Below are 263,041 nucleotides of genomic sequence, written 5' to 3'. Positions count from 1 at the left end.
ACTGCTCAGTCAGGGGTTCCTGCACCAGCTCCTGGAGTGGCACAGCTTGCACCCATCTGCTCCCAACAGCACTGAGCATGCAGAGCTGCTCCCTCAGAGACCTGCACCATGAGCACTTGTAAATGCTAGAAATGCAGCTCTGATGTGAGACAACACAAAGCAGAGAGGTAGGATCCAGTGCAAAGTCCTCTGGTCGCATTGCAGCACAAGCAACGGTCCAGGAGCCCTGGAAATTCAGCTTTGGAGAAAGAGCCAGAAGCAGCAAGCCCTGACCCTGGGGCCATGCCATCCTCTGGCCCCTGCCAGGCATGGCAGGGAAAAGGGAAGCTCATCCTGCAGCTTGGCACCATTTGGTTAATTAAGGCTAAACGTGGCCAGCAGGTGAATGAATGGCGGCGGTGCCTGCAGTCTGCAGGTGCAGCAATGCTCAGATGATGGGTACACAGTGAATGCAAAGCACCGTGTGTCCTGGCCACCAAGCACGTGGCACACACCGAGCCCACCCTCCCAGCCCCATGGCATCCCTCCAGCCCCATGGCATCCCTCCAGCCCCAGTTCCCAGCTTCCTGCTGTTCTCCAGGCAGAGATCCATCCCAGCAGCATGCAGTCAATTCGGGTTAATCAGAGAATCAGAGAATAGAATGGCTTTTATTGAAGGAGACCTTAAAGACCACCCTTTTCCAACCCTGTGCCACAGGCTGGCTGCCTCCCACCAGATTAGGCTGCCCAGGGCCCATCCAGCAGGGCCTCAGGCACCTCCAGGGATGGGATTAGGCAGCAGAATGACATCTGTTCACATTACTCCCCTGTGAACCCAAAGCCATCATGGAGCTGTCACCAGGATTACTCCCCCTGATGAATGGCAAGGAAGCACATCAAGGGGAAAACATCTTTTTGATTCTGTGCAATTATCCCAAGCTCCCACCCAGGCAGTGCCCAACATTTTGATCAGAGCAGATCCTGGCACAGGGATCCATGCACTGGTGGAGGCAACCAAAGAAGTTCAGCAAAAGCTCCAAGAACTGCCTGCAAATGCAGCAATGCAAAGAGTGCTCAGAGGTGGCACGTCCAGCTTGCTTCTTGGAAGTCAGGAACAGACCCAAAACTGCCCTGCAGGGGCTGAGCACAGGGTCTGCACTGCAATTCCTAACAGGAGGAAGGACTGGGGTGGATGCACATCCCATCATGGGGTGCTCATGGCTGCAATGCCATGCATGCAGGTTGCAGGCCCCACACCTCATTAATATCACTGTGCCCTCATCCCATCCAGCAGAGCCCAAACGCACCCAGCGAGCAGGAGGGGAGTGGTGCAGCTCCAACACGTGGGTACCAATTAAAACAGCTTCCAGCACAGCAACCCCCACAGCTCACCAAGGGTACCGGCCCCTGCCGCACCCCACCCAGCTTAACTGGAATGAGCAATTAACCAGCTGTTTGTGCCCCGAGCGGTTCATCAGCTGCCACCACTAATTGGCAGCCACTGCGGTGACACTGCCTCCGGTCTGCGGCAGGAGGACGGTGCCACCACCACCACGAGCGGCGTCCCCTCCTTTCGGATCCCACAGAACCCCAATACTCGGGCACCAAACGCTGGGTGCACCCCACAGATCACCCAGCGCTCTGGTTTCCTTCACGGTGCAAAGGAGGAGGAAGAGCTGAAGGAGGCTTTGCAAAGCAGGGATGCGTGGATGCTCGTTCCCAATGGGGCTGGAGGGAGCTTTGCTAGAATCCCTCCCCGCAGCCCCGCCGCTTCCCAAGGAAAGGCTGAGCACCGATCTCCCCTACACTCAAAGAGCAGCTCGCTAAATCCCCGCCAGATGAACAATGCATCATCAAATAAAGCCCGGTATCACGACATTAACAATATTTATTTTCAGGCTAAGCTGCAGCCCGGGCTTTTGATACCAGTAATTAAAGCAAATGGTTCATCTGTTATCAGCTTTGCATCCCAGCAGGCAGCTCCCTGCCTTCCGATCCCCTTCGTTCATCCTTTCCCATCCGTTTCCCCCGGGGGGGATCGCCCCGACCCCCACGCTGTGTCACATCCCGGGTGCGATGTGGCACGGACCGAGCCCGGAGCAGAGCTCACCCCATGCCCACTCGGAGCGGTAAAATGAAGAAGCGTTCCTCGCTCGCAGACTGCCTCTTTTAACCCCGTCGGCAGCACTTCTGCCCGTCCTGGAACATGATGCTCGGGGACAGCCGGGTCCTCCGACCCCGCAGCTGCCTCAGACCCTCAACCCCGAGCAGGGCAATGCAGACCCCGGCTCTCAGCCCCTTACCTGGCCCGTCCCGGCTCGGCGCAGAGCGGCTCCCCGGCAGCACTGCGGAGCAGCGCGGAGGCGGCGCGGGGAGGGGACGCGGCCGGGGCGGCCCCGCAACGCTGCCCGCCCCGGGGCAGAGCTAGCGGCAGCCCCCTCCCAGCCTTCCCTTCTCCCACCCCCTTCCCCATCTCCTGTCCCCATCGCATCCCCATCTACCCCATTATTCCCTTCTTCCATCCCCATCTCTCACGTTATTCCTGTTTTCCATCCCCATTTTCATCTCTCACCGCACCCCTCTCCCATCCCATCCCTGGGGGGTGTGCCGGCATCTTTCCACCCCACAGGCCACACTCAGCCCCAAGCTGCCCCATCAAAACCTCCCCACCCACACACAGGGGCTTCCCCTGCACACCACTTCCATCGTCCCCAACCCAGCTGCATCCCATCAGGTCTCAGCTCCGTGCATTGAGGTTTAAGCAGCACAACCCGGGAGCATTCTCCTGGACCAACTTGAACCTCATGCATGAATTCACACCTCCTGCAAAGCCCAGACCGCGGGACCCAGCTGCAAATCTTTCAAGAAAATTCTGGGGATTTTCCACAAAAAAAAAAAAAAAAAAAAAATAATAATAATAATAAAAGGAACCCTGGGACACAGAGAACAGCAGGAGGATGGAGCACACTCCTGCCTTCATCATGGGAAGGGTTCCTCCGCTCAGGGTTGGGTTTTGAATGGCATTCTCACTGATGCTTGACGGACATCTCCTTCTGCTCCCACACACCCATGGATTTTTATTTATGGTGCTTATGCAAAGCAGCGCGAGAGACGAGCACAGTGCTGTAAAGCTGATGTGCCCTGACACCTCCTCGGGGAGTCAGAAAAGAAAAAGCGTCTGCAGAAATGTGAAAAGCAGCTCTAAAACGTGCTCTCCAGCAAGGCAGAGAGGAACACCTGCAATTATCTGTTCTGAGAGCCTGGCACTTCCATTCCCTGCGCAGCCGAGACGGCCCCTGCTCTAAAAATAAAGGAGCCGCCTTGGATTTTGTTGAATTATAAATACATTTTGGCAGTCTGGTGCCTCATGCAGCAGATCAAAGGCAGGCAGTGGTAGGGGTTTATTTCCTCTCAGGTTTGTTTTCGTAGCTGTGGGACCTCTAATTGTCTCGAGTTCATTATATCCCACAGTGAGCACGTGGCACATGCCGTGGGGCTGGCTAAGACATCACTGCATGGAGGGAGGCTGTCTCCATCCCATGGAGTCTTACGGCACCACTGTGTGTCCTATGGCATGATCAGGAGTCCTCTGGCACCACTGGGTGCCCATGGCACCCCTGGGAATCCCGTGGCACCATCGAATGATGAAGGTTGGAAAAGATCACTAAGTCCACATCCACCACCATGTCCATAAACCATAAATCAGACCCCAGTTTGGGATACCCAGGAGATGGATGTGTGTGCAAAAGCCAAAAGTCCACTCTTGCAGCAGTGAGAGGAGGAGTGGAGGCTTTGCAAGCATTTTCCACCCCAGCACCATGGCTCAGTGATACCTATGAAGATTCCAAATCCCGCAGGCAGCCCTGGTACACTCCCTGGCTGCACTGCACAGCCCCAGGCTCAGCCGGCCCCACATCATTGCAACCACTCCATTACAATCTTTTAATAAGAGATCTGCTAGCTTTACATTCATTTTTCATTCCAGATAACGTTCTGTCCTATATAACAGCACTATTATCCTTGGTGAGGTGAGGGAAAGAATACATTTCCTAAAAGACGGGCGAGATTAATTTTTTTCAGTCAGTACCATAAAAGATTTAATCTCCAGCTCCTCTTTTGTTAATGGGATTAGTATAACTTATTTACTGATTTAATTAATTGGCGTATCTTCCGCTCGGCTGGGTGCAGCAGCTCAGAAACCGACTGCTATGGGAATAACTGCGCTTCGTTCTCTTTCAGGGGCTGCAGAGCGCACACGGCTGCGAGCTTTATAACATTGACATCATTTCTGATGGGGCTCGTTGAGCAGAGGAAGAAAAGGAGCTCCATCTCCCTTCCAATCCATGAACTGGTGGCGTTTCCTACAGCGGTGCCAAGATGTTTCCGATACGATGCATTGCCGCGATACGCCGCCACGGAGATGCATCCCAGCCAACGCGGGGCTGTTGTGTGTTAGTGTGCATCTCTGCCATCTCCCATCCCCTCCATAGTGCCCAGGACCCCTCGATGCCTCCTGCACTGCTTTATATAGGTCACCCCACACTCAGCAGCAATGCTGGCAGCGGGGGAGGTTGGACTTCACACTCTTGCTCTGCGAGCTGCTTTTCTAGGTCACCAACCCACAGCGGTGCATTAAAATAGAGCCTCTCCTTTGCCTGTTCCCCGCGGCCGTGGGTTGTGATGCTCTGGCTGCTGCAGCCGCCAGCCAAGGGAGAAGGGGTGCGGGGTGATGGGCTGCCAACCAGATCCACCCCGACCCCAGCAATGCCTGTTGTGGGCTGGGCAGGGTGATGCTGCCCAAAAATGATGGGATCCATGGGCACACCAAGGGGACCTCTGTCCCAAAGCTGGTCCCATCCTAGGGGTTTCACCCTCCTGAGTTTCTCTCTTATTTCTCTTCAGGTTTGGGGGGGAAGAGGGGGAGAGACTCCTAAGCTTTTTTCTGCCTTTTTAAAGTTGTCTTCTCCTCTTTTTATGCTGTATTGCTCAGCCCTTTGCTTCCTGCGTCAAGCCAGGCAGAAGGTGCCTTACTTCCAGAGGGCTGAAGCAATCATGGTTAAAACCCACAAGGGGCCCTATGGGGGTGTTCCCCTGATGGCACCGGAGCGGTGTCTGGAAGGAATGACAAGCAGGCACTTGGATGGCTGAAGCTGACACAGGGATTAACATGTTGCTAAAAATCAGTGCTTTAAAAAAAAATAATCTAAAATCTCAGCACAAAGAGTGAGCAACTGCCAGCTCCTCATCCCCATTGGGGACCAACACACCTCCACCAAGCAGCAGTCCCACTGTGGCTGAGCATCGTGCCCGTGCAACCCTAGGACTCAGCACCAAGGGCTGGGGGAGAGCAGCTGCATGGGAATCTCTCCCTGTGCCATATTTGCTCGTGCTCCATGGCCATGGATGGACGTGGCCACCTCTGTTCTCCTCTTTTCCGTGGTCACAGGAGGAGCTCAGGCAGCAAAGTTCCAAGCCTGAGCCCAGTGCCAGCCCCTCCTCCGGGAATGAAAAAGACCTTACAACAACACTGGATGGGGGCTGGGGTTTCCCTTTGAGGATCCCCAGGTGCTGGGACAGCTCTGGGTTTTTCTTCCCCATGCTCTAAAAGCAATGCCCAAGAGCCCACTGCAGCCTGCTCTTTTCCAAGGCTGTAAATCCCGCCACTGAGCTTTTCTGCCTTTTTTTCTTTTTGGCTGCTTGGCAGCAGTTCAGGGCATATTTGTGTTTTGGCTGCCAGCAATGCAGCATTTACAAACCTGCCCTGGATTTATCTGCTGCAGAGTCGGCCACTAAATTAACAACACAGAAGTTGGGGATGTGGTGGAAACAGCAGCTGTAGAGGAGCACCGGCCCCCTCCCACCCACCATCACACTCCCCCACCTCAACGCAATCCTTGCAGCACCTCCGCTTCATTTTTTCCTCCAGATTCACACTTTGCCTTTCTCTCCTTCCAGCTGCAGCTGGCACGTGCTTGCATCACTGCTCAAAGAGCTTTAATTACCTTTGAAACCCTCAATGAACCCTTGCTTCAACAAGGTGGCAGAGCAAACATGCAGAGCTGTGTTTTTTTTTGGGGGGGGGGAGGGAGGGGCAGGCTGGGAAGAGATGCTCTGTGGATCAGAAGGGTTGGGCATCCTATTGCTAAGCCCACAGGTGCTGATGCCTCAAACCACAGTGAATCACAGAAGAACACACTGGGCCCATTTTCCCCACATCCCAACCCAATCCCAACATATTGCAAGGTGTTGGAAGGGGCTGCCCAAGGAAGCAGTGGGGTCACCATCCCTTGAGATGTTCAAGAAATGAGGAGATGAGGGACTCGGCAACATGGGGTGATGAGTTGGGGATGGAGATCCTAGAGGTCTTTTTCAACCTTAATGATTCTGTGATTCTACAGTACTATGGCCACCCAACTCGTGTGCCAAGGAATGGATAACCATGGTGAGATGTACCACCAACCTGACAACACTGAGCAGCAGATCTCGATCAACAGAAGAGATTTTTCCATGCTCCTTGGTGTTGCATCATGAAGTCAAACTTCAGCCCTGAGACAGCCAAATTGGGCACCCAGGAGATGAACTGCACATTGGGAGGACATCTGCCCAGGTGACAGCTGGGTATGGCATGCCATCAAGTAGTTAGAAAAGGGAAAGTAAAAGCATGTTGGCCCCAGGGCAGGAAGGACAAAGCAAGGAGCCCAGCAGGGATGGGTTTGCACTACCAGCCTCAGCCCAAAGCCACTCTTTACATTCCCACAATTACTCCTCAGGTGCATCACTGGTACACTGCCTCATTAGGTTTTAATGCACAGCTCCAAGAGCATATTTAAAATTCATTGAAGCTTCCCCACTCAGAAGGATTTAAAACAAGAATAAAGCTTGTTGGTGGAATTGTACAAGAGCAGGAGACAGAAGGACAGCACGTTTCCATCTGCTCCGCAGTGCAGGGGAGCAGGGCTGTGTCACTCAGGATGTGGTGACACAGCAATCCCTCCAGGGCTCTGGCTGGCACCAGGAGCCATCCCAAGGAGCGGGGGGACCCCAGGCTGCTCCACCACTGCAGGTTCCAAAATAGGGCCAGGGGCAGCAGCTGGTGCTGCCCTGGGTTAGAGGCAGGGATGCGGGAAAGGTTCTCTGAGCTTCCAAAGGGTGCTGCCAGAGCAGGACAGCTTATGCCCAGCATCATGGCAGGGAAAGGAAAGCAGTGGAAGACTATGCTTTTGGATTTAAAAGGAACTTTTGGAAATAAATCCCAGTGCAGCAAATCATGGTGCTGTTTTCTCCCTGTGTTATTGCTTCTATCATTCATTATCATTCATCCATTTGGATGCTTTATTGCAACCAAACGCTCCTGGCCCACTCTGCTCTGCATTGGCTTTATTGCCCAATGAGATCACTGGGCAATAGCAGGTGCTCCCAAAGGGCTGCCCTGGGTTTGGTTAGGGCATGCAATGGGAGGAGAGATGCTGGGAATTTTCCTCTCTTTTCTTTCCTTTCCCCCTGTGAGTCCAAAAACATGATCCAGGATAAACTGTTAAATAGTCCAAAAGCTAAAAAGGATGGGATAGTGCATCCAAAGGGAGTGAACATGGGCATTCTGGGCCTGGCACAGTGGGGATGTTGCACTGCCTTCCCCACAGCTCAGCTCCATATCCCAAGGCAGCAGCAGAAGGCGATGCTCCAACTTCCCAGCCCTGCTCTCACAGCTGAGCCATTGGGTGCACATTTCCTGCAGGAAAAGGCATTTCCTAGCCCTTATCCTCTCATCTCTCTGCCCCAGGCTGCAGAAGGGAACAAACCCAATGCAGTCGTTCGGAGCACATCACTTTGAAAGCACTCACAACTCTTGCAGCGCAGTTTAAGAAACAGAACACATCCCCTCAAAGGAGATGGGTTTTCCCCCCTCCATAAAACGATCCACTATCCGCTTCCCAAATGCACCACAGGAGCATAATCCAAAGGCATAAAAAAGCTTGCCAGAGGCAGATTCTGTAGGATGCCTTTGTCAACAAGTCCCCTGCTGTGCCTGCATGCACTCACACAGCGCTCCACATCCCGACCCCCTGCACCATGCTGGGGCTGTACGTGCCTCCCTGAAGCATCTGGACAGGAGTCCATGGCATAAATTCAGATTTCCACGCTATATTCTCTTCTTCATTCTGCCTGCACTTTCCCTAAACCCCCGGATTCAGCCCCTGCCTACAGGTCTCCTTTTTTCTTTAGCCCTTTTCCTTCTGCTTCCCTTATTTTCCTTCCTCTTCCTCTTTTCCCCTTCCTTTTTACCTTTCCTTCCCCTTCCCTTTCAATTCAGAAACAGGGATTTGGGTTTCTCCCTGCAGCCAGCTACAGACAGAGGGGACCATAAAGCAGATTTAAACACTGGGAAGAAAAAATAAAAAGAAAGGAACCAGGAGTAGCAACACCTGAGTTGAAGGGACACCCAAAAACCATCTGTTCCCACTGCCCGCAGTGCACAGGGACACCCACAGCTCCATCAGTGCTCACAGCCCCATCCCCTGACCTTGGGTGTCTGCAGGGATGGGGCACCACCACCTGTGTGACAAATGAATGATTTCCCAGTGTTGAAACAACCCCATGTCATCTTCCAACCTGTTGGTCTGACACTGAAGCCAGGCAAAGCAATAGCATAGCTGAAACAGGCCCCACTTAATGTAGAGGTGAAATTTAATTAGTGCCAATCATCACGGGTTTATGAAAAGCAGATTTCATTAAACCAACCTGATCCTTTTATGAGACTCCAAAATTAGTTTACCAACACAACCGGGTGTTGCATGCAGCTGCAGATGACATTTTGATGAAGAAGCTGGAACAATATAAAAATCAGCACCGACCCTGATAGGTTTCTAAACAGCTGCTTAACAGTTGCCCAAATGTCAGAGAGGGAAGCAGAGCCCACCAACGGGATGCTGTGCAGCCATTAATTAGCAGGGGGTTGGTGTGGAGTGCAGGAACACCCCTAAAGCCTCAGCAGGCACCCTGTGAGCACTGGGGTGCATTCACCTGCCCTGGGAATGGTTCATAGAATCATAGAACAGCTGAGGTTGGAGGGGACCTTAAAGATCCCCCAATTCTATCCCCCTGCTGTGGGCTGACTGCCCCCCAGCTCAGGCTGCCCAGGGCCCATCCATGGCCTTGGGCACCCACAGCTCTGGACAGCAATGCCAGGGCCTCAGCAGCGTCTGAGTAAAGAATTTCTTCCTAATAGTTAAATAAGAAGCCAATTCCTCAAAGCCATGTTCGATACTTTTTTCCTCTTGCTGATCTGCTCCAGTTGGGGCCGTGATTTATTGCAGGGTGATATGAGGACTCAGATAAAAAGATCCCTTCTGGCCTCAAAATCCATCAATATGGAGGGCTGGGGAAAGAAGAGATGTCTAGTGGAAGTAATTTAGGGGTTCTCTCTCTCATTGTACCTGGAGGCATGCACACACTGCTGTGTTCCAGTGGGGTTCCAGCCTCTGCAATGCATGTGCTCAGTGACAGTTATTTTCCATGCTGTATTTCTGCCTGAGTTTTTATTCCCCTCCAGGGAAATCAGTAGCAAACTCTGCAACAGGCAACCAGAAATTAGCACACTCAGAAGAGGAAAGCACTGGAAATGCGGCTGCTCACTGAAAGCCAGATGAACACAACAGAGGCTCTGCAGGCACATCACCACCTCTGGAGACGCAACAACTGGAGGCCTACGGGGCCAGTGCAGCCTACAGCAGTTGGAGTTGATCTTAGTGGTCTTTTCCAACCTTTATGATTCTAAGAAAACCAGCAGGAACAAAGCACAAGCAGGGCATATATATGCTGCTCACCCACCAGCAGCCCCAAGCTCAGGCTCTGATGGCTGTCCTCAGGGCTGCGGCCATCCTGTCCTCCCACGCTTCTCCTGTCATCCTCCTGTAGGGAGAGGCAGCAGGAAAGAACACGAAGGACACGTTCACTGTGTTAGCCACTGGCCAGATGCTCACAGACATCCCAGCTCCCAGCATGAAGGCAAAGCCCTACAGCAGTGGCTCTGAGCCTTGGGGGCATATGAGAGGTTCATCAACCCAACCACAAACTGTCACCGACAGTGCAAACCTCCCACTTTTCCTCCACACACAAAGCTTTCTCCACTCACTGCATTAAGCTGTGCCATTAACTACACGTATGCCAATTCAATTTGAATCATAGTCGTTAAGACTGGAAAAGACCTCTAAGATCACCAAGGCCAACCCCAACCCATCACCACCATGCCAGGTCCCCTGAAACACTGCTTTATCTCAGTTGGAGGGAGGGAGGTAAATATCCTGTAAAATAAAATAAAGATAGAAAAGGAAGCAGAGAGGTAACGATGGGGACGATGGAAGGCAGCTTGGTGTGCCAGCCCTGACACAGACATCTGCAGTCAGCTCAGCGCGCACCTCTCTGCTCTGACTAGAAAATAATAATAATCACAGGATCATTGCAAAGTCAATAACTCTGAGACAGTCAAGAATTACTTCCACTCACTTCATAATCACTTATCCTGCCGAAAGCAAGCTGAGGGTGTTCTCCAAGTTGAGAGAAAGCATTCTGTCCTCAGCTTGCCTTGGAACACACAGGGCCAGCAGCCCTTCTGCGCTTCACGTCTCCACTTCTCCTGCAATTTAAAATAGAAAATGAATAAAACGCCAATTAAAAAATAAAGCAAGCTGTGGTGTGGCTTGGGCTAAGCTGGGATTTTCAAAGGATGGTTCCTCAGGCTGGTGGAAATCAAGAACAAAGCCTCTAAAGCTCTGCAGCAGTCTCTGCTCAGCGCCTTTGAAATCCCAGCCTTTTGTCTGGGGTTTTGCTGCAAGCACAAGGACCACAGACAGAGGCTTTTACACTACAGCTCCAGGCTTGTCAATCACCTCCACCCACCCCCCAGGGTACAGCTCACAGCTTATGCTCTGCAGGAAACATACCTTAAATATCAAACACTTATTGGTAGCAAAAAGATTGCTGCAGGTAGACCTGTGGGCTAAAGATCTCACAGCTGGAAGGAGGGCAGCTTTAAAGGGTGGGAAAGAGTGTATTCCTAAAAAACTTGGGGAATATCGAATTGGATATTTGGATATTGGATATTGGATAATTTATCAATTGGAATATTAAGGAAATCTTGGAATATCTGTTGGTTGAGCACAGCCTGGGCCCTGTTTTTTTTGTCCCTCTTGCCTTTTTGGAATGGTATGAAGATACCCAGCACAGGAGCTGCCCCACTGCACTTCACCTGCCAACCCCAGATGCTGCTTGTGCAATCGATGAAAAAGCAGCCAGGATCCCAGCAGAACATAAAAAGCAAGCCTGCTGAAAGCTTGGGTTTTAACAGATCCCCTTATGGCTGGAGCCATAGGGCAGAAGGAAAGCAGAGCAAAAATAACACGCTGACCTTTACAGATCTGCTTCCATCCCATCTCCCAACCTTCAGACCCGGCCAGTAGCCAGAGCGAAGCATCCATCATCGTTTACCACCAGGCTGCAGGAGGGGATGGGGAAATGGAAGGGAGCTGTAATTACACTGCCAGGCTTGGCACTCCGTGTCCCATCTCCTCCTCCCATTTGTCACTGCAGAAATAACACGGAAGCAAAGCTGTAACGATCCAACTTCTGCCTAAAAACACGCAGCATGGCAGCAGCTTTAATGTTGCAAGCATAAAGGCAAGTCAGCATGGCCTCTGCTTTGCTGTGCTTCCTAAGGACAATCCAAATAAACACACGGAGGGGACAGATTTCACCGAGTCCCCTTGCTCTCTGCAGGACTAAGGCCATGCCCAGCCATCCAGAGGTGAGCTGGAACCTCCAGGGGGATGCATCTGCCTCTCAGTTCCATGTAGTTGGGATGCCATCCATAGGAACCCTCTCTCTGCAGCCCCCTGGGTGAGGAGATGCTCACAGCACACAGACCCTCTGTGAGACATCAGGACGAGTTACCCTGCAGGATTATCCAACTCAAGTCATTCTATGATTCTAGGATTAAAAACCACATCCCATAGCATAGCCCTCCCCCAGAAAAGCCCCCCCAGCATCCTCACTGCAGGCGGCTGGAGAGCTCAGTGCTGAAAGCCTGCTCTGCCGAATGGGGGAGGTTAATTACTGCGATCAGAAATACCCAGAGGGAAAAAATGCTACGCCAGATATTACCAATTAACCCAGAAATCTAAACATCACAATCTCTGCAATTAATAGGATGCTACACTCGCACTAATTAGCAGGCTGCGTGAGAGGCGGATGTGCCAGGAGGGAGGGAGCTGTGGGGGGGGCCCTGGGGACACAGCCGATCCCAGCTCCTCATCCCATCCCTGCACCTTTGGGGCTGAACCATGGCCGTGGGAAGGGTCTCACACAAACAAGGAGGGCCCTGGGGTGCACTCTGCACAGAGGCCAATGCTGCTGTCCCACTTCTTGGGAGAACACCCACTGTCACCTTGTGCTAGGATTGCTGAGAGCACAGCAATATGAAGGCTGGGCAAAACAGAAACCTACCCCTTATCCTTCCAATAGAGCTCCTGGGATGCCCCACTCCAGAGGTGTTCAAAGCCACGTTGGATTGGGCCCTGGGCAGCCTGACCTTGTGCCTAATGCAGTGGTTGGCAGCACTACCCACAGCAGGAGGGTTGGAAATGGATCATCTTTGAGGTCCTTTCCAACCCAAGCCATTCTATGATGATCTGTTGCCTCCAAAAGTGATGTTGTAACGAAGGTCAGTGCAGCCCTTCCCACCACCCATCCCCAGGCAATGCAGCCTGTGGGGCACTGGCAGAACTGGGGATCCTACCTTCCCACCAGCACTTCTGGAATGGGTTTTTTTTGTGACGACTTTCCTCAAAAGAGGAGAAAGGGCTTGCTCAGCACAGAGCCAACCCTCTCACTAACAGCAGCTTTGTTCCTTAAGTAACCTGTTGGTCCTTACTGCGAGCCCGCAAATTTAACTATCGAGAGCAAGACGATGCAGTATAATGGATGTGATGTCAAGAAAAATTAAATCAAGTGTCAGGATAAAATTCCAGGGGGGAACATACTTTTATGATTCATAATGCCAACCAATTATCTCCCTGACAGGCCGAATGGCTGTATTTTATCATGCCCAGCAGCCTGGAAAGGGAGCTGTGCAAATTGGCGAATAAAAAGATCCTTTAACAAACTCGGACGCTGTAATGATTGCCCACATGCACTTCATTTTTCAGCACTAAATGACAAAAAAAAAAGGAAACCCCAGCACGTGCCAGCATTGAGACGTTCCCAAAAAAGCATCTCTGCCAGGGTGGGTGCATTATCCCATGCCCCAGAGCCCAGGCAGCACGCAGGCTCTCATCCTGAAGTGCTGTGCATCTTTTCCTTCCCAAGCTGCCATGCTTCAGCGCCGCTCACTTTGGGCATTGGGACGTGAAAGGGTTGCATTTCCAGCAGAGCACCGAAATAATTTAATATCTCAACTAGGTACAAAACATTGCCCTTGGTGGTGACTGCCCCCCAAATTACAGCAGGTGCTGTGGTTCAGTGGCAGAGCCACAGCAGCAGAGGAAGCAGAGCTAATGTAGCTGAATGTTTCTGTTTATGCATGAAGTTTAGTGCTGTTGTCTCACCAGGCATCAGCAAAAAGCACCCAGGTCAAGCTGCAACGTAAGACATCTCCAAGTACTTCGGTTTGCCATGCATAATACAGCACGCAGGGCTAACAGGACTCAAAGGCAATGAGAAATTCCAGCTATTAAACCAAACCAGCCACTAGCACTCAGCAATCTCACCAGTTCTGTGCACAAAATATCAATTATTTTCACTAAAAATGAGCAAAGTGCCCTTAGTACCTCCTGCACAAGGAACCAGTGTTGCACAAAACTTCTCCAATTAGACAGGTCTGACGTCTGCATCCTGAAGAGTAAAGAAGGAAAAAACAAGCTGCCACCAGCCACACCATTGAATCATTGGTGTTGGAAAGGAGCTCTAAGATCATCCACTCCAACTCCAACACATCACCACGTTCACTCACAGAACCGTAGAGTCATTAAGGTTACCCAAAAAAGAGGTTCCCAGTGCTTTCCATCCCCACTAATAATATAATGAAAGATAATTCCTGACTGGCACAGGACCATTTCAGAGAGGTGTTCAATGAGCTCTTATCCCATTAGGACAGGGGGTGCAGCAGCAAAGTGCTGAGAAGGGGGCTGCAAAGCAGTGCCCACCCACTGCAGGGCAGCTGTCACCCATCAGGGTGCTTTAAGGAGGCAGCATTGGGCAGGTGGGCTCACGGTGTCCCATCTCTCACAGCATCTGAATGGCCCAGAATAACTTCTTTTCTGATGCACCACAGGGCTGCCAGCTGAAAGCACCCGTGGATGCACGTGTGTGTATACATACACAATTCCCACCACTCTAGAGGCAGTGGCACACTCATTATGTTTTAAATAAAGCACTTTTAAATCGCTCAGAATTTAGCAACAATCTCCATGGATACCAATCACCGAAATCCCTGTGTTACCATGGCAACACCTTCCCCATCTCGCCTATTTATCCCGGAGCTGACACACCATTTATCTGAGTGATAGGAAAAGAAGCTGAAAGCAACCCTTCCCCTAAGCACGCAGCCATAAAAACCCCTCAGTGAGGAAATAATTACTAATAGTGATGAAGCAGCCCCAGTCCGGAGCTCTGCGAGCCACTCAGTGCCCACTCACCACAGCAATTGCAGAGGAGGAGGCAAATAAACCACACGGTTTCCAGCAGTGAAGCCGAGTGATGGAAAGCACAGATACATGCAGCTCTGCAGCCGTGGGGCTTTCAGGAGCAATGCTGGCCATGCAGCCAGGTGAACCGTACATAAATGTCCCATGCCAGGCCCTTATGGTGCCCGCTGGGGTAATATTTGAGAAGCTGGAGATCTCTGCGGTGTTTAATTTCACAATCTACCTGACAAAGCAGTGCTGTCTGTTATTCTCTGTGTCTCCAAGAGTTGAGCACAGTGGGGCTGCAGCCTGCTGGGGAACACATTTAACTCAGCCCCAAGCGCTGCGGAGCTGAGTGTGTTAAGCACAGGGGAAGTGCTGCTGAGCTCCTAGGCAGGAGCTCACACATCAGCACTCAGCCCCTGCAGCACAGAGGGGAGCAAATCCTTTGCCTGGTGTTTCTGAGGCAATGCCAGGGCACTGAGCATGCTGTGTGTCCAAAACACTGAGCAAAGGGGCAAGGAAATGGCAGCAAGCCTTGCAGATGGAAGCCCACCAGCAGCGTGACCATTCAACCAAAAAAAAAAAAGCTCTAAACAACAGTCTTCCTTTCCTCAACATTCAGTTTTCAGACGTTTCATCCAAAAGACCTTCAAGCTTCAAGGGCAGGAGGCAGCCGCAGGGAATGGGATCCCTTGGGAAAAGGGCACACTGTCACACCTAAGCACAGAGGACACTTGTTTGTAGGCTGATGACAATACACTGGGTTCTCCCTTCTGGTTCTCATCCACAGCCGGCACTATTTGGGAAAGAAGCTTTGAATTTTTCTTACAGCCCTCATGAAAGCATTGCAGCCTGAGTCCACCCAGTGACCCATGGCTGAGAAGGGCAATTTGTGCATCAGAATGTACTGCTTTTCCCCTCAGCAACTGCACACTGCAGAAACGCATCACTGCGATGAAAGTCACCCCTCAAAGCCTTCTGATCAATTCAATTGGATTGGGGAGCAGATTGCTGGAATTACTGACGTTACTATGCAGACCTAGGCCTGGGAAATGGAATAAAGTTAATAGAAACTCAGTACCAGCACTGATGCTCTGTATAGTTACAAACTGCTGTGAATCGAAAGGTTAACACAGTAAGGCAGGTCCCTGTGGGATAGCCCTTAGAGATTGATCTCCAATTTCATACAATACCCAGACAAATCTCTTTATTGCAGACCAACTGTGTCTCAGCATCACACACATGAGATGGCTGAAGGCCGCATGGGGAGCAGAAGGTCAGTGCAGGACATCTGGAACAACAGCACACAGCAATTCAGCAGAGGTGCTCTGGAGCTACTGCATTTTCCCAAGCTCATGAGCCATGAGAAACACAGATTGACTGCAGTGTGCAGGAAGGCTGTTAATTACAATACCACCGGTCACTGCAAGGATTTGTGGTTAACAAGAGGACTCCAGGAGACTGAAGGCAGCAGATCACAGTCGTAGCCAACACACCAACTGCCCCAATGGAGATGGGTGAAGGTGGAAACTCAGGGCTTGCCATTGTTGGGGAAAAGGGGTGCAAAGTGCAGACAAAAAGTCCCAGTTTGCTGTTTGCACAAAAGTCTACAGGAAGAACGTTCCAACTAAAGCAGTTTTCTGCTATGTGGAATTGGGACAATTGCTGCCAAAGGGGTCCAGAAGCATATGAAAGCAATGGGAAGATGTGGCCATGTGCAGGGCTGGATCCACAGCAGACTCCCAAGAGACTTCCCATGGAGAAGGCCAGAATGGACATGTGCATCTTAACCAGCCATGCAGGAGAGCCTGACGCTTCTCTCATAGTAGAACAAATCTTCCCTCATTTGCTGCCATTGAACCAAACAGGCTTTTCAACAGCAGCAGAGGCATGGAAGGGCCCTGCCTATGGTGGGATTTCACCCTCAAGATCTATGTGCAAGCCCTAGACCTGCTCTGCATGCCAAACCGCCTGGAAGGACAGAGCCGTTCCCTTTTTGAAAGGGCACTCACCCACTCTACAGCTATGAAATCTTAATCACAGAAGATGAAATGAGATCAAGCAGTTTGAAAAAGCCACTACTTACATGCTATTTCTCTCTGCTGTTTGCTATATGGCACTTCATATCCCTAAAGCTATCATTCATGATCGTAAACACGCATGGAACTTTCACAGATCTATAAAATTGAAGATTACAGCCAGAATAAACAACCATAAACTAAGCTCAGACACAGCACTATTAAATAAAAAGGCCAGGAGGAATTGCAGCAATCTTCCAGCCTGATTTCCTGCAGAAGAGAGACTGGAGTGTTCCTCCCCCTCCTCTTTCACACACAATGACACAAATAAGGAAACTGAGAAAAGCACCAGCATAAGAATCCAAGGCTGCTTCCTCCATTAGTAGCAAACATGCACATAGTCAAGAAGGACAGCAAGCTGTCAAGATGATGCACACTAAAAATACAGCAGCCCTTCCAGTACTTTGAGGCACCCATTGGGAGATCTGGGCTCTTTTCGAATCGAGTGTTTTGATCTGTGAATTGTTATTCCAAGTCTTTCTCCAAGGGGAAAACAGGAAACAAAGCAAGAATCCTTTGAAGGTATCTTTCCTAAGCATTACAAAAGAAAAAGGAAGAAAAAAAAGGAAAGATACACATTTGATCCTCTGGCAACAATTCAGGGCAAAGGCAGATTTCAGACTTGAAGCACAAATGCTGCGCAATGGGCACAGAGGTGATTTCAAGTGAAGGGACTAAAACAAAAAGCTACACAGGGACACGGAAAGAGAACTGCCACCCTGAAAACAGAGCTCTGACTTGCATCGACTGTGTCAGAGATGCACTGGAAAAAAACATTTGCTTTGGAAACAGCCCATAGGTTGATTGAAGGACACCTTCATTTTTCCTCTGTGGCAGAATTTCACGACCCGCTCCGCTCTTCTTGCTACAGAATGAGAAGGGCAGCATGATGAATCGTCCTTTACAACAGAAGGCATGTTTCAGATTCACATAACCAACCACTAGCTGCACTGGAATTCATCCTGAAAAAGTCAGCCAACGTTTCAAGGTTTTACAGTGATAAACTTGTCCTTGAACAATAGCCAGCCATCAAGGCTTGAATGAATATCAAGTGCTGAGAGCCACCTGTAAACAACAGCAATGTCAGGACAAGCTTCCAGCTCCATGATAACCTTACAAAAACATGTCAGTCTTTGCTCTACTTAATGCACCAGTGGCCAGCACATCTGGGCAACACACGCTTCCAGTGGGCAACCAGAAAGCACAGCTTGCAGGTACACAAAAACCTGCAAACAGGCTAACATCCAGCTCAGGAGGGATGTGAACCTTCAGTACTCCATAACCATCTCCACTGATACTTACCTGCAAGGGGCAAGTGAAAATGCATTGCAGCAGCCTGGAAGGAAGCAGGAGGTGCTACGTTTCACCACATCACTACCACTTTTGGTATCTGTCAAAGTCCCCCCCCCTGAAAGAGATTATCAAACCATTGCTATATTCAGAGATGGATGCAAACTGTTAGATACATTCATAAAAAAGTCTCACTCTGAAGATAATCGCCTTAAAGCCAAGCTGCTCTACATAGCTACTGGCCTCATTTGAGTTCTGTTTGTATTTGATGCTGCAGAGGCCTTGACCACAGGGCTTTTCCTCCTTCTTGGCATTTCAGTAGATTATCTCTTTGCTTTGCCATCGCCTTGAGATTAAGCTTGTTTCACTACAAATTCAGCTGATATTTGCTCTGTGTTCAACCAGCACTGCTCAAGCTGCCCCTCTTACGACACAGCATTTATTTCCTAAAAAGTTGTGGGATGGCTTATCTGCCTTCTCACCACTCAGCCTTGTAAGTAGGATCAAGGGGAGCACTAATGCTCAGTGGAAATTTCACTGAATCAAAACCCCTCGTATCTGAGCAGAGCTGACTGACTGCTCAGGCTGTCTGGTTTCTGGAAATCAGCGACAGCGGTGACATGCCTAGTGGGAACGTTTCCAGTAGCTTTAAGGAAGAAAAAGCAGTATTACTGGACCTAAAATTAGACATAAAACACAATACTTAGGGGCACATGTACATTCCTCTGCTCCTGACCAGAGAACAGGTAGAACATCACATTTTTGGAAGCGTCTAAGTGTTACAGGATCAGAAACATTGACAGCTTGTGAAGTATGGGAGCAGCAGCTGGCAGCGAGGAGCCTGAGGCACAGCACAGCTCCTTTGCAAAGCACCAGTCCCTCTTTTAAGTCACTGCCTGGTGCTGGCATACAAGGATCTCAGAAAACAGCACAGCCCCAAAGACAAATGTGCTCAAGATGAAAGATTGGGACAGAAAGAGCAGGAGAGCAACAGCTTCCTTCCCCCTCATCCCTGGCAGAATAGCTTGTAGCCAAGAGAGAGCAGGATCGTCATTCCTTTCCTGCAAATCAATCTGATTGATTAGCACTAATATTCCCAGGTGTGCTAATTCCCACCTCAGCTTTATGGGTGTTCCATATCAAGTTCAAAAATCAGCCACGAAATAACAAGGGGCAGCTTTCTAGAAGGAAAAGCAGGTTGGAGCAGAACAGACAAGCCGTGCCCATGCACAGAGCCACAGGTAGCAGCACAGGCAGCACGTGGACCTCTGGCCAATGCTAGGAACACGAGGACACATACTCACATGCATCATGCTTACTAGAAGCTGTGCTCCACTGGCTCTCAGGAAGGACAGCTGCTTTCTTCAACAGATCTCATGACCACAACTCAGAAACTATCATCTAAGCTTGAAGATGAGTGCCCATACACCATCAATATTGCCTGGGAGCTGGAGAACAGAGTAACTGACAAGTCATCTTAAGAAAATTATGTTTATTTCTCTTTTTTTTTTTTTCTTCCCTTTTTCTTTTAAGTTCTGTTGTTTACAGATATGCTTTTATTTCTGATAATATAGCTTTGCAGCAATAAAAATCACAATGCAACAGCAGAGCAGCCAAACTAAGACCCATAAATACCAGCACAGAAAACAATGGACAACCACCACTATTTCTATACATGAACTATTATTTTAATGTCACATTTTGACAATTGTAAATGGTCTACAGAATGTATGTGGGCAAGAGGCAAGAAGCAAGAATTTTGAAACACTGAATGTATGATAAACAGCGCATTATCAACATTTACATGATTCACATCAAATTGATGACATCCTAAATGCATTCCTTTTAAAGGATAGAGATTTTTTCAATAAAATATTACAATTTCATTTAATACTCTGGTACAATACTTCATACACTGCAGGAAAAAAAAAATGCAAGGTCTACTCCACCTAATAAGATCCTTTTTCATTAGTTTTTAGTACTGTAATAAAAAAAATCACAATAAGGTCATAAATAAAACAGGCTTGAAATTATTAATTACATGTTTCACTATTTCAAAGGGAAAAATTAAAAAATTTGAAATAATGACAAACCAAAAGCTGACAACACATCCTAGTACCAGCTGTGATTTTCTCCATCGTTACAATGAAAAAGGAAATGGGTTTTAGGGTTTCATTAGCTGTATCCTGGTTAATTGTGTTTCAGACACGTATCTTAAGAGGAAGAAGTAACAGTTTGGTCAGGATTAATAGGAGAACCAATCAGTCCTAACAACAGCTAGCTGAAATTAAAGTATGCTATGAAACATTCAGTAAAATGAAGTCTGCAGCAAATTCATGCTGGCATAAATCGTTGTGCCTTAGGATTGGGTTAAAGTTTCCCTTGTGGTATGAAGTCTTCCCTAACAGAATGCTTCAGAACTGCATTCCTTTTCTGTTCCACTGATTCAGCCACAGCTTGCAGATCAATGCACAAGATTTCTCTAAAAAACTCACTAGAAATACATGAAACCCACATATTCACTTATCTCCCCTAAACCAAAGGACGATCTCTTTCTTGCTTCATCCATAATAAAAATCCACACATTGTGTAAAACAATTTTTTTAATGCTCCAAGAACGATCCCTCTCTTGCACTTGCATGAAGGGCAGGCAGGTTTTCTCTTGCAAGGTTTCCCCTTTGGCATCCAGCATGGTCCAACACTCCAGTTAGAAGGTTAGAAGCACAGTATTTATTCCCAACCTTTTTGATTCTGTTTCTCCTCATCAACATTCTTCCACCGTTCACTCCTCAGGATTAATACACATTCTGGAGTAAGAATTCCTTGGCTCCAAGAAAAAAAAAAGAAATCCTACAGTGGCAGCTTCTAAACAGCTAAAATGAGGTTGAAAGAGGCAACCTTATGTTGGCCACATAACTGATTGCTGCTTATAGAGGTCAATCTTTTAAGACATCACATTGACAGAGTTCAAAACAGAGTTCAGTCATTCAGGATCCTTCTCTGGTTTCTCTTGACTTTCACCATGACTTCGGTTTGGTACAGAACATGCATTCCACCTTGCTCTAATATATGAAGTGTAGAATTCATCTACCTCCACACCAAGCTTTAAATAAATATTGAGACTGCCATCAATTGCTCTGTGCAAATACCAACACCTCGGGCTGATCTCTGTTCAGCAGGATGAAGCTGTATGCAGGGACAGGGAAAGAGGCAGGCAATGCAGAACAGATCTCGCTACCAGAGGAATAGATTTCTCCCTCATCACGACAGAATTTCAGATGGAGAAGGGGAGTAAATATTATGATTAGACTATAAGGCTACGACATTAAAATGCATTATGGTATGCTGGTGACAGGAGTTCAAAAAAAAAAAAGAAAAGAAAAGAAAAGAAAAGAAATGAAAAGAAAAGAAAACCCAAAGCCTCAGAAGACAAAAAGGACAACAGGCAAAGTAACAAAATTCTGCTTAACATTAAAGAAGCACCTTCATTCAGTTCAAACAAAGTGTTCAAATATTTGATTTTGCTAAGCACTCTCAGGAAAAGGTAATGTAATCTCCCACTTAACCTTTCACAAAGCTGCATTAATTACATTCCGAGCTTTAGCATAATTTCACTAGTAAGGCCAATAATGCAGTTTCATTGGCCCTGCATCATGCCTACAGCAAGTTGAATGCAGTGCTCACCATCTGTATGCACTGAACAGAAATGGCGATAAATTCTTAACCATGAAGTCACAGAACTTCCCCAGGAATGCAGGGGAAGATGTTGGTAAGACACCACCAGAACCTACTGTTAGGGACTGGTTTTGTCACTAGTGCACACAGCTTTAGGGGGAGCTTCTGGTCCAGGAAACAGGACAGAGCAAACCAAGTGAAGGAACCCAGTTACCTGGCAGCTCAACAGCAGCTCGGCGTTCTGTGGTCTCTCTCTAGAAGAGGGCTCCATTTCATTGACAACAATCAGAAGTGGTTTCAGATGAACATGATTTTTTATCTAATAGGAACAGCAATTTCAACGCAGCTCTGAAAGGCACTTCAGGTGGAATGGTAATAAACTCCTGTCTGATGAAACAAACCAGAAGGAGCCTGCTGGCCTTGCTGTCCATTCTGCTCTTTTCAACCAAGGCAATTTCAGTGGATAACCAGCTTCCATGCACTGCTTTCCCCCACAAAACTTTAATTGAGCCACTTATTCTGTCCTAAGGTCTTACTAAAAACTAGAAGGCCCAGCAGCTTCCATCTCCCCAGGGGAAGGGAGAAGAGGCTTACCTTACAGTGAGCTAAGAGCCTGCATAGTGGGTTACTTGTTTCACTCTGTTTTTCACTATGCTGTTAAGGTGTCAGCATGCAAGTTTTAAAATTCCTCAAACTCAGCACATCCAATCTCTTGCTTAATAGATGAACACAGACAAATGAACAGAGATAGTATCCTCACAAGAGGATTACATTAGGCCACCATGCCTTTGGAGAGATACAGTAAATTTCTATTTTGGGTAGAGAACACGTAAAAGAAGTTTCCTTTGATAAAGGCTATCTTACATAATTACTCAAAAATAGCTCAGTCAGCCACTCAGCTAAGTAGTAATCAAAGCTATCAGTCACCACAACAAGCACCTTCATATACTGCTCACCCTTACGGAACTCAGTCTGAGTTTGAAATGTATTAGGACTAATTTTACCACGTAGCTGATTCTACTCACACTGGTGATCCACAGTTTTCAATCAAGTATTGTTCCCATCATTATTTTACATGAGTCTAACAGATTTATATCTATATCATTGTTCTCCCACCACCTGTGACAAAAAAACCCCACAATGGCTCAAATGAAAACAAATGCACAAAACACCAAAACCGACTAATAGCCATATTATGAAACAAAAACACTATTTAAAAAAAAAACAACACATGGATGACAATCCAACAGTTTGCTGGATTCAAAACTGACTCTACAAAGTAGTTGTCTACATTGTAGATAGGATTTCCTTTTATTTGGAAAATGAGCAATTGTAAATCAGGCATTGGAGAGAAGAGATATAAACAATCTTTAGATGGTCTTAAGTTTTGCCTACTGGTGAAGGATTAAAACCGTAAATTAAAAAGGTACCAAGCCTTCAGAGTTCAGCTTTCATGTGAAGCTTCTTCCATCTCTTTCTTGACCTTTTTAAAAACCATATTCATTTCTGGAAAAGAAATAAGAGCTATTTAGTACAAAATAACACAACAGTTTGTTCTTGTTCTGACATCATACAGAAGTGTATAATGACTCAAGAAAGCCATGAACAACTGAAAATCTCAAATCTTGATGATAAGCTGCGCGGTAGTTTGGCATTAAAAGATGAGAACAGGTATTTGAAATAGTGGACTAAGTGGGATACGGCTATGCACGTACAGATAAGATTGTGGACTGAATGGATGAAGCATACATACAGCTACTAAGAGGGAAGGGGAAAATAGGATGTCTGAGGTCGTTAGAAGCACAGGGCAAAAGATGAAAGGCCTTAGGCTAGAATCCAGGGGAAGTAAATGACTACAGAAAGGACACCTTAAATTTGAAGCTGTTCTTTTGCTGCATTCACAGCCCATTAACCACGGTTAATAAACTTATCAGCCAATAACCAATATCTACTCAATTGACTGCATAAATCAAACCATAATTGCCATTTAAAATATAAAGAGAATCATAGTTTTTTCTCTCAGCAAAAGCAAGGATTTAATTTTACTATTTATGAACACAGGACACTAACTTTGAAGACTTTATTTCTGTCTGACAATAGTTTAAAACCTTTAGTAAAAGGCTAGCATATTAGATCAGTTTCACTGTTTTCCTCCTGTATCTGCTCACACCACACAGGCACAGCAGTAATCTCGCTCAATACATCTTTACTGAGGCTGAGCATTAGATTAAGTGTTCTTTTAATCTCTTTAGATGGACACAAATCCTTAGCATGGACCAGGAGCAGGGATCACTTAAAGACATGGAGTTCAGGCTGCAGCTCCCACTCATCATATAGAACACCAGTCTCCTGAATAATAAAGACCTCCAACCTATGCCACTGTGAGTCAGGGGAAGAGGACAAACTACCACCACCAAGCTAATATTCTATATTGTTTTGAGAGGGTAAATATAGATGTAACTCAATCAAAATTAGCTTCTGAAACTTAAATTCCTCAAGGGTGGATAGATTACATGTATTTCAAGCATTAGAAAATGTTGTTATAGTCTGGTTTTATCCTATTTTATTCAAGCCCTATAACTCCAGGCTGCATATGCACAGTCACATAAAATACATACCTGCCTTTGCACTGAAGTCTGTACATCATCTCATCTGAAACTTTTCTGCTGTTGCATCAGCCCCACATTTTCATATACTCTAGCACTATCTTCCCTCATTCTGAAAAGAAGCAAGTATTTGCAGTCTGAGAAAACCAAGTTTGTATACTTAATAGTAGTAGTTTAAGAGCAAAGTACCTGGCAAAAGTCTGAGCACAAGCTCTGTGGTAACTCAATTCAAGATCACTGGAGATTAGCACCATTCAAAACTTGCACACTAGCAACAGAAACCAACTTACTCTGGACACGTTGGGGTTGGGGTACAGGGTGGAAGAGGGCTCTGATCCCCACTTGTCTGGTCCGATAAAGAATATTTAATGTTTGTGTATTCGTGACCTTTCCTCTTACTTTTCTGTGAAGCAAAACACAAGGAAAAGCCAGGTTTGAGCAACAAATAGGAAAAACTCATTGAAGGAATATGGAAATTACACAACTAACCAGATTAGATTTAGAAGGGTTTAGCTATGAACACCAAAGAGCTCAATTCCATAGATAACACACAATATGGGTAGGACCTAAAGCTTGGCTTTATTTGTTCTAAGACCTGAAAAGCCTCTTTTTTCAGCACTCCCCTTCCCACCACCACCTCCAGCTGAACATACCAACCTTAAGAACCAGCACTCACACACAACCTTCGTCTCACTTGGCAGAAGAAACCACACTTCATTCTTTAGTAGACAGCAGCAGCCAGTGCGCCTCCCACTGACCTTATTTCCATCTCAGAGATGTGGCCAAATGAGTAACAATCCCTGTTTGCAAGATCTCTAATAAAATATCATCTTAGGCCATTCGATTTGATATAAAAAGAACCCAAGCTGTCATTTGTATTCTGCAGCATATGTTACAAGCTGCAGCCAATTTTGCTGGCATTCATCTAAAGATACTGAAGGCTCCAGCAAACAAAGCTACACTAGGAAAGAGAGAGATGGCTTTTCTTTGTTTCCAGGACAAACATTCACAACACATACACACACTGCAACCTACATTGAAATCAAAGCTTCACTTTAAAAACATTTACAGAACATAGGGTTTCTGTTTCATTTTGTTTTTTAAATGCTCCAACAAATACTATATAAGAGACCTGAGTCAATCTCACAGCAGAGATTGGCAGAATCCCTGAGGAAATGTGGCTGCTGAGTTTCCATTAACAAAGCTCTGCACTGCATTTTAAGTTGCAATTTTTCAAAGCAGCCTTCTGAGACTACAACTTTTTCTATTCTTCTGCAGAACTTCTTGCTCTCTCAACCTCCCACCTATTTCTCACAAACCCCTTCAACCATGAGTCCAAACCCACCACCTGGAAGGCTGAAACTAATTGAGCAAAATGCAAAAGTTCTGACTAGTGCATTTAACAGCATTATGTGTACAAACCCCCTTCCTGCCAATAATATTCTGAAGCACCAAATCAGAGGGTTTAATTACTTTTTATTTTTTTAAATTGCATGATGAATAGCAGTTTGAGGTGCAGATATTCTATACAGCAAAATTAAGAGGAATCAATCCATTCTTCTATTACTTAAGCTGACTGGAATAGAAAAACCAAGATTAAGCACCTTCCTGGCTTCTCTTCTTTCAGTTTAATTCACTGTAATTATCCTTTCTAATTCATAATAATAGAGATGCAGCAGAAACAACTTGTTTCTTAGATGTAAAAGACTGTACACCTCTCTGCAGGAAAGACATAGCAAAACAAATCCAATTTCCCTTTTTCCACACTTATATCCAACACAACATTTAAGTCTAGGAACTCTTGAAGTTCTCAGCACTGCAATGCAGAAGGAACTGTTAGCAGAGAAGCCAGGGAATTTTTTTTTCTGAGTATAAAGAACTCATCCCTATGCAAATGGATGCAGCTATGTGTACATACCCACTGCTTCAGCACAGCTGTAAGTGCTGCATGACATCACATCTTTATTTTTTCCTCCTGGATGCTACTTCCTATACTCAACACAAAGCATTGCTTTTATCTGAAAAGTATTATTCTGCTTTTTTGTGTCTGCCACTAACCTTTGTAGGTCAAGACTTCACAATGTAAAGCAATGATCTATTTCCAGTTTAGGATACTTTTATTCTCATGCCTCCTGAGCTAGTAATACCATAGAGGATGAAACAACTGATCACTGTAAGAGAAATGCACTGCTCCACTCAATATCAAAATACCATTCAAAACCACATTACAGCATTCAAGAAATTATAGATCCATTTATAAATGGTGGCACAGAAAGAGACCATATTCAAAACCCGAGGCTATGAGGCTTGTGCAAACACACAGGTGTGAGGGAGCTCTGAGGTGAAGTGAAACAACAAAGCCAGGAAAAAAAGTACACCTGAGGGATTTCATGTTCTTCACTTTGTGCCTAATCAGCATCAGAGCACACAACAGCCATCCTGGGGAAAAGAATAAAGACTCTATCCTCTGCTGAACAGTGCATCTACATTATGCTGGCAAATATAAAACAAGTTCTGTCACACTCCAAAGAAGCCAGAAGCCACACAAGAGTGCCAAAGCTGAGCTGGCACACCCTACCTCTAAAACAGGGCTTAAATCTCACACCAGGCACTGAGCTAACCATGAACACATGGCTCCCCACATCTGTCTGACAAACTGTGTGGGTTTGTCTCCTGAGCAGCAAGGCACCAGAAGATACTGAAATTCTGAAAAAAGATAAGTCCCAGATGACCAGAAGTTAGGGCAGAGAATGAAAGCAACAGCGGACAGAAAGTGAGCTCTTATCACAAAACCATGCGGCTTTTGTGAAAGACTGCAGAATTCGAGTGCAAGGGAGTACTTGAACAGAAAGAATGAGGTAGGAGATGAATGTGCCCATCTTCCAAAAGTTCTCATCACATAAATCACCCCTCTAGGTGGCTTTTGTTGGGTGATGTTCTGTAGGATCACTACATGCTTTACGATCCTTCAGATCAATATACCTCGTTCCACATAATTTAAGAATCCAAAACAGATTATCTAACACTCAAATTTGATTACCATACTTGCAATCAAGTCTCCAAGTCACAAGCAGCAAATGAGCAACTCTGCTCCCTGCTCCAGTGATGACATGATCCTACATAATTTATACTTCAGCTGAATATACCTGCTCCTCTTCAATTCTGCGCTGTAGCGTTTCAATGTAGTGCTGTACTGCCATGTAAATAAATCTGTACTGTGCTTCTGTTTGAACCATTCCTGACCGCTGTGATCTCACCATCTGGATGGTCTTTGGAACATCAATATCACAGTCCACACCTATGAAATAAAAAAAACCCATGAGATTGGGAACAATAAAGTAAACTTTGCTTTTGGAGAGATTGGTCTCCTCAACGTACGGTGAGCAGACTGATGCCACACATTCATGACAGATTTAACCAAATAATTAAAAACAAATATTAATAAAAATAAAGCAATCGGATTCTGGCTAATCCTCAGCTGAAAGTTTTCATCATCCTGATCCAGAGCAGGATTTCAGCACCTTAATTTTAAGTCAAGAGGAATGACCAAGTCCCTCTTATGCCAAACAAGTACTGTCTCTGGAACAATACTAGAATCCCCCTGTCAACATTCTATTGTTTCTACTATGATGCTCCTATGACCTGTGTCAATGTCCCAGCAGAAAACAAAAGGTTGAAGAGACCCACCTTTTTCTCTGATTATGTCAATAAGAATATCAATCACAATGAAAGTTCCTGTTCGTCCAATCCCAGCACTGTGAAAAGAAAAATAATCATTTTGCTCTGAGTAGGCATGAAAACACTAAGTTAGGAGTCCAACACTAAGCAATATTAGATTTCCAGACTACAGCTAAAGACAACCCAAACTATACAGACAACAGAAAACAGAGGCCTAAATTTTCACAGAGACAGAAGTAGAAGTTGCAACAGTGTTTTGTTTCTTAGTGTTTATTAACAACTTTGGATCAGACACAACTAAAAGATCGAATGTTTCCTTGCCTTATTCAAATCGAAAACAAGAATTCATACATTAAAAATGAGGAGTGATATCTCATTCACATGAGGTGGGATGGTAGACCAGTGATCCCAAGCAATGGTCCAAGCATGATCCCCAGCAATGCATCAGTAGATGTAAAATAGAAGAACCAATAGAATTCCACAGAAGCAGAGGCACAGTGCATCACTGTACCTGCAATGGACCACAACTGGTCCTGCGTCAGAAATGCTTTCCTGCTTATGGTGCACCTCCTCGAGAAAGTCCAGTACACCACCAGGGTCACTTGGGACTCCATGATCAGGCCAAGTTCTGAAATGATATTGCCAGACTGTTCTCTCTGTGTTCCCCTAGAAGGAAGATATCAACACGTAAAAAAATGCTTCTGAACAAAATCCAGCTAAGAGCATTACCTCAGAAAGTTGAGTCAGACCAGAAGGCAGCATACCAACCTTCTGCTCAGCACAGCACCCACAGCACCACAACGCATTTGAAGAAGGAAAGTTGTCTTCTTGGCCTGACAAGTCAATCACACTACCTGCTCCCACTGTTCCCTCTTTTTCTCATTGAGCTGTTTCCAGTATTTCCATCTTCGCTTTCAGAAGCTAGGGAAAAGCTCTGTTTCTTAACAGCAAAGTGCTGTTCCCACACTAATTCACTGCTTCCATCCCCATCTTACGTGTCTTCACTTAAGAGCTCTTTCTAGATTCTGGACTGCCATACAACCAGCTCCTTCTAGTACAACCACCTCCACGAAAGGGCAGATAAATGCTTAGCTAGGCTAAAGTATGATTACTTAAAAGCACTTTCATGCTTCTTTCCAAACTTCCTCAAAGCTCTGTAGTTGTGCATCTTCTGCCAAAAAAGAGCTCAGGTATAAGAATCTTCAATTAGCCCAAGGACAAAGAGAAAGATGCATGGAGCTAAAGCTGGAACTTCAAAGAAAGAGTCAAGGCTCAACTTATTAATCTCTTAGAGCTCTTATTGATTGTTCAGAAAGAGCCTTTCTGCATTTTTTTTTAAATTTATTTGCAACCTAGATTAAAAGCACAGAGTTATTAACATACTTACTTGCCCAACTTTAGAAAGCTTAAGTTCTCTTAGTGTGTAGTCATGCGCTGCACTCTCCTTAACATTCCTCACACGCATAACACCATACTCCTTTAGGGAATATTCATCAGGCCAGTACTTGACACACTTACTCTGCAAGATTCAAAACAACCAAGCAAGATTTTAAAGAGTAATCCACAAGAAGGCTGCTTCGTGAACACTTTTCTGAAGTTTTCATTTGTGAATACATTGAAGACAACACCAAATAACACATTAAAGTACACGTGAAGGGAAAGTTTCTTTTCCCTATATCGAATAGGGAGTTATTTCAGAAAGAGGTATCTGCAATCTCTCCTTTCAGTAGCTTTTAGGGTTTTTGTACCAGTTTTGCCTCAATAGTTTCAAAGCCCTGGAATTGAAATGCAGTTCCCAATACCTCCACCCAACTATTGTTTCAAAATACGAAGAATTTTCAGGGGAATGCTTCAGCATTGTGTGATGTTCTACAGCCAATACCTCATGGGCTGCAAAACAAATGCAAGTCAAAGATATAAGTCATCTTTAACAGGAATGCTCCTTGGACATTTGCTTTCTCATTGCTTAGAATCAGAGAAGAAAGGGCTAACATAGCTCTAATTTAATCACCAAAGCAACACAGAACTGCACCCTGTGACAGGGGCCTGATGTGTCTGTGGCTTTGATATCTAGAGCTTTCAGCATGCTGCTTCTCTCTCAAGTTTATCTTTGTCCAGGGATATATCCCACGCACTGAAGGATGGGTTAACCTATTACTACTTTCATTTGGTTCCTGCAACAGCAGCTCCTGTCTGCCTTGTGAATGCAAGTCCACACAGAATCAGATGAGAAATGTAATGGGTACATAGATGCAGCTTCCAGCAACAGCAAACAAACCAAACCCCAAATACAGTAGAAAAGCATTTCTTATTTGCAGTGCCTAGTGCAGATTTACAATACAGGAACAAGGGAAGATTCTTCTGCCAACAAAAGATTCAATATGAGATGCTCTGCTGTAGTTACTTTCGCCCTTCTTTCCCTATCATGATTAAGTTATCAGATATTAAAGCATTCTACATAGCCAGAGCACACACCAAAAAAAGTATTCAACTCTTCCAAAGGAACTCTATTAATTTCTCTCTTCCAACAAAAAAAAAAAAAGATGTAAGAGAAAGGTCACTGGAAAAGTGATTTCCATGCGGACATATTCATGTAGACTTGCAGTTTTTACTTAGGAAGCAATATCCTCTGAATTCATTCTCATTCTAATAACACCCCATAATTTGTTTCTTTGATAAAGTCCACACAAACTCGGTAAACTAAACTAAAATGGCTATACTGTTGCTCCATAAACAGGGAATTTACCCCTTCAAGTAGGCAGAACATTTGACTGCAGCACCTAGCTTTCCACTGTCTCATTCCCTGGGTATTCTCATAATGCAATGATTCACATTCAGTAGCTAAAATTTAATCAGACAATCCTTACAAAAGGGAGGCCTTGTGATACAATAGGAGTGCGTCCTCAATTCCCACAGGCATCAATTAAGAAAGAACATTCAGCACCTTACAGAATTAAGCAGTGAGTTTCCTAAGACCACGATGGCACGATGCATTTCAGCATGGGAGTCAATATAACCAAGTCAGACCATTCACGCACACAGATGTCATGACTTCTCCAGAGACCAGCTGAAGTTTATTTTTACCTTTCCTCTTTCAACTTCCTTTGTTGTCATAACAATAACTCGAGAATTCTCCTGGAACACCATCCTCCAAAAATCATTCACTGTATTCTGCAGGCAACCTTGAGTAGCAATGTAGCTTTTTTTTGGCTTTGAGTTGTTGCACTTTGTTTCAAACTCAGGCTAGAGACAAAAACAATTTAAGGAATGGTGACAAACGCTCATTTTTAGAAGACTAACTTAGATTTAAAAGAGTAAGTTAAAAAGTAAGCAAAGGTTGTGCCTACAAGACTCATTTAGGTGGGGCATACTTACCATAATAATATTAGCATTGATATAGTCTGAAACAGGCTCATTTGGATCACCATCATGCAGAACAACTCTGGTATGATCAACTGGAAGAATATATTTATATGTCAAGCAGCTGCATGGTACAGTTGTAAGCATCCAGCTATTTTTAAATATTCAACCAACATGTACTTTCTTACTGCTACTAGAAACTGCTACATTGTGAAACTCTGCCAATCACTGCTAGAACACCCAACCCTTTTTCGGTTTCTGTTTCTTAAAACAAGTTTCTAGTTCACAACAAAGATCACAAAGCAAGTGTTTATCTAAATCAACACAAATGGTCTCAAACTCTGCTGGGTTTGCACTATGCAGTTTTGTACCACAGATTAATCCTCTTAAGTATAAGCATTCCAGTTTGCCAAATAAAAGCATCATATCCCTAAACTGTTTAGTGAAAGCTGAAGATAAATATTTCAGAATCAAAATATCTGCATCTATAATGGATAAATGTTTGAACAGACTGGAAGCTGTATGGAACTAATATTGACAACATAAAGGAAGGACTTACCACTACAGAGAAGAAAAAACATACTGTTGTTTAATTAACCCTGTCCTTTACCACCTAAAATAACAAAGCACAGAAAAGTAATGGGCTTACATAAGAAATCAGTACTTACAGGGTAAAATGTTTTTGTATCTATTTTTGTTTTTGTTCTCTTGACGCTGACCTTCTTTACGGCTATAGAGAAGTTTGCATTCTTGCTGCTGTAAAGTCTGCAGAAAAACAGCACAAATAACTGGTGTCAGTAAGAGCACAAAAAAGACGTAGACTGTATCATCATGATTATCGTGATCCTTCCCTTGTTAAAATAGTGACACTTGATTATAATACCAATCAGCAGTCACAGAGAGTTCCTGGGTTTCTCCACTCAAACTACAATACAGCATTGCTTTCAAGGTATGAAAAGGCACTGACACAAACACAGGAACACAAGTGACAGGATTCTCTACCTGAGCTGTACTGGATTCCTCTAGGTCTTACTAGCTTTATTCCCTTCCTTCAGCTATTACCAATCCATAGCAGTGCTGCTGGAAAGTCCCAAAACCACATTCCTGAAATCCTGCAGGCTGCAGCCAGATCATCTCTAGGCAGCCAAAGGGAAGGAAGGAGCTTACAGAAAGCCCACCAAAGCACACCAACACAAGCTGCTGTCTCAGTTTCAAGGAAAGTGAAAAGTCCTTCAGCTGTTAGAAGCAGAATATTAAAATATTCTTTTCTATTCCCTTAAAACCACAATAGGATGAGAATATTCAAAACACACAGATGGCATTAGAAAGCTAGAAAGCCAATTAGCACTGAGTGCAACAACAGTACTTTGCAATTTGTGCTTTACTCTTCATAGAAAAGGTAGCTAACCCTCTAAGTGAATCCTTTTCACAGACACAAGTGCTACGAAGCTGGCTGACAAATAAGGATAGGCCAATACACCTGGGAGCAAAACATGACTCCCTTTCTCCTATTGAAACAAGGCCATTTCACTAATTCACATCCAAACATATTTTGCTCAAATTTCTCACATTACCATGCTGGTGGATCAGGGAGGTGTTAGGTAACTTCATGAGAACCTACATGGTTCTCCATAAATCATCCTAGTGCAGAAGCAGTAAATCTGCATAGGGATTTCTCTTGTTGGCAAGGCCCTAATTTCTCAGTGTCTGGTTCCCAATTAATAACAACAGGGACAACAGTAATTCCATACCTCATAGCAGTAGTGCTTGGTAGCAAATCCACGTACTTGCAATGAAGCCAAAGGGAGCAGAATCTCAATGGTTTTGCTCCAAGTTTTAATCTCAAAAGCAGTATCAGTCTGCCTAAAAGAAACACTCTGGCTTTGGAAGCTGCTCTCTTCACTAACACCACCTTAATATTCCTTCACAGATTATTTCTACTTTAAAGCTCAGGCATGTCAGACACATTTGCTCACTTCTATTTCAGTCTGTGTTATCATTACCACCTCACTTAGTGACCTTGGACAGTTAAGCTCATCCTAAAGACAGGGAATCCAAAGAACAAAAGCAGCACAGAACTGTGAGGTTTCATGTACATAATGCACAGCAAGTATACACCCATAAAGCATTTGTTTGCAGTAAGCTCAACTCTTGTCATAATGCAGAAGTCTTTTGACTGCCATTATCACAGAGCACCTCTGTATAATATTAACACTTCTGAGTCTCTGCAAAGTGAAAAGCCAAGCGAAGAGCCAAAAGCTAAACTTTGCTAGCAGGTTAAAAAAAAATGGAAGTAATTGTGTTGAAACTAACTTCAAACATCCTTATTTCACACAGTTAATGGTTACTGCTTTGAGCATCCCTAAGGAAAGATCCACAAGTACAAAGACTTCTAACAAGCTCGTTATAAGAGGTACACAATGCAACAATAAATTAGGTACAGAGTCCTCAATTTCTCTGTACCATTCAAGCACAAAGCTCCTCAGTCACTTTCCAGAAGCAGAAGTGTTACAAAGACTGTCAACATTTCTGTCTGACGCTTAACAGGACAAGAGGCATTCTTCAATATGCCTAAAGACAAGTAATTTACAGCTACCATCTGGACTGCCAAAGCACAACAGGGCATGAAGAGCTCCACAGACAGACTGGAGATTGCCCCCTGCCTCCTCCCACCAGGACTGGCAGCCGCAGCTTACCTGAGACGAATGAGAAAACATGGCATTAAAACTGCAGTGTTCAGGCTAAGAACAACTCTGCAGTCCTTGGTCAAGGCCAGATATTAAGGTGAGAAAGAAGAGGAAGTTTAATACTCTGTTTACAATTACCACCCCTACCAGCTGTGATCTCACTATCCTACATTCCGCCAAATTCCTACAGAAATTTGTTATATCTTTGTAAAACTCAATGATTTTTCATGGTTTTATTTTTCAACTCCCACTAAAAGTCTCAGAGCAGACTGCAGAGCTAATGAGCGTGTCTGACCATAAATGAGTTTCTTCAAGAATGCTGCTCTGCAAATCCATCAATTTTCAAGAAGTTCCTCAAAATAGCATCACACAGCCAAAATCAGCCTCTTTGTCAAAGATCTGGGATCACAAGACTTTCCAGTTTCCTGTTGCCATCTGCTGGTACAGTTCTACAATTCACTATGAAGTGAGTGATACAAGTCTCTTCATTATAATAAAGTAATGACCAAAACTTTTGGCTGTGATCATCATGCGCACAGTTTTTAAGTCAATCCAATAGTCAGAAAAATGTTAGGATGCAGCAGTCAGAGATGGAAACAAAGAAAAGAATCTGCTTACCCTTGGAAGGCCTCAAATATGCAGCCATCTCCGGCAAGATCCCCTGGCCTCCACTGCCAACCCTATCTGGGCAGGAGTGGATCCTGGCTTCACCCCTTCAGGTCACTCAGGTGCTCTGCATACACCTGAGCTCCCCTGGGTTGGCCCTGCCTTCCCACCAGGTGCTCAATCACTGGTTCAAGCCATGACTTGCATTTCTGCTACACTAGACTCAACTAATCTGAGGCCTGTCTCTTCACAATAGTTTTAAGATCCCTCAAAAGTGGCTACCAAAGGAGCCACAAACTCAAGCGCAATAGCACATATGGACTGAGAAATCCCACTGCCTCTTAATCACAACAGAGTACAACTCAGAACATCCCACTGGGTGAAGCAACAGAAAGCACGGCCTAATTCCCTTCATATGCAAAGCACACTTACATGTTCCAACTGCATCAGATACTGCTATTGTATTGTTTCCCAGTCACAACAGGTTACAAATAGTCAACATAGTCAACAGAGGCTAGGAATCAGGCCTTTGCCTCCAGAAATAAAAATCCAGCCTACAGACCTCCCCCTGCACTCATGGAGAAAAGGGACCCAGGACTGAGTCCAACTGATTGTCCTGGTGGGGCAGATGTGGTGCCAGTTGTAGGAAGGCTCCCTCATGACAGGAAGGATAACAGGAGGAAATGCATTTAGGTCAGAATGAACAACAGAATGTAATTACCTCTCAGTTAGGAAAAAGGGAAAACATCTGAATCATTTTATTAACAGACACAGGAATGGAACTGTTTTAACACATTATTACCTGACACAGGAGAAAGGAGCAAAAGCTGGGATCTGAAGTGATGGAAGTAGAGCCAAGCTATTGTCAGGAAGGCAGTAACAAACCTCTTAGAAGTACTACAGAGATTCAATACCATAACATTGGAAATACAATGAGGTACCTCAAATTCTTCCCAGAAGCCCTGCTTGACTTTATCTGTAGTCTCTGCTAGCTTGCTTAGCTCTCGCACTCTGCTTTCAATCTCTGCAGCATTAATACGGGTGGTATTCAGGGGCTAGGAAAAACAAAATAAAGGTGACAACTAAAAAGACAGTTAAAAACACAAATTCCCTACACTAAGTTTACATTACACAGGCAGTTCTAAGATCCAGGACTTCACCATTTACACATTCTAGGGGCAGTGAGGGAAGAAAGGAAGGGAGTAAGGAACAAATGCTTTTGGTTTCACAGTTGTTCTTAATAACTTGTTTCATCTGTGAACTAGTCTTGCAATCCCTATGGATCATAATGAAGTTACAAGAAATTCTACATGCATTACAAAGTCTATTCTTTACCAGCAGCACAAAATTATCCCTTATTACTTATATTACTTATTATGTAAGTTTAGACTTGCATGATTTTATCAACCAGTTTCATGAAGTCTCCTTCATTTTCACATTTCAAAACAAAAGTTATGATGTCACACAGAACACACAGAAAAGCCCACTCTTCCCCAACAATATACATTGAAATTAATAAAGTTAGTGGTGTTTTCTCCATTCACTCACCTGCTTCAGTTGCAATACTGTGCCCAAAGTTTCTACCATAGGGTTCTTCTTATAATGCTCTACTAGATCTGTCAGAGAGTCAAACTTCTCCCCTCCACCAACATCATATTTTAGATCCTTAAAAACAGATCGTCAGTCATTAAAACAAACTAACTTCATCAAGTCTGCACTGATATAACATTTAGACTACACAACATAAGAGAAATTCTTTCAAACTACACATAGACAAATCCAGTAGAACTCTTCTCCTAGTAGATGGTAGACAACAAGAAACACACATTATGGAGGACAACATCCTCTTCTCTGTCTCTGAACTGTTTCCTCCTTCTACATATTAGTTTTTATACAGCTGTAGCAATTACAATTTTACGTAACTAAAACAAAAGTCACAGATTTGAGTATTGAGCAAGCCACTGTTATGCACAAAAATATTTAAAGACCATAACTTAAGTACATAAATATTGAAATGATGGACCACTCTATATTAATATTTAAAGTGTTCTTTACATTAAATACTCAGGCTTATTTACGCTCTGTTGATCACTCTCAGGTGAGACTTTATGAAATAACAGGAGCAACAGACATACATGGACAGATCTCTATTTGTCCAATTACTCCTGTCCTGATATCATCCATACAGCAGACAGCAGCTCACTTAAGGTTCACGAACATTAAAAGCTCCATCAGCAAAAGGCTTTAAGACAGACTTCTGATGCAATCAGAAGCAAATCTATTCCATTTGATCAACCAGATGACGTATATCACACACACGTTACCACAGGAAAAAGTGGAAATACATTCATGTCTTTAGCAAAGTGCAGAAAGGCCCTCTTGTTAGAATAAGCTCTCTGCACACAGAAGCAGTACTGCTAAAGAAGCTCCTGCTTCATCATACCTGGCAGTGAATCATGACATGTGTCACTTTAGATTTCCCATCATTACTCTCTCCTTTATCATCTCCCGTCCGGACAGAAAGAACAAAGTCCCCAGGGTGGCTCTGACTCTCACGCACAAGAAAGCTTCCATGTTTTCCTTTTTCTGTTAACAGTTTTTCAGCTTCTCTTCCAGAGAGATGCCCATGAAACCACCTTTAAATGAAGACAGCACTCTAATAGTCATTCCAGCCATGGTTGAATCCGCTTGGCATAAAAAGTTATTACAAAGGGAAACCCTAAAATGGACACTGAATGAGTCCCAGACTACAGAAAGGTTCATAGTTTATAACAAACTGTTGGAAGCGTACGTGTACATAAACACGAGCAACTGCAGGAACACTTCAAAGCAGGCAATTCCACAAGCCCTGAAATTTGCATTTTATGCAAGTTTCAAACAAAGCTTTCATTTGGATCCTGTACAGCAGTACAAATGAATCCCCTGAAGTCCAATAAATACAAGTTCATACAGCAACTTTCTCCTCAGCACAGGCATTTACTCTTGGTCTGTTAGCTTCGTGAGGGTTTCCCAATAATGCTCTGGGAACTCAGTACCTTTAAGACCCTACTCTTCCATCACATTAGGAACTGAGCAGGATAAATCACATAAATGCAATAATTCTCCCCACAGCCATTATATACAAGCCACACTGAGGCATGAGGGAGCTTGTTTCATATCTTCCCTTTTTTTTTTTCCCTCCTTTCTTCCATATTCTGAGGATAAACTGACATCTACTGGCCAGAGATATTTCTGTCATGCACAGACATTCAGCATGGCAAAATTTTCAGGTGCTCCTTATTAGCCATGCTCATAAAACCATCAGTTTGAGCAGTTTAAGGATTTACTTTCTTAAATATATGTATATTAAATATATATATATATATACACATAAAATATATATACATTTGTGGGGAAAAAAAAAGTATAAAATTACACACAAATATTACTGCAAGGAATTCCAAGGCACTAAAGATTCAGAGATCACTAAGAGAAATTCTATAAATCATTCTCCCACTAAAAATCAAGGGAACTCTGCCCTCTTTTCCAGTATTCTATCATGCCAGGAAGAAAGCTTCAAGATCTATTTTGTTCAGCACAAATTATTTTACCTCTAACCACATTTATTGAGTCAACTTTGCAAGTAATCTCACTGAATTCAGGGGGATTAACTTTAGTATAATAGGACTACCCTCCCACCAAATAGAAGCAGATCCTATGGGGATGGCATGCACTTATTAAGAAGTACATGGATAGTGAGGTTTTCACCACCATTTCTGACCTTTCCGAAGTAGGATCAGCACAGTTCAGTGGATATTTCAACTCTATCACATCTCCATTCTTTTCTTTGAGCTGCCCATGATGTTCCATGTAATACTGGACTAACTCAGCCAATGTAGCAAACTTCTCTCCTCCATAAAGGTCATAGTAGTCTCCTGTGTTCTGGATCTTGATGTGGGTGACAGCTCCAGTTCGCCTAATGTTTGAAACAAAGGAAGAAACCATGTAAGTCAGCTGATTTCCAATAAACCACTCTTATACTCAGTTCTGTTTTCACAGTTGGAGAAATCCAGACTTTTGCATCACTTTCCAAATGAAATATGGCAGAACAGTTGATCTAGTGCATATTTCTGAAATATATTTCAGCCACATCTTGCTGGCTTGCAAGAAGGGGAAGGGGCTGCCCAACAGTTAGAAAGAATAAGAAAAAAATAATAATTCTGTGGCAAAGGAATTCCCTAAGCCAGAGTAAGCCCCAGGGTCCTGCAGTCTGCAACAGAAATTCTCTGGATCCCCCAGAATTGCACTCACAAGCACAAGGGGTGGAAGGGTGAGGAAAGAACTCAGCTTTTGCAGGACACCATCAGAGCCTGTTTGCTGCTTTTGCTGGACTTTCACACTAATTTCTAGTGTGAAATTCTAATCCCTCTTTTAATAAAAATCTTTTTGTTGTGAGTTCTAATCTCTCTTTTAATAAAATGTAAACCATTTAGTCCTGGAGTTTCTTGTATTAACAAAGCACAGCTCCCTGAAAGAGGCCCCGTCTGTTAAACAGGCCCATTATCACAAAGGTAGTACCACCGCAGTAGTACCACTCTTATCACCAAACCCACTTTTCCTTTTTCCTTTATCTACTTCCTCTTGCTCTCTTTTCCTTGTCCCTACCACTACATACACACTGACAGTGGGATAAGTGTTACAAAAGGTCTGGTTTGGAACAACACCACAGCTGACCTTAAAGACTTGCTGAGTTTTTCCTATAAGAAAAAAGTCAGGATAGCATTTCCTTGCAGGTGTTTGATCAGCAATTCAGATAACCTCTGCTACTTTCAAATGGTTATCAGATAGACTTTTAAAGGGCATACAGTAATACAATTATTAATTTACTTCTGCTTCCCCATAACTTCTCTATCTCTACAATACCCCCAAACTGCAGATTCCCCACGTTGGGTAAAGATACTTGAGAACTTCTTCAGGGGAAACAGAGAGAAGGGCAGAGATCCGTGCATTATTTCATCTCTTACAAATAGTTAATTTACGACTCTTGCTCCAAAGAACAGCACGCAATGAACACCTTGGGAAGAAAGACAGAACATTTAAACATACCTAACAGAGAGTGTGAAGTCTCCGGGGTTACTTTTGCTGGGCCGTGCCAGGAAGCTGCCATCAACTCCTCTTGTCAACAGTAGATTTTCTGCCTCCACCCCAGTAATATTTGGATGAAACCATCTACATGTGATTAAAAATAAAGAGAACAAGTAAACAGAAGAGTCTCATTTTCAAAGTTAATCTATGCGACAAAACTAAACAGAACTACACAGCTGCTGCAAAGACAGGGCTGAATTTTGCTCGAAATTCAGTAAGAATTTCTACTTAAAATGTATAAATTGCTCTTTTTATATTGCATTGCTGTTTTCTATATTGGTAAGAGATTCTTTGCAAGTCAAAGAGTTATACTATACACATCCAGACTGCAGTGCTATCAAAGGAAGGTACACAACAGAAACACAGATGGAATCGTGTGTTTTCCATACACTGGAAGACAAGACAAAGACACTGAAAGACAAGCAGGAAAAATACTTAAACCACCCAAAGCGATATCAGACAACATTTTAAAGGTTGAAATTTAAACTGAACCTCATCCTTGAGCACACAGGATGACCACCAGCCAAGAAGGGTCTCCACTTGAGGACGACCTGCTCAGCTACCCAGGCTCCTTCCACCCCCAAGGGCACAGGGTGCTGACTGCTGCCAGACACCAGTTTGCCACTCTGCCTTCTGCATACCATTGGCAATTTCTCACCCAAACGTACCACGCTTAAATACAAGCATCAAGGAACCCCATATTGATATTCACCACCCACAAGTGGCCTAATGAGTGACTAATATAGTGCCCTGCCAAAGGAGAGCTGTATATGGTCTACATCTCAGAAGCTCGGTGTCCCCACCTATGGCATTGGCTTATTCTTAGCCGTTCAGTTAACGCAGCTGCGATTCCTCTTATCTGTAATTGAGGGATTTTATTGCTCTCCTACACAACTGTAAGAGCTCAATAAACTGTAAGCTGCACCTCTGTTGTAGGTGAGAGGACTTCTTAATGAGGATGATAGAGTGGCTTAGGTTGGAGGAAACTTTAAAGATCATCTGCTTCCAACCCCCTGCCATGGAATGGCTGCGGAGCAAGGCGCAATTTCAGGCAACAAACTGTAGAATAACTTGAAAAATCACCACATGGGCCAGAGATGCAAACACAGCAACTCAGAACTGCTTCAGGGGTTTGGCTGGACTTTTCTTTGGTGATTCAATGATCTCCTTCACTCTGCAGCTCTGCTGTGAACCAGGCACTAGGCAGGGCACAGCAAAAAGGCACATCCACATCTGCATCCACATCTGAAAGAACACGGGCAGCTCCTCTGTACAGAGGGTTCTCAGCTGCTCCAAAGCAAAGCATTAGGGCAAGCAGCCTGCAACCAATCTCACTGCAGCTGTAAAAATGCCATGTCTAAAAAAATTACGTAGCACTTCTGATATTCAACATTTCACAGTAAATTGCTGTAACAGCAAATAGAGCATTTATCTAATTTTAGGGTTACGACTTCATTGCTTTGATTGGTTCAGCAATTCCTTCTATCATGACAAGCAGACAACATTCCTACCAAGCCCTTACCCAGCCTGTTCCATTCAGACACAGCATCTCACCCAAACATTCTGGGAGTTTTAGAGATTCCAGAATATCCAAATGGGAGTCAGGACTATCTATGCTCAACTCCATTTCAGAAGTAAATGATTCCTCTTGTTAATCTTGCTTTTTAACTAATTAAGAATACCCTGCTTGCACCAAGAAAACCTAGTGAACACTGCTGTATCTCTAAGTGAAGATAAAGAAAATCAAACCTACGCACCATGGGGCTTGAAAAGACACATTAAAAGCTTTTACAGCAAATGGATAAGAATCAATAAATCCTGCACTTATCTAATAGCCAACTGAAGGTCAAGAACAGTTCTCCTTCAGTGCGGTTATCAGAAGAAATGTTGCACAAGCATCAGTACCTGGGATTAATTGATCACTAAATAACAACTAAGGGAGATGGCAATATATTTACCACACTTCCAACCCTCAACATTATTACTTCCATTAGGGGGAAAGCAACTGCAATAGCATAGCAACATTGTGAACAGCTAATAAGCAATTTCAATACACGTGGGATTCAAAAGATACCTTTGCTTGTCTATAAATTTATGCCTATAAACATAAAAAAGGAGAAATTATTAGGACCAATCCTACAGATTTATTATACTTTGTCATTCCATGAAGTTTAATTAATTCAATACCTTCTGTATCTCACCCTAAATCTCAATGCACCTGGAAGTAACTGCATACGAGCTGTTCAAAACATGAAATACGCATAGGTACACTCCTACTCAAGATGGCAAAAAGTTACAAAGTATAGCAAAAGAAAAGCTACATCTGGGAGACTGAGGGCTTTATTGCACTTTATGTAACTTTTGTTCTAGCAGTAACTCGTTCTCCTGCTCTCTCATCCTTGTATTTTTGGCTTTGTGTAGGAAGATGCATTTGTCAGCCACCCCAAATAGAAAAATGGGGGTGTTAGTGATCTCGTTTAAACGGTTCCGGACCGGTGATTGAGATCTCTTCATTTGAAGTGCTGCCATCACATGTGTGCTTTTGAACCTTGTGGCTGCATCCCTTCTAAAACGGGGGGAGAGAGCAAAGGGGGCTGCAGGCACAGCTATCAGTAACATAACCCCCATGGAGGACTTTCTCCTATGCTTCCTTTTATAGGGATGGAATGCATTTTAGACTTATTTTCTTCTTTCCTTTTCCAATCTCTATTAAGAGCAGGTGCAGAGGCTATCCCAAGTGAAGGACATCACAGCCAAGAAGCACAACTAAGAAAACCAACACACATACATGTAAACCCACACTCTAACTAAACCAACTGTGCCACTATGCACAGAACACTCCATACAGCAATTCCACTTTGGGGGCTCAGCAGCAGACCCAAGTCACTTGTTAGCTTACAGAAAGGTAAAAACATCAGCAGAAACGCAGTAGAACAGTTGGAGTCTCATTTACAAAAGCGAGGGATGTTAGCTAAGCAAGAAACCTTTTGCTGAAAACTGTGACATGGCAGAAAACACAGCACTGCTACTTTATCATTACTTTTTAAATAAGCATACAGTTGCATTTTGCACAGTGAAGAAAAAAGTCAGCAGAATCCATGCTTCACAAGTCCAACACTGCCAGCAGACTTTTATCAAATTGAAGAGACAGAGGAAAGAAAAAATCAATACATTTTTCCATGCAGTGACTGAGCTTTTCCAATCATCTTTTCAAGTGCAGGAGAGATAAAAATCAGCTTCGGGTCTCAGCATCTGTGGAGGTGGTGACTGGGAGCTTAGTTATTCCTATTTTTAGGCCCCCGCTTATATTTTTCAGTCTCAAATTAAAATACAAACTTCCCTGACAGCAGGAAGGCCGACAAGTGTTTCTGAAAGGCACTGCACACCCATCCCAGCGCGTAGGTGGGAGCAGGCACAAAACCCAACACGCACTGCAGATCCCACACATACCTGAGATCTAAAAGCTGGGCTCAGCTACAGCCCAACTGAGAATCAACCAACCTCACTGCTCCAAGGTAAGCAGAACAAGAGAGAGAATAACCAGGTGTTGAAAAACTTCATGGAATTAGAGAATGGCTTAGGCTAGAGGGAACCTTAAAACCCATCAAGTTGCAGCTGCCATGGGCTGGGTGCCCCCCAGCTCAGGCTACCCAGGGCCCATCCATGGCCTCAGGCACATTCAGGAATGGGGCACCCACAGCTCTGGGCAGCAGAGCCTCACCAGTACCACAGCAGTGCCACAGCCTCACCACCCTATAGAGAATTTATTCCTAAATCGTTCAGCTTAAACCCATTCCCTTTCGCCCTATCACTATTACACAGGGTAAAAACCCACTTCCCCTGCTTATAACACCCCTCAAGCACTAGAAGGCCGCAATAAGATCTCCCCAGCATCTTCTCTAGACTGAGCAGCCCTCAGCCTTCCTTTGCAGGTGATGTGCTCCAGCCCGCCGAGCACCTCACAGCTCTCCTCTGGACCCACTCCAACAGCTCCACATCGCTGCTATGCTGGGGGCCCCAGGTCTGGACACAGCACTCCTGGTGAGGCCTTACAAGCTCACAGCAGCCTCGCTCCACTACAGTTCCTCTACTCGAAAAGACGCATCAATTTTATGAGCAGGCAGGTTAAACAATAAAAAGGAATACAACATCCACATTACTACACCAATTCTCTTTGAGAACCACGTTTACCTTAACCCATAGAGGACAGCAGAAAGTAGGCAAACGCTGCACACAGAGAGCAGCATGAAAAAAGCCCTTCAGTCCCACACAGCGCCCTCTTCCCCCCCCCCCCCCCGAACCCCAACGCCGGGCTCGCAGCCGCCTCACCTCCGCGATGTCATTTTGCCCAGCGGGTCGCGGCGCCCCCCACCGCCCCGCAGCCGGCCGCCGGTTCACATGTGGCTCTCAACCCCCCTCAGCGCAGCGCGGTGTTCGCGGCCTACGGGCGCCCCGAGAGGAGCGCGAACAACTACGGCCTCAGAGCCCCGGAGCGCACGGAGCGCGGCGCGGCCCGCCCTGCGTCACTACCTACGTCATCACCGCGCGCCACTCTGCCTTATAGGAAAGGATCCTGGCCCTCCCGGACTTTAATTCCCAGCGTGCCCCGCGATTGGCGCGATGACGTCAGGCGCCACGCTCTCTTTAGGCCGCGGGTGCCCGGATGTAGATCTCTTTTCCTCCCCGGAAGGTAAGAATGGCGGAGCCACGGAGCGCAGGGCTGTGGCTCGAGTGGGCGCTATCCGCCTCCATCCGCTCCTGGGGAGCTGCGTTGGACTCACGGTCTCGGCCTGGTGCTTGTAGGGCGGGCAGGGGGGCTGTTGGGGGAGGGTTGGGTGCCTCCTGCTGAGCCGTGGCAGAGCGCTGAGTCTGGGCTGGGCCGGGCCGCAGCCGGGGCCTTGCGTAGAGCTGTAGCCGGAGTGGGCTGCTGCGCGGCGCTGGTGGCGCTGAGGAAGCTGAGTATAGCGTGGCTCTCAGGGATAGGAGGGTGACTGCAGCCTTCCTATATATTTGTACCTTAGGCTGCCTGTTAGGGGGTTGAGTGCATTAGAGGGCAACTAAAACATTAACGATTTTCACACTGCAGTGCTCTGCGTGGCTTTTAGCTCTGTGCTGTCTCTTTCCAATAACTACAAAAGGTGCTAAGAGCTCTCAGAATGGTATAAAGGATAATCTTTTTGCTTTTCTGTTTGACATAGGTTTTCTTCTGCATGCTTTGTAATCATTTTTCTGCATAGTTTCTGGTCTGTTTATGTCTGCAGATGGCGGGTGAGAAGAAGGCAGGTGAGAAAAAAGCAGGTGAAAAGAAGGCAGGCGAGAAGAAGCCGGCCCAGAAGAAGGTAGTAGACAAGAAACCAGCTGACAAAAAGCCAATTGAGAAGAAGGCAAGCCAGAAGAAGGCACGTGAGAAGATAAAGAAGCCTAAAAAGTACCATGCCAGCCGCAACCCGGTCCTGGCGCGGGGCATTGGGAAATACTCCCGGTCAGCCATGTATGCCAGAAAAGCACTGTACAAACGCAAATACACTGCTCCAGAAACAAAGGTATGGATGATAAACACCAAGTTTACGTAATTGTGCTGTTTGACCACTTCTTGTGGTGACTGGTTTGAAGTTTCACTTATTTTTCCTTTCCTTTGCTTACAGATAGAAAAGAAAAAGAAAGAGAAGCCACGCGCAACTGTCATCAAACCAGTTGGTGGAGACAAGAATGGAGGCAGCCGTGTGGTTAAAGTCCGCAAAATGGTAAGAAAAGGAGTTGAAATGCTCACGGTGTAAGGCTGTAGCATGTAATTTGTTAGTAGATGCTGAGTCTCTTAGCAGGGAATGAGTTGTTTAGAAAACAGTGTTTCAGTGTTTTCCTGAAGTACTGGTTGCTGCCGAAGTTTCTTTCTAGAGAGATCATCTTTAAAGAGCGAATTATCTCTTAGAAAAGGAGGAGCCTATAGTGAAAACATCTTATCTCATGGATTACAGGGTGGTACACTTTGTTCCTTTTCTTTCTAGCCTCGCTATTATCCAACTGAGGATGTTCCTCGCAAGCTTTTGAGTCATGGCAAAAAGCCATTTTCTCAACACAAGAGGAGGTTGCGGGCTTCTATTACTCCAGGAACTGTTCTGATCCTCCTGACTGGTCGTCACAGAGGCAAGGTAACTGGGAACTTCTGGTGCTCTTGCAGATCTGCAAGTGCAGTTGCATTCTGTCTGGATGGTTTTTTCATCCTGTTTTTAAGGGAAAGTCTTCTGTACAGGGCTGGAAGTTAAAACAGGCTAATCCAGTTGATTATACAATGATAAAGGAGAATTGCTGCAACTCAGAAAACTACAGGTGCTTGTCATGTTAATTTTGCACTGCAGAATAGCAGGGCTGGTGCCTGTATTACTCTTGCAACAAGGCTAGAACTTTGGCTTGCTGTTACATAAAAAGAATTGTGCATTTTCTTGAATTCCTCAGTTTCATTCTGTGGTAGCTTTGTCAAAGCACTACTCTGACAGATGTTGGTAGCTCTGTTCCTGTGGTGTTTGCTTCTTATGTAGCACAGCTGCATCCATGTTGGCTGCTTCTTTATGTATGTACCAACAGCACAGGCTGAATGTAGACATGGTCACAGTTTGGCTGCAGTGTTTCTCAAATGTCACAGGAGGTGTAATGCTGAAACCTGAGGACTGATGTCACATCTCATCTCTTTTCAGCGTGTTGTCTTTCTGAAGCAGCTTGGTACTGGCCTGTTGCTTGTTACAGGTAAGAAACAAAAATATTTACTTTCTAGTCTGAATTTGTCTCTGGAATTAGTGGTACTGACCTGGATTAGGATGATTTAGCATGCTATGTGTTTGTGTAACTACGAGGAATTATGTTTTGAGATTTTTCAGGGAGGTGAGTGGGAGTTAATTAAACTTCAGTATCTGCACACCTGGAAGAGATCAGGAAGTATTTTTTATTTATGAAAAGGCAATGGGGAAAGGTTTTGTTGGTTGTTCTGATTTTCAGCTGTATCAAAAATGCCAGTTAAAAGTGGCAACTGTTGCCTGTCTTTCCTCTGCCTTTAGGACCTCTGGTTGTCAACCGTGTTCCTCTGCGTAGGGCCCACCAGAAATTTGTTATTGCTACATCTACAAAGGTTGATATCTCTGGAGTGAAAATTCCCAAGCATCTCACTGATGCCTACTTCAAGAAGAAGAAGCTGCGTAAGCCCAAGCACCAGGAAGGCGAGATCTTTGATACTGAAAAAGAAGTAAGGAACATGACTGCTTATTCTTTGTGAACATCCTTATTGCTTAAAGCCAGGCTGGAAAGGGGAAATCCCATGAAACAAATTGACAACGGTCCATAGCAAAGAAAGCTAATGCAATTAAAATGAACACATGCAGTAGCATTGAGATAAGCTCCTTTTAAACTTGGGGATTGTTTTCTACTTCTCCCTTAGCTGGACAACAGCAATGATTGTTCTAGTTGAATGCCTTTCTTGACCAAGAAACACCTTTACTGTTTTGATACTGCCAACAGCATGCTGCTGGCTCCAGCTATCTGCAGCATAAGCCAAACAGTGGCTTCAGTTCTCTCTGCCACCTCCGGTCTGCTGCTTCCTATCCCATATTTAGAATAAGTTGAGAAAAGATTTCCTGAAAATGCCAGAACTCAGGGTTTGCCCTGAATCTTCTCTAGAAGAGTCTGAAGTTACTCTGTAGGATTTTAACATTATTCTTTGTACTTTCTAGAAATATGAGATAACGGAGCAACGTAAGACAGACCAGAAGGCAGTGGATTCCCAGGTCCTTGCACGAATCAAGAAGGTGCCTCAGCTCCGTGGGTACCTGCGCTCCACATTCTCTCTCTCAAATGGAGTCTATCCTCACAAATTGGTGTTCTAAGTGTTCTGAAAGCACCACATTAAATTTGAGGGGAAAAAAGCAAGGATTTCTGGTGTCTTCATTGCATTCCGTAATTGGATGTGTTGCGTTAATCTTGCAGTGCAAATTATTTAAAGGACTGGAGTACTGCTTGTAGGAAATGGAGAGACCACATGCAGATGTGTAGAATTGAGCGAGTGCATACATATCTGAGGCTTTGTGATGCTTTATTTTGTGGGGTTTCTTTTGGTAAGGGTTTTGTGGGATGAAGGCTTTTAAATAAACAAACTATTGCTATTAACAGAAGGGGGAACAAGCACTTGAATTTCAAATAGTTTTAACCATAAATGAGTTGCAGGGGGGGGAAAAATGTTTTGGGGAAGAGAATATAAATGCTGGATTTACTTACCCCTTCAGGACACATTTGAGAATAAACATCCAGCTCAAGGCCTCTGCTGGTGTAGTTGTCTGTATCTTAAGTGCTGAAATCTGAGTCTGTGAAGAACCAGGTTGTAGCAGCACCCCACTGCTAGGTTACTCATTAGCATTTTAAAGTTTGGATGCAGCTTTGTTCAAATGGCATTTCTGATGAGCTGCTTTGATCCATCAATCACTGCATAAACTTTGGAAAATATAGCAACTTCTTAGAGACCTTTCTGGAGCTACGCCTTGCTTTTCTTAAGTAGGAACACTGGAATATTCTGAAGTGAGTTTGGTAGGGTTTAATTACCCTATGCTTACTTCCTGTTCTTTATCTGTAGGCTCTAACATCCTTAGTTAAGAAGTAAGAATCCTTGCCACTGCGTACCTTCTTAAATCAGGGTGCAAAAGCATTTTTCTTCTGTTATCTCAAAAATGAGTTTAAAAGCTTCAGTGAACGGCAAGTGTGTTTCTCTCCTGGGAAACTTAGGGAGTTTCAGCAAACTTCCCAATCTTAGGAACTGGCAGAAAGCAGCTAGAGAAAGTTCATCCTATCTGCTTGCTTTCTCTGTTGAGGTCAGTTATCAGATATACCTGGAAGAAAATGCTTAGATAGTAATAGATCCCTTCTTACAAAAACTGAGGCTGTACATAGTAACAAATCTGGCATGCTTGAGGTCTTTCTTAGCCAGACTTCTGCAGGAAATAAGGCTTATATAACTGCACCATCTGTTTTCCCATTAATTCCTAGAGGAAAGTAGCCAGTGGGGTCAAACTTGACAGGGAGTCAAGATTTCACCAAATTCATACAAGCTTCATGAGAAGAGGCTAGAAAAGGGAGTGAGACAGCCCTCACTGAGGTGTGAGCCTGCAGTATGTCACATAGGAGTCATATACATGCTGAGGGGAGGAACAGGGTCCAGATTTGTGGACAATACCTGGCTCTGGATTCTCATAGATCAGGGACTGTAGTTCTTTCTATAGCTAATGCTGGCTGGTGTTAGAATACAGAGGCACTGATTGTCCTTCCACCATCTTCCTCTTTAATTAAATTTAATTTCAGTGTGCTTCAGCAGAGGGAGCCAATGAGCAAGCTTAGTCCAAATGCAGCAAATACTCCTGTGCTGCTGGCTGAGTGTGAGTTTCATGATCATCTGTGCCAGGTTCTGCCCTGTGCTGCTCCTGGAAGATGGTCTTTATTTTTCAATGTCATCAGAGCAGTGTCTGTGATGAGTAGCATCTTCTGTTGTATGTGGTTCAGTGGATGATGGTCATAGAGGCTTTTAAATTGATGTGAGATTTTACAGCAGCAATGGGGCTGGCCCTGTTAGCATAAATCAACTAGAAAGACATGCAAGCATTGGATGCAGCTCAGTGCTAGTGCTAAAGTAAGTTAGCTGGTACTGCTGAAGGAAGCAAAGCAACATGCTTAGAAATCTTGCTTGAAGAAAGATTGTACACAGGGTATTTAAATGGGAAAAGGGTAAAAACAAAGCAGACCTTGATCAGTATAGTCTGTAGCTCCATGTGATGTTACAAAGTCTGCAAACTGAGATTCAGTTGCACTCTAAGGAAAAAGTTAAGAGGTGTTCCTGTTTCAGTCATCCCCCTTATGGAATGGGGAAGCTGTAGTAAGGAAATAGCTATGTGGGTTAGTCTAAGGAAACAAATCATTTAGATACAACAGCCTTTTCTATAATTATGACTTACTTTGACACATTCCTCACGTGTGTGTCAATCAACATGAAATTGCTATTAGACCATTAGTCTTGTTTATTCAGTAGGGAGGCTCTTGACTCTCAATGTGCTGTCAGGATGTGACTTGGTAATGTAATTAATTGTCTTCATAGGTACAGAGAAATGCTGTCAGGTACTCCTGCCTCCTTTGTCCCAGTACTCTTGCTTGTCTGGGGGTGAACCAGGAGCTAAACAAGCCTGTGAGAGCCTTGCAAGGTGGGGAGAGGGAGGAATGAGTATTTCCTTTGGGGATATAAACTAGCACAAAGGGGTGTGGGAGCAGGGGCACTAGCTGTTAATACCAAATCATGCTCTTACTGTGCCAAGCAACTCCTCAGGCTTCAAATCAGAAAAAGGGGGACAGCAAAACCCTCATCTTTCATAAGGAAAAATAGCCAGTGAACAGCTGTGATTTGTCTTGCTCTTAACCTCCAAAATATTTTCCCTGAGTTCTGTGAAATCAGTCATTTTTTTTGAAGTGATTTAAGGTGGGGGATGGAAAAGAGGAATAATGACAACTGTGCAGATATCCCAGTGAGCAGCAGTGTCAGTATTAGAAGGTTTTTTTTTTTCAATCTAGATATCATCTGCTACCTGAAAACTACTTCCACCAAATAAAGAGCTTTTGTGTGCATTCTTGCTGTCCCACAGCTTTTCTCATTCTGAGCATGTAAACAGTTCTGCGTTCCTGGCTAGCTGAGTCATTGCTTTTCACTGAGCATCTGCCACAGAAGAAGCTAGAGACATCCAAAGCCTCAGTCACCCAATCAAAAGTGCTGGAGATGTGCAGGTCCAAAAATAGTGGCAGACTCAACCACAGCAGCACTTCATTAGCATCAAATGTGCTCTTTGCTTCAGCTGCCTAATAAAGTGATATGTAATTATAATAAAGCATCCTTACGAGAGGAAAGAGGGAGGGATATTGGGTTTCTCAGGGAATTGATAACGCGTTGTGATGCCTTAAGATCTACGAGCACCTGTTTTTACCTGTGAGCTGCCTCTGTGAAATAGCCTGGTGGGTTCAGTCCAGTCCACAGAGTTTTCCTGCTGCTGTGTGGCTGGCAGTCTAAAAGGCTTCACTTCTGGAAGTTGGTGTAAAATGAAGCTTAATTGCAAGGTAAAGTACTTTCAAGTGGCAGGTTTGTGAAGAATGTTACCTTTTGGTATTTCAGGTTTGACATGCTTGTTTTCTACCTTAAGATAAGCTGCTATGGCTGGAGTGTGAAGGTGCTTTGACAGGACTGCTGTCTGCAGTCTTTTGGCCAGGTGTTGAGACTCCATTTCCTTGCTGACTAAACCAGAAGCAATTACATCTTCATCCATTTCATCAGTCCTATGTGATCTAGAGGTTTTTCACTTGACAGATGCATTTGGAATGTAATTGTTTTTAAAATTAAGGCTTTCAGATATCACTAAGGGCTGTACATGGTATCCTGTTGTTCAAAAGGCTCATTTTCATATGGGGAAATAAAATACAAAGATGAAATGTGCAAAAACAGTCCTATAGAGTAAGTCTATGTCTTTTATATGTAAGGAAGGATGATTATTTTTCAGAACAAACTAATATGAAGGCTCTAAAAAGAATGCATGTATTTCATGACAGATGTTTTGTTAAAACCAGTATTCAAATTACTGGTGTAAATGTCCTGCTGAACTGATGTGAAGATCTGCTTCATGGAATTTTGTAGAAGCTGGTGGGCAACCGTGACTGTTCTCCTTAAAATAAGCATGAAAAATAAACACCCCTCTGGAATCAGAGAGCTGAAACAACAGCAATTCCAATGACAGACACATGGCAAAACTTCTGTACATTGCACATTATCCACATGGTTTCCCTCTGGACTAATGCAGAAAGTGCAAAAAGGGCATTTGAAATGGGGAGCTTTGCATTTTGTGAGAGAAAAGAAGCAAACATACATACACTGGGGACACAGGATGAAAAATGAAAACTGCAGTTGAGAAAGCTTTTTTGTGAAAATACTGGCTTTGCTCTAAGTACAGTGCACAAAAATGTGTGGCTCATTTAATCCAATTTTAAATTCCAAACTTTTGGAAAGAATGTTTTTCCATACTTTGTAAGTAAACAGGACTTCATTGAGGCAATGCCTAGCATCATCATGCAACTGTCTTCTAACACAGGCAACCCACTAATCTCCAAACTGGTTAACAGCTTGAATCCAAAAATGGAAATAATGCAAACAACTTCAAAAATGATGTAGTTGGGCTTACCTGAAGTGACACCTGATTTCACAAGTGGCTGCGTAGGGTGTCTCAGCATGAGCCAGGCAGTCTCCTGGGGATTTGTAAGAACAACCATTACAATTTCTATTGTTCTTTCCATCCTGTCATCTTGAGCTGCAGCTTTTCATGCCATTCCACTGGCTAGCACGCTGTGCCTGGCTATACCAGATAATCGAGCCCAAGGAATTGCTTTTTTGTGTGTGTCATGCACAGTTCCATAGTCATTTGGAACAATAGTCTGGAAGAACGGAGCACTGAGCACAATACACATATTATATGGTCACTGTTTTGGATACAAAAGGTTGGGCTGATGTTATCTGTCTGTGAACCAATAATCTGATGAAGACAGTGATGCTCTATAGCCCTCCAAATAGTTGGTTTGGCTTTGATGACTGACAGGTCATGCTGCTCTCCATTCTTCCATTGACTGCTCACAGAGTTATTTTACTTGAAGGGCAATTAACCGTTCTTCACTGTTTATCTGCAGGCCACTTGTGATGCTCTTTTTAAAGAAATACAGCTATGTTGTTAAAGTCAAGGATTAATTCCAGAAAAGAGTGATATTGCCCATCAAAATCAGGATTTTAGTAGTGCTTGGCATTCATTCCACTGCAGCATTTATAAACTTAACTCTGCAATTATACAGAGAAACTGTCTTGCCTGTAGCAGCATGAAGAGACTTCCAACATTCCAGGCCTCATCTGGGGGCCAGTCCATTGCAAGTCTGTGGAATGATGAATTATTTGGCCTTCACTGGTTTATGCCATCTGGCTGTAAGAAACAGAGGGAAAAACAGGTGAGTCATAGTGAGCAGAGCAAAGCTTGCACCTCTCAGAAATCAGCAATGTCCCCTCACTAAAAAAAAAACAACAAAACCACACAGTAGAAATCTGTACCTTTTTTTAATCATCTCCCTCATTTATATCCCATCAAGTTGCTCACTGCTGTGACTGTTGCATAACAGTTCTTACTCTTCTTTTAAAAGTAGATTATTGGCTGGAAAATATAGGAAAGAGATACTGAAAATAACAGAAAGAGAGAAAGGGGAGGCAGACACCAAGGGAAGAGCATCTTTGGAGTTCTGGGCACTTACAGCTGCAAAACAACACCACGCAGAGAGCAAAATTGCTCTCCTCAGAGAAGGCATTCCGATTTGCACTGTGTGGATTCAGTTCTCAATTAGTAGCTTTCAATTTTAGTTTGTTTTGAATGCCTGTCACCATTGAAGAGAAAATTAGTACAGTGAACAGCATTTTCTCAGGCCAGGGATTCACTGACCTGGGTTCCTTTTCTTAGGAAAAAGGGTAGTTAGAGCTGCAGTGCCTGCAAAAACCTGCTAATTAAGACTTCACAGGATTTTGGAACTGATCTGTGAATTTCAAATAGAAGACAAATGTACAAAAATCATCTCATTTAAACTCCTCATTTAAAATCCTGTTTTGGCTCTTTCTTTTGTGCCCTGTTGTTGTAGACAGTCTAGTCACTATTTTCTAACATCCTTGCAAGTTGTACCTTATTTGCAGGTGTGCTCATGGAAGGCAACTTACTTTTAGAAGAATGAAATGTAATGAGTTGTGGATGTTATTCTCAACATTGCTATCTAGTCGTGGGCAGATGAATAGATTTTGCAACAGGATTGGCTTGTCTAGTGCACTGCTAAACCCTCTGCTAGCAGAGATCCCACATCAGGAGGTGATCCAGTCCCATGCTGAACACAGCAATGAGAAAGGCTTCCTGATGTCTCTTCAGCTGGGGTGTAAGCTCGCAACATTTTATTCTGTCCAGCAGTTTATTTCTTCTTTCTTTGCTTCAGTCTTCCACATATTCATTGCCATGTCTCCTCCCTGCCTTCTCTTACCAGGTTAAACATACCAAAACCTTTCAAGCCTTCCTCACAGGCTGTATTTTCAAGCTGCACGATTGCTCTCACCAAGGCTTTCTCCAGTCCATTCACAGACCTCTTGAAAAGCAGAGGTCGATTCCAAATTCAGCCATCCAGACAATTCTCCATGGTCAGAGAAGTGGTTCTGTTCTGCACCTGTAAAACATTTCAGTAAGATTTTGGTTTTGAATGAAGCTTACAGCTGTTACAGAAGTACAGATATAAGTAAAAGCATTACATATAAATTCTTGCTAGTAATAGAAATCCCAGCTTTCCACCCACTTACCATTCATACATTTCATTTTGCTCTATTTATTACATCTGTGTTAAATTCTCAGTGTCAAAATATTCCTGACCTCACTGTATGATGAATTTAGATTGAGATAGATGAATGAAATTAAGCTAGCCTGATATTTATGTTTTCCTAGATAGTTTGACTTTCTGGTATACCAAAAAGGAAAGAAAACTGACAATTTATTTTACTCCCAAGGTATTTCCTGTAGGAAGGAGAGATGGTTATGAACAAGAAGTGCCTTTTACTGTCTAAAGAGGGCAGAAAGGGCAGAAAGAATGGGACAGACTCTTTAGCAAGATCTGTTGGGATAGGACAAAGGGAAATGGTTTCAAACTAGAAGAGGGAAGATTTAGATTGGATATAAGGAAGAAGTCTTTTACAATAAAAGCACTAGCACAAGTGAGGGAGACTTCCCAGGGCAGCATGTGAGTGTCTGGCTACAGGGAGTGAGAGCCCCCCTTAGCACCTGCAAGTACAACCTATGGTGCTTCCACACCTCATGATGCAGCTGCTATCTCCATGCTTCACGTTTCCATCAGACTTTGGTGATGTGAACATCCTTCTCCTCCCCCAGGAAGTCTGATGGCAGGTTTGACAACATGCTTCAATCAGTGCTGAGTGAGCATTTGAGGGAATCTAATGAATCACTCACAAACCTTGGCAGATGGCTGCACCCATCTCCTGCAGGACTCAGCACCAGGGAGGTGACATCCTGTTTGTGAGCAGGGGCACAGAGCTGTGACAGCAGCACGATCCAGAGCAGAGGTTAAGGCACTCATTTTCTGCACAGTGCACTGAGGATGGCTTTACATTTCAAGTTCCCTGAAAATACGATGTGAAGTAAAACAGTTTGTGTTCATGCTGCTTAATGCAGAGAAGGAAAAGATACTGAATTTAAATATCTTAAAGCTCTCTCTTTAGCTGTTCCATTCCTATTTGTTGACTATCCAAGATTCAAAATTACAATATCAGCCTGTGACTGCAAGTGGAACTTGTATTAATTTTGCAAAAATTAAAACTGATGTCTTTGAATACACACAAAAAACCAACATTTTAGATGTCTGCCATGGGACAAAGGACAGCTCTGAGTAACAAGGAAACGCTCCTTGTAATAAAAGCTGTTGCTGCATCAGTAAATGGAATTCTCTCTTGTTGTCAGTGAATAATTCTCAAACACAGAGATTTGAAGAATTAATATTTCAACCAATTTGCATGGAAAATTAAATAATTGAAATACAAATGTAGAAACTCTATTCCTTGAGAACTGAAACACTTTTTGTTCCAAGAGTTTTATATAAAACTTGATGTAGAATAAGCAGTAAATACTAAGCTAGATAAACTTCCAGTGAACGGTGTATTTTGGCTTTGTGTCTAAGAATTAGCCGTTCCTCTCTGCAGACCACTTCGAGCATTATGACAGCATAATGGTCCTCCTCCCTTCTGCGAAAGGAAGAAAACACCACAGCTCCTGAAACCTACACTGGTCCAAAAAAATGGCATTTTTGTAATTGATTCATAAAATTGATGTTAAAATCCTCAGATCTCAGTCAAACTCTTCAGGATTTGGGCAGTTTAATATTACATGCACTGAAAAATGCTTTAGAAACTGGCCATTGTAATAATTTGTATGAATTACATAAATCCACGTTGTCACATCTGTATTTTTACAGCGTTAAACAGAATACTGTGGCAGACTTTTTTTCACTTACTTTTTTCCTCATTTTGTTGCACCAGTTTTGAGGGAGGTTGAATTGTAAAGCAGTACCGAATAGCTGTATTTAAAACCTACCTATTTTGGGGTATTAATAATGAGTCTTCTGAGACATTACAGATTCAGAAATTCAGGACAACCGCGAAGGGATCTGTTCAGCTCTCAGTCACTCTTCCTCAGTGATGGGCAGCATTTAAATGCTTCCCACCATAAGGCATCACTGATGTTAAAATCAGAAATGTTCTCCGTGCCTTCAGCTGCTGGAACAAAACAAGAAGGCTTCAATTACAGTAGCAGAAATTCAATTAAGGATCGGGAAACTCCCTAAAAGTAATTACAATTGAACGGTAGAAGACTGCAGTCGGACTCTTGACTTTGGATGGGACAACAATGTGTCACAAATCCTGTAATCACAGCGTAGGTCATAGCAGTGGATTACGTGATTTCTAAGAAAACCTTCTAGCATTGTGATTATGATTCTGTAATTTACAATTGTTTCATGTCCAGGCTGTTTGTGAGCTAGGTAAGTCATACTCATTTTTCATACATTAAAATTGTCCTCACTCGTTTTTTTTGTATTTCCCTCGTCAATCCTACTTTGCCATCAGTCAGTCTCCTTCAGTGACCACTGTTAATGTACCAAATTGAGTGCCCTGGTAGTGTTCCTCCAACCAGACCCAGCTGCAGACTGTTGACTCATCTGCTTGAAAAATAATTAAAGCAAACAACTGATTTTCTGTACAAACCTGTTTACAAGTCAAGGATTTCATTTCTTCACCTCAAGGATTTATGTCACAAAGCTATTCTTGTCTTTTTCTAAGTCATATCATCTCCTGTAATGTAGTACAAGTCTTCTTTGTAGTCATTGCAGTACGCCTCTGAATGCCACATCGAAGTTACAGTGGCTGACATTTTCTGGTGACACCCAGAACAAAAATAATATTTCTTTTCACTAGATTATACAAGATTTTCTGCACCAGATGCCAGGCAAACAGTATTAGATTCACAGAATTCATTACACAACCACGGCCTTAGTACTGAACATTTCATCTATAAAGCTCTGTCAGCACTCCTTGCTATGTAAGCTCATACATCATACAGTGGTGGGCATGTAAATCTTACATTTACCAGTGATTATTTCACTAAACCATGCTGAGGCAGGGCAGGACACAATTCTCAACGTTATCATAGAGCATGCCAGTGCCTCACTACCCTTACTGTAAAAACTTATTCCTTATATCCAATCTAAATTTCCCTTCTCTTAGTTTGAAACCATTTCCCTTTGTCCTATCACACAGGTTGCTAAAGAGCCCATCTCCTTCTTTCTTATAACCCCCCTTCAGGCACTGAAAGGCAGCTCTCAGGTCTCCCCAAGACCTGGCACTAGATAAATTCAATAACTGGTATTTCGCTTCAAATTGTCAGATCAAATACTTCAAAATTCAGGAGGAAAAAAAAAACAACAACAAAAAACAACCCTCAAACAAAGATCTGTGGAACAGTGAACAGAAGTTCACTCTGGAATGTCTTCCCATAAAAAAAAGAATATGAAAAGAGATTTCTGGAATGCAGGCATCATCCCCAGCTCACAGTGAAGCGGCCTGCTTGTCTCTCAGGAGCAGCTCAGGTTACTGACCTGACACACAACGCCGGGCTGTGCCCTAAGAGGTTTGCCAAGCCCAGACCAATGACAAAGCACAGCCTCTGGCTGGTGTATAATTCAGCCCCACACCTCTCTCTGCACTTAGCCCAGCATGAGTGCATCCAGAGTTACCCATACCTCTCTTGTAGCTCTGAGTCAGCTCTTTCTTCAAAAACAAGACCTTGGTTTGTATTTCAAAGCAATTAGTAGACTGAATCGACAGCTATATCAAACCCTGCTTCTCCATGTAGGAGCTGCTGTGACAACCCTATTCCTCTGGGGTAAAGCAGTCCATAAAGCCCTGGAAGGAGCATGTGAGAGCTGGAAACAAAGAATTTTCAGCCTGAGGTTACCCAGAACAACAGATGTACCCAAAATCTGTCTACCTCTAGAAAACATGGCAAATCCTTCCTGTTGACAAGCCTCTCTGGTGTGAGTGTTGCCATTGAACATCTTGTTTTACTCCCAGCTCTGCTGTCTGTATTGATTTTGCAGTAGATGTACCAAGTGCTACCATTATAGTATTAGAAAATTTAAAGAGAGATTTTTTTCCAGTGTGCCAGTTATATGTGTATACACTTTTTCTTTCTCTATTCTTGTCTCATATGAATGAATGAAAACAATATAAAACTCCTACTCTGGTAACAAAACAACACCACTAGTCATTATCTCGTGGTGAAATATTGTGACTAATCTGAGCTCAGCAGCTTTCCTATTCCTCTGAGGAGACCTTGCGAGCACAGCTTATCTCACCAGCCAGCACTCAGCTGCCATGTCCCACCTGCCACCAGATCTTCAGACCTCAGCATTCTGAGTGCTCAGAGGGCTCCTGGGAGAGGATGGGGCGGATTTCATGGCTGTGGGTACGTTCGTCTGCAGCCATGGTTCTGCGTGTCGTGCCTTGACTGAAAAGAACACATGCCCACCACAGTCTCTTTCTCTCTTACAAAAGCCTTTGATACCAAATCTCCCCGTTCAGAAACGAGACTCTCCAGTGCAAAGCGACGTAGGTTGCTCCAAAAGAAATGCCTCTTCATTATTATTATGGAAATGATTAAGAGCAGAATAACACGGGTAGAGCACATTCTCAGCTACAGAACATGATTTTTCAACATAGTCAGCACCATTAGCTGTGCATTTTTGGCAACGATGAACAACGTCACGCTCATACAAATCTGCACCAGCAGAGGTGATCCATAAAAGCACCACTCACCCCTCACTGTGCTCACATTTACTGTTGGGTCTCCGTAAACATCAATGAATATCAGCGGGCACCATTTTTTCCACATGGAGGAATTCAGTTCCACACCTTTGTTTCATTCACACTTCCACGCCAGACAGCATTTTGTCTTGGGCTGAAGGTCTGAGCCCAAGGGTATGAAATCAGTGATGGAAATAGGGCAGGTCACACAATGGTGCCCAAATGAGGGAAGAAAGGTCCATTTTCCTTTACGTCTCCTATTCTCCACATGTACTGCAGCGTTTCCTTGGCACCCACTGCCACGTTCACCACACAGATAAACGGGTTGGAGGGCTGCTCACGCGTCCTCCGGGGCTCGGGGGGCTCTGGGCAGCGAGGGAAACTCTGAGGGGTGGAATTCTGAGGGGCAGCGCTGCGGGAGCGGCATCAGTGAGGAGAGCGGTAATAACGCGCGGGACTGAGGGGCGGCCATCCTCCCCGCCACTGAGGGGACCGACGCACGGGCGGAGGCGCCGTCCCCGAGGGCGGGGCGCGGGAAGGGACACCGAGGGGCGCTGCCCTGAGGGCGGGGCGGGGCGCGGCGCTGAGCGGAGCTGCCGGGGCGGCAGCGGGGACGGGCTCTGCGGGGAGCCGCCCCCGAGGGCGGGGTGCAGGGCGCCGGGGCGGCACCGAGGGGCACCGAGGGCGGACCCCGTCGGGGCCGGGTGAGGGGGGTTGGGTGTATTGTTCCCCGCGCGGTGCATGCCGGGCCCGCCTCAGCCCCCAACATGGCGTCGCGCTGTCACCTGTGTGTGTGAGGAGGGAGCGGGACGCGGTGGCGGCGGGCGGGCACGGCGGCTCCCGGCGCTCCCCGGCCCGCTGGCGCCGCGGTGGCAACGCGCCGCGCCTCGCTGCTCCCTACCGCGCTCCGGCTGTCCGCCGGGGATCCCCCTGCCCCCGCCCTGCCCCCGCCATGGGGGGGTAGCGGCGGCCGCCTCCCCTCAGCCCTACGGAGCCCCAGCGCCGCCCGCGCCATGGGCTCACCGGCGGCCGCTTCGGCGGCGGCGGCGGCGGCCGGCGACTCGGCGCAGTGGCTGTCGGTGAAGGAGGAGACCATCTTCCTGCACGACGGGCTGATCCGGGTCACCGACCTGGCCGAGCTGCCCAGCGAGATCGTCGGGGTGGCGGAGCCCGGGGACACCGAGCTGGAGGTGAGGTGGGGTCCCCAGCTGAGAGGGGTGGCGGGGCGGTAGGTGCTGCGGGTGCTGCGGGGCCGGCAGCCTCCTGGCACCGAGGCCTGACGGATTTATTGCGAGTAATGGTGAAAGCGGAGCTGGGCAGGAGGACGGCGGCGCTGAAGATGGAGGGTGAAGCGTCTCCTGGATGGGGAAATCGTTTGAACCGTGCTTGCGTGTTTTTGAGGCGGCCTTCGGCTCTGTTGTTTTTATTTACGGTTTTGAGTCTTTCTGCTGTTGCGATTAACCTGTTTTACAATAGTGTGGTGCTGGGATGTCCTGGGGCTGCGTTTAGGCTGCTGCCAGCCATCGCTGTTCAAGATGCGGGAGAGCAGCTGGTATTTTCCTCCCAGCTTTCCGCCTTGGCGGTGGCAAATTATACGGCAGTTTTATCTCCTGAGGAGACAGCGGAGGGCTGAATGTCACGGATTGTAGGCTGCATCTCTTCTGCAGGCTGCATTTGCTCCCTGTGTGCCTCCCTTCTCTCCTTTCACCCCGCCCTCCTCTCCAGCGCTGTGGCTCGCAATGACACAGGGTCTTTGTCAGAGGAACCAGGAGGGGATGGTTCGACAGCAGCTCTGTCTCTGTGCTGTGCTGGGTTGCCCTGAGGCCTCCAAGCCCTTTGGCTGCTTCCCAGAAAGCCCAAAACCAGGCTGGAGGATTCGGTCCCGGCAGCGTCATTGTTGGAGCCGTGACGTGGAGTCTTTAAGGCCTTTAGGAAAACTTCCTACTGCCTTATCGAGGGGGAGAGATTTCCTGCTGAGAGAGCGTTTTGTGCTCTGTGTGATGTGGAGATGGGGGTGGGAGCAGGAGCTGCTCCCGTGAAATGGATGTTGGCAAATATCACATGAACGGTTGGATTTCTGAGGTGGATGACAGCTCTGAGCATAAATGTGAGATGGTTCTCCCTTGTCCGCTCTGGCATTCAGTGCAGCTTGAATTCAAGAATGCGTTTTGGTTCTGTTACGTATTTCTAGAAACACCATCAAGTCCAATAAATGTGTGAGGGAAAACATGCACTCACAGCATTCTCAGTGCCATGTGGTGATGAAGGAGGATACACATTAAAAACAAACAGTTTTGTAAGATCTAACGAGCTGGAAATGTATTCTTCCATGGAACTGGACAAACGCTTTGGACTGGGCAGTTTTTTGTTCAGGTGAGGAAAAGACTGTCCTGTCCTTCAGGCACTTCTGTGAGTCTTTCAGCAATCCAGTGCCAATGATTCACACCATTTTTTCTGTTCCTGATTTTTTTTTTTTGTTGCTTTGTTAACCATGTTTGCAGCGTAGAACTTTAAAATAAATAAACATCCCTTTTTGCTATAGTCTTCATTTTTATATATAGCCTTAAGCATTTAATTTCCTTTCACTGAAAGGATAGCTGACCACAAGAGACTGAATTTTCAGTTCTTGTTTGTGAGATGGTTGTAGTTTTTAGGCAGTGTGGGTGGGTGGGGTGTTTAAAAAAAGAAAAAAAAAGATTTGAAATTTCAAGTCATGTAAATTAATTTGCTCATAACTTTTTTGTGTGTGAGCCTTTTAAATAAAGGGCTACCTTGGTAAATTGGAATGGCTTTGAGGAGCCATTTTGTGGAAATAGGTGCATGCATCTTGTTGAAGAAATGTGGTCGTACGGTCAGCTGATACACTGAATGGCACTTTTGCACTGTTTCTGCTCCTGGTTGCTTTGTAATAAATATATTTGAAAACAAAGTAACTGGAAGCCTCTGGGGATATGTGATGGGACGAGGGTGGGAGATGCTGCAGCTGCTGCTTTGATTACTAAACTTCTTTAGTGCACTCTTTGTGCTTTGTCAGTGACACTGTGAACCCTGATTGACTCTTCCATATGAAGTGCTTAATTAAAAAAATATTTAACATGTAAATCGACACTTTTTTTTATTTTGGAAGTAACATTATGGTCTGTTTTTGCTTAAAAATTCCTCTAAGAGCGTATTGGTGAGTAATGTCAGTGTATTTGCACATGTTTCCTTTGTCCTTCTGTTCTAAGGTCTTGTTTGGCGTCCTACCAAAAAAGCTTTATGAACATTTAGACCTGTTGTTCTAACTTCCACATTGTCTTTTTCTTAATATCTGTGTACCTGTGCATGCATGTATGTATTTGTATGTATGTATACATATTTTCTTCTCCCATAACAGTATTTTAAGAGTGTTAACCTTCTCCTCGGCATGAAAGTAACTTGTTCTAGGGATACCATTCAGTTTTGGTCATTAATTTCTTATTTTTAATTTCTACGGAGCATAAATGGCGTATACTGTATTTTTAGATTATCAACATATTTGCAAAGATGATAAACTGCCAACACTAAAAGGGATAAGTATATTTTTAATATTGATGTGTATATATGTGTTTTAAATATCAATAGATTATAATGACGTGCATACAAAAGCTGCTGCTTGTGTGGGTTTTCCAATCAGATCTAGTCAGGAAGAGAGCTAGGTTAGTTACTAGTTGTGCAGGCCTTTGTGCCCTTTGTACTGAGGAATTACTTTCGAAGTGCGTGAGATCTGCTTCTTGGAGACATCCTTCCTTACCAACAGCTGGGAGGTTGCCAGGACACTTTGCCCCATCTCTGCCTGTCAGGAGGGACAGCTTAATGGAAGGTGAGCTGTTCCTTCATGTGCTGCAATGGAAACTACAGCACTTCAGGAGTCCTCCCAGTCAATTTCTTTCACGGCGCCAGTAACCCCAGCACGGGCTGTCTGAAGGCAGTGGTCCTTTCAGCCGCGTAGCTTAGTCTGCTGTTGTGCCAAGAGGCAATGTGCTACGTCTTATGAGAAAGCCAGCAATACAAATTGCTGTTGTGACCCTTGGCAATGTAATAAGAATGCCATTGAACACACAGACTACAACAAAATGGTGAACAGCCTTCACTTGTTTTTAGACGGTTTCACTGGGTTGGCGAACATTACCATTGTCATCCTGCCATTTAAAGAAGACTTGTTCCTGATCTTCAGACTTCTATCTGGTGTTTCCATTAGTTTTAAATACACAGCATCAATGATTTTTCAGCTTAACTGGTGATCGCTTCAGTTATTTTTTTTGCGAAGAAGTAGGTGGGAAGAAAGACAAATCTTTAATACGTAGCCGCAGTATGAAGTGGAATACCTTAATGTGCCACTCCACTTCTGTGACCTGTATACCCCATTTTACTTACCAGCTTAATGTAAATAGGAGTCGTTTTGGTATCTGGTTTCTGTTCTTTGTTCTACGTGAGGTAGGAGCAGCACTTGCAGTGTCTGTAGCTGTCTGGATCGTGTATTTCTGTCCTCATCTCAAAGTTTGGTTCCTGTCAACTCCATTAGTGTAGGACAGAATGTGAGATGCCACTGGGTGGTTGTCACTGTGCTGCTCATACGTATCATCACTTACGTATAAGTGTGAAAATAAAGATGGTGTTCCTTCTTCTGTCTGGGCTAGCTGTGTGGGGGCAAGTCCAGCAGTATTCAAGCAGGATGTGACAATGATAACTTGGACGTATCTGCTAAACTTGGAACTTTCACCCACTTTGCTCATGGGCTGGCAGAAACATTTTCACTTCTGAATGAGAGGGTAATTCTCTGTAATTATCTAGGTCAGTGCTTCCCAAATCTTTCTGGCTGTGACCCTGCTTGCATCTACAAGCTTCCCTTCTGACAACTAAAACCCTCCAGTGTCAGCACGAACAATTGCCTTTGTACAGAGGGGTGACCCTTCTTGGGGTTATGGTCTCTTCCCGGGGAGCCGCCGTGCTCCCAGCCCTGCCTCTGGCGGCCACCCCTTCAAATGCTTCAGTGATCCTCTGAGAGCATTCATAGCTTTCAGTGTGACACCAATGGCTGGGTCTTGGAGTTAGGTCTGCAAGGGCAGATAGCCCTGCACATGTGAGCCTTGGCTGCTGCTTTTGTGGAGGAGTGAATCATTTTCTTGTAGGTATCGCTGTACGTCTCTTGCTTACTGCCTGAGAGGACTCTGAAATGTTGTTCACTTTCCTTCCAAGCTTCCTTTCATCAGATTATCGTTGTATAAACCACCAATTTTGTGTGATTTAATCTCTGGCAGAGTTGCTGGTTTTGTTATCAGTTATTATGGCCTGTGTGAATTTATTCAAACTTCCTGCAATATAGACCGCTCTGCCTTTTTGTTTGTTTGTTCGAGTTGCTTTATTTTTCCTGGTAGAGAAATATTAGAAAATATTCTCTGAAAGAAAATTCTGCAAACATATTTTCTCAAATTTAGTGCTTCTTACAAATTGTAGCTAATTATTTCAGTGTGCTCTCAGCTGCTTAAATGACAAAGATTTTTCTTTATCTGACATTTTAATCTAATTAAATAAGAGGCACATAAGTGTTTTAATGAACAAATAAAGAAATGTTGCTTTACTCTACAGGTTTTGTTTATGGTTTGCCTGTGCTCTGATTCATCTCAGATACCAAGGAACAGAAAGAAGGTTTGGTACGTTGCTGTGTATGTGGTAAGAGCTGGGTTTCCTTAGTGCTTATTTCAGAGCACAGTTAGGCTTCCAGTGCTTTCACAGGGGAGAATAGTTTGTGCTTTTAGCTGAGTGAAAAAGCTGTGCTGCTATGTGCAAGATGAGGGATCAATAGAATCCTTGAACAAGGTGATGCAGCAAAAGATAAAAAATAATTGGAACAGGCTTGAAACTTCTGTTTTTCGAATGGAAGGTGCATCCTTGTGGTACAGTTTCCAACTGCATGATGTAAGTACGGGGTAGCACCTGAGAAACTACATTTCAGTATCTGAAACACCAGGCTGAAAATGTTTGTGCATGTATAAATATCTTCTGAACATTCAGCATATCAAACAAGAAGCCTATAGAGGGCTTGGGAAAATGTTTTAAAAGAAATGAAGGCAGTGTTTTCATGAAGATGGCTTCCTACTGTGTGTCTGCAGAAACTGCTGTCAGCACAAGTGCTGTTAGCAGCAGAGTGACAGAGCGGAGGCCTGGAGTTTGTATCCAGGGGTGTTTATGGGAGCAGGTTGATTTGTAATACATGTTTCAGTTTCTTTGAGTGCCTTAACTGCTGATTGTGGTATTTCTGTTACAATCCAGGAATCTTGGCATTTTCTCTCCCCTATATGATTTTATTTGTATTTCTGGAGTTAAAAGAACCGTGTAAACAAGCAGTGCTTCCTATGTTAATGCTGTGGCACGTGAGAAATGGCCTTATAGCTGTTACATGGTAGTGAAAGTAATGCAGTTAACTTTTTTTCCTGCCTTTTTTGAATATCTTATGATTTCCACGTTTCTCTGTCTTTCTTGATGTTTGTTCCTTCTGTGAGATGGGGGTGATGCTTATTTAATGCTCAGGGGATGTTATGTGTGTAATTGATACAGCAAACATACTGCTGTCTTCAAAGAGTTGCTCTCTTCGTGTGCGAAATTCAGCTAGTTTAATTATGCAGGGAAATAATTAAATGCTGTTTAGGATGTATATATTGTAAGCGGCAGCTTTTATACCATTAGGAGAAAAATACAGCTTGGTGTGTGCAGCTTCATTGCTCATCAGTTCCATGCACAGCAGAACGAAAGCAGCAGCTCAGCCTGAGACTCGCTGTAAGAAGTGCTGGCAGAGCTGCTGGAAGGAGTCCTTGTTCACGTTGGTCCTGGCTGTGTGGTGTTTTTTTTTTTCTTTTCCATTCTGTTCCTTTCTGTTTTGCCTGTTGGAAACCCCCTGGATCTGGTCTAAGCCAAAAAAGCCTCGCTTCAAAACCACCCAAAAAGTAGGGGCTGGGGGCTGCGAGAGCACAAGCACTGCTGCCAGCACTGGGGGCAGCATAAGGAGACCGGGATCTTGGCTGGAGGAAAAAGCCGCTTTTTAGCGGCGGCTCACTTCTAAATTTACTTAATGGGGTCATAAAACCTCAGGCTAAAGCTCTTCACGTAGATTAACTGCCTTAATTGTAGGATGTCTCATGTTTGCAGTTGGTGGAGAAACACTTTACCCTGGCAGTAGGGAATTCCTGTGACAAAAGTACTGCAGAATGGGCAGAAGTCTCTGGTGGAAGTTCTGTCCTGGATGGAACGGGGCAGAAATCGGATGCAGTGGGAATGGAGCTGCCTGTCACTGGGCCTCTGAAGTGGGTCCTTCTGTGCTTCTTGGTGTTGAAGAAGGTATCAGTGAACTGACTGCAGAACTTCTGGGTTGACCATTTTCTTGTTAAAATATTTATTATTTAATATTTTATATCAACTTTAATAATCGACGAGAACAAGATTAGTGCAAAATTAAAGGAGCTGCAATGAAGTTTCTAGTAACGCAGTGTTGATGGGTGACTTCAGGCCATTAAACCTCAGCCTTTGAAAATCAGACAAACTTTTCAAGGCAGTTTTGCTGACTGAAAGCCGACTTAAAGTTGTTAAATAGGTGATGATTACAGTCACAGTGCAGTAACTGTATTTTCAAAGTGACTGAAGAGCAGAATTCTTATTTGCAAAAGGTACCAACGTGATGTTTACCCTACTTACAGAATCACGTTTAGACAGGGAGCTTAAAAATTGATGTTGTTTTATTTCTTCCCCTAATTCTAGCATCTTGGTTATTGAATGTATGCAGAGTAGCTTGCAAAGCTGCAACTTTCCTTGCTGTTGTTCCTCAGGAACCATTCTTTATACTTTCCATTTCTATTATGGGGTTGATTCTTTTGTTTGTTTAATGCTATTGATTGTTGCTAAACAAAATGTGAATTGTCTTATCTAAAAGCAGAAATTGAACTATGAACTACTTTAGCTCTACCAGTGTTCTTAAGACTATTTTTCCCTCGATTCTGTGTTTGTCTTCTTACAATGGCAGTGGTATATTAACTTGCACTCAGCACCTTCACCTCCTGTGCCCTTATTTTCTTAGTCTATTGACATGTGTTGTTCTGTAGTGTAGCTATTTAAGTTTTCTTTCACTTGTTCTGATCATAAACTGGACATTCAGATTTTATTTTGTGCTCTACCCTAACACATAAGTACAAATCTTTCATTTGTTTTTGATACCAGTGTGGTGGTGTTACTGTTGAGCTTCCCTTTCTGTTGGAGACCGTCTTTTGAGGTGTAAGTGGGTACTTGGGTAACTTGCTGTATGGCAAAGCAGTGATTTGTTCCCTGATGTTCATACTCTGTCACCTGCAGGTCCAGGTGACTGCTTGTGCTGTGCCGGTTTTTGGGGTCTGTTTGCATCTGCGGTCTTCCCAAGTGCTGTATAGGCAAATGTAGGTCCAAGGTGTAACAGGCGTGTGTCTGTAGGAGAATGACTGTGCTTGTTTTAACAAAGAGTGGTCAGTTAGGCTCCTGGGTAGGAAGAAAATAAGCTAATCTGGGGCAGAAGGATTAAGTTTTGCTGGAGGGGTGAAAAAGGGAGGTTTGGCAGAGTGCACCAGCTTCTATAGCCAGAAGGCGGCCTCCAGCGGGTACAGCCTGGGGCTGAAGGTATTTGGAATGGCAACCGTGTGCCAGTGAGGTCTGAGTAAGTCAGCTGGGGAAAGGATGGGAGAGACTTTTCTGTTCTTATTCTTCCTGTGAATTATTTTAGAACAGATTTTCTGTTTCTTTTCTAAGCACGGGTAGTTGTTGTCTGCTTTGGAATTCATGAACGTTTATTTGTTTTCTTCTTGCATTTTGCTTTAATCTGCTTTGACTTCAAATAGGCTTCAGGATAACAAGCTTTGCCTGGAGATGTGAGAAAAGTAGTCAGTGGGCTGAGGAAACCTCATCAAAAGGTTGTGAGTCTGTTGTGAAGCCTTCAGACTGCAAGGGGAAGCCGTGTGTGTGGCACAGGGCAGCTGAAGCTCTGTCAGTGTCAGGTCAGGTGGTTTTGTGGTGCGTAGCAAGATCTTAAGGAGTACATCTGGACCCTGGAAGTTCTCAGGCTGTTTGTTGCTGCCAGTCAGTGTGAAAATTTGGTCTCAAAGCTCTTTTTGCAGGTAGCTTTAAGCACTCACCTCTGCCAATACGGTGGGTTAGAATGGCTTCAAATGTTGCGCCTGAGCTAAGAAATGCAACCTGGCATGGACTGTGGGGTTTTGTGTCTGTGGAAAGGAGGGGAAGACAAAGGCAAACTCTGCTAATTCCTAGCCATAGTGCTTATTGCAATCTAAAGGGACAATCTAAAGGGAAGGCCAGCATAGCAACTTGTCTTTTGTGGTGTCTCTGCTGCTAGTACAGCTGAGGGCACAGACCTTGTCAGCATTTCTTCTAGCTGAAAATGTTGATTCCTTTTTCCTCCACTGCTGTAGTTTATTATTGCTTAGTTGGGGATCCATCACCTACATAGTACAGTTCAAGGAAGTCAGAAGCAAACTGCTTTAGAGTGTAATTGCATCTATAACAGAAAGTAATTCAGCTTAATTTGGAGACAATAGAAAGCACAAATTAATGGGAGGTAGTTATTTTAAATATATGTGATTTAGGAATTAATATTCTTAATCTCTTTGAAGAAATTAATAAAAAGAGATTCTTGGGTTTTAAGAAGCTTAGTCCTAACATCTACTGAAGTGTAATTATTATGTGAATTGCTCTTTAAAGGGAACTTTCCATGTCTGTAGTGGGGAGCGTTTGGGTTGTACTGAAAAGCTTCTTCATTGACTGTAGTAGGGGTGCTGGTAGACATGGCAGATGTGATTTGTCCTGAAGTGTTCTACCAAGCTGTTCAAAATTCTACAGTTAGTCATAAATATGTTTCATATTCCATACAGCTTCTGTCTACAATAAAATAGTAATAATGTTAAACAAAAAGCCTGCACGGAATTGTTTGTTGCATCTATTAACATTTTTGTTTTGTTTTTTTAAAAAAGGGAATGGGATGGGGGTAGGATGGATTTATAGCTTGAAAACGGGCTGAGCAGCGTGGATGAGAGCAGTGTGGTGTGCAGGCAGAAGCCCTTTGGACCTTGAATCCGAAGTATCAGGAAGTGTGGAGCTCGTTGCTTTCCTTGAGGTTACCAGAGCTTAAGTGGCTTTGCTGATCTCAGCTGTTGTAAAGGGAGATGTTGTCTGTAAATTACCTTGAATTGTGAGCTCAAGTACCAGGCCAGGCACTAACCCATAAATATGTTTCTTTCTGTCATGGTTTACTTATCTTCTGTTGCAGCTTTGTCTCCTGTTTTGCTCAGAAGTGCCAGGAAGGCCTCTTTCTTCTGTCTGAAATGATGAGGAGAGGGGGCTTCCAGGTTTTAAGCTATGGCAGCAACTAGAAATATTTTGAAAAAGATTGCTTAATGCAATATGATAAAAGTGAGGAGGGGGGAAAACAAGGAGGGGAGAGCACACAACAAAACTGTTTGTTTGTTTTAGAGAACTGATGGTGTTTTGATTTGGAAAGTCCTGGAACTAAAATGTTCAGATTCTTATTACAGAACATTGTAACAGTATTGACAGCTATTTTTCATAGAGGGGCTTTAAACATCATCACTCAGTCCTGAATTTCTCAGCAGAATTGCCTCAATTAAAAAAAAAATTAAAAAATCATGACAAATGTATGGCAGTGGAGCTCTGAGATATTCCGTACGTGTTTTTGTTTAAAATCTGTACTGTTTCAGCATCACAATTGAATCCTGGCCTTCAGTGGCAGTGCTGCCTCAGCAGTAACAGGCTGCATGCCACTTCCCTGCTCTTTGGCCTCCAGTTTGGTTTATTCACACACCCCAAAAATCCCTCGGTCCGTCACAGTGTGCTGTCCAGATCAGCTGTCCTCTGTAGGCACGCGTTGTTTGTCTTTCAGAAAAAGAAAACCTGTGTAAATATCATCCTCTTCCTTTCAGATCCTTACGTTTGAGACCAAGAACCCGACAGAGCTAGCTGAGCGCTTGCGGTCTGTGTGTGGAAACCAGAGCAATGCTTACGCTCGGCTGCTGGAGTACCGCCTGAACGCCCTGCGAGGACTCTGGAACGCCCAGCGGCAGCTGGCACTGGAGGAGCAGCACGACCGGGAGAGCTCGGGGGATGAAGAAGCACTGGCCTTACTCAAACGTCAAGGCTTGTTACAGCAGCCTGAGCAGGCGCCCTTTACTTCACGAATGGGGCTTCTGCTGGTTTTTCCCCTCATCCAGTCTCAAAGTAGAACAGACCCTTCTCTCTGTAACATAACCGCTGAGGTGCTATTGAATTGCCTTCGAGACTGCCAGCCTTTGAGCTTGACTAAGGAGCCGGCTGACTGTCTCAATGGGATAGAGTCTTTGCTGTGCTCGTGGTTGGAAGAAACTTCTGCTTCAGGTCACCAGATTCCCTATAAGCAAAAGGAAAATGCTGCTGCTGCCCTAGTTGCCTTGGCTTGTGCAAGGTAAGGAAGCTGGGTTGAGATGGTATTGATAGCGTTTGTACCTAAACGTGAGAAACAAAACTGATGTGCTCGCATGGTTGACATTCATTTGCTACTTACTTTAGTCTTTTCCTAACACTTAAGTACTGGTATGGAAAGGGTGAAACTGGCAAACTCCTTGTTTATTTTTTTGTGTGTTCAACACACAAGCAGAATGATCTAGGTTAGAAATGTGCACAGTGCTGCTTCTGCTGCAACGATCTGTTCTAGGAATAGTTCCAAATGGTTTTGTCATGGAGGAAAGTTGTGTCCCTTTGCCCTTTGTACTGCCTTGCTAGTCCTGTAGCTTATGAATCTTTCTTCTTTTGGCTGTAGAAAGCATTGCTGATAAGATTCAGGACAACTCATTACAGATTTCACTGTTGCCTTGTGAAACATCTGGAGGTGTTTTTTCTTTTGGTTGCCCTTGAAGAATTCAGTGAGTATAGTTTGGACTATCCCATGTCCTGTCTGTGTTTAGCATTTAGGACAAAATGGCCATCACAGCTTTTAATACAGATTCCCTCTTTTTATTGGTTTGGACTTGGGGAGGGGGACAGGACTGCAGCATTTAGCTCTTGCACAGCAATCTCGGCCTTCATGTTTAATGTTTCTGAGATTGCAGCCCTGTCTGTCAAGTTTAACTCTGATTTAAGATGTTGAAGTTCTCAGGAGCTGTCACAGCTTGCTTTGGGGAAAAAAAAAAAGTGTTTCTTCAAATGAAAAATACTTTATTTCTAGTGTACTTGCTGTAATGAAGAAATTTACTTTGTGTGGCAAATTGTTTTGCACTGGCAACTGCCTTATCTAAAGGCTTGAAAAAATACTTAGTAACTTGGATTTGGATTTTGTATACAGAGTACATACATATGTATGTAGATATGTGTATATATATTTTTCCCCCCAGATGTCAGTTTTCAGGAATTACAGCATGTTTGTTTTTGGTTGAATTTGTAAAAGCTGAATTTCCAATAGTGCTTTGGAAATGGAAGTTGATTTGGTATTTCCTTTGCAAATCTCTCTTGTGCTGCTTGTGGAGATGCAGCATCTGACGTGCTTTGTTTACCTGCGAAAGCCCTGCATTTTTCCTTTAAATATGTATGTTGTGCGTTGGGTGCCTTATCAACAGAAAGCCTTCAAAATGAGATGATTATTGAGATTCCTGGCTGCAATCTTGTGTTTTGAGTTACTAAGAATAAAACAGCAGGGTGAATATGGATTTAAATAATTAATTGAGGTGCTTTGAAGTATTCAGCGTCAGTTTTCCTCAAGCTGAGGTTGATCTGTGAGAGCACGCAGCTGAAAATGGCAGTGGGGAAAAGGTAACCACCTTTGGAGGTGGGTGAGGAGATGGCGGCTGTTAGAGTTAAGGACCCATGGCTGGCCGTGTGTGACAGAAAGCAGAAGGCTGCTTTTGGCAGAGCGCTTGGGAGGGACCTCTGCAGTTCAGCAGTTGTGCTTCTGAAGAACTCGATTCACAAGCAGCTATTGCCATAGCTAAGGCACTGTCAGGATTCTTGGTTTTAGCTAGGCTGCTGTGCCTGCACATAAAGCTAGCACTTCTTCCAGAAGATGGCTTTTTTTTCCTGATACCCTGAGCTTTAAAACAGAAACTGTAAAGTATATATATTTTAAATACCTCTATTTCTGGGAGGGGAAAAAAAAAAAACAAAACAAAACACAACAAGGAGTTTTCCTCTTTGTTGGCACACGGATTTCATAAGTTCTCCAAAGGAAAGAATTCAACATGCAAATGAACGAGCTATAATTAGAATTACAAACTCCACCTGTTTATAAAAACTGTGGTGAAATTTTAAAGCAATGTATTTCTATGCAGGATAAGAAATGATTTTTGCTTGGGTTTAATTTTGCTGTAACAGCTATCTGGTTCTTGTATACGTTTTGATCCATCGCTTCAGAAGGGGAAGAGCTTCCATCTTTGTGTTCAGAAGTAAAGTAATTGAACTCATGATAATAAACTCATTGCTTTAAGTCTTTTCCATTTAGCACAAGGAAGCCACTTCTGGGTTATGTCTGCAGCAGCTCTTAGACATGCTGTGCCTCAGTCCCAGGAAGACCCACATGTTATATCTGAAGTGCTCAGTCAGCAACAAGAAATATTGAAAGTTGCTGCTATACTAGATGTAAACCTGAGGTGTTTTATTACGTGCCTGTATGGCTTTTACTGAAGGTGTTGTTTTCACACGGTTGCTGATCTCCCTACCTGCATGGTGCTTCGTCCTCTTCCAAAAAGACAGTGTGACTTAGGCTGGCAGTTAGCCAGCATCCTTCTGCCTTTCTGTTACCCTCTCTTCCTCTTTTCTCTTCCTCCACAAAAGAATGAAAATCGACCAGAAAAGAAATGCAAATTAGAAAAGAATCTTGATGGAATATCTTTGCTACTCTCTCTTTATGGTACTGGATATTATATTTTACGTAGATGCTGCTGTTTGTGTGCTTTCAGTCTTGTTGCAATAGACATCTTTAATTCATGTTTTTCTTATCCTTTTAGAGGGTCGCTGAAAACCTTTGTTCATACAGTGCATCTGTTACAGAAACAGACAGATCTAGGAACCTTGCCTGTGGCTGATGTGTTATACAGGTCTGTAGTGACTTTTCTAATTGTAGCACTTTTACCTCGGCTCTGATAAATGATAAATGCATTTACAGATAAATGTCTTTAAGTGTAATGGAAATGCTTTAGGGCTTTGAAAGCTGCAGCAAAGGTTGAAATTTCTTCAATTAAAGAAGGAAGACATTAGAAAGTCAAATCTAAAAGGATCCAGTAATCTGTTTGGTAAAATGCTAGTGAGTCCTCAAAGTAGCTTATGTCCTCTGACAGAAAACCAAAATGCTTTAAAATAAATAAAACCTTATCTAAACTTCTGGTGAAGGTAGCATTTGTTCTGGGTGTTCTCTATGCATCTTACCTTGTTTTATGCCTAAAGGTTGTTGCTTTTGGAGGGAGGTCCTGGCTCACCTTCTTGTTTGCTTGGAGGGAAGCATATCGTGTCTTGGGGCTTTGAAGACATGTTACCTGCACCTGATGCCAACAGTAGCTCCAGCGGTGAAAATAAAGGTGAATTATTTCTGTGTCTGTCAATATTAGCAGAGGAGAATAAAAATGCTTTTTGTGGTAATAATTAGTTTAAAAACAAAATGATGTAGGGCTGGAGAGTTGAAAAGGATTTCATCTTTTCTGTTGGAAGTCGTGTAAAAGCAGCTACAGTCCAGCTCAGGTCACTGAAAGCTGAGGGGTTTAGAAGGGAGAGAGAAGCCTGATAGATAAAGAGTGGGAGGGCAGCAGCTGCCTGGGCACTTTGTTGTCAGTCTGTACATTCACAGCTGAAGTTTTAAAAGGCATTGACCCAATTATATGGAAGTACTAAATGGTGCGTGTTGTTTAGCTTGTCATCTCAACTGTTACCAAGCTAATCTAACCAGAATATGTAAACGACTTTTTGTAACTTGGTTTGGGGATCAGATAAGAAAAAATATCTTGTTTTGAATTAAAATGAAGAGGTTGCATTGATCTTAGCGTAGCCTTTAAAATACAAGCAAATAAGTGCCTGAAGAGTTACTTTGTGCTTGCTGCAGACCAGGTGCCTTTTTAACTGGTCTCGTGATCTAGGTGGAGCAAACCATCAAAAGCTGTAGCTGTGGCGACCCTCTCTGATTTCAGTGGGAATTTTTCAGGGAGGTCAAACTGATTTTTGGACATTATCCCCTCGTTAATCTTTCAGTGAGTGTAATTTGTTTGTCACCTGCAGTACTGCAGTATCCCTGCATTCAGTAGCTATCACCGGCAGAGCAGGTTTATTTTTGGAAGTACAAGTTCAGTGCCTTTTGTTTGTTTCCCTGGATGACTGTGGAGATTATGTGAATTTAAATAGGTTGACTGGAATGGTTTATTGACATCTCTGTTACAAGGCTTTGTCCTGTGTGTCCCCTCTTGATGGTTAGTAATTACTGCTTTCTGAGTGACAGAGCTGTGGCAGAAATACGTTTTGTCTTAATTTTAGCAAAGTTCAGAGGTGGAAGGGGCAATTTGCTGCCTGGAAGAGAAGTGTGGTGTTGTACCAGCAATTAGATCAAGGCTCATAATCATACTGCCCCTTTCCCACAAGCAGTGTGTTATGGAAATGGCACTTGTCCTGAGCAGGAAAGGCTTCTACAGGCATTAATCTTGCTTGTACTTGTATGTTAACTTGTACATTAATCTTGCTTCCGGTCCTGGCTACTGAACATTACCTGTTGCAAAAGGAGAATTATATTCTGCTCCTTTGGGTCATTCTGAAAGAGTTTAATAGCAGGTGTCCAAGTTGGTTTATATTTAAGGGAATTTTTCACTTGAAATGAATTTTGTTGCTTAGTCCTGTGTTCCTAGGCATGATGTTGGGTATTGGCTCCTACTGTACTCATGGTTTTGAATAGAGTGCAAGAAAGCCAGTTTAAACCCATGGCACAAGCTTCTGTTTAGAGTAGTACTAATAATACTAAAATGATTTCAGTAATATCAGAAGACAGGGGTCTTAATGCTGACGTGAGAAATGGAAATTCACCAGAAACAGGTGATGGCCACTTGAATCGTGTTCAGAACCGTACTAATGTTAGTGAGTGTCTAAAAGAAGCAGCTGGCTGACCAGCCCCTAATTCCTGTTGGGTTTATTTGGTATCACTAGGAAATTAACCTTGTATTGTTTGTGGGAGTTGTGTGTAATCCAAAAGCCTCTTTAAGTGACAAACGAAAGGTAAAGAAGTTGCGGTAAGAAGTTCAGCTGTTACAGTATCGCTTAGAACTCTGAGCAGTAAATTCAGCATTAAAAATGTAGTTGTGACTTGTCAACTGTGGCCTGTTGTGAGCATCTGTTGGCTTTCACTTACTGTTGTAGCTTCAGCAGAGGAACAAGAACTATTGTTACATAGAAAATCTGTGCTCCTTTCTTTCTGGTTCAGATGCAGACTTAGGACGTTGTCTTGCAGCAGATGGCCTCTACCTTTATACAACAAATTCAGTGGGAAGAGGAATAAGCAAATTAGGATCTGGGTTACACGGTACCTTGCGGTAAGTGGCAGAATATATGAGTATTTGCTATTCTGCAGATCCATTTGGGGAAAGAAAGAAGTTGTTATTTTGGTAAGCCTTTCTCAGATGTTAGAAGTAACAGGACTAGAGCACATTCTGCCTTTTCATTGAGTGTTATTTTAGCATTTTGGTCTTCTCATCTCTAGCTCTTGAGAGTGTTTTCTCTGCAGTTATAGGATAACTTGGTTGTAAGGGACCTTTGGAGACAAAGCAGCTCAGCCTCCTCTGCAAAGAGGTGTAGTAGCAGAGTAGCTGATGTTTCAGACATGTTTTTGTATACACATGAAGTTGATTTTTCTTTGCTGAGAGGGATGTAGCAGAGACTGGTTTTTATGTAGAGCTGTACAATTAGTGGGTTTGTAAGTATTTGTTTTCTAATTATGCTATTCATTATGTAATGATTAGTGCGGTAACTAACAGTACTGCCTTACTTCTTTACTGCTTAGAAGTCATGAGGTTCCTTATGGTTAAAACCTTTATGGCGGAAACTGATGTCTTACAGTGAATTTAAGTTCAAAGTTCTAGAATGTGGTTGTGAGTTCTTAGAAGAACAAACAAGAAGTGCAGAGTTTGAAAGAATTATAATGTGCTGCTATTTTTTTTTTCCTCCTTTTGCCAGAGGTTTTGTCTACTGCCGAAACGAGGAGCTGGAGGCTGGGTGGGTTGCTTTTGGCAACAGCAAACTTCTTCATCGGCCTGTCTCTTTTGATAATAAGCCTCACTCCCTTTTCCAGGTTGTGGATCAGCATACCCTTCAGGTAAAAGGAACAGCTAGTGTGTGCACTGCAGAGTTAGTGCGAGGAAACACGAAGTTATAGCAGTCACTTCTGACTCTAATTAGTGTGGTGCTGAAGCTTCTGCTTCCTGCTTTGTGAAGCTGCCTTTGTGAACCCCAGTCTAAAAAATTGCACTGTAGGAAACTTGGGAAACTTGTAAGTTATTATAGATCTTACTCTTTCTTATTGTGTATGTGAACACGTGCACCCACATCTACAGACATATGAAGTATTACTTCATGGTAGTAGAATAAGGGACGGAATGTGGTACGGTCATATAACACAACCAAACAGTAGCAGAAGTGGACTTTGGCTTTAACTCAAAACATATGCTTCCTGAACAGCCCGTTATTCAGGTATTGAATATATATATGTATATTTCTAATTTAATTGTATTCTTTTGTAAAATGAGTGCTTTGTTTACTTTGTAGTTTGGTTTTTGTGTTGTTTTTTACATTATGGTCTTAAGGATGGATGCACATATTCCCATCCTGTGTGTTTCTTGAAACAATGTTTGAATTCTCCTTTTCTTCCAGAGCTTCAGTCGTATTTCAGAGAAATTGCAGAAAGTGAAACTTTTTAGCAAGTGTATTTTCCTATTGACATGGTGGGAATGCTTTCATCTTTAGGTGTGTCAACTGTTTAGGTCTGCAAGGGTTTGTATGCTGTAGTCCCCTTTGGCAAATACTGCACAACAGCTCTTCAAAACAAATGCACATCATATTACGTCCGTCAAGAAGCTTTTTATGGTCTGGCTTTGTTTGATCTTATGAAGAAGCTGCTGATCTGTGAAAACTATTAAGATGCTGTCCCTGTCTTGTAGGTGTGTCAAATAATCCCAATGCCAGTAAATCACTTCCCAGTTGGCAGTACTATGACCACCGTGCACCTTTCTTCAGATGGTACATATTTCTACTGGATTTGGTCTCCTGCAAGCCTCAATGAGAAAACACCAAAAGGCCACTCTGTCTTTATGGACGTTTTTGAACTTATAGTAAGCAAATTTAGGTGTCTTCTGTGAGTTGGTAGCATGACTGCTGTTCAATTAAGTATCAACGTTCTCAAATATGGAATATTGGGTTATAATATTGATAGATGTGATTTGAATAGGTCTCTATAATGCGTATGCAGAGTAACAAAACAGAAGGTGTATTGTTCAGTTCTGTTTTCAGAAGGCATACAACTATCATCCTCACAGTAGGAATTGTCTTATAATGTAAAACATACTTTATTATAGCTAGCAATTAAGTTTTATGCTAAGACAGTGTACTGAGATTTAAAGCACTGCTTACAATGGATCTCCTTCATTGTGTTAAACGCCGATCTGTTCCCACAGGTTGCAGATACATTGTTTTATCTACTCTGTATTTTATAACCTGAAATACTTTTACACTGTGTGGCAAGCATTGGTTTTAGTGTAAAACCAAATGCATTTCAAAATGAATCTGGAGAATCACCTTTTTCTTTCAGTGGCCTTTGTTTTCAGCTGTGTATACATCTATGCATATACATACATCATATGTGTGTATGCACGCTTTCATGCATACATTCGTGTGTGAATTTTAATTTGACAGTGAAACACCTCAGTCTAAAGACTTGAATAGGAAAGCATGGAGCAGTTGGTAGGCATCTGGTATTGACAACTGAAATGATACGGGTTTTTTCCCTAAGAAATTTGGCACCAAGGTTTAAATCTGTATCCCTACCTGATATATCTTATTATTCATTTTAGGTTATTTGCATCCTATGAACTTAATATCTGAAAGTATTTTTTCTTTCCTTCATTTTTAATAGGTAGAAAATGGTGTATGTATAGCAAATCCTCTGCAGGAACGAATTATATTAATGCGGAAGGAAGGGGAATCTGCAAAGAGTATCAATGAGATGCTTCTGAGCAGGCTGTCGAGGTACAGAGCCTCCCCGTCAGCAACACTGGCTGCTCTCACTGGCTCTACCATCTCTAATACTCTAAAAGAGGACCAAGCAGGTCAGAGGAGATTTTATTGACTGAGGAATTTGTCGTGGTTTGTTTCTGAATGCATAATGTCAGTGTGAGTAATCGCTGATTTCTTAGCAGGTGTCAAAAACTGTGTGCATTTTTTCCATGAAAAGTCTTTGAGAGAGATGTGCAGTATTTGTTTCTTGTTTGAATTACGAGTTCCTTTGCTCAGCTAGTCATCGATTGTGGAAGATGTTTAAGAAGAAAGAAACTGGAGGAATACTGGTGTACGTGGTGCCCTTTTTGGTTATGTATTCAGTTATAGGACTGGATTTATGCCATCTGTGATGAAATGGAAAAGTGTATTTCTGTGCTGCTAGTTTAACTGGGCTTCGAATTGTTATGTAAAAATGGACTGCAATTTAGAAGATGAAATTCTTGCTTCCCCAGCAAGTTGAATGTTATAAATTTTGAAGTAATTTTGCTTTTTTGAGGTAGTTTGCAAAATTTTGGGGTATTCTCTTATGGATTTGCTGAAACTACCAAGCTAGAGAATCTTAAGATTTTATCCAGTTTGTCAATTGCTTCTCTTCTTTCACGCATACATCTGAAACTAAATGAGCTTGCTTTCTAAAATGTTCAACAACCAGAGGTATTTTCATAAAAACAAATTATCCAGGACATAAATATTCTTACAGGGAAATTGGCAAAGATTGAGCTTGAAGAGCTATTTTAAATGCTGTGTTTTGCCAGCTTACAAATAGAGTGCTAAAGAAGAATAGGCAGTTATTCTTGTCCAGTTCTTTAGTCAGTGCTCAGGAAAGTGTTGATCAGCTCTGGCAGGAGTTAGATCGTTATGACTGTATACATTTCATGTGAAGCAGGAGGATTAAAATAGTAAATGCCTAGTGAATCTCAAATGGTCTTTTTATGTTTTCTTGAAGTCTCTAAAGCTGCCTTCGATATGCATAGTACCATATGACTCTTAAGTCTGTTCTATTTGTACTTGTATTTTAGCCTCATAATTTTTTGGGCTGGAACCAGAAATTGCTACCTTTATTAATTTTTAAGTCATTCTCTTTAGCTAAATAACCTGTGAAATTGCTTATATTGTTCTGGGAATTAACACTGCGTGTGTGGGATTATGGAGCTGCCCTACACGCAGCTTTTAAACGCTGCCAAATGTAGCTTATATAAATTTCTGCATCAATTTATTTGAAGTCCCAAATAGCATTCTTTCTTGTTTGTTGCTGTTGTTAAGGTTTTAATGTTATGGAGACACACACGCTGATTTGATTGCTGTTGCATATTTCAGCTGCTAACACAAGCTGCGGGCTGCCACTGAAAATGTTAAGGAAGACTCCAATATACACGTGTGGAACGTACCTGGTGATGTTGGTGCCCCCCCCAGGGGGGTCGGGCAGTTCTGCCACACGCTCGCTCTTTGGAGGAACGAGTGCTTTGTCGTCTTTAAAAAGTGAGTCAGATACATTTCCAGCAGGTCAGGTCCTTCGTGATAAGCAGTCAACCTGTCAGAAATTAATCGGTGACTTTGTGCTGTGCAGTTCTTGCTTCAAGCTTGGTGTTCAATATTTCGGATGGGCAGTTCACGAGCCGAGCGGATCTCATTGATGCTGCAGGAAGTTCACTTGGACGTGGTGCTCTAGTACCGGGACTCGGTAGGTAGATCTGTTTTTAAGAAGTAAACTATCCCATCCTTAAACTAGTTGGATTTAAACTCACAGTGATGGGTTCTGCAGTGAGGTTTTGTATGTGTAGTGATATTTTGTCAAGCTTGCATTTTTGAAAGTTCGTAACTTCCTGAGGAAATGCCACGTTAGATACTGCTACTGGAGACCTCATTATTTGAAACGTCTGCGCGGATATGTGATTTTTAACAACATTTAGAATATGCTGTCAAAGAACTGTTCATGTCTGTCACCCATTTATCCCTTCACATTTACTGTCACAGACCTGCTTGTGTTTGTAAACCCTGCAAGTAGAGATGAGTCTCTAGGTTTAGCACTTCCAACAGCTTGTATCATGCAAACTATCAGTTTTGGTTAAAACTATTACCCATTAACCACAAGGCACTATTATTAAATTGCTGTCACATGACGGATTTTGAAAAGCAAATAAATTAGATTTGTATCTACTATAAAGTATTTTAGTCTGTTTTTGGTGTGTTTTGCTTTTTTTTTTTTTTTTCCATTCTAAAATTTGGTGTGCAAAATGTTTTCCTCAGGTGCCTGTTACGATACTATGAATAACATGATATGGACATGTTCTAATGATTACATTGACCAGTGGTGTAATCCTGGGAACCAGGCATTCCACTGTGTCTGCCAGAGGCTGGGAGTGAGCCACGTCATTACAGAGCCCAAAGGTGAGCTAAACCTGCAGATGGGCACTTTATACCAAGTGAGAGTGACATGTACAAATATCTGAGGATAAATGCATAGAAACTCCCTTCTGAAACTTTCTATTAAAACACGAGTTAAGCCTTGGAAGAAGTTCCTTGTTTGAGTTGCCTGGTCTTTGGTTTAAGAAAGTGAAAACCAAATGGAAACAAACTTGAAAGCTTCCAGAACATTGCTACCTTTATCACATTAGTGCAGATAACTCTTTTGTTTATAATGTGGGTGGGAGCCCTCATGTTAGATAATGATGATAACAGAATGCATTTTAGAAGAAAATTCTAGCCCCGTAGTCTCTTTTAGGCAGTGTTTAAACTGATTTTCTTCTCCTAGGAGATGCAACAACCACCAATGAGGTTATTAACCAGTTACTGCACCATGTTGGTGCCATGTGTATCCACCAACTCAATCTGCTTGCAGCCAGCAATAATCTTCCCATAACAAATTTCTTGGGGAAGCAGCATCCAATCGAAGCACATCATCTCAGCAGCATCTGTGACATTATGGAGAAAGCGATGGTGAACGGAGATACTTGTATAATACGCTGCATCCTTGTTGTCTTCCAGGTACAAGGATATCTTTCCTCGTAGCTTGAGCATGCTAATTGAAATGTAACCTTTTCACCTTTACGGATTAAGATGAAATACTGAGAAGTTTCTTATTTACTTTGGTTTTTTTTCTGCTGTCAGGGGATAGAAATAGAAAAATGGTTTGTTGGGCTGCCAGAGTGCTAAAGTTGGGGAATTCAAATTCTATTTTTGGCTGATACTTTTTAACAACCTAGACAAACGTTTTGTGAAGCTGACTACAAAAAATGAAGTGATGTGGATGTCGTGTACATTGTGTTTTATTGTTGTCGTTGTTTAATTTTTTTTCTTAGGTGGTTTTTAAATTTTTCTTCAGCCCACAAACCGAAAGAAACAGAGACATTGTGAGGAGGTCGGGCCTATTGCTTTGGCAGTTGCTAATGGCACCAAGGGACCAGATCTGTGCAGAAATTCAGAAGGAAGTTTGCCTGGCTATAAGGTAAACATCTGCCTCATCAAATGCATCTTAGATGCTTTATAATGTTACAGTAGCTGAATAGTCAAGATGTACTCAGTAATTGTATTTTGGTACAAGAAAATTTAGAACAACTTAATGTGATAATTACTTTAATCTGTATTTGTAGAGAAAAGCAAATAAATTGTGTTTGAAATGATCATAGCGTAATAACAGGTAGTAATCCTTTTCTTGCCATACTTCATTTGTAGCATTTTACTGAATAGCTTTTGGAGTTATTTCTTTAGTGCTTATTATAATGTAGCTGCTTAATTCCAGCAAGGTTTTCTCCATTTCAGGGGTGAGTGAAATGTCTTCAGTGTTTAGTTTATATAGTTCTTTGGTGCTCTGGAGAAGGTCATGCCAATGTTGTTAGTTTTAGATCAGTATTTCAAATGACAGCATTGGAATTCTCCCACACAGAGGGAATGCCAAGGGAAGCAGAGTGAGTAATACTTGAGGAATGCAGTAAGAGATTGAAGGTCCAGGTTAAAACATGGGTGGAGTAGTAAGATTGCCCAAAGAGACAGATTTATGCTTAGAAAATGGGAATCTGTTTTGGAAGAAGTATGGCATTATGTTTTGGGGCTGGCACTTCAAACACTTAAGCAGGATGGCTGCTTTAGCTTCACATCATGTTAGCTGCTGCATCTCTGGAGCCTCATGCTGTGTAATTTCCTTTCTGTGACTTGTCAAAAATAGCAGAATGACTAAGTGTAGGAAAGGTAGTGAGAAGTGTGATTGTATGTTATGAAAACGAGAGAACATAAATCTCAAGGACAAGGAATGCTGTCTCAAATGTCTTAAGCACAAATGTAATCTGCTTTCAAGTGGGAAATGCTCCAAAGGTTGAGGAGAACAATATCTTCTGACCATCAACCTGTGTTTTTTCTCTCTCTTGGTCTGTGTGTGTGTGTGTGTGTGTGTGTGTGTGTGTGTGTGTGTTATCCTCCAATGACTTGTAAAAAAATCAGAGATGGGGGGAGTAGGTAATATCTTTTTCTTTTTTTCCTCCTGCCTCTGACTGGGATTCAGATATCAATAGAACCCTCAAACCTAGTTTGCAATGTATGGTAACTTTTCCTGGTGTTTGAATCACCTCATCAATGTGAGCCACAGGTAGAAAGGCTAGGAAGGTCACACGAAACTTTCTCTCAGTGTAACCAACATACCAGATGTAGTGGAAGTGCGAAGTCACAGAGTGAAGTAGTGATTGAGCACCTGGTGGGAAGGCAGGGCCAACCCAGGGGAGCTCAGGTGAATGCAGTGTACCTGAGTGACCAGCAGGGGTGGTGCCAGGATCCACCTGTTCCCAGCCCTTATTTGGGGGTTGGCAGTGGAGATGAGGGTATCTCTTGTTGAGATTCCTACACACCTGAGGCCCTTCAGAGGTAAGCAGCTCTTTTTTTTTTTCCATTTCTGTATCTCTAGCTGCTGCATTTGGGCTCATTTTCATTTGCTGTAGCCAGAGGCTTTGCCACCCTGCTATTACCAAACCATTACAGCATTACACTGGAGAAATAATTAGTAAGGGAATGGAGGGATGTTCTGGAAGGAAAGAATTCTGTGTTATATTTTCAACAGTTCAGACAGTCTCAAAATACTGTAGCGACTGTGATCTTCATTTCTTTCTATGTTGAAAGAAACAATTGCCTGGTAATTGTAAATGGTGCATCAGGAACTAAGCCAGAAATCTGTTCTGCTTTTTCACAAGTCCATTGAGATTTTGTTCTTACGTATGTTAAGTAATGCTTTTTTTTTTTTTTCTTTAGCTCTGGTTTAAATATCCTGTATCCTGGAGAAGCAGAAATCAATAATTTATTGAAATTGGTCTTAACTGAAGGTGAGAATCTTTAATTGACACGTGAGAGTTTGTATTTCTAATTGAAAATAAAATACGAAAACACTTCTCAACCTTTTGAGGGAGACCAGTTCAGAATACGGAGTACTGGTGTGTTTTGAACCCAGGCTGTTCTAGGAAATTACAGAATGCTTCAGTTTCTGAAGCTGCCTTCTGAATGGCTGTGTGTGCAAAAGAAAATTTGTCTCACTTGAGCAGCTGCTTGAAGTTTGAAGGGTTTAAATCTGTCGTCTGCCAGCGTTAATGATTTTTTTTCTGGTCTGGCTGATAGTTTAGAACCATTTAGAAGGTTGTTACCTGGCAGTTACACAATGACCAGAAGTAATTTTAGTCCTCATTAGAAGAGATATTAATCTTTCTACTTTGAGCATGAAATAGAAGCCTGTACCAAAAGCAGCTGATGCATGGTAATTTATTACTTCATAGCAGTGTGTTCAGGTGTTACAGTCATTGGAATTCAAAACAGTGCTGTGTGCACAGTGAGGTTTAGGTTCATAATATCAACAGCCGCTGGGGTTGCAGTGTAAATGTAACCTTTACTGAGAAGTAAGATTCCTGAGGAAATAAACCGACGTTTTATGGAGTTTATTTTTGCAAAATATTGTTGTATTCTGTTTTAGGAGAGAGAAATAGTGGTCTCTCTCAACTTCGCGACGTCATCCTGACAAATCTAGCAGAGCAGCTTCAGAACAACAGATTTGGGAGCGAAGATGATGATCATTATAGGTAAAATAAAACAATGTGCTTGCATTTCCCTGGCTCATCGTGTTGTATGTTTCTGTTATTTGCTCTAGGTAAGCTTGGATGAAATTCTGCTAGTTACTTGTTATCTCTAGTAGCAGTGGGACTTGAAATATCTCTGTGTGGTTAGGATATCTTTAGAGCCAAAGAGGGAGGCTGGTTTGGGGCTTTAGGGGAAACCAGAGAATTCTGTGCATGAACTTGAGTTTGGATACCTTGATGCTTACCATGCAAATGGTAACTGTAGGTGATAGTTCTCTATTGCAGTTCTGTGGCACTGCTCTCTGTATCTTTGTTAGGTTACTTTTCAGCAGTAAAACTACCCATTCAAAGTTGGGAGGAGTCTGTTGTTGTTAAATGTTCTGGCCTTGGTTTGCTTTGTCTCTGAATCTCAAATGGAACAGATTCTTGTTTTGGTGTGATTTTATGAGAGAGCTTTGAGAGACATTTGATGTGGGCTGTAAAAAAAAAAAAAAAAAAAAAAAGAAAAAAAAAACAAAACTCACTAATTAGATTGTTAACTTTTTTTGCATCTTTCCTGCATTTTAAAGACTAAATGATGAGCTGTTGCACTACATTCTCAAGATTGTTGTCCGAGAATCTTGTGTCTTAATCACCAAGTGCCAAACTGTATCTAAAGATGATTTTCAAAGGCTTCTTTCAACTGTGCCTGTAAGTAAAATGTATTTTGATCAAGTTGCCCTTGGCTTGTTTTCCTCCTTAAATCCATCATCTTTACTGAATATATCGAGGTGTGATTTTTGTGGCTGTGTATCTTAACAAATACAGCAAAAGAATATCTTTTATGCTATGCATTAACAATTTCTCCTGACGAAGTAAATCAAACAATGTATATTAAAAGCTAGAATAGGTTTATAAGTGGATATGTTTTCCCACTGCTTTGATAGCTGTCTCAGTCTAAAGGAAGTTTGTCTATCATTAGAACTTCATGACAACATGGAAACAAACTCCTTTTTGCTTGTCCTTCTCCTGTGCTTTTTTCTTTTATACTTGTAAGTAAAAGGATTGCCTGAATCAAGTTTGATTTAAGTGTTTAGATAATGTGAAGTGTACTTATTTATGTTAAAGGCTGCATCTTCGTGCTTGCGGTATCTGATGGCTGTGCAGAACCACCTCCTCAGTAACACTATTTTGATTAAACCTGATGAGAACGATGACAGTGACAGCTCCTTACAGGGAGAGACATTGAAGGTACAGGTAAACACCAAGTTTTATTCCAGCATGGCTCTCTACAGTCACTGTTCCTCTGACTCCTCTTGTTTCTGCAGTGCATTCTCTTGAAGCTGTTTTGAAAGTTCTTTTCCTCTCAGTATAGTTATATTGCTATGGATTTCTCTTTTCCCTGTTCTTCAGCTGAAATGTCTCAACTTCAGTCTTGTAATGTTAGTGAGAGCAAATGCTTCCCCAAATGTGTGTCATGAGGATAAAAATGTATTGTCATAGACATATTCCAGTCAGTGGCTGGGGGTTGTTTCTGAATGTATTGCCCTCCCCCTTCTTTTCTCCATATCATCTAGATGGTACCATAAAAAGTACTTTTCAGATTTACATAGAAAGGGATTTTCTCATTTACCTTACCAAGCATCTGGATTTTTGTAGTTCTAACTACAAAGCGTGTGTGTGACCATCTTTGTCTCCATGTAAGCCATCATTGGTCATGTGAAATGGCATGAATAGCATTAGAACAAGGTTTATTAAAATGTTATGTCATGTTACTGCTGGAATAGTCTTGAATGAACTCACAGTAGCTGTGTTTGTCCTGGTGTGCAGGCTGCCTTATAGCTTTTATAAAGCAATACTTCCTCTATAGTGGCATTGACTTCTGAGTTTCTGATACTGCTTGTTAAGCTGGCTTTGTCTGCTTCTCTTTGAGACTTTGTGTGCTTGTAATCCACAGCAGGTGAAAGTTATTTGTTCAGGCTCATTGAGTAAATGCTAAATACTGTAGTACATCTCCTGTCTCGCCATTCACCGTGTTCTCGTTGTTCAGTTTCTCTCTCTGCAGTGATCCTCATACCTGCTAGGACATTCTGTCACCAGTGCTGTACCTTGGCTGGCTAACAGCTCTCTCCTGTGCTGGACTTGGGGATTCCTTTCCTCTAGAAACTGGATGTGCATCCTGTAATATGCACCTAGTTTCTCCCAGCACTTTGGGGCTTAGCATTAATCAAATTTAAGTCTTGGATGAATCTGCTGCTGCGGGCCTGCCAGGTCACATTATCATTATTTTTGTTTGGAAATCCATCGTTTTTTCAGTTGCTGCTTTTTTCTGTTCTCTAAGAATTTAAGTATCTTAACTCTCTTTGTACCCAGGAGCTGAAGACCAGCATTTTGTCTCTTGCTACACAAATTCTGACGGGATGTGATGAAGTCTTAGAAATGCTGCAGCAAGTCACTACAGCACTAATAAACAGTGATATTGCTGACAGAGAACAAAGGTAAGGCAAGTAAATGTGAAAACAGTGAATAGTTGCTTCCTGCAGCTTATTGTGCAAGCACAACTAGAACTTCTTATTCTGTATGCCATAACTTCAAATTTGAATGTGTAGGAACTGTTTGTTAATATAGCATTTGCTCAGCATTTATTGTTTAAAGAATTTAGAGTCAGGCTCTCCATGACAGAACTACTAGCACTAATAATCAACATAATAATAGAAACTATTCAAACTGATCAGTTTTCAGTCAGTGGCAGTGGTATTTAAGAGTGGGATAACCGAAAACAATCTAATTTCTCAGCTGGCAGCATCCTCAGAAGCTGTGTGTGCTAGGAAGCTGGCATACATACTGACCAAACGTAGTTGTGTCGAAGGGGCTTTCATCCCATCCAAAGGGAAGCTTATCGTTTTCTGAGTAATTATTAAACTCTTGATTTACTGTCCTCTGCTTTGTTGCTTAGTAGTTGACATCAAAATTGGGATGCTAACACTTTGGAGGAATTGTAATGTCATCAAGGCTCTCATCAAGTTAGGTTTTTTAAATACAATGTAAACGTTTTCTGATTCCTTCATCACTTGCTGCCTGTTAAAAGTTAAACGGATTACTTGGAATAGTAGTGATTCTATATGTTATGAAGTAGTTGTTACTATGCAACCTTGATTATTTCAGATTAAAAGGCCTGGAACAAATTACAAAAGCTACTATGCTTGGTCATCTGCTTCCTGTCCTTCTGACATCTCTGATGCATCCAAATTTGCAAACTCTAACCATGGCTGATGCCTTGATGCCTCAGCTGGTGCAGCTGGTTCTCTATACAAGTCAGGTATGGCCTTTGTGTCAGCAGTTGTCTACGTGGTACAAAAGATGTTGCATGCATGTTCTAAAACTGTAGGTTTTTGTCAGCTTTCTGCAGGAAGTGATGCACAGATTACGATTAAAGAACTGCTCCGCTGAAAGCTGATGTACCAAGTAATCATTAATTGCCTTTAAGAATATACAATGTAATTCTTAATAAGCTTCAGTCACAAGATCTTAGTGATTGGCTACTTGCATGTTCCTAACATCCTATGTTTTGTCCTGCAGACTGCACTGCTGCTTAAAACTCAGTCTCCAGTTTTCTCAGAACTGAACAGTTCTCCCAGTGGTGTGTCAGAACAGAAAGGGAAATTGTTACATGATGAGAGGTGATTTCACATTTGAGTCTTTTTCATGGGATAACCCATAAATTGTAACGTTCACTTGACTGTCGCTGTGGGATAAATCTTAGAACGGTGGTCTGAAAGGAAATACCAGTCCATCAGTTCTGCAATGCTCCATAGGGCTGACTGGAAAATATAGAAGCCTTTACAAAACAAAAGTGGTTCATTCTAAAATTGCCTTGCATATAGAATTCAATGGTTGATCTCTTCAGGATGTTTGCACGGTGTCTGGTTTGTTGTTGTTTTTTTTCCCTCAAGCATTAGGAGTTGATTCCAAATGCTGCTCCTAGAATAGATTAGTTAAAGGATGACCATCATGAGAAGATGGCTCATGAGGTGCAGTATTGAGGCAGTATGGCTTAGGGATGAAGTGGTTTAATTTATAGTGAGAAATGTAACAGTTCTAATTTCTGCATTAAATTCTGGTCTGAACTCAAAGCTATACTGTTTTTGCTTAGGACAGAAAGATTCAGCTAAATTGAATAAAATATGCTTATGTCTATTTGCAGTACTACAGAACGTGTGGTATCAACATGAGATAATGTACAATATTCTACATGAAAACTCCAAAGTTTTCTTCCCCTTCCCGAATTCCAACCTTCAGTGAAGCACAAAGTATATTTTGTAGCAGTATAAGCAACCTTGCTGGTCCAGAGGGATTTTTATTTAGTCTTGACAATCACATACTAGAATCTCTATATAGTTTTGTTTACTTACTGTTTATGCTTTCCGATATCCAAATTAAGTGTACCAGAGGGAAAAGCTCAGATGTGATGAGTTGGAGTTATCGAAGTTATTTCTAATGTAGACAGTTCATGCTGTTTAAATTCAGCACGTTCTCTGTATCAATACAGAGAGGTGTTTTCAAATACTGTGTGGTTTGAATATATGGCACAAACCCACGTGTGAATTCTAGGACTAATTTCCCACTGTTATTTCAGAATGCTGGAGGAGAAAGAAGAGCCAGGTTTTCTTACAGGCTTGAAGATCCCTGCTCCTTGGGCTGCTGGGAAGACTGTAGAAACAGTTCATCCGGTCAGGGATAACTATAAATTTAAGGAAACTGTGCACATACCAGGAGCCCGCTGTTTGTATCTTAGATTTGACAACAGATGTTCTTCACAGTATGATTACGATAAGGTAAGCCCATGCCAACTCAGATTCTCTCTGTGTGTATTGCTGTCAGCAGCACTGTTTTCATCTTTTCTGCCCCTCAGCTTTCTGGGCGTTTTACTGCCAGTGGTCAGGATAGCAAAGGAGGTTTTTATTGGCAGAAGATGAACGTATGCTGTAATGTCACAGTCTGCTTGCTTTTATGTTCTGAAGTACAGGGATGCTGAGGGGTTATTTCTTATATTGCACAAATGTGAATAACTTTTCAAAGGAGTTCTTGAGTTTCATCTTAGCACAGAGAAGACTAGATTCAAGTGTTATATAATGTAAAAACATTAACGTGAAGAGGTACTGAGATGGAAGATAAATGATTCCTACTTCATTTCTATTATTCTTGTAGAAACAAAAAGCGTGTGCCCAATTCCTCTGGTGTTGGTTCAGAACACAGTAACCAACGGTTGTAGATTAGCAGCGAGAATTTTCTTTGAAGAGTTAGATTCTGTTTATGACAAATATTCACCGCAGATGTCAGGAATGGTAGTAATTAGATACTGAGGGTACTGAGTACTCTGTACTCCAGAGGTACAGGCCTTTTTTCCCTTTCGTAACCGTTTCATGATGGCTCAGATTCTCAGGGTGCCTTCTTATTCTTGTTGTTCAGTTTTCCTTACTAAAATTTAAACCAGCTGCCTACTTTGTAGATCAGTACAGTTTACTTAAATTGGGCAGACCTGGAATAGTTACTTTTTCTGGTGATAAATGGCTTGTTTACATGAGTTAATGTGTCTTCAACTTCAAGAAAGTTGATGGCACTGTTCATTTTTTTTTTTTCATTAAGTAATCAGAGATACTTGTGCAGCTTTCTGATTGTTGCCCTGTATTCCTCAGTACTGCAGATGAATATCCTGCAATACTGACACTCCCCACTGTTGCTCATGACTGGTTGAGTTCCTCCAGAAAACTTTGGGCCTCATCATGTTCCCAGTGAAGTGGCTGATGAAACACCAACTTTGATGGGAGCAGGATCAATCCCTTTGTTTTAAGAGGCAGTATGTTCTGGTTGGCTCAGCGTGAGGACTGGAAGTTAGGACTTTTCCTGGTTGTGCTGCTGACTCGCAGTGTGACCTTGGGGACAAGTCACTGAACTTCCTCTCTGCCTCAGTTTCCCCATCTGTAAAATGGGGATAATAATACTTGCCAACTCCCCTCACAAGGCTGTTGTGAGGATTTGTTAATGTAGATAAAGCGCTTTGAAAATAAGAAGCGCGGTGTAAGTGCTAAGTATTATTATTATTATTAGATTTTCTTGTTTTTCTCTTACAGTCTAACAGTGTATTTTATGTTTTGAAGTTGGTGATCTATGCTGGTCCTAACACAAACAGTAGGAAGGTTGCTGAGTATGGAGGCAATACACTGGGATATGGCAGCCGTAGTGTCTTAGGAACTGGTTGGCCGAAGGACTTAGTAAAGGTACAGTATTACAATCCACAATATTCCACATAGAAAAATCCTCTTTGGGAATCATGTCAACGCTGTTTTAACCCTTGTAGCAATGAAGTCCAAGCTTTTAAGTGTTACGATTTTCCATGATCAGAGCTGCTCTTAAGTGGGCTGCTATTTCCAAGGGCGTATCCGTAAACTTGTCCACCTGTTGTGTGTGATGCTTCTCTTTGAGCTTATCTGTTTTACTTACTGCGTCTTACTGGAACTCGTTAGAGGTGGCTTCCAGTCCTGCAACCTCTGGCACTGCTGTTCTCATGCGTACGTCTGCGTGGGTTGAATTCTGGCCTGCTCTGAGGCAGTGCATGTTTTCTTAGGATTGCTATTTTCTCAGTTTTTGTTTTTTAGGTTTTGGGTCACCTTTAACAAGTGGCAAACGTAACAACTTTCCAACCATTTGTGTTGGGTTTTAAAATTACATCAGATACTTTTTGCTGTAAAAGTTGATTAAAAAAAAATGCCTCATGCTTGTCAAAACTTCAGTATTTCAAGAGTTTTGTGGTACATTCCCTCATACTGTATGCCACGTGTTGGTTCTTTTCTCACACGTTTGTGCTCCTGTGTTGTCCCATATGAGAACTGAGCTTATATACCTAACCAAATAGAATTGCCAAAAGAAGAACACGAAGTGATGATCTGGAAGGCCATCCCAGACAGTTGTTTGTAACAACAGGATTTTGGTGAATTTTCAGGCCTTGATTCTTTGTGATATTCTTTTAGCAAAATCTTCTACTAATGCCTTGACATTCTGCTCCTTGAAGAGCTTGGTTGTCTTCCCACCTTGCATGATTTTTGCAGACAAATGACAAAAGCATTTTGATGAAAAATGAGGCTGCGTAACGCGAACTGACCCGATAAATTCTTCTTGTGATTCTCCAACAACTTTTCTTTGTTGCTTTACTATGCTTAGCCAACGGCACAATTAAAATCACGTTGTCCACTAAAAGATGCTCTTACAGAAAGGAAATCTATTTCTTAAATCTGAGTATGCAATTGGAGATCAAAGAAATGCTTAAATAATGTTCATTAAAAACATTAACCCGTAAAATAAGCCACTTTTATGAAAAGCTTGTTTGTTTGCCTCAATTCTTAATTAAATCTCTTGTTTGTGTTTGTTCTTTTTTTTTTCCTTCCTCCTCCCCTTCAAAATTTTAAGGTGGAAGGAGATACAGTCACCTTCTCCTTTGAAATGAGGAGTGGTCGTGAGCACAACACTCCAGACAAAGCTATGTGGGGCTTTGCTTGCACTGTTCGAGCACAGGTACTCAAACATGACAGGTTCAGCTTAAATCTATCTTCTGTTACGTACTTGAGATCAAATAGAAATGTACTTAAAACTGAGGTTAAATGCTAAAATTCAGAACAGTAATAGCTTATTTTGGACTCATGTTTAGGTGTGTAGGATCTAAGTTTCAGCATCCTTAACTCGAGGTGCCCTTTGGCATGTAGCATTCCTAATGTATTATGAAGACAGTTATCACCAAATGTGTGTCTCGTGTCATTGGTGCTGGCTGGGATGAAGTCACATTAGCATCCATTGCTGTTTATAGATGAGAATTTCTCTACAGAAATGATTATAATGATACCAGGCTGTAAAGGAGAGTGGGGGGAACTTGAATCCTGCTACTGAGGAGTGAGGACTAGGCCTGTGTGGTGAGAGAGAGTCGGGCCAAGGACTGACTGAACCAAAACCACCTTCGCTGTTTTTTATTTGTTGTTTTGAGTTATTCTTAATACATTGCTTTTGATCATGGGAGCGTTCTTCCAGTACTTCTCTCCATAAGAGATGCTGTTTTGAAATACATGAGGGAGGGACTTTGTGGGGTGGTGCAACTCATTGCTGTTCCTACTGCAGGAGTCTTCAGAGGACGTGTCAGGAGGCCTGCCCTTCTTAGTTGACCTGGCACTTGGCCTTTCTGTGTTAGCTTGTTCTATGCTTCGGATTTTATACAATGGGCCAGAAATTACCAAAGATGAAGAAACCTGCCAAGAGCTTCTGAGATCTAAGCTATTACAAAGGTAAACAGGCAAAAATTTCATCTGACGTTGCGTTTTCTGAAGGAAGATTTTGTAGTTGTGCTCAAATCCCATGTTTAAGGTGTGATGCAGAGTTTGTTCAGTGGTTCCGTGTTGCTCAAAAGGGAGGAAATATTCTGTAGAACAGAGGTTTCCTTTAGAGTAAGGAGAGGAGAACTGGGGCGTGTGGCTTTTATTGAACTTAGTGTTATGAAATAAAGCTGGGTATAAATCCTTGTAATGTTTTTTCCCCTAACGCTTCTTTCTGAATGTGGAGGGAGGTTTTGAGGGGAAAAAAACAGAACCCACATCCTTTTCTTGTTGACTTGTGTTTTCAGGTGCCAATGGCAGGTGGAAGCTAATGGTGTAATATCTCCAGCCCTTACACCAAGTCCTTCTCCACTGCCTCTTACTATAGATGAGGACAGAGAATTTACCTATCCTTCTGATGTGCTAGTGCCTCCCATTGGACACTATTTCGATCTGCCTAGGATTAGGCTGCCTCCAGGAATCATGATTAAACTCAGGGAAATTTCTGGACGTGCTCGGCCTCAATTTAGACCTAGCATAAAGTAAGTAGTCATTGCTTTATTTTTTTAACTTGGTTTTTGTTTGAGATGTTTGGTACCAAAGTATTTATTAAAAAAAAAAACAACAAAAAACTGCCTGTCAGCTTGGTGGTGTGCATCTGATGTGCTGTACATACCTGTCTGTCACTGCAGTGCCTGGCAAGCTGTCAATGTGAGTTGTCCAAGTTTGTCTGTTATTTTTGCTTAATCAGCTTGGCTTTGCTTCTAACCCTAGGGAAGTGATTCAGCCCGAAGTAATGGAGGAGATGGTAGTTTCATGTGTGATTAAACATCTGAATTTGGTGGATGCACTCCAGTCCCTGATAAACTTCCAGTATCAGGAAGAGCATGCAGAAGAATATGATTTACTTTGTAAAATTATGGGAGAGACTTTTAAGAAGCTAAATGCCATGGAGAGACAATTACAGGTACAAAACTATAAAATAAGAGGGTTTTTTAGTTTGTTTGAGAATAAAGATGTATTAGGAACATGTTAGAAATCTAAAAATGCAGGAAGTCGGTTTTCTTCTTTATAGAGCCCTTGTATTCCTTAAGAGTAGGCATCTGCAGTGTTATTTATTTCTTCAGAGCGTGGCTGAGCTGGAGCAGAAGTGGCAGAGTGAGGTCGATGACGCCATGCATGGGAAGCTGGAGAACAACGCTCCCTTCTTCTATGATTATCACTTCAATGAGGTAAAGCACTGTGGCTGCTGTGTGTGCTCATGCTTCTTACTGCTCTCTCAATACACATTCATCCTTTTCCTTCACTTTGATTAGAGCAAGATGAAAGAACTGGAACTTCTGTGTTCTATGAAGGAAGTTTCTTTTGATGGAACTGATCTTGAGAATGTGGTCCTGGCACTGAGGTTGGTAGCTGGATGCTGAGCACACTGCATTTTAAGTCGTGAAGTTTCTGTGAGTTCTGTAAGGAACTGTGTGGGGTTGAAGTTTGCATTTGTGCATAAAATGCTTAATGAGGTTGGCCTTTAAATCCCAGCACGCCCTCTGACACTTATGGCTGCTTTTTCACACCGTTTTTAAATGTTTTCAAAACAATTACTAAATTCATTGAAAGGCTTGGAAACTTAAAGGGGAAAAGCAATCTTGGGAAACGAAAACATTCAAATGAAATTCCAAATACAAATATAAATGCACATACTTTTAATTTTCCTGCCTAAACATATTAATATTAGTCTCTATAGCTGTGAATACTGATGTAACAAATTGTTATTACCTTTTTCCTGCTTTGTAAGCATAAATAATATTGTGTCGCTGTCTTTAAAATATTTTTTCTTGTAGTATTTCAGAAGGCATTACAATATAATTGAGTAATTCTATTTTCCTTTATCACAATCTCAGGGAGAAGTTCTTTCAAGAGGTGAATTCACTGATACAGAGGACTTACCACCCCCTAGCAAAAACAAAAGCATTAGTTAAAAGCTTGATGAACAGGGCAGAGCTGTTGCTGCACGTCACTATTGCAGCCCAGTCTGGTATCACGAGAAGTATATCTGGAACCCCTGCAGAGACTCCAGGTAAATGTCTCACTACTGGTATTGTACTTCTGTCTTATTTTCCTCTGTCTCGAAGACATAATTTATTCCTCTTCTTCTCTTCCCTCAAAACTGAACGTATTTACTTTTTCAAATTAAATCAGCTCTTCTACAGTAAATTAAGTTGAGCTTTTGTTTTCTTCGTTGTTGCTATAATGATTTTCAAAAGCAGTTTGTAAATAACCTACTGCACCAGGAGTAATGTGCTTTCATGTTATGTAATATTGCAGCCTGTAAGTCTGCATCTGAAACAAAAGTGATATCTCACGCGGTGCGCCAGCCCGTCTTCCTTCGCAGTATGTCAGCACCATCTGACTTAGAAATGATCGGTAATGAAGATATCGAGTTTGCTCGATCAAGTCAAAGGTACACAAGGCTTTATTCAACTAAGCTGCTTCACAATAACATGGCTTGTGTTGGTAAAAACTTATTATTATAAACTTTGCAAGCATATCACTTGTTCTTTTTAAAATGGTGTTGACTATCTGTTTTCATGTCTAATATTGCGTGTTCTTTAGGCGACGCCACGTTACCAGCCACAGAAGCAGCTCTTTCACTCTTCTGCAGTCGCTGGCCATTGAGGATAGCAGAGATAAACCTACATACAGTGTCTTACTGGGGCAGCTCTTTGCTTTCATTGGAACTAACCCTGACCAAGCGGTATGCCCTTTTCAATCTGCTGAACTGCCCTGCTCTGGAACTCAAACTCCTGTTTGCTGAGGTGCCTTGCTTGCGTCTCATTAACAACCCGATGTTGTAGGTATCCAGCAGCAGTTTTCTGCTCGCTGCTCAGACGAGGTGGCGGCGTGGCAACACGAGGAAGCAAGCCTTAGTGCATATGAGGGAGCTGCTGACTGCGGCCGTGCGGGTCGGTGGGGTGACGCACCTCGTGGGCCCTGTGACCATGGTGCTTCAGGGAGGACCAAGGTTGGTTTGTAGCTCTGAAAAGAATACTTCGGTCTCTGTAGGAAATGGTGACTTGCACTGCGTAAGACAGACCGTGAGAAGTGTCTCGAAGGTTGAGAGATCAGGTTTGCAGAACTGAGCTTGTAACGCCCGCTTGCATTGGGCTTTGTTGGATGAAAAACTTCCTCAGTGCATTTATTTGGCGGTAGATTTCTTTCATCTCATGCTGAGGTGATGCCTCCAGGTATAGGATATTATCTAGACTGACACTAAATTCACTTTAATAAGGCACTGTTAGTAAATGTAGCCAGTACTAATACTGTGTCATCTAAATTTGGTAAATGTTTTGCAAGAATTTGGTTACCTGACTTTAGTCACATTTTAGGTAAAACTCCCATACTATCTTGTTTACGTGTATTTCATATTGGGAGAAAAGAAAGATTTGCAGTTTATTTCTAAATATTCTTTGGGTAACTCATAAAATATCATAACTTTTGTAAAGCCATGCTTGGAAGTGTGCTTCATTTAACTTAGAAAACTGTTATTTCACATGTCTTACCACCAACAGAATTGAAGAGCTGACGTGTGGAGGGATGGTGGAACAAGTCCAGGAAGCTTTTGGGGAGACGATGACGTCCGTGGTCTCGCTGTGCGCTCGCTACCCCATTGCTTGTGCAAATAGCATTGGCCTCTTATGCACTATACCTTACACAAGGTATGAATGTTTCATACAGAAAGGGAAGGATCTGCACTTGTCCTTATTAGATTTTTACTTTAAGGGAGAACGTTATATAGTATAAATATATTCCTCCTTATAAAAGAAAACAGAACTTTCTCAGAATTTTTTTTAAGTTTTCTCAGTGTAGGATTTTTTGTGGTGAGGGTAAGGAAGAAATGAAACCATCTTGTTCTGCAAAGTAATTAATTGCTGAGTTAAGAGCAAGCTGTTGGTTCTTTTTGGATCTGTTGTTATTAACTGGAAAGTTACTTTGGTAAAATCTGAATTTCTCTTCTCATACAGGAGTGAAGAGAAGTGTTTGGTACGTAGTGGTCTGGTGCAGCTTATGGACAGGCTCTGCAGCTTAAGCAGCCAGACGGAATCCAGTTCAAATGAAAAACAAACCAAGAAGCAGAAGGTGGCCACCATGGCTTGGGCTGCCTTTCAGGTGCTGGCCAATCGCTGTGTTGAATGGGAGAAAGAAGAAGGTAGGAATGCTGCCAGCTGGCCTTACGTTGGTGTGCTTTATAGTGTGAGAAGTGGCATCAGTGTGGATTTAAAGTAGTGTTCTCTTACTGCTAACTTCATGGCTTTTTTTTCCTTATACAAATGGATACAAAAATAAGTTGGCTTTCTTGTTGGTGTTCTCTGGGGTTTTGTGTTTTTTTTTGTTTTTTTTTTTTTTTTGTTAATTCTTCTGTAGTCCGAGGGCTCTTTTGTGTTCTCATTTTTTTGGGTAATTGTTTCTGCTTCAGACATGAAGAAAAACTTCTTATGCAGTGTATCCGTTTTTCCTGCATGAAGAGAACTGTGTTTTAACCGTGCTTGTAGGAGTGTGTATGTGCTGTGGTAACTTCATGTCTGCCACTTGGCTCTGCCCATGTGTGACAGAGCCCAGAGACCTTGCGTGACCATTTGTGTGTTCCTCCTGTGCTGGGATTCACACTCATGCTACGCATACATGTGCAGACACACGGCTGTTTCCTGATTGGATGCAAATGTTGTATTTGTTGTATTAGGCTTTATTTTTACTTTAGGTTGTGATGTTTTATGTCTAAATGTGCTGTGGCCAAACAAATACGTTACTGTATTTGGTGTATGGGAGCAGAACTTGTAGTTCTGTACGTTTGTCTTTGTGTTTCTAACTGTGCTCTTGAATTGCTGTTAAAGGTGGTTCAACAGAAGCTGTTCACTCTGGCCTGGCTCGTCAGGTCTCCAGCCTTCTTACCAATCACCTTGCACGAGCTACAGAGTGTTGTGGCAATCAAGCTGCAGGAAATGATGCGCTTCAAGATGTTCTCAGTCTTCTTAATGACCTGTCAAGGTACTGGGGCTTTGTTTGTGACATTTTTTTTTCTGTGTATGAAAGCAGGTGGGTGTTCTTTTTCTTCGGTTGTTTTTGACGTATCAAAGGTAAGGTAACTTTCAAATCATTGCATGAACTGAGCCTTATTTGGACTTGGTTTCTAAACAGTGCTATCAAGTGTAATGATTGTAGTCTTTTCAGATGGATTTTTTAATTGCCTTTTAAATAATAAATTTGTTTTATTGCAATCAAGTATTCCTTTCTTTTTTTAAGCAGCAGTTCTTTTTTTTTCCCCCACTTTCAGGAGTCACATAGGTAAAGCAATCCTGAGCCAGCCAGCCTGTGTGTCCAAACTTCTCTCACTTCTCTTGGATCAGCGTCCCTCTCCAAAGCTGGTTCTTATAATCCTTCAGTTGTGTCGTGCTGCTCTACCTCTCATGAGTGTTGAAGACTGTGGAAATGTAGAACTGCCTCCCTGGAGTTACTCTGTGCCCTCCCTGAACAGCGAACAAGATGATCCCAGTGACCCAGCCTCCAAGATTGCATCTCTGCTCTTAGCAAAGCTGGCAGACTATGTAGTACCAGGTACCACCATCTTCTGGTGTCGTGCTAATTTGAGAAATTGCTAAGCAAGTCTGGCAGAAGGCTTGAGTAGGAAAAGGTGCATGATATGTCGGTGTTCAAAGATCATGGTATTTCTGTCACACTCTCTTGTGTTGCAGTGACATTTTAGATGCATCTTAAGGGTTTTCAGCATTAGTTTTGAGGCCAAGAAAGTTCGTTGACGACTCTCGTGCTGTCTGTCTCTCTGTTTATTTGTTCATTCCTTTTCACTTCAAGGATGCCAGACGGTTCTTTCTCCAACTGCTTCTGAACCAGATACTGCTTTAGCAAAAAGCAGCCCTAAGAGTTCTATAAAAGGTGATAAAGACCCTGGAGAAGAAAGTGAGGCAGTGGATGGCAAACTTTCTATTTTCATCCATAAACGGGAAGACCAGTCATCCCACGAAGTGCTTCAGCCATTACTGAGGTAATCTGCATTCATTCATTTGGAATTAACAACCAGTTCCTTTTTTCTGAAGTTCCTAAGTCCTACAGCTGTAGAAGAATGTGTGGTAGACACAGTACGAAGTGGGAAAGCAAGATGTTTTCCCAGTATGTTGTATTTCCTGGTAAACAATAAGGCAGTACAAGGATTGTTCATATGCTCAGCATAATCCTACATGGATGAAAATGTATACTGCTATCCTGAATCTTGAGGAAGTAGCAGAAGGAATCTAAATGTTTCTTGAACTTCAGTCTTTTGTTTTCGCTATTGATCGGAGCAGCAAAGCTGAAAGAGATTGTACAAAATGTATAAAAGAAGGAAGCTGTGATGGAGTGTGACGTTTTCTTTTTGGCTTGGAGCATGTGAACATTTTGATGTGTCTGAAAAAAGCATGTGAAAAGTTAGCTACTTAAGTGGTATTGCATCAGAAGTGAATGTGTTGTCATAATTGATACTGAAGACTGAGTAGATTTACAGAACTGTTGAAACAAAATGGCTTTAAAGTCGTATTTTTAATGCATACACTGGCTAATAACTTGCTATTACAGCTTCTTCAGTGTTGTTAATATGCAGTCGTGTCTGCCTGGATTTGGGATTTGAGATTTTGAGAGAACGATTGAGATTTGGATTTGAGAGAATGTTAAGCTGTCAACCTTCTTATCTCCTGCATTCTGCACTGTTTGTCACGTCTCTTCCTACTCTGAGGCTGTTTTGAATCCATGTCTTAAATGATGCTAAAAAGTGCATTTTTAAGTGTTCTTAGCTGGAAGGTTAACTCAGCACCTAAATTGTTAGTAAATAGCTAAATTCAATAATAATTCCTTTCACAAATTACAGTACGCTTTGGTGCGTCCTTAATTATCAAATATTTCTTAGTGTTGATCAGTTCTGTTGCAGAATTTGATTTGAAATTGTTTAAAGATGGGCATAATAGGTTAAATTAGTCTGTGTAGTTCAGACGCTTTTTTCCACCAACGCAAGTAAAGCTGATGTGTTCTGTGTTCACTCTGACAGTAGCTCAGAAGGTCGCCCCTTCCGACTAGGAACTGGAGCCAACATGGAGAAAGTGGTGAAAATGGATCGTGACATGACTAAAGTAAGAAAAGAAATAGGGAATTATTGAACTGGTGACCATTGGAGTACTTGGTTTCGACTGGTATTAAATCCCTCACTGCATATTGTTGTCTGTTCTTCTTGTATTTTGCAGAACACGTTAGGAGGACAGCTCTGGATGCCGTGTTAGCAGTAGGGAGTTGTTGATGTAAATAGTGGCAAATGCAAAAATAAAATTTCAACTCATATTTTCTCTACCTGCTCTGTCGTGTTTAAGCTGCTTTAATATTCATTTTCCATAAGTGTTCAGTGCGGATTCTTGGTGTGAATTTTAAATCACCTGTTTAAACTCAATTTTTGCATATATTTTCAGATGTGCTTTTGAATGCTTGAACAGAAATAATTTTGGTTTTGCTTTTTTAGGCTTTTTTGGTCAGAAAAGAGGCTGAGCTAAGACTGGAATTTCTAAAAGCACTCAATCCTCGTTGGTCTCTAATCTTTATAGATCAATTAGAAAAATTCTCATGCCTGGTAATACATATACAGAAGGATGTTTTGATGTGTTTGCAGTACTTCTATGCAGAGGGAGGAGAGTTAAATGCCAATATTGAGTAACTAAATAGAGCTAACATTAGTATTTCTCTTCTCACAACTGCATTTTCAGAGTGGCTGCTGTGAAGTTATCACAGAAGAAGCTGCTGCAGCTCTTCGCAAGGCAACTAAGTGGGCTCAGTCTGGTCTGATAGTTAGTGTTGGGCCACCCATAGAAACTGTCAATCCAGAAGCAACCAGTGGGATGTCCAGTGGGGACAAGAAGAAGACTGCACAGACATCTATTTGCAGAGAGAGAAATTCTGAGCTTGCCAGGTAGGTCACTGGGATTCTGTACATAGCAGACACTCTACGTTCTTATGCACCGGTACTTCTGGTGCTCTAGAAAATAGCTTGGAGATTCATAAACTTCCTGGTTTTGTCCCATATAACTGACAGCTAACGGTTCTTTCCTTCTCTTGCTTTGCACATTGTTCCCTTTGCTGTGTAGGACTGACCCTGTAAGGCCATTCATCAGTGGTCACGTTGCAAACAGCATGGCAGCAGAAGTGATTGCTTTGCTGCATAGCTTGTTGATGGCACCAGAATCAAATGCAGCTCAAATTTGGACAACAACTGCTGAAAAAGTAAGTAAACAGAAGATCAGTTATCAAATTGTAATCAAGAGGACTTAACATGTTTTGCAGGAGCTACTCCTTTCCAATTTGCTATCTGTAACGCTTTTCACAGGCACGTGTGATGATTGCATGGCAGCTTCCCTTTCCAGTCTCTGTATCTATCCCACCTAAGGTGTCAGATATATAGTAAAAAATTATCCTGTAGCAAAGAATATATTGTTACTTGTCAGCAGCTGTAACTCTGAGAATGAATGAAAGCTGTAACTCTGAGTTTGCGTGGGCCTGGATGCCTTGCTTTTGCTGGGTAGTTACTCTACCTTTGCTGTTGGGCCGTTTCAGCTGTGACCTCTGAAGGTCTCAAGTGTTGGCTAAAAAGTACACAGCACATTGCTTTTATGTTCCTCTAAGAGCAGTAACACCTCATCTGTTGCTTAAGCTGAATCCTCTAGCAAAGACTTTTGCTAAAATTGTATATATATCTCTGTGATTCTAAAACTTATTAAGGAATAAAGCTGGCTTTGATGGTATTCACACTTCAGAGGGCTTAGAATGTTTGGAGTTACATAATTCACTTTGAGAACGAAAATAATTCATCTGAGACTGTGTGGGCTGGAGGCCTGGGGTGTTGGGCTTTGTTTGAATTGCACTTTGAAGTCATTATCTGGGGTTTCTGCTTCTGTCTTCAGGTTCTGTCTCGGGCTCTGATGTACATTCCACAACTTGGGAAATATGCAGAGAGTATTTTGGAGAATGGAAGTAGCAGTGGAAGGAAGCTTGCTAAACTTCAAAGAATTGCTCGACAGGCTGTAGCTGCTCTTTGTGCTCTAGGTGGCTTTAAGGAGACAATTAAAATTGGTTCTGAAGTTCAGGTAATCTCCCACCTTTCACATCTTATACCTTTAGATGACAGTTGATTCTTCTGGCCGTGTTTTGCCTCTGCATAGCAGCAGAGCAGCGTGCAGATTGCCTGCAAACGTGAAGCAGTTTCAGTGACACTTGTGGAGATTGCAGTTGTGTGTTGAGTCTGCGAGGTGTTTAACACTCAGCATTTTGTGTCTGTGAGTCCTGGAATTTATGCATACCTTCTTTGGTTGTAGGTTTTAGGTAAAGGAATAGCAGGAAGCATTGGAGTTGTGGCATCAATTAATGAACAAGAAGGTATAGCAACGGTCAAATTTCCGCCTACCACTATAGACAGTAGAAAGACCTCACAAGCATCAGACACTTTAACTATTCCGTTATCTAGGCTCTGTGTTCCAAGATCTGAGGTACGGTAGCTTATTAAGTATAGTATGCAGTATGATATCAGTTGTGGTTTTTCTTCACTGAAAAAATTCTTCAGAATACTGGCAGTTAATCTGATGCATGTCAAAAGTCTGTTTCATCTTTGATTAAAGCTGTTTTGCTGAAGTTTGCCTCATCTTAAACATCTCTTAACAATATCTGTATTTAAGTTCTCATTGAAGTAATACGAATGTTCATCTTTTGCTGCTTAAAGATGTTCCTTTGCGTACTGTGGCGGGGTTTCTTTTCCTTCTTTGGCTGGGGTTTGGTGTTGGTTTTGTGATAGTACAAAATGAGCATTAACTCCAGGTAATAAAACGCCCTCATTTCGTAGAAACTAACTACTTGAATTTAACTTTTTACCGTGCCCCCCCACCATCAGGCATTGCCTCTTCATAAACTGTCCATTACTGAGAAGGTAGTACAGGCAGTCCAGTCCATGTTGCTTCCTCAGGAGGGAAGTCTATCTATTCACACCTCACTTCCTGCAACAGGAGATGGCTCAACTCCAGTAATGGCAGTGGTCCGGCTCCTTGCTGAAATAAGAACCAGGTGAGTTGTTGTTTCTGTGCTGCGCTCCAGTCAGAAGTACGAGCAAATTGTGAGGGTTCTTGTAGTTCTTCTGTTGGTATTGACACGACAGGGACAGCACAGAAGTTCCTGTATGCTTCCTTAGTTACATGTAGTGCCTGGATGTTGTTGAGAGTACCAGGAATGAAGTCATACTGACAGTGCTCTGAGCAGATACCTTCATGCAGGTGGACATTAGGAGGGGAGGGAATGTTATCACTGTAAAAGTTCCCATAGATAGCTGAAAAAAGGCAAAGAAATGCAGTAGACATTCTGTCTTTTAAAAATAGTCCAGAGTTAAATAGAGGTGAATACAGTGATGAATTCAGTGTATGCCTTTGTAATGCATAAAACATACTGTTTTTCTGTTAAGAGCATGCCTGGTGATGGCTCAGCTGTTAGAAGACAGTTCATTCTGTGAAGAATTCATTCAACAGTGCCCAGCTGCTGTAGAGGTTCTTAATTTAGTAGCACAGGAATGCAGCCCTGGTAGGTATACAGCACATCATTGCAGCTTTGTTGTCGTGTTCAGTTCAGAGGCTTCTGAAATCATTTCAATATTTTGTCCTCTAGCTGCTTGGTTTATGAAAGCTACCACAGTACTGTATGTCTTGTCATAGTTTGTAGAGCTGTTGTGGAAGTAATGTAAAAGCTAATAATCAGACTAAATCACTTAAGCATTAGGTATAAAGTTTAGCCAGAATATGATTACACTGTCACAGAAGGCACAAGTCCTTGGATAGAGATCTGGTACACCCAAAGACTTCACTGCACTTGCTTCTGTTGTAAGCTGCTCTGTATCTTTGATATCATCATTACGTTTTTTCTATTTATGATCCACTTTCAGCTTTTTACAGTGGTTACCTATGTTCCTCATTTAGCTCTTGATTTCCTTCCCTTTTGTCTAAGGATAAGCAATGAGCCCAGCAGAAGTCCTAGTTCAAGGGCAAGTTTAGGAACATTTCAGAGCCTCTCAGTAGAGGAGAAATGGTTGAGGCGGAGGATGTTAGGGTAGGAGCCAAGCGGATGATCTCTGGTGTGAAAGGGAATGTGCTGATTTTTGACAGTAAGCATAAGTTAATTTGACTTCCTGCTTTTTTTGTGCTGTAAGTTTGCTCAGTAAATGACCTCTGTGTCTTAACGTAATAATGTATTTGCTAACAAGCAAATTAGCAAATAATTTCTAATTTAATTAGAAATTAAACGTGAGGAAAACTATTGCTTGTATAAATTGGATTCTGTCCTTACTGTTCTTTGTTAATGAGGTGAGGCAGTATTTGATTATGTATCTTAAAATGTAAATGGTGTATTTGTTTCTACTGCAGCTATGAAAATGGAATTGTTGGATTCAGAGTAACTAGATTTGCTTGGAACCTCGTGACTTGGTTTGGTTTCTTGTTACAGGGGAGAGGCTCACTGTTGTAGAAATGCAGTGTGAGAGGTTAAGGATGTTGTATCGTGACTGTGCTCGACCCCCACCTCCTCCACTCCAGGCCGACAGAAGACAGGTGAGCACAGAAGCAGAGATGAACAGGGTGCCCTCACAGATGAGTGAGCCACTGAAGGCAGGAGCTCTGCCTGTGGCGTTGGAGCCAAGCTGGTTGAATTTCTAGAGGTGTTTCATTTCGTATGAGTTCCTGTGCTGGGATGTGATGTCTTGGTGGTAGTTTAGTAGTTCGTGCTCACGTGCCTTTTATAAAAGAATGTATTAATGAATTACGTGAGATGACTTCAACAGCAACTGGAGTAATCTGTTCCTGTTTACAGCCCAAAGAAATCACTTGGAGCCCATCGAGAGTGTTTCCCCCAGTACGAGCATGCATGTTTTCATCACATCTTGCTGCTGTGACTTTTCTGGCTGATCCCAGTGCAGGTGGGGGACTTCCTCGGGGCACATTCATTTATGCCACTTCTCCAGTTCCTGTGCAGGTAAGAATTGACAACCATACAGCAGCTTCTTCGCTTAATATTTAGTAATGCATGAAAAGTAAAACTTTTCTATTTTGCCTATAGCTTGTAAAAAAACTTCTCTCTATTTCTAGGCACCATCATTCTACTGGGAAATTGAAATAGTTTCCTATGGAGATACAGATGATGACACTGGTCCCATAGTTTCATTCGGATTTGCTACAGAGGCAGAAAAACGGGATGGGGCTTGGACAAACCCAGTGGGCACCTGTCTTTTTCATAAGTATGTTGGAGATGCACATCAAAAATCAGTCTTGCTCAGTACACTTGTATGCTCCTTAGAGAGAATGTTATAAGCTCGTTGTGGCAGGCAGCAGGTACATTTAGAATTTTGCCTGTACTGTAGTTGTGTAGACTTCAGTTGCTGTTGTAATCAGTTCAGAGCTCTTGTTAATTTCCTCCTTCTTGTATCAATTCTTAGCAATGGGCGAGCAGTGCATTACAATGGCTCCAGCTTGCTGCAGTGGAAGAGCGTTCGATTGGATGTCACTCTGTCCCCTGGTATGTAAGAGGACAGCTAACTAGCTTAACTGGTGCATCAAAAACATTCCCTGAATGTAAGGGAAACTGTAGGTGAGACAAGAGGTTAATCTGTGCTGTTCTTTTGATGATGATGATGTGTTTTGATAGGTGATGTAGCTGGAATTGGATGGGAAAGAACAGAAGGAACTCCACCCCCACCGGGGCAGCCTGCTAAAGGCAGAGTTTATTTTACTTACTGTGGGCAGCGACTTGGGCCATACCTAGAAGATGTCTCTGGTGGAATGTGGCCAATTGTTCACATACAGAAAAAGGCAAGTTCTTAACATAAACGTCTTGTTTGATAGATGTGTCATTTTGGTAATTGAATTGAGGTAAGGCTCAAATTGTCATGCTGAACTTTTAATACTCTTTTACAGGTATTAAATAAAGCCAGCTCAGTCCATTCTATGTAATATTTCTAGCTATAGAACAGTAGAGTGGTGGTTTTTATCTTTATTGCATTACTCCGAGCGCTCGTTTTCTTCCCAGTGTGCACATTTGTATTGTTACTGTTTGGAACTTTCTCCCCTGCAGAACACTCGACATGCAGCTACTTGATGACACTGCATTGTTCTGTGCCAGTAGCCCTTCTGTTGTTATTCTTTCCCAGTGGTCACCTTGCCACAAAGTGTATTAGCTAAATATGCTATGACTTGAAGTTAGGGGAGAAAAAAGAGGAAGTTCAAAGTTTGTGGTCGACAGCTTAGTACTTTCCCAGCTGCATCCAGTTTTACAGCCAGTAACGCTGGGAAAGCTGTGTGGTAAACAGGAGGACCTCAGAAACCCCCGGGTCATCTAAATTCTTTATCTGTACTTTGTTGCAGAACACAAAAGTCCGTGCTAATTTTGGATCTCGCCAGTTTGCCTATGCTGAAGGCCAAGCTCACAGGAATGCTGCTGATCTGTGCATTGACCTGGCTGAAGAAATCAGTGCCAACTTCGAGGCGCTGCCGTTTGCTATGGCTTCCGATAGCGATAATGACGCTGGCACCAGCATAGCTTCTGACCCTGGGACCCACGGACCTCCCTGCAGAATTGCTGCTGTTGCTACGGCTCAACAACGTAAAGTGATGGGTGATGTTGTTTAAAAGGCTCTGAGAGAAAAATTACAATCGCTTAAATAGGGCTCAAGCACATTCTGACTGTTTGTAGATACTGCCTGCTTAGGTAAAGCAGTACAGTAATTACTGGCAAGCATGCGCTTGTTTTGCTTAAGACAAGGCAGTTAAAAATAATAATCTTAGATCTTCCTTTCTGCAGATGCAACGTATCTCAAAAATCTCACTGAATAGTTCTGCCTGCCTGCTGGCCTGTTGTGGTCTCAAGATCTGTGTATGTATTTTGCAGAGTATGACAGTGACACGTCTTGTCACTACAAAATGGAACTCAGCTATGAGAACTTCATCACGTCAGGGCCTGATCCTCATCCCCCTCCTATTGCAGATGATGAAAGCGATGATGACGATGATGATGATATTCCCAGGGTGAGCAATGTGGCGAGCACTGCTTGCTATCCCTTGTAGTCTAAATATGGATTTTTGTAATTCAGATTTTTAAGTTTCTTGCTACAATGCTATTTTAAGGAAAGTAGAGCTGGAATTAACAACTTTTCTTCCTTTTTGTTACTCTAAATGTTTTTCCTCTCTGCAGGAGGACCACTATGCTCTGCTGGTTAAAGCCTGGGAAACTAAAGTTTTCCCTACAATTAGAAGAAGATTCCGTAACGAGGCGGAGAGGAAATCTGGGCTGGATCAAATTAAAGGAGCCTTGCAGTTAGGTATGGCTGTGTTTCACTCCATGCAGCTGTTTTATCCTTGCCATTTCTGCACATCATAGCATCTGCGTTTCGTTTGTTTTACTGTATTTGGGGCTGGAAAATAAGTTTTTTCACTTGCTGTTTTTGCCAAGAACTTGCAATTTGTTCTGAGGTCATGATTTTAACCTGCTTAACCCTTTTACTTGCATTGATTATTTTAAACAAGGAAAATGGTTTTAGAAATTGTGGAAGAATCTGATGTAGTGCCCTGAATTTAGATATGGATCCAGAAATACTTTGGAATAATGGTTTGGGAAGGAATTATTTACACATGGAACTTCTGAAGAACTTCAGTAAAAGAGAATTTGTAAGCAAATACAGTTCTGCCAATATGACACATCTATGGGGAAGTCTCAGAAAGAGCAGAGTGAGAAGTGAGAAGCTGGAGCTCTGATAAGTCCTGTCAGGAAAGCTCTGCTCCCTGTCTATCGAGTACTGAGAGATTTTCTGAGGAATTGGATATCTCACCTGCCTAGGACGTTAATGAGGAGAGTCAATCTTAGGCCATCAAGGGTGTTCATTTCAAGCAGAGGGGGGAGATTAACCAGCCTTCCTTTCTGTCTGCCAGGAATGGTTGATATAGCACGACAAACTGTGGAGTTCCTGTACGAGGAAAACGGAGGCATCCCAAGAGACCTCTACCTTCCTACCATTGAGGATATCAAAGATGAAGCAAATAAGTTTACAATCGATAAAGTACGGAAAGGTAAACTCAGCCACGAGCGTGTTAAGCAACAGGAAGCCAAGGGGCCCTGGTGCCTGGGATGTCTTTTGTAATCTGTTAGTCTGAGGAAGATGCTGAGCCCTGTGTTGTTTTCTGCCCAGGTCTCACTGTTGTGACTCGCTCTCCTGACAGTAACAACGTCACCAGCAGTGCTGTTGGAACAGCTTTACCCAAGTTTGCTATTCGGGGAATGCTGAAGACATTTGGTCTTCATGGTGTCGTCCTGGATGTCGATTCAGTGAGTAAAGATGCACGGAAGGGTGTTTAATGTGTCAGCTTGTACGTGTTTATGTGCAGTCATGATTAAGTGTACTGCAGTGCTTACAGTACTGACCTGGTGCACTTTTTTGAAGGAAAAAACCCTGTGTTTTACAGTGTTATTTGTGGTGTTGCAGGTGAATGAACTGGTACAAGTAGAGACCTATCTCAGAAGTGAGGGAGTGCTGGTAAGATACTGGTATCCTATTGACATGTTAGAAAGGCCTCCTGCTGGTTATAGGAGGACTGCAACAAATGGATTGGTTACCCTGGACAATACCAACATCCAAATTCACAGGTAAAGAAAAGAAGCAAAATTGGAGAACTTCTGATTACCTGATTCAATCTACCACATTGTTATACGTGGGGTTTTGGTAGGAAAGATGCACTCACGACAGCACGTTATCTGATTTGTATGAAGACAGGATCTTCTCTCTTACTAAAACAGTTGTTTGTTTTTTAAATGGGTATTTTTCTCCCTAAGGTTTTAAAGACGTGAAGCAGTAAAACATTTTTTTTTAAACATCAGTAACATGCAGCTGGTTTTGCACAACCTGAGCAATTTCCTGGGGCTTAAATTTACAAAAAAAGGTAGAATGATGTCACAGAGGAGGGGACAGGCATGTTTTCTTAAATGTTGAATAAGACTTAGCCACGTGAAAGTGTTTTTACATGTGTCTGCCTAACAGGTATCATCTTTGAAGCTTTTGTTTCTTGTCCCATCAGTCAATTGATCTCTGAGGGCTCAAGAATCCTGGACTTGCTTTGTGGAACTTCTAATTTGAAAGCCTTAATTTGGTACTTTTTATTTAGGTGGGCTGACTAAAAAAGATTTGGATTTACTTGAACCATTAATGAGAATAAACTGTTTGGATTCAAAGGCAGCTTACTGGATTGTGTGTTAAGGGTGTTGAAGAGTTTTGATCTTTGTGTTCTCTAGAGAGCTTTTGAGAAGTGAAGCTGCGCTGGCCAAGCTGTACTGCCGCATGGCTCTCCTCAACATTTTTGCCCCCAAATCTCCACATATGTTCACCCGTCTGTTCCATATCCCTGCTATCCGTGACATCACTCTGGAGCACCTGCAGTTGCTGTCCAACCAACTTCTTGCACCACCTCTTCCTGGTAAACGCTGATTTTTATCACAGCTATTTCTCTGATACGGTGGTTTTCTGTGGCCAAAAGAAATCTGAGGTTGGGCACTAATTAATTGTTAATTGTCTCAATGGGCTCTGTGATGTTATTACCTTAATGATACGATACTGAATTTAAATTATTGCTAATGATTGAATTTACGTGTGCTCGAGGAAGTTCAGAGACTCTCCTGAGATTCCATTCAGAGTGCTGCTGTCCCTGTGTTGCTGTTGGCCTTCTGTTGAGCGGGGTGGGGTGGGGGTGAGGGGAGTATCCATATGGGATACCTGTAAGGAAACTAAATGCCAGTTGGGTCTCAGTCTTCAAAACTCAACTATTCTTCATTTCACAAAGTGGTTTGTCCTTTTCCTACTGGAATCACAGATCTGATTAGAGAATGTATGTGCTGAATCATGGAAAAGGATCTTGGGCTAATTCAAGTGAGTGTTAATAAAGGCAATTATTGTGACAAAGCTATTCTGCATGCAAAGAGATGCATAATGTGGCTGAGACATAAGGAGGAAAGAGGAAATGCTAAACGTAAGCTGTCAATAATTGAAAGCAAGTAGCTGCCATTGGAGACAGTGCTCTTAACTCCTTCAATGACTTTGAAACTTGGCTACCTCTAACAGATGCTGCGTTGTAACAACCTTCTGCGGAGTACAGCATTACTTTGCATGGCTTTGAGAATAATTTACAAGCTTTTCTTTTTCCTTTTTTTAGTTAAAAAGTAGTCTAATCCAGATTATGCTGATATATGCAATTTCCAGACTGGGACTTTGGTGAATTGCCCACTCCTTTGTGCTCTGCATTTTGATTTTTTGATTAACTCCAGAGTGACAACCATGGGATGTTGGCTTGATACCCACTCAAAGCTGTCTTGTCTGTATATGGGGACAGCTTGAGGACAGATGAAGCTGCCTTCACCTCATGTAGAATGAGTATGGAAGAAAGCTGATCATTTGTCTTTGCTGTATTTATGCAGTAAATGAAGATGTCTGTTTTTGCATGTGGAACAAAACAAAGCAGCTGTGAACTCTTACAGCTCAGCATATGTCTGACAGGCCTCCCTGAGGGTGGCTTTAAGACAGATGCAGAATACAGCTGGCATTTAGAGGGCTAGCCCATCTGGAACCAACCGTGTTAGGAAGTAGGTTTGGTCGTGGAAGGATCGTTTCTACTGCTGACCCTTGGGAAGAGGATTGCACTTGCTCAGGATTGAAAGTAACAGTTTGTAGTGTCCAAGTATTTAAGAACTTATTTTTCCATTGTCTACTTCACAGAGTGCATAAAAATTTGATCTCCAAATTTGTTCTATTTTACATGTTACAGATGGAACAATCAGTTCAAGTTCCATTCTTTTGGCCCAGTCACTGCAACACTGCATCCATTCCCAAAACTGTGCTGCCACAGACCTCTTCTACCAGGGCAATTCACAGGCCATCAGAGAGTGGCTGACTGTTGCCATCACTCGGACTCTGCATCAAGGAGAGGAGAGCCTGTTAGATCTCACGAAACAGATCTGCTCCTTTTTGCAGGTACAGTATTTAGTAATTTCTTGAGAGCAGTGTTGTTCTCAGGGCCTGCCTTCTGTGTAAGAATCCTTTGGTTTGTATGTGATTCTAACTTCTGTAATCGCAGAATCACAACTTTCTTAATAGCGTCTGTCAGGCTGAATTGTTTCTCTAGCTGGGTTATACCACTATTTTGGTTGTACTGGGGACACAGAAAGCATGAGCAGTAGCAGTACAGCAGATCATATTCAAATGAAGAAGCCTCACACTACATCATTTCTTGTAGTGATATATTTTACTTGAAGAAGAGGAGGCAGGTGGTTTGCTGCTGCTGCCTGGGGGCTTTCATTATGAAATGTTGCATTACAGACTGCACCAGAACAGTTTCCTGCTGAGGAATTCCCAATTTCGGAATCCAAAGTCAACATGGATGTTAATTTTCCTGGGGCTGCGTTTGTAATTGTGTCCTGTAAGGAAAGCCAGTCTGGATTCCGCAAAGAGTAAGTCAGTCATTGAGGGTCTGAGAATGACACAGGTGAAAGGCATTGCTGCCTGTGCTGCTTGAGTCTCTGTGAATCTGGAGTATGCAAGGGCTCATTTTGCAGATTTTTCTCTTCTCAGAGACTCATTTTCTGAGTGCTGGGGGGTAAATATTGCAAGGAGTTTAATCTTGCTGTCACTGGGTTGAGATTTTTGGTAATTATATTGAAGCCACGTTGTTCCTTCTCTTTTCTTAGTTCTTCCCTGTATAAAGCTCCTTGGGCTCGAGTGCTTGTGTATGGGCTGGGGCACAAAGTGAAGAGAAATGGCCAGTTAAACCTGATTGAGGCAGTGTGTTACCCTCGAGACGCCTCTCCAACCAACACAGGCCTAACGCCTCCGCCAACAACCAATCAGTACCCGTCAGTGATCACTCCTACAGACAAAGTGCACATCAAACTGGGTAAAAAGCAATAACATGGACACAGCTTCTACCTGTACTGTCAGGAGTGGCGCGGAGTCGTGACGCGTGTGTTCTCTGACCTTTTTGCTTAGGAGTGTCTCCTCCTCCTGGAGCTGTGCTGGTCTTGCATTCTCTTCCCCTCGAGTTCCCCCTGGCAATGGCATTCACAGAGCAGCTGTTAACTTGGAAGCTGGAAGATGTGGATGGGAAATCAGAAGATGAACTGGACACTATTCCTCCTTCAGTTCTTCTGCAAGTAGTGGAGTTTTTAGGTGAGAACGCGGTGTTTTTACTTGGTGATGAGCCAAAGTAGCGTGCAGGTTCAGCTTGAGGGTTTGAAAGAGAAGAAATAAAAAAGAAATGATGGAATTTCTGAGCTTTTAATTATATTAAAATTCTCCTTATACTCACAAAAAAAATCTACTTACATGCATGTCTTGAAGCAGTCTTCCTGGCTTTCTCTCTGCTGGCATACATCCTTTGGAATGACCTGTAGTTGTTTGCTTTTTCAGTGTTGCTGTTGTAACTTTCAATAGTAAAGCTACTAATAATGAAACAGTGCTGACTCCAGTGCTTTGTCTTTCATACACAGGGAACTTTCTGTGGACGACTGACATGGCAGCATCTGTGAAGGAATTGATATTTCATCTCTTGGCTGAATTGCTTCGCAAAATTCACAATCTGGAACAGAAAAAAAATCCTGCAGGACTGTCATCTTCTATTGCCCTTCAGCTGAATCCCTGTCTAGCTATGCTTATGGCCCTGCAGTCAGAACTCCACAAGCTGTATGATGAAGAAACACAAAACTGGGTGTCAGGAAATGCATGCGGTGGTTCTGGTGTTGGAGCAGCTGACCAAGGGAGATTTTCAACATACTTTCACGCTCTGATGGAAGTTTGCCTTGCTGTAGCAGAAGTAACTCTACCCATCAACATGAGCGTAGCAGCTAATGTGATATCTTCAACGAGTGCACCAAATCTTAGTGACTCTTCTTCCTCATCTTCATCTTCTCCAGGACAGACACCACAGAGTCCAAGCTTACTGTCAAAGAGGAAAAAAGTCAAAATGAAGCGAGAAAAGACATCATCTTCAGGCAAAAGATCTTCATCCAGAGCTGCTGAAACAGATGCTGCAATCCTCAATATAGGAGGAAGCAAGCCTGAGGATATGTTGTGGTTTCATAGAGCACTGACTTTGCTTATCATTCTCAGACACCTGACGAAAAAGGATCCGCAAGGGCTGGGTGTGACAAACGATGCTGTAGCAGATGCATGTCAGGCACTAGTAGGACCCACAGCTCACAGCCGTTTGCTCGTCATTTCTGGAATACCAACTCACTTGGAGGAGAGTACTGTCAGAAATGCAATCAGGAAGGCGTGCAATGCGCATGGTGGAGTCTTCAAGGATGAAATCTACATCCCTCTGCAGGAAGAGGATCCTAAAAAAATCAAGGACAAAGCAGAAGGAGGAGAATGCAGAACTGAGCTGGAAAAGCCGACTGTTTCAAGTAGTGCAGACAGTCTGGATATCAGCAGCTCTAGCAGTGTCACACCTGCTATGAGCGTTAGTGCGTCAGCATCTACGAGCCAGGCTTCCCTGTGCAGCTCACAGGGCATCTCCCGGACTGTGAGTGACATCTCAGTTGATCAGTACCAGGCTGGGCTGGAGCTGGCTATCCCACCAGGACTGCTAGAGCCACACGTTTCCAGCCAGGAGAGCTTGGATCTGTCGCACTGCAGTACTGGGAGCCTGGGCAGCCTGGGCAGCCTCGGGGAGCCGCTCGACAATGTAGAAACGGCGTCGGTGTCTGACGTCGGGTCGATGTACACAGTCACATCTCTGGACAACCAGCAGCTTCTGTCGCGGCCAATCAAAGGTTTTGCTGTTGTGGAGGTAATAGCTTTCAGTCAGGAAGGGGCACTTGTTTGGTCAGGGTTTTTGTTTTTAATTAATCAAATATTCAGCAGAGTGGTCTGCAGACTTCATCTTAGGGAATCTTTAAACCACCAGTTTCTGGAGAGAATACGTAAAGGCAAAGATCTGCTCATATCCTCTTTCACATAACTTTCTTCAGAGACTTACTACCAGCTACTGCTGGAGATTAATTTTGAGATTAAGGCAGATCTTTAATGTTTAATGGCTACATTTTCATGTATTTTAAACCACCTGTGTATCTGTATAAGTTGATTTAGGAGAGATGAGAGACGTTTGGTGATGTCTGATTCAAAATTAATTTTAAAACATTGTAGGTATCTATCATTGATGCCAGATCTGTCCAGGTTTTCAGCTCTGCACAAGAGCCTTCTTCGTTACACTAACTGCCAGCTGCAGGTTTACCAGAAGCTTGCCGAAGTGCTGCCATTTTGATAGCTTGTGAATTGAGAGAGATGTTTGTACATAGTCTGGGGTTATACCTGTTAGGAGAAAATCAGCTTATTCAGAGCGAAAACCTTCAATTGCTATTCTTAAGTTATTAACTGACAAGGAGACACCAGTGCTGAAATAAGCCGTCAAGTGTGTATGGAAATCTGTCAGCATATTCACCAACTCCAACTCTGTAGCTGCACTGATAATGATGCACGACAGTTATTGTGGAAAGTGAAGGAAACAATTGTTCCTGTTCCCGATTCTGCGTAGCTGAGACTTCAAGGCTTGTGCTGTTGTACTTATTTTTCTAAATGGAGAATTGAAGCAAATCAACAGAGTTGCAAATAACGGCAGGTTACTCATGTGAAACTTCCAGCTTTGTCTCTGGTATTTCTAAGGGCTGTCTCCAGGCTAAGAAAAGGAACACTGTTTCAGAGCTGTGCGTGATGAGCTCACAGCACGATGGTTGGAGTTGCCAGATTTTCATAAAAGGGGATGTTTTCTAGGTGGAGCCTGAACTATGTTGTCAAATGATTAATGTAGAAGAATGGTAAGAGAGATGCAATACCAATTATCCATATGGAGGAGAGAAAGCTTAGTATGCAAGTTAATCTAACTGATTTCGTTATTTGTACAGATACGGTCAAGAGCTAAAATAGAGAAAATCCGAGCCAGCCTGTTTAACAGTAGTGATCTTATTGGCTTGTCGAGTCTGGATGGTGAAGATGAACTGATGGAAATGTCAACTGAAGAGATTTTAACTGTTTCTACTGTAAATCAGAGTTTATTTGACACACAAGGGAGCCCGGCGCTAGAAGACTACTTCAACGATAAGTCAATAAAAGGTATGTGCTTTTCATACTGGAAATATCTCGCTTGTTGTGACGTACAGGGAATCAGATTCTGTGATTATCCAAATAATAATTATTGTTAAACCAAAAAAAAAAAGATGGTGTTCAATTCTGTTGAAAATGGGGTATTAGAGTTCAGAGGAGTCAGATCTGCTGGTAGAACTTTTTGTGGCTACTTTCTATTGGTGCAACTGGTGTGTGATAGAATGCTTTATCTGAATGCAAAGTCTATTACACGTTTCAAACTCTGAAGGCTTATCGTGGCGTTTTATTCCCTATTGCATTTTTTCCTTTTTTTGTATTAGGTGAGAAGTTGGTCCCCGGTGCTCGGGAGGTCCTTACAGAAATATTTAAAAGCTGTGTCCATTCTGAGCAAATGCTGAGCCTGACTCCAACAAAACCCGTTAAGGTTGCTGATATCTATCTTAGTAAAGAGCAGATAAATTCTCAGACTCCTGGAAACCTTCTTCATGTGTTCTTCACAAATGTCCGCCCTCCAAAGAAGGTGCTGGAGGACCAGCTTACCCAGGTAGTGCTTTGAAAACTCTTTTCAGGATTTTTTTGTGTAACCCAAAAGCATTGGTTAATTATTCATTTCCTGTGTTGGAAGATTCTAAGGAAATACGGTGTGCCCAAGCCGAAATTTGACAAGAGCAAATACAACAAAGCAGGCAAAGAACAGCATCCAGTGAAGGTTGTGAGCACCAAGCGCCCTGTTACAAAACCACCCACAAAAGAAAAGTCCATGCTCAACAGCGTCAGGTTAGTGTCTCCAGCCTCCTGGCAGGTAGGAAACATTTGATTTCTCTTTAGGATCCAGATTGTTTTCTCCTCTGTGTTTCCTTGTACTGATTGGAAGAGGAAAAAAGGATATGGAAAACATTTAGGACATTCAAGTGATGATGTGGCTTTTTTGAACAGACGTAAGAAAACTTTTAATGTTCATTTCGTCCCTTAGCCGAACTGCTTTGAGTGAGAAGAAACCTACTGTAAAGCCAAAATCTCCTGAGAAGAGCAAACCTGAAGAGAAGGACCCTGAAAAGTCTCCCACAAAGAAACAAGAAGGTAGTAACTCTATAGGACTCTTCTTCAGTGTTAGCAACTTAGAAAGCAGACATGTTTTTGGATTCCCATGCTTGAACAGCATCATGATAGGTTTGGATTGCCTTTGTTTTTACGTAGGCTAGCGCAGGTTTTTTTCATTAACTATTTGATTGTTCTATCTCTACTGTCAGTTCCTGAGGAGAAGTATTTGACACTGGATGGATTTCACAGATTTGTTGTTGACCGATCCAAGCAGGATATCCGTAGCGTGTGGAGAGCTATTCTGTCCTGCGGATACGATCTGCACTTTGAAAGGTGAGTTCTAGAAACCTCTTCTAAAAGACAATGACAATTCTGAATGTGCTCACTTGGAACAAGTGCTCCGACTCCATGTGGCATGTCGTCCCAGGTGTGATGCCATTTGCATTTCAGATGTGCCTGCATTGATGCAAGACATGCACAGAAAGCATCTCGAAAATGGACACTGGAAATGGACGTGGCTCTTGTTCAGTACATCAACAGGCTTTGTCGTCACCTCGCCATTACACCAGCACGACTCCATCCACATGAAGTATATTTGGATCCAGCTGATGCAGCAGATCCTAGAATCTCCTGTCTGTTGAGTACGTATGCTTTGTAGTGTTCAGAGTTGAATATGCTTTGTGGTGTTCTTGGTTGTTTTGTGGTCTTTCTTCTGTACTGTTTGTGTTATGTCAGAAAAGGCACCTGCTGGAACTGCTGAATCTTCTGGAGGGAGGTTCTCAGGGATATCCGGGCTCCCTGGTTTCACACAAAATTGGTTTTCTCAGGTCTGTTTACTGAGCTTGAAGTGACTGCACACAGGGATACCCTCTTTGCACTGATGCTTATTGGAGGACTTTAATTAGATAGCTCCGTTTATTCAGGGCGCTGTTCCCTACAGTCAGCACTGATATTGTCTGTGGCAGAACTTCAGTGCAGCTTCCTCTTTTCTGCTTCAGCTCGGGGAAAGTAAGGAGAAGGATTTAAAGGGTAGCACTGAAATCACTAAGCTCTCTGGGTTTCCTACCTCTTCTTGTGCTCTCTACCATACTGTCCTGCATTTTATGTTTGCACTGAAGCTTTTCTTGGCAGCAGATCTGGCTGTCATGCAGCAGCTGGGATGTTCCTTTGGAAATACTGACTGGAGCCTCTGCGGGCTGGGGGAGCACTGAGTCCAGGTCCTCCAAGGAGAGCTTTGGCTGTTCTCTGGCACCACAGTACCTTTTGGCAGCACTGTCAGAAATGCATTGCAAGCTTTGTGTGCTCTCCAAGTGTACCTTCTAGGTCAGGCTGGAATGGGAACTTATCTGGTGAGTTTAGCTTGGAGGAGGTAAAAAAAGAAAGGTTGAATTTCAGTTCCTTACCCTGGGAGACTTCACTCACCTAAATCCTGTTCAAAGCACTGAGTTCCTTTTGAGAACATCTCCAGATGAATGCAAGTTCACTAATGGTGAAAGACAGGGGACTCGGTTACCAGAGATAAAGCATCCAGGAAGGGGTGTCATGGTTCACTGCTGTGCTACCGTTATCTGCTCTCATGGTGGGTCTTGAAAGTCTGTATAAATAAGAGCTCCTGTGGCTCCTGGGCTGGCTCCACTGCGAGGGTGGCCTTCACAGCAGGTGGAGAGCATCTTCAGCTCTGACTGAACTTTTTCTTCCTCAGACGTTCCTGTTGAAAGTCTGCGCCTGCGGTTTGCACTGCTTCAGTCTCTCAATACGACGCTGGAGACGTTCTTCTTACCGCTGGTGGAGCTGCGGCAGACTGAGATGTACAGTAACAGCATTGCTGCCCTGCTGCAGGAGGCCAAAGGTCAGCTTCTCAGGGAGCATGAGTGTTGCCTGAAGGGGAGTTATCTTTCCTCTAGCATTACTGTAAAAACACCTGGTTTCTGAAAGTAATTAGGCAAAGTGTTCCTGATTTATGTGGTTACTGGTGGAGTTGCTAGGATCTATTTATACCATGTTAGAATTGCAGTCAGCCATGTCCTAATCCAGTGCTGCTCTTCTAGCACGTATCAGCAGCAAATCCTTAATAATTGAAGATGTGGGTTAGCCATCCATCTCTTAGCTACCTAAAGAAGATGCAATTATTGCTTGAGCACTGTGCATCAAAGATTTTCAGCAAGTAAGAAGGGCGGATTAACTGTACCAAAACTTGTGTTTCTTTATTTAGGTTTAATCTTCTATGACACAAAAATAACCGTGATGAACAGAGTGCTGAATGCCACTGTGCAAAGAACTGCTGATCACGCAGCCCCAGAAATCACCTTGGATCCCTTGGAAATAGTTGGAGGTAAGGAAAACGTTTATCCTCTTCAAAATTCATTGTAATTCGTTGTAAGGCATCAGACCTGTCTTACTGAAGCTCAGATGCTTATTAATGCAAAATGCTCTGCATATGGGGATTATGTTTTTCTTCTGTTTGTTTTTAATAGGGGAGATCCGTTCTTCAGAGAACTCGTACTTCTGCCAGGCAGCAAGGCAGCTGGCCTGTGTGCCATCCTCGCAGCTCTGCGTCAAACTCGCCAGTGGCGGGGATCCTACGTATGCGTTCAACATCCGCTTCACAGGGGAGGAGGTCCATGGAACAAGTGAGTTGGGAATGGGCTTACCAGTGCGCTCACATCGGGTGCAGTTGTAAGAACTTACTCCAGGTGAAATCTGAGTTTCTACCAGGTTGTGGCTTGTGTTAACTTTAGAGAGTAGCATTTACTTGTCGTGTTTGTTTTCGTGCACGTGGGAGGGGGGGGAAAAAGCATCCAGGAGTTAAGCAAGCCAGACATCTTTTAGCTAATAGAGCAGGAAGCATCTGGGCATGCAATTTTGCTGACTAGAGATAGGAAATGTTTTTATGCAATATTCTTCCCACGTTTCCCACTTTCTTCAGGTTGGTTGATGTTTAGCCATTATAAACTCAGTCTGTGCTGACAGATATGTATGAACTTCAACTTGTCCTGAGCTGAACAGGTGGTGACTGTGATAAGAAACTGCAGGAGGTTTTGCTGCTTTAAAATCTGTCCTTGATTTTTTGCAGTAAGTGGTATTAAAGCTGCATCCTACTGATACTGGCAAGGAGATGAACAGCATTGCTTGTCATCATCTTAACAATTCTCATGTGACTAGTTAAAGGAATGAATCTAAAAAGGAATAGACATTTTACTGCCCTGCTTCACTTAGTTGGAAGGGAGACAGACTCCTTGAGGCGTAGTGGTACTACTCTTCATCAAAAAGTGTTAAACGTTAATCTTACGGTATTAAGTAAGATTATTTTGCCTTCTCTTCTGTTTATGCTATTTAAATCAGTGGGGTTTCTTTGTAAATTCTCCTTTACGTGGACCTGTTTGCATGCTGACTTCTTTTTGGGGTGTTGGCTCCATGGATGCCACATGAGTTGTGTGTAGTCCAGGAATAGGCTTAAATTATTCAAGAGTCACAAAAATCTTGCTTTGCACACATGTTGAATAGTTCATAGGATATCGAGGCAAATACTACCCAGTTGTCAGAAGAAAACTGATCACTGTTACCTGGGTTAATTCAGGCCCCATGTGCTGATTTTAATATCTCCCTTTTGGAAATTCATGGGGGATGTGGCATTAGAGGAGAAAAGCCCAAAATGCTTTTCATATTGCCAGCTGGTGTCATCTGTCAGGCTGCGTAAAGGAAGATTCTTGGGAGTTGTACCTGTTTCTGAACAAAGGGCTGCCTGAGGCCTGCTTTTCTGGTTGAGGTCCTTCGTTGTTATTGACAGTATCTCTAAAGAGATGTTGTTGCCACAGCTCAGTGTCTTTAATGATTTCTGTACGTTGCCTCACTGCTTATAGGTGTGGAGCTGCACTGCATGCAGCATAAGGCCCTGTTGGTCATCTTCTAATCGTGTTAGGAATTCCATTTGCAGACCAACTGGTGTGTGTAGCAAGTGTCTGTGCTAGTTCTGTGCAGGGTGCTGGAAGACAGAGCAGCAGTTAGGAATTCAGTAGGAGGCAATTCAGTGAATATCTTTGTGTATGAGTACGCTATTAAATTGTGGACGTGAGCATGAGTGCCAGGGCTGGCATCTACCGCCACTGTTAGGTCACGTGTCTGTGCAGCTGCGGAGGTTAAGTACATAAGGCTTGAAACGTGATTTCAAGCAGAGCAGCAAATTCTGGATTAAATAGCAATAATAATAAGGCCCTTCGTGGTGGTTTTTTTTTTTTTTTTGTCCCTCTCTCCTGCAGGTGGATCTTTCCGTCACTTCCTCTGGCAAGTTTGTAAGGAGCTGCAGAGCTCCTCACTCTCCCTTCTCCTGTTGTGTCCAAGCTCTGCAGTTAACAAGAATAAGGTGGGATATGCCTGTGCAAGAAGTGAAGTTGCATGCATTTGAACAGGAGTAGAACAAATTTGGTTAGCGATACAGAATCCAATTGGCTTTATGTATTCAGGCTGTACTGTAGATGCTTCCCACAGCTAAAAGAGGCTCACTGTCAAACTGCCAGCACAGATACTGAAAAGTTGTGTGAATGCTGATTAACCAAGCTTGTAAAAGGAAACCAACTTTTATGTTGCTGCTTTTGATCTTTAAGTTATAGGAATGTCACTGCATAATATATAGCCTCTATGCTGTGCTTGAGCAAAACGTTTTGTAGCCACTTCAGTGATATTCATCTTGTTCAGATAGGTGTTTTCAGAATGGTGTTAATTTGTGGACCCACTCTGTGTAAATCTGTTACTAAATACTGGTTTGTTTGTTCTGTTTCTCTGAAGGGGAAGTACATTTTGACACCTAGCCCCATAACCTACGCAGAGGAGCAGCTCTTCCATTTCTTTGGGCAGCTTCTGGGTATTGCAATTCGAGCAGATGTTCCCCTGCCGCTCGACCTCCTGCCCTCATTCTGGAAGACTCTGGTCGGAGAGCCGCTGGATCCCGATGTTGATCTCCAGGAAGCTGATATCCTCACCTACAACTACATTAAAAAGTTTGAAAATGTAAGCATTTTTTTCTCTTACTACTTTTTTTTTTTTCCCCACAGTTTCCTCCACAAGTACGTTGCTCTGATAGCAGGGACACTTTCTGACTGATGGTGGTTGACTCGGTTGCTAGTAGGTGTTTGTCAGTTGGGCAGGATCATGAAGTGTCTCAGCTCATAGGTGCAGGGTGCTACATCCTGATGACTGGAAGAGCTGCTGGATCTCGTGTGCTGCCAGGCATGGTGTAAGAGTTTGTAAAGTGCTGGCTGAAACTCTGCGGTGCCAAACTAAATGATTATGAGCCAAAGCAATCTCTGCCTGCTGGTGTCCGTGGTGTCTCCAGCCAATATATCAGTGTGCTTTGTGGTGTACGAAACTGAAGATGAAGTGAGTTGCGAGATAAGATACTCTGACATGTTGGTCACTATATCTGTACTCTGTCTGTGCTTTGTGACAGATAAATGATGAAACTGAACTGGAAGCTCTGTGTGCAGAAATTGCTTCTCAGCATCTAGCAACAGAGAGCCCTGACTGTCCCAATAAGCCATGCTGTAAATTCACCTACCTGACCATGACAGGGGAAGAGGTGGAGCTTTGTCCCAGGGGCAGGCATGTCACAGTGGGGTGAGTACCAGCTTTCTTGACAGGCTGTTGTGGGTTACATGTGGAAGAAGCATCTTGGGAATGATTTTCCAAAAGCCAAGCACTCCCAGGAAGCTTTTGTTAACCAGCTGAAGGCTGGAACAGTGTGGGAACTTCACATTGGTTGAAAGAAACTTGGAGTCTCTGACACTGTTCATTGCTTTTTGTACCATAAGAAGTAAATGGCTGAGGAGCAGTGCTTATGAACTGCTTGCTGGCTTAAGTGAACACCCAGATATAAGGCTTGTGAGAAGTGGATGACATGAGCACGAGAGAGGAAGCGACACAACTTGGGAAGCATCAGAACACAAATAGATTAATGATGAGACTCAATTATTCAAAAACAATGTCCTTAAAACATCCTGTATGTATGTACAGTTTGAGGGTTGTACAACAGGGTTTCTTAAGCACTCTTCTCTTGAATTTGCCCTTTCAGATGGGAGAACAAGGATGTGTATGCTGCTGCAATCAGGAACTTGAGAATGTGTGAGCTGCAGACTCCGGAGTGCATGACTGCAGTGCGTGCTGGGCTTGGGTCCATCATTCCCCTGCAGCTTCTGACCACGCTCTCCCCTCTTGAGATGGAGCTGAGGACATGTGGGCTTCCATACATCAACCTGGAGTTTCTCAAGGTGTGAAAAACTCTCTATAAAATCTAAAATTCGTGTGCAGTGTGATATATTCTCAAGAGGATATTAGCAGTGTTTGCTATTCTCACACAGCAGCAGCAACGAACTGCACCAGTCCTGCTTGTGAAACAGGAGTGATGTACATCACCAGACTAGAATAAGCCTGTTAGAAAAGCTGATGGGTTGAAAAGATATGAAATTGCTTATATTAATGGTCTGCCATGGTTGGAATTTGTAATGACTTTGAAAAGGCTGAAGACCCTGGGGTGGGAGGCGTAGATAGCATCACCTTGTGTTGTCTTAGTGTAGGTGGGGAAGATTTATTGAGGGAGAAGACAGCAGCAATGGCCGTGGTGCTTTGTCTCCGCTAGGCACACACCATGTACCAGGTGGGACTGATGGAAACTGATCAGCACATCGAGTTTTTCTGGAGCGCACTGGAGATGTTCACCCAGGAGGAGCTCTGCAAGTTCATCAAGTTTGCCTGCAACCAGGAGCGAATCCCCTTCACGTGTCCTTGCAAGGACGGGGGTCCCGATACCGCCCACGTCCCGCCTTACCCCATGAAAATAGCCCCCCCTGACGGGGCTGCAGGTGGGTTTGTCTGCTGTCTCTTACAGCAACGTCAGTTCTGCTTACATTATGATCATAGTTCTCAGCCTTTTTTAATTAAAGAGCCACCTAAAGTGCAAATAATTGCTGCAAGAGGCATTTAACTGTGGCTGTAAGAAAAGATAACCTGCTTTTAAAACACGTAATTCTGCAGAAGTTATAATGAAAATTTGAACTGCTTCACACATCTTTAGTCTCTAGAAGGCAGGTATTTGTCCTGTATGCCTTTAAAGTGATAGAACTGTCAGAAAATCAGCCTCAGAACCGTGTGGAGGTACAGCACTCCTTCAGCTTCCAGAGGATCCGTTAAGGAGAATCTTGTCCTTTTGATATTTGTTAGTATCAAGCAGAGGGAGGGATGCTTTTGGGGAACAAGGCAAAAAGCAGCAGGTGCATTCAGACTCCTGGCACTTCTTTCCCCTCAGGTTCTCCGGACTCTCGGTACATCCGTGTGGAAACGTGCATGTTCATGATCAAACTTCCTCAGTACTCATCCCTGGACATCATGCTGGAGAAGCTCCGATACGCCATCCACTACCGGGAGGATCCCCTCAGTGGCTGAGCAGGACGGGGGATGCCTCGAGGTGGCCCTGGATTGTTTCATGACTGCTAATGTTGGAAACCCTTCCATTCGCATAAAGACACCTCCTGTAACACTGTGTGATGGCTGGAGGTTAATTTATTTTGTGAACTTTCGTTCCCGTTACGATAATTACTGGAAGACTTACATTTTGTATTTGTAGATTTTGTGGTGGACTGGTTATTTTGCTTCCTTGTTTGTGGAATATTTGTAGGATAGTTTAGTAAAGACCAGTTTGTGTATAATTTAATTTTGAAAACCTTGAAACATGTACATTTCTAATTTTCTAATTCAGAATGCTATTACTCACGCAAACACAACTGAGTGAGGATGTTCTGAGGCTGAGAGAATTCCGAGGTAAAGGCTTATAGATCTCTCTCCTGTGAACCATTTCTGAATACAGTGAAGGAATCTGGTGTGGGAGCAGATTGCTGCTGGCTGCCAGCCAGAGCTGGGCACAGCGCTGCCTCTCTCCCAGCTGCAGGACACGCAGGGCTTCTGGCACTTCTTGGGTTTTAGAGCAGAAAACACGCTGCCAAAATGCATGTTTACATTTCCACCATTTTTCTTGTAACTTTTTAACTTTAAGCAAGCACACAGGTAGCTGCCACAATTCACGTGGGGTTTCAGCTTGACTCTTCTGATTAGGAAAGTTTATAAGTGAAAGAACCATGAAAAGGAACATAACTCAGCGGCGTTCTTGCCCTAGATGTTCTTGAATGTCTGCTTTGCTTAGTAACAAATAATTTCTTCATTGTAATTAAAATATTAGCAGAAACAAAATGGCTTCTCTCTGTATGGCTTAAGATATGAGCTTACAGTCTGTGACTTTATCCTCTTTCCAAACAAGCTTTCAGAATAATCGGAGAATCACAGTCAGACTCGGAGCAGCCCAGGTTGGAGGAACCTCCTGCCCTGCTGCGGGGACGGGGAGCCTGGCTGAGATGTCCTGTGCCCTGGCCATCCACTGCTGAGGATGCTGCTGTGCCTTGGGGGAAGTTGTACCAGTGAGTGATTGTTCTCACTGTGAAATATTCTTTTCTCGTATCAAGATGAAACCTCTCACAGTGCAGCTTGTACCTGTTGTCCCAGCCCTCTCCATGTGGCTGCTTCTGAGGAGAGAGCCTCCACCTCTCTACAGCCACCCTTTCAGTACTGGCATAGTGGAGAGGTCCTGCCTGAGTCTCCTCTGGGGTGAGAAGACCTGACTCCTTTGGGCTGTCCTCTAAGGCAGGATCTTCAGCCCTCTGATGGTCTTTGTGGACCAACTTTGCACCCTTTCAGTCCGTCCTCATCTGTTGTGACTTATGGAGACCAGAGCTGGACACAGTACTGCAGGGTGGCCTGATGAGCACTGAGTGAAACTCTTAACTCATTTGTACTCAAAAGTGATTGATCTCTGAGAGCTAGTTATCCTAGAAACGTGACACTTGAAAGGAGTATGAGGTGAGGGGCAAGGCACAAAGTTGCTTGTTTGGAAGGTAGAGCTTCTATTGTATAATCACAGATCTTGGTAGGTTATGGAGAGAGAACGGTTCTCGAAGCTTCGGTGTGTCACCAGCTGTGTTCTGCAGTGGTTCCAAAACAGCCCATCAACATGCACATCTACCTTTGCTCATGTAAAAACAGCGTTGCACTTTATGGGTGCATTTAAAATTAAGGCATTGCTTTGTTAATCACGTCGAGCCAGACCCAAGTGAGAATTACCTGCGTGCTGAGGAACTGAAGAGAACATACTGAAATTACTGCTGTGCTACTCGGCTCGGTGCTATATGTAAGTTAAGTGCCAGTACTGAGCTACAAGTTATTTATTTTTCTTCCGATGTGCTTGGTGCACATCAACCACATGAGAGGTTGATGATGGTGTGTGTGTAACTGTGCTTCAAGGTGGGTATTATTTGTCTCTTTAGAAGACAGCATACACTAATTTGACTTGTCAGTGGTAATGGGAATTGAAAAAGCTGTATTTATTGTACATTACTGTGAATATTGGGAATGATGAGTGTGTGGTACTGGGAAGATAATGTGCGAGTAAGAGAGAAAAAGCCTAAACAAGTGTGTACATTCTTGTTCTTCTGTGAGCGAATGGAAAAATGTGTGTGCAACAGTTGTAGGATAGTTGATGGCATACAGAGTCTCCAACTCCTGTGGTTAGGAAAGCTGTGTTCCCTTCTATGGCGTATGTCCCTTTTCAAAGGAACAGATACATGTAAGAATATTTACTCCTGAATCTTGTCCATTTCCTGGTAGAAGCATACATGTAGCTGAGAAATTATTCAGAATAAAGACAAACACACTGAGCTTATGGTGATCAAGGGGAAAACTGAGCAGAACAAATGGCTGGAGCTATTTTGCTCCCATTTCAGATGTGCATTCTCAGGCAGGTGCCACAATGAATTGTGAAGAGCATCATCTGACTTTCACGACAGAACTGTTGTTGCTGACAATGAGATGTTTGGAGTTTCTTTCTGATGATTGAATTGCAATTTCTGTGTTGGTTTTAAATCTCCCATTTCAGGCCCTCAGTACTTCAAGTGGACTTGCAAATACCTCACGTGCAGGTGTTTGAGAACTCGGTATGCCAATGGTTCCCAAGGCTCTGATTACAGCTGTAAGATAACTGCTGCTATTGTCTGTCTTCTCCTTCCAAAGAGCACATTTGAAAGGAACATATCTGCATCTTGGCCCTGAAAAGTCTGCTGTAAAGTTACTTGATACGTATTTATTACAATTAATTATTTATGAATACAAATAACAAACTTAATCAATGCTGTTTACACCTTGCTGTGTAAATGAAGCTTCTTATACAGGAAAATTGTCACATGAATAAATAACCTTCACTGACTCTGTTTTTTTTCTGAAGAATGGTGTAAACCCTTCAAGAGGACAAGTTCTTTGTTTTTAAGTTACTAGGAGGGAAGTGCTGCAGTGGTTTAACCGTAGCACAAATGGCCTTTTAATTAAAGCTTTTCTAATCATCATTACTTTCTTGTGCTTTAAATGAACTTGAGATTGTCTGTAATAGGCTTGTTTGTCAAAACAAAGATTGGTTTGTGATTTTTTTATATATACTCAGAATGTAAAGTTATACTAAACAATGGAAAAACTCTGAAGCTGGGTATTAGTTCTAGCTTGGTGTGTGTCCATCTTGGTACCGTACACAGCATTAACCTGTTAAGTGCTCTTGGCCATACAGTGTACACTTGCATAAAGGAGATTCTTAACATCCCTCTAGCTGTATTGTGTCCTTATTTGGGGCTGGAAATTAAAGTAATCCTCCAATGATGATGCTGCCTTCATGATGAGGATTAGAACTACTAGAAATGAGGTTGTAGGCTTTCTGCTTTGAAGTCCACTTTTATAGGTTAATTCACTGTAATTTGTATTTACTTTCACCAGAAATGTAAGTATTTTGTACAAAAGGTAAAGTAAAATGATTGCGAATACTTCTCTTAGTTGAGATAGTTTGCATTATTTCTTAAGCATGAGGAATAGTGCTGTACATGGTGTCAGCTCCATAGTTTTTTTCCTTTCTTCCTGCTGTTTGAACCAAGGCACCCTATAACCTTTCTCACACAACAGAAGAGCCAGCTTAGCTTCCTTTATCTTAGCAGTTTTCACCAGAAATGCCAGTGCAAGGTTGGTTACCACCTGTTTTTAATACCTTTCTCCTGTATAAATAAATGCTTACAGGTGGTGGAAGCGTTCATAACATGTCTTTGTTTTAGAACTGAGACCACTTCAGCCACCTTTAGTCCTCTCTCTTGCATGCTACTGCTGCCCTGCCCTACAGCAGCACCTAATTACTGCTGCTACTACCAACTGCTGTGCACAGTTAATGACTGTGGGCTTCAGACTAAAGCTATTTTCTAAGGCCTGCCTACTGCAGTCTGTGCATCGCCAACTCCCTTATGCTGTGCCAAACAGAAGGGATGCTAGCAGCTCTCCTAAAGCACGTTGACAAAGCCCTGCAGATAATACTCATAGGACATAAATGGATGAATGGGCATCGTTAAGCCTGTGGTGATAAAACTTACTGCAGAAGGGTTTGCAGATGCTCTGTGAGGGTGTAATACCACTTAAATTAAGATTTTCAGTGCGCGGTGTTTCGGGATAACATTAGGTAAATTTATTACAAGGAGTTTTAAAAAGCATTGACTAATACAGCATTAAAAAGCATTTTACCACACAATCCTGGGATTAGAGCTCATCCACTAAAGAAGTCATGATCCCCCCTGCCCTCAGCCCTTCAGGTAACAAACTGGAATGTGCAGCTGCCTTCTGTGCTGTGGGGTCCGTCCAGAGCTGCTACAGTACAAGAGGAAGCTGCAAGGTAGCAGTAGCACTCTGTCCCCCTCTTCTAGCTGCTCACTACTCCAAACAGCTAGATTCAATGTGCCCACAGACCAGCCCCCCTCACAGCACTGGGTGTTCCCCAATACACCAGCACAGAGCGTTGCACAGAGGGCTCTGACAAGATACTGCTTCCCCCTTGTCCCCCACCTCATCCTGGCTGAGAGCTTGCTTTGCTTTTCTTCATAGCATTGCTGCCTTCAGAATAACTAGCACTGTGCAAGCAGGAAACATGCCTAGAGGTGAGTATGACAAAAGAAATTCTCTTCAGTGGATGCTGCAAAAAGCTAGTATGGAAACAGGGATGATGTGGTTCCCTAAGGAGAAGCATATGAGCAAATACATATTTTAGGAAGTTGCTAGTGTTGATCACAGAAGTAGAAACCTGTAGTATACACTCACAAATTGAAAAATACATATATAAAATGATCACTGCCCATAAAAATTTGAATTCATATAAAGTTTTCAATGACATGGCAATATAGCAATTACTTGCGTTCGGATAAATAAGTACTAGAGTGCATAGTGGAGCGCGTAGAGTGCTAAGTAAGTTTTTCATATGTGGTGGATCACTCTTCCTCTGGATAGCCAGACTCAGGACCCTGGGGCTTTGCCTAAAAAGGAGGGGGGATTAAAAAAAAAAAAAAAAAAAAAAAGCTGCTTTCAAAAGTTATTAGCTAAAAAACCATTGATAAAAACCTTGCTGAAGCAGGAAGGACTGCAAGTAGCTCATCATCCCAGCAACAGTCATCACAAAACCAGGCAAACGTATCCATCTCACCTAGGCAGCGACTGGAGGGCTAACTGCTAGGAAACATTTGCTCTTCCTAAGCAATCCCATCCAGCAGAATGAGCCAAGCAAGCAGCAAACAATTCAGGAGCACCTAAACGCTTTCTAACATTTATACACTGAAAGACAGAAGAGCTATCTGTTGTACTCTGAAGCAGTGCAGAACGTAGAGCAAAGCACCAACCTCCTATCAGGTTCTGGCTGCCTTACCTTCACCTTCCTGTTCCTGAAGCCAACTGGAACATCTGACATCCCTGGATTCCTTCCTCCTTCACTTCTGATGCTGTAGAAGAAAAGCAGGGATGCTTTCAGATGAAGCAAGTCTACTGTCTCCAGCCCTGTCACTGCTGAATAAGCAGTCCCTCCACATGAGAAGTTTAGAAGCTCTAGGAGGAAGCCCTGCATTCTTCTGAATCTGAAGGCAGTTATTGTTGTAGCAGAAGAGCTGACCCCTCTGCTCAATTGCCCTTAGGCATTTCAGTAACACACATGTACAGTAGATTCAAAAAAAGACCACATGTGATTCAGCCTAGTGATAATTCAAGGTAGATTAAACAGCAAAGAAAGTAAGTGTTGAGTCATGAAGGCACTATGATTTCTGCCTTTGCAGCAGCAATTGCAGTTCCCTCACTGTTTAGGGCAGGCCTAGAGCAGCCACTGGACACTAAAGGCCGCACCTCAGCAAGAAAGGCAGTACCTTGGTTGGACTGGAGAAGTTCTGGACAAGCTGGACGTGAAGGTTTCTGAATGGAGGTTCTGAGTAGGTCTCACACGTGGTGTTGCCCCACCAGCAGGTTCACCTGCACCTCTGTTCTTCAGCCTTCCCTCATTACCAGCCACCTTCCTCGGCTTCCCTCTGGAGTTCAGGGCATCACCAGTTCTCACGGTACCAGAAGAGGTCAGTGGTGCATTCCTGCCATTTGCTGCATTACTCAGTGCCCTGTTTCCTCGAGCAGGACAACTGAGCCTCTGCTGCCTGAAGCCTTCTGTGCACCGAGGAGAAACATCTCCTGAGGGAAAAAAACAAAGGGGAACTTAATAGGAAAGTAAACACAACATCCATCCAGATAGAACCACACCTAACTTCCATTCAAGCAGTATAGGACTTCAAAAAAGAAATTTCTCAGGATACTGTATTTCAGACATTTACTCTTTCTTGCACAGAACTAGAACAATGGTAGAAGGTAGAATGCTTACATTTTGGAGACAGAAAAGGCTAAGAACATCTATTCAGCTCGGAACGCAAACAATGTCCCTGCAAGTGAAAAGGAAAGCAACACACCAAGTCTATTTTGCCCACACCTTGATGCCTGATTCGCCTCCGAGCCAGCTCTGGTGATTCTCTTCTCTCTCTGTTGTCTCGAGGAGATGGTGGCTGCTGTGATGGAAAGTTGTCTGCTGGGTTGGCTGTGGCTGGGCGCAAGTCACACTGATCCTACAGCAAACCATTAATTTGAGTATTGAATGACAGCCATTCAAATTTATTCTTGTAAAAACATTGCAGAGCATTGCCCTTCAAGAAGATTAAGGTTATTAGGGATTTGTTTTTTAGAAGAGGCAGATACTGGCTCGCTGACCCCCACTTTCTCTTACACACACAACCTAGGAATAGTTACTTACTATCACAGGCCCTAAGGAAAGAAATGGAACTGCCATCACCAGCCAGAGCTGCTAAACACAGCCACCCTGCACCTGGGGTACTGCTGCCAGCCAACCAACAAACAGTGTTCTGCCTCACACATAGAGATCACTACAGAGCAAGTGTCAAGCATGTGGCAAGCAGCCCTGAACTACTGTCACTGTAAGACTGATCAGGTTCCCAGTATCACCCTGACAGCAGTTGCCTACCTCTTCCCTTACCTACACAGGTTACAGCTTTGTGCTCCACTCCCACCTCAGCTGTGATTCACACAGCCTGGTTTCAGTGTGACTCCAACATGTAAACCAAGCATTCATATTGTGTAATCTCATGGCCCTTTCTTTAGTTTTCACTGAAGAACTTTTAAAGCAATTGTTCTTTTTTTCCCCACTAGGAGCCCCAGCATACCACAACAGCTTAGCTGTTACCAATAGAGTTTATTTAGGAAGGTCTGATAGAGGGAACAGTTACAGGGGTTCCACTCCAGCAGAACACAGAACTTGGCAAACTTCTTGAACTAGACGTAACAGCACAGATTGAGCTCTGTTTATTACCTGATGATGAAAAAGTATCTCCTCTTCTAGTTGGATGCCACAAAATTCACAGGGAATGATAATGTTTCCTTCTTCCTGGACAGCTGGGTACCAGGATGAATAATCAGAGCTACAGCTGTTGTACCCAACATCATGCAGACTGTCATGTTTTTGTGGATCCAGAGAACTTCTTTTACTGAAGGAGGCAAAGGCACTTGCTGGGTTACAACCTGTCTGTTAAGCAAGTGACACAGAAAAGTCAGCTATCTCATTTAGCACACACCAGTTTTAAAATCAATGCTGAGCAAAGATAAAATTACTAGATTTTAACTGTATCACTGAGCAAACACTGCACCTTTGTTTGGTCACAGTAACAAACAAGTCTTAACTTCAAGCTCCTAGATACAATACAAAGAGGTACTAAACCTGATGAAGAATCAGATCTTCAGCAGGGTAGAGCTCCTCACAAAACTCACACGGCAACATGATCTCATCACCTGCAAAGCAATAATGGTTATATCCTCTACCATAAAGAGCCTGGCTGCATTTGGATCAACTTAGATTCAAAATTGCTAAGCAGTCAACTCCTGTTCTGTAGCACAGAACAGCACCCAGAGCAAAAGCTAAGGTAATAGTTACTGTAATCCCACTTGTTGAGTTTTGCAAGTAAATCCATATCACCCAGAGAGAGAACAATGTTTTGGGGTCAATGGTTTGGTACAAAAGCCTATTAAAGTCTCAGATAAATCCCTTCGTACCATTTTCCCTTTCAAGTTAAATTGACACTTCAGGTCTCTTGCAGACATTGAATAAACATGATGGGAAGGCAGGAAGGAAGTTTGTTGTTACAAATCCCAAACCACTGATGAGCACAGTGTTTTTTGTTTCTAAAGGTACACCAGTGTTTCATTTAGAGCTGAAGGCATTTTTTCATCCCTGGAATAATATCAGTACTTATCCTCGTGTCGTTCTAAACAGTTATGAGTTGAAAAGACTTTCTGGATGAACATATCAAGGTCAGAGCTCCACTACACCTTCTAATCCTTTCTCCCCTGCCGTCTTGCTTTACTTCTGTTCAAAGTGGTATTACTGTTTTTTTTTGAGGGAACAGAAGACAAATTTTAAGGAAGAAATGGCATGCCTAAGCTATTATTAATTATTTAACAATTATTTAGAGGGAGTCTCAAAGAGCTTCACTTTGATCTACTTAGATGACCTTTGACACTCTGAATCCAAGAATCCTCTTTCTCTCTCAAACTTAAAAAAAACAACCAGCACTTATACTTACATTTCATGTGGTTTGAAGTGTTCAAAGACAGTAAAGAGTCATATGGAAAGGTATTTGAGTTGTCTGTTTCATTGGGAAAGGAAGATGGCACAAACTCTTTGGCATAGTGGTTTTCCCAGGCGTCCCTGTGAATCTCTGCTGCAGTATTATTGCGAGGATTATTCTCATTCTGAAGGCTAAGAGCCAACATGTGGTCTAAATTGGCATTCTGCTCTTCATAAAGTGAGTTAGTGCTTTTATTTCTCTCCAGCTGCTCCAGTCCATACTCTTCAAAAGATGAATATAAATTTTAGGTAATGTTAAACCTACAACAATTACTTAAGCACATTATTCTAGTTCACCAAGAGGGTTTCACATGTGGACACTCGTGGAGTTCATTATTTCAAAGCCTAGGAAACTCCCTGTATCAAATTGGGAAGAAGGAAAACATTCATCCTATTTTTGTTTGTAACAACAAAAAAGAGGAGAAAAAGAAAAGAAAAAGTTGTTCCTCTTATACAAGCATTATCAAGTAAAGAAGTTCTGTATCCTACCTTATGAACAAGGTTCAATTCTAATACTGTCATCTACTCCTTCCTGAAGGCTGGAACTTTTCAGCCTTGACTCTTTAATATATGAGTAGGAAAACTAATTTCTTTTAATGATACTACATTGACAAATGGGGATTATACACATACAGAAGAAGATGACGAAATATTTCCTGGTAGTAGAGTTATACATAAAAACAAGCAAACAACAACAGCAACAACAAAAAACACAGCTTCAAAACAGGGCCCAAGATTGAACTGATGATGTCTAGAGGAGGGCTAACTCCTCCCCATGCTGGCATATTTCAAATACCTCCAGCATTTCATTCCTCTCAATTATATGAGAACTTTAAAGAAAACTTACACATGTATGAAAATCTTATTATGAACATTCTTTAGAATTCAGTACAAGTGGACAAGTTACAGTTCTCCAAGCATTTAGCTTCATTAACTAACCCCAGAAGTTATTTCTGCAAGCCAGGCAGTCTTTTATGGCAAAGACTGTAATGTAGTACTTTGCAGTGTCAAACCCTTCAAGTGGCCCCCAACAGAAAGCAGACACACGTTCAGCACAGAGCTCATGGAAAGGGCATGTCTTAAATGTGACACGACCCTCTGCACGTGGAGGTGGGAGATTAGAGGCTTATGAGCAAGCAGGGTGTTTATAATAGTCTCAGCTATGTCCAGGCAGGCTGTTACTGCAGAAATGCTCAGCACTACATATGTGAACCACGTACAGATCTTACCTAGCCTTCTACTTAAAGGAAGAGTGGAGTTGCTAAGTAAAAATCAAAAGAATTTGAAGTGAGCAAATAATTCCAGTGTCCTTTTTAAGGTAGATACTTGTTGAGGTGAGAGCACAGGCAACGTGCTGGGCTTTCGTCACACCAGCTCCCTCAGCAGTTCTCCATTTAGGTTCATACTTTCGCAGACCTGTTCCACATAGTGCCACACTTATTGCCTCTAAGCTTTTCTTAGTCAGTTCCACATAAATCTTTTAGTTGGATCACTCGGCTAACATTAGATTCAAAATGAGTTATTACTTTCACCTCTACCTTACCTTGATTTTGATTTCTTTGTGTTCTCGAAACATTTCTTCTGCTCATGTCCTTAAGTGCTCCGTCTCCTACGCAGCCGCTATAGATCTGCCTTTCTAGTGCCCTGGGCATCCTCCACAAAGGCCCAGCACGGTTATCTGATCTTAGCTGGTTTCTAATGTCGCGCAGGGCATGCAGACCTGCACCCTCTCCCTCAAAGCGAGGCACTGTTTTGTTTACTCGCTTCACCTCTTTCCCACAGACTTGGGGATGCTCCTTTAGATCTTTTACCATTACATTAAGGCCACAACCACTGCACATCTCAGTCCTAGCTCCACAGTAACTTTCATGATCCTGAAGCTTATTGAAAGTAAGCTGGATGTCACAGTGCTGGCAGACTGCAGGACGCAAAGGGCACGCCAGTGTCTAAAAAAAGAAGAAGGGATTATTCTTCACACACAGAAGACGGAGGCAAAGGTAGATGGAGGTTCTCACTTCACTTAAGTTGAGCTTGCTATTGTTTCTCTAGCGAGATACAAAGCTACACTGAAGAGCAGCCTGAAATAAAATACTATACAAGAAAGATAAGAACGATACATTGTGTAACCTGTGTAGTCAGAAAGCTGTCAGCTGAAGCACTACCAGTGTCCAAAACATTCCTTTTACATCTGTAATGCTTTAACAGCTGGTTCACACAGTGCTTCTTAAAGTTAGTTTTTAAGAAGCATTCTTCACAGCCACATTTAGGCACTGCTAAAAGACATATTAGTATGTGCTATACCAGGGAGCAGACTTGCAGCACATTTTCCACTCGCTCTTCACCCTACACTGAAGCTAAATACATATATAATACTTGTTACAATTGAAGATGCTGCAATAACACATCACCACTTTGTAAACACAAGTACTTCACAAACTTTCAGCATAAACTACTTGCAGTGTTTTGGACTGGGTGTATCTTCAAAGAAAAAACTGTTTATTTCCTCATCAATAAGCAGATCTGCATGGCACTTCCAGAGTCTTTCACTGAGCCCCAAGGAAAATAAATAAAGGAATTTATAACAAGGTTGGCTGTGGCAGCAGAGAACTGCATTCTGGAATCCAAAAAATCCCTCTGTGCTCCAGGGTAGTTTATTTCACAAGGTTTTTTAAAGATGTCTGTTTGGACACAAGTTATTAAAACTCATAACAATAGCAGCAGATACAAAAATGAATAACATGAATGGATATATATTTTTTTTAAGTTAATAACTGTATTCTGTACTTCTGAGGTCCTTTGCCACTTTTCATCTTGATCACTAACAAGAATCAAATTACTAATTATAATAGATAATGCTTTGATAGGAAGGCTTGAGCAAGCAGTTTCCCACAACTTCTTTCAGAGAACTTGAATTTAGAAAGCATTAAATAAAAGGGATGCAGACTGGAATCCAGGTCTTGGCTGACAGAAGGACTCAAGGAACAGCACTTGGAAATACCATGCAGAATCTCCCAAGTGTGTATAAATATAAGGTACACCAACCTCGTGATCCTCCAAGAGGCTTTTTTCAACCTTCATACTGCACTTGCAGGTAACCTACAATAAACAGACCTCATTAGATCAGATGTCACAGAAATCAGCAACTTTAGGGGAGAAGTGTTGCCATCACCTGCACATGTTCAGAATCAACGTGGTTCTTCATCTCAGCCTTTGGGACTGATTCATTGCAGTAATGGCAGACTTCAAGATTTCTGCTACAGTGGATTTCGTGAATGGTGAAGTTAGCAGCAGGAATATCCTTTTTGCTATAAGAAAATCACAGAGATCACTTCTCAGAAAACAACCTGACAACAATTTTAAGTAATTGTTTTTAAAGAAAAACTGCTAAGAAGGCTTTCTACGATTTTCCTGTTTAGAGAGCCAAGGAAAGAGAAGAGACAAAGAAAAGACAAGCCCAACCAGTGTTCCTATGTAGTCACAGTGCAATCTATATATATTGCAGAGCTCACAATTTATCTTAAGGCAGCCTGAAAGTACAAGGTTGATCCATTTCTTCATGTGAAAGAAAAATATAACAGCATACACAAGTTATCATCAACTTCAACAGACTTATCTGAAAAAATAAAAATTTCCTCCCCAAAACAACTTGGCTCTAGCACAGTCCAGCACTACTCTGCTTGGAAAAACCAAATAACCAACTCTGTTATGCTGGATCTTTACCTTCACTGCCTATTGCTTTGTGTCCTTCCCTGCCACAAAGTAAAAACAATGCAAGTACCAGGAAGTGAACACCTGGCCAAGCAGTGTGATCCAGCAGCAGCGTGTGAACTGCATGTACTTCTGGCAAATAAACCAGACTAACACTGAAAGAAACTGTTCAGATTTCAGTGTCTCTCTTAGAAAAAAAAATGTGTGTTCAGCTGCTTATATTTAATATGCAACTTCTGAAAACCACATCATTATCAGTAGACATATGACCAATGCTGGAGCTCCTGAAGAGAGCTAGCTTATCAAAGAGACACAACTGCCACATCAACATGTACATACTGACTATTTTTACATCCCTGCCTCCTCAAAACGTGTGTCAAGAAAAGCTTTGAATCACATCCTCCGTGTCTACCTCACTGCAAATCAAGCTTTTGTTTTTATTGGACTGCTGTGGTAGCTGCCTGGTAATTCAGGAACTCAAGTAATGGTTGGGAAAACTTCGTTATAACCCATTAATACTTGGAGAAGGGGGAAAGGGGGAGGGGAAGAAAAACCCAACCATTTCTAGAGAGAGTTGTTCGTTGACTCATAGCTTCTAACATTTCGTAGCACCCCAAGGCGATGTTATCACCCACCCCATCCCGCCGCCAGGTCTCGGCCCTTACCAGTTGCTACACAGCTGGGTCTGCACCTCCGTGACTGCAGCCATGGCCGCGCTCCGCTCGGGAATCGAAAGTGACAACACAGGCAGTTTCACTTCTGCTTGCTGGGGAGCCGCCCCCAACGGCTGCGCTCCCAGCAGCCGCCCCGGAGCTCTGCCTGGCACGGCACTTCGCGCTCAGCGATCCTTCCCGGGGCACCGCGCCTCAGCGGCGGCCGGCGGCTCCTTCTTTCAGCTCCGGACCGGAACAGTCTGCGCCTCCCGGGGACGGCAAGGAGAGCCCTGCTCACCGCAGCGGAGCAGGGAGGCGAAAAAGCGATGAGGGAAGCGGCCCGGCAGGAGTTAACGACCAAACGGCCCCGCACACCACGCACCACAACCCGCCGACACCGGGCCCGGCCCCGCGCTTCCTACCGGCCTCTTCGCGCCCGCCCCCTTCGCCCCCGCCCCCCTTCTCCTATTGGCCAGCAGGGAGCCGTTCCGCGAGCCGATTGGGTGAGGCGGTTGCCGCTCACCGGTTAAACGGCCCTCTGCCCCGCTCGGCACCGATTGGCTGACGCAGACGTCACCGGGCAGCGGGGCGGTGCGGCCTGGGATGGGGCTGTGAGCGCGGGGCTCCGTCTGTTGTTAGTTTGTATTTCCTCCTCCAAGGAAAGCAGCTGCTTCCGGAAGCGCCCCAACCTGGGCCGGTCCACGGCTCCATCGGTGCTCGGAGCACCAGGTGTCCCCAGGGATGGGGCACCACCACCTCACTGTGCAGTGCCTCACCGCCCTCAGTGCAAACAACTTTTTTCTTCTACCCAGTCTAAATCTCCCCTCTTTCAGTTTGAAACCGTGTCACCTTGTCCTGATTTCAAAAACCTTATCTCCTATTTATGCAGGAAAAGGTCCCACATCTTTACTGCGGTCTCAGGACACGCCTGGCAGCAGCCAAGCACAAGCACAGAGCTGCTGGGACTGAACGGTGTGCAGCTGCAGATGGTGCAGCGCAAAGTCAGCACTGACATGCAAGCCATCACAGCGAGGACCCAGCTGGGCTCAGGCACTGCTTCCTAAGTAACGCCTCACCTTGCCTCTTCCAAAGCCAAAACAAACAAATGGGCATTGGCACAAAGGCAACCACGGCTCCTGATCTCTTGCCAAGACCGCTCTGCAATCCGCTTACAGCACAGCCCAGAAGCTGCTCACAAAGGACACACATGTGCTTGTGCTCGGCTTGTCCCACCCACACCTGGCCTGGCAGGGGGAAACTCAAAGCTATAAGCTGCAGAGAGCCCTCAACTGTGGGACTGAAGCAGAACCAGCCAGGGTAGGGTTATAAGAAAGGGATGGACTCTTCAGCACTGTCTGTTGTTATAAGACAAGGGAAAATGGTTTCAGACTAAAAGAGGGGAGATTTAGATTTGGATATAAGAAAGAAGTTGTTTACGATGGGGTGGTGAGGCAAGGCTCAGGGTGCCCAGAGAGCTGGTGGTGCTCCATCCCTGCACACAGCCACGGTCAGAGGACGGGGCTGTGAGCACTGCTGGAGCTGTGGGTATTCCTGTGCACTGCAGGCAGTGGGAGCAGATGGCCTTTAAGAGCCCTTAAAACTCAAACCATTCTACGATTCTATGAACGAAATAAAATCAGTCTGACCCATCAGTGCTACACACTGGCACTGTCTAGGTTAACATTCACACGTCACCAGGCGGTACCGAGGAACCAACGGCCACATCAACGCACCAGCCCAAGGACCCTCACACGGAGATGAGGGGAACAAGTGCTCCCAGAGATATAAGACCCTAACTTAGCATAAAGCGACTAAAGCCGCACGGCAGTTTCAGATCTAACACGTTTCGGCACGGCTGCGAGCTACATGAATACAAGCACCGCACCAATGCCATCGCTATCGCTGCCGCTGCCGCCGCCGCACGCAGCCCCCGGCCCAGCTCGCCGCGCCCCCGCAGCCATGTCACAACGCAGCGGGGCGGGCGGAGCGCTTCGTGCCCGTCCCTTTTACCCCCGCCCCCGGCGCGGCCCGGCCCGGCGGCTGCGCACTGCGGTTCTGCGCTCTCATCATGGCGGCGCGGGGCCATGTGCAGGACCCCAACGACCGGCGCCTGCGGCCCATCTACGGTACGGAGCGCGCGATCCCTTCCCTGCCGGGCCCGGCGTGCAGTGCCGCCGCCCCGCGGAGCTGACCGGATCCGTGGGGCCTCGGCGGGGGGGCGGGCGGCGAGCGGGCCCGGTGTGTGTCGCCAGGCCGCCCCTTCCGCCCGGCGCTGCGGCCTCCCGCCCCGCGGTGCCGGGGCTCCCGGCTGCGTGCCGGGCTCGGGGCTCCGTCCACCGCGCTCCGTGCGGTTCTCGGCGCTCCCCGCACCTCCGTCTGTTGCTGTGCGTTTGGTTTCTTAGCGGAGCTGCTCGGTCCCGCGCCTGCCCTGCGCATCGCTGTGCGTGGGGAGTTGGGGTTACGGGTCGGTTCATTGGTGTAACGAAAACAAACGAGCGGTCACGGGCGCTTTAAAGTTGCGTGCTGAGTGGCACGGACTAATGACTTTGTTAGGGAAATTAATTTGAAGATGAGCGACGTTAGGAGGAGCGGTAGTGTTGGGAAAGCTCTCGGATGAGCTGCCCCGAAACGTTTCCAGGGTTGTTGCGTACAGTTGAGATTGCTTAAGAAATTGTTAGCAAGTTTCTGTGTGTATGCAAATACAGAGAAAGAGAAAAATCTGCTTCCCCGGGCTACGGTGTCATTCCTGCTCTGAAACAGCAAAACGGATTGCAGTTCCAGAACACGCTCACGTTTCCTTTCAGTACCTCTCCCTGCAGGGCCGTGGCGAGCTGCCGCTGCCTTGGGCTGCCCTTTGCCTGGGCGCTGCTGTCGCAGGGAGAACAGCTGGGTTCAGGTTTGCATCTGTTGAGTTCGGGAGAAACCCAGGGAAGCTCTGTGATTGCTTTTCTTATCAAGCCAAACTGTGTTTTAAAGTTTGTTGCATCATTGGTCACAGCCATGCGGTTTAACAATTTCTTTTTTGTATGTACTGCAATTACCATATTTACTAGCATGCAGTTATTTTTGCTTTATATTATGTAATGTCTGTTCTTAAACCGATGCAGCTGATGTTAACCCAGGTGATAGGCATTTCTTTGCATTGGTTTTGGAGCATAGCTGTTGATGAGAGAGATCTAAAAATGCTTTCTGCTACTTCTGCTCTGTGAGGTCTGAACTCCTTTTTGGTGCTGCTCCTTACACAGGCAGAAGCACAACTTCACAGAGGCTGTCGGCAGGCGATGAGGTTGAAGGTGATGAGGTGCAGAATGAGGTTGAAGTTTGGTCTTTTACTTTCAAAAGTGCTTTTCATTTTGCACCTTGTTCCTTGATTAGCTGGGGCTCGTTGACAGATAAGTTTACCATTTGTCTTCTTTTGTCTGCTTTCACCTGTAGGTCCACATGTTGCATTTACAGCCATTGAACGTAACCACCGCAGACTTGTAGCTAGCTTAGACTTAAACATTCTTTTCCTGTAGTTGGAATTTCTTTAGGAGTTGCCAACTGCTTTGGCTTCCAACAAACTTATTCCTTGTTGCAAAATAGAATCCTTTTATTGTGCAGTTTAGAGAGGCTTGTGGTTTATTTGATTTACTTCAGAAGACCTGAAGCAGAGATGCTATCGGTGCAGCTAGCTGTTAAACAATCCCAGGGCAGGCAGTGCAGGCTGGCGGGTAATTTGTGTGCGAGTGGAACTTTATAACATGGATCCTTAAATCAAGAAATCTCTGCCTGTGCGTGGAGAGGTTGCTGGGATATTGTGTTGCAGAATATTTAAAACCTCTTCACTGAGAAGTCTTTGCTGAAGCTTTAAGGTTAAATGTGATGCGCAGGTTTCCTTAGGTTGGCAGCTAACTGGTGTAACGGTGCTGTGTTACAGTTTCAAATGGTCTGAATATCTGATACAGCAGCATTTTGTTTTGGTTGGTGCGGGCAGGCAGCCTCATTTGAGGTTTTGTCTGTATGGTCTCAGGAGTCCAATTAGCTCTACTTTAAATCTGCACCACTTGGCCCTGGAAGCAAACTCTAAAGCTGTAGAATATAAATCTCAGTAGTATAGATGCACATTTTGAACAGTGTACCGAGGAATTGCTAAAGGTCACCTCTTGACTCATTAAGAGTTCTATCTCATAATGAGAGCTGCGATCTTGAAGAGAAAAGGATGTATAATGTCATTTCAATATTTCAGCATTAGATCTGCTCGTAATTTGTTAGGGGAGAGGCCAGAACAGCACAAGCAGACCCTTCCTTGTTGGCTTGTCAGCTGCAGCTTGGTTTTTCTGCTAGGTTTGGGTTAATAAGGATTAATTTTTGAGGGAGGGAAAGAGTGTTGGGCCCATGCTCTAACCTAAAGTTAGAGTTACTTGTTTGTAATTGTCTGAAACATGATAATGTGGTGTAGGGGAAGCTGAAATTTAAAATACAAAGCTGAAAGAAGGAGAAAATGGTCTCAAGGCGGGTTGTTTTTCTTTTTTTTTTTTTTCTTTTTTTTTTTTCTTTTTTTTTTTTTTTTCTTTTTTCTTTTTTTTTTTTTACAGCTGTAGTGTTGTGCAACTGGATAGCAGAATATCTCCACTCCTTTGTCTTTAGAACTGCTCTGGTTAAGGCACAGTGGTATTCTATTAGGGGACAGTCTTGCTCTGCCTCAAATACAGAGCATGTGGACAATTCATCTCACTTAATACTTTGATAGATTGCAAGCGTGTTGTTTCTGACTTACTGCCCATTAAAAGTCATTGAAAATCTCCCAGCAGCACACCCAGTTAATTCTTTCTTTTCCTGCAGTGAAGAGTGAAATCTCAGTTTCTAGTGAAGGGCTATTGCTGCAGAACCTGCTCTGTCATACAGCTCTTTTGTTGGTATGATGACCTGCGTGGAGTAATTACAGAAGCTTGTTTGTTTGGATGATTAGAACTAGTACAGCAGGGTGATCTCTCAGTCTATGAAGTGACACGTTTTCTGACTGTTTGGTTTAGGAATAATTGTACAGGGAAAATGCATTTTGCACTGCTGCCCTGACAACATGTAGCCTTCAGTATAATTAGAGGTAGCCTTCTAGAATGGTTTTGTGTTCTGTTTTAATGCTGTGTGTGTTCTTCTTACGCAGATTACCTTGATAATGGCAATAATAAAATGGCAATCCAGCAAGCAGATAAACTGCTCAAAAAACACAAGGATCTTCACTGTGCAAAGGTAAGTGTGGTTGTTCACTGACCTTGTGGTTGAGCCTAGTTTGGGACTTGCAGTGCTCTGCTGTGCTTTTTTGTGGTCTGATCTTCCAGAGACTGCAGTGCATTCTGAACACTCTGGAACATCTGTCTACTCTAATTCATGCAATTCTTTGTTTGCCTGAAAAATCCTGCAGATCCTCCAAGGGAGGTGCCTCTGCTGACTGGTGTAAGTGGCTGCACTTGCTAATTGTCTAGATCCCTATCAGAGCCACTGCGAGCAACCAAGGCAGATGAGCTGTGCCTTTAAAAATGCCTCTTTGAGACCTTCAGTTGAGGTACCTATTAGTAGGAGTTTATTTGGGAGGCATAATTTTAGTGAAACATAATAAGGTATTTTCTGAGGCATTGCTCTTCTGCTCCTCATTCACAGTCCTTCTTGCTATGCCCCTGCTGAAGGGAGAAGAGTTTTGTTCCTCAGTTTCTTGAACACTTGAATATCTTTCTATTTTTCCCTATGGATTTTCCTCTACAGTTTGTATCACTTCCACGTTTTGGGGGCTTCCCAGGCTGAAGCGAGTGTCATTGACTCGAATCTCATTTTTGTCACTTTTCTCTGGCCACTTATTAAAAGAAAAAAATGAAAATTGGCAGGACTGGTCAGTTTTGAGCCTGCAGGTAGGAAAAACTGAGTTGCAGATGATGCCTTAGTGGCCTGCATGTGTATTAAGAAATAGAAAGCCATGCTATTTGATGCAGCTTGCATTTGGAAATTTTCCACTTCATTAAAAACGTAAGTTCTCTAGAAGTAATTAGGTGCTTGGGCAAACCTCCTCTTGAGGAATGAGAAGATTTTCACTGGTAACTGCTAACTTTGTTTTTAACAGTTGCCTCTGTGTTATATCAATAGGTTCTAAAGGCAATTGGCTTGCAGAGAACTGGCAAGCAAGATGAAGCGTATGCTCTGGCACAAGAAGTAGCAGCACTTGAACCCACAGATGATAATTCCTTGCAAGCACTAACTATTCTTTACCGGGAAATGCATAGACGTAAGCTTTTTCCTTTGCTTCTCTTAAAAATCATAGTTATGTTCTTTCAAAAGTATACATGACCAACTCATGGGAAGTGTATGAAGTCCAGAGTTCGGATGTGTTCAAGCATGTTATTAAGGGGCTGGGGAATTTAAATGACACGTCACAAATATCTCTAAGGCTCCACTGATCGCCATAAAGCAAAGAACTTTGTATAGGCTTCTCTTGTTAACATTATTGTGTGCGCAGTTCCTATAAAAGAATGGCATGCCATAACTGTCCATCATGATCAGCATGAGTTTACTGATTTTGTTGTTTAAGTGAAAGGATTTGTTGTTGTATGTAATAGGGATGACTAATCTGTTATGCTGTTAGACTGTAGTCAAGGGGTTCAGACCTTGATAAGCTGTGTAATAAACAGAAGGGAAATCCTGGTCTCCCATTTGATTTTTACCTTTGTGAAATCAGGTCCTTGTAGCATTACAGTATTATAAAATTTGAAATTGTGAACGATTGACTGAGTAAAATTGCATGAAATTGTATGAAAGAATCCAGACCTCACGTGCTGCTACCTACAGCTCTACAGTTGTTTCTGTCAGCTTGTGTTTCTTGGTGGCGATAGCATTTCCTGTTGAATTGCAGGAGCAAATGACAGTGGTGTGGAACAACTTTTGCAGAAACAGATGTCAGTGATGTGTAAGCTATGCGAAAGCCACACCGCATGTCATTTTTAGTATTTTTAGTAGAGGTAGGATTTCAGTATTTAGGATTTTTAGTAGAGGTAGGATCGTATGTCTAAAGAAGAAAAATATTGGAAGGATGAGAAGTTTTGCCTACCATAGTGTCCTAATTATTTTGTCATATAGACCTACTGCTAAGAAATACAGTGTGAAGTATTTCACTTCCTAAGAGTGCAACAGAGAAGAGTGAGAACTCTTGGGCAAACCTTCAGTAAGAGTAACTGACTTGATATCAGGCTCTGAAAGTGTTTTGTGTTTTGATGCGCAATTCACATGGAGTCGTTCTGCCAGGACCAGAAGGTTTTGATTGAGCTTAATAGTCCAAAGCAGATAAATTTGCTCAAGGAAAGTACTTAAGTACATTTCTGAGCAGTCCAGTTGTTGCTGTTAAACTATTCTTGGTTTGTTCTGTTCTTTGTTTTTTTTTTTTTTTTTCCTTAGTCTACTGTTTGTAGTGCTTGGGGTCTTAAAGGAGTATCATTTCTGTGGTTAATGAGTATAATTTGGTTACTCTTCAAAGTATCACTGTTGCTATCTTTAGGTGGCTGTACTTTAAATGTAGTCCCAAATGTGTCTTAACTCAAGCATCTGGTTTTGGTTTAGCGGAACTTGTAACTAAACTTTATGAGGCAGCTGTAAAGAAAGTCCCCAACAGTGAAGAGTATCACTCTCATCTCTTCATGGCCTATGCCAGGGTTGGAGAATACAAGAAGATGCAACAGGTATGATCAATGGTTCATGTTCTAGTCTTGTTGAGGTGTCACAAGCCTTTTTTTGTTTGTTTATTTAAAAAACTGTTAATGCCTCTTCAAGGTGCATGTAATCATCCAGAGAGATAGGCTGAGCTGATGCAGAAGTTGTGCTCTGTTTTTGCAGAAGGGCTGAAAACACCATTATTTTAGGGAATGGGTTATATGAAGACTGATGTTTCATTTCACAGGAGTAGAATGTGTGCATATGTGCTCTGATGGGCCATTTTGGAACAGGAGGTTTTTGTCTTTTCTGTCTTGAACACTGTGGTACTTACAGTGTATTATAAAGCAATTTGGGAATAGGTACAAGAAGGTCTAGCAAGATCTTCTGTTCCATGCTTTCAGTGTTGATTTATTCCTTAATTTACTGTTGTCTTTAGGAAAAGCAATCTTGCCCATGCTCCTACCTTTGAAATCTAGCATACAATTAGGCTTGAACATGTTTGCCTTCACTGAATCGCAACAAAAAGTACTTCAAGTTCATCTTCTCAGTTGGCAGAGCATTGTCATGCTGGTTAGTTTTGTTTTCATCACTTCCAAATTAGGTGCCTGGAGAATGCCTAAAAATGGAGAAGATTCTTTTCAAAACATGTGCGTTCACTCTTCTGTATTTAAAAAAAAAAAAAAAAAAAAAAAGAGCCAAGTAAATGACTCTTAAACTCCTTGCTTCTGCTGTGTTAAGGTGACTTGAATTTTTATATGCATGGTTTGAATAACTGAAGGAAAATATATTAAGCTGTAGTGTTATTCTCCATTGTAGCCCAGCTTGTAAGCTGTTTGAGTTCAAGTTGTAGACAGGGGCAAAGCTATTGATGTACATGATGTTTACCAAGGTGGCAAACTTTATGTAAGTGTACTAAGAAAGATTAAAAATACAGCATTACTGTGTATCTGGCCATAAGCCTGGATGTTGATTAATAGAGATCTGCTTTTTGGTGTTACCTATATTCAGGTGACCTGATAAGAAGGCATGACTGTGTGTTAAGGTCTGAATCTTGCGCCCTCTGGTAGGGTGTGGTATTCCACTGATGGTTATGTAACAGCAAGCTAAAGGATTATTGCTAAAAAGGTGTGTGTGTGTGTGTGTGTGTGTGTGAATACAATGTTAAAGACTTAAAGCCTGTTCTTCTTGCTTGCTGCATAAGTCCAAATCAATTTTTGCAGCCCCCTCCCAAAAAAAAAATCAGTGCTAGAAATATCTTGCTTTGCTCTTAGCAAATAAATCTGCTTCCTGATGCAGTTACCATTTCTAATTAAAGCTGTCATCTGTTCAGGCAGTCATACGTGCACATGCTCATTGCTGCTCCTTGTCAAACTTGCTCAAAGTTTTCATCCTTGAAACTTTTGCTCTCTTTCTTCTCCAGCAGTGTGTTATGGACAGGAAGGATTTACGGGTTGATTAAAAGCTCTCCCATCTAGTTGCTGTTTTCAAGTTGCTTGTTGCCATCATTGCTGCTTAACTTGCATTGTCTGTCACGAGACTTCATGAACAGATGCTTTAGGAATAATTAATCTGTCTTATTTTTCAGGCTGGAATGGCACTTTATAAGATCGTACCCAAAAATCCATACTATTTTTGGTCTGTGATGAGCCTGATTATGCAGGTCTGTACATTGTTCAAAATTAGTCTGACTTTTACTGCAGCTGTACTGCAAACATAGAAATAGTTTGAGTGAAAGTGTTAGAGATATCTTAAGTAAAATGCCAGAGCCATTTCTGTATGATGCTGGGACGGTGGGACCTTCCTGAAACCACATTACTAACATGGTTCAAAACAAATGCTGTATTTTTTTTTTAAATGCAGCTTAACTGGTCTGTCTTACAGTTTCACAACTTCTTCTCCTATCTTGGCTATTACCCTGCCAGCTTTTAAGCTAGGCAGGTACTGTCTCTAGCCTCTTAGGCAGAACTGTGCCTCTTTGTACCTAGACTACAAAGGCTCTAGGGGTGCTGGCCTTAGCTTGTCTTTCAGATTGCAGAAAATCTGCAGTGACAGACAGCAGATAAGCTGTGCTGTGTTAGTTGAGACAATAGATTCAAGCAGTAGTTAAATAACCTGACAAAGTGTTGGCCAAGCAAATAAGCATGGGCTTGTTGATTACGTTCTCCAAAATACCGTGCTGTGAAATATCCAAGCGTGTTCTTGCTATGTGTTGTTTGCCATGGCTGTGGTGTGCCTAGATGCATGAATCTCTAGGCAGTGCAGTTCAGAGAGTGTTTCAGCTCGCTAGTTTTATTGCTGCCTGTTTAACAGTGTGGCTGCTCTCCATGTGTATGGATGGTGTTTCTGAATATGGGGAAGAGGGATTAAAGCATCCAGTTTTGCTCTCTTCTCATGGAGTGCAGAGGAAAGCAATGTGTGGGACTAACAAAAGCTGATGATGTGTTACAGCAGTTCTTCCTTTCTCTAGTCTATTTCAGCACAGGATGAAAACCTCTCAAAGACGATGTTTTTGCCACTAGCGGAGAGAATGGTGGAAAAAATGGTAAAAGAGGATAAGATCGAAGCTGAGGCTGAAGTAAGAGTTGCGGATGTTTTTTCAGCTCTATTTCAACATTTTTGAGACGGAGTGCAGTGTTAAAGGAAGTTAATTATTTTAAGTTTGCGAAGATAACAGTCAGTAGTGTTCTGGAATTAAATGTGAATGTGGTGGTACAGAAGGAGAAGAAGCAGAGGGTGGGGAGGGATGTGAAAGAGTGGCCAAGGAAATTCTTTGGCATTTGATTCGACTTGATGAAGTACTTGTTTTTGCTCCCTGGGAGGCCCCAGAGACATTTTAGGACTGATAATGGAAAAAAGACCTACATTCCTGAGTGCTCCACCCTTGGGATGCTAAAGATAACTGTGCAGTCCTTGCTGTCTTCTCCTTCTAATGACAGTAACACAAGTTGCTTTATTTCTTGGCATACCTGTACATTGTTTTACTAGCAAGTTTAATTGCAGTCTAATCTTTTTTCTAAGGTTGAACTTTATTACATGATTCTGGAACGTTTGGAGAAATATCAGGAAGCCTTAGATGTTGTGAGAGGAAAACTAGGAGGTAACTTATTCTGTCATCAGTAATCACAGATGTGATGGAAAAATAGCTCTTTTGTTTCAGGTTGTCCACTGGCTATGGGGGAGGAGGGACACACCTATAAGCAAGCTTGCTTTTTAGCACCAGTTTCAAACATTGAAGCAAATTCTGGAGGTCCACTTGTACAGACTGATTTTACCCAAATGCTTACAATAGTTAAGAATCACCACAATTAATTTTACAAGAGTATACGTCTGCTATAGCCTTGATGTTTGTGGTCTGTTTCTTTCTGGTGATTAAAATGCTCTTGCAGTTTTAAGGAATTGGGATGTGAAGATTTGCGTAGGAAATTTGGTCTTTCCAGTCTTTGAGTCTTGTATTGTCTTACTGCTTTGCATTCTCGACTATAATAACTTGCTTTGAAGCTTTATAATAACAGAAGGAAATGCATTGATTAAATAAATTTGCCCTTCTGTTTTTAATTTAGAGAAGTTGACAAGCGAGCTCCAAAGCCGTGAGAACAAGTGTATGGCAATGTACAAGAAGCTGTGTAGGTGGCCAGAGTGCAATGCGCTGTCAAGAAGGCTGCTGCTGAAAAAGTGAGACATTTCTGCAATCTTATTGAGGACTCAAGAAAAATCCCTGACGGGTTGTGAATTGCCTTCCTCAGTAATTCTCGTAAATGGTGGTTAAAGCAGAAGAATATCAGAGGTTCTGAGAGTATTTTCAAATATTTACACTCCAGTGGTTGAGAAAGAGGCAACAAAATGGGATGGAGAATGTGCGGGGGGGGGGGGGGTCACAGGGAAGAGGCTTTATCAGAACTGTAGTTGCAAGATCTATTAAAGGAGAAATGATTCCTAGTATACTTGTAGTTTTTGTAATATAAATCGTTGCTATTCCTTAAATTCAGTTTTTGCAGTTTTGGAAGTGAGTTACTGGTTTGGCAGTTCCCTAAACGTTGTTCTGTGTCTGCTTTTTGTTTCAGCTCAGATGATTGGCAGTTCTATATAACCTACTTTGATTCAGTATTTCAACTCATAGATGAATCCTGGACACCTCCTCTGGAAGAAGAACAGTAAGTCAACAGTTCTGCTGTGAATTTTTCCTTTGAAAAAGAGAGAACATTTTCCCTTCAGTGCTGTCTCTGTCTCTGGTTGACTTCCTGACATCAGGCTCCAGATGATGTCTTCTCCCTACTTTGTTTTGGAGGCTGGCAAGTCTGTTGGAAACAGCTGTATAAATAGTGGTTTGTACTGCATAGAGCTCTTCCAGTTCATGTTTTTTATGTTATTAAATTAGAGAATCCATCATGCCAGATTTCCTTAAGAGCGTTCTGGGAGTACTTTGAACACATGTTGTTAATGACCTCGGAATGGGGGAAAATAAAAATCTTGTCTCTTTAATTGTACAGCTCTTTGGAAGGAGAGGTGCACTATTCTATAGAGCAAGCTGTGAAATTTATAGAAGAGAGAATAACAGAAGAATCTAAGAGCACTCGGCCACTTCGAGGCCCATATTTAGCTAAACTGGAGCTGATCAGACGACTGCGTTGCAGAGGCTGTAACGATGAATATAAGCTAGGTAAGAGCCATTAACTTTGGAGAGAGAACACAAAGCAACCTCTTTGTATCTAATTCAGCATGTATTTAATTCAGCAGTGTGTTCTGACATTGTGTGTGCTGGTTTCAGTAACATAAAGAATTTTGAAAGCATTAGAAGATGAACCTTGAAAAAAGGGAAGTTGTTCCAGACTGCTGCAGGGCTTGTGAAAGTAAGCAGGTTAAAGGATCTATTGAATTTGGGAGCATATGATCAGTGTCATTGTGATGAAAAGTGCATTCCTGATGCACTGCTTTTGTACAGAGTCCTTCAGGTTAGCTGTAATCTCTGGATGTTTTGTTGCTGTGTTTTGTGGGGGTTTGTTTGTTTGTTTTTTCCCAATGATACCAGGATTTGCTTTTTGACAACTTGCATTTAAAAACTGCAGTCAGGGAGTCAGTGAAGGAGAGAATGTGATTACAGCAATATCTGTGATTACCAGTTCCTAAATGAGTTAGATAAGCAGGGACTGTGCGTGCATGCCTATTATACTGAGCTCTTATCTGCCAAAGTAGCTTGATTGAAGCTCTTAAGGTGTGTCTTTGGTTACTAAAGACAGTGAGCATTGGTTAAAGTCAGCAGCAAATAGGGCTGTAAATCTCTGCATAATCCCAAATTAAAAATGAATTATCAAGTGTTTCTCAAAATGATCTTATAGTTTCAGCTTTTGAAGCATATGAAAAAGATGAACTGGCCCTTTTTCCTAGGTGATCCAGAAGAACTAATGTTCCAGTACTTCAAAAAATTTGGGGACAAGCCCTGTTGTTTCACTGATCTCAAAGTATTTGTGGATCTCCTCCCATGCAGCCAATACACAAAGGTGAGGAAAGTCTGAGATGCTGGCATGAACTAGAGTGTGCTCGTTTGCACTCTTGTACTGCTCTGTTAAGGTACCTCTGTGTCCTATTAAGAGATGGAAAAAGCTGAAGCTTGATCTATTTAGAATAGTGGATAGGGGAGATGTGTTTGCTCTGTACTGCAGCTTTTGTTACACAAAACATCTTTCTCCTTTCCTACCTTATCTATCCCTTATTTTTCCTCGTTAAATTTACATGTTTGGTTGGAAAGATGGATCCAGGTAGGTCGTTGCGTGTTATACTGTGCTGCAACGTTGCAGAACGGACATGTTGATACTGATCAGGCGGTGACTAACAGAACTGTGGCACCTTTTCCAGAATCGTTTTGAAACGAGCTCTTTTCAATTTAAAAGTCTGTGCAGAGTCATGAGCAGCTTGTTGAATGACTTCAGCAGCTGGGAATCCCGTCACTCATCTCATTGTTTCTCAAAGCCATTGTGTACAATTTAGCGCTGGGTCGGCCAAATGGAGAATCCTGGATCAGCCAGAGGCCTTTCATTAAAATATTTGTTAACAAAGTATCGTTGTTTTCTTAGTTTATTAAAATATTTTCTTGACTTGTAAACTTTATTAATGTAAGCCTACAGCCTTACTAATGAGCACAATGGTGGCCTGGGTGTGTGTTGGTTGCTGCTGATATATATTAAGTGAAAAGTGTGTTCTTACCCACTGGCAGCAGCTGTGATCAGTAACACATTTAATTCATGATCTGGGGAGTGGTGATCCCATTGCAAGGTAACTCTGGAATCGCTGAACAGATTTAATCTCAATTTTCAGGGACAAAAACGAAAAAAAATCATAGCGATGTTTCTTGGCCACTGAAAACATGTAGATACTCCAGCAGTAATTGTTATCTTCACATCAGTCTTGAATTTCTAAAGGCAGGAATTGAAATATATGCAGTATAGCAATTTGTTTGCTCTTGCACTAGTCAGTAAAATCTCAAACTGCAAATATTTGTCAAATCCCCAGGAAAACTAGAATTCTTGTGCATGGTGCTGTGTTCCTCTTACCTGCCTGTTATTCCTGGCATGGATTTGTTTTGTGTTTTTTCCCTTGCATTTGTAGTTATTTTATTTAAAGATCAAATGTAGTAAAGCCGAATTCATTAAATTAAACCCATTTTTAAGTTTGTAAACACTGTTGAATTTTAAGGCAGCAACAAAAAAAACTGTCCAATCCTGATTGTATTGTGAGCAATCTGCTGTCTTCCATTAAATAAAACTGTAAACAGTGAGACACTCTTCTTACAAGTTAAAAGAAATTAATCAGATGGTGATGTCATTAGGTACACTGCAGTGCTTTGGGTTTGAAAGAAAATGTAATAATTAGCACAAAAACCACAATTTCTCATTAAGTATGCTGTAGACTTTCAGTAACAGATTATTTGAATTGCATCTGTTATTACTTTGGGTGTTACCAAGTGCTTGAAATCCCTTGTATGTCAGTGTATTGGAAACTTCCTGTGTTTTTTTTTTTTGTCTGTTTGATGAACTAAGCTAAGCTATTAAGCAAAGCCATAACTTGTGCTCACCAAAATTAAAAATTAAAAAACAGGCTCTCTAGCTACTGATTTCAGTGTGACGTTGTGGTTTACACTGACACTTCCACCTCATTTGCTTTTCTTGATTTGAGAGAGGAAATGATGTCTTCTGTTTGTGTAATCCCAGCTGCCCTGCAAAATTTGACAACTGTTTCTCTTCCAGTTCATCAGTCAATTGCTGGAAGTAATCCCTCTATCATCAACAACAGAGAGTGAAATCGCACTGCCAGCCGATATCAAAGCTCTTCAGCAACACTTGTGTGTGGTGCAGCTCTCCAGATTGCTTGGTATCTATCATGCCATGGATAAGAAGCAAAAGCTGACTGTGGTCCGGGAGTTAATGTTAAGATACCACCATGGACTGGAGTTTGGTGAGGACAAACTTTGAAACCAGTGTTGTAGCTTTTTTTGAGCTTTAGAGGTTTTTTCCAGGGGAGTGTGACAGCACAAACGGATGGCCTGTATGTGTAACATCCATTGTGCAGCTAGATAACACCGTGTTTTCTTCTTTGTTATTACATCCTTGGGCACCTGAATTCTGTTTCCTTTTTTTTTCTTTTCAATTTGTATCTTTGAAGTAGATGAGACATTCCTGAGTAGCTCAGCTGGTACATTTTTATGCTTGTCTGTGCCTGTGAGCAAGGCAGGCTTTATCAATGGTGTGTATAGGACAGAAACATAGGCGTTATTACCAGTGTTTAAATCTTGCAGTTATAAAGTTCTTTCTTCTAGCAGATGTTAACATATGAAGTGGCCAGACTTTTTTTTTTTCCAAAATCATGAATGGGAATTCACTGGTAATCAGAAAGACAAAAAAAAAAACCTGAATTTGTGTGAAAACTATTGATTTGTTTTCAGTGCTTCTATCTGGAGTTTGAATCCAAGAACAGAAGAACCAAGGAAGCGTAATGTTAGACAAAATAAAATGTGTTGCTTTAGCAATTCAAGCACAATGAATTGAGGGGAAAAAACTGTAAATATAAAGCATGAGTTGTTTTAGTTTTAAAGAAAACTTCTGAGATTTATAAATTGAGCAGTGGTTATCATCTGCCAGGTGTCTGTGCCACTTGATAGTGCTGGCAATGTGAGAAACAGCTGACAGCGTAGTAGTTCTTTAACTCTGTAATTCAGGGGAAATTTGTCTTTCTTTTTAGGGAAAACTTGTTTGAAAACTGAATTGCAGTTTTCAGATTATTACTGCCTCCTTGCAGTTCACCTGCTGCTTGACCTGTGGCTAGAGGAAGGTATGTCTCTATGTTTGCTTAATACCACCTGGGATGGTTGTGGGTAGGCAGACTGTGTCTGTGTGGCCACTGTGCATTGGCATTGCTTGTTAGTCCCATAGCTTTCAGTTTCTTCTTGCTGTGTGATATTTCTGGACCCTCTCAATCTTGTTAACCTCCAAAGGGATTTAATTTTTTTATATAATTTGTGTAAGTTCTGGTGGAGTTCTGCTGATTCATGCAGCTCAGTGTTGTCCATCCCTAGAAGCTTGTTCCAAGTTCACCATGTAGATATTTTTCTCTCCCTTTACACAAGTAATGCTGACAACTCCCTTCTGATACCAGAGGTGTTTTGAAAAATATTTCTTTTTCCCCTTGATGTACTTTGTCTCCTGGATTCCTAGCTTCTAGATTTCTGTTGAGACTCATTGCTCTGGTTTTAGTGATTCTGTACTTCTCATCTGCTCTGCTTCATTAGTCTCATAATCTCAGAAATGTCTCTCTGGTAAGTGAGGATTGTGCTCTGTGCAGATGTGAGCTGGATATTCCCTGTAAAGAATTATTCTTCCACCAGCTGTAGTGCTGGTGTGGGAACGTGCTGAGCGAAGTGCAAAAGGAGGAAGGGAGATTTGATGTGAATAGTGCTGTCAGTGTGGAGCGCCCCTCCCTGTTCACACCTGTGTTTTTATCTTTGTCACCAGGTGAAGAGATGGCTGTGTGGCAGTGCCTAACCCTTTTAGAAGAAGGATTATCTCATAGTCCTTCTAATGCTCAGTTTAAATTGCTGCTCATTCGAATCTACTGCAGGCTTGGTGCATTTGAACCGGTTGCAGAGCTGTACTCCAGCCTTGATGCAAAACACATACAGCACGACACCATCGGGTGGGTAGTATATACTGAGAATAATTGGTTGTGGTTTGAGATCTTCAGTTGTCGTTCCTATGAATGATGGCAGATTTGTCAGATTTTCACTGTGTTCTGTAAAAGCGTTCTGGAAATATGTAAAATGTATCTGCTGCAGTGTGCTCTGCTTCTAGAAGAGTATCTTTCCTGTGTGATTTTAATCATTTTTGGACCTAAGGAATATTAATTAAAAATGAATATGAAATCTGTGAAATATATATCTTGGTGCCAGTTGTAGCTAGGTGTTCCAGCCTGGGTCATTGCTGAGCAAAGTTTGGGAACAGCGGTTAAAGCAAACACAACCAAGTGGCCTTGCCTCAATTAGTGTGTTTGTGAGTGTCAAAATAAAGTTCCTCCATCTGCCTCATTAAATGAGCGAGAACTCTGAGCTTCCACATGCAGTGAAGAATTCCTTCCTTTACTGTTTAAAACTTAATATGAATGTTGAGAGTACCCCTGTTGAATCTCTAGACTTTTCACTAAAGCTGAATTGGGCTGTAGCTCTCTATTCAGAGCTGCATTTGAAATTCAGAATTCCCCCAGCACGTGTGCTGATGTTTGACTTGTGCTGTGTTGTGTTGCAGTTATCTTCTGACACGCTATGCAGAGTCACTGGGCCATTACGCTGCTGCATCCCAATCCTGCAATTTTGCACTCAGGTTTTTCCACTCCAACCAGAAAGATGTAAGTTGAAAGAAATCTCTGCATCCTTATAGCAGGGCAGTTATGTTGATAATGCCATACTGAATTCTGTGCCATACGTAAGAACTTACAGAACTGTAGTAGGTAGTCACACAGGGAAATAATACATGCAGCTCTGTGTTCATAGTGAAGGTTGTCTCAGCCTGTATTTCTCACTACAAAGGTTTTTAACTTGTTAGATGGAGTTTTGCTGTAGCTTTTTATTTATTATTATACCAGCCAATTTGGATACTCAAAAAGTTGTGGTGATTATTTATAAATGAATTAATCGTGATTTATAAGTGTGACGTAATCTAGCAAATAAGTCCTGGTGTCATCTGACTTTTGGCACTTTGAAAAGTCACACAGCAGCCAGGGGTGGTGGGTCCAGGTATTGATGACATTTGTACAAGCTCAATATTGCACTCACCTGAGGCATTGTGGTTTAGTGATGACGTGTGGTGGGGAATGCTCATCAGAAAATGGAAGTGCAAAGAACAATGTGGGAGAATTTCAGAATGGAAAAGTTAACTCTTGAAGTCATGACTAACTGCGTTGTTTTCAGGTGATAGGAGCAAACTGCTAAGTCTGGTCTTGTGCTAATGGGAGCTACCTGCTTTATTCAGTTCACCGCTGTGAAATGGTGTGAATTAAAAGAAAGTTGTCTTGAATGAGAACCTTGAGAATGGAATGGAGAGAGAAGAGTAGTTAAATTCTTCCAAGAGATGGGGACCTTCCTAAATGTGTGCTGTGACCTAGGCATCTATCGTACTTGCAGCTTGCTGATTAGTGACAGTACTTGTCTAAATTAGTCCTGATTGAAAAGTGGGTTGAGTGGGAGAATGGTAAACAACTCTCTTGTAATCTTGGTAGAAATGCATTGGGCAAATTGGCGGGGGGATAGAGGGGTGGGAATAGTCCAGAACAGTAGTAGGAAACTATATGTATAATACTAGTCCATCTCCCTAAGATTTGTGAGACTGTCCCATTCTGAGGAGCTGGGAGTATGGTCTCTATTTTTATATTTTACACTTTGTTCATTGCTAAGAGCTGGGGGAAGAAAATTATTTTCACTTGACAGTTAAGAAAGAAAGGTGCAATCCAGTTTTAATCCTTCCAGTTACTGGCTAAACTGGCTGCAGGGGCTCTGCAGATATGCAGTTTTTCCACCACCTCAGCAGTAGGTAAAAACACAAGAATTATCTGTACTGAGTAGTAAAGATTCTGAAGGTGCTCAGACAGTAATTTGTCAGATGAATATCCTTGTGCTGTTGGCAGCAGATTATTCCTGTGTGCAAGGTACCAGCTGCCATTTACCTGTGTCTAGAAGGTAGATGCTGAGTTACTGTGACCCGTGCCTGACGTTTCTCTGTAGGGAGTGGGATGCACAGAGATGTATGTGGGTCATGTGGTGGAAGCTCGCTCTCTTTTGCTTCCCTCACTTGCTTATTGTTTAAGCACTGATACTACTTGCTAAGAATCTTTGCATTGGGTACACTGAGTACAATGTTTTGTGCTAGAGTGAAGCTCTGGATCCAAACAGCTTTCTCCAACATGTCTGTTGTTGGCAGTGGCAGTTTGTTGTGGGTTTTTTTGAGTAACTTGTTCAGTCTTTAACACGTACTGAATGACTTCAGTGAAGAGCATACCTGGAACCAATGCCTGGAACCAACTCTTTAAACAAAATGTTCCACTGCAATGTGCCAGGTGGAAAAAAAAAAAAAGTGAACTGAAAGAAACTACTGGATGTGATTTATCTGCTTGGGAACACTGTATTGTAAAGCAGCAAGAAACCATCTTTCCCTGGAAAACATTGTGACTGAAGTAGGAAGATGGTCATTCTCTTTGTCAAGAATGATAAAGGCGCTTGCAGAGCACAAGGTAACTGTCTCCAGCAACTCAGTGTATGCACACTAGTAAAGGCCCACTGAATCGTGTTCCAAGTGCTGTTGCCAGGAAAATGCTACTCAGCTCATCGTCGAGAAATGCTGGAAAAGTGGTGCCTGAATTGTTCAACTTGCCTCACTGCTACACCTTAAAGGCTGAAATTGCCACAGAGGGGTAAAAACAATGCAATCAGTATTAGGTGCTTCACTCTACAAGACAAAGATGTGTCTTGGGATCCTGCTCATGTCATGTCTCTTGGAGTACTGCAGCCAAAGAACTGAGCCATTGTTGTTCTTGAGTTGAGCCAAATCTCATGGGTTCTGGATGTTCCAGTAGTTATTGTCTTCAGATTGTAAGAAACCCATCACAAGCCACATTAGCCTGCAAATAGCAAGTGTCTGCAAAAAAACCATAATGTGCAGACTGAAGGAGGAGAAGGCTCAATTCAGCATGCTGTTCATCTAAGGATGTGTCAAGAACGGAGTGGGGGGAAAAAAGAATGGTCCTTTACTATACAATGTCTCCGATATCACAAGGTCAGAATATGCCACTAGTTTGTGTGCTGCAGTGGTTCTGCTGGGGTTTCCCTTTCACAATCGGAATCCTGGAATGAGCTTTCCTTTCAGGTCCCATTACAGTATCTAACTACAGTGGTAAATGAGGACTAACCTATGAAGGTTACCTTTTCTTACTTTATTTCAGCAACTGCCTGCTTCTCTGTAGATTGTTTTAGCTGAATATTTGCTACAATGTAAGGAATGTGTCCTGCAAGTGCTCTCTGCTGTGCGTGGGACTCTGCCTAGAGCAGGAAATGTGGAGTATGAAAAAGTGTTCTGGTATTAAAAACAAACAAAAAAACATGCTTAGCTACTACTTCAAGTGACCACTTTGGATGTTGTCCTCCGGACTTGCTGAATTTAACAAACTAAAGTGAATCCTCTTAAGAGTGGGTTTCATAAGTAACAGCCCTCTGGGATACTATGCAGTCCTGACATAATACTTCTGCTGTGGGAGAGGATGCCAATAACAGGGAGAAGATGAAAGGCAGTATTGCTATATTTGACTGATACTAAAAGGGCAACTTCATTCTTCTCATGATAGCCCTCCTTTAAAAACGCAGAATCACAAGTAATCTCTCTAATTTTCTTGTGTCCGTCCGTCTTTAATTTCTCCAGATCCGCAGGCAAACAGAACACCAACGTGTCTTATGGGGATTTTAAAACTACGTCGATGCAGTTGAATTAGCACCCATAGTGCAGCCCCGTAGCCTGACAATGACCTCTGCAAAGCTGTGTATCAGAGGGTATGTTGCTGAATATTTGGCATATTTTTTCATACAGTATGAATAACCAAATTGCATAGGAAAAAGGTAGAGCTACCTAGAAGGCATTTCTTATTTTGGAGGGAGGAAAGAAAATAAAATGGGGGCTTTTAACTGTGAGTGATAGCTCCTCTTCTCTCAAACCCTTCCAGGCAGGTTGTCTTGGTCAGTACAGTACAGATTTCGGTTGCCCTGGGGACTTTCTGGTGCCTCTAATCTTCAGTGCATTTCATAATCATGCGATGAAGAAAATACTTGATCTGCCAGAATTTCTCCATTGTGGAGAAACTGATTTAAGAATACAGCCGTCTTTATTGACAGGGATCATAAGTTGTTCACTCTGTCATTCCAGTTACTGTATATTTCAGTGAAAAATTCTGCTTGTTTGGGACTTCTTCATCACAGAAATCTTCTGGAAATTACTTGGACAGCTGAGAGATGTTAGTTATGTGGCTTGTATTGCTGCGCTTCATCAGAGGGGAAGCAAACTATCCTATGGACACTGGCAGCTTTCTTTGGTGGTTAGATTGTACTGTAACACGTGTGCATGATATTACCTTGTGATACTGTATTAAAAAAAAAAAAAAAAAACAACTAATAAAGAGAAAGAAAAAATTGTGTGAGTAATTTTCTTTATCTATGTTGTGATAGGTGATGCACATCCAAGTCAGTTCCAGAAAATCTGGGATGTGTCTGTTTTGCCTGAAAGTACTTCTCATAGTGAGACAACAAATTGAATAATCCGTCTGAAAAACAACAATAAAATATAAACTTCCAAAATCATCTCTCCCAACCTATAAGTATTTTTCAGTCTGTGTTGACAGCAACCTGATTTTGTTCAGTGTCGGTTTGGTTACTTAACAGCACTGCCCGGTATAAGCAAAACTGCAAGATTCTCCCACAGTTTGAGCATTTGCCAGATTCTGTACACCTGGGTTAGTGAAAGCCACAGAAAAGCACAGAAAATTTCTTGGTATTGACCATGTTAAACTCTATTCTATTCTGAATTTATGGAAGTAACTAATACAAAGCTGGTGTGTGCTTTCTTGTAGACCTCAGAATACATCATTCAAGCCTACAAATACGGTGCGTTTGAGAAGATTCCAGAATTCATTGCATTTAGAAATAGGCTGAACTCTTCCCTTCACTTTGCACAAGTTCGCACAGAACGGATGTTGTTAGACCTTTTACTTGAAGCAAATATGTAAGTACAGCAGCAGCAAATGCAATACTGACGTGTGACAAAAATTAAGATTTATGCATATGTAGAATATTGACCAAGCAGCACTTTGACAAAAACCCGAAAGCTGCTCTCGGTTGCTCTTTCCTTCAGCATCCTTCTTTGTACTTAGTGCAACACTGGTGACATGTGAGGAACTGAACAGTGGAGAGAATGCAGTTTTTTAAGTGTTTGTTTCCAGTGATCAAATGTTTGATCTAATAGTATTTAATCTTATGTACAGATCTTCTAGTTTAGAAGAAAGCATAAAGTCCATGAGTCTGAGCCCAGAAGAGGATGACATTCCATGGAAAGATTTGCGTGACAACAGAGACCTGACAGTCTTGTTTAACTGGGATCCAAAAGACAGGTGAGTAGAAATGTCCTTAACTGTAGTTTTGTACCTTTTCCTACAGCACATGGTGAAGAAAATCCTTTCAGGGTAAACAGAATGTTCTCTAGACTGGCTAACTGCAAATTTAACATTCATTCATCACTTCTAGCAGTGCTGCCTTTTTACATATTAATGGTTTTCTGAATTTCTGACCATTCTTTCCTCCTAATACGTTATTTGATAACTTCAGGTAGGCTTTTGTACCTGAGTGAAGCTTGCAACTTTGCAAAACTTAAGCATTTTCCTGAAAACATTTGGTGCCTTTCTCTAGGGACATTTCTGAAGAACATAGGAAACTCTCACTGGAGGAAGAAACCCTGTGGTTGCGAATCCGGTCTTTAACTTTAAGGCTAGTAAGCGGACTCCCAACTCTTAGTCACAGTATTCAACCAAAGAACTCTGAAAAGACTGCAGAGAATGGCGTCTCATCCAAGATTGATACAATTCGATCTCTGCTTCAGCAGCTGGAAGCGGCAGTGGATTCAGGGAAGAAGTTTCTAGAACAAAAAATTCAGGTACCCTTTAAGGAAAAAGCTATCCTCAAATATTAAATGAACGTGAATGCAAGCAGAAAAACTGAATGCATCTTGTAACGTCCAGCAGGCTGCAGAATGCACTTAACTGACCCTGAGTTTGTAGTGTATGAATCTGACTGAGAGATGTGCCAGAGACAAACACTGTGTTCTGGATAAGGAAAAGCTGCAACACCTTTATCTTTTTCTTTGCTTCTTGCCTAGTATCCTGTCCTTGGCCCTCCTCCTACCCGAATGGCTGGCTTCTTCAGTAATGGCAGCTGTCAATGCCAGACTAGCTTGTTTTATCTTGTTAGTGATATTTATGAACTAGATACCAATGGCTTAGGTAAGTGCTTGAGGGGGAGGGGCTTAACCAGATGGTTATGAGGTGGGAGGGAATGCGGTATGTTTCCACTTTGAAAACTGCTAGACATCGGGTGATGTGGACCAAACTATGACTTGTTTTATTTTTTGAATGACACTGTTACCTGGGAGACAGCACCGCGATGCTTTATCCCTGTCTTCATTTTTGTGGTGTGTGTTGATGTAATACAGCATCCTCTCTGAAAGCAGTTGCATTAGCTTTCCACTGCTAGCACTAAATTACATTGAAATGCCTGCCAGTTTTCTAAGAGCAGGAGATACAGAACCTATAGTTCATAGCTGCCTTTTTTCTTTCTTTCAGAAGATTCAGCAGAAGTCCAGGAGAGGATAGGGAATAGTTTCAAGTCTTTAATAGAACGGCTAACAGGTAAGTAGTAACCCAAGAAAAAACTCTGGTCATTAAGTGCTTTGTGTTATAAGCTCCCAAGTGTGCTGCACATTGGGAAAGTGCATTAATGGATCTGCAGACCCTTTTGAAAGAAGCTTGAGAGCAAAGCTGAGAGTGCCCCTACCTTGTCTGTTTACAAAGTTGCTGCATCCACATAATGCACTATCATTTCATTACCTTGCAGCCTAATCTTAGCAACTGTTGTTTCCTGATACTTGGTCCTAGAGTTGTGTGGAGATACCATCTGTAATGAGATACAAGTTAGAGGGGAACTTTGGAGCTGGAGTGTCGTGAGCGTCTTTAGCTAAATCTATCAATAACAGCCTAGTCTGCAAAGCAGTCAGAGCTACACCAAGATACATGCTGGGCAGAAAATGAGCGTTTGGGTTGGTTGATCTGCATGTCCTGAATAAGGCTTTCCTTTTTTTCTTTTCAGATTTGTTCAATAAATGTAAAGGTGACTTGATTGAAGTCAAAGATGGCACCTTGAAAACTCAGCCAAACCTGCTAGAAAACTTAGTTTTCTTTGTTGAGGTATTTTTTTATTTTTTTTTTCTTCTGGAAAAGGAAAAGTTGTGGAACACTGTAGAGTGGAAATGTTGAGGCTAAAAAGCAGTGAGTTGCATGTTTAATCAGTCATGATAACAGAGCTCTTGCGAATTCTGAGTCTTTCCAGTATGTACACTAAAATGAGTTTAGAAACCTCCTGTAAATGCAGCTTGTAACATACCTGTGCCTTGCTTTCCAGACCATCTCCATCACTCAGTGGGTATCAAGTTACTGTGATGGTGTCCTTCGACCTTTTAAATCCAACCTGCAAAAAAAGAAGAAGAAAAAAAAAGAAACCATTGTAGCCATGGTAGATAATATACCTTTTTCTCCTCCACTTCCATCCCTCAATCCAGCTATTTGAATGGAAAGAAAAATCAGGATTGATGGCATGCTAACAAACTATTTTGCATGAACTCTGCCTTGTAGAATTGGTGTTGTTAGAGCTTACTTTACAACCTCTTTTTTTTTTTTTTTTTTTAACTCCTTTTCTGCTTTCTGCCACATCTCTGACATCGTGTGACAACTTTATAACAGGAAATACAGTTAGACTATCACAGATCTCCTGCTGCGAATGCATTGCAGTACACTAGTTAACTGGTAGTGTTTATCTGGATACGCAGATTTAAGCTTAAGTATTGGGGTATGTGGGTGTGGAATAGAATAAGCATTATGAATTGAGTTGTCATATAAAATTGTCACCAAGAGACATTAGTATGTGTTTATAAATTAAAAGCATGTCTTTTTTTTTTTTTTTTTAGCCACCTGTATTTACACACTTTCTGGATTATGTTACTGAGCTACAGACGTTAACTTCCAATGTAATAGATCACATCAAAGGGCTTGAAATAACTCTGACTGCACTAAAACTTGAAGAGCTGTCCCTCAAGGACACTCTGCTTTTACAGGTAAGAACTTCCTTTGTTATATGACTGATCAGTGTGCTTGTGTGTGACAGATAACCTGTTAAGGATGACTTAATCGCTATTAACCAAATATTAGGGACTACACTGAGTTTTGGAATGGTGAGTTGGGGTATTTTTGTAGTTTTTCACCTGGTGCAGTGACTTTGCCTTGTCTTATGAGCTGTCACTTAGGATAAAAAGAGATTTCTGATGCATCTGTCTTGAAGTAGGGAATCTGACCCACAGGGCACTGGCATACATGTTTGTCTGGGAAGATCCTAAGGCTTTTTTAACTGGGGAGGGTTTAAATGCTGCATTCACCTGTTTCAGAACTGTATCCACCTATCTGTTGTTAGCCAGCTTGTATTTTTTCAGTTAGCCTGTCCTCTATTTCATAGCACACTACTTCAAATTTCCCTTCTCTTGTTGTTGTATGAAGCTGATGTAGAAGTACCTTTTTAAAAACAGAACAAACCACAAAACCACTAAAAACTAACAAAGGAAGGAAATCTTAGACTTTAACGTATGAGATTGTGAGTAAAAGTTAAAGTACATTTTCCTAATATGAAAGAAGCTTCAACATCAGGTATTTTCAGATAGTTGTTGATGTTTGTGATTGTTCTGGTTCTTTGAGTCGGGAGATTCCTCCATATTCCCATCCTTATGAAAGACATCAAACAGCTGCACAAGGTAGACCTGCCAAAACCGTGTGTCAGATCCACATGGATTTGAGCAGAAGCACCTCTGGGAATCTTTGACTTTTTCTGTGTTTAGTTGTGATGTTTGTGATTCTATCTGTTGTTTGATATGGCTGCAGTAAATCCAGCAATAGGCCATCTGCACAGCTCTGCTCAGAGCTACAGCTGTGTTTGCAGCCTTGTGTATTCAGAACTAAAAAGTGCTTTTAAAAGAAGTTCTCATGTTCACCTGTTGGTGAAAATTCTGATGTGATTCAGGAATGGGATATTGCTGCTGGTATTTGCCAGCCAAAGCTTCCTGCTGAGGTGAGGTGATGGGGAAAGTTTCATGGGAGAACTTGAACAACTGCTACTGGTTTCTCTTTTGCATTTTGCAGGAAGAAAAAAAGTTTACGAAGTCTGTGCAAGGGAAGGTCCAGAGCAGTTACCAACACTCGGTTCAGGAAATTGGAGAACTGCTGAAAAAGAGACTTGATACTATTAAAAAACTAAAGATTTGAGAAATCACTGACAGACTCCACAGGAGAGTGATATCAGAGTCCCAGACAGAAGCAACATCCAATATACCATCACTTCAATCCAGAACTTCCTCATAATGCATGAAGGACTTAAAATCATAAAACGATTTTTTTAGGTATTACAGATGTATTCAGCTGACTTAAATTATTGTACATAAACGAGAAGCAGGGACCCTTATCGGGGTTTGACCACTTTTTATACATGTTCATAAGCGTATTACAACAGGAGAAAATTGAATAACTTTCTTCCCTTCTGATCTCTAGAAACAACTGGAGATGGTCGTTAGCAGCAATAGAAATCCAGTGTAAAGCATAGATCTCAAAGGAGTTGTATTTTCATCACCATACGGTGTTTGTAATTTTTGTATGGTCCTTGCCTTGGAATGCAGAAGCTGTAGATGCCCGCATTCAGCCACCTCCGATGAAATGAGCCAGTTCTGGAGCTGCCTATGTTGTCCACAAGCCACCTGGTCCTACTGAGTTCATTGTGTTGGCCCAGCAGGGAGGCAGGAGGCTGTGCTTGCAGAACACCCTCTGTGCAGCTTTCCAGCAGAGCCTAGTGGTGAGGCAGGTTCCTCTAAGGGCTGAACGTGGAGAGAGCTGCTGGAGGAAGGAGGTAGTATGAGCATACACACAGGTTGCTTTCATGTTCAGAGAAACTTCAAGCCTGATGAGGAGCACACTTGGCCATTAAGCTTTAGAGAGATGGGAGTCAGCGTTTTGGCAAAAGACAGAAGTAGAGACCGTGTATATAATAGCTGCAGTGATGTCTGACACTGCGTTCTAATTTCATGACAGTTTAATGTAAAACAGCAATCATCATGACTTCTAAAGAAGTGTATTTAGATTACTGAGACTTTAAGACTTAAATATTTTCATAGAAATTAAATCCTATTGGCTTTGGTTTTAAGTTGGCAGAGGTAACTTTTGCTTCCGCTGTAGTATGAGGCTGAGAATACTTTTTATAACTGTATGCTTGCTTTTTGCTGTTGATCTTTGATTATTCAAGTACTAGAGCTCATTAGGCATTCTCGTAGTGCAATCACATCATCTGCTCCCACTGAATCTGCATTTCTGCTGTTGTTTTTGTTTTCATTTTAAATGAGTAATGCAGCCTAAAACTTGTAGGCAAAAAAAAGTATGTGTTGCACCTACAATCCAAGGGACAGGTCAGACTTTTACAGAGTCATTCTGATTTAAAGCAGCTAGTATCTGAAGTCTATATTTAAAGTTTTAAGAGAGCTGACAATCCTTTGTCATCTCTTCTAATATGTTTTGTTAGAAATGCTAGAATGTTGATGAGAGTATTTTTTTAAAATAAATCCCCTGTGTAAAAATTCCACATTGCTGCTCTTGCTGGATTTAGTTTTGCTTTGCCCCATCCTGCAAGGGAAAGAAGGCAGTCTGCAGGTTGTCTAAATGTGGAGATCCTAATGGTTTAACTGTGATGTCTGGTAAGTGCTCTGGGCTGGAGGAATACCAAAATGTGTTAAGTCTGCTTTATAGTAATACGTTTCCTGAGCAAATTGAACTGTCTTACACGTTGTATAGAAATACCATTTTGGAAAGAAGGGTGTGTTCCTTAAATTAAAGCAAGACTGGTAACTGATGTTGATGCTTTGAAACATGTAGGGTATTGCAGAGATTATGCAATTAATGGAGAAGCACTGAGCCAGAAATCTGCACTGCTCATTTTAATTAAAGGAGGAATATCAGCAATGGCTGAGACTTGTCTGCCCCATCCCTTTCCCACAGCAGTGCAAACATAGATAGGGCTTCATGCAACACCGGTGTTGAATGCGGAGTTGACGTGGCATCTTCATCCAGAGGGCGCAGGCCAAGGGCGGGCTTGTGCTGGAGTTTCCTTGCACTGCTGCTGCAACAAGTTGAACTCAACCAGTCATTTCAGTAAACAACACTGACATTGTAAGTGATGTTAATAAAATCAAGCTTTTATAATCCTGTGTGCCAGAAAGCAGAACTTGCTTTAAAAAAAGTTTTCTGCATCTGTTCCCTTAAAAGCAGAATTGAAACTGCTGGGGGAGACGTGTGTCATATGAAGAGGTTCGAGAGGAGATAGAAGCATGGCACGCTTCCTGTCAGCACTTGGCATGGCTCAGGTCTGCTGGTGGCTGGTCTCAAACCATCTGTAAGTCAGGGGAAGGCTGGCTGTGTTTCAGAGCTGCCTGCTGTCCCGTTTCCAGGTCTGGCCGCTGGTGAATAATGATAAACTCGTGGAATACAATTTTTTGATTACTTAGTGTTTTATAAACCAGATGCCATCTCTTCACAAACTAAATCCTCTCTGGGAGGAGATGGTGGGGTACAAAAATGATTGTACTGATTGTCTGGGGGCTTAGTTGAGGGAAAAATTCTTACAAATTGTGTACAGTTGAATATATATTTCTTACAAAAAGAGTGTTTCCCCTCCAGCATATGTCCCACTGGCACTTGGTAAGAAGTTCAAGCTATAACCCATTGCTGCTGTTCACCCATTTCCACTCGGGTGGGTTTTTGTTTTTGGTAATGATTTGAAAAGAATACTTGGGGGAAAAAAAATCCTACCAAGTCTACTGTTTACAGACTGACAAAATACTGCTTTTGTACTACTGGGATCATGAGCCACGATCCTTTTACCGATTTCCTCAACTCTTCTCTTTGCTTTAAATTGGTGTCTGATGTAGATAAAGGTCAGAAGTCTCTCACCCTGCTTTGTCTACATCCAGAAGAAAATGTACAATGCCTGTTTGTGTTCCCCATCATTTTGTACCTTTTTTTGTACTTTTTACCACTTCTAACTGTTCAAGAGTTGCATTTATATGTTGCGATCATTGATAATCATGACTTTATTTTAACCGTTAGTAACTTAAATGGGATTTCTTCTTGTCTCTGCAGCCTTATCTGAACTTTCTCTTCCTTGATCTTCATTGTAATTTATGACTGTAGAAGATATGTATGCCTCAGCCTTCTACAGACATAAGTGACAGAACTGCGAAAGATCTGCTTTAAACTGGATGGGTTTATAATTTATATAAAAGTCAGTTTCGTTACAAATCAGTTTTACTGCCTCCTTCATTTTTCTGTCTGAATGGTCGTGAGGTTAACAGGTGCTCCTCATTTAACTTTGGTCGACCCGGGTATCCTGGTATATGGCAAAAAAACAACTACAGCGAGGGAAGATAAAGTGCACGGAGCATGCTCATTCTTTAGCCCGTGTGGATGGGCATTCAGAATTATGCTCGTGTAGGGAGGGGGTTTAATGTTATTCTCTCTCCCTTTGCTACTGAGGCTTTGTGCGTTGCTCGCCCGCACTTCACCCGGGCTGTCAGAGTAAGGAAAGTGCACAGATACCAACGTGAAAATCTCCACGTGCTCCTGGAACGCTCTACCCGCGTTCTCTGAGACCACCGGCTGCTCCCAAAGCCACTCGGCCCGCCGTACGCCCGGGGCCGCACCTGAGCCCCGCGCAGGGGGCGGGAGGGGGGCGGGCCGAGCCCCGGTGGCGGCGGCCGGCGCTCACGTGACCCACAGCCTCACTCCCTCCGCGCTCCGCCATGGCTGCGGCGGCCGCTGTCGGTTCGGTGCTCCTCTGCTTGCTCGGCCTGGCGCTGCCCGGCAGCGCGCTGCACACCAAGGGCTCCGTGCCTCTCGACACCATCACCTTCTACAAGGTACCGCCCACCCGGAGCGTGCTGCCGGGCTCAGCGGGGCGCTCGGAAAGGGGGGTGCGGCCGCGTCGGGAGCGCTGCGCCGCCGCCACGTGCGGTACCACGGCTGTCCGCACCGCGCAGAGCAGGCCCCGAGAGCCGGGGGTCTGCGCGGCGGGCACGGGGCTGCGCCGCGAGGAGAGCGCTGGGCTCGCGGAATGGCCGAGGCGCCGGACCGGCCGCGGCACAGCCAATAGCAGAGCGGCAGCCGCAGCGCGCAGCCAATCGGCGCGGTCCAAGTGGAGCCGTGCCGCGGGGGCCTGCCCGGCCTTGGGCACCGCTGCACGAAGCCGGGCCCCGCCGTGGGCGCGCCTGTTGGAAAGCCTCGTAGTGCAGCGAGGGGACTGAAGGGACAGCAGTCAGGAAAGTGTTGCTCTACACAGGCTGAAAATTGTTCTTGCCACGGGGCGGCCCTGTGCTTGGTTGTGTGCTGTGACAGACCTTCTTGGGCGTTGTAAGGATACCGCGTTCTACAACCCTTCTACCATCCTGCGTGGGCAGCGGGCGAGGGAGGCGATCCTGATCCTCCTGCTGTGCTCTGGGCAGGCTGCAGCTGGAGCCCAGCTCAATGCATACAGGGAACTGCTGGAGAGACCGGTGGGGGGCTGCAGAGGTGGTCGGGGCCTGGAGCACCTGGTGGTGGGGAAAGGCTGAGAGCCCTGGCACGAGCTGCCAGGGAGATGGGGGATTCTCCTCCTTCGGAGATGTTCAAACCTGCCCGCGCACTTTCCTGTGCATCCTGCTGTAAGGAAGCTGCTGTGGGGGGAGGTTGGACTGGGGGTCCCTTCCAAACCTTTGCCATTTGGTGGCTCTGTCCAAACTCATTTGGAAAGGGAAACCTGAGCAAAATCCAAAAGCAATGGCTCAAGAGAAGGGGAATCACAGTAATTCTGTGTTTAGTGAACCAGCACAGCATTTCCACTCCTGCCTGTTCCTCTGTTAGCAAAGAGCTGTGGTTGTCATGCTGGGACGTGCAGAACGACGTTAGGTTTGGCCTCTATCCTCTTAATGTCCCAATGAAAGTTGTTTCATTGACTTTCTTCCAAGATGCTAATCAGATTTACAGTGAGCAGATCGTGTATAAATAAAGCTGTTAGCAGATCCTCCAAACCTATCATGTACCATCTTTATCATCTGCTGTAGGAATATAGACATGCATTTTTCCTTCACGCTGCAGTGAGTCATTTACCAAAGGCCATAATTATGAAATTTCTATCCTCCCTCTGCACCTACTCATTGCATAGGAAGATAAGAACTTGCTAAAGCAACCTTCAGCTACTTGTGAATTGCTTAAACCTGGATGACTGAATTTCAATTTTCTGTTTTGTTTTAGGTGATCCCCAAGCATAAGTTTGTCCTTGTGAAGTTTGATACACAGTACCCTTATGGCGAGAAACAAGATGAGTTCAAAAAGCTGGCAGAGAGCTCAGGCTCCAGTGAAGATCTTCTGGTGGCTGAAGTGGGTATATCAGGTGAGGAGCTCTGAGCAGATTGGCACGCTGTGCTTGGGTGTGGAAAATGAAACGTGCTGCAGTGTGCTGTAGCAAACCCTCCGTGTTCTGCTGATGAAGCACAGAAAGCGGTCAGTGCACTAGAGCTGGTGCAGTTTGATCATCTTGCAATTGGCTTCAAGAGAAAAGCACTGAGGAGCGCATCAGCCACCGCACTTCCTCTTGCACTGTGGGTAGATTTAAGAATTTGAATTTTAAATTTCCCCCATGCTGACTTCTGTAAGCACAGATGGATTTACCTACGTAGCATAGCTGAAATCCCTTCATTAACATAACTTGAAGAACAGCAAACATCTTGCTGCTTAGCATGCTCTCTACACATAGGACAAGAAAAACAAAACTGTGTAACTGTAAAATCAAATGAAATCAATGGATGAAGCAAAACAAGAACAAAAAAAAATGTATCAAAATTTCCCATAAGGAGAAGTGGGTTTGTACATAGAAATGCTGGTGATGACTCGTGCTATCGCAGCCACAGCAGAGCATCGTTAGGATTTGGGATTTTCATTTGGAAAACCTAAGGATGCATTGCCTGGAGTGTTTTTGATGCAGTGTGTGGCATTTCATGGCAAAGAGGTCCTTAGGAGATAAATACTTACCAGTTTGTGTTCAAGAGAAAACTGTTTTTTCTCTTTTGATCAGCATATTGTGCTTTTCTGTGTTTTCTCTCATGACAGATTATGGTGATAAACTAAACACTGAGCTGGGAGAAAAGTACAAGCTGGACAAGGAGAAGTACCCTATCTTTTATTTGTTCCAGGACGGTGACTTTGACAATCCCTTACCTTACTCTGGCCACATTAAAGCCGGGGCTATTCAGCGCTGGCTGAAGAGTAATGGCATCTACCTGGGGATGCCAGGCTGTCTGAAGGAGTATGATGTGCTGGCCAGCAAGTTTATGAGTGTCACTGACAAGTCAGAACGCCAGTCCCTCCTAAAGAAGGGACAGCAGAGCTTAGAGAAAGCAAAGGAAACCGAGAAGAAGTCAGCTGAGCAATACTTGAAAATTATGAGCAAGATACTGGAGCAGGGAGAAGAGTTTGCTGCTAACGAAGTTGTCCGAATCACAAAACTGATCGAGAAGAACAAAATGAGTGATGGAAAAAAGGAGGAGCTCCAGAAAAGCCTCAATATCCTCGCTTCTTTCCTAAAGAAGAATAATGAAAAAGATGAGCTCTGATATGCTGGGGAACTTTGTACAAGCTGTGAAACACTGTCAAGTCCTAACCAGTTCTCCCAGTGCAAGCAAACTTCCCGCTGACTTCAAGAGAACAGCAGACGTCCTTGAATCCTCAGTTACGAGATCAAGAGGAAGCAATGCCTCAAAACCAGTATTCTGCGTGTTGGGAAACACACCTTAAAGCAAGCTGCCGTACTGTGAAATATTATTAAATAACAGTGTTACAATAGACCAAAAAAAATCACTATACTGGCCTGGAGCACGTTCCCGGTGGTTTTTACATCTGTTCCCTGGCAAACCAATGACGAAATTCAGTCTCACATTCCATGTTTCCAAAGGTACAGAGGCGATGCCCCTGCCATGCCCACCTGTCCCTGCCTTTTAGTGTTCCTGGGTTTTGTTCTGTTCGCCCCTCATCCCTCCCTCTTTCTCCCCAGTGGGGTTTTCTCTGAGTCCTGTCCTTACCTGCTGCTGACTGAGAGCTGCCGTTTCCTTCTGCCTTTTCCAGAGGCTGTTGGGCTGAGGGTTCGATCTGCACATCACAGCTTGTCCTGCTGCAGCAGAACCCCTTTGTGGTACCCGACAGAGCCAGGTCTGAGCACTGTGGTTTCCTCCAGCTGCAGTTACACTTGGGCTCACCCATTTGTGCAAAAATGCTTTTTTTCAGTGGCAGATTAAATTCAGGTGAGTTTTCCCATGGCTGAAGGCATCTGATGCTTTTTTGACTGTTCTTCCTGTCCAAACTTCACCTCATGAATTAGAACAGGAGACAGAAAGGGACATTTAACGGTTCCAAGTGGTCGCTAACACGAAGAAAATACTTTCTCCAGCCTGATCTTCAGAATGACACTGTGAAACTAAAGCTTCAGCAGCCCTTGGCAGAGTTAAAACTATTTAAAAAACGAGGTCTTGCGACAGGAAGAAAAAAGCATTAATTCCTTTAAAAGCTTTTCCTTAAAAGCTCTGTCAGGATCACAGTCAAACACCACGTTTTACCTTGAGACTGTGCTTTCTGCTAAGCAAATTGGTTTCTGTGGGAGCTTTGCTGCCTTTTGAATCCTGGGGTGGGGATGAAGAGCTGCAAGACGAAATGTATTAATATTGCTCTGATGATAATAAAAACCGGTTCCAACAAATAGCCGCTGCTTAAACCGCTTTTTTCTAAAGGAACGGCTGCTGGTTTGCGGGGTTGGTGGGAAGGTGAGGCTGGCTGAGGCTCCTGAGGAGGCGCTGGTGCCTCAGCTCGAGGACCTCTGAGGCGACGGAGCCCGCGCGCCCCCTCAGCGCTCCCGCCAACGGCCGCCGCGCGCCCCCTCAGCTGCCGCCGCCCGCGCGCAGCTCGCAAACGCGTTCCCGCCCACGGCCTCTCGTGACGCCATCAGCGCAGCCGGCAGGGATGGGGCGCGCGGCGCCCATGTGCTCCGAGGGGGGGCGGTGTGGCGAAGCTAAGCAGGGTCGCCCCCGGTCGGCTGCGGGAGGGGAGACGGCAAGAGTTCGGGATCTCCGCGAGCTCCGCTCTGCGGCACAGCTCCCCGCACCGCTATTCCCGGACTTCTGCCCAGCTCTTAAGCGGCCCCGAAGGCGGGGGCGGGCCGGGGCGCGGTGTGGTCCCGGGGCGGAGCGCGGGCGGTGCTCGGAGCCCCGAGAGCTGCGCGGGGATCGGCGGCAGTGCCCATGGCCAGCCCGGAGGCGGCCGCGTCCCGGCTGGAGTCGGGCTCGCAGGAGGTGAGCGCGCCCGGACGGCCCTTCTCTCAGCTGCCGTGAGCTGCGAGAGAGAGTTGTGCAGGGCTCCGTGCGGCTCTCCGTTAGGGAAAGGTTCTTCACGGGGGGCGGTGGGCACGGAACGGGCTCCTCCCAAGCTGCTGGAGCTCGGACGGCGCCTTTAAAGCAGCGCCGGGGTGCCGTGTGGACGCTGCGTTCCCTCGCGGCTCATTCTCTGGTTCTCCCCCAGGTCTACTCGGCTCTCCAGTGGATCCATTTCACCATGGCCATGCTCAGGTACAACGGATGGGCCCCAGCAAGAAGGGAGATGGTGTATCCCGGCCGTGAGCATGTTCCCATCCCAACCTGTGCTTTGTTCTGTCAGTGTTATAGGTTCCAGCTCCATCATCACTTACGCCATCTTTCAAAATGTGGTGCGATCCCCCGAGGTAAGGACTATAAATCACAGAATACCCGAGTTGAAAGAGTCCTATGAGTATCACTGAGTCCAACTCCTGACTGCAGCCCTTATTCTCTCCACGCTGATCTGCTGGCACCTTGCACATCGTGTTTTTTTTCTGGCTAAACCTTGTTTACAGCAGCTGGGAGGCAAAGGGCTGCTGCAGAGTGTGACCCTTTGTCCGTAGTGCAGGTTTGAGATTAACCTTGAGCTGTGCTGCGCAGGGAGAAGCGGGTTCCTTAACACCGAGCGAGTCCTCTCTTGGGAATGAGGTTTTGTTGGTGTGCTCTCCTTTACAGGGCAAAACTCATGGAGGGATGAGGAGCTGTGCACAGAGCTGCTGGGGTGTAAATCTTGTAGGAGATGCAGGGATAGAGGTCTGTCTGTGGGTTTTTCTGAGTTGTTTTCGCAGGCGGGTGTGCTGCTGAAACTGGCACAGCTCAGAGGTGCTGCAGAGTTCAGGCTAAACTAGACTGGACTGAACAGCAGTTTGTTGTGCTGACAAACTCAGCTGAGCTTTGAAAGATTTCACCTTGGCTGTGTGCAGGAACAGTTAGCATTTCTAATGCCAGAGCAGCACCTGTCACGTCCCAAGTGCATCACACTTTGGGATCCTGTGTATCCGGGATATACCAGTCACAACAGACTCCATCCCAAGCCTGCCACGCTTTTCTGTCCATGTAAATCCCCCTCTGTCCATCCAGGACCTGAGGCAGTGCACAGAGCTGTGTGAAGCTATGGTTCTTTGTCTGGGATTTGCAGCCTGGTCTGTGGACCATGCAGATAACAGGTTACTGCTAAGAGCAGTAGAACGGTACAGCTGGCAGCTGCGTTGTAACAGAGCTGTCTTTATACTCCCCTTGTCTTCAGCGTGGGTTTGATCATCAGCCCACAGTCAAGGACCTGCAGGGAATGCAGTAAATCATCCTCCGTGAAGGAAGGCATGCAGACAGGCTAACAAATGACATGCCACTGGATGAAGCAGGGTGGGGAGAAGAATGTATGACCAAGGCAGATTGCTCCTAGGTAGCCAGAGCCTCACAGAAACAGTGTTCCCAGCACATCCAGAACGAGCTGCAGAGATCTCAGGGTACTCCCATTTAGGAAGGAGAGCTGGATCTCTGCCTTGGTGCTAGGACGGTTGCTTCCTGACTTCATGCTGCACTTGGTGCCTATCAAAAGCTCCTTCAGTTAAGAGCTGCTGACACATTGCCTGCACCTGGAGAGCACTGGATGTGGCCCTTGAGATCCTTCCCTCTGCTGCAGTGTGGCGCTGGGTGAGGGTCCCAGAGTGACTCAGCAGCCCCAGCCCATTGACTTCCAGTCCACATTACTCAGGAGCCCTCGTGCTATTTATTGGTCATATGATGTGGCTGTGGCTCTCACTGCTTGTGAATTACACATGGCTCCAATTCACAGATGAGCTGTTGCTGCTCAAGAGAGTCCAGATGTTTCTGCTCAGATTATTATTGCAAATCTGGATAGGGTGGATATCAGCCAGAATGACCCCTTTTACATCAGGCTTCCAAGCTCTTGTTCTGCTGCTGGGGGATCCACTGCTGGTGTTTCAAAAGCAGCAAACTCTTCACTAACTTCCCCATCCTCTTGTCCCCACACTTCTGGTTTTATGGGCAGATTTGCAAACAAAGGGGCTGGAAGAAATCCATATCAAAGCTTGCCACAAACTGAATATTCCCTGGGTCATGAGACTCCAGAGTAGAATATAAACAGCTCTGGAGGCTGGGAGGAGAAAAATGTTATAAACACTTCCTCCTCCAACCCCCAGCTGAGGAAATAAAATATTGCATTCTTGAAACTTTTTTTTTTTTTTTTTTGTATCTATGAAGTCAATAAAACTTCAGCATGAGCTGAATCATTCAGAAGAAATGATGGCAGGCAATGAACGTGGAATTTCCTCTGTAATGTCAACAGGTTCTCTGCAGGCAGATGCCTCTGGGCAGTGGCCAGACATAGCAAGATCAACGCGTATGCTCCAGCTTGGCAGCTCCCCTGAATCATTATGTCTTTACATTCCCTTCCTCTATTTTATAAATACCATTTGTTTGGTTGGTTGGTTTTTTTCCCTTTTGCAAATAAGAACCATGTTGCTTTTTGCTTACAACTGTGCGACCTACTCCTTTGTTTAGGTCTCTGCCAAGGTAGCTCCTCAGCCATCTGTGGTGCTTCTCACCAAGGACACGTGTTGCTAGAGAAAGGGCTCACCTGTGTGGATGCAAATGTTGCTGCTTTTCTTATTTCAGAGCTGCTTGGCTCTAACCTGCAGTGCTCACAACCTTAAAGCTTCCCAACCTGCCATCCTCTGCCTGCCAGTGCTTCAGTTCTGCACCAGCAAGGGAAAGTCTGGATTTACCACTGGTTAAAAGAGACATTTGTAAATGTAGTGATGCAGAAGCTAGCTCCAGAGCTATATTTACTGTGTTGAGTAGTATGAATTCAGAACTGGAGATGCAAGGCTGTTTGAGGAAACACATCCTGCAGGAAGCAGAGGACTGCTGTGCTGCTGAGTATAATGGGGAGCCCAGAAAGTAGCAGGCAGTTTGCCCCTGAAACTGCCAGAAGGACAGCTCTGCTTCAGTCAGCTGTGCCTTGGTCCTTTCCAGCCTTACTGAGCTCTTTCTTCTTACTCGCAGTGAGGAGTATAACAACACGATGGGTGGCAAGCATTTATGTAAAGAATAACACTGAAGCAAATTTCACCCAAAGGCTCAGTTCCATGAAAAAAAATTCAAAATCAAGCCCTGCTGGAATGTTTTCCTTGCTGTGTTTATTGTTATAATTTCATATAGGGAAGCAAAGAAGTCAACATTTTCTCCCCAGGTTACTGAAAATTAGGTACCAAAGACTACAATTAAGAATCTAGATAATTAGGCTGCTTTTCCAGAGTGTGTGCTCTACCCCTAACAATGTCAGTGTTGGCCAGAACTTTGCACACATATTTTCCCGCAGTGTTTACAGCCCTTTTGGCCAGTGAGTGGAAACTGGAAGTAGGGTGGAAACTGCCCTTAGAGGAGATGTGACTCTGTTCCAGGCAGATGCAGCAGCACATGCGAGCAGTGTGTGACAACATTCAGTCTTAGTCATCAACTGAAATGTCATAAAAACATAGGAAAAATGTCTGTTTTGAGTAATTTCACATCTGAAGAAGAGATTGTGTTTACCTGATGTTTGATTGTTCTTGTAGTTGATTTCATAAACAACGTCACTGCTCCTTGCAAACCTGTCTCATTCTGCCATAGTGTAGCACTGGGGACCTTTGAAATGTTTTCTGTTAAGGTTTGATGGTGCTTGCGGATCGTGGGGCAGAGAAGGCATTTAGAACAGGGCATCTGCACAGAAGCAGCTCCTCAGGGCAAGAATCAGAGGGCTTTTATCTGCCCTGCCTACAGAACTGGGGGTGAAAACACATCTAGATGCTGTTGGTGGCCACGGGGCTGCTGTGACCATTGTTCAAACCTGCTGAGCAATTTAACTTCTTTCAGGTTCGCCCTCTTTTCTACCTGAGTCTCTCTGACCTATTTCTGGGCATGTGCTGGATTGCCGGAGCGCTGCTTTATAGCACACCAACCTCCAAGCACGATCTCATCTGCTACAACCTGCAGGCAATGGGACAAGTAAGTAGCCTTGGCGTCACAGTTTGTGCTCTTACGTTGTGCTCATTGCTGTAGTCAGTCCCCCAGTGATCACAGTATGGCCTGTGGGACTGTTTCGAGACAGGCTTTGGCACAGGATCCCCCTGTGAACTTGGCTTAGCAGATCTCTTTGTTTGTACAAGAGATATTACAGTGCTAGGGTGTGGGTACAGGTGACTTGCGAGAGGCAGTAAGAAAGGCAAGGGCAGCATGGGATGTTGTGGTTACAGTGTTTGGATAGCTTCTGTAAAGTGAGTAGATAGATCTTTATCTATTTCCTGATGGCCCAGTGCCAAAGATTATCTGCGTGCTTCCCATACTGCAGCTTTTCAATTCCTCTTCGTGCTTCTCCCATTCTGGGCAGGAACAGATGCATTCTGCCGTTCACTTAGGCTAAAGCTTAACATGTTAGTCGAAGAGCTGTGACCTACCTTCTCACTGACTAGGTCCTGTAGATGCTCAGGGACTGCTGTGTCCATTCAACCTCAGCACCATGCCCCAGTGATTCACTTCCAGCATTCAAGCTGATTTCTGAGCCTAATTGGAGTGGAATGAGTGAAATGCCATTTTCCTGATAGTTTGCTTTCGTCTCACCAAGTTCCCATTACCACATTAGGTGCTGCATATCACTGCTCTTGAAAAATTCTTCAGGGCACAGCTGAGTGTGGACCACAGCATTGGTTTGTAAGAGGTGGTCCCTGGTCTTAATGGTTTTCTTTCAAAGTACCTACAAAAACGTGTCTAGGAAGAGCAAGTGGCTGTTGGGAGCCTGTGTGTGTGTTGTGAGGGCTGGTCCAGCCCCTTGGAGCAGGGTGGTACCCCCAGATAGGAACTGTCTCTGCTGTGTTGTAGCATCCAAAGCTAGCAAGGCTCTCTGTGTTCCTAAAGAGAGGACAAGGAATTGTATGGTGTGAGAACAATCACAACTGCTCTGTGTTTGGGGATGGGTGTTTGCTGCCCTGGGATATTTTCAACAGCTGTGCCTTTGGGTGAAATCTTGTTACTCACGGTGGTGAGTGCTGTGCTCAGACAGCAGCTGTTCCTCTTCTGGCTCATCTCTGCTTTCTCAAGCTCCCTTGTGCTGCTGTGGAAGCAGTGTAATATGTTCATTCTAAGAGAAGCAATGGTGCAATTGGCCATTTGAGAATGAGGCAGAGCAATATCACAGATATCTTTCAGATGATGGTAGAGGGGAAGGTGAGAATAGTTCAAGAGAGGCTTTTCAGAGCCTGAAGGTAGAAAGAGCCTGCGGAGATGTGGAAGAGGCATCGCAGAGATGTTTCCCTTGTAGCTTTGCCTGGGGGACAGTTCTTGAAGTTCAGTGCTGGAGTGATGTTCTTAAAGCCTGGAGAAGACATTTCAGTGCTGGAGGAGAAGCAGGTTGGGTGCATACAACATAGCATCGTTTCTCAGTGGTGACACAGCATGCTATGCTCTCTTGCTTTTCTGGCTCTTTTTTACCCTTATTTTTCCTGCCTGTGAGCAAGCTTTTCAGGGACACTGGTGAAGGGAGGGAGCTTTACTCCTACGGAGTCTTTGCAGGACTTGTCAGGGTGCAGTGCTGGGGTGTGTGGGGTGCCTGCCCCATCCCAAGCTCAGCCACAGGGTTACTGGTCCTCAGCAGCAGGACAGCTGAGATACCGTGCATCTGGCAGGAGCTCTTGCTGCTGTTTGCTCTGTGAGAAATTAAAACAAATGGAGCGCTTGCCATAGCAACAGCACCCGCGTGGTGCATGTGACACGGTAGAGGACACCTCCTTGCTCAACACCCCAGCAATGCTCCTGTGTGGTGGGAACATCTTGTGCATATGTAGGAGCCAGCAACAGGTTTGACTGGTGCCTTCTACAGAGTATAAGTGATCTGTAACTAAATGAAATGTGAATAAATGTCTCCTGGCCCTGTCCTGCCTGTGTGGAGAGGAGAAGTCTTACAAGGCTTGCACTCCTGGGTGTCTCATATATACATGTGGCTTGTTTGCACACAGACACCTAAACTCTGTAAAATGCAGTGAGCCAGGGGAGCTTAGCACTCATGTTTACAGAGAACCACATCATACTGCATATGATTTGGTTGTCTGGAAGCATTTCCTTAGGAGCAGGACAGTATTCTGGCTTATGCAAACTGTTGACCTTCAGTTTATTACCAAGGACTGAAGTTCCTGCTGTTGGAATTCCCTTAGCATCTCTACCTCTTGTAAAGGAGGAGATGGCTTTATTTCAAAGACTTTTTTTGGCTCCAGACTCTTGGTTAAACTCACGATATTAAATGTAAATAGTGCTCCCTTCTGCTATGCCTTGACTTTCTTCTTTTCTCCTCCTTACTTTGCCTTTGCATTGCAATACTGAAGTTCAGAGCAGAGATTGTGGTTATAATTGCACAATTCCCCCACATTCTTCCAGTTCAGTTCCAGTGGCCTAATAATGTCCTGGCAAGCTCCACTCATGTTGCTGAGCACAATGGCGAGCCACAGAAATGTTATAATGAGGGACTTCCATGTCTCCCAGCGCCTGCTCTATCTCCTCCTACAGGACTGTCCCCAGCCCAAGGTAGGGCTCAGGGGAGGAGAACTCCTTTCTCTTCTTTCTGGAGACTTCACAAGTTCCTTCTTCCAAAAAAGAATGCAGTGCTGACATTTTGAGCTCTCCAAAGCGTTTTGAAGTGCAAGAGAATTATCTTTGTGGACTGTTTTGATGACTTTCTCTGGAAGTAATTGAAGAATGGCAATGAACCCTCATTAAATCTCCTCTAATGAGCAAATGAGTCACCGGAATATTCCTGCTGCAGTGCTAACAGCCCCTTGGACTGAGCCTCTTGAGAATCAGCCAAGAGTGTTTGCAACCTCAGTGAAGGAGACCAGGTTTATTTAGTGACTGCATTCCTGGACTTAGATGATACCAGGTTGGCAAACCTGTGCTCCATGCTTCTTTGGCAAAGGGTAGAAAATCCACAGGAAAATTCAATAGCCCAGCCCTTCCTCTTTGCCTTTGTCACTGAAGCATGTGTTTCCTGTAACAAACAACACACGCGTATATATATCTCGAGGTCAGGCAGCACTGTTTGCACTTGACTGCCTGGAGAAACCATGGCTGGGGATTCAGAAAAAGCACAAGAAAGATTTGTTCTTTTTACAGAAGATTTCAGGTATTTGGTTTCATCTCAAGCTTCAGTCAAGGGGCTGGGAAACTCACTGTGGGGAAACAGTTTTTGTATCTTTTCTTTCCTTCTTTCTCCCACAGAGGGAAAAGGGCTCTTAGCTTGTTAATGTTTGCTTACTGTGAAAGCGTTGTATCCTCTGCCCCCTCTTTCCTCTTTAAAAATACTATTGTTTTCTGTTTCTGTGAATTCACTGCATGGTGAGCTCATTATATGAGTTACAAAATCTAAGTGCCACATCTGTGTTGTATTTCCTAATGGATGTAAAATAAAGAAGATCAAAGTGCCTTAACCCATTTTATATGGTCAGAATTTGAGCCAAAAATGAGCCAAGTCACAAAGATATGTATTTACAAGATAGTCCTTGGGTCATCAGCTTTCGTGTCCCTGATTTAGGGCCAAAGGAAAGTTGGTTTTGTGCAGGCTAAGGTGAGAACCCCTGCACATTCATCCCACACCAGTGCTGGTTGGGCACCTCACCTTTGCCTTAATATCTTGCCTTTGGCCCATGCTTCATTGTTGAGGAACTAATGCTGCTACAGGAACTATTATTATAGAGCTAAAATACTGGTTGTTTCTATTTCTCAGGTATTCTACGTGGCCTCTTTTCTATACACTGCCAACTACACCTGGCATCTCTACATGGACCTGAAGATGAAATACAATCAGAACCTTAACAGGATGCCCTCCACAGTAAGTAGGATGATAATGCACAACAGCTGTTGGGTACTGAGGTATAACTGTGTGGGGTTTAAGAAGTGCATGTATGACAGTTTATCTTGTCAGAAGGACTTTGAAGGTCCTTCTGCCCTGTGACTGTATGAACTGATGTATCTTGGTGGACCACTTAGGTCAGCAGAGATACAGCTCAGTCTGCTACAGCATCTCAGTGAAAGATTAAGCTTGCAAGACTGCAATGGGCAAAAGCAGTTGTCAGTGCATGTCACAGAGAAGAGGAAGCTGAGGACTGTGTATTGGCGGAGTTATTCTGCAGAACAGCAGTTTGCAGCAGTTGAATAAACAGTTTATTGCTTTTGCTGCCTACTGCCAGGGCATGGCAGAGGAATGGCTCTCTAGAGTAAAGGGGAGCAGCAGGGACCCGAACAGTTTGGAATAGAGAACTGCAATTTCTGTCCTCCCCAGATGTCATACAGAATTCAAGAATGTCAGTAGTGTATTGTGAGAGTTTGAGGTAGGTGTGACAGAAGGGAGCTGCTGATAAAGGAGTGAGTTGGCTCCATGAAGAATGGGCGGTCCTGACTTCATCATCACTGACCTTTATAAAAGCCCATTTTGGAGCTGGTGTAATCACTGGGAACTGAGGAACAAGGACATAGTACTCAAATACGCTCTTTGAGTTACAGGCTAAACAAACACTTCACACGCCATGTGATCAAAATCTCTACTTGCAGTTGTTTCATTCCTCACACCTGGCTAAACAGTTGCTCTGTAACTGAAATTCTTCCTGTTATACTGCTGCAGGACAGCAGACTTTTTATGCAGCTCTTCCCATTGAACACATCAGCCCCAGCCCTGCCTATTCCCTTCCTCTTCCCCAGACATTTACTGTACACAGCAAACTTTGAGTCTCAGGTACTCCATCTGTTGTCTGTGCAGGAGAAGCAGGTGAGACAGACCAGTCTGTATTTCAAAGGGTCTTGTTTGGATCTACTTGTAGGATTGGTTTCTTTCTTGATGGACTCCCATTCAAAATGCAGCACCTACATTAAGTTCCCTAGCACTACAGCTATGCCCACATTGTATTCTCACAGCTGGTGCATGGATGCCAGCTGACAAAGTACATTTCCTGGTGAGCTGAGACCGGGACATCCAAATTGCCTGCATTTCTTCATCAGAACATGAAGTTTCTGAGGAACAGGGCCAGGTTGGATGAATAAGGAGTACAAAGAATGACTATTTACACCAAGGAGCTCATACAGTGTCTGCTACTTATCTGGTTCAAAGTTTCCCTCTCCAATTCCCACATTTTGAAGAAGGACACGTCAGTAAGCTTGTGGAAGTGTAGCTTGTGTCTATTGCATGTCAGCATTCGCTGAACCCTGCAGTACTGATTCAATACAAAGTGGAAACAAACATTTGTATTTAGTGTGGGGATTTATCAGCACTTTAGAACCTGGAGCTGCTGGAGCGCTCCCTAGTAGCTGGTTGCTGGGAGCCAGTGGCTGTACAATCATTTAACTAAACTATTTGGACTTTGCAGGCTGTAGATTATGCAAGTTGCATTGGCCGAGTAGCAACGATTTTGTCCAGGTAAGATTCATTTCCCTCTGGCAAAATGATGTGTTTGGTAAATTATAATGCACTGATCCTGCTTTGTACTTACTCTGATGTGAGCTTTACTGAATGCTCAGAGCAAGAGTCTTTGGATGTAAGGGCCTTCTTCCAGCCAAGTTAGTTATAACCGTATTAACTATATATAGTCTTTTTTCAGAGTGTGCTACCTTTGCCAATTGCCTGTATGAATGAAGTGTTGAAATTAGCAAGTTGGTAAAATAATCCTCTAGAGCAATGTCAATAAAAAGAATTTCTAAGTCCTCTGCAGTAACAGAAGAAAGAACGAGGATTGTTTGGCTGGCAGCAGTGCATTGCAATGCAGTAACTGTGCTGTTGTCCTCTCTTCTCTTAGCCTGATCCCTTTTCTCCTAATGGTGCCTGTGTTTTGCCTGGGCAACAGCAGTAACTGCTACCAGAACTTCAGTCAAAAGCATGGGTAAGTCTCATGCTTCTCTCTGAAACAGCCTCACCACTTCTGAGTCATGGCAAGAGCTCAGGCTGCTCCCTTTCTCCCCACAGGTGTCTCTTGATGCACACAGAAATGGCTGAGCCCACCAACGAGCCGCTGACGCTGAGCGGCTCTGTTTGCCGAGCAATGCATTTCTATGGCATTGGGGTCTTCCTTGTTTCCTTTCTTATCAGCTTCATAGCCATTCTGGTAAGAAACATAATCCTTGCATGCTAGCCATTGCACAAGCTGGATAGTGTGAGAAGTTCTACTCCATTTCATCATTACATGAGTCACAAATTGCTTTCCATGCGAGATGTTTCTCAGTCTGCCAAGTTTGCTTGGATGATATTGTCAGCCAGACAGTGTGGGGAGAAAAATTGTGCAGTACTGCTTTCCTTTTGGAATGGTTGGAGGGTAAGAGAAAATATAAATCCATCTGGAGCAGCCCATCTCAAACAGGACTCAGTAGGTAGAGGAGGCTTACAGAATCGCTTGCCAGCTCAGTGCAAGAGACCAATCAATGGAGAGTTCTCAGTTCAGAGAAGATCACTTTCTCCTCAGAAGCACAATGTTGCGTAGTGTGAAGAGGTTTAATAGAACTGACGTTGAGGATTTCACCAAAAAACATAAGATAACTCTGTTCTGCAGAGGGGCAAGTGAGATCTGAGCATGTGTTCAAAACACGAGCAAGAATGTGTGCTTATTCTTTTCAGGTTGTACTCATTCAAGCCCGAGGTTTGTACAAAAGGTTTGTAAACTCCACGGGATTCCTGGGAGATCAGCAGTGGGCAATGATTAAGATGGTGGAACAACGAGTGGTTTTTTACCCCATCGCATTCTTCTGCTGCTGGGCCCCAGGTTAGCAGTGAGCTGAGTTACACTGACAGTACTCTCCTGAGACACAGTGCCTGGCAACGAAAGTTGAAGCAGGTGAGGTTAAAGCAACACCCTTTTGTCAATCCTTTCTCACAGCTGTCCTCCTTGGAATACTGAAGCTGACAGCTTCAACAAGCAGCAAAATCTACATGGCTCTTCTCATTCTACAGGTACAAACTTCACCCTCTGATGATTTGCTTTCTCTGCTTGAACAGATGAAATAGTGTTTGTCTATTTCTAATCTCTGCTTGACAAAACAGGGCTTTTCTAGCTATGAATGTAAATGCTTGAGTTGAACTTCTGCTTTTTGTTGGCAAAGAAGTTCTTTCTTGGTTGCTATGTTTTTTGCAGACTTGAAAAGGTCTCAGTAACCAAAATCACACTATCATGGAGATCTCATTAAAAAGGACTAGAAGAGTTCCTCAGAATTCAGTTACATTTTTCATTTTCTCTGAGACTCTGATTGCAGTTCCTCCCCAGCACTTGTCCAGCTGTCTGATGTGCCGGAGGCAGAATTTAGCAGGGATTATTAAAATAACCATGAGATTTCTATAGCGCATGGGGGTTGCAGATAGATAAAATCATGCTGGAAGTGGGAGGCCTGGAGGAACGTCCCAGTTTTGACAGCCTGGCAGGGAGCTGCTGAATGCTGTGCAGTGCCAACTGACAAAGCAGCCCTGATCTCCCTTGCCATCTCTCCCAGGCACTGACAGCAGCTTCCCAGGGACTTCTGAACTGCATTGTGTATGGCTGGACACAGCACGTCTTCCTCTCCCTCAAACGCAACATCTGCCGCGACGTTGACACTCAGACTCCTCTCCTGCGCTCTCAGAAGAAATTCTATGCCAGCACACTCACTGCCAGCCCTCCGGACACTGAGGTGTCCACATCTACCCTGCTCTGATGAGTTTCTGCAGCAAAAATGAGAGTAGGCAGCATCCCAATGGGCCTCGTCGTATTTTAGCAAAGTCAGCCAGCACAGCTGTTGGGCTGTCTTGGTGTGAACTGTTTTGTCATCAGCACAGTTAACTGTAGTGCTATGAGAGCCCAAGCAGATCTGTCAGAAAAGCACTTTTAGTGAAGATAGTTATTTATTTTACAGATTTCTATGGACTTGAACGGGATTCTTTAAACCTGGTAAATTTTTAGCACAGGCTTTCTCCTTATGGAAATATCTCTAGAAATACAGCAAATTATATGTAACAACTTCAAGACTAGTACAGCTCCTTAGAGGGCATGTGGTCAAAAGATGTTTTACTTTTCTAAGTGTTTGTCAGGTATTTGCCATTACAAGTTAACATTAAAGCAAAGATGAATATTTTTAAATCCATCTTTCAATTCAATGTAAAAATAAGAGCATGCACCCTCCTGCTAGCCAGCTGCCTGGAGCAAGACTGCAGAGCTGGACTGGATGATCTTAGAGACATTTTCCAACCTTGGTGACTCAATCATCAGCACGCACTTCCATGCTTTGACTTTTCTCACATCTCCCTTCATGCCAACTCCTGCTTGGCCACAACACTCAGAAAATTAAGGTTCTTCAGCCCAGCGGAGCACCTCTCATGAACCTGGAGAGCAGGACTGCACGTGCATCTGTGTGTGCTCCTCTAAACGCTCAGGTGAATTACTGAGATCCTGTAAATGTATCTTTAGCTGCAGTGAGAGGAAAACAAGCCTGTATTTTTCATGCTCTTTAATTTCTCATAGTTTCATTTTTAGGGCCCAACCCACATTTATTTACATAGTTGGTTATACAAGAAGAGGAAATACTCAAGCTTTGTGTAATTAACTTTTGTACAGTTCACACAGTTACGTTACATAAATCACTTTGTACAAATCTGGGACTGTCAGTCAGGGTTCAGGGATGTACCCACAGAACCCCTCAGTCCTTCCCAAAGCTCAGCTGATGAGTTTCCCAGTGCTTTCAGGTTTTTTAAACTTCTTCTTCTTCTTCGTCTTCTTCCATATTCTGCTCCTCATTTTCAGGAGTCTCAGGTGTCTCTATGGATGAATTTGTACAGAAAAGTGTAATTATTGCATTGATGTATTTGATTGCAGCAATGAGGAGAGCAACTAGAACGAGGGCAACGAGAACAGTGATTCCTATTGCAGTCCCAAAAGCTTTATTTTGGACAGCCTCTGCAATGGAGATCATGAGAGCTGGTGGAGGGCCACTGTCCATGCTGCCCCCGAGGCCATGGAACTGGCAGTCTGGTGGGGCCCAGCCAGCTTTGCAGTGGCAGTGTTCAAGGTTGTTACAAACCCCATTCCCCTTGCACAAAACCTTTGCATCACACTTGGTTCTGACGATGACATCTGTGCACGTTTTGTTAATGCAGATCTTCTTTGGACCACATTTGGTGCCGTCAGTTCCTCCTCCGATATCAGGTGTATCTATGCTAGCATGGTGGGCTGTGCCCCAGCACCAATCCTCAGGCCCTGGAGTCTGAATGATGGTTTCAGACTTCTCCAGAAAGGCTGTCTTCTTTACATTCACGCACTGCAGCCTTCCACACAGAGCATTTTGGGGCTTACATTCCACAAAAGCAACTTCATTCCCATCGCCGCCACAGTTGCCAAATCGATCCCCTTTCATGTTCTGCTCTTTGAAGCAACTTTCTGGAGCACTCCGAGCTTCATCCCCAAAGACTTTTCTGCATAGTTTGTCATGGGATGCACATTTCCCACGGTAGCAGTAACCATTGTCACCGCAGGGCGTCCCGTCTTGCATGTGCAAATCCTCTGGACACCACTCGGAAGTCCCATTGCAATACTCAGGCAAGTCACACTCATCTACCTCAGACCTGCACTTGTGCCCTGGAGGGTGAAAGTGGCACTTTTGACAGCACTGCCCAACAGAGCAGACAGCCCCCGGCTTCAACCTGCAATTCTGGAAGCAGCAAGGATTGCCTTGGCAGTGCTGCAGGCCCCCGCAGTCACACTGCTCTCCCTCATCTATCACCTTGTTGCCACAGGTCTTAAAGTAGAACAATCTGTTGGGCTCGGGGATGTTGTTTAAACAGTTGCCATCCCCTCTGTTGAGCAGGTCTAAATAGCTTTGAATGCTGCAGTTGCTGAAAGCCGTGGCACCGTCGATTGAACCTCCCGTCATGTAGCACTTGGCATTTCCACACCTGCATTCCTTTCTATCGTGCTCCATCCCCAGGTTGTGACCCAGCTCGTGTGTAAAAATGGTTGCAAAGATCACAAAATCTTCTTGTATGTGAGATACAAGACCTGACTGGTAGCCGGGGTAGCAGATGCTGCCTACATACGCCAGCCCAACGGTGAGTCCAAAGTCTGTGTAAGTGAAAAGATGTGCAATGTCGTATTTGATCCTATGGAAAAGATACCTATTTCCCCAATCATTAAAATTGGTAAGAACTTCTTCTATATCTGGGCTGTACCTGATGAAGTTGCCACGCGTCCAGATCTCCAGCCCAATTAGGCAGATGCGGATCTTCAGAGGATAGTAATGTATTTCTGATAAATTGATCGTATCTATAACCAGAAACATCACAGAGGTTTCATTGCTCCCTTGGAAGGTGAACAGCTGGTGGTCCACCACGACAAAGATCTCCACGTACCTGGTGTGCTGCAGCCTCTGATCCAAGCTTTGCTTCCCTAAGGGTTTTTTTGCCCCCAGCCAGCTTGGTTGCTTTCGCATGGCTATGTCTGTCAAGCCACATGCCGAGGACTTGTCCCAGCTCTCTCGTCGATAGAGGAGGTGCTGGAAGGTCAGAGAGCCCGGCACAGGCTCGATGCCGTAGCTCAGGTTCCCGATCCTCAGCTGTCCCCTCAGCCCCGCGCAGGTGCTCAGCGCTGCCATGGAGCCGGGGCTGCCCTCCACGTAGCCCAGGTGGTGGCAGCCCTCAGGGACGTGGGGCTGCTCCACCACCCTCATCCCACGGGGGCTGTAGGTGATGAGCGGGAGGTTGTTCACCACCGGTCCTCGCATCTGCGTGAGGCGGACGATGCGGTTTTCGCCCTCTACCCTGATGACGTAGGACACCTCTCCCTGTGCTGACCTGCCTGCTGCCAGGACCAGTTTCCTCGGCCGGATGATCTCATGGACGGCGTAACCGGGCGGCGGGTGATGGCCGCCCACCTCAGGGAGGAGCAGAGCCCCCAGCACCACCCAGACCCGCAGCCTGAGGAGCAGTGCTGTCCCAGGGGCCTGGAACCATCTCACCACCTTCAAAATGGAGGTGAAGCACCTCACAAAGGCCACCCCTGTCACCAGCATCTCCATCTCCTCACCCTTAAGGCTCTCAGAGATGGCTCCTGGCTGCTCCCTTAAGAAGGTTCCGGAAAGGCCGCATCACTCCCGGCCGCCATGTTGTGATGTGGCAGCCTGCTCCCACAGCACTGCTCTCTAACGGCCCCTCCAACCTGAGCTGTTCTGTGCCTGATTCATTGCCTCGGCTCCTTTGCCAGTCTGTAAACCTGTGGTCTCCAGCCCTCTTTATCACACAGCCCTATTGGTGTAGGTTTCCTGAGAGCTCCTTCCCAACATACCCATATTTATTTATTTGTAAATTGTGTGCTTGCTCTGCTGTACTTCTAAAACACCCCACGTTGGAGACCCGTGCTGCAAACACCCCCAGGGCACAGGTTGGGGTTACCCCTGCACAGCCAGCCTGTGCTTTTTGTACACAGCTGAATGGGAACTGCTGAGTCCTGGCCTGAAGCACAGATTGAGCAGCTGGGAAAGGACCAGGTCAGCCCTGGGAGTGCAGGTGGAGGCAATTCATGTGTGTGATCAGAAGGGCTGGAGGCTGGCTGCACCTCTCTTAGACCTCATTTAAGGCAGACTGCCACTGGGGAAGGATCTCTTTCTGCAGATCTCTCCCCTGTGAGCCTAGATCTTCAGAGATGGGTGAGCAGTCCTTTTTTTTTTTCCTTCCCTTATAACACCTTTCTGTGGGGTTTGTCCCTCTGTCACTACACATCTTGTATCACCTTTCCATTGCGTTGATCTTTCTGGTTGTTACACACTGGTACAAGCAAAGGCTCTGCCTCAGCCACCCTGGGATCCTCGCTGCTCCATGTATCGCTCACAGCGATGACTGCCTGTGCAAACCATCAGGATTTCAAATGAACCTGAGCCCTTCTGTCATTTTAGTCTTTTTTTTTTTTTTCTTACTGACATCTATCAAAACAATTTCATTTTGCTATCCTACAGAAAAGAAACCGAGCTTCCCAAACTGTATGCTTCTGTAGAATAAGTTTTAAATGAGTCCACTGCAGCTGTATCAGGAGTCAGTGTCTGAGCCCAGCTGCTGCAGATCAAGTCCTATACTGGGGAGTTTTGATTCTCAGCTGATTTGGATTCACTTTCTTCCTTCTCAGGATCCCCCTCTCTGGACTGACCTCGTCCAGCAGGCCTGCTCAACAGTCGGATTGCCATAAACTTTCTGATGTATTCAATGGCAAGTGCTGCAAGTATCAGAACAGTGCCAGTCAGTATGGTAATCCTGACGATGGACTTAAAAAGCCCTTTTTTCATGACCGGTGTTGGGCCGCTGTCGATGCTTCCTCCAAAGCCAGCATACTGGCAGAAGGGAGGTGCCCAGCCATTGTCACAGTGACAGTTTCCTTTAGTGTTGCAAACGCCCTTTCCTCTGCAGGTTGTGTTGGCAGAGCAGTGGGATGCCAGGTACTTCTCCTCAGGGACACATGTCCGATTGATGCAGATCATCTTCTTGCCGCACTGCGTGCCATCCTCAACGACTCCAGCATCTGAGGTGTCCAGGCCCACGTGATACTCCGTGCCCCAGCACCAGGTATCGCCCACTGGGGTTTGGATGATGGTTGAGTGATCTGCCTGAGGCAGGTGTCTAACATTAGTACACTGCACCCTCCCACAAAGGACGTTTTCTACCTTACATTTCTGAAATTTGGTGTCTGTGCCATCTCCCCAGCAGTTACCAAACCGATCCCCTTTTGTGTTCAGCTCCTCGAAACATTGTAGTGGAGCAGGTTGTGCTCTCTCACCAAAGATATTCCGACACTGCAATGTGTGAGATCTGCATTTTCCTGAATAGCAGTATCCATCTGCAGCGCACGTGGTTCCGTCCTGCTTGGCCACATCCTCTGGGCAATGCTCAGACGTCCCGTTGCAGTACTCGGGCAGGTCGCATGGATTGATGCTCTTCCTACACACTTCTCCTTCTGGAAGAAGCTTGCAATCCTTGCAGCACTGTCCAGAAGTGCAGATGGCTCCTTCCTTCTTTTGACAGGTGTTGTCACAACAAGGGTCTGACTTACACTGTTCCTCCGAGCCGCAGTCACATTCCTCCCTGTCCTCCAGGATACCGTTCCCGCAGCGCTGCGGTACAAATCTCCCTATAGATGATGGAATGTTATTCAGACATTTTCCTTGCCCTGATGTTATAAAATCAAAATAGTACTTTGTGCTGCAGTTGCTGAATCCATAGCTCACTGTGCTCTTTGGGTTCATGATGCATTTAGAGGCATTTCCACACCTGCAGTGTTCGTCATCGTGCTCCATGCCAAGGACATATCCTAACTCGTGAGCGACATGGACTGCAGTGTCAATGTAAGTCTGTTTTGCAAATGATACAACAGCAAAGGAGCGCTGTCTGTTGCATGCACTGGCAAAGTTTGATTCACCATCTGTGTGCAATGCTCTTGTACTGTGACTGAAGTCCAGCGAGGCAAACAGACACCCCACATCGTGCATGATGTGTGCAGGGCTATGCTGAATGCGCCAGCGATTGAAGCTGTGAAGGACCTGAGTTATGTTTTTGGTGATACTGATAGGGTTCCTCTCTGTCCAAATCTCCAGTACTGTTAATAACACGCGAAGGCGGACAGAGGAAAACAGTCCATCCACCAGATTGATTATTTCAATAACCTCTAGTGTCACATCTCTTATACTTGTGCCAAAGGAGTCAAACCCCTCTTTGTCCACCACCACCATGAGTTCCAAGTACCGTGTCTGTCCCCAGGGCTGGAACTGCCTGGGTGCTGTCCCGCGACCTGGAAATCGCCTGCCTCCTTGGAGTGTATTGTAGATCACTGTCCCAGGAACTGCCGCCTCCCTCTGCAGCAGAAGGTGCTCAAATGTGGAGGAAGCTGCCAGGGGCTCGATGCTGTAGCTCAAGCTTCCAATTTGCAGCAGTCCCCTGAGCCCAGAGCAGGTGGTCAGAGTCACCATGGAGTCCAGGATTCCTTCCACATAGCCGTGGTAATAGCAATCTGCTAGCACGCGGGGCTGCTCGATCATCACCTGTCCTTTGGAGTCACGAGTGAGTATAGGGAAGTTTTTAATTACAAAGTCTTTCTTCTGCCTGAGGTGAATGGTATAATTCACACCTTGAATGCTGATGAAGTAGGACTTGCTGCCCTGGCTGGCTCTGCCTGCCTTAGAGCCAGCTTTCTCTGGAGTTACTATCTCATAGGCTGCATAGCCCCAGGTGGGCTGGGGGCTGCAGTCTGCACACAGCAGCAGGAGCCCCACAGACAGGAAGGAGAAGCCCCATACAGTAAGAACCCCGCTGCCCGTTGGGACATGCCTTGGCCCAAGCCCTGGTTGTGTCCAGTTTGAAGCCATGGTTGTCAGCTGGAATGAAGGGCCCAGGGAGTGTCTGTTTGTCTGGCTCCTATTTGAATGCAAACATTCCATGGGGAGTACAGGCAACGGCAGCACCCTGGCATCAGCACAGGTAGGAGCAGCACCCCATTACATACACCCCAAATACTGCATCCTGCTGGGGCTGACCCTGTTTGCTGAGAGCGCGATGAGCCAGTGCTGCTGTGGCAATTTGTTTAAAAGGGGATTAAGCATTCATCAGTGGAAAGGAATAGCAGATTACCAGGAAAACAATGAGGATTTGGTTGCTAATGGTTTCAGCTGCAGGGTGAGAGCCTGTAGTTCATGCTGACAGATATCTTTGCAGGGCACATCACTGAATGTTTTATTGTTCAAGGGCAGTTTTTTTTGCTGGAAAGGGAGAGGCATATTTTGGGTCATGGACTCTTCTACATGTAGAAGACAGTCGCAGAGCTCTTGTAGCTGGTTTGGCTGCTTTAAATACTCCTGGAATATTTGGGAATTGTTCTCTGCCTGAACCAAGGTCCACCAGTTTCTCCCCTCCTGGGTTCCCACCAGCTGCTGCCCTGCTTCACCTGCAGTAAGGCATTGCTCCTGCCCCAGGAAATGCTTTTGTCAGAATGCAGCTGTTAGACTTCAACAGGGGGAAATGGCAAGAAGCACCAAGTGCTACCGCAGCAGCAGAGAATAATTCATCCCTCCCTTCCCTGGAAGCTGTAGCTACCAGAAAAAAACCCATTCCCCCAACGGGGTTAACGCGCAGCACGGCGGATGTCCTGCTGCCACCTGATGGCAGGCAGTGGTTAAAGCTTTTCAGAAGACATGAATTCACGGGCTGGGTAAAACCCTGTCTGTCTTCTCGTTCTCTCCTATCAGTGATACAAAACCAAAGCTCCACATCACTGCTGCTAGGGCAGAGGGGACGTGGGAAAGCTCAGGGTGGCACCAGGATCACGGTGATCCCTCCCCCCCAATCCTCTTCCCTTCACTGCCAAAGGGACTCGGGAACCAAACAAAGAGGCCACCAGTAAGTTTAGTAAAATCATTTATATACACCGATGCGTAATATTTACAATATAATACTGATCAGAAATAAACTAACATGTTACAGGTAACACTGAAAAGGAGAAATGCAAATGTTTTCATACACAGGAGTTGAACGTGGCAGATGAGGACAGATTGAGGTTTCTAAAAGAAAAATGTGAAGGTGTGACAGCAAAACTTTGACATGTTGCTATTTCCAATCTTTCTCTAGTCAAGTTCTTCTAACCTTTTAATACATATGCCTTAAATAATCAAGTCACAGGAGAAGTCAGATATACATAAAGTTTTGAAAAAGTCAAATGATTTGAGACTTTTCTCTTAAATAAAATTCTAGAAAAACAAACCAACCAACCCAGTGACACAGCTTCCCCATTTCCTTTTAGTGTTTTTACAAAGAATGTCTTCCTTGTTCCCACACAACCCTTCCATCTCAAGATATTTACAATATTCACAGTCTGCTGTAAAGCATCAGTAGATTGTTACCACTAAAAGGCTACACAACCAAGATAAGGTATCCTGCATTCATGTCGACTGAACAGAAACACAAAAGAGAAAGTAAAATATCACTTTAAAATATGCAAGTGAGATCAATTCAAGTGTATTTGATTTTGAAATCCAAAACGTAACTTTTTTCAAGAGCTAAAGAATCAGTTTTGTCAGAAGTAAAACTATTTGACCTTGAATTTTCCTAATCTGTCCCTCCCTGCCTCCATTTTAACCAGAGCACTCTCAGTTCTCGCAGACACTAAAATCAATAGCAAGCCCATAGAAAACGGTTCCTTCTCACCTCAGAAATGTGACTTCCCTTCCGACACCCAAACACAACCACAGGTGCACCCACTGCCCTGTTGGTAACTGCTCTTGGTAGTACAGAACAGGCTGAAGCAATCTCTACAGAGCATCACACACAGTTAGAAGCCTTGCTGCAGCAGATCAGTCTTCCAAAGAACAATCCTGTCCCCATGTTATACTCCCATATATGCTCCCAAGCTGCTCGAGCAGATCAGGCTGTGGCATGGCATAGCTACAAACTGATCCATGTTTCTGCTTGGAAGTTCTGGCTCCCAACAAAGTGCCAGAGTGTTTTCCTCCTCAGAGGGCAGGGGTGCAAAGTGTTTTAGTGGGGAATTTTCTGCGCTCCTATTCAAACTCTGGTGATTTCCTCGTTTATTTATTTGCCATACTTAGAAGTTCCCACACCATGAGATATTCCCCCAAAAAAGACAAATTTCAAGTTATAAAGGAAATATCTATACATTTCAAGATTGTGCAGATGTTGACGTGGTCTGGTATTTAGGACGAGGACAGAAAGGCATATATGGCCTACAAACTCACTGATGCAAGATCAAGAAATGACAAATACTCATCTCCTGCCAATTCCCTCCAGTTGTCATTGATGCATGTCAGTACACAAACATTCCACGTAGTGTCAGAAATACAATTCTGGCTTATGCCAAAACTCCCCGATTCCATCAGAGAAAGTGATGGTCAGCTAGGGACTGTGGTTCTCACTCTGCAGTAAATCAGGCATTGGAAAACTGTCAACAGGATTAAAAGAAAGCTGAGAAGGTGCTGACGAAGAATGGGAAATGAAATATCTCCTTCATGTAGAAAAACTGAGTTACCACTTACAAAATTGTATAGAAAGAGTCAGACAGTGGTTTGCCATCCAAGCTAAAGGTTACAAGGAAGTCTGTTATAGAAAAGAGACAAAAAAGGAGGCTGGACTGCCGTCAGGAAAATGGGAGATTCATGGCTCAAGTTTGGAAATGTAAACCCAAAATTAACGAGCTATGAAATATAACAATAATGATCAAGAGTCAATACTAATAGCCCTGAATTGGCACTTCAGTCTGCAGACCAAACTCATTCAACGTCTGCACATGTTTGGTACCAAAATATCTCTATAAAAAGCCTTCGACCAGTCTCAAAGAAAGAAAAGTGTCAGAAGGTAGAAAACTAGAAATATGTACAGAATCTTTTCATTTGTTTGTTTCGTTTAAAATAAAAAAAGCAGCTTTTGGAGCCAATGTTCCAAACTAGTGTAAGAATCTGCCCTGGACAGCCTCGTGGTCCAGGCAGCGTAAGGACGCGTCAAGGAGCAGCCCTGCATCTGTGGCTCCACCAGGAGGAGCTCGAAGGCCTCAAAGAGATGGGGAGCTTGGACTCCAGAGGGTGACACAAGAGAAGGATCGCTGTGGATTCACACAGCAGTATCAGGAACCTTGCCACGATGATCTCTTTCAAACAAGAGGATAAGTCTGAAACAAAGTGTTGGGTCTTCTAGAGAGGAAAGAATAGGGTGCAACACATACAGCTTCTGATCTGGAGACGAAACAAATGGACCCCATATTTACTGCTGTCTGTAGAAGATCCCATCAGGAAAATAAAAACAGCTTGTACGTAAGTAACTAGAACATTCTTTGATTCTGCTGTTGAAGAATATGATAAAAAGAGGAGCCTTATGGTGAACGGCCATTAGGCCATAAAGAAGTTCTGAGGAAGATGGGTTGCAAGGGAAAGAAAGGCAGCTACTGATCAGAACTGAAAAACACAGCTAGCATATGGACTCAGGTGCCCTTGGCAAGGCCAAGCGTGGCTCTGGGGTCATCTAGCAGAACAGAAGGCTATTTTGTTGCCTCTACATACTCAGAATTTAGGTGCAAAGGGTAGCTATGAAGTTTGTATTTCACAGCACTTGCTTCAAGTACTTACTGAGCAGGGTGTTGAGAAACTGGCTGTCATTTTCATATACATAGTCACTGCAGCTGGCTGTATGTATAGCAGATGGAAGGCAGCTTCTGCAACTGGTTATTAAGAAAAAGAATGGTTTTTAACAATATAATTTGCCCCATCTGGGGGACTTACGATTAACAGTACGTAAGTGATCGTATATACCTCAAGGAACTGAGTTTTAAAAAAATATTACAGTACCAATGATTTTTTTGTATCTACAACTATACAGCATTTTCAAGCAGTATGGAAATTTAATGAAATAATTATGATTTATTAATTTACATAAAAATACTTTTTACAGTTAAAGAATAAATCTTAAATGGTAAAAAAAAAAAAAAAAAAAAAAAAAAAGAAAAGATTAAGAAGCTCCAGCTATTGAGAGTCATGGGAGTTTGTCTGCTCTTCAATAACTTGTTTTACTATTTCTGCCAGTTTTAGTCGATCCACTTTATCTGTAAATCCTCTGCCTGAAAGGAAAAGAACAGGTAGTCAGCAGGCATTGGGCACAAGGAGGAAAGTCATTACTGCTGGCATCGCACACTGGTTGGAGAGAAAACACACTTAGGACAGCATTTAGAGGGCCAGCAAAATGAGTGAAGATCTCTGGCTCTGCTTAAAACAAAAAACAATAATTAAGGAAGAGGCATGGCCAAGCCTTGTGAACCTGGCTGACACTATGCTCTGTTATATCAAGAGCCATCTGAGCAGCCCCAAAAGCAGCTGGCCTAGTTTAATTCCATTTCCTCCCTAAATTGAGCAGAAGAGATGTTGTGCTGACAGAGATAAGGGCAGCAGCCTCCAACAGGACGAGGCTAATAAGCAGCTGGAAGGAAACCAGCTGAAGCAGTTTCTAATATAAAGGTCTATCTGTGCAAAGTCTGTAAACAACCTGGTGCCTTCGAAAGCTCTATCCTGAACCTCAAACAGGCATTTTAAAGCAGAACTTCAAGCCTCAATTTCTAACACATCCATGCTGGAGAAGGGCTGTAACCTACACCAGCCTGGCACAAACTCCAGTTTGTTTTCATTTCCATGTCATAAGGTCCCTGCTCCCACCCATTCACCAGGAGGAGTTCCTCACCATTCCAGCTGAAGCTCTGAAGAGTGTCTCGCAGCAACTTACACTCCCGATTATACTTCCACGCCTCCTGCATCACTTCATTCAGCTTCTCATCCTCATTCTCTCCTGTTCAGGAGAACAAAGACAAACAGGAGCTTTGTCATTCTGCCTTTGAGCAACATCCAGCACTTACTAAACATTATGTTCAGTTATTCCCCCTTGCCTCACGCAAACTGGGAAACTGGCCTGAAGGCAAACATTCCTATATGGAAGTTCATTTTAACAGCTCCACATGTTGCTGTTGACACTGTTATGCGTGCACTACGGTCCACAGAAAACATCCTCTCAAGACAGACTGTCAGTATTGACACACTGATCCTGAGGCACAGGAAAAGAAATCAGTGCCTGGTGCATTTAGGAATGGAACTTTCTTAAAAGTGGCAACCTTTACCAGCCTGTGGTAGAATGCACTGAGCAATCACGTCTCTGAGCTTTTCCAGAGCCACATTGGAATCATTACTTCCATTCTCCGGGTCGTGGATGTAAACACCATCCTTTGGCTTGGTGCTGCAAAAGAACAAGGAAGGAACAATTACACTTTGAATGCAAGTCATGTCTGTTACTCGTTGCATAACTGCACCAGCAGAGCACTCTCTTTCACTGTCTGGGAAGCTGTGAAAGGGAGCCAAATTTAGCATTAATTATTACAACATGCTGCATTACGAGACCATTTTAAATGAAGAAAATGAAGAAAAATAAATGTTAATTCAAACTAATTGAAGGGTAATTCTAACATTGATCATTCTGTTTTTCAATTAGATAACCTGAACAAAGAGAGGTTACCTGACTTTTTTTTTTTTTTTGTAAGCAAATGTGAAGATCTGGAAAAAAAAATTGCAATTCTTTCTCTCGTGTTGCCTTCTCAACATCTGACTCATCTCATAATGGATCTGTTCCACTATCACATAATACCTGTTCCATCTCCCTCCTCACTGCCCTATCTTGGAAGAGGCACCATATCATGCAAGTACGACTTGCTCCAACCACCCGCTTCTGCATGAAGAGTGTGGCAACCAAATCAGAAACTCAGGAGCACAGTTACAACGGAATGAACCTGTAACACATTTAAAGCCACTCTCCAAGCATCACAGCTGCCTACACTCTGATCTTTCAAAAACAGCTTTAGAGAGTTACCCCAGCAATTTCCTTTTGCGCAGGATAGGGTTGTTGACGGAGTGAAGGGGTTTGAGACTGACTTTGAGGTCTTGGATTCTCATGTTTGCAAGCTGTTCTGCATGAGCCTGTTGTATCCCTGCAACCATTGCCTGGAATGAAAAGAATTATGCTTTGTGAATTGATGGACAATGTTAGCTACGGCTGGGGTGTGACAGACAACTCTCAAACCGCCCAGAAGCTGAGCAGCTCCTCTGTGCAATAATCTTGATGCAACAAAACGTTGTTTAAACCTTGTCCATCATCAGCTGGGCAGAGGGCAGGATGTTATCCAGTGCCTCAGTGGAGTTGAGCCAGGGATGGTCCAGCACGCCTTCGATGGTCAGCCGCTCCTCCGGTTTGACCTTCAGCAACCTGGGAGAGGAATCCATCAGTCCATAAAGAGGTCTTTGGGGATGCACAACGCGCGGCTCCGTGTGAGCAGAGCACTTGGCAATCTCTAAACACTAAGGAGACCAAAAGAAGAAACCGCTCCCAATAAACCAAAACCTTCAGCTGACCTCAAGGCAGCCCGACTTTCCATCAGCCTCACTGAGCCTTGCTGCGGTGAATCTTAACGCAGTCACAGCTCCTTCAGTCATTAGCAGCAATTCGGTGTAAAGAAAGGCACCAACAGCCATGTTGCTAATACCTGCATCCAGCTGAACATTATATTCACATCCTCCCTCATGGGAAATTGTCTTCCAGACAAGCTGGAAATGATCCAGGCCGACACGCCATAGAAACGCGTGTCTAAAGCTCATCTGCATGACAGTCTATATGCAGACCAAGCACTGTGGGCATGGTTAAGTAAGGCAAAGCTTCAAAGCTCAAAACCTGTTTTCTGAATTAACTGCTTCCACTGGGCAACCCCTTTGCTTTTTTTCCCCTTTGTGAAAGCCTGAAATAATGGGTGCTTTGGCAAGCTACAGTGACTCAGAATGAAAAGGAACATTATTCTGAAATCTCTGAAAAGCCCTCTGAATTAAATGTTACTGGAAAGACACCCTGGAAAGAGATTATGCAGATAAACTCACGTTCCCATGATAATCACTACTGTTTAATAGAAAAATAACATTTCACACAGAGTGCTGACAAGTATTCCAAATGTTTCAATTAGGAACAGAACGAGTTGATCGGTTTGTCACACATTCTCAGACAATACTCCAAATCAGCTTCCTGGCTGCAGAGCAGAACTGTTTAATGTACCAAGAAAGTGGAAATCACTTTTACAAAACGCCAGTGAGACCACAGACTGGCTCGTAACATTTCACTTGCAAGGCCATGCTGCCAAACAGGCTGTCAGTTCGGTGTTAATCCAAGACACATGCCTTCCTTTTTCATCAGTTTTCAATGTCCTCATCTATACTCAAGCAGTTCCGCTTGTAAAGCTTGGGGTCAGAAATCAATTTGACACGCTCAAAGGGAAATGGCCTCCGGAATGCAAAAGAGGCTCTCCAGAAGCAAGCCTTCATGTGAAGTGCATACACACAAATAAAATGTAAACTCCTTATATATATGTATTATATACATTCTAAATGTACTCCTGCACTGTAAGCTCAAATTCAGACTCTTTGGCTGAAAAAGACAGACCAGAAAGCGAGTTCTGATAACATTACTCAAGAATTGAGTGAACTGAAGCCAAGCGACAGCACTCCATGAGTTTCGTGGCCATTTTAAAACACAAGGAAACCTTCTGACTGCTGACCCCGGTTTAAACAGAATTTTCACTGCCACATAATCTGCAATTTATGTGGTGAAAGATTTGGGCCTTCCTGTGCTGCTATAAACAGGACTCGGCACTCTTTCCAAACTATGTTAAGACTGTGGAGGTTTTAATTACATCACAAACGACAGCAACAGTTTAAAACTGTATAACAGATTTTTTTTCCCCCCATTTCTATTGCTTTTATCCTTCCAGTTCCTCTGGTGATACAAAGGCAATAAGTCCCTCTTGCTTTTAAAAAAATTAAGTGAGGCCAGCACATAATCAGTGTTACATTCATGCTTTCAGATAGGACCGCTGGATCACAACGTTTGAAATACTTCAAATGAGAGATGTGTACTGCAGGAAAACCAGCTCCCAAGCAGCATTTAGAACAAAATACCCATGGAAAACCTCATCTCATAGTCTGACACTCTGCCCTTTGGTTTTACAGGAGTTTGGACACTGCCACAGGAGATGTACACCTGGAGAGGGCCCACAGCTGTGCAGGCAGTTACAGAATAAAACCACAGTGCATTCCAGCAACTTTAGGGTCATCAGAAATTGTACACAGAGAGAAAAGAAAAAGGGGGGAGGGGGGGAAGTATTTACCAAACTTCTTTTGTGCTGAACATAGGCATTTTTTCAGCTCTGTGTGCTGCAGACAATTCACCCCGCCGCTGGAAAAACAATCCCTTTGTGATAAGGCACTGTCAAGTGATTTTCCAATTTCTTAATACAAGCACAGAGCAACACAACATTCTGCTCAGCTGACTCACTTTCGCACAATGTCTTTTGCCATCTCTGAGATCTGGCTCCACTCTTCCTCTGGAAATTCAAAACTTCCTGTCATGATCTTTTTCCGCATGTCCTTTGGAATTGTCCGACTGTGGTGCTTGGAGTAAAACGGAGGGTATCCACACAGCATCACGTAAATAATGACACCCAGGGACCACAAGTCACAGCTCTGAAAGCAAGGAAAGGATCACTGGGGCGCGATTTGCAGCGACACACCTGTGTTAAATGTTCTACATGATCCCTATGGACACAGGAGCACAGCTCCGAAAAAAAAGAACATCTGAGCATCCTCATGGATTTGTTCTTCCTCTCTTATAAGGTCATAATTCCATCAGAATTGGTTCCATTTCCTAAGTATTTCTCTCCCTTTTAGCTGCTGGATGTTGTGTTCTTTCCTTCAGGAGGGTAATACCTGCTCGCTGTTTCTCCCTGCTCACTTGGTTTAAAAGTGCATTTGAAATTATCTTCCTGGCAAACATGCAAGCACAAGGTAACTCCATGCTGCCAAGCTGAACCCTTCCAGCACTTGAGCCATCTTGTTTACAGAACGTGCTCCTATGACTCTGCTGGGCAATGGCAACCTGCATGGAAACTGCAGTGCGTCAGAGGCTGGAACGAGCTGCGTATTCATTACCCCTCAGGATAGCTGAACCCTTGGCTCTGAACGTCAGAACAGAAATCAGAATATCATTCAATCGTTTTTTAAGAATGTGATACTATAGGGAAGAAAAAAAAAAAGAGAGAATCTGGATATCTGTTGTTCACAACCACTCTGAAGAAGGGAAGAGGATCATAACTGCCCAGACTTTGACTGGAGCACATCCTTAGAGATGCAGCTCTGGTATTGCTTGGTGCAGGCTGGAGCTGGAAGGACTGCCTCTGCATCTGTCACCCACCTGCAATATTTCTTTCCTACATTTGTGCAGGGATTTATTTTTTTTTTTACTGGTTGGTTTTCAGCCCTCTCAGTTCTCCAGGGGAATTCCGATGGCTTATAGCAATGCAAGAAGGGTCAGGAATATACAGACAGGAGAATCCTGAGCTCCAGCTAGGTGCAGGAGGCTGTGGAAAACTACCTGAAGGCAGATTTGGGGAGCTGAGGGGCTGGAGAGGTTCTGCAATCAGTTCCAAAGCCAGAAGCCTGTGCAGCTGCACCATGCTGTCCCTGGGGACGAATGCTGCACTTCTGGTTGTGAAGCCACATGGACAAACTTGGCAAACAGAATTCCCAGCTCCCAAGGCTGGTTTCTGACCGGATCAGCACTGACCCAGAAATGGGCTTTCAAAGGTGTGACTGTTTCCTTCCAGAGGGAGTGCACCTGGATCAGCTCTTACTGAACATTAAACTACAGCCTTCGCTTCTGGCCACAGAGTCACTCCACATAGGTATCTGTGTCAGTCAGATGGATCTAGAAGTCTTAATTTCTATTTAGCCATGTGATTTTTACTGTTTTTCCTGTTTTACTGTGACTAGAGATAATTTCTAATGGCACCAATAGGATTTTAGATGTGCAAGTTGGAAACAGGTGTCTAAATCTAAATTCTTTCTGGATATGGTTCTGAGATTTTATTTTTCAAGAGTCAGCCTCCTCTACTATGACAAACACACACATCTGATCCAATGCAGCCAGCTTAACAAAAATACTCAGGAAATCACAGACGTGTTTTTTCCTCCAATTTACATCTGTGGGATGGAGCTGCTGATCATGAAGGTGAATCACAGGCCTTTCTGCCAGGCTCTGACTTGCTGTGGAAGGATGGGGTACCTGGGAGTTCAGCACGGTCTATTTGGGGAAACCAGGCATATGCCAGAAGTTGCTTTTGCAAGTGAGTCACACTTGGCAAGGTAAGGATGAGGCTGTTCGTTTGCAGTCAGTCCTGCCACCATGACTGAAAGCAGTTCAGAGTGACCAAGTAGTACTTTTTAAATGAAACACATGCAAACAAATTCACTCATCACACTGTGACACCCAGGTGATCGAGGCACTTGTTAGCAAGTATGCAAACTCCAGTTGATACCTATTTTCAAAGCTTCTCTATTTTGTACAAGAACATGGCCCACATTTTGCTTCAGTTGCCCTGGACAAGGTTATTTGGCTCTTTAAAGAAGAAATGAACAGTATGAACAGTAAGCAACCACTTTCAAGTGACTCTGAACTGCATCTATCCTTTTACAATGAAAGAGAAGTCCCTTGGAGAGGGCTATTATCTGAGATTCAACCTGCTTCAATCCACAGTAGTCAATACTTGATTCTGCCTTGTGAAGTGAGCGATGCTGATATGGAGGGAAGATGTTTTGCAGTGACCAAGAAGAAGTCCAATCTTTCAGGACACATTCTGTCAGAACTCTGCCAAGGCTCCAGCAGCAGTTGTCATTGCCCATGGTCTCCTGCTTCAGACAACTCAGTGTGCTACCAGTCATCTGGCCGAAGAGCCATGATGCAGACAAGACACCACCACGACTGTCTGACCAACGTAGCCTAAACAGTGCTTTGCATATCCAGAAACTGCAGCTGGCAGCAGAGAAGAGGATTCATTTGAATGGAGGTTAAAGACCTTCCTACCTGGTCTCTCAAAAATCTCATTTACATTTAGTGATCCTGTTAACAATGAGTGCATATTTTCCCTTTAATTGGAGGATCATTAATTAGGCTGGGACCAAATTCATTCAAATTCCATTATTCACTCCATCAGAAAAAACACAGATCCACTCCCCTTCTCCCTTTCAGGTCACTTTTAACCTAACCGAGAAAGACAGCAACCTGCACAGATCATTATTTGTACCAGTCCTCCCCATCAACTGAATGAAACCTGGGCTGGCCCTAGCACATTTAAGGGGAGAAATACCAATGTAGATGTGAACACCCTATTCCTTCCTTCAGAACGGTTGAATAAGCCACACATTTGAGAAATACAGCCCCAAAGATATTATATCCCTATAGCTGAAGATACATACATATACCAGTTAGCAAGCAACGTGATGTTTCCCTCCAGTTCCCTGTAGATCCTGCTTTTAGCTCAGTGTGAGATGTCTACCTAGTTAGATGTATGGACGTCACAGAGACCTGAACAACTTTATTGCTCCTGGCTGTAAGCGTTTGAAATTTGAGGACAATAAAGTTTATTGTCTTAGGTGATAAACTGCACTTGTAGACTATGTGTACAGCATCTAAATCTGTGGAGGGGAAAAAAAACCTCAACAAAATGCTTTGAAGACACGGACATGCAGCCTGTCTCATGGCTTACCTTGTTGTACGTGTAAGGTGTTGGAGAGGTGGGGATAATACCAGATTTTTCTTTCTGATGCCGCCTTTGTGCCTCCAATACCTGTTGCCATAAGAGAAGATTGCAAAAAGCACACAACTTACAGACACCACAAACAAGATGCCCATGCCAAAGATGTTGCATTCTTTTCCACTAGTGGCCTTATTACAGCTCTTGAACACTGCCAGACTCAGCCTGCTCTTCCTAAAACCGAATGTTTCGACACAGGGGAAAGATTCAGTGAAGCAGGTAAAGTAGTGCTGCAAAAACCAGCCTGTCTGCAACTATAAATTATGTCTCAATGCATAATGACAAGGGAGCCAAGTCAAAGTCAACTGGTAAACCTCTGACACTGCCCTCCTCCTAAGCAACTGCCTTTATAGAACCTTACTGTTTCAGCACATTCATTTGGAATGTAACCTTGTATAAGCCTGAGCTAAGGATTTGTGAAGCAGGGACTTTTTCAAACCAACCACACAATCTGGGAAACCTGCATCACGATCTCCTATTCTGATCAGTGTACCACTGTAGCACTCAGTCTTGAAAGGTTGCTCCTAAACTACTCACGACTCCTGCATGCAGAAGCTTTTAATAAGACAGCAAGGGCTTTTAATATTAGATTATTTTGAAGGCACAAGCAAAAGGTCATTATCCCCCTATAACTTCAAACCATAACAGTTTGTTACCTGAGGTGCTACGTAATATGGAGTGAACTGTGGTGTCATCAAGTCACCTTGGTCTACTTTGGCAAACCCAAAGTCACACAGTTTAACAGGTGCATCCTAAAACGAGATGTTAGATTACAAAATCAGCATTTCTACTACATCCTTAATGCTTCCTACTCATCTTACCTTTACCCCATGTATTCCTGTTTTGTATTTACACACCTATCATCCCACAAAGTAGCTAAAAGATGATAAACCAATCTTTGCAACAACCATCTTTGTTCTCTTGGGCACTCAGGGTCTGCTTTGGAAAAGAGTCAAATGCACTGTAGGGAAGTCACTGCAAGTGCAGGTTATGGGCAAGAGAAGGAAGAAACATGTGGCATGGTATGCACACTTCAGTCAAAGCAGCTACATGGCATGTATAAAACATCCTAATGACATGAGGGGCGGAGAGGATTTTCCCCATGACCACACAGGGGTATGGAAACACACAAAGCCAAAAGTCATTCCTTTCTGTCACCAAAATAGTGCATTAATATCAGTTTACGTTTTTAAACTATTCTGAAAATCATCATGGAGCCATTTTTACAGAATTCAGCAGCAAAAAACAATGCCAAGTTTTAATCTTACCAAAGAGTTATCCTTGAAGAGGAGATTCTCGGGCTTGAGGTCTCTATGTGCAATGTTTAGTGAGTGGCAATGCTGCAAAGCCAAAGCTATCTGAAAAAGGGCACAACAAATCAGCTGCAATTATAGAACTCTTCCTTCAGCCTGGAGAGTTACTGTCTTTCTATCTTTTCAATCACCTTTAAAAAAGACATTGCCAACACAGCCTAGGCCCCAACCTTTTTAATTCTGCTTGTATACAACTCTGAGGGAAGACATCCCTGGCTGTACAGAGCAACAGTGCAATGAAGTGTGAAAACAGGGAGATGAAACCAACGAAGCTCTTCAGTTTGCATTTCACTCAAAGCAAACAGAAAATAAAAGCTAGGTTGTAGTGGGCTCCCCACCCCTTTTTGTTTGACTAACTCTGGGCATTTTTACACCTGCCAGAAGTGAAATGAGTCATGACAGCGTCCTTTTATATGCTGTTCGAGCCCTTGGGGGTGACTGAACTTGCTTGCATGCTCTCCAGTGATTATGTAAGTCAAACATGAGTTCCTGCCTCAGTACTTCAGCAAAATACTTTACTGTCTTTTAACAAACTCAACAGTTACCACTCAGGCAGCTGTATTCTTCAGTTCTTGAAGGTACTGCCTGCAGTCTATTCATTTCACATAGTATTACACAGAAATGTATTACTCAGTTCTTTCACAGGCAACTTCTTACGCTGCCGTGGTTTAGAAAGCTGTGACCTTGTCAGGAAAGCTCTACAGACTTTATGCATCTGAAAGTGCAACCTGTTTAAAGGAAAACAAATCATAAATACTTGAACAGCATTCCTGAAACCAAAGTAAGGCAAAGGCACATGATCCTCATTTGCAAGTGTTCCTCCTGCAGGATCACACCCTTAAGCAGCACTCTGGGTGAAGTGCTGAGTCCTTAAACGACTGCAGATTGCTGTGACAGAAGAAGTTCAGTGTTAACTTAGCTCAGAAACAAATATAATGAGTATTCTCAGATGCAGTGAGGGAGCTTTGTGACAAGGTTTTAGCTATTGCTGGGTACAAGGAACCAAGATCTGTTCAAGACATTGATGAGAATCACCAGGTTAAAGAATAAGGCTTTAATGTTGCTTCCAAAGTACATTTATAAGCACTGCTTATAAACAGTGCCTATAAATGTTAACACAAAGAGTTACTGGAGCATGAACAACCCAAGCGTGTATCAAGTCTGTGTTCAATGTAACGGTATAGTTTTAAAAGAATTTTCCAACATGTTAATCCCAGTAACTGCCTTGCAGTGCCAGAATCAAATGCCCACTCAAAGGACATGACAGTAATGTGTCAAGAATAATTCTGTATTTCCACCTAATCTCTTTGCTGGATGAAGCCAAAAAGTAGCAGCAATATTAGCATTTCATTAGAAATAACTCAAAGCACAAGACAGAATATTAAGATGAAATTATTCAGCCCTCCTTTTTTTTTTGTTTTTTGTTGGCCTCAGTACCAAAAACATCATCATCTCCCCAACAGAGGGGAAAGGGGGTGATCAGGAACTGGGTGTATTCATAACCAGTGGTGTCAGTTTATACCAAATGCTGTATGATCTCATCTCACGTTCTCTTTCCTTTATCCCCTACATGGAATAAAGCTTTCTGGTGCCACAAGTCGTCCAATAGCTTGGGCTTAAAGGAACAAACCACCCAGAACTGAGAGCTGACACTAGGGCTCCCCATAGTGAATCCCACAGTGACCTTCTGCTTTGTCATCCTGCTTACTCCAGCTGGATGAGTTAGTCACAGCAGATGCACTGCTAAGCCACAAATAGCCCACGGACACCAAAATGTCTAGTAATAAATACTGACCCTCTAAAATCACAACATTCAAGAATGAGCTGCCTAGAGAAATGGAGAGGGAAGGACGAAATCAGAACAGCACAGAAAACGTGAGCTATAGTTGGACAGTCCTCTTGGGTTCTTCCACAAAACTAAGTACAGAACTCAGGTGAAAAACCACTGATGCAGGACACGAGTTATTGTCTGCCAGCCCATTTAAGAGCTGAAAGAAATTCTAAGTTCTGTGTCACAGCCAAGAATGATTCTCAAACTGGAGCTCAGGAGCAAGCATTGTTTGGTGAGAGCCTGTGGACTGGTGGATGGAATGCCTTCAGGACAATAGTGAGACATACAGACAAAGACTGTGCAGGAAAGAGTTCTTGTTAGTGAAGGTCTGTAAACCGTGTTAGGAAAACCACTGCTAAGGACAGCAGACAGTAGGGTCCCAACACAGCAGAAGGAGCCCACACCTTCAAATTCTTTCCTTGTATTGAAACTTAAGCATTGTCAGATTATAACAAAGCAGGCAATGATCATTCGATCAGAACTGAGAATTATTTTAGCTTCCTTTTTTCCCACCTCCCCCCCACCAAGAAATTGCTAAATACTTTAGCCATTAGCATTTATGGATTTGCTTATATATGGGTGTTAACTTGCCTGCTTTGTTACTTGGCTTGCTTGCTTCTCAGTAAAGTGCCGGTGCTGGCTGATTCTGTGAAATAGCTCTCCCCCTTCCATCATCTCCATTACAATTAGGAGCCGAGCCCTGTTCAAAAGCATTTCATTTTGTTACATTAAAATTAATCAAAAGAAGAACAGAATTGCTAAGCTAGTAATGCATACTTCATATCTACAGAGGCAGGCCAAAAGAAACAGACATACTCGCTTCTTCTACTTAGTTGTTCTGAGCCATTGTTTGAGTTCGTACATCACCTGCAGATCTTCTGGCTCCCACCACACCTGACTCATTGCCAGCCAGGAGCCCACAGTTTGCTCTTTATGCTGAGAACCCACCTCACTTCACTGGAACAAATGCCATGACACGGGTGCATTTGCACCCTGCATCCACATCTTCCACCAGCTCGGGTCTGGGAGCCACTGAGATGCACTGATGTGCAACTCCACCTCCAAAGAGTAATAATGCAGGCAGAGTGCTTGAAACTGAGCTGGCTTGGAGCACACCTACACCTGTCTGCCTCCATCCTTGCCCAGCTAGCTGCCTGCATGCTGGAGATGTTTGTGGCATGGGAGAAGCAGGAGGTCGAGGGTCATCTTTAATGATACTCATCTACTCTGCTGTACCTCCTGATTTTAATTTACAGTTTTACTGCCGTCATTGCAAAGGACAAAGTATAGACATCAAGGAGATGAGGACTGGCAGAGCCTCAAGAAATTGACTTCTAGTTCTCCTATATTTTATCCTGTCGGCCAATGCAGCTGTCACAGACTAAATCAGTGCAAAACCTCAGAAATGAAGATGTGCTCAAAACCATTACTGAAGGAATCAAGTTTTTTTTAAATATGTAAAGGCCTGGATGTCAAGAACAGGAGAAAATAAATGTTGCCTAGCCTGACATACAGAAATGTTTGGAACCCTCAGTAAATTTTCATTTTGACCACACTGATTGCAAGGGGAAAAAAAGCAAGCAAACTCCACTATACCTTGGCCTAAATATGGAAAGCAAGCTGTGGGAATGAAACATGCTGTGCAGTCTTACCTTGGGCTGGATTCATGTGGGAACTGCACACTGTTAGCATAAACTTCAATAATTTGAACAATATTTGGATGTGTTGCACACATCATGTGCAGACGTACCTTAAAGAGAAGGGAAGAAGCATTACTGTACATAGTGATGTGCATCCAAGCTGCTCTGATCCCCTCTCCCCCTCAACTGCTGCTCAGCACTGCTCACACGCAATGTAAAATTCTCCTCCAACTATTCAAAAAGCTAGAAATATCTAAAACACCTAAATATCCACATCAGTAACCAGCAGCCATTACACACTGAGACTAAGACAATAAGTTTGTGCTTTGCGAGTCCATTTGTTACAGATGACAGAATGAAATCCAGCAGTTCCTGAAAAAGCCCAATCTTTAGGGCTGCTTTGTTGATGCTCTTTGTTTTTAATTTTGCTGAGGGTTTTTTTGGTTTAAGAAATTTAGAAGTAGAACTAGCTTTAAATTTGTAATGAAGTTCAGACTTAAGCTGACACGTATCTTGAAATTCAAGAATAAAACCTGACATTTCATAATTCTGCTCCTCTCATGTCCAAGAGGATGAGTGCAGTGCTCACGACACATGCAAGGAAACTCATCTGCTCAGACTTTCTGAAACAGGAACCTAAGGAATGTCACCTGACTTAAAATGACCTGAACTGCAAGGCTGGATGCTCTTCATATCCAAACCTTCTTCCTCTGGGAGCAGTAAGGGAAAATTTAGTCCACAAATGGAAATTGCCTGAACCTTGAGGACAACTTTTCCCCCCCCCACTTTCATGAAAACTTGAACAGCTGCTCATTATTTCAAAGAGGCTGATGTTTTGGTGCATTGGCACGCTCATCACCCTCAGCAAGTCACAGATGGTATCAGTGAGCTTCTTTAGTTTCTCCTATACAGACAAACCCAAACAATTTCATGTGCAACTTGAGGTGTTCTTGGCAGCTCTTACAGCAGCGACACCCAAGAGTGAGATGTGTGGACACAGAATGACACCTCAGCTATTCATGTTACACTGCACGGGGCAGAGCTCTGAAGATTCCTCTTGCACACATGCAGCTAACATAGAACATTCAAGGCCAGGCAGACCCGGTGTCCCCACCCCGTGCTCCAGGAACAAGCCTGGAGGACTAAATGCAAGGAATCCTGCACAGCAAGACCTGCAGAACACAGATATTAAACTGCTGCAGCAGTTCCTTAAAAGCGAAAGCCTTTGTGGTGCGTCAGATGGCAGAGAACAAATAAAAACTGTACCTCATTTCTAGCTTTTGGACGATCAAGAAGGATTTTCAGTGCAAAGCGTTCTTGAGAGGATTTTTTCACGCAGACTCTGGTATTACAGCAAGAAAATTATTTGGTCAGCAAGGACATTAAAGAGATACTTCAAGCAAACTGATGTGTAGTTACAAGGAATGCCCAGAACATGGGATACACAGAGCACCATCACCGTATCCCAGCTGAAAGCCTCAGCTTTTGGCCTTCCAAATCAACCAAACACCTTCTGCAGAACCACCCGACACAAAGCTCTGCTTTCAGCAATGCAGGAGGAGTGCTTCAGAGCCGTGGTAACGGCTGAACACGCTCCTTCTATTCATCTCCAAGAGCCACTTGTGATGAAAAAACCCAAAGCACACAGAGGCAGCCTGAGCATCTCCCATGGAGGATAGTGTCTGCAATAAATCAAGTGTTTCTGCACGGACATCCTGATTTTGAAGGCCACCAGCCGTGCTGCACACGCTTTTTCTCTCTTCCCCCCATTTAATATTAACAATTGAACTACGTCAGAGGGCAGGGCCCTATGAACAGGCAGCAAAAAGCATCGAGAACAAAGGGATATTTTAATAAAGATCGGAGGCAGTGACAGAAAATGGACGAGAATCCAATTGCTTGAAAAGAAAGATAAATGGTGGCAGGGGACAGCAGCCCACCAGGCTCCCACGCATCTGAGCACAGGCGCTGGAAACAAATTCCTGCTCCCAAAGGGAAACACGCTTTGTTTCCAGCTCCTGCAGTGGTCACAAAGCCACACGAAACCTGGTGCTGGGTGCACACTCTGCTGGGCCTCGTGTGAGGAGCTGAAAAAGCAGCTGGTAAAGCAGCACATGGTGTTGATGGTCCCAGCATTGACACTGGGATGGGAGCAGTGAGATGGGGGCAGCAGGAGGACATCAGTGCCTGAGCTGCACTTCCCTGTGCCACCGGATCACAGCCGATCCCTGGGGCTGCTTGATTTCAGGAATACGGCAGCAGTGAGCAGAATTTTTACTTCCAGCAAACCCAGCAACAGCAAATTCCCTGCTCACACTTCAGCTGTGAGTACAGAGACATTTATTTGCTTGTAGAGCCTTCAACACCGCCATGCCTTCTGCTCTTTGCACACTTATAATACATACTCACTTCTGCACAGCTGATACTACATACAGATCCACAGGTGTGTGGCCTTACCTAACAGGGCCACTGATCCCAGCTCCCAGCTTCTGAGTCCAGTTAATGTTGTACTCCTCTAAAATGGAGGTTTCCTATTCAAGAAGGAGCAGGGGGAGGGGAAAAAGCAAACAAAAAAAACCAAAAAGAACAAACATCAAAATTAATACAGCCCTTCCCAAACACCCAGCTCAGCAGCTGATCTGCAGATAGCAGAGTGCAGACAGAGCCTGTTCTGCAGTTCTGCTTCACCTAGGAAAATTAAACCTAAGAGCAAGTGCTCACAGAATATAGCTCAGCAGAAAGCAATTTCTGTGCTGCTGAGGCTGCTCCCCCCGGCATTTTGAAGCAGGATTATTGAGAACAGCAAATGGGATCTTGCTGCTCTAACACAGGCAGTGTACAAAGGGTATTTCTCCCTGCCCAGCCCTTAAATCCAGCTTTCTTCCTACAAATGATCAATTGCAAAGGCCCAGTTACAGCATTATCACATCCTTCTTGGTCATACAGTGTAATGGAAAATAATTTTTCTGTTTTCTCCAGGTTTGCAAACCTTTGGAATCATTATACTGCAAATTAACTGCTGCGTGACTCATTTTAGCTTGTCTGAGAGTGAACCAAGCTCATGTTTATAATCCTTTTGTCCAAATCCATACAACCAGGGCAGGGGTTTGTTATGACACAGCCTGGGTGTGGTCGTGTTTAAACATGTCCTAACATTTGTGGGGTGCAAATGGAGCACTGAGAAATGCAGACTGGGTGCAGAATGGTGCGCACACGCTGGGGGCACAAATCACACACGTGCTCAGAATCAGCTTCCAAAAAGCTCTGCTTTCTGACCAACTCCAAGCAAAGGAGGTGGTAGTGAAAGCTGGCTCCAGAGATGCTTAAGCAAGCAAATAAATGCTTAGAAGAGCCAACCACACATAAAGCAACTTTTTTGGGTCAGATTTTCTGCCTACATTAATTTTCATTCAAAACTGCAGCACGTCAGCATCCACTCATGGTACAGATGGAGGCTGTGCTGCTGAAGGCATGGAGAGATCCACAGGTTGTGGCCCCACTGACCACACTGCAGCCAAACTTGAAACCACAAGGGCTGGAAACAAAGCCAGAGGAAAGCAGATCCTTAAGGCAAGAGCTGAAGAGGTTGGAGAGTGTAAGAGACAAAGGGAGGAAATAACCCAGAGTGGACACTGCATTGATCGTAGATGATAGCATGAAAGGAAACAGTGAAAGGTAGCTTTTAAGTGGAGATTTTTGGTGGAGTTTTAAAATAAAGAGGGGGGAAAAGCAAAGCCCCAGGAACACGGGATCACAGCGCTTTATTGTTTTCAAAGCAGACAATGCTTCTTTGTGCTTCTATCAATTAAATTAACACAAATTTCACTACCTCGTGAGAAGCACATAAGGGAAAAGCCAACTTCAGTTTCCTGCTGCTCAGACACAGAGAACCAGAGGCATCACAACCCGAGCGAAAGCACAATTTCAGAAGAACATTATTGAGTGAAACCCCATTTCAGCTGAGTTGGGAGAACAGGGCAGAGGAATGGGAATCAGATGAAGTGAGAATAAGATCTGGTAGTTGTCAGTTCCTGAAGAACAAACTCAAAAGCTGCAGATCAGTCAATTTTTCATGAAGAGAAAATGTATTTCCTTTTGCACATTCTGGGCATTATTGTTCCAAATAAAAACCCAACCTTTTTTTTTCCCTGCATTTTTATTTAGATTCAAATCTTCCTTCAAAAGTAGCTTCACAAGTTAGAAAGAATAATCCAGTAACGAAGAAACACTTCACCATCTCCTACTGATATAAAACACAGTATTTGAGAACTTCACTGCTCCTTCATGTACAACATTGCTTCCATCTCCTAATTCAGAAACAAAAGCTCCAAACCCAGCAGCAAGACCGTACAAAGCTGTAAATCAACACTGATTCATCCCATTCAAACAGAGTGAAATAATTGAATCACCCTGATAAAAATCTGCCCTGTGAAAATACCAACATCTATTTCAGCAGCGCTGCCCCAGGGCTGCCCAACAATCACCTGAAGGAACTGAGGGATCCGGGCTGAGATCAAGTGATGGTAACACAACATGCTGAGGACTCTCTGTGCAAGTTGTCATCTGTCACAAAGCCTGGATGGCTTCATAAATGCTTCCTTCAGTAAATGAATTCCAAAAGGATCTACTTAAAAACACCCCCTGTATTGCATTTGCAATCTTCTCTGTTACTTGCCACTGCAGGATTTATCTTTGCAAAGCTCACTGAGCTTTGATAGTGATAGGACATAGAGTAATAGATTTAAGCTGACAGAAGAGAGATTTAGCTTTGACATTAGGAAGAAATTCTTCAGCATGAGGGCAGTGAGGCTCTGGCACAGAGAAGCTGTGGATGCCCCACTCCTCTAAGTGCCCAAGGCCAGGGTGGACCGGGTCCTGGGCAACCTGATATAGTGGGTGGCAACCAGCCCACAGCAGGGCGATGGGACTGGGTGATCTTTAAGGTCCTTTCCAACCCAGGCCATTCTGTGATTCATTCTATAAAAAAATATAAATAAAATAATGAACGCAAGAGAAGTCCAACACTTCTTCACTTCTTAAGTCCAGATTGATTTAAAAGACATGGGTTTTGCATTTTGAATAAAAACAGCTCCAAGTGGGAAGAATTCTGAGCCCTGAGTTCAGACAGCTCAGGCTGCAACCTAACCATGAAATCCAGCACCAGGCTGATATGCTGGCTCCCTGCTTTGCCATCAGTCTTAGCACAGTGCAGCTGAAGCAGCTATTCAGGAGACTTTCAAAACAGACAGTTTTTAAGTATTTCATATAAAGACCTGTATCAGAACTGCTGTATGGCTGTAGGGATAGCGCTGTGTCGGCTCCTGCCCCTCACAGCTCAGAGGGGTTCAGATCAAGAACAGAATCAGGAAAGTACTTTGGGTTAGAAGCATCCGTCTGAATGCAGAACTTACTTCAGTCCCATCTTGGAGAACAGAAGGCTCCAGGGAGACGTCACTGGGACCTTTCAGAACTTGAGGAAAATTTATAAGCAGGAGTACCAACTTTTTACACAAGCAGATAGTGACAGGACAAGGGCCAATAGGTTTAAACTAAAAGAGGGGAGATTTAGGTCAGATGTCAGGAGGAATTTCTTCACTCAGAGCGAAGAGAGCCCAGATCTGTGGGTGCCCCATCCCTGGAGGTGCCCGAGGCCATGGAATGGGCCCTGGGCAGCCTGAGCTGGGGGCAGCCAGCACATGGCAGGGGTGGGGCTGGGGGTCATAAAGGTCTCTTCCAATTCAAACCATTCTTTGATTCTTTCAGGCTGAGCTTTTTGCTGAGCTCTCCGCTACACAGATAGTAGGTTATAACTCAGGTTTGATTGAACTTCTCCTTGCTGGTGTAAGTTCTGTGTTTTGAGGTGGTGACTGCAGCAGAAGCTGCACTGACCGTGTGCACATCACTCGCTGAACACAAGGTGTTGTCCAAATAACCCTCTGTATCCTCTTAATTGCCTTGAGTGGGAAAATCACAACTTTTAAAGTGCCTTATTTCAAACTTTTCCCACTGCTTCCCCCCGATGCCTCCAGCCCAACCCCAGAGATCAGCTCAGGGAAACCCTCACCGCTGTTCTCCCAGCTGTCAGCTGTCCTTCCCAGATGACTTCACCTCCCCTATGAAGACAGGCTGAGGGAGCTGGGCTTGTTCAGCCTGGAGAAAAGAAGGCTGCGGGGTGACCTCACTGCAGCCTTTCAATACCTAAAAGGAGTCTATAGAGGGGAGGGGAATCAACTCTTTGGAAGGGTTGATAACTGCAGGACGAGGGGAAATGGTTTTAAGTTGAGGGAGGGGAGATTTAGGTTGGATGTCAGGAGGAAATTCTTTACAGAGAGAGTGGCAAGGTAGTGGAACAGCTGCCCAGAGAGGTTGTGGATGCCCCATCCCTGGAGGTGTTCAAGGCCAGACTGGATGTTGGCGCCTCTAGACCTCTAGACCCTGCGCAGCCTGGTCTAGAGTTGAATGGGGAGGTTGGTGGCCCTGCATGTGGCAGGGAGGTTGGAGATTCATGATCCGTGAGGTCCCTTCCAACCCTGCCATTCTCTGATTCTGTGACCGAGGGAGACGACAGCAGCCGAAGGCCGGCGGCCACCGAAAAGCGGCCACCGGCGTCCACGGCGGGGATGCCGAGAACCGCTCCTTACCTTGATCGCTTTATCCATTTCGGTGTCCCCCGACATCCTCCCGCGGGGCTCCGAGAACCGCCGGCCCGTCCTCACCACGGGCCCGAGGGCCGAGGGCCCGAGGAGCAGCGGGCACGGGGCCGCGCTAGGCGCCGGGCAGCCCCGGGGGAGCCTTTGTGGCCGAGCCGCAGCGCCTCATCCCCGGCCGGCCGGACCGGAGAGGGCCGGGAGAGCGCCGCAGGAAGGCCGCGGCCGAGCCCAACGCCGCCGCTCAGCCCCGGAGCCGCCGCCGCCGCCGCCGCCCGAGAGCCAACGCCGCCGCCGCCGCCCGGGAGCCAGACATCGCCGGCACTCCGAGGCGGGCAGCCCCGCCGGGCCGCGCAGCCCGCCGCGGAGCTCTCGTTGCCGCCACACTCGACGCGAGAGGCCGCTCCGAGCCTCCCGCTTGCTCTTGGATTCCACCGGAGAATTTTAGGATCCTCCGCCGAGGCGGCGCAGCGATTTACAGGCGGGCGACGGACAGCCCTAGGAGCGCGACGGAGCCGTGAAAGCCCCTGAGGGGCCTTCCGAGGTTCGGGCGCCTCCTAGCGACGTCTGAAGAGCGCGGCTCCTCAGGCTGCGGGGCGGAGTGAAGACTCGCGAGATGAGGAGCGCGCGTTGTTGGCGCCTCCTGCTGAGGCGCGGCGTGAAGAGCGCGGGCGGACCGAAGGACGAAGGGAAGGGACGGCAGCGCAAAATCGTCCGTGTGCTCGAGTCTCTGCTCGAGTCCCCGCTCCGAGAGAAGGTAGGGTCAGCGATACTGAGGGAAAAGTATTTATTGCGAGCAGGTACAAAGCGAGAGCGGGGGAAGCAGCTCAGAGGCAGTCCGTGCCTCAGCCGTTCACCTCACGTCCCCTCAGGCCGCGCTGCAGAGCCCTGCGCAGCTCCGCGCCTCGTCTGGTGGGGTAACAGCAGCGTGCCGAGAGCGGCTGTTGGCTTACACAGAACTGTTAGGAGCCCCAGCTAAATGATTGGGGGGATGAGGCTGGGGGCGCGGTCGTCAGCTACAGATGCAACAGGAGCACGCCCATGTACCACGTTAGTGCTCAAGTAATTGTATTTGGTATTTTAGAAAGATAAAGCTCAGTAAGATTTGTAAGAAAAGCTCCTTCAGGCACCTTGTAAGGAATAGTTTCTTAATGCAGAGCTATGTATTTTCTGTTTAAGTTTTGTGTGTTAGAAGAAGAGGTTTTCTTGCTTTGTATCTCATGAAGCTGCATAGGTGTTTCCAAGCACGCGGAGGTTGCTGTCCTTTAGGAGTTCTTCTGTGGAGCTTTGATTGTCACCTAGAGAAAACAAAAATCACGTGCTACTTTCTTGCAAACTGTTTGGTTAGGTTCACTTGAGGGCTGGGAGGCAGCAGCATCTCCCTGGGGTGAACCAGAGGTCAGTGTGTTGCTGCCTGGGAGCACCTCAGTTTTGGGATCTTTCTGACTCATTGGAGGGGTGGGAACGGGCACACTTGTTTGTTGTCACCTGGAGCTCCTACAGCACATGAGCTCCCTGCCAGTCACATGCTGGAAGCCCTGAACCATTACACACTTCGATGGTGAGCAGCATGCTTGTCATTTGCCAAGAGCCTTGTCACAATTGAGACGTTGCAGCTGCAGGCAGGCAATGGGACAGCCCTTCTGCCTTGCCTTCTGGGAGGTTGCTCATTCTGCACCAACAGGACTGCCCAATGCTTGGAATGCTTCCCCAGCCTTGGGGTTAGTTCCCCAAGTGTGTCAACTCAGGATACTGGCATTAAGGGTTGGTGTTCACTGCTCAAATTCCCCCTCTTAAGTGATGAGTGCAACTACAAGTTTATACCCACATAAACTGACATGCACCCCCAGCACAGGCTCTCTCTGGTCTCCGCAAAGTAAGCACGCAGAGAAGCCAACACACCTGCATTATTTACAGGGAGAAACAGCTAGACTGTGCCAAGTGGTGCAGGCAACTGGTAACTTATCAGTCAGGTCACACATCCTTGCTTTTTTCAGCTGTATAAAACAGGACTGGCTTTCTGTTTCAAATACAGTTACACAGAGTTTTGTTTGTGGTTATTTCACACGTGCAGCTCCAAGTTTGTTTGAAGTACTGGAAAGAACTGCAGCTCTCTGGCCAGCCTATACCAATACATATAAAGACAATTTGGTGTTACAGCAGAAGGTTGGGAGATACCCAGAAGCAGGAATACTCACAGTTTTCACCTCCAGGTATGCCTCCAGACCATATTCTCCCATCTCTCTCCCATTCCCAGATGCCTTGTAGCCACCAAATGGAGCTTGTGCACCAAACACATTATAGCAGTTTACCCTGAAAAAGAAACCAAGAGTTAAGAACCTCTTGTTTACCTCTGTAAGGGTAACGCAAGAGCTCTTTCACAGCAAATGTCTGTTTACAGCAGAGGGATGGCTGAATTTCTGGGCACAGTTTCCATATTTGTTAGTTATCTTAGTCAACAGAGTTACTCAGTACTGGAAGCTTATCTTCATCGACCAGGAAACAGAACACCATGAAATTAGGTCACATCTTGCATCACATAACCAAGAGTCTGGGTTGCTATCCAAAACTCTGAAGGACGTGTGATTAAAAAAAAAAAAATGATATACAAGGTTTGCTCAATATCCTTAAATAAATGAAATAGTGAGATGCTGGGTCTCCAAAATCCCCTGTGTGAACTGTGGCAAAGTCCTGACTTTGGCATAATTTTCAGCATGGCCTCAGAATACAGAATAGTATCTGAGCAGAGCCCAGATTGTACAGATGTGCTCGATGGTCTGATCACTGCTGGTACCAGAGTCCTGTAGCAGCTGCTGACATTGTCAGCTGCAGCACTGAGCTTCTTTTCCCCCCACCCCATTTGCTAATTCACAGTGGGAGAACAGAAGCTTAATAGAGCTAAATTGTACCAAAAATCAGCATTGCAGCTGAAGGTCTGACATTACATTCTGTGACGATCCAAAGCTGACGGAGGCTATCAAACAGGAAGCTTGATGGGAAATGAGAGCCCAAGAAAGCTTCCAGCACTTTAAGGAGAAGGAGCTGACAAGGCTTACCAGACTGTTCCAGCTCGCAGGGCCTGAGACACGTAGTTTGCCTTGTCAATATCCTTTGTAAAGACTGCTGCTGCTAGACCATACTTGGTGTTATTTGCTCTCTCAATTATTTCCTCAATTGTTTTGAACTTCATAATCTGCATGACAGGCCCAAATATCTGCATAATCCAAACAGATCACATGACAAAAGTCTGTAAATTGATCTCAGGACAGGCTCTGTTGGTGACACTGGAGTTACACATGTACATTAGAAGTTACCCAGGATGATAAATTCAATCTATGTGGCCACCTCCCATATCACAAAGCACCCAGCATGTCACAACGCAGGGTGAAGTTTGCTGTGGTAACTTCCTAAGTGCCACATTTCCATTTCTGTTCTCAGTTTATGAGTGTTGCTTGTAGACATGGATCATTTTGCATCAGAGGGTGCAGAAGGACAAAGTAGAGAGAAACTACTGCTGCAGGCCTCACCTCCTCTCTGGCAATCGTCATGTTGTCCTGCACGTCACCAAAGACGGTTGGCTGGACGAAATAGCCACGATCTGCAGCAGGGTTGCCACCACACAGCAGTTTGGCTCCTTCACGCTTCCCAGTACTGATGTAACCAAGGATCTTCTTAAACTGCTCCTCATCCACCTAAGAGCCGTCAGGACAGGCAGATCAGTTTGGTATTTGTCAGGGGTAAAAAAGGGGTGTAACTGCAACCTGCTCTGCGTGCAGCTGTGCTCTATCAGTTCCTCATTTCAACAGACTGCCAGGCTGGCTTCAAAGAGAGATGATAATTTTTAAATGCTTCTTTCAAGTGGGGGGGTTGGAATAATCAGAACGGTTAATTAACTTCTCCCTCCTGCACAAAGAGATAATGGGCACAGTTCAAAGGAGATTAACGAGGAGACTGGAGGACATCTTTCATTCTAACCCAGTGATGCGCAGTTACTCGAGATTGGGTTATTTCATGAGATAATGGCTCAAGACATTTCCTGCTCTCACCTGAGGTCCCTGCTCAGTTTTAAAGTCAAATGGGTTTCCAACCACCCTGGACTTGGCCTTCTCCACACTCCTCTCCACAAACTCATTATATATATCCTCTTGGACATACGTTCGGGATCCTGCGCAGCAGCACTGCCCTTGGTTGAAGAAGAGGGCAAAGTGGGCTTGATCCACAGCCCAGTCCACTGGAATTGAGGAGGAGAGAAAAAAGCAAATAAATAAAACCAACCCAAGTGACTTGTTTGAATAATTATTGTTCACAGCCAGGTGGTGTCAGAGCTGGAGTATCACACAACATAGGAGGGGTTTCTTTTCCTCTAGCTCTGCTTGCAGCAAGCCAATGTGAAAGGTACAGATCAAGTATTAACGCTAGCAGGTGCTTACTGTCAGCATCAGACAAGATTATATTCGGACTCTTTCCTCCGAGCTCCAGTGTCACCCTTTTTAGGTTACTCTCTGCTGCAGCTTTCTTGATCAGGTGCCCAACCTGCATCATGAGAAGAAGAGGTATTAGGGATTAGCTCCAGCATACAGCAGCACCTGGCAGGGCAGCTGGTTTAGATTTCCATCAGCAGTTTAATAGTAATCCCTTCATTCTTAGGGCTTTGGGGGAACAACTGAGATCTGCCCAGAATTCCACCTCCAGAACAAGGAAAACAATAGTAAGTATTCTAAAGCATCTAGATGTTCTAAAACAAAGCACCTAAAAGGAGTCTTAAGTGAAGTAAAATAAAGTGTCACATGCTGAAGTCAGCTGTACTTTTCAAAAGAAGCTGTAGAAGGCAATGCCCCTCCAGTATTTTGTACAGAAGATGTTTTACAAGAATTAAATGCTCTTTATGTCCCAAAGGCCTAAAGATTTGTCTTCCTTTACCTCAGTGGAGCCAGTGAAGGCCACTTTATCTACATCCATGTGGGCAGAGATAGCAGCTCCTGCAGTGGGCCCATAGCCAGGGATGATGTTCACCACGCCTGGTGGGAATCCAGCCTGCATGATCAAAGATGACATATACACTCGTCTGTTAGCTCCAATATGCCTCCCACAGAGAACAGCATTTCCTATCTCACTTTCATTTCCCAGGTCTTCAGTTTCAGTGTTCAGTTTGTGAGAACCAGGACAATTCTTCTCCCCACCCTGTATCTCAGACGTAGCTGGGAAATGTATTTTTGCTTTCTAATCACCCAACAGCTGTAACTTACTTTAACTTCAGAGTCTTTCCCTAAATCAAGGATGCCCTCTGCACGCATAAGTATGGAGATGAGGGTGTTTGGTTATTTGTTTTTTGCTAAAACAAATGCTAGGATATCTGAGACAATTCATTCTTCCTTCAGATCAGACAGCACTTCTCTGTCCCTCTCACATGTCCTCTGTAACTCGTCGGTTGGGCTTATTACCCTGAACTCCAACAGTGACAGTGAGTCAGCCCGAAGAACCCAGCCTCTTCTCTCACCTCTTTGATCAGATTGGCTACATAGAGACCACTCAGGGGGGTTTGCTCTGCCACTTTCATCACAACCACGTTCCCAGTAGCCAGGGCAGGCCCAAGTTTCCATGCTTGCATCAACAGCGGGAAGTTCCACTGCAAAACAGAAATATTGTCTGGTCTGAGTCTGAAAGTTGCCAATTAATGAGTAAGTAACTAGTGAGCTTCATTGAGATCTGCAGGGGCAGCACCTATGGAAGCACTCCCTGATCCTCCCCAAGCTGCTCAGCTGCGTTTGGCTCCCTTTCAGGCACTGCCTTCTGCTTGTCCAGGAAGATTGTACTCTGAACTGCGAAGCTTCTCAGTGCTATTGCAAAACCACAACTCTTTGTAATTAATCTTTATGGTCTGTTTAGCATTTACATTTCTCTTTTGAGGTGTTTTGAAAGAAAGCCTTTGTAATGACAGAGCAGAACTTGCAGACTTGTGAGGTGTTCATGTTGAGCTCTTGCACAATGCAAATACAAGAAGCACGCAAAGACAAAATGCAGGCAGCAGTCAGTCTGGCTACTCTTGTAAGCAGATATCACTGACTGGACCTGGCATCCATTTGGCCTTGTTGCTGACAAACCACCTTGCTGTGCTTGCTACCAGTTACAGAGAAAAGATTTGTTATATAAAACAGAATTTGCACATGCTAGCTGTATTTCCTCGTCACACAAACTACTTCCTGGCACTGGAGTCAGAAGCCTGAACGGTGCCTCTGGGCCGCACAACTCCTATAAAGAGGTTTGTGTTCTTTATTCATTTGCAGCAGCAGGAAATACAAAGTAAATGTTACACACGGCCCATCAAATCAATGAGTAGTTCTGTGATTTCAAAGTAACAGCCTTCCCAGCCGGTACAAGTGTAACTTTGTTTTTACCATCAGAAGGAAGCTGAGCTTAGCACAACAGATAATAACCTGCATTTTAAGATAAATCCTCATCATAACACCAAATTCCTGAAATGCCACAGGACCTACTGATACATTTCACTCACCGGGATTATCTGTCCACAAACTCCCACTGGCTCATGTCTGGTGTAGCAGAAGAAGTCTCCATCTAAAGGGATGGTTTTGCCATGGAATTTATCAGACCAGCCTGCAAAGTACCTGGCAAGAATAAAGTTTTGGTCAGTGAATTTAAAACAAGACTCTGGTCACTAGAAAACAAGAAATGTTCCTTCAGCTGTTTGGTTTCCTCCTGTCTTCAGTCACTTCATAAAGCACATTCTAACACAAGGATTCCCCAAGAAGGTGGTTATAAAAATGGACAATAAATACAAACATTTGTCTCTCACGTGTTTGCCAGAGATTTGCACAGTGTATATTTTGTCATTTGTGTACTGCATTACAGATCCCTTTATCCATGCAAATCCAGTATATACATAAAACAAAACCCTTCGGGAAGTTACAAGCATTACAGTTTCATTCTTAATTACAAAAGAAAAAAAAAAAAGGAAGGAAACCAGAAACAGAATGAAAGGTCAGCTCCAGCCTTGTCAGCCACAGCGCCTCAGTCAGTAAATCTACTGTCTGTGTGCAGAGGTTCAACCACCACAGGCCAGATGGGCAGGAATGGGGGGCTGGAGGAGTTACTGTGCTGTCACTGTGGCCTCCACACCTACCTGAGGCATTTGACAACCATGTCCAGATCCACCAAGTAGGCAATAGAATAAGGTTTGCCATTATCCAGAGTTTCAAGTGCCTACAAATACAACGAGATGGGGAAAATCACACATATAGATTCAGATTTGGTTCTCAGTTTGCTGTTTGGATCAGTTCTGTGTGTTGGCCTATTAGCTTTCAGGTTCCCCAAACTATTTCCCTTCCTGTCCTTCGTAGGTCTGTCAGTTTTCTCTATGGCTAAAATCCTCACCACACCTTATGGATACAAACCACCCATCTGTGCCTCCCTCTGCCCCAGGTTGCAATACGTACTGCCAGATACGCCCGGTCTCTCTCAATCAGGTCAGCAAGACGATGCAGCAGCTTCCCCCGCTGCGAAGCATCCATCCTCCTCCAAGGCGAGCCCAGCTGGAAAGCAGCCCTGGCTGCCTCAACAGCCTTGTCCACATCTGCCTGTAGAGGAGTCCAGACAAGAGCATGAGAAAAGGGTAACCAGCTCCCACCTTCCTTCCCAGAATACAACTACAGCCCTTCCTGGACTCCTGGAGAAAACATGGCACCAGCGGCTGCTCGTGACCGCCTTTCTGGGACAAGGACTTTCTGCCTCAACGGCCGAATGAACCATTGCAAGGCACACGTCAGTCCTGGAGCTGTAGAGCTCACCGGCTGCAGCCCCAGGACCACTCATCCCAGCGTCAGCCCAGGCAGTGCCATGCAGCAATGCAGCCTCTGCGCATGGTTTTCCTGCCACCTGCATCCCTGCGGATGGGGGAGCTGAACAGATGGGTGCAGCAGCTGCACAGCCACCACCTGTGCTTACGCTCTGTTATTTCAGCTACTTGGAGTGCAAATATTGTCAAGTTATTTCCACGATATCATCTGCAAGGTCGATATTTACATCCTAGCACAGGGCAAGGAAAAAGCTCTAGAAGTCTGCTTTTGACACTTTTTCAGGATTAGATTTCACCAGTATGTTTTCTTTGATCCTGTACCTCAAATCCATCATTCTGTCCTGTCAGGACTGTCATTTGTTTCTAGTTGGTTTTCTGTTCTGGCTTGCTGATAAGCAAACAACAACAGGGCTTCCTTTGCTCACCTCCCCCTTGGGGAATACAGACAAGCATCCAGGCTGTAGGATGAGCCCCACATTGCTGGGAAGCAGAACCGTTGCTCTGCCAGCCTCCTAGGAGGGCCTCACCTAACTCACAGAACAGTTATATCACTCTCTCTTAAGTTTCCTTGGGCTGGGGATGGTCTCCCACTGCACACATACACCACAACAGAGCAGTCCAGGTGGATGCAAACCTTTTGTCTTCTCCCGTGCTGCGACTGGATCACATTCCTGCCATAGCACCCACAGCAACATCCACCCACAACTTCTCCCAGACCTCCCAGCCACTGGACTGAGGCAAACCCAGAGGATCCTTACGGAAGCTGTAGTCAAGGAAGGGCACAAGCAGCACTAGATAATAATATTGATGTAGATCCAACATTTATTACTGCAAACATGGCATGTGGCAGAGCTGTAGGGGGGAGCTCAGATAGCAACTGAATGGATCTCATCAACAGAACATTTACCTTGTCGCCCTCAGCAACCTGGCAGATAACTTCTCCTGTTGCTGGATTGATAGTAGAGAAGGTTTTCTTACTGACCGCATCGTGCCATTCGTTATTTATGAAGATCTGGAATGAAGCGAGCAAATAGGTGTTGAACTTTAGATCCAAACCTTGGAGGAATCAGTTAGATGGCATATTAACAGGCTGTTTAATTAAAGGGACGTGGTTTGTGAGGACTCCAAAATGGCACTGATAAGGAGGAGATATGTCAGTCTAGAAGTGCGCAATAAAAGACAGCCTCGAGTCGGCAAAAAGAATCCGAATCCCAGCAAACGGCTCGTGGCTTGGCAGCGGTTCCTGCCCTGCTGGGTCCTCCCAGCGCCTGTCGGCCCGGCTGGAGCTGAGCGGGGACACGGGGAGCCTCGGGACAGCGGGGCAAGGCTTCGGGCAGCGCTCATACAGCCCATCTTGTACGCGGCGCTAGAGCTGCTGCAGCACTGCCCCGATCGGCCCGTTTCAGGCACCCCGCGTAGCAGAGAACTCAGTTCTCAGACACGGCAGGCGCCGAGCAGCAGCTCCTCCCCACGGACACGGGCTTCCCACGCAGAGCAGCGCGGATCTGGGCCTCCTCCCAGCGGCGCTCGGCCATCCCGCCCCGCGTCCGGCCGTTCCGCCCCGGGGCCGCGCTTCGCCAAGCGGGCCGAAGCCGGGCCGCCCGCGCCGCTCCCGGGCCTCGGAGCTCTCCGCCTCCTCGCGGAGCCCGCAGCTCGCGGCCCGGCCATACCTTGTTGTAGGCGATCTCTGGGCTCGGGTTGGGTGCGGGGATGGGGGAAGCGGCGGCGGCCGAGAGCTGCCGGGCCGAGCCGCGGCAGAGCCGAGAAACGAACCCCGCCACCCGCAACATCGCTGCGCTGCTCCCAGTCCCGCTCCGCCGTGCTGCTCCGCCCGCCCCCGGCGCTGTCCGGTCCGGCTCCGCCCCGCCACGCCTCCCCCCTCGGCTCCGTCCCGTGTCGGCGCGGCTCGGCCCGGCTTCGGGTCTGCCCGTTTGCGTCGGTCGGTTCGGCGGACCTCAGCTCCATTCAGGCTACCTCGGCCCAATTTCATTTGGCTCGGCGCAGTTTGGCGTGGCCTACGTTGGTTCAGTTGATTTTGGACCTACGTGGCTCAATTGGGCACAGCTCAGTTCATTTTGCTTCACTTTGGTTCTGGCCGGCAGAGCCTACAGCTGGACCCGGGGCACAGATGGGACAGCGCAGCCAAGGCTCGCATGCCCTGCAGATGCACATCTCATGGGTGTCTGGCACGGGGACCTCTGCTTACCTGGACAGGCTGCCCTTAGTGGCACACAGGAATCTAAAAAAAAGCCCTATTGCGTATAGGGCAAATGAATCAATGCCAGGGTAGCACCCTCACAGCAGGATGGTTGCTCAGTGCATGCAAATGAATGCTTGGCAAAAATTGCTCCTAACAGTGGTTAAAGATCTTTTCTGCTGTTTTGCTTGAGATGACTCATGTGATTTAGACATACTTATGTCCACAAAAAATTAACATGCTCCAGAAACATTATGAAGTTACCATCAACATCACTAAGAAAGGAGCATTTAACCTTCAAAATACACTTGCACGGGGCTAAGCTCTCACTGTGCTCTCAGCTGTCCTATGCATGACTTCTGCTGACACCTGGATGGACAACCAGTGACATGGGGCTTAAGTGACATCTGTGGCTTAATATTATTTTTGCTCAACTTGAGCACATCCCTTTCTTTCCCTGGGGCTTAGCAGATAAACCCAGCAATGCTAAAATCCCATGTAATGGAGGAAATGCATGAAGGCATGCATGAGGCTGAAGGCAGCCTCAAACCTTCAGCCCTGCAATGGCTGGCAAGGGTTCTACCTGTTGCAAGATGAGATGTTAGGAGGTACAAAGGCCAGATGCCTGCTCAGAAATCACGCAGTCTGTTTTGTGCTGGGCAGATACAGGCCCAGAGACTCCCTCCCCCTTCTACAGCAGAGCCAAATGCCACGGGGAGAGGTTGAATTTCACTCTCAGCCCAGGAAAAACCACAGCTCAGGTTACAAAGCTTCCTATAGCCAGCAGCACAGCAATCCTGGGGCTTCCCTGCGGCACTTCTCCTGCCCCTGGCAGCAAGGATGAGGTGACCACCCTGGGCAGATGAATAATGGGGCTTTGTGGAAGTGGGCTGCAAGGTTGTGCACTGGAGGAGCCAGCATCGGGCACTGCGATATGAGTCAGTGCAAGGACCCTGCCAGGTCAGCCTCGGCGATGGCCAAAGCTGCGGGCATGCATCCCACTGTCCCCAGCACAGTGTTTCCAACAGGAGCAAAGGAATACTAAAGAGTTGAACTTGTTAATCATGTGAATTCAAAGAAGTATATCCATCACTTTAATATTAAATTAATACCAGTGTACACATAAAAAGCTCAGGAATTACTGTGATCAAGCCCATAGTCTTTTCCCTGCTGCTGATCTTTGTGAAGCACTGAAAGCCTCCACTAATCTGGTTTACATCATCCCAGATCCCTAAAGAAACCCAGAGAAATCCACTGCAGTCATACGGTCAGGGAGTCCTCCCAGTTCCATGGACCTCAGCTCCACGATCTGCTCTGAAGCCAGTGATTCATTTCCTCTCGCTGTTGGAGTTCTGGCACCCTCAGATTGCTGGAGGTGTTGTGCTAAGGAGAGATGCTCCACTCTGCTTCCTATACTCCCAAAACCAAGACTTGCAACCCCAGCCTGGCTGTTGCTAATCAGTGCTCCCCACTGCAAGGCTGCTGATTGTCTGCAGCATCATGATCCAGAGAGGGATTTTGCCCTGTACCTATTGAATCTGGCAATAAAGGCATTGAGCCCAGATAACAGTAAATACCACTGAAATTCTCAAGCTTCAAGGCTGCAGATAGCACAACCTTCTCCATGCCAGGTTTTAGTTACATGTTCCAAGGCTCCCCAGTGCAGTGGCTCAGCTCCAGTTTGGAGAACATTGTCCTGTGAACCATGTGGGAACTTCAGCCAGATGTAGGGCTCAGGTCTGAGTGGAGTGCTGGGCTGGAGGACACACTGCTGAGATGTTCTGCTCCAGAGACCTGTGTGAGAATAAGATTAACACCATGAAGAGCAAATAAAGGACTGCAGGACTAAGGAAGCACAGTATCAAATGCCTCAACTCCTTCCCTGGGATCTGCAACAACAGACAGGACAAACCACTCCTTAGGGTCATTGACCCTGGGGTGTCCCTTTGCTGCTTTATTTGGGCCACAGAAGGATCAGAAGTTAGGTGTATATATCTGCTCACCTGACTAGCCTGACCCATGGCCTGCACAGTCATCATCAGAGACATTACTTTGGTGCTGGTGGAAGAGGATGAGACGCATTGCTCTCTCCATGGAGAGGATGTAGGGATGGGCAGTCTTTGGGACCTAAGTTTGCAGGTTCCCATACAGGACACGGCAGGATCAGCCCAGGGTTTCCCCGTCTCAGCAAATGCACATCACCCCAATCAGGGATGAAGCCTGCCCCTGCAGTGCCAGCTAGCCCTTCCCTTGGCCCTGGCCCAGCTTCTCATTGCTGCCACAGCTCTCAGCCAGGACTGCTCAGCTGTTTAATGCTCTGCTGCATTATCTTTGCCCTGCAGGCAGCAGGACTCCACTCTGGCCTCCTCGCCTGGCCTTTATGACATGCTTCCATAGCAAAGGTTGACATTTGAAGTGCGATACCACTGGGAAAAGCAGTGGGGTGGATGGAAGGCAAGGATGAGGGGTCTGTCTGCTCTGCCAGGCAAGGACCAGTTCTCCACATGGCCAGGCCGCAGCCCTGATTTTGGAGACTTGTTGACTCTGCCAGGTCTGAAAATGAGTGCCTGGGAAACAGGCAAAAAGATATGCTCATCTCAGCATTTTTAAATTGCCTAGAGCCATTGCTTTTCCTTCTTTTCCATCTTCTTGGAGAATCAGCTGCTGAGCACTCTGAAATGCTGTTTTTTGCTGGTTTCTGCATAGCACAAGGAAATGTTTCTGAAAGGCTGAACAACAGATGGGTGGGTTTTTTTGGCAGTGAAAAGGTAGTTAAGTAACCCACTAGTATTTGACAATGCCACTAGAATAGGTTAAGAGTGTAATCCCAGTGGTAGTTCAAGACTAGTGTTGTTTTCTTTTGTGACACACTGTGAATGATTACTTAAGGTACCACTCCCAGCAAATCAGTCAGCACAGAGTCACATGCACACTGAACCACACCATGTTCATCAGTAGCACTGGGGAGTGTAAGCACAGAGAAATCAGTTTGGAGAGCCTGGGCAGGAGACCAAATGTCTTCATATCGTCCACATATTGGCCCTAAATGCCTCACACTGGCAGATGTTCTACCACTCAAGACTTGATGCTGGTCTCTTCTCCACCACTCACCCTCCACACGACTATGGGAAAGTCATTTTGGTAGCTGCTTTCTGCCTCCTCACCACCACACCTAAACCAACCAGTGCCTCTCCATTTTAAGGGTTCAAGGCTGCAGCAGCACCTGCTCTGTGCAAGAGAGGCCAAGAAAGTGGCAGGGCTGAAGTCCAGGTGTCATCCCAGAGCCTGCACTGCTGAGGGCAGGATCACAAGTTTATCATTGGGCAGACAACTGGTTGCCAACAGGGGAATCTGCAGGGACAGCCCTGCTGGGAGAAAGGAGTGAGCAAGCACTGGACTGACAGCACTGGGCTGAAAGGCTCCAGGCCAGCCAGCCTCTGGAGACTCCATCAGTGTTGGTGGTAGCAGCTTGAGGGAGCAGCATCTGCAGTTACAGCTAGCCTGCTGATAATCTAATTATCTTGGAAGGGAGTGCCAGCTTCTGAAATTGCCATTTTCTAGAATATGAACTCTTGTTATCTGAATATAGCAAGGAAAAGGAAACGGGCCCCATTTCTCCAAGTCACAGGACCTTATGAGTGCTAAGTGTCTGATGTGATCAAGAATGCAAGGACACTTAGAGGCACTGCACAATCCTCCACTCTGGCATCGGTACAGCAAAGCAAAGCTACTTTAGGAAGGAAGAGGTCTCACCTTCTTTTCTAGAACAGGATGTGGAGTGCATCTGGGCTGGGAAATCAGAAAGCTCCACTGGACATCCAAGATCCTTGCCAGCTTGCAGTAAAGACATTGGACCACCCCCAAGAGGCTGCTGAAGGAAGTGATCAGGGGGACTTCAGGCACAGGGACAGTCCCAGGACATGTCCAGGTACTGTGGCTCCTGCTACAGCCCTTGCCTGGCCCAGGTACTGTAATGTTGTGCAAAAGGCTTTGCAATGGAGAGGCTGTCAAACACACGGGATCCTTCTGTTATGGCAAAAATCCCAAGCCAGATCAGCCACAAACTCTGCATGCTCCAGACAGCTTTTACCTCAGGCTGGCCTCCCTGGAGACAAGAGTAAGATGCTTAAGCTTCAGAGAAGCTGTGTGAAGTACACATCTCAAACAGTGCCCTGTGTCCTTGTCCAGGCCAGCACAGCAGGACTCAGGGAGACTCTTTTCTAAGGAATTCCAAAATAACATCTTGTTTTTCTCTGATGAAAACTCCCAGGCCGGGCCTGATGTATGCAGGTAATCAGCAATGAAAGTACTCACCGCCTCTCTGCTTCCAAATCCCTCTGAGGCTTAGTTCAAAAGTCTAAGAGCTCCACCTGTAGGAGCTCTGAACTCTGGCCTCTGCTCAGCCCTCCCAATAAAGAAGTGAGCACACAGCAACCTCCAATCAGCACAGAAAACAAGCCCACTTCAGACTTTGCGTCCAGGAAAGAGCAGCAGCTGGGGAAACGCTCTGTGTGTGTGTGTTCCCCTTTGGCCTTTTTTTCTGTTTGCAAGACACAACTCGACCACAAAATGTACTACAGTGAAAACACAAAACCGCTTTGCTCTCCTGCTGATCCAACTAACTCTCAGGAGTGCCTCATTTTACTTTAGTGCCTGAAATTTCAGAGGTCTCAGCACGCAAAGCCAGGAGTGCCCCAACCCTGCAGCAGCACGTTCTGGTGGTTTGACCTTCCCTAGTTCAATGTGAGAGCTCTCCATGACATGCTGTGTGTCTGTGCTGCTGGCTGAGGACCTCTGTAAAGCAGGGCCAGTGTGGTTGGGCTCCTCAACTGACAGAGAGTGTTTGTGGAGTCCCTGCAGCATTGCAGCCAGTCTGAAGAAAGCAGAGGCCACGTAGAAATTCCAGTTCTCAGGGAGCTCCTTCCCATGTGGCCACAGTACTTCTGGCAATACCCCTCTGCTGCAGGGACTCCCAGGTGCCTCAAATCGTATTTTGCCAAGCCTGGATGACACAAAGGGCAACAATGAGTCAGCAGATTCTGTGAAGCTCACTGCTTTCTAGCAGAGCCCTGCAAGCTGTGGAGCAGTGGAGACACCTGCAGCCATGTAATGCTGCTGCTGTGCTGTTTCCATACATAGAACGGGGGTTTGGCACCAATTCACTGAGGTGAAATACATATGCAAGTGTTTTCTTCAATGGGGTGAGACTGTGCAAACAGTGACTGACTGACAGGCTGCCAGCCCCATCCAGGACAGTGAGCCCACAGTGGGGTTCATAGCACTTCCTGACCAAACCAGACGTGGGACAGAGCGATCATGGCACAGCGATCGTTGCACATGCAGTGCTTCTGCCATGGAGGGATGGAGGCTTCTTCAGAGAAAGAGCAGAACAGGGAATAAAGTACATGATCTGCAGCCCTTTCCAACTGCAATGAGCCAACTGTCAGCTGGGCTCTCTAAGAGCAGGAGTTAATTTGTTTCTGAATTCTCATTCTCTCTGTGTCAGATGTGACTTTGCCCCTTTCTGTACCTTTCATTGGGTCGAACTGAGGTGGCAAGAAGTAAGCCATAAGCCATACAGTTATTTGCCAAATTGGAGATGGGATTTCCTAGAATTGAAAACTTCCAGCCAAGGACTGCAAGGACTTCTGGCCTCTTTGGGTGAAAGATTAGGTTGTCCAGCCTGTATCAGAGGGAAAAAAAGAAATCAGAAAGATCTTGATGGAGAAAATCCCAGCGCTCAGAAGCAGTATGCACTGTGCAAAAATTGCTGAGTTCTTTGGGAGGCTGCACAAGTGAAACATTAATTTCAGCATGCATAGGTCAGAGAGGACTGAAATTACTCAATAGTGAACTCCCTGGTTAATAATGAACATAACTGCGCTTTGAAGAATGAAACAAAGTTATTTGGGTCCTCAGGTCATTAACATGTTAGAGGACAGGCTAGCCAAAAAGAGAAGAAGCAGGCATGTCACTGTCCAGGGGGACCATGTGATCATTTTAAGTAACCTGAGGCCCTCCACTGTCCTGTTTTGTAGATCATATGTAGTAGAGCCTTCTAACTGACTGACCCCCAGGAGAGGGCAGCAGCCTACTGCCAAGGAAACTGAGAGGGCAGTACCTGAAATTGCCATGCGCAACTGTTGTCTTCTGAGATTCAGGAAAATGCAAAGGCAGCCACTCAATGAGTCTCTCCGTGGCTGGAATAACATGTTTCTGTAGCTCGATACTGCTTTGTCCAGGTATCAACTTGCTGCTGGATGTAATTACCTGTAGCAAAGGAATGGAGACTCTCAGGGAAAAGAACAGGCACAAAGAGGTTTCATAAAAGATACAAAAAAGGCACATGCGGAAACTGCCAAAGAGCCAAGCAGGCCTCAGTCCAGTTCCTGAGATAAGCTATAAGAGCTTGTCATTTGCAGGGGTCCTGCCAGGCTCACAGCTGCCTTTGCATCCCTGGAGTCACTGTGTCTTCATGGTACACGTCCACAAAAACACCTGTTTGCTGCTTGAGGTCTCACACCTGATCCACCCTGGTATAAGCACTCCTCTCTTCTTCCTGGGGGATTGTGGCTGGCATTATAAAGCCAAAAATGAAAGCTGAGGGACACGATTACCTTCTGTCCTCACACAGAGCAAGTACAGTAGGAATGGAACACCAGCCTCAGTGCCTTCAGTACCCTGCCAGGGTAAGTCAGAGAGCTGTTTCAGCACACAAAGGCATTTCAGAATTGATACTAGAACTGTGTTGTTGTTAGGTAGATGCACAGTATCTAAAAGAATCAAGTGTTCAGTTTTAAATACATTAAAATGAGATGGCTTGAGATACAGGGAAGAAGCACACCAAAATTTTTGTATGGCCCAGAGCCCTGAGACCTATCCAACACACTCTGGAAAACACAACAGCCTCCCACAAGTGTCATGCTGTTCTGCTGCTGAGGCACAGATCTCTGGCACAGCAAGCTGGTTCGCAGCATGACTCCACCAGCAAGGGCTTGCCCTCAGCTAGGCTCCTTGCTGCTCAACTGCAGTGTTGTTGAGCTGCAACCTCTCTCCCACTCAAGGTTCCAGCTGCCATAGCAAGATCCTACTTTTCCTGACACGCTGTGAGAGCTGTGTGTGTGCTTTGTGGCCTGGAGGAATCTGCAGAGTAGGAGTGCAGAGGATGCATTTCAAAGGCAGAGGGTCCTAACTGCACGCTGCCTTCTCACCCGTATTCCCTTCCAACAGCAGGACCTGAAGGAAGCAGGCTGTCAAGGAGTTCCTTCTTCAGCACCATGAACGATCTCCAAACTTGACAAAATAGGTCTGGGCAGACTGTCCACAGCCAAACTGCCACAGTGTCAGCAGACCTGGAGAGTTGAGAGCAGAGGGTCAGCAGACAAAGCATAAGGTGGGATTATTTCTCACCACTTCTCCAGGTTTTACTTTTCATTCATGTGCCTGTGCCTTACAGGTCAGAAATACTCCTGGTGTTTCTTCTGCAGCTTTTCTCAACGCCTCACAAATAATGAAGTCTTAAAATGTTGCTTTTTGGTCCAACAGTGCTGCGCCACTGAAGCCTGTATGGCTGCAGTGTTTGCTTGGAGATTAGGAGACTTTCATTAATATTGTTTTTCAATCCACTTTTTTTTTATAAAATGGAAAGGAGCAATCACTCCAGGACATGTGAGCTTTCAGGCTGAAGAGCAAAAGGTGCTGCAATACCTGTTGCCTGGTCACTGAAAACGTTTTCAAGGTACTTTTGCAGACTGTCTTTTGGAATTTCCATGGTTGGTCTCATAGAACGAGTATATGGAACAAACCCTTTTAAAGGAAAACCCAGATAGGTTTCCAGCTCTTTGAATGCTACTTCAAGATCATCAACCTGAAAGCAGAAGGGAGAGAAAGACACAGAATGATAATTAGAAGATACAATTGCCTAGGAAAGAAGGAGCTCCACACAGTTGTGGTGCATTTATCTGTGAGTCCAATGGCACTGATACACTCGGACACACAGGAATTCACTGGTCAGTCCTGGCCAACACACAGTGCCATTACCAGTACTCACAGCCTCTCACCTTGGTCTCTGTCCCCAAGAGTGCCAGTTTGGGCTGGGGTAAGAGCTGGCATTCCCTGTGTGCCATCCTGGGGAGCAGAGTTCCCACCCATCTCTGACTTGTCCTTTCCCCAGTGGTCCCCTCACCAAAGTAAAACGCCTGAACTCGCTATCTCCAAATCCTGAGAGCTAACCATTCCCCTGATGACAGATACATGAAGGCTCAGAGCTTCCTTTGGAAGCTTTGGACTGAGATACCATACCCTTGCCCTGTTTGCACTGCTTCGTACCTTCACTGTTTTAATACCAAGCTGAGCTGCTGCTTTCAGGTTCTGGCTGCTGCTGTCGAGGAAGATGGATTCCTGAGGCTGAACATCCAAGCGCTCCAAGCACAGCCTGTAGATGCGAGGATCTGGCTTGCACTTTCCTTCCCGATAAGCTTCAGCTATCTGTGGTGACAACCAATGGGTTATGCATGAGCCTGCTGTGACCACAAACATCTGTGCAGTTCTGGAAACAGAGCATAGCAGGGTGGGAGTGAGACTGACAGGCACAGTAATTTGTGAAATAAAGGACGCAGGGAACGGAGGGCTGACAGAGCTGGATAGGATACGATTCAAGTGGCTGCGTGGATGCCAACTGCCTTGGCTGCGGCTCCATCAGCTCAAATAAGCTGAACAGGACCAGCCATTCTTTGGACAGAAGATATCCAATGAAACAATATCACAATATCATGACGTAGAAGACTCAATAGATGTCCCAAATGTGCTGAACCAATTCCTCAGAGCTGTCTAAGAAAGTTTTGGAGTGCACCACTCTCTGGGAACTGTTGAGTCCTGGCCTGAAGCACTGATTGAGCACCTGGGGAAAGGTCAGCCCTGGAGCACAGGTGAAGGCAATTCAGCTGTGTGACCAGAAGGGGTGGAGCCTGGCTTCACCTCTCTTAGACCTTAGATTTAAGGGCTGACTGCCAGTAAGGAAGGATTTCTTTCTGGAGATCCCTCCTTTGTGGAGTTTTCAGTTGTGAGCCTAGATCTTTGGAGGTGGGTGAGCTGTCTTTTTCGTTTCTTCCCTTACAATGTCTTTCTATTGTGTTTGTCCCTTTGTCATTATACATCTTGTATCACAATTCTATTGATCTTTCTGATTGTTTTAACCATTGCCATCTGAGCTATAGGGACAAGTGGTGTTCTGACCACTGCACCTATTAGCCATGCTAAAGTGATATTTACAGCAGAAGAGGCATTGACCAAAACCATCTGTCTGAACTTGGAGACTGACATGAGATCTTTGTATCCAAATAGGTATCACAGCCAAAACAAATTCAAGCAGTACTTCCCCCCCAATGATAGACAATCTATGCTACAGCAAGCTATGCATCTTCATAGACTGCCACATTTATATCTACTAACGTGTTGTGGGTGGCCCTCCCTTTGGTATCTGTGAGTAAAGAATTTCAGTTGCTCGTTACTATAGACCTAGCTTCAGAAATATATTTTACAATCCATCTGGGCTTACCACATCAAAATGCTTTAGGTCCAGGGGCAGAAAGCTCTCTCCATTTGGCCGCTGGAAGCTGTTGCTTAGAAGAGCTATCTTAAGACCATCTGCATGGATACACTGTATTGCTTCTGCCATTATGGGGAGCTGTTTTATCATCTCACTTCTGATTAAGTTGGTGAGGAAAGAGTTCACTGGAACACAGATACTTGCCTGAGAGAACCCCCTACCCCCCAAGAATGGTAATTAGTCATACACAGTTTTTAAGCAGGGAAGAAAATAGGAATGGCTGAGCAGAGAGGCTGCCTGATTGTCTTATCTTGCTGTCCTACTTCCCTTGGCAGCAGAAGGCAGTGAATCTCCCACCTAAATTGCTTAGACCAAAGAAACGGGCGTTCTCAGATTCTACAGTAGCGGCAAAGCTAAGGGGCTGATTTTGGGAATAAGAAATGTGCTAGGATTGTGCCTGTCATGGAATCAAGGCAGGTTGGAGATAAACACTGTAGTGCCATTTAACAGGCAGGAAAGGAATCTACATTTTAGATTTAAAAAGACTGTGTTAAAAAGAGGATTCTGACATGATGCCCCTGGAGCTGGCAAACAAAAGCTATGGTGGAGGGGCTTCTCCTGGTTTTAAGAAATCTCTACTGAGACCAGTCTCCACCCGTGGAGTATGTTTGTGCACCAGCTAGAAGCAAAAGCCTTTCAGCTGCTCTTTGATTTGTGCTTCTTGGTATCAGAAACTATGTAATACAGAAGAGGAAGCTGGTGGAAGTGAATGTATATTCTGCTCACCATCCTGCCTTGGCAGCAGAATGATAGCAGCAATGAGCTGCCAGCCCTATTGAGACAGTGATGCTTCTTTAATGGTAAAACCCAAAAGCTTCCATTGGAGGATTTCCTTTAAAATTACAATCCTCACCGAACCACCAGCTTCCCATGTCGCAGGGTCCCATTTCCCTGTAGTCAGGAAGCACGAAGAGAGGGATGGGGATGTAGCTTACAATCTCAAAGCACCGCTGTCCCAATTCCTGCAAGAACTCCACAGTCGTCAGCTCTCCTCTTGCGTACTTTAGAGAGAGACTGTTTTCCCCTCCAGAGTGCACAGCTAGTTGGATGGTGCCAGCTGGAATACAATTCTGGGCCTCCCAGTCTACATAGCGGAAAGTAAGAAAGCCAGGAGAGAGCACATACGGCATCGTCAGAACTGGGAAACAAGCTTGAAATTCCTCTACAGCTCTGAAATCTGATGTGTAAGACCAGCACTCATGAGAACTGATGTGATGGGCCACATCTTTCCTTCAGTGTAGTGCCCTTGGGTGAAAACAGCTGGTTCTGTAAGAGTCCTGCAGGTCAGCTTTACCTCCAGCTGCGGTTGGGCCCTGAGCTGCAGATGTCAACACAGCTGTCAGTTCCAGCACTTCTAATGGTGCGACTGGGAACGTCGGGCAGCAGCACCACCACACCTCTGCACAGAGGTGTCCGATGGAGACGTGAAATGTGTTTCGTGTACAGGAATGCAGAGCGAAGACGCTGTGAGCGCACAGTCCTGCGGCTGTGTGCTGGGGGGCCGGGAGCAGCGCTCTGCTCCATCAAAGATCACAGCTCCATACCAGCTCCAGCCTCACCGCCTGCGCAGCCGCGGCCCCGGGACAGCAGCATGCCGGCGCGGGGAAGGGGCGCAGGCAGCGCTGCTCAGGTGTTTGCTGCGACCGAAGGGAGCACGGCGAGAGGCCCGCTGAGGACCGCCGAGCCGCGTGGCCCGCGGATCGCAGCTGCCCTCTGGGGAAACTGGCGCGGCGGGCCCTGAGTGCTGAGATATGGAAGCAGTGCGGAGGAAACGCTTCGGAGGCGTCGTGGCAGAAAGGAATGGGGCCCGCCCTGTGCGCAGCGTGCCGCCGTGCTGACGCGCCACAGCCGGCCGTGACAGGACGTCGCCTCCCGCCTCTCCGCAAGCACGAGGCCGCATTCCGGCCCTGAGCCGCAACCGCAGCCCGGGCCCGTCAGGCAGTGCGGCTCCAAGTCTCGCGAGAACTCTCGGCTAAGCCTCGCGGTGAGCCACGGCGCCGAGCCCGCTCCGAGGCCCCTCCTTCCGCTCCTTCCGCTCCTTCCGGCTCCCCCCGCCGCCCCCTGACGTCATCGCGTCGGCGGCGTGACCCCGGCGGGGTGAGAGGGCAGAGGTGCGCGAGGCGGAAGCGGCGCTCGGTCTCCGTCGGGCCGGCAGCGCAGCGCGGAGGGTCCCGCGGCGCCGGGCCCATGAGCGTGTCGCTGGTCGTGATCCGCCTGGAGCTGGCCGAGCTCTCCCCGCTGCCCGCCGGCTTCGCCTACAGCGCGGCCGGTGAGTCGGCGCCCCGGGGCCGGGAGCGCCTCGGCGGGGCGGGGCGGGGGCCGGCGCCGCGCTGCCGCCGATGCCCGCCTCAACGCTTTTTCCTCCCGCGCAGCTCCGGAGATGGCCGCGGAGAGCAGCGGGGCGATCCCGGCCTGCTTGGAAGGGAAGGGCCCCGGCGAGAGGGCGGCCATCCTGCACCAGCACCTGGGCCGCAGGGAGATGACCGACATCATCATCGAGACCATCCGGCCGCGGGCAGGTACCGGCACCGGGCGGGCTGTAAATCGCCCCTGGGTTGAAGGTGGGAATGCGGATGTGCCAACGCTCGTTGCCGCCGGAGGAGATGGGAAGGGTGGGGGTTGCAGAGATCCCTTCTAAGCCCTGAGGTTGTGTCGTTGTGTGGAAGCCGTCCTGGCTGATAGCGGTTCATATTGGATCTCATCCGGCACAGCGGAGTTCTGAGAGTCTGCAGTATTGTGTCAGGCTGTGCTTAGAGAACTGTAGACGTTTCTCATGTGTGGTAATTAAAGCTTTTGTTTGGAAAGATGAAGCAAAAGCTACCATGGAAGCAAGAAAATCTTCAGAGGCTGCGTCGTCTGAGGACAAAAATAAACAGGATGATCAAAACAAAGAGCGTGAGGCTGCTCCAGACTCGCCTTCAAAACAGCTCCCTGACCAGATTTCCTTCTTCAGCGGGAATCCGTCAGTTGAAATCGTTCATGGCATTATGCATCTGTACAAAACAAAGTAAGAATGCTTGACTAATTGTAGCTCTAGTGGGAATGGCGCTGGTGAGTAATGAGGTCATCCGGAAGGGTGAGCTGCTCACCCTGGGGCTGTGGCTCCTGAGCTGGCTGTGCAGGGACAAACAGGAAGGATGCCTTACACCTACACTGCCACCAGCCTTGGGGAAAAGCTGGGGCTTGGGCTTGGGTCTTCTGGCTGTGGGCAACACTCCTACAGGCAGCATGTATGCCAAGGAGCTGTAAGAACGTCAGGTGATCGTGGGTTCCTAGCAGTGCAGCTTCTTGAGGGATCCAGAGTTAAGCTGTTATCTCCAGGGTTTTGGCTGCATGCCTGAGGAACTTCTCTGAAGTGGGAGCTTTCATTCTGTATTTCAGGGATTACAGTTCCACGCTCTTCCCTTCTAATTGCACGGGAAATTCCATTTTGGGTCGTCTTGAAAGCTATCAGAGACAAAAGGAGCATTTGAAATAGTAGCAAGGGTTGTCTGTTGAAGGAACAGTTCTGAGCATCTGTGACTTGCCAGGCTCAGCTGTTTTTTTTTAGGGAAGAGCAGATGACCAAATACTCCTGACAAAGCCAATGTTGATTGAAGCTTCCCATTGTAATACTTTGCTGAGGAGTAATAGTTTCATGCAGGCATTTTAGGCTCCTACCTCAGCCTTTTCCTTCTTAGCATTTACAAATGTGCAAAAGAGGGTTTGGATCAGCAACAAAGTTGTCCTTGTAACTGCAGTTGGTGGAAGTGTGATGCACAGCTTTGACCTCTCTGGAATGACGTGATGCTGTGTAACTGGTGTCTTGCAGCAAGATGACCTCTCTAAAAGAAGATGTGAGGCGCAGTGCCATGCTGTGTATCCTCACAGTCCCTGCCACCATGACCAGTCACGACCTGATGAAGTTTGTGGCATCTTTCTATGAAGTCATTGAGCACATGAAAATCATCCGAGACTCCACTCCCAACCAGTACATGGTGCTGATAAAGTTTAGCTCCCAGGTAAGAGCTGGAAGTCCCTTTGCCATAGAGGGGACTGCAGTGCCTTATTGGTGCTGGGTAGGAGGGCGGTCCTTTCCTGTTGCCCAGCACTTTCCTGGGGCTACTGACAGGGATTTATCTGGCACCTTGTCCTGTAGACAAGTGTGTGTCACGTTCTGTGTCCACTATTTCTTGTTGGTAGGATATTTAAAACTATTAAGCACGTAAAAACAAACTGCCTCTGCTACCTTTGAGCACGTTTGCAGACAGAGTGGTGTTGTGCTTTGCTGAGCAGAAAGAAGGCAGCCAATGGCACTTTATATTTTAATGAACATCTCTGAGGAGTGAGGTGATGGCTTAGCCACTGCCAGTACAGTGTGAGAAGGACAGCTTGCCCCGAAACGGGCAGCCTGGGGGTGAGTGGATCACTGGATAACACAGGGTGCTGCTTACAGCTATTCCCCCATTATGTTCTATGTGGGCTCTCACCTGTACCTTCCTTTATGGGGATTTGAGAGAAGTTTTGGTCAGCTCTTTCCCTAGCTGTGAGTGCTGCGTGAGACATTTTCCATGTCTGTTGTGTAGATGCAGCATTTGAATGCAGTCTGTGCCATTTGCAGCAGCTGCAGAGATGTGTTTTGCATACTGCTGTATAAAATGTGATGGACAAATACCTGGTGTTGAGCAGCCTTGCATCAAAACCACAAAGCCATGGTCAGTTCACCCTGAAATTGCAGTTGCTTCAGAAACTTCCTGAAGCCCCGTTCCGCGGTGACCCCTAACGGCTGTCTCTATGTGCAGCAAAAACAAATCTTGTGTGCCTTTGTGTACCTGGCTCCAGTGGTTAGCAGTAGGGGAGTGTGGTGCTCAGCTCGTTTTTTCTCAACCTGCTGTGATCCTTCGCCAGGTGAAAGGGAAGTCGCTGAGTGAAAGTGGGTGACATCTGTTAGATCTGATTTGGGTTCTGCCTCTTTACCTGGTGGCTCCCACAGATGGTTCAGAGCACGTCTGAATTGTTCCTGATGCAGTGGATCCTTTCCCACAATTGAATCGTTCTTTTCCCTGGCACAAGTGTCAGTGTCCTGTGCAATGTGATGCTCTGAAGTTTTTGCAAAGAAACCAAATTTGCTTTGCAAATGTGCTGAAATCACTGACGGGAAGCAAAACAGATGCTGAAGGGAAATCTGTCATTCCTGCTGAATACTCAGCTATCAGAGTAACCATCGTTGCTGTCAGCTTTGCTTCCCATCTCCAAGTGGTAGCACTAAACCCGGTGCCAAGACGCGATGCCTGCTGGCAGGAGCTGGTTCTCTGAAATTTCTCCTCTGTTATGGGACCTGGTGGAGAGAAGAAGCAGGGATACAGCAGATGTCTCCTCCTCCCTGTCTGTGTCAGCTGTGGGCTTTTTCTTTCAACAGCCTCCCCTTGTTTTGTGCACAGGCTGATGCAGATAGCTTTTACATGGCGTGCAATGGTCGGCAGTTCAACTCCATAGAGGAGGATGTTTGCCAGCTCGTGTACGTGGAAAGGGCTGAAGTCTTCAAGTCGGAAGATGTAAGTTTTTATCTTGTTTTCCTTTTTTCTCGACTTCAGAGAGTTCTAACAGGATTATTTTTTCTGAGCAGAACACTGCAAGAAGTGTTTAACTGTATCAGTTTGAAATCTGTTTCCTGTTCCAGTATTGTTTCTGCATGGAAAGGTTTGCTTGGTGATTTCTATAGGCTTCAAGCCTCACCGTTGCAGCATCTCTGACCTAAACCTGCCAGCTGCAGTGATCCAGAAAATGTCATGGGGCTGTGGCAGCTGCAGCAGCCTCCTCACCCTGTGGTCTGATGGGGCTGTGCTCTACTGAAGGCTGTGGATTGCTTTTTACCTTGGTAAATTTGTAGCCACTGCATAGACTCGCAGGGTTGCTTTGTACTGTACCCTAGTGCTGGTGGTAATGGGAGAGAAGTTTGACTTTGAATGCAGGTGCTTAATTTATGGAGATTGGAGGGTGCTGAGCAATTAGTCTCTGCTTGTTCTTTTGAAGGGGGCCAGCCTGCCTGTGATGGATCTGACAGAGCTCCCAAAGTGCACGGTGTGCCTCGAGAGGATGGACGAGTCTGTGAACGGGATTCTTACCACTCTGTGTAACCACAGCTTTCACAGCCAGTGTCTGCAGCGGTGGGAGGACACCACGTAAGAGGCTTTTCTTTGTTTCCACATCAAAAACTCTGTTCTGAGTGTGGTGGCTATATGCTGACAGGACCGGTTTTGCTCATCGCAGTGTGGGGGCAGGAATTACCACAGGTCTTAGTACTTTTTCTTTCCTATTAAGAGACTTGCAGGGAGAAATCTCCTAGCCAAAAGTAATTGAACACTGTTTCCCACGGGCCTCACTGCTAAGAGAACAGGGCAGCTGCACAGTAATGCAAATCATTTCCAAGTATTGTAGGTTGAAAGGACTGGTCCTGGTTCCATCTTTTGCATGCCCATAGATGGGATTTCAACATGCCTGAGCTCCTGACTGGCACCCAGGCTGCTATCAATTGTACGCAGCTTAATTTCTCTGGATGCTGTTTGCTGCTTTACTGCACATCAGGCAGTCGTAGCTACTGCAGCAGAGGGCTCTGTTTTCCTCTGTTACTGGTGCCTGATTCGTTGATAGAGAGTGAGGAAAATTTTAGCCCTGAGCTGAAATAACAGAACTTCAGTGGGATTAATCAGATTTGTAGCTGTTCGTGTTTATTTGCTGTTTATCCCGTAAATGGAAACCAGTTTAAATTTGAAGCAATGGAGCTTAGCCAATACAGGAGCAAAATCCAAAAGAGCACTTAAAGATCTGATACACAATTTAAGTATGGTCCCAGCCTAAGAAAATGGTAGAAAGAAATCCTTGTCCACTTTGGTTAGGTGCCGTGGAGACTGTAAGTGCCTGAATTTGTATGGGAAGCTTACTGCAATCCAGTTACTTTCCCCCTAGAATATTTCTGTAGCTTTTCCAATGGCTAATGAAAAATACACAGAGTCCTGGCAACAGGATCCAGAGTCTGAGTTACTGCTCACTCCAGTGGGTCCAGGCACTAGGAACTCAGCAAAGGCTGTTTCTGGTGTTCAGTGTTGTCTCTTGCAGCACAGTGGTATTGTTTCAAAAGAAACATAGGCTGCTTGTTATAGATTCTCTTGGGTAGAGTTGTGGGGCGTTCCTCCCAGAAGGGCTGAGCCTGGATCCATTGGGTTGGGGTGAAATTGAAGGACAAGTGTTCACCTCCTTAGGAATGTTTCAGTGCTGAGCAGTGCTGTAAAGTGTGAGCACCTCTGTCTGCAGTTACCTTCCACAACAGCGTGCAGCTGCTGCATAAAGCTGCAGATAATGGAACATATCCAGGAAAAAAAAGTGTCAACAGGAAGTCAAGTTTGTTTCTGGTACGATTGAACTGCCTTCATTTAATGAGAAAGCTTTGGAAGAGCCCTGCTAGGTCTTGGATATTGCTCTGTGCGTGCCACTGCATCGAGCACCGACCCCATTCTTGCCTTTTCTGCTGTCCTTGAAGACTAAGGTGCTTGTTATGATCAGAGTCTCAACTGAAAATGTTGTCCATTGGCAGCAGTCTGGAGGAGCAGTGTTTGCACAGTGCTTTTGCAGTGTTTATGGCTGAGGGGTGTTTTTTGAACTCAGCTGTGGCTCTTCTGCTTGCTGGCAGAAGCTGAGGTCACTGCCAGCTGTGCTGACACTTCTGGTTGCAGATGTTCTCTACACCTGGACTGCAGCAAAACCAGGTAAAATGGGACTATTGAAGTAGCTCTGGAAGATCTGTTATTTCTTCTGTTACTCGCTGGCTGAACAACAGTAGCCTTGTGGGGAATGGAAGCAAGTTCAGGAGGGTACATGGGAGCTGTAAGATACGTGCACACAGGGAGCATCCCACAGCACAAGGCATTCACTTTGAGCTCTTTGGCTCGGTTTTTAATTACCCTGATATTAAGATGAAGCTCTGTGTGTCTGATCTTGGTGCTTATTGCCCTCTAGGTGTCCTGTCTGCAGATACTGCCAAACGCCAGAGCCAGTGGAAGAGAACAAATGTTTTGAGTGTGGAGTTCAAGAAGTAAGTAGGTGGGTGGATGGTGAGTGAGATCTAGACTAGATCTGACTGCATAGCTGCTCTAGTTGCTTTTGAGGTTAATTCTGTGGCTGCTCTCAGGTTGTTTTTACCAGTCAGTGGTGTATCTGCTTTCCTTTTGAGTTGGAATTGGTTCTTGGAAGGGATGTTACCTGCCGGGTTTCCTGCCCTGACAAATGTTTCCATTTCTTAGAAAGCATCAGTGCATCAGCTGATCAGTGCATGTGACAGCAGGAGGCTGAAGTAACACGATGCTGCCTTCTGCTCTGTGCTCTTTGGCGCGTGCTTTGGTGCTCCTGTCAAGTTGCCACGTTCATTAATCAAAGCCCTTCTTCCATCTCTGCTTGTGCTAGTCTGTCAAGGTGCCTGGCATCTGCAAGCTCGTAATTGGCAAGGATGAGCAAGTGCTTCCTTCTCTTTGCTATTCCAGCTGAGCAAAGCTTCCCAAAGAGGAGGAGAATGCAGCTCCATCTGTGAGGAAGCGACTGGCCGTGTGCAGCATCTGGAGCCCGTTGGTTTCAGATGGTGTTTTCTCAAGCAGTGATGCTGCTGTGTGATAATGCTGTTTGACACTCCTGCATGGACAGAGCTTTGTCTTTCTCTTGACAGAACCTCTGGATCTGTTTGATCTGTGGGCACATAGGCTGTGGCCGATATGTGAGTCGCCATGCCTACAAGCACTTTGAGGAGACCCAGCACACCTATGCAATGCAGTTGACCAACCACAGAGTCTGGGATTATGCTGGAGGTAAGCACTCTGTCTCCCCCACCTTGTTTGTACAACAGCTTTTGGTTGTTAAGAGTATTTGTGATGGTTTTCTCGCAGTTTGCATCTATCCCAAAACCTTGGGAACATCCATCTCCTCTCTAATCATAGTTTTTGTGGGTCTGTAGCATGTGAGAGGTTCCATGATGAATTGCAGTGGTCCTGTATCCTCTGTGTGTTTGTTGTTCCCTTTCCATCAATTTGCCCCGAGGTACGAGAGCAGGCTGTTGTAATAAATATCCCATAAGGTGCCTATGCAAAGTCTGTTAAATAACAAATACATCTGTTGGCTTTCTGCCTTGCTAATACGCTGTTGCAGCAGTCTGCATAGTTAATTGTGCTGCATAAAGTATTTCCACTGGTGTCAACCTGGGTGTTCTTAAGCAAAAACTCCCTTTGGTTGAATTTTCTCTCTTCAGATAACTACGTCCACCGACTGGTTGCAAGTAAAACTGATGGGAAGATAGTTCAGTATGAGTGCGAGGGAGATATGTGTCAGGAAGAGAAAATTGATGCCTTACAATTAGAGGTAAATATTTTGGGTTGTTGAACTCTGCTTTGTGCCGCTTGTGGAAATGTTTCAAATCAGATATGACTACAAGAAAGTGACATCAGCTTATGCAGCAGACTTGCTCCCTGCGTGTAGGCAATCATCTCCAGGCAGAAACAAGATATCTTTACTACTTTTTTTTTTTTTAAATCTCCTCTTGGCTCTGCAGAGCCAATGCAGCTGACAGTAAGCTGGCTGCAGTTTCCTCCTGTGTTCACCAGTAGACTCATGATTAGCTGGTTATGCTGCTACAGGCATTGAGGTCATTTGAAAGAGAAATGGGTCCGAATGTCCTGATGCGCTTGGCAGACCCTTCCTAAAGGACCTGTGACTTGACTTAAAGCCTGGGATGGGTATGGAACTGTAATCTTGAGTAATTTTATTTGTGAACTGAGCAAGGATGTAGGAATCCATAGCTGTGTGCTTCCTTTGGCTATCAAGGAAAGCTGAGAAGCTTGTCTGACAACAGCCCTGTTCTGCTCCCTTCCCTTCAACAGTGATTTTTTTTTTATGGCTGTTGGCCATCTTCTCCCACTCTAACAAGAAGGGTAAAAGAAAGCCTCACACAAGTTTTCCCTCACCAGTGATCTATTTTAAAGGAAGAGCAACTCAAATTACTGTATATACAGATATACTGCAGCGTGACTTCAGCCGCATTAGACACAAGGATGTCTGTAGAAGAGAAGCCCGTAGAGACCAGACTTTGTAAGCATACTGCTCAAATAAATATTTGTTTACTTGTTCCATGAATTTTTCAGTGTAATGTTTGGATGTGAAAACATCTATTTTTAACCCTTTTTGCCAAGAGGTCAGTGCTTAAAGCATGTAAAAGATCTCTCTGTCTGGCTTATGAGATCTAAATGTTTGCAGAGAGAATGAATTTGGCAGCGTGTTTTGGCTCTCTGATATTACTTAGTGTATTCAGGGCTTCTTGCACACGTTTAATTCCACGGTGAACTCCTAATGTGCTGCTGCTGAGCTTGATGGTAAGAAATGATCGCGTTTTCCAACCTTCTCATAACTCATCTGCAGAACCAGGAGTGAAAAGGGGGGATGTAAGGCATGCATCCATGTTCAAATGGCAATGTAACGTTGGAATGGGCCGTAGTTACTGGGGAGCAGGAACTGTGTAGGGCTCTGTGCAGCTGGGGATGCTTTGTCAAAGGCTTTCCTAGAGTGAAGCTAGACGTGTTCATTTACTCTCCTCTCTTGGGCTTTGGGGTGTAAATGGGGAACTCCCATTTGGGACCCTTGGGGTTTTAAGCTCTCGACAGAGATTATTGGTGCTTTTTTTCCTGTGGCACGTGAGATTTGGGGCCTTGTTAATACAACAAAAAAAATCTGTTTCTGTTAAAAGTGCATGGCACAATGGTGGAACTGACTCGATCCTTGCCGTTGTGCTCTAAAGGCTTTACTTGATTTCAGAAAACTGAGGGGTTTGATTCTGAAATCCAATTGGTGCAACGTATCTGCTGGATCTGCAGTTTGCACATATGTTCAGACTGCCCTCTATGCTTAATTTCATTTGATTAAATTGATTTTCATATTGGAGCCCTTTGGGCTTCTTAATCAGCATAGCTACCCTTACGGAAAAGCTGACTGTTCTGTGTGTATCTTCTGTGTTTACAGTACTCATATTTGCTAACAAGCCAGCTGGAATCACAGAGAATCTATTGGGAAAACAAGATTGTCCGAATAGAAAAGGATACAGCTGAAGAGGTGAGCGCTGCTCTCTCTGAGCATGTGTGGAACGCTGCTGGCAGGGGGCCCTGCGCGCTGTTTAATGGGAGACAGAGCTGCTTGCTCTCACACAGCCCGAGTGCTGCGTGACGTGACCTCGCGTAGCCTGTTTCACTACCAGCTGAGAAAATTGGCTCCGAGACATATTCCTTATCTGGATGCTCAGATCTAGCAATTTGCTGCTCAGTGGTGCAGAAGCAGGTAGATTGCCACTTAGATTTAAGGTTGATTTAAATGTGCTGCTCGGGAAACTGCAGCAGTGCTGAAAACGAGTCTGTGCTGCTGCAGGATCCCTGCTTGCTGATGCCATCACTCACCCTGGCGCGCTTCTCTAGGGAAGGTTAGCATTAGCAGAGACAGTATGACTTTAATTTGCTCGGCTGTCTTTCTACTCCAAATGCATATTGATTTGCCCTTTCTTTGTGATCCCCTGCCTCTCCTCATCACCCATTGGGAAAAGTTCAGAGTCTCCTCCTATAAAGCATTCTGTAGGCAGGACTGCTTCAAAATGTCACGAGCAAAAATCCAGAGAGAATATTTTAATGCTTTTCACTCTGTGTAGATCCTTCCAACTAGGTTTAAAGTGAGTTGGGATTTGGGGCCGAGTCCTTATTTGAACTTTCTGCGTAACTTCTAATTAACCATGTAGTATCTGCAGTGAAACAATATCCTAAATGCATAAGTTATGACCATTGAAATAGTGATCATTGACCTTGGTCTGAAGAGCTGTCCAGAAATCTGATGGATTTCTTGAGAAAAGGAAAAGCTGTAGGAAAAATTGTCTTGTGCGTGACCAGGAAACGTGATCCACAAAGCAGCTGTGAAGTGAAACGTCTATATTATACATATGGAATGTGGTTTCGTGTTTAAAGATCCTTACAGTTCTATTCATGGCACTCAAGGCATGCAGGTCTTGTCTGGATCAGTGCCACAATGCAGTGTATTCCATTATCAGTGCTCATGCTACTTCCCCAAATTAACCATCAGCTGCATAAACACTCGGTGATTAAGGCCGGAAAGCTTAAAACCTGTTCTGCGTTGACTGGCATCAGTGAAGACTGCATGTGTGCTGACACTGACATTTATCCAGTTTGATCCTCCAGGAAAGCATTTTTCCTTCATATTCCCGTCTCCAGTACGAGGGGAAGCTGCATTTCCGGCTAGAAATCTCCTTCAAGCCTTATCTGAGAAGTTTAGATGTGTTCTGTGTGGTGCCTGGAGAGTGGGAGGGTGGTTCTCTTCAGCAGCAGCAATCTCTAGTTTTGAAGTAGAGGAGAGGAAACGAACGTATGTGTGTTTCTATTTGCGTGGTGCGTGAGCAGGGTATTGGTGTCAGTAGGTCACTGTCTTACGGCAGCACGCTGCTGAGTCAGTGCTGAGTGGAGCAGCGTGTTCATTTTCAGACTTTGCCCATATTTATTTGAGGTTTCCTTTAAAATGAGCAAGAGCTCAGCCTTGTGAAACTCTCACGTGGAAACTCAAGTTTACTGACAGAACATTTGAGAGAATGGATATATCAATGCTTCATTAAGATGAGAATCTGGTATCGCTTCTCTTCTTTTTCCTCTTTTTTTGTTTCCTTATGAATGGGCTCCCTGGCGCAGGTTTGCAGATGCAGTTACTGTTCTGTATGAGCAGCTTCCACGGCAACGTGGTTCCTTGTTGGCGAACTGCAAGGCGTAATGCAGAGGGTCTTAAACAAAATTAAACTTTCTGGTCTCCAAACTTTTGCTTACCTGGATACAATAATTGGTCAAAGTCTAGAAAGCGCAGCAGAAAAATGAATGTCATAATGAAAGTGCACAGGACTTTGATCTGTTTGAAATGCCTGTGTGTTTGTTTTTACAGATTAACAACATGAAGACCAAATTTAAAGAGACCATTGAGAAGTGTGACAGTCTGGAACAGAGGCTGAATGACTTGCTCAAAGAAAAGCAGTCTGTCGAAAGGAAGTGGGTACTGCTGCCAGGTTTAGTTCCATGCAGCCATTAACGCTCTGCTTGCTGACATCTAAAAAGTCTTGCTATTCCTGGGTGACTTTGAGCTATTTAAACTGCTGTACTGAGAATGCTGCTTTTTATAATAAAAAGCTGTAATTTCTGTAGGTGTTCACACACTGGAAGTGCCCATTGAGTGGAACGCAGGTTTGGGACCCGTAGCTCTTTCAACACGGTCTGCATGTTTAGCATTCAGCAATCCTTCCTCTGCCTGCTCAGAAGCAGATGCCAGTCTGTTGTGCAATTGGCAGATATGTCCAGAGAGAAGAAAGGCAGCCCCGCAGAGGCGACTTACCCAGCACAGAGAAAAACGTAGATGTTAGGAAGTGTCAATTAAAGGACATCAGGCACAGAGGGCATGAGGATCAGTGCGTTCCAGCTCCCTAGGTGGGACTGTGCGGTCTGTTCTTCCCAGCCCACCAGGGCCCAAGCTAAGATCTGAGTGGCCTTGGGGGTGGAGACAGCTGGGGAGACAACTTCCCTAAAGACTGGAAATAAAAGGGCTGCAGTAATGTTTGATGTAGGTGTAATAGACTGCTTTCCTGACTTGTGCTCCTCTTTGTAAGGTGTTCTCAGCTGAATAACAAAGTGGCTAAGCTTTCCAATGAGCTGAAGGAGGAGCAAGAACTGAATAAGTGTTTGCGAGCAAATCAAGCCTTGCTTCAGAACAAGCTGAAGGAAGAGGAGAGAGTGTTAAAGGAAACCTGTGAGCAGAAGGACCTGCAAATCTCAGAGATCCAGGAGCAGTTGCGAGATGTCATGTTCTACCTAGAGACGCAACAGAAAATCAATCACCTCCCAGCTGAGACCCGGCAAGAGATTCAGGAAGGACAAATCAACATTGCAGTGGCTTCTTCTGACAGCTCCTCCACGGGGAGCACGGGCAAGCCTTCTTCCAGGAGAGGCCGTGGCAAGAGGGGTAAATGAAGATCGGAGTGCTGCTCCCATGCTGAATCTGGCCGTGCTCGTGGTAGGCCAGGCCCAGCCCTCAGACTCCAGCTGGGAATGCCTAGTTCAGTAAAGCTCAGCTAGAAATTGTCTTCAGAGCTTCTCATAAAACTGGCTGCCAGTCACTGGAGGTGTCTGTGGTATTTAAAAGCATTTCACTGCACTGTTTAGCTATTTTTAGGCAGACCTTAATGACCGTTTTGCCTTTCTACCTTTTTAAAGCCACTCCTGTCATGCATTTGACTTCCTTCTTGGCGAGTTTTCTGGGGTCGGTGGGTGTACACATGTTGAACATTGCATTTCCTAAGGGGATACTGTGGAATAGGCTATGCACAGTGTGTGAGACTTCTTGAGTTCTTTTCCCATTTCTGGATTGAAAGTATTCTCAATTAATATTTTTTTTTATTTAAGAAACAGTAAATTAAATTACATCTTTTTGTGTGTGCAGTCCAGGCACTGTACAGCAGTGCAGGAGTGGGACTGTGTGGGAGGTGTGGAGAATAAACCATCTTGGTGGTGTTAGACACTAAATGAGTCCTCCAGGCCTGTAATCTAGGATATTAAACACTTGAAGGGACTTTATCACCATCCGTTCCTTGGTTTTAGAGAGAGCCTTTGGAAGGACAGTGCTTACTGCCTTTGAGAAAGCATAACATGGCCCTTTATTCTGGGAAATATTTAACATGGCAACTCCATGGGCATTTCTACAAATCACATGCAGCCATCTTTGTGAAGGTGGATGCACATTGTGTGTTAATGGCTGCCAGAGTGCTGTGATCCTCCTGGACTGGGTGCGTGTGCATTATTCCCTCTTAGCTTCAGTAGGATTACATTGGCATTGGTTGCAGCGCTGTCCTCAGAGCGAGGTGGCAATGACCATCGCAGTGCTATTGAAACCTCACTTCCTTTGTGCCTGCAGCCAGCCTTAGTGCTGCCCACCTGCCCTGCGAGCAGACCCTCACTGCTGGATGCAGCTGTTGTATCCAGTTACTGTGATGGCTCAGCGCTGCATCTTCTGCTCTGGAGTGTTGCTCTGCCCAAAACTTTGGCTGGCAAAACTTCTGTGTTATTGGCGCAAAAAGTAAGCCAACCCCCTAAGGGAAATCTGTTATTTTTCTTTTTAAAATTCCACTTAGAATATATACCAGACTGGGCGCTGGGGTGGGGACAGTTTTACCACGATTGGAGATGTGACTGTCCTGGTTGCTGTGTTGTGCTCAGCAGTCTGAGTGTTTTGGCACTAATCCCTTGTTAAAAGCAGCTGAGGGAGTCATGCCGTTGTCCTTTCAGACCATAGTATGATCTCTTTCTGTTGTTAGAACTGCAGCAGCCTTGATCTTAGTCTGTAACACTGAAAATCAAGATCTGACTTGCTAGTCTAAACTGGAACAAAGAAGAAAGGCACCTAGTCCTGGAAGTTGTTCTTCTTGGCCAGGCAGAAAGAACGAGTTACAATAAATAGAATGACTCTCAGAAGGTGAGTCTTTATAATCTGCTTCCTGACTTTATTGACTGGAAGTGTTAGGCTTCCTCGCTTTGAAATACACAGCGCTCATTAGTGCACTCACTGCATCCACTGCTTTGGTTTGAAGATCTGCCCCAACCATCTGGAACTCTGACCTTTTCTAACTTTGTAGCATGAATGTACACTAACTCTTTTCTAGTGTGTGGATTGTACAACCAGGCCTCTGCCTTCTGTAAATTATTCTAAGGACTTAGATATGTACAACGCAGCTTGCTCTCCTACAGAAACTATTTTATTTAAGATATATTTTTACACCATCTCAAGATCCTCCAACCCTTTGCTGAAAGCTTGCCTTGTGTAGAACACTGAGATGCTGTACTGTATCTTGGAATTCGTTTTCAAGAGATGTGATTGACAATTAAAAGAGCGTGCGCTGCGTTTGTTTGTGTGTTAGCTGGAAGTGGAGGGATGAGGTGGCAGGAAAGTGCCAAAATGTGTGGCCTGTTCTTCTGCAGCCTTCTGCTTGAAGGCAAAGCTGTCCAAACAAGCTTCTTGTCGTGTTTGGGCTGGAGGGAAGTTTGGTTCAGCTGAGCTGATAGGAGCAGGTAAAGCAGTGTTGTTACCTCCAGCTTGGCAGTGGGTGGCTTGTGCAGGGAAAGCAAGGGTTGTTGAATGCTTCTACATTACATTAATGCATCTCCAGTCCTTGAGGAGTCTGCTCTCCTAAAATCTTGCCAGATGTGGGTCCCGGCATTGGGGCTGTGTCCTGACTGTGGGCCAGAAGCAGTGCTGATGTGATGTGAGGCATGCAAGGCTGTGGTGAGAGGAAGAGAGTGCTCTGTGCCCTCAGCCATCACCTGGACACCCCAAGTGCCAGGAGGCAGCATTGGCTCTCACACCTCTCCAGCCCACTGTAGAGTTTTGGCATCTGCAGCTCCAACATCTGGTCAGATTTGCAGCTGATGACTCAGTAGCACTACAGTCAGAGGGAGCACTGAGCAGCTGGGATTGGCCATGCTCCTGTTGTGATTAAGAGCCTGAAAATAGATTTTATATATGTATTTCTAAAACCGTGAAGGAAAACTCTCCACCACTGAACAGCAAGGGGGTTACACCATCTCCTCTGCTGCTGTTGGAGAGGAGTGAGAACCAGAAGTTGCACAAAGCTTGGCAGCGCCTTCGTTTGGAGGATGATTAAATGATTCACTCCAGCAGCTGTTCCTGAGAGAGCAAGGGGGTGACAAGTTGGCATGTTTCTCAGCGTCCCTTTGTGGTGCAGGGCCAAAGCGAGCTACGGGCTGGAATGTTTTGTGTTTCCCATGCACATGGCATGGGGGCTTAGGGTCATTTGAACTGGCGCAGCAAGGAAGGAGTGCTGGAAAGGCAGCGCCTTCTGCTCACCCTGCTGGTGGATCTTCGTAAGTGCTTTTGGGGCAGCATCCTGCAGACCCATCCTGGTGCAGTCCAGCTGGATGTGGGTGATGGGGTTTGGGGTGATGGACCTGACAGCCAGCACTTTGCTGTGCACAGTTCTAGGGACTCACTGGTTTTCTAGTGGGCTCGTTTGCTCTTGGGAAGAATGCATCTCTTAACACCAATTAATTCCCTCAATGATGCTGGCTTTGCTCATATAGGAGCTGAGGTCCTGGATAAAAGCACATCTCCATGGTTTGTGCCTTAGGAAAACCCATGCAGGGGAGTTTGCAGAGCAGATCTGTCTGTCTGTTCGCTTGAGTACGACAGACATGCAGTGCTGTTGGTGTCCCTTCAAGGGGGAGCAGCACTACTCTCCACTCCCTTTATCTTTCCATCAGAGCTAAAATCCCTAAGGCCCTGTGGAAAATTCCTGCCTTGATCTGCACCAACCAACGTGTTCATTCTCGTCTGAGCTGAGATAGTTACACTGATTTCTCCTATGCTTTTTTTCCCCTCCTTTTATGTAAGTGGGCATTTTGGTCTAATAACAGTGTTTTAAGGGCAAATGCATCCAAAAGGGCCCCGTGCTGCAGTGCTTAGAGGTGGTTTTGCAGCAGGGGAGTAGTACTCGTGTCTCCTTCAGGCTGAAGTTCTGCACACATCCCCTATGGCATGAGGCAGCTTTGCACACTGCTGTGCTTCAGCCCTTGACACCAACTGCATCAGAGCAATCACAAGGATCAGGAAAATCCAGCGAAGAAAACCATGTAGACCCAGAGCCCTCTGGGTAGCTGAGAGAGCATCACTCCTCGTGCTGTTTTGTGCTCAGTGACAACTCGAGCAGCACCTGGGAGCCTCCAAGGGGCCGCACTGCAGCAGCCACAGAGTGACTGCTTTGCAGGAAGCACTTCTTGCTCTTTGTTTTCCTTTAAAGCCTAAGTGACAGCCCTGCTCCTAACCCTTCCTATTCCTGCACCACCCTTGAGCAAACATATTTATAGCAGCGTGCGGCATTTATAGCTTTGCCCTGTCTTGACCTGGAAGTAATTGGTTAATTGTGTTAGACAACAAACCTTGAGACACTCACGTGTTTTCCTTCCACCTTCTCACAGAGAACTGGAGGGTCGTGCTGGTCAGAAACATCAAACACCTGGAAGAAAACAATGTGTGCTTCTCCGCCAGGAAATCGGTCCCAGCTGAACCCATTTCAGGGCCAATAGTTCTTATAAAGCTCCTGGAGGCTTGGCTGGATGGCTGGAGCAGGGCTGGAGCTGGCCCTGGTGTGGGAGGGGACTCTGTGCAGGGCTCTCTGTGGGCAGCTGGAGGGTACACAAAGTGCACAACCCCTCTGTCTGCCCTGGACTGATCAGGCAGCCTGCCTGCTTTTGTGATGTTCTTGCAAAGATTTTGACTTCACGGGTTTGCTCTCCTATTTTCAGTGCCCCTCTGCACTGTCAGGGGTCTTGAAGGACAGTGTCAGTCAATGAGACACGCTCTTTTTCTGGGTGCAAAGATGGTGATGCCACTGACAGCAGTCTGTGTGCCTCTGCTTCACTTTCAACTCTGCTACAGGGGGTTTACTGGTGTCCATTAATGCCCTGTAGTGCAGAGGGGTTGAGCACATGAAACAAACCCACTTCAGTGGTCTATTCCTCTCTAGTGGGACCCCTGTGCTGTCATGGATGAGGCTTCAAAGCAACTCACAGTTGTTCCTGAGCTCTGTATACCCAAAACTGTACTAAATCTGTAGAGTACTTAAAACATGATCAAATCTCTGTGAACAGGAAGCAAAGTGGGTTTTTCCCATGCAGTTCTCCTTGCCAGCTTTCAAATATGCTTCAGCCTTATAGAAGTGAATTAAAAATCCCAGCTGCATCCTGCCTGTGCCCGGGGAACTGAGAGCAGCCTTGGGGGCTTCTGGCCTCTCCCCCTTAGCGCTGCATTCCTGCAGCCTCAGTGCAGAGAGCAGCTCCAACGCAGGGAGCAGTGCAGCCCTGGTCCCCAGGCATGAGTAGTGAGAATGAGGTGCTGCATTGGTGCTGAGGTTTGCAAGCAGCTGGGCGGCAGTGAAGGCAGCAGCACTTCTCTCTGCAGTATTCCGAGTCGTGCTGCAGGAGCGGCTAAGAGGATTAGGGATCTCTGATGGTGTTTGCAGCTGTGCTAGCTGTAAGCGAGAGCAGGAATCCAAATGCTTCATTTTGGGGAGTGAAGCTCTCCCTCGGGACTTTGCAGCTGGAGATGTTCTCAGATGGTGCTATTTCACAGAGTAATGTGTGAGTGCAGCTCCTGCAGGGCCACAGCACAAACAGTGCTCCTGCGGAACGCTTACTGCGAGCCAGCCCGGATGTGGGGCTCCGAGCCACAGTAACATCTCCAAAATGTTAGCTCCCACGCAGGTCTGTGTATCCCAGGCATCCAGCCCCAACAAGGAACGTGTTAGAAGCTGCGCCAGGTTAACCCCAGACACGAGAAGTAGACCCACCCTGGGAGTCAGGACCAGGATCTCCTTAACACTTCTGCTGCCATTCCCCACATCGTCTTAGCACTGCAGTGCTTCAGCAAAGGGAGCTGATTTCCTGCATTCCTACACAGAGTTGAGCTCTGGATTCCCATGCATTCAGCACTGTGACCATCCCAATAAGAACACCTGAGAAGCCCCCTGCAGAGGTGCTGTGATGTGATGTTTTGGCAGGATGCAACACTTGGGTGGGCTGGGGGAGGGCATGGAATCCACAGAGCCATTTTCCAAACTTAAACAAAAACGTGGCCTTGGAACCAAGGAAGGAGACATCGCTGCCCGACACGCAGATTCCTGCTGGAAACACAGTCCTGGGGCCAGGGGTGCCCATGCAGAGGGGTGGGAGCGCTGAGTCCACGTGTGGAGCTTCTGACTTTGCTTCCAGCTGGGGCTGCGGCTGCCGGGCTCATCCTGAAGACAAAATTACTGCAAGCCTCGGGTGAAGTGTGTCAGTGGAGGGGAAAACATCCAAGCCTCCAATGTGTCTGATGGTTTTAGTGGGGAGGCTGAGAGATCAGGAGGGAATGCCAGAGGTAACAAACTGAGCTCTTTCCAGGTACAGTTGTGTGCAAATCATCTGCCAAAAATGCAACGAGATCATAATCCTAAATTTGTCCTTTAAGCATACCTGTACCTGCTCTGTAGTGGTTTCCTCCTAATCACCAGGGATTAATTCCGAAGTGCATTGAAACATCTGAGGTGAAGGGGCACAGTGGAATTCCTTGCAGGCTGCTAATAATAACAGAAAGCCGTTCTGTGCAGCAAACCTGAGGCTGACTTGGTTTTTAATGGACATCTGTCTGCAGGGGGAAAAAATGCCATGGCAACTGGCTTTCTTGTTGGCACGCCTGTCTCAGCAAAAGGATGGGGAGAGGATGGGTATTGAAGGGTCTGCACTGCAGTGCTTAGGAAGTGGGGAGGCACAGCTCGGTGAAGCTGTGAGGCAAAGGTTGTTTATGCTCCATGAACACCAGATCTGGAGGGATTTAAGAGCTAAGTCTTGGCATAACGATTGCTTTGTCTGCTGCTGCTGAGCAGGAGTTAGACTTGATTCTCCACTTCCCTTTGTGAAAATGCTAAATCTACTCGTAGAGGCATGAAGCCCAGGGCTGGGGGCTGCTAGGAAGTCTGCCCACGGTGCTGGGGCACAGCTGGGGTCTCCCAGTCTGAAGCTCCGTCCCAAAACAGTGCTGTGGGGCTGCAGTGATTGCACAGATCCTGCCTCTGGGCAGGGAGATCCCTTAAATGGTGATTGTGGCCAATGGAAGCTGAGAGCAGGATTCATTAAAATGCCCTGTCCAAAGAAGGGCAATGAAGCTGTGAAGGGACTGGAACATAGGTCTTATGGGGAGCAGCTGCGGGAACTGGGATGGTTCAGTCCAGAGAAGAGGAAGCTCAGGGGTGACATCACTGCTCTCTACAGCTCCTGAAAGGACTGTAGGGTCATTCTCTTCTCCCAGGTAACAGCATGAGGACAAAAGGTCATGGCCTCAAGCTCAACCCTCAAGGAAGGGTTAGGATGGGTAATAGGCAACATTTCTTCTCTGAAAGCGGTCAAGCCTTGGGTCCGGCTGCCCAGGGAAGTGATGGAGTCACTGACCTTGGAGGTGTTCAAGAAATGTGGAAATGTAGCACTGATAACATGGTTCAGTGGAGAAGGCTGGGGTTGCACTTGGTGATCCTAGAGATCTTTTCCAGTCATACTGGTTTTATGATTCTATATTGGTTATGGATGAAACAAGTTGTGGCACTTGTGCACATCAGACCCGAACACTGTGGCTGTTCGTGCTTTCCTTCACCTCCCATGAGTTGTGGGGAAGCAGTTGCATGCATGGCTCAGCAGCGTGTCTGTCCTCTGTAGCCTGAAGGGAGCTGGAGGAAGGTGTTGGTGGGTGACAGAAATTGGGAACAAGTCATTATCAAAGTGCAAAGTGTGGATCAAAAAATACGTTTGCTGGAAGCTGGTATCTCCTTGCAGCCAAGCTGTGATTTTGAGGGACTGCAGGCGACACAAAGCCAATGCACAGCAGAAGCAGCAGAGGCTGCCTCTCCTGCATGCTTGGAGCTCGGGCTTTGCTCACGGATGTGCGTGTACCTAATTCTGGCCTGGCCAGTGGTGCATTCATCAATTACAACTGATTGCAGCTTTGCTGACTAGCTGATACCGTATCTCTCTGGGAAGCACTCCTCATTTGTTGGAGTACCCGATTTGTTTTTCAAGCGCCTGGAGATTCCCATGCCTATAAGTATTGTTGGCAAAGCTTTTGCCTCTAAGAACAGGTTTTGTGGTAATGGATAAATAAAAGAAGTCTTCAGGGAAAAGAAAACGTGTAGAAATACTCAGGACTGCGCTGTTCTAACGGCTGATTTTGCATAACATAAATGTCAAGCACTCGTGCTGGCCGTCCCTCCGTAGGCACGCATGTTTCACCGCACTGAACCTCGGGAAGCACGCGGTGCCTTGGAGCAGTTCTGTCAAGGAAACATTGCATCATGCAGCACTTCCGGGGAAGCAGTGATGTTATCGGGCTCGTTAATCTTCATGTGCAAACACAGCTTGCACATGCAGGCACAAAACTGAATGAAAATAGCGGTCTTGAAGAAGACCAGCTCTAACCTGGAATGGGAACGGGACGGGTGACATAGGATGTGATTCTCTATTAGAAAGAGTTGCTTTTGTTTCTTGGCTGTGGAGCATGTAATTCTGAACGTTGATTTTTATTTTTTTTTTTTACAGCTAAAGCACTGCATCAGAACAAAAAAAAAAAAAAAAAAAAAAAGGGAAAAAATCAATAGAGACAAATCATAAAATAATAAAAATGGAGTAGTGGGAATTGCTGGCAATCAAAAGGCTGTGTGCAGGGAAAAGCCAACACCAAGGGGAAGGACGCTGTGCGCAATGACAGCAGTGTGATCCCGGTGCTCTGCAGGTGGGGCAGCTCACAGCAGGAAGCTGCAGAGTGGCACCAGCACTGGCATGGCACCATCAGCCTCTGAGGGATCCAGCACCTGACTCAGCTCTTGGTGGGTGAAATGGAGTCCCTTCAATCTGGTCACTGCTGTGCTTGCTTCTGAGTGAAGATGCTCGACAAGCGAAAATGGGAGGGCACAATGGAAGCCAGAGCTTAGCAAAACAAAGAATACATTGAAGGAGAGAACAAGTCAAACAGCAACTGTGCTTGAGTCATTGCTGCAGATACCAACACGAGAGTCTTATTCATGCAGTCACTCTCAAAGGACATAATGTTACCCCAAAATCTAAGTTAGTGTGTTCATAGCTTGTCTTAGAAACCGTCTCTGGCCATGGAACTTGCTTGTACCAATCACATCCATGGACACCAGGGACTTCGTCTGCCTGCAGGACCCTGCAGCATGGCTGCGCAGCTCTGTAATGATTCTTAACCTTCATCAAACACAGGGACTGATTGTTGCACCCTGTAATGTGCTTAGCTGAAAAAGCATTACAATTACTTCCTTTCCATTAAAAAACAAACAAAACCGAAACAACCTCAAGGGACGTGGATTTGTTAGAGCCTACTATCAGACTTCCTTGTGCATTCTGGGAAATCTGTTTTATCAACTGAAAAAAACAGATGAAACACACTGCAGAATACAGAGCCCTCACTACCTGTAGCTCACTTGGATTCATTTCAAGATGTGTTTGGGACGTTCACCTTCCCCACCTGCTGCACCTCTGCTGCTTTGGTGGCAATTTGAGGCCCTCTGTTTGAGCTCCATTGGGATAAACCTAACAACACAGATGTTTGCTGAAATGCAGTTTTGCATGCTACTGGATTTCATACCTGCATACAATTTACTGTTATAATTAAATATAACATATACATCATGTATTCTTTTTCCTAAAAGTTGTTTCTTCACTTTTTTAAGGTAATGTAGTGATCCTGTTATGTACAGTGAAACAGACGGCTGCCTTTGCAGTAAGTAGTTCTAGAAGTGCCACTGGCTGTCCTCACCTCTGCACACACTGCTGTTTCCTGCAGAACTCCTCAATGTTCTCTCCCAGTTCTGTGGCTGGGCAATAGCAAATCGTTTTGCACATTCACTAAACTTCCCTAAAGCTGCCGGCGCAGTTTTGGACAGATATTTTCAATGGAGTAATGCTTTGTGCTGGCATCTGTCATTTTGCTCATAAGGTGTTAACCACAGGGTTATCTGGGCCTGGAAGGTGAAACAAAACAAGGAGTTTAATAGTCAAAAGCGCAGGGATGATGCTAATTGAAGAAAGCTGTTGAATATTGTTATCTTTTTACCACCGTGCTGCCACCCACGGCTTTTAGCCGCATGGGAGAACTGTTGCTGTGCAAGCAAGGTGCACGAACGCTGCCCGCCCAGCAGGATCGCTCCTTCTCACTGCATCCGAATCCTGCGGGACTTCCAGAGCATCTCTACGAATAGATTAAAGTCCGAGCACTTTGAGTAACCACGGCTATAAATCAATTTCGCACTCGGTTTTTCAGGTTACAGCCGCTCTTACTAACCCAGCGCGCACACGGGCTTTTAACAGCGATGTATCATATCGGTGCTCGGCGCTAAAAGCACCTCCGAAAGCAGAGCGCGTACCAGCGTGACGCCAGAGCCGGGTGCCTGCTCCGCTCTGATTTCTGCATTTCAGATTCACGTTCTCCCGATTTCTCCATTACAACGCCTGTATTTCCCCACTTTAATCCCCGCACGTGCCAGATCCGCACCTCAGCCACGGCTCCCCTCCAACCCCCTCCTCCTCTCCCTCCTCTCCCTCCTCCTCCTCCACCACCACCAGGCCGCACCGCGCGGGCGGAGCCGCTCCCCTCAGCAGGGCCCTCCCGCGGGCGGCGCTGGGAGCGGAGCGGGGCGGGAGCGGCCCTACACAGAGCGCAGGGCCCGGCGCCGTCCGCCGCCGCCTCACGTGTCCGCCGCTCCCCCGCCTCCGCCCCTTCAACCTAGCCGCAGTACGGCCGCGCTCCTTCCGACTTCCCGTAAAGAGTCCGCGCTTCGCCCCGCTTCCCCCTCGCCGGGCCCCGTGCTCCCCGCTCCCCTCTCGCGCTCCCCGCCCGCCCGGCTCCCGTCGCCTCGCCCCGCCCTCTTTCCCCGCTCGGCCGTTCCTTCGCTCCGCGCTCCCCCCTCCTTCCTTCCTCCCCCCCTCCTCTCTGCGCGCGGATCCCTCCGCGCCGCGCTCCGCTCCCTCCGCCCCGCACTGTTTGGGAGCAACCGCGGCCGAGAGCGAGAGAGGGGAGAGAGAGACAGAGGCACGGAGACACAGAGCAGCGCTCCCGCTCGGCGCTCCCGCAGCGCAGGCCCCGGCCCTCGGCCCTCAGCCATGTCCCTCAAGCAGACGGCGGCCGCCTCGCAGCCCGCCGGCAACAACCGCAAACCCCCCGGCGGCGGTGGAAGTGGAGGAGGAGGAGGCGGCGGCCTGCCGTCAGCATCGGGTGGCGGGAGGCAGAACATGGGCAGGTGGGTTCCCCGGGATCGCCCCCCGCCCGCCGCCGCCATCGCCCCCCCCCAACCCGCTTTCCCCCTCCCCCCCCCCCTCATGGGCGGTGGTTGGGAGCGGGGCGGTGCGGGGGGGGCGGCCGGCATGGCGGCGGGCGGGGCGCGGACGCAAGGCCCCGCGCGCGCGGAGGGGGTTCCGCAGTGCCGCCGGGGCGAGGCCGCGGGTTGCCCTTCAGGGAGGGAGGGGGGGAGGAGGAGGAGGAGGGAGAAAAGGGGAGGGGAGGGCACGACGGGGCCTCCATTTTGTACCCCGAGGTGGCGGCGGCGGCGCGGTGGAAGCCCCGAGGCCCGGTGGGGCCCCGGCGCTGAGGAGACGCTGTGGTGCTGAGGCGGCGGCCGCGGGGCTCCCCGCGCGCCCTCCCAGGGGCGCTCCCGCCGCCCCCTCACGGCGCCCCTCAGAGCGCTGCGCCGCGGCCCCGCGCCCCCCCCGGCCCCGGCCTTTATGTTTTATCCCCCGTCGCTCTTTTTTAATCACCTATCGCCCCCCCATCGCGCTTTTTCTACTGCCGATCACCCTTCCCCGCGCCGCCTCGGGGCGGATCGCGGCCTTTGGGTGCGGGGATCCTCACACAGAAAACACCATTTTGGGGTCTTGTCTGGTTTTTTTTTTCTTTTTTTTTTTCTTTTTTTTTTTTCCCCCCCCCATTTTCTATGTGTCCCGGCGATCCAAGCGGGATGGGAGCAGATTTGAAGGTCATGGTCACTGGGAGCAGTCTCATTTGGAGCTCATTTGGAGCTTATCCTCTTGCCTTGTATTTTTACCCAGTTTTGTGCGTTTGGCAATAAAAGAATCCACGGCAGTCTCATTGTTACACAGCCCTGAAAAACCCAGCAGTACGTCGTTACCCATCTGTGGGACTGGAGCAGCACTGGGAGGGTGGGAAAGAGCAAAAAGAGCCCCAAAAACCCAAAGAAACCCCAATGCCAGCAGTGCCCAGCACCCAGTGCCGTGATTTCATGGCTCCCGCGCGTGGCACTGCGATGGCCGTGATGTTGGCTGTGCCTCCCTGACAGACAGCGGCACCGTGGAGGTTAACGTGAAGGACAACAAAACCTACAGCTTTTTGGAAGGTTTTTTTTTGGTGGGATTTGGAGTTATTGTGAGCTTTGGGCTCATTAGGTGAAGAGCTGTGAGCTTTGATTCCTTTGTCAAGCTCTAAAATCACGACCGTTGGGTTTCTCCTCTCAGTTTTGTTGGATAGGTTCCATTTCAGAACTTGGGAAGTTGTAACGGGGCTGCTGGACAGCCAATGTGTTCCCAATCTCTCTCTTAAAAAAAAAATAAAAAATAATAGTTGTAATAATTCTTCAATGTAATTCTGAGTAATGTTTCAGTAAGATCACAGCACTCATGTTGATGGGTCCCCATGGAATACCTTCAGAGTACTTTTCCCAATGCTTTCCTAAGGAGGTGTCAAGTCTTTTCTGGACAACAAATTTAAAGATGGTTCACGTTGCAAATTTTGTCCTCTAAATTAACAGCAAAGAGGCTTTTCTGTTTGGAAAAAAAAAAAAAAAAAGCTGATTTTAGCTGGCCTGCATCTTGGTTTCAATTGGAAGTGTTGAATTGAACGCCCCCCATTTTTTGCAAAGCTTTCTAGTTTTATTTTTCTTGTGACATGCCAAAAAAAAAAAAAAAAAAAAAAAAAAAAAGGTTACATTTCATGGCGAAGTTTTTCATAAAAATTGAGTAGACTCAAATCTCGTCAGTTTTGACTCAGATTTGAGTAGAAAGTTGTGTAATAGTCAACAGTTGTGGGCCCAATTTCTGTGTCCTTATTACTGCAGTGCTTAGTGGAGTGAGTACCTGGTCCTTCCTCATTTGGTAGTGAGAGGAGGGGATCAGCTTTGTGTGTCTCCATGGTCTTTAAACGAAATTTTAGTAAGATATCCATCCTAATAGTCTTGTAACATACTTTGTAGTAGGAAAGGTAGGATCTTGTGTGAAAGATGAGGATATCCCCGTGTTTGCTTTCCACTGCTGTTCCTTCCCCATTTACCCTGGGGAAGAAAATCACAAAGGAAAGTTTCCTTAAAGGTGTCTAAAAATTAGCAAGAAGAGTTAATGGATGTTTTTGAAATGAGTGCTAAGTGAATTTCTACGTTTATTTGGTGGTGGCTGTTTGTAGAATGGGACAGGTGGGAAGTGGGGGTTTGGAGGCCAGGGGATGCCAACAGCATGGTAAGCTGTAACTGGAGAAAATGTAGACCTTGTGTGAACCTGCTCTGCCATGCTCCTCAAGATCTTAACTATTCTAAATTGCTGGTGTGTCGGTTCAGGTTTTTCCCCAATATAGGCCTAACAAGGTTAGCAATTCTGTGATTAGAAAATACATCTGTATCAGCTTTCTGTTGAATGCTGCAACTATTTTTATCTTTTTTTTTTTTTCCCACTGGGGTTTTGGCTGAAGGCAAATCACTGCAGGCTCTGGTTTTGGAGGATTACATCTCTGGTTACAATTGTGGCAAAAAATCCTTTTTGTTTGGGAACTTTCTTGCCAAAATGAACCTGCCCTTTAAGAAATAGTCTGTTGCTGCTTTTATGAGTTACTTTAACCATTAAGAAATTTAAACTGAAATTACCCCATGTTATGTAGCTTGCTTTTGAGGCTTAATGCTTTCTGCCTTCTCTTATTTTCTTTTTTCTTGATAGCCTTTGTTACTAACCTCACAAAAGGCTGAAGGACAGGGTAGAAGGGAGGTGTCCGTTCTGTTCTGTAGAAGTAATTGGGAATATTGAGCACCGAGGCGCTCTGAAATAATGCAAGGGACTGTTCTGGAGGTTTGGTCACACATCAGTCAGAGGTTTTCTAGTTCATTCTAATGTCTTTGTGTTGGGTTTAGAGCAGCTGTGCTAAACTGCTGAGCAAAATGAATGGGTAACCTGCAGGTCTCTTTCCTTAGAGCAGTTAATGTGTTTGAGTGATCCCCCATACCTGCTTTTGAGTAAGTTTCAATGTGGTGGCTGATTTATGGCAGTGTACACGAAGGTTCCTCAGTACCCATGTCCATCAGTGGGCCGTGCCTGTGTGCTTGGCTCAGGTGTCCCTGTGTGATGGGATGCTGCAGAACTCGTCCTCTTGTAAGAAGGCAAGAGTTGATGTGAATGATGTCAGCATTGGGCAAAACTACTGAAGGCAGCACTGCAGCACTTTTGCGTGGTGTTAATTTGACAGCTTTGGTCCATTTGACTCCTACATAACCAATTGCTATTCTTAAATGAGGTCTGAACTTTGTACTTCTGAATTCTGCCTTAGAAGAAAGCTTTATCAGCTCACTGCACTTGTAATGAAAGTTCTTCAGAGTATCCTTGAATTGTTTTCAAAGCTGTGGTGATGCAGTCAGTGCTCCAGAAACATCCATTCGCTCTATTAAGTTCAGTGAGCTTTGTAGTTGCACTTCTGCTGCAGACATTAATTGCAGCGTGGCTGCATCTGTTTCTTGGTCTCAAAGTGAAGATGCTCTTGGAAAGAACTTCACATCCTGGAGAGACTTGCCTTCCTTGCATTAGTTTTCACTTAGCTGTAAAGACATAAATGCATGACCTTGTTTTGCTTACACGAACGCTCTACTTGGCGTGTAAACATCAGGAGGGGAGGTGTGGGATGTTGAGGATAGCAAATGTTCAGAAAAATAGAAAAAAATTGCAAATTGCTCCTGGGATAAGATGTTTATTGTGCAGCGTTTGGGATGAAGCTCTTGTGTAGACTTTCACTCTTGAAGCACAAGCACTAACCTGCAGTGAGTTGGCTACTGAGATTAATTACTTGGTCGACTTACTTTGTCTGGTGCAGCAGTTTCTGACTGTGTGACTTTCCTACCCTGCAGCGTTGGAATGGGGTTGCAAGTTTGATTTGCCAAGTTGCTCTGCCTTCTCCAAGGCCTACATTCAACCACATTTCTGCAATACAAAATGTATTTTTAATTCACCATGTGGTTGAAGGTAGCAGTGGAGGATTGCTGGTGACCCTTCTGATTTCTCCCACTCCATTTTTGCTCTCCTGTTTTGCATTGCGCTGAATTGCTTCCGGCAAAGACCATCTGCCTTCTGCTTTTGTAAAGGTCCTCGCTTATTTTTCCTATAGTTCATTAAAGATGTGTCAAAGGGTGATCTGAGCTTGAGCCTTCACATGTTGGGTTACAGACCTCAAGTTGATGGTCTTGGTTTTAGCAGAATTTGCATACGGTTTTGATTGAGCGTTGGCTGATTTGTTTAAAATGGTGATGATTGTTTTACTTGAACAGTCGCAGCTAGAAAAAGAGGTTAGGTTTGTAAAGAGGTATGTCTGATTGGAGCAGGGCTCGGAGCTCCATATTTGTCCTTTCTCTTGCTCTGATGCAGAAGCTGCAGCCTTTCCTTTTGCCAGCATGGATGCGCACGGTCAGATGGCTTCTTGGAGGTGTGTGATGGGAATGGTAATTGGGGACATGTAGGAGGTGGAAAATCCAGGATGCTTCAGGTTGAATGCTTAAACAGAATGCTCTGAACTTGCTGACCAGTCTAGGAGCCCAGTTAGTGAAATTCTAAGGATGCATGTGGGAGCTGTGGGAGTGCAGCAAAGGCGCCGCTCTCTCGCTTCTGGCCCTTTCTGTAACTGGTGCAGAAAGGGATGGCTTCCGAATTCTTGAGACCAACAGAGGGAACTGATGGAATTATTTGGGCTTCCTCCATGTTCTCTGCATGGCAGTTTTGTTGCAACTTTGGATTATGATAAGAGAAGGAATCAGAGCTGAATCTGACCCTTTTATTGGGGCATTTTGCATCTGGTGGAATGGCATCCCAAAAGAAGAGTGTGGTTCAACTGAAAATGTTGCTAAAACTGTTGCAGGCTCCAGCACTGGAGGCAGGCAGTCACTGGACAAATGGCAGGCTTACTCAGTGGTAAGACTTGCTGGTCGCCAGAGAGCCAAAAGTTGTGACTCTGTCTTCTGGAAAGCCAAGGCTTATAGGTAATTAAATAAGGGCTATTTGGTTTAGATTTTTTTGTGTGTGTATGAGATTAGAACTCTACAAGTATCCTGAAAATGCCAGCTTGACATCTGAGGTCTGCATTTATTACCAATCAGCAAATGTCATCGGTGGGAGCAATGCTGTACAGCATGGCACGTCGGGCTCACAAGCTTGCTTTGTCAAACTGCTCAGGTGATCGGTCAGTGGATTTCATTTTTTCCTTACTAAGGACTTTCCTGCTCCTCTGATGGACTTGCTGATTTCTGCAAAATTAGTGCTCATGAGAAGACCCTTTAATTCCTTGACCAGCTCGTGAGTCCTGCTCACAAGGGCATGGTTTGGAGCACAGCTGCCTTCTACCGCAGCACAGCGTTTTCAGAAGCAATTGAACACATTTGCTGTTTAGGTTTCAGCATTGTTTGACTGTTTTGAAACATGAGCGTGGTTCTTTGGGTCGCTAATTAAATGGATGTGCAGCTGTAAGGTGAGTCAGTTTCAAAAAATTGATTTTTTTCTGAATAAAATTGATGAGTTCATTTTGCCTTGCTCTTATTGGGTGCACTCTTAAGTCGTCATTATGATACAAATCTTGGTTATCACAAGAAGGATTTGAAAGTAGGGCTTCCTATTGTGATACAAACCTCAATCACTACAAAAAAGTAGCTGGAACTAGGGCTGCTGCTTGTTCAGAGGGAATTTGGACACAAGGACATGAAGCACACCAACCAAGCTGAGGTTTTATTGCAGCTACAGGGATGCTGTTGGCACTTCTAGGGCTGAGTTGAAGGGCATAGACTGTTGCATCTCAGTTTGCAGAGCATTAAGAGTCTACGAGTTAATTTAAAGGCATTTTGAAACATTGAGGTTGTAACGTGTTCACTGGTTTGCATGTGGTTACTGGTTTTGAGGGGCTGTGTGTGGCTGCTGCTCTCATAAGTTCTAAGTAGGGACTGAGAACTGGGCCTTGTGGGCAGTTGGTTGGGTGGCCCTCAACCAGAAAGATGGTGGCAGTGAGGAGAGACCAGGCCTAGAGAAATGGCTGTGAGGGACTGAGCCTGGAAGTGCAGTGGAGCAGTTTTGGTTCTGCGTGCCAATAGGTTTTGGAGTTTCCTTTAGCTGCAGGATTCTGCTAGAGAGAGAATATGTGTGGATTTCTGTAATG

The 263,041-nt window shown here is 44.6% G+C and overlaps 12 protein-coding genes across 16 annotated transcripts; 6 read left to right on the top strand and 6 right to left on the bottom strand.

Annotated features, from left to right (window-relative positions):
• Nucleotides 1-24,348: 24,348 nt before the first annotated feature.
• PTPN11 (protein tyrosine phosphatase non-receptor type 11) lies at nt 24,349-44,300 on the bottom strand (the record flags this gene model as incomplete). Its single annotated transcript, XM_079543668.1, has 15 exons — nt 24,349-24,418; nt 24,597-24,709; nt 27,453-27,604; nt 27,994-28,061; nt 28,496-28,650; nt 29,372-29,503; nt 31,069-31,227; nt 31,360-31,439; nt 32,013-32,109; nt 35,579-35,692; nt 36,186-36,302; nt 37,081-37,273; nt 38,398-38,592; nt 39,723-39,845; nt 44,296-44,300. The coding sequence occupies 15 exons, from the start codon at nt 44,298-44,300 to the stop codon at nt 24,349-24,351; spliced, it is 1,773 nt and encodes a 590-aa protein (XP_079399794.1).
• A 157-nt stretch (nt 44,301-44,457) lies between these two features.
• On the top strand, nt 44,458-47,632 carry RPL6 (ribosomal protein L6; the record flags this gene model as incomplete). The annotated part of the gene is made up of 7 exons (XM_079543819.1): nt 44,458-44,496; nt 45,038-45,304; nt 45,407-45,505; nt 45,767-45,910; nt 46,454-46,502; nt 46,811-46,995; nt 47,480-47,632. The coding sequence occupies 7 exons, from the start codon at nt 44,458-44,460 to the stop codon at nt 47,630-47,632; spliced, it is 936 nt and encodes a 311-aa protein (XP_079399945.1).
• A 12,121-nt stretch (nt 47,633-59,753) lies between these two features.
• On the top strand, nt 59,754-123,134 carry HECTD4 (HECT domain E3 ubiquitin protein ligase 4; the record flags this gene model as incomplete). 2 transcript variants are annotated; one of them, XM_079544028.1, is made up of 76 exons in its annotated part: nt 59,754-59,930; nt 69,726-70,243; nt 72,774-72,863; nt 73,210-73,340; nt 75,218-75,326; nt 75,967-76,105; nt 76,947-77,117; nt 77,918-78,110; nt 79,378-79,539; nt 79,628-79,741; nt 80,308-80,448; nt 80,813-81,045; nt 81,360-81,505; nt 83,293-83,363; nt 84,002-84,107; nt 84,674-84,794; nt 85,212-85,340; nt 86,457-86,581; nt 87,249-87,402; nt 87,663-87,763; nt 88,720-88,918; nt 90,242-90,361; nt 91,548-91,652; nt 92,247-92,410; nt 92,746-92,979; nt 93,212-93,404; nt 93,565-93,669; nt 93,754-93,842; nt 94,336-94,511; nt 94,760-94,895; nt 95,048-95,189; nt 95,290-95,456; nt 96,004-96,150; nt 96,457-96,641; nt 97,324-97,477; nt 97,764-98,044; nt 98,300-98,489; nt 99,522-99,603; nt 100,225-100,427; nt 100,603-100,738; nt 101,416-101,598; nt 101,827-101,997; nt 102,396-102,565; nt 102,957-103,072; nt 103,988-104,091; nt 104,351-104,512; nt 104,626-104,774; nt 104,973-105,052; nt 105,182-105,345; nt 105,898-106,135; nt 106,421-106,557; nt 106,724-106,850; nt 107,458-107,595; nt 107,715-107,851; nt 108,009-108,169; nt 108,812-108,993; nt 110,335-110,540; nt 110,886-111,016; nt 111,254-111,459; nt 111,552-111,731; nt 112,052-113,352; nt 114,464-114,671; nt 114,983-115,206; nt 115,288-115,439; nt 115,636-115,742; nt 115,913-116,036; nt 116,154-116,344; nt 117,406-117,552; nt 117,916-118,035; nt 118,178-118,333; nt 119,960-120,063; nt 120,486-120,707; nt 121,147-121,313; nt 121,768-121,963; nt 122,332-122,554; nt 122,998-123,134. In XM_079544028.1, the coding sequence occupies 76 exons, from the start codon at nt 59,754-59,756 to the stop codon at nt 123,132-123,134; spliced, it is 13,260 nt and encodes a 4,419-aa protein (XP_079400154.1). The 2 variants fall into 2 exon arrangements, with proteins under 2 accessions (XP_079400154.1, XP_079400153.1); XM_079544027.1 differs by having other exon boundaries at nt 91,518-91,652.
• A 4,940-nt stretch (nt 123,135-128,074) lies between these two features.
• TRAFD1 (TRAF-type zinc finger domain containing 1) lies at nt 128,075-136,216 on the bottom strand (the record flags this gene model as incomplete). The annotated part of the gene is made up of 11 exons (XM_079543823.1): nt 128,075-128,119; nt 128,506-128,578; nt 128,993-129,305; nt 129,598-129,730; nt 130,489-130,701; nt 130,894-130,964; nt 131,756-132,022; nt 133,343-133,745; nt 134,842-134,895; nt 134,969-135,104; nt 136,173-136,216. The coding sequence occupies 11 exons, from the start codon at nt 136,214-136,216 to the stop codon at nt 128,075-128,077; spliced, it is 1,752 nt and encodes a 583-aa protein (XP_079399949.1).
• A 2,012-nt stretch (nt 136,217-138,228) lies between these two features.
• Nucleotides 138,229-162,476, top strand: NAA25 (N-alpha-acetyltransferase 25, NatB auxiliary subunit; the record flags this gene model as incomplete). The annotated part of the gene is made up of 24 exons (XM_079543811.1): nt 138,229-138,286; nt 141,307-141,392; nt 142,278-142,416; nt 143,742-143,860; nt 145,420-145,494; nt 146,302-146,409; nt 146,853-146,931; nt 147,395-147,506; nt 147,896-147,985; nt 148,322-148,491; nt 149,217-149,329; nt 151,073-151,280; nt 152,064-152,153; nt 152,834-153,014; nt 153,620-153,719; nt 157,977-158,128; nt 158,388-158,513; nt 158,809-159,052; nt 159,275-159,398; nt 159,738-159,803; nt 160,261-160,358; nt 160,573-160,683; nt 161,135-161,281; nt 162,354-162,476. 24 exons carry the CDS (start codon nt 138,229-138,231, stop codon nt 162,474-162,476), a joined length of 2,919 nt encoding a protein of 972 aa, XP_079399937.1.
• A 3,572-nt stretch (nt 162,477-166,048) lies between these two features.
• ERP29 (endoplasmic reticulum protein 29) lies at nt 166,049-168,892 on the top strand (the record flags this gene model as incomplete). The annotated part of the gene is made up of 3 exons (XM_079543716.1): nt 166,049-166,165; nt 167,535-167,673; nt 168,390-168,892. 3 exons carry the CDS (start codon nt 166,049-166,051, stop codon nt 168,890-168,892), a joined length of 759 nt encoding a protein of 252 aa, XP_079399842.1.
• A 1,396-nt stretch (nt 168,893-170,288) lies between these two features.
• On the top strand, nt 170,289-182,383 carry TMEM116 (transmembrane protein 116; the record flags this gene model as incomplete). Its single annotated transcript, XM_079544077.1, is given in 12 exon segments — nt 170,289-170,478; nt 170,481-170,617; nt 170,844-170,890; nt 170,979-171,042; nt 174,554-174,685; nt 178,446-178,550; nt 180,079-180,128; nt 180,505-180,588; nt 180,672-180,810; nt 181,317-181,461; nt 181,576-181,649; nt 182,183-182,383. Coding segments are annotated over 12 exon segments (1,368 nt in total).
• A 1,029-nt stretch (nt 182,384-183,412) lies between these two features.
• LOC306952890 (uncharacterized protein) lies at nt 183,413-188,731 on the bottom strand (the record flags this gene model as incomplete). The annotated part of the gene is made up of 2 exons (XM_079543667.1): nt 183,413-185,767; nt 186,782-188,731. 2 exons carry the CDS (start codon nt 188,729-188,731, stop codon nt 183,413-183,415), a joined length of 4,305 nt encoding a protein of 1,434 aa, XP_079399793.1.
• Nucleotides 188,732-193,210: 4,479 nt separating this feature from the next.
• MAPKAPK5 (MAPK activated protein kinase 5) lies at nt 193,211-212,368 on the bottom strand (the record flags this gene model as incomplete). 3 transcript variants are annotated; one of them, XM_079543779.1, is made up of 14 exons in its annotated part: nt 193,211-193,305; nt 193,920-194,024; nt 194,344-194,465; nt 195,093-195,223; nt 195,365-195,485; nt 197,595-197,782; nt 200,860-200,940; nt 201,564-201,659; nt 202,176-202,265; nt 204,643-204,751; nt 205,704-205,801; nt 206,958-207,033; nt 208,149-208,222; nt 212,333-212,368. In XM_079543779.1, the coding sequence occupies 14 exons, from the start codon at nt 212,366-212,368 to the stop codon at nt 193,211-193,213; spliced, it is 1,422 nt and encodes a 473-aa protein (XP_079399905.1). The 3 variants fall into 3 exon arrangements, with proteins under 3 accessions (XP_079399905.1, XP_079399906.1, XP_079399907.1); XM_079543780.1 differs by having other exon boundaries at nt 194,350-194,465; XM_079543781.1 differs by lacking the exons at nt 204,643-204,751; nt 205,704-205,801 and having other exon boundaries at nt 212,333-212,350.
• An 888-nt stretch (nt 212,369-213,256) lies between these two features.
• ALDH2 (aldehyde dehydrogenase 2 family member) lies at nt 213,257-221,938 on the bottom strand (the record flags this gene model as incomplete). Its single annotated transcript, XM_079543774.1, has 13 exons — nt 213,257-213,636; nt 214,537-214,651; nt 215,395-215,552; nt 215,866-216,030; nt 216,385-216,569; nt 216,769-216,871; nt 217,259-217,372; nt 217,836-217,964; nt 218,850-218,961; nt 219,477-219,556; nt 219,790-219,930; nt 221,056-221,160; nt 221,819-221,938. The coding sequence occupies 13 exons, from the start codon at nt 221,936-221,938 to the stop codon at nt 213,604-213,606; spliced, it is 1,560 nt and encodes a 519-aa protein (XP_079399900.1). The 3' UTR covers nt 213,257-213,603.
• Nucleotides 221,939-224,061: 2,123 nt separating this feature from the next.
• On the bottom strand, nt 224,062-233,082 carry ACAD10 (acyl-CoA dehydrogenase family member 10; the record flags this gene model as incomplete). The annotated part of the gene is given in 17 exon segments (XM_079543664.1): nt 224,062-224,139; nt 224,349-224,403; nt 226,302-226,384; nt 226,386-226,438; nt 226,441-226,450; nt 227,176-227,267; nt 227,270-227,347; nt 227,876-227,918; nt 227,920-228,028; nt 228,467-228,559; nt 228,561-228,635; nt 229,557-229,626; nt 229,629-229,697; nt 230,053-230,212; nt 230,674-230,832; nt 231,902-232,096; nt 232,888-233,082. Coding segments are annotated over 17 exon segments (1,617 nt in total).
• Nucleotides 233,083-234,139: 1,057 nt separating this feature from the next.
• On the top strand, nt 234,140-246,015 carry BRAP (BRCA1 associated protein; the record flags this gene model as incomplete). Of its 2 annotated transcripts, none has more annotated exons than XM_079544046.1 (12): nt 234,140-234,221; nt 234,325-234,471; nt 234,758-234,959; nt 235,764-235,953; nt 237,373-237,486; nt 237,965-238,113; nt 239,945-240,020; nt 240,645-240,783; nt 241,221-241,330; nt 242,981-243,070; nt 244,940-245,043; nt 245,655-246,015. In XM_079544046.1, 12 exons carry the CDS (start codon nt 234,140-234,142, stop codon nt 246,013-246,015), a joined length of 1,764 nt encoding a protein of 587 aa, XP_079400172.1. The 2 variants fall into 2 exon arrangements, with proteins under 2 accessions (XP_079400172.1, XP_079400171.1); XM_079544045.1 differs by having other exon boundaries at nt 234,325-234,513.
• Between the last annotated feature and the right edge of the window lie 17,026 nt (nt 246,016-263,041).

Source organism: Tetrao urogallus (genome assembly GCF_951394365.1).
Source record: "Tetrao urogallus genome assembly, chromosome: 17".
Classification (NCBI taxonomy): Eukaryota; Metazoa; Chordata; class Aves; order Galliformes; family Phasianidae; genus Tetrao; species Tetrao urogallus.
This window is presented reverse-complemented; position numbering and strand designations above follow the sequence as displayed.